This window comes from Mus musculus, chromosome 11 (assembly GCF_000001635.26).
Source record: "Mus musculus strain C57BL/6J chromosome 11, GRCm38.p6 C57BL/6J".
NCBI lineage: Eukaryota > Metazoa > Chordata > Mammalia > Rodentia > Muridae > Mus > Mus musculus.
In genome coordinates this window covers 30,099,165-30,387,522 of record NC_000077.6, presented here as the reverse complement: position 1 = coordinate 30,387,522, position 288,358 = coordinate 30,099,165, and the positions used below count along the sequence as shown (strand labels likewise).

Here is a 288,358-nt window from a genome sequence, read left to right as displayed (position 1 = left end):
TTGGAAAACCTGGATGAAATTGACAATTTTCTTGACAAATACCAGGTACCAAAGTTAAATCAGGATCAGATTAACTATCTAAACAATCCCATATTCCCTAAAGAAATAGAAGCAGTCATTAATAGTCTCCCCACCAAAAAAAGCCCAGGACCAGAGGGGTTTAGTTAAGACCTTCAAAGAAGACCTAATTCCAATACTCCTCAAACTGTTCCACAAAATAGAAACAGAAGGTACTCTACCCAATTCGTTCTATGAAGGCACAATTACTCTGATACCTAAACCACACAAAGACCCAACAAAGAAAGATAACTTCAGACCAATTTCCTTTATGCATATCGATACAAAAATATTCAATAAAATTCTTGTAAACTGAATCCAAGAACAAATCCAAAAGATCATCCATCATGATCAAGTAGGCTTCATCTCAGGGATGCAGGGATGGTTCAATGTACAGAAATCCATCAGCGTAATCCACTATATAAACAAACTCAAAGACAAAAACCACATGATCATCTCATTAGATGCTGAGAAAGCATGTGACAAAGAACAACACTCCTTCATGATAAAAGTCTTGGAAAGATCAGGAATTCAAGATCCATACCTAAACCTAATAAAAGCAATATACAGCAGACCAGAAGCCAACATCAAACTAAACGGTGAGAAACTGGAAGCCATCCCACTAAAATAAGAGAATAGACAGGCTGCCCACTTTCTCCCTACCTAGTCAATATAGTACTTGAAGTCCTAGCCAGAGCATTTAGACAACAAAAGGAGATCAAAGGAGTACAAATTGGAAAGGGAGAAGAAAAAATATCACTATTTACAGATGATATGATAATATATATAAGGGACCCCAAAAATTCCACCAGAGAACTCCTAAACCTGATTAGCAACTTCAGTGCAGTAGCTGGATATAAAATTACCTCAAACAAATCAGAGGCCTTTCTCTACAAAATGGATAAACAGGCTGAGAAAAAATTAGGAAAATAACACCCTTCAAAATAGTAATAAATAATATAAAATACCTTGGTGTGACTCTAACTAAGGAAGTGAAAGATCTGTATGATAAAAACTTTAAGTCTCTGAAGAAAGAAATCAATGAAGATCTCAGAAGATGGAAAGATCCCCCATGTTCATGGATTGGCAGGAATCATAAAGTCAAAATGGCTATCTTGCTGAAAGCAATCTACAGATTCAATGCAATCTCTATCAAAATTCCAACTCAATTCTTCAGAGTTAGAAAAGGCAATTGCAAATTTATCTGAAATAACAATAATCCTAGGATAGCAAAAACTATTCTCAACAATAAAAGAACCTCTGATGGAATCACCATGCCTGACCTCAACTTGTACTACAGAGCAATTGTGATTAAAAACAAACAAACAAACAAACAAAAAACAAAGAAACAAACAAAACTGCACAGTACTGGTATAACAACAGACAGGTAGATCAATGGAACAGAATGAAGACCCAGAAATGAACCCACACACCTATGGTCACTTGATCTTTGACAAAGGAGCTAAAACCATCCAGTGGAAAGAAGACAGCATCGTTAATAAATGGTGCTGGCTCAATTGGTGGTTAGCATGTAGAAGAATGCAAATTGAACCATTCTTATCTCATTGTACAAAGCTCAAGTCTAAGTGGATCAAAGAACTCCACATAAAACCAGAGACACTGAAACTTATAGAGGAGAAAGTGAGAAAAGAGCCTCGAAGATATGGGCACAGGAGAAAGATCCCTCAACAGAACACCAATAGCTTGTACAGTAAGATCAAGGATTGACAAATGGGACCCCATAAAATTGCAAAGCTTCTGTAAGGCAAAGGACACTGTCATTAAGACCAAAAGGCAACCAACAGATTGGGAAAATATCTTTACCAATCCTAAATCTGATAGGGCACTAAAATCCAATACATATATATCAAGAAGTTGGACTCCAGAAAACTAAACATCCCTATTAAAAAATGGGGTACCGAGCTAAACAAAGAATTCTCAACTGAGGAATACTGAATGGCCGAGAAGCACTTAAAACAATGTTCAACAACCTTAATCATCAGGGAAATGCAAATCAAAACAACACTGAGATTCCACCTTACACCAGTCAGAATGGTTAAGATCAAAAACTAGGTGACAGCAGATGCTGGCGAGGATGTGGAGAAAGAACACTCCTCCATTGCTGGTGGAATTGCAAGCTACTACAACCACTCTAGAAATCAGTTTGGCGGTTCCTCAGAAAATTCGATGTAGTTCTACTGGAAAATCCAGCAATACCACTCTCGGGCATATACTCAGAAGATGTTCTAACATATAATAATGGCACATGCTACATTATGTTCATAACAGCCTTATTTATAATAGCCAGAAGCTGGAAAGAACCCAGATGTCTCTCAACAGAGGATTGGTACAGAAAATATGGTACATTTACACAATGGAGTACTATGCTGCTGTTAAAAACAATAAATTTATGAAATTCCTTGATAAATAGATGGATTTGGAGGATATCATCTTGAGTGAGGTAACCCAATCACAAAAGAACACACATGATATGCACTCACTGATAAGTGGATATTAGCCCAGAAGCTCAGAATCCTTTTTAGAAGGGTGAACAAAATACCCATGGAAGGAGTTACAGAGACAAAGTTCGGAGTAGAGACTGAAGGAACGACCATCCAGAGACTGCCCCACTTGGGGATCCATCCCATAAACCCCCAAATCCAGACTCTATGGCAGATGCCAACAAGAGCCTGCTCACGGGAGCCTGATTAGCTCTCTCTTGTGAGTCTCTGCCAGTGCCTGGCAAATACAGAAGTGGATGCTAATAATCATCCATAGGATGGGGCACAAGGTCCCCAATAAAGGAGCTAGAGAAAGGACCCAGAAAGCTGAAGGGGTCTGTAGCCACATAGGAGGAACATCAATATGAACTAACCAGTACCCCCAGAGCTCCTTGGAACTATGCCATCAATCAAAAACAAACAAACAAACAAACAAACAAAAACCCAAAAACACATGTTGCAACTTGTGGCTCTAGCTGTATATGTAGCAGAAGATAACCTAGTCAGTCATCAATGGGAGGAGAGGCTCTTGGTCCTGTGAAGGTTCTATGCCTCAGTATAAGGGAATGCCAGGATCAGGAATGGGAGTGGGTTGGTTGGGGAGCAGAGGGAGAAGGGAGGGGACAGGGGATTTTCAGAGAGGAAACTAGGAAAAGGGATAACATTTGAAATGTAAATAAAGAAAATATCTAATAAAAACTTAAAAAGAAAAGAATTGACTTCATAAATAAGACCTGAGCAATGACAATATCAAGAGGCTTGATAACATGGAAGATGGAAAGCTATAGGCAACTAATGACTGGTGAAAGAGAGCAAATTAAATTCTCCAATGATTGATTATCCAATACAAAGCAGTTAGCTCCAAAATCATATACAAAGATGGACTCCGCAGCTTGTATTTACATATGTAACTGTGTGTGAAAGTGTGTGTGTGTCTTCATGCATTTGTGCATGAGTGTATATGTGTCCCTGTATGTATGCATGTGTGCATACATGTGTGTGTGCTTATGTGTGCATGTGACTGCAGTCATGGATGTGTAGCATGCATGAGTGTGTGTTTGTGTATGTGTATGTGTGTAACGATAATAATCAAGGCAAACTCGCTATCATTTTGACAGTGGAGGAGCTAGAGGAAAGAAAGAGAAGTAGAAAACTTATATATACATATATATATATATGTATATATATCAATTGAAAACAATTGACTAATAAAAATGATAATCAAATAAATTCCAGCTATGTTCCCAACATCAACCTATAGTTTTATATTTAGGAGGCCTGTTACAGTGTGGCTTGTCTGTAACCTCAAGTACTAGACACAGGCTACTCATCAATTTGAGGCTAATCTAGCAACACAGTGAGACCCTGTCTCAAGAGAGAAAAAACCTGCCATTTCACATGTCTCTTTAAACCGCAAGGTTACCTTATGATCTCTTCTCTCATCAGTGCTTTCCCTTCTGACTCTTCTCATTTCTCATTTCCAGATAACTGCTCTCACAGGCAAATTTGGCCTGTGGTGGTGATTGTCCAAAATAAAGCAGTCTGTGCTCACCAGGGAGGTTGGCAGTGCCCAGAATAACACAGTAAAAAAAAAAAAAAAAGTCAGGTGACTTGCTCTCTGTCACTTTACTGTGACTGTTTTCATATCTCCCAGCCAGGCCTGCTACTGCTTGGCCATTTGCAGTGAGGCCCAGGAAACTGGAATATTCTAGAAAAAGCATTACTCATACAGGAAGGCTTGTATCAGATTGGTTTTCTGAGGGCAAGAACACTGGTTTCAGGCCTCTTCAAAGATCACATGAAGGCCTCCACATGGAGATTTGGGGAGTGGCTTCATGACTCAACCTCCATTCAATCTGCTCCAGTTCTCCAACATCAGCTCTCCCAGCTGAGCCTCCAGTGAAAGGATAGACTCATGGGCTTATAGGAAATAATTCATTAGACCCTTTGGAATGTTTATTTCTTTATAAATGAGATTTATAACAACACCCAACTTCAGCTTGTCTGATACATATGTGTTATATATGTATGTGTGTGTGTGTGTGTGTGTGTGTGTGTGTGTGTGTGTGTGTGTGTGTATAGTCTGTGGTATATTGTGGTATATTTTGGGGTTTTTTTGTTTGTTCCTTTTGTCTTCATTTGATTTTTGTTTTGTAGGGTTTTTTGTTTGTTTTTGTTCTTGGTTTTGTTTTTTGGTTTTTTCTTGTTGTTTGGTGTTGTTTTGTTTTGGTTAGTTAGTTTAGTTTTTGTTTGTTTTACTTGTTTGTCCATTAAAACAAAGTTTTTCTATGTAGGCCTGGCTGCCCTGGAACTCACTCTAAAGATCAGGCTGGATTCAATCTCAGACGTCTACCTGCCTTTGCCTCCCAAGTACTGGTATTAAAGGCCTGTAGCACCACCACAAATGTTTTAAAATCCAGTTCCTATAAGAAATATCACCTTGGCCGGGCAGTGGTGGCACACACCTTTAATCCCAGCACTTGGGAGACAGAAGCAGGTGAATTTCTGAGTTCAAGGCCAGCCTGGTCTACAGAGTGAGTTCCAGGACAGCCAGGGCTATACAGAGAAATCTTGTCTTGAAAAAACAAAAAAACAAAAGAAAGAAAGAAAGAAAGAAAGAAAGAAAGAAAGAAAGAAAGAAAGAAAGAAAGAAAGAAGGAAGGAAGGAAGGAAGGAAGGAAGGAAGGAAGGAAGGAAGGAAGGAAGGAAGGAAGAAAGAAAGAAAGAAAGAAAGAAAGAAAGAAAGAAAGAAAGAAAGAGAGAAAGAAAGAAAGAAAGAAAGAGGAGAAAGAAAGAAGGAAAGAAAGAAAGAGGAGAAAGAAAGAAAGAGGAGAAAGAAAGAAAGAAAAAGAAAGGGAAAGAAAAGGAAAGAAAAGGAAAGGAAAAGAAAAGAAAAGAAAAGAAAAGAAAAGAAAAGAAAAGAAGAAAAGAAAAGAAAAGAAAAGAAAATCACCCTATCACCCTGGTATGTAATGCTTGAAATCTGCAATAGAGTTACAATCTCATGGTGGATCTCAATCTACCAAAATATATCACTGAGTATCAATCTGGAAGGGATGAACATGTGTATACATACCATTACAAAGTCTCTGTATTGTGTTTTATAAAAATTAAAGAACCAGGATATGTTTGGTAGAGGTGTGGTATGGTGAGGTGGAAGGGGGTGTCCCTGTGGGATAAACTGAGGCATTCCTTCTCCAGCCATATGAAGGAGATAGTATAGAATAGAATTTATCTAGGGCATGGAGAGGGGAGAGAGTTGAGGAGCATGCAGAGACAGAGAAAGTGGTGGGGGTGGGGAGGTGGCGGGGCTGGACAGGAACATGTGGAGAGATGAGGGAAAAGGAATAGGGAAAAAAGGGACAGAGAGTGTAAGAGTAGGAGAATAGAAAGTTAAGAGAGTGAGGAGGGGGCAAATAGCCCCTTTTATAGTGAGTCAGGCATACCTTGCTGTTGCCAGGTAACTGTGAGGTGAAGCCTAGAAGGAATATTAACATTCCCCCATTTTGGTTTACTTTAAAAACCAAAAAAACTATTAAGATTCTATGATGAATCAGGAATAGAGTCATCATGATCTTTGGGGTGACATGTCTCTGGGAAACCTAAGAAAATGGGGATGGGGAATTGGTCCAGTCTTAGAAGAGTTGGCTGTTTTCCTGCTGTCCAGGATCTGTGGAACCATCTGTGGATAGAAAGGAGCAGGTCCAGTAGAAGTATCTATGAGAATAGATTGGAGCATCTGTGGGTTGCTTCTCTGGAATTGTCTTGGATGTAGATTTTGAGTAAACATCTGGACTTGGCAAGATGCTGAAACACACATATATACATTAAAGGTAGAGAATAAAGTTAAGTATCTTTGGGAGAAATTTTTTTTCCTTAGGTGTACATTTGAAACTCTTAGGCCTTAGTGGTTGGGGTTGAGGGGACCCCCAACCCCAGGGCACAAGAGAAGAATCCCATAATCTTGGATACGTAGCAAGTGGGAATTTAGGCTGTTGATTGGCAGATGTACTTACCTGAGTAGAGTTTGTTCGGTCCATGAGAGGTAGATCTGAATGGGTTTCCTGTAGTTTATAAGTTTACAAAAGGGACATTTGTTAACAACATGATAACTTTTTAAGATGAGTTTAGGAATGCAAAAAAAAACCTTTTGTGGAGCAGAAGGAGTAAGAAGGGCTTTTTCCTTCTATCTAGGAGACTAAATGTATTACATTTTAAAAGACAATGAAAAGAAACTCGAAAATTTGATGACCTTGTGAATATGACAGTTGATCATAGATTTAGCATGAGAAACACCTTAAGTCTCTAGTTAAAACATAACCAAAGAAAATGTATATTTGTAAGTATGATAGCTATATATAGTATTTAGCATAAGAAACACTAAGATTATAGTTAGAAGACAACCAAAGGAAACTGAACTTGTGATTATAAAAGTGAATTGCATAGTGGAGTGTTTTATTACGGATAGGCTACTTTATAAGAAATCTATTGGTTAATGTTAGGACAATGCAATAGCAAGGAGAGGAAATATGAAGCATTTAGTCACTGGAAACTGAGTTTAGAACCCAAATGAGCGACCATGTAAAGAAAAATGCAACACATTATTCATTAGAGGACTGGTTCACAAGAAGTAACAACCTGAGTATGACTCACTCCTTGTCCACAGCGCCTCCCAGGATAGCAGAATTAGCATCAACATTCAAACAACACCAGGCCCATCCACAATACTTACCCCTTTATGTTCTAATAAAATACAAAACCTTTCTCTCAAATATAAATAGAGCACGACTATTACCATTTTGTAATTTATAACTATTACCATTTTGTAATTTATAAAGTATAAGATAGACCTAACACCCAGTCCATCATTTATGCCATTAAGATAAAACATTGTCATCTGTCCTAACTGAAAGACTTATAAAGCCTGACTTATGTCTTGGCTTTAGATTGTGTCCCATCTGAAAACAATACTCTCAAATCTGTTCTCTCAATGTAAATAGCCTGGATTAGCTATGAGACTATAATTCTTCAACCCTGTCAGAAATCTGAGAATGAACAACATTAACAGAAAATATATAGGAAGCTTTACACAGCTTCCAGAACTGAGACAGCTATCTACCTATACAGTCCCAGTAAGTCAGTAAGTTGGAGCATCCATCTGTCTTAAGCCTTTGGCCCAGGGTCATCTGACAGATCTTAGAGAAACAGTAAATTAAGAACTAGCTTATTCTGTCTCCTCAGTGCCATGGACTGGACTCAGTTGTTCCCTCAACCTGCGCAAGAATTCAGGGTCCTGGTACACAGGTGGACAAGGAGTCAGTGAAAAAATGACAGACTCAAACACAAGGGAGTGCTGATCTGAATGTAATTTCTCAAAGCGAGCATCAGACTTATATTACAGAAGAAAAACGAGGAAGCTAGGCGATACATCAGCCAAGGTACATTGAAGTTATTTTAACAGAGAAATACATGCGTAAAGACTAGCAGGAACTAGGCAGTGTTTACAACTGAGATAAGATCAGTCCTATCTACAGTCAGCTATTCACTGGAGCCAGGTGAAAGGGCTAATATGCCCAGGTGCAATTCTGGTCTATTGTTAAACCCACCACCAGGAGTCTCTTAGTAAATACCTAATTATGTTATTCCTCTGGGCCTAGTGAAAAACATGCACCAGGGAAGTTCTATTCTACTAACTGTTCTACTAACCCTTTTATGAATAATAAAATACTCCAGTTCCTCCTTAAACCACAACTCACCTTCTTTCTATTTGTCTGTAATGAGAATTCTAAGTTTACTATTTTGAACTAGCCCTGAGATTTCTAGCCCCTATCCAGTAAAATACTGCAAGAAAGCATGCAAGACCCTCCACACTATCGCAAGGACAAATCTGGTTATGGAGCACCAGAGACTCTCCAGGAGACAAGTTTCCATGAAACTTTTTGCCTCAGGACTGTAGCCAAGCTTTTGGATTTGCCACACAGACTTCACTGGAGTGGGTGTGGCACTCAGAACTAAGCTGTCCTAACCTGTAAATTGTGTGCTTTTTCTGGACAGTATCATGTCGGCAGATGAAATGCAGTTCTTGCCAACTGACTGTCTTGCCACAAGTGGAGCAATTCCATTGATGCTCAATTTCTTCTTTGAACCCAAGAAAGGGAATGCTGTCAGGAGCAGACTTGTCTCAACAAGTGAATAAATAACATTAAATGCCATATTCTGTGGATTTCTGACTTTTTTTGAAAATCAATTATCTATGTAAAGTAATCTGGACTGTTCTCCATTAACTACTCTCAGCTATTTCTAATTAAAGTATCTGAAAACACCCTAATAATAAATTCAGAGCCATGAATTTGCTATTTGGTCCTTAACTCATAGACTTAATCATCTCAGATCACTTTATAATAAAAGTAATAGAAGAACCATATACTTTTAAATATTTAGTATCAATAGAAGAAATTTATACCAATGAAAATCTTGATTTTGCATCAAAATAAATTCTGTACCAAAATAAGAAACTGACTTCAACTTAGTAACAATTAAAGAGTTTTTTACAAAATGAGATTATGGCTATGCAATCAATTCTAGCTATTCTTCCCTGTTCCAATTATGACCATTTCTACATTCCCTAGAAATGCAATTTATAATAACCACCTCCAGCCCCAAAGCCCAGGGAACTGGGGCGATGACTCGTTATAACTTCTTCAAGCTGAATATGGGCATTGAGATATTTTTAAGGGGGTACAGGGTAGGGAAAATGGGGGAGTTGGTTGGCCTTAAGAAGGCCACACCAATGATTGATTTAGTCTCTGATGTCTGTGTCTTGACTGGATCTGGCTGAAAGTCCAAGACATCCGGAGCTCAAGCAGAGACTCACCAAAGCTGTACATTCTATAATATACAAATCTCAAAACAAAATTTTAGTATCATCAAGATAACCTTTTTGTTCGATTCTCTGGAATCTAGTTTTTCAGGGGTCTCCCTATATTAAATCTGATCCATATTACTCTGGAAGGTATATAGACAGTAATCACCTTTTCTAAAAATGCAAAGACAAAACCTTTTACCCAAATTAGCGCACCCTTGAGACAGTAGCCAGAAACACCTTTATTTTGACCTCTCTCCCAGAGGAATAATATATCCATAAAACTCAACATTATGAAATCTAAAACAAATAAAGTAAACTAAAATACTGTGTGTGCCTATTCTTAGGCCTTTTCTATTTCACCATGTAGGATAATAACCCTGAATTCCTGTAGAGCCCATGTTAGGCAGAATTTGAGTATCCTGTGAGGCATATTAGAGCAATACATCTTTATACCATCTTCTTTTTCAGCTCTCTGCCTAGAGCAGCTATCTTGTTATAGCACCTATCTGTTCAGCTATCTGCCTGGAGCCATGGATATTAATACCTGTTCACTGCTCTCTCTACTTAAAGTCAGTGACTAATTTTCCCTATCCTAGTTCCGAACCACAGGCAAAATTCTCATGTGATTCGGACAAAATCTGTATATAAATCTATCCTAAAAGCAAGTTATCACAATTTTATAAATTCACAGTTCAATCAATCTCTGCCAAGAAGTAGGCAACTTCTATTCTACAGCTCTCTGACTCAGAGCAGCCTGTACTCCCTACAGTAGGGGTCCTCAGAGCCTGCCAGCAGTTTCTTTGTTTAAAGGTATCTGTGCTTGAGCCCATGTGACTCATCCCAGTGCTACCCAGCTACTCACTTAAAAAAAAAAAAAAAAAAAAAAAAAAAAAAAAAAAGGAAAGAAGTAAAATAAAACTCTAAATCTCTGGCTAATAATCTTACATTTCTCGTAGATTCTTGCCCAACACGTTGGTTTACCACGTGTAGCGGGAAATATTAAAAACAACAACAAAAAATAGCAAGTTCCAAGATATTCTCTGCCCCGTGGGGCTTGGCCAGCCATACACTGGCAGGCAATGGCTGACCTGTTTCTATCTCATGGACTTTCAGGCCTGGAGCTCCTGAAACGTCTCCACTCAGCTCACTAGGCTCTCACTGGCAGGTTGTTACTACACCAACCTCATGCTTCAAATCCCCCATGGTCTTTGTGGTGCACCTCAAGAGAACCTACGCTTTGCCACCATACCTTTCTCTCTTGAACCCAGACGAGCCACCGTGTGAAGGAAAACGCAACGCACACTTAGTTCAGAAACAACGGAAACTCAATCACTGAGCACAGCAACTAAAATCCTAACTTGTAAGCCTTATTAAATCTAAGTCCTCTGGTGGCGAATCCTGATGGATCTGCCATTGAAACCAGGAGACACTCGCAGCTACAATTTGTCTTCACTACTATCCCCATAAAAAAACACCTCTCCTGTTTCCTCACTTCCCCTCTCCAACCGGAAAGTCCTGCCTATTCACCCGTTGATTGGCTCCTTTATTCATTAGGCGATTGGTTCACAAGAAGTCACCTGAGTATGACTCACTTCTTGTCCACAACACCTCCCAGGAGAGCGGAATTAGCATCAACATACAAACAGCACCAGGTCCATCCTTAACAGCTAGAGGTCTGTTTTCTACCTGCCAAGCTACAGTTACCTTAGCTGTCAATATAGTCAGAAATCTGGAAAGAATAAAGTATAATCTAGGAGTCATGTATTAAAATGACAGAGGTTGGTCTATAGTCCACTACCTAAATAGTTCCCAGGTCCCTGTGGTCTCCATGGCAACTTAGGCAGCGTAAGTCTGGCTATCAGCCTCAGAAGATGAGCTTTTTCCTGTGAAGTATGTACTTGTGAAAGAAAGGATTGACCTTATCTTAGGCAATAAGAGACATTTAACTCTCAGGTTATCCTCTGTAAGTCCACAGTGTAGGCCAAGCCCCGGCAGCGGGTAGAGCAACAGAGCAGTGTTTCTCAGTGATTATCATACCACAATCCAGGTAGAATCTTGCTGCTGTGCCCATATCTTTTCAGAGACCTTGGGAATGGGGGTAAACTGTCAGGATTTGGGAGTCTCTATCACAAGCCCAAACATTACATTTAGCAGACTTCTGACGAGATTGAGCAAGAGCCAGTCTATTAACAGTATCTGAGTTAGACAACCTATGTTTGTTTAATTACTTGTTCTACATGTATCTAGCAAATAAAGAGAGAGCACTGTAATTTAATGGCGATAGCAAAAACAAGGCTAAACATATATTTAAGATGGTGATCTTTAACTTTCTACTATTTAGAAATTAGTATTCACCAAGGCAGGATAAAATGAAAACCTTATTATAATTGCTAAATGACTTTGGACAGGCCATACTCTTTTTTTTTTTAATATTTTCTTTACTTACATTTCAAATGTTATCCCGTTTCCCAGTTCCTACCCCTACCCCTGAGAAACTCTCTATCCCATTCTCCCTCTCCCTGCTTCTGTGGGGGTATTCTTCCACCTACCCACCCACTCCTACCTCCCCACCCTCAGTTCTCCTACACTGGGGCATCTTTTGAGCCTTCGTAGGACCAAGGACCTCTCCTCCAATTGATACATGACAAGGCCATCCTCTGCCTCATATGCAGCTGGAGCCATCTGTACTCCATTGTTGATGGCTTAATCCCTGGGAGCTCTTGGGAGACTGGTTGGTTAATATTGTTGTTCTTCCTGTGGGGATGCAATCCCCTTCAATTCCTTCAGTCCTTCTCCTAGCTCCTCTACTGAGGACCCCATGCTTAGTTCAATGGTTGGCTGCAAGAATCCGTCTCTGTATTTGTAAGGCTCTGGCAGGTCTTTCAGGAGACTGCCATATCAGGCTCCTTTCAGCATGCACATCTAGGCATCCACAATCATGTCTGGGTTTGGTAAATGTATATAGGATGAATCCCCAGGTGGGACAGTCTCTGGATGGGACAGGCTGTACTCTTAAAGGCAGCAAACTCGGCACTGCCCATAACAAGGATGTAGTTGAATGTACATTTGACTGCTCTTATCTAAGATGATGCTGAAGCAATAGCATAACAAAACCTTATCAACCCACAACAAAGATGGCAGACAGTCAGTCACAAGATTGCCCCTAGTTAAGATGGCACTAAGAGTCATGTTTTATCCCTGAGAATGGAGCTGTAGAATGGGACAACATAAGCATGACAAAGACTAACATTCATATTAATCTAAGCAGCACAGTGTGAGGAGTGTGTGGAGAAGCTTGGCAGCAGGTGGTAAACCAGGGAGTGTGCATGTGGCTCTGAAAGAAACCAGTGGGGAAAACCCCACTCAATTCTTGATTTGGTGTGCACCCAAAGAAACACAAGAGAGCGTCTTGATGTAAACACACGAGGTAGTTTAATGGCATATCTGATGCAGGAGACAGTGGATTCGACCCCGAGGCTTGAAAGCTAGGGGTTTTTATGGGGTAAAGGGCTTAGGGGTGGGGAATTCAGCATAGCGACACACTATTGGCTTATTCAAACATCAGCAGAAAGATACATGTCAGCAAAAGAATATGTGCAGGTCAGGGTGTCAGAGTTCTGTGAGTTGTTGACTCAATTCAGATAGCCCTGTTAAGTCCTCACATTCTTCTTTATCTTTATGGTCAAGCTGTTCCTAAGAATGCTTTAATGACCCGGCATGCCTGGGTTTATTTTTCTTTGTTCTCAGCCCCAGGCAGCCTCTAGGATCACAAACAACCAGCAATTTCTGAGTACTTTATATGACTTACAGGTCCTGAAATTTCCTCTTTCTTTCAGCTCAGCAGGGGCAGTGGTAGGGTAGTGGAGGCTGCAGGAACTCAGAAGTGCTGGTAGCAACTTGGCAGAACAGAGTACTGGGCAGGGAGCAAGATAGCAAGGAAAATGTGAAGAGCTGAGAACAGTCAGGCAGCAGCTGCTTGGAGAAAGAAAATGAGTCGTAGGGTAAAAGTGTGTGGTTGGGTGAAGACATCCCCTTCTGGGTGATAGTAGAAGGGGAGCTAGCGATTTGTCTGTTTCTGAGTCCAGAGGACAAATGCACTAGCAAAGGCAGCAGCTAGACCAGATCACCAGGTTGTCACATGGTGAACTGTGGGCTGAGCTATGGGTCAGCTGTGTGTGAGGCTCAGAACTGAGGGAGAACAGTTTACCTGAGCTTAGGATTTTTTTTCAGCACCAAGAAAGAACAACTTCCAGGAGAGTGAGAGGGAGGGGATCACACAGGGGTAAAGAAGGTTCCTTCCTAGAAGGAAGTTTAAGTGAGAAAGCCAGTCAATGACTCTGAATGCCTCCATCTTCAAACATACCCCAGGGTGGCTGGGAGCTCAACAGCCCTCCTTTGGGACCAGGGACATTTACGCTGACCAGTGGTAACAGAGAGCTTACTTATTCACTGGTGTTTGGGTAGTTAGGTCTAGCAATCCGATGGCTGCAAAGTCCATGTGGTAGCAACAGATGTGAACCTGTGAGTTTCTAAATCTGAGTCGTGGCACCAATGTTGTGTTTTATAAAAAAGAAAGAGCCAGAATGTTTGGTGAGGTGGAAGGGAGTGCACAAGTGGGCATGCTAAGGCATCCCTATAGTATAGAATAGAGTTTATTTAGGAAATGGAGAGGGGAGTTGAGGAGAGAGGAAGGAGTAGAGAAAGACAGGGAGAGAGAGGGAGAGGGAGAGGGGGAAGGAGAGGGAGAGGGGGAAGGAGAGGAAGAGAGAGGAGAGGGAGGAGAGGGAGAGAGAGGGGGAGGGGAGGGAGGAGAGGGGGAGGGGAGGGAGAGAGGGAGGAAAACAGGAACACATGGAGAAAGAGGGGGAGAAAATGGGGGAGAGAAGGGACAGAGGGGATAAGAAAGGAGGAGAGTAGGAGAGTAAGAGAGAGGAGGGGGCAAACAGTCCCTTTTATAGTGAGTCAGGCATATCTGGCTGTTGCTGGGTAACTGTGTGGTGAGCCTAGAAGGAATACTAACAATCTCTACCTCAAGAGCAGAAATAATAAAATATATTGAAAAGCAGTAATGGATTATTAATATGCATTTGCTTTTAGCATAATCTAATTATAAATTTGTATAACTTAATTTCTAGTAATAGCTGCCAGGTTTATGACAGACTCAGAATAAAATGTAAAATTTTAACAATTGGCTTTTGCAAGCTGTACAGCGTGGCTCCAGAACACTGCATTGCAAGATGCTATGCATGCCTCTTTTCCAAGAGTCCTCTTTGGTTTTGACACATCTGAAAAGAAGGCCTCTCAGTCGATGAGTTGTCTGGATGGGATTTGGCCTATGGGCATGTCTGTGAGGCATTATTTTGTTTTTTGTTTTGTTGTTCTTGTTGTTTTGTTTTTATTGATAGATTAGAAGGGCTCAGCCCATTGAGGGTCAATGACATCTGTGGGCAGGCACAGGCTGCATGAGAAAAGTAAACTGAACATGAGCCTGGAAGTGGGCCAGTGAACAGTGGTCCTCCTATCTTCCACTAAGGGTTTTCAGTGATGAGCCTCAGACGTTAATATGACAGTGAGACAAGGTGCCAAATTCCCCACAATGAATCACAATTGAGCCTGAATTTTATAGCATCTGATTCCAGGCTCAATTTTTCCCCCTGCATCTCACTCCTACCTAGTATCTGTCTATTGAGTGCATGCATCCAAGGCTCCACATTTCAGCTGGTAATTTCTCCTTTTGACTACCCAAGAGACCTCTAAGATATTTATATCTAAAATCATTTGTCACAAAAGTAAGAACTCAGAAAGCTCCTGGGAATTGTCTTCTCATAGCCCAGAATAGTGCTTTATCCCCTCTCTTCCAGGGCATGAGTTGGAACTATGTATTATACACACAGAAACACACACACAAACACACACTGTTACACCTGTGCCTTATTTGGCACTCTGTTCAGACATGTACTGCCATGGAAACCTGCACACAGAATACATAACTAGCTCTCCTCTTTTCTTGGCAGATATTTTCAAATCAGTGCATCTTCACAACATTGTTTTTAGCCTTCTGTTTCCTTGACTACAGATTGAGAGTGATGAGAAGTCCCTGGGTGCCGTTGAGTAGATCAGTCTTACTGGTCTTGGAGGATGAATGACTATATTTTATCACTAAGTCAGACCATGGTACTCATTCTATCATTTACCTTTTGCATTAGAACCTCAGAATATGTTTGCATAAACCACCACCGGACCCAAGAGTTGAACCTCATGATCCATATTTACTGAATGACCCTAGTTCTCTGCTTTCAAGAACTGTTTCCCCAGCCCTCTCTGCTCGGACCCTCCCTCAGCAACCTGTGTTCAGGTCTGTGATATCTCCAACCTCTACACCTCTGTTCGTGCTGGTTCCAGTGAGGTTCTAATTCTTCGTTAGCTCTGAAAATGACTTTTCCACTTACCATGCAGAGGCTCCTTTCTTAACACCAGCACTATCATTTGCTGAGGTTTAAGTTGACAAACTGCTCCAAATAGTTTACCTGTTTTCTCAAAGCTACCTAACACCTTAGAAAAGGGAAATCATTCTGATGAGAAATAAAGACTGAGAAATACTAAATAAACTGCCGAAAGGTGTGTACATAGCCAGTGAGGCACAGGGTTAAATCCTGTGCTGTCCACTACCTTCAGAGGTATTGCCAACCTTGACCTGATGCCCTTCTGCTTTCTCACCGTACAGAGCTCCGCCTGATTTAACAATTGGTTATACACCTATGGCTCCTCAGTGAATATTGCTATTTTCTGGATAACACCTTGCAGAAAGAAGCCAAGATGACTATTTACTGCCTCATTCTGAGTAGAGAAGCAGCTGCCACTTATTAGGCACTTGCTGTTTACCCCACCTAGATGGTTTTCATGTCATCTTTCTTAGAGCTCATTCACAGTAAATATAGGCTGCTGTTTTTATTAATATGAGGCTGATGCACAGAGAGGGTAAATGATTAAGTTCCTCCATATCAAGTAGTTGAATAGAACTTAGCAAACTTAATTTTATTTCAAAGCACAAATGAAAGACAAACAATATAATTTTCTTTTACTTTTAACCATTCCTCTAAATGTCAGTACCATTTATATATTCAATTCAACAATATATTCTAGATCATCATGTTGTCATCAATGTTTTACTAGATATTGACAACAGCCAAACTGAGCCAGTGTGATGGCTACTAATTAAAATTGTTAATAATGTCATCATTGTAAAATATACCTTAGAGAACAATCTTAATGAAGAAATAATTACAAAACAACTGACCAAACAGCTACTTTTATATTTAATTTCTGGTAGGGTCAGGATGACTTTAAACATTGTATTTCAGCACTATGGTTATTAATCTCAATTGTGAACCTGATCACATCTAGAATTGCCTCAGAAAGAGGCCTCTGGGAATGCTTATGGAGGATTATTTTGATTAGGTTGAGATGGGAAGACCTTCTCACTGTAGGAGGAACCATTCCCTGGATTAAGACCGAGTGAGGCCTCTTAGAGGGTAGTTATGCTAAGCTCCTATCTGCAAGCATAACAGAGTATCATTAATAGTGTCAGGGATTGGTTCTTGCTCATGGGATGGGACAAGGTCATTGGTTGGCCATACCCTCAGTCTCTGCTCTATCTTTGTCCCTGTGCTTGTTGTAGTCATGACATAATTTGAGTCAAGGGTTTTGTGGTGCCCTCATTTCTCCATTTGGGGTCCTGCCTGGCTACAGGAGGTGAACACTTCAGGTTCCATATCCCCAACTGCTTGGAGTTCCTGCCAGAGTCACCAACATAGATTCCCGGGAGCGCCCCCCATTCCAGGTCTCTGGCACACCCTAGAAATATCCGTCCCCTACTAGCCACTGATTTCCATTCATTCTTCTAGACCTCTCTCTTCCTCTCTGCTGATCCTGATCCCCCTTACCTTCCCTATTTCCTCTCCCAGCCAGTGCCCTCCCTCCCTCTGCCTCCAATGAACTGTTTTAACTGTATTCTCAGAGGCTCCACCCAGCAGCTGACTGAAACAGATGCAGAGACTCAAACATTAGACAGAACTCTGGGAGTCTTGTGGAAGAATTGAGGGACCAGAAGGGGATAGGAACTCCACAGGAAGACCAACAGTCAACTGGCCTGGACCCTTGGGAGTTCCCAGAGACTGAACTACCAAACAAAAAGCATTCATGGGCTGGACCTAAGCCACCCACTCATATGTATTATATGTGTGACTTAGTTTTCTTGTAGGTTGGTCAACAACTGGAGTAAGGGTTTATCCTAAAGCTGTTGCCTGACTGAGGATTCCACTCTCTTAACTGGGCTGCCTTGTCTGGTTTCAGTGGGAGAGGATGCAGCTTGTCTTACAGTGACTTGATGTGCCACAGTGCGATGATACCCAGGGGAGCCTCTCCCTTCTCAGAGGAGAAGGGGAAATAGGATGTGGGAGGAGCTGTATGTGTGGGGGGGGGGACCAGAAGGACTGGGACTTCAATCAGGATGTAAAGTGAATAAATAAACAAATTAATGGAAAAAAAAAAAGAACCTAGTGAACTGAGGATGTCGCCATCACACTCTGCTTCTTGACTGTGGATGATATACTTTGAACTGTGAACCAAAAGAAACCCTTTCTCCCCTAGGTTGGTTTTCTCGGAATATTTTTATAATATCAAAAAGAAAAGAAACTTTTCTATTACAAGCATCTTGTGTTTCCCACTTTCCTGTCCTGTTTATCTGTTTTCTCACTTAAAATGCTGTTTCCTCTCCTATACTGATTCAAATTTCACTAACTCTGATATGTCTCCCCTTCCCTTCTTTCTCCCTGTTACTAGGTAGCTACCTCCATACACATTAATAAGTATACAATTTCTGTGCAGAATTTATTTTCTTCTCCTCCCTATGCTCGCAAACAAACAACATGTAACTGGCTTCATTTAATTAGATCATGTGCTAATTTATGCCATTAGAATAGAGACAGAATTGATTTTCCCCATTCCTTGGTTGGAGTGGTTAGAAAGATGCCCACACATTCTATGATACTGTGCCCTGAAAAGAACAGAAAAATTATATTGACCTCCCCTTGTGTGAGAGCTAGATTTTCTTCTGATAATCAAATATGGAAGGAGTGGCCACATATGACTTCTGAGACTGGGTCATAAAGGCTAGAAAAATCAACTTTCCCAAACCCCAAACTGACTAACTAGCGTGTTGTAAGAACACTAGCTTCAATGGAGAGGACCATGTGGCAAAGATCTGAAGTGACAAAGCATAGTCATGTGTGTGATCAAACCTAGCAACCACATCCAGTCCTTCAAAGTGACTGTATCCAGGCAAACCTTGATTTCACTCTCATGGGAAATCCAAAGTCAGAACTAAGCTATCCTGCTTAGTTCCTGACTCAGAAAGCCGTAGTTCACATTACTTCAATATTTACTGTTTCTAGTGCATCGTTCGATTATCTGTGATTAACTAATACACAGGCTAAGATATAAAATAATACATGCAATATGTCATACGAGTTCGTTTTTCCTATTTTTAATCCTTGAAATAGATAGTGATACAACTCAAGGGGAGGACCTAATATCTCCCAGTTGTTTGGCCCTAAGACCCCAGCAAGCCATTCCCTGTCCTCTTGGACTGGCTTGTTGCAGCAGACCATACTTCCTCTCTAAAACTTAGCCTCCTTTTACCTCCTAATGCATTTGGTGTTCTTTACTATACATAATCATTTGAAGAAGAGTCCTTTTTAAAACTCTAGTCTTTGAGTTGCTTTCTTGTCTTATATAGAATTCAGATTAGTGAGCACAGTACCCTGGCAGTACGTAGCAGCATGCCTCAGTCTGTGCTTACATTTACTCTTGAACTAGATACTGTTGTTATTCTGAGTTTTCTGACTCTGAGTTATAAGGATGCTAAGTTGCTTCAGACCCAGAAAAGGCCAAGCAGCTTCATGTTTTGATACTCTTAGCCACTCTGCTATGCTCCCTCAGACATTCCCACACAATGCTCCAAAACTGTTCAGGATGCCACTGTTGGTTAATTAATGTTTCTGCATGAGCAAGTGAATGAACAATCAGGCGGGAAAATGTCATAAAAGTTCACAGTTAATGATAAAAGAAAACTCTGTGTTCCTAAATATCTTTGGCCTCATACAAGTGGCCCTGTATAGTTGTGTGTTTCTGAACTTTACGGTGTCAGTGCCTACAGCACATAAAGGGCCTCTTTCAGTGGATGAAAGTCATGCTAAGAGAATGCTAAAACTTCTTCCTTACATCTGCACTTTTAGATCAGGAGCCTCAAGTGCTTTGGAAGATCAAACACATTCAGGTCTCTTTCGAGTAGGCAGCTCATTAAGGAAATATGGAGCCCAGCAGCACCTTTCAAGCAGTACTGATGGGTGCTGGAGTCACTAGAAACCTGTATCCATTCCCAGAGGCCTGCCTGGAGAACCTCAGCATGGTGACAAAGGCTGAATTGTTCCCCCAGAACAACGAGCCATGCAAGCAGAGAGTGGCTGCCTGTGTACCCAGGGAAAAGGCCTGAAATGAGTCCCTGGCACAGACACAACAGGTCAGCCTTGAAAAAGATGGGGACAGAGCTCACTGCCAAAGAACTAGTCTCAGCTGGCTTGTTCTTAAGTTCAAAGTATCATATTCAAACTAAAACCAGCTAAATTTCCAAGTTATACAGCCAAGTGTACTCTGGGATAAAGCGGAGCTCTTAGGGAAAGCAAAGGGCTTCCCTTTTAATTTTCTTGGAACTGGCTTTAGCCTCAAGCCACCACCATCCTGTTTCCACATAAGGTTCACCCTCATGATTCCAGTTCTCCCAAGGGAAGTTTATGTTTTCCTTACTATAGAGCTTTGGGAAAACTGGTGATTACAACCAGAGCAAGACATGTTGGCCATTCTTGCCTTCCTATATCAATTGTGCATTTACCATGTGCATTTATTAATTTACTTTGCTGGTTTGTTCTCTCTCTCTGTCTCTGTCTCTGTCTCTCTCTCTCTGTCTCTCTCTCTCTGTGTCTCTCTTTCTGTCTCTCTCTGTCTCTGTCTCTCTGTCTCTGTCTCTCTGTCTCTGTCTCTGTCTCTCTGTGCGTGTGTGTGTGTGTGTGTGTGTGTGCAAAAAAAAAAAAAGAGAGATCAAAAGACAACTTTATAGAATCAGGCCTCTCCTTCCATCTGCATGTGGGTTCTGGAGATTGAGCTCAGATCGTCAGGCTTGTGCATCAAGTGCTTTAACCTGCTGAGCCTTCTTGTCAACCCTATTTTATTAATTTTATTTTTTATTCCTTTTGTGGGAGAGGGGTCTTGTGTTTAAGTATGCCATGGTGCACATGCAGAGATCAGAGGACAATTTCAAGAACCTGGTCTCCTTCCAACATGTGGGTCCAAGAGATCAAACTGAAGGCATTGGCGTTAGCAGTGAATGCCTTAACTCATGAGCCACCTCATTAATTTTTAACATTAGAGTCCATTAAGGTGAGGACTGTGGCCATTTAAGTGTTTTGTTTTTCTATTTTCTGTTACACAGAAATCAAATATTATGTTTGGAAACTTTAATAACCTAGAAATCTCTGCTCCAAAATAACAACTATTGTTCCCATAAACAAAAGCCTTACTACTCAGGGGAAAGGCCAGTATGTCCTTGTAGTAGAATATTAATAGAAAACACACACATACACACACACCACGACATGTGGTTTTTATCAATTTTAATATTGCTTAAAATATTGTTTAAATAAAACTATGTTTTATTCATATTTGTTTTTATTTTCTACAACAGAGGGTTGAAGTTGGGGTCTTCCTCATGCTAGGCAAAATTTTATTACTGATTTAAATCCCCCCACCCTGTCATTGTTCATGTAAAATAAAAAAGTGGTTTCTAACTAATAGTCCCTTTCCACCCTAGGGACATATGTCAATATCTAAAAACATCTTTCTTTATCATATCCTACTGTTAGGTGGCTGATAAGGGACAGAATGCTACTAAATTCTTCCTTCAGTGGAAAGGAGAGCCCAGCAAACAAGTAATTCTCTGGTCCAAAACATTGGTAATGCCCTTGATAAGCATAGGCACTACAATACAGATGTACTGTATTACAGTGCATAGAAACTATATTACAGTAACAAACATTCACCTCAAAGTCCTGCTCACAGCTAGGAAAGAGATTAAGGCTTGTATACAACACATCACGCATAGGGCTGAGATTAGCCAGAGCAAGTGTCTACATGCCCATTTTTCCTACATGTGCAATGTATTTAGTAAAAGATATGAGGTGGAACAGAATAAAATCCTGATTCTTTCTTTTTAATTTACTTCATAAATATTTGTTACCAGGCCTTTAAGATAAATGAGCCATGTATGGTGGTGGTATACAACTTTAACCCAGCACTCAGGAGACAGAAGCAGGTGGATTTCTTTGAGTTTGAGACATGTCTACATAGTGAGTTCCACAGAGGTACACAGGGAGACTCTGTCTCAAAAAAAACCAAAAAACCAAAACAAACAAACAAACAAAAACAAAAGAAAATGACAGAAGTAAATGGTTCTTCAAACATGAGTGCTTGTCTTAGTCAGAAAGAAAAGTGACTGGGCTATTTCTAGTCAATAGTTTGGCCAGGAAATGTCTTTGGAGCACTAAAAGGAGACAAGAATAAAACTGAAATGTCTGTACACCTTACAAAGTAAATATGCATATCATTAATTCTCTATGAGAAAGCCTGGACTTCAACACCAGTTCAAAGGTCTATAAAGAGACTTAGTGAGGAAGGATCTAGACAGGTCACACGAGTCTTGGGAGCTTCTTCTACTTCATCTTTAAGCTTTCTGACTGATCCCTACCCTAATGATCTGCCTCAGAACAGGAGGTCCTCCTGGACTTCCTGCTGCAGCAAGAATAGCCAGAAGGAAGGACGTGAGTGCATGATCTCTGGGGACTGAATTTGGCTTTTCAACTTGGAATAGATTCACTGGGAATGGTTCTGATCTGTCCCTCCCTACTCAGTCATGAATCCACCAATGTTTAATTCCTTCATGCGTGGGGGAGGGTATGGGGGACTTTTGGGATACCATTGGAAATGTAATTGAGGAAAATACGTAATAAAAAAATATTGGGAAAAAAAAAAGAAAGACCAGGATGATATTTTCACTAGAAGAAATTTTACCAGGCCTGGTGGATCAGTCCTGAAAATCCAGCTAGTTTGAGAGGTTACTACAGGAAGGACACAAGTTCAAGGCCATTCTGCACAACTAGCTAGATCCTGCCTCAAAATAGAAAGTGAGAAGAAGGTTGATGATACAGCACACTGGTGATGTGCATGCTCAGGCACCAGACAGGATGGGGTGTGGGGCAGACGTCAGGAAGATCAGAGCTGTCAGGAGTTCTGATGCTCACAGCATGATTAAGCCATGAACATGTAGACTAGTGAATTAAAATCTTTGAATAAGTGACTACAATACAAAAGAAGTCCTTGTTGTTCTTCTGCAAACCTCTGGGTAGTTGCCCATTTCAGTGGAATCAGGTTCTTTAACTGAGCAGAAGCACTGAGGTTAGCACTTAATAATGGCTTCTTTAATTTATGATTCAAAACTATCTTTTCTAATAAAAACATATCACTTTTAGGGCTTATGCTACCACGCCCGACACAAAATGGATGATTATTTTTAATGACTTTTTTTTACATACAATACATTCTGATACAGGTTCCCCTCCCCTGACTCCTCCCAGTTCCCCACCTCCCATCCAGAACCACACCATTTCCATCTCTTTTTAGAAAACAAGCAGGCATCTGAGGAAGACGAATAAGATAAAATAAAAACAAACAAATTCAAACAGTACAAAACAACCAAGCTAGAAAAAGAGACATAGAAAAGGCACAAAAAATGCATATAGACACAGAGGCACACATTCACACACATACAGGAATCACATAAAAACATAAAACCAGAAGAGTGTGTGTGTGTGTGTGTGTGTGTGTGTGTGTGTGTGCGTGCACTCAATACTTGTGATGGGAGGTGGGGGTAGGGGAAACCCTGACTCAATATTCTGAGACAAAGAACCTCCAAAGATGCCATTGAGTTCATTTTGTGTTGGCCATCTACCTGCCCTTAATAGTTGTTTATCTAATTCTTTCATTTGTAAGTGGCTATCACTTGGAGAAGCTTCTGGGTTAGGGATGGGGCTGTCTCTCCTTCCCATCTCAATGCTGGCACTCTGTCTGATGCAGACCTGTGCATGGTGTCACAGTTTCTGTTAGTTAATGTGTGCACCAGCCCTCTTGTGTCAGAAAGCCTTGATTTCTTGGTGTCCTCCTCCATCCTCTCTGGCTCCTACATCTTTCTGCCTCCTCTTCTGTGGGGTTCACTGAGCCCTGTGGGAAGAGATTCGATGAATACATCCCCTTTAGGGTTGAATGTTGCAAGGTTTCTCTCCCTCTGCATATTGTCTACCTGTGGGTCTCTATGTTTGTTCCCATCTGCTGTAAGAGGAAGCATCTCTGATGAAGGCTAAGCAAGACACTGATCTATGAGTATAGAAGAATATCATTAGAAATCATTTTACTGTTACATTCCTTTAGCACAGTGGCTCTCAACTTATGGGTCATGATCCTTTGGGAAACTTCTCCAAAACTACTCACATTATGATTCATAAAAGTTCCACTTATGAAATATCAATGAAAATAATTTTGGGTTTGAGGTCACCACAACATGAGGAACTGCCTTAAAGAGTCATAGCATCAAGAAAGTTGAGAGTTTAGCAGAACAGTAGCAGCTGGTTTCCCCTAGGTGTCTGCCCTATCTAGTCTCAGGTTCTTGGCCACTTAAGCAGCATTGGTTATGGGTTGTATCTCATGGAATGAGTCTTAACTCAAATCAGGTGTTGGTTGGTTACTCCTATAAGCTTTGTGCACTATTGCACCAGTGCATCTTGCAGCAAGTCACTCTCACAATGGGGTTGGTTTTACCTTTCTCCTTTGGTAGCAAAAAGAGTACCTTTCAGTCCCATGAACATTAGTCCATATGGGTGAAGGCTCCAGGTAGGTACCAGTTCTACATCTCTATGTTCAATGAGTTATATAGGTATTGTTTTCAGCAATAGGGATTTAACATGAATTTGTGGGGAGCTATTAATAGCCTCAGCAACAGCTTGAGTTGTTTGGTGTTCCCTTTGGATTCCTTTGGCCAAGAATTCAATTAGATATAAACCTGGTGATTGAATTCTGGGATTTGGTACTGGAACCTTCATTTGTCATGAGAGGTGTCCAGTTGGAGCTGTTTCCCCACTATTTGTCAATTTCAGTTAGATGGCCTTCATATATGTATATATTTTAGGAAGCTTATACTGTATTAGGTTTCCTATAACCCTTTTAAATGGCCCTTAATGTTAGCTGTTCCTCCCCATGGTCCCTTCCTTGCCTCCTTCCCTCCCTGTCCCTGTTTGATCTTCCTTTTCCACCATCCTTCATCCATAACTATCTATTCTATTTCCCCTTCCTAGGGAGATCCATCCCTTAGCCCTTAGTCCCTTATTGTATAGCTAACCTTTATGGTTATAGACTGTAGCATGCTTATCATTGTCTCAACAGCTAATATCCAAGTGTAAGTGCACACATGCCATTTTCATCTTTCTGGGTCCGAGTTTACCTCAATTGTGGTGATTTTTTAAATATTTTTTATTACATATTTTCCTCAATTACATTTCCAATGCTATCCCAAAAGTCCCCCATACCCTCCCCCCCCCCACTTCCCTACCCACCCATTCCCATTTTTTTGGCCCTGGCGTTCCCCTCTACTGGGGCATATACAGTTTGCGTGTCCAATGGGCCTCTCTTTCCAGTGATGGCCGACTAGGCCATCTTTTGATACATATGCAGCTAGAGTCAAGAGCTCCGGGGTACTGGTTAGTTCATAATGTTGTTCCACCTATAGGGTTTCAGATCCCTTTAGCTCCTTGGGTACTTTCTCTAGCTCCTCCATTGGGAGCCCTGTGATCCATCCAATTGCTGACAATGAGCATCCACTTCTGTGTTTGCTAGGCCCCGGCATAGTCTCACAAGAGACAGCTACATCTGGGTCCTTTCGATAAAATCTTGCTAGTGTATGCAATGGTGTCAGCGTTTGGAAGCTGATTATGGGGTGGATCCCTGGATATGGCAGTCTCTAGATGGTCCATCCTTTCGTCTCAGCTCCAAACTTTGTCTCTGTAACTCCTTCCATGGGTGTTTTGTTCCCAATTCTAAGGAGGGGCATAGTGTCCACACTTCAGTCTTCATTCTTCTTGAGTTTCATGTGTTTAGCAAATTGTATCTTCTATCTTGGGTATCCTAGGTTTTGGGCTAATATCCACTTATCAGTGAGTACATATTATGTGAGTTCCTTTGTGAATGTGTTACCTCACTCAGGATGATGCCCTCCAGGTCCATCCATTTGGCTAGGAATTTCATAAATTCATTCTTTTTAATAGCTGAGTAGTACTCCATTGTGTAATTGTGGTGATTTTTTTCTGGTTTTATTTACCTGTGACATTCATGATTACATTTTTTAAAACAGCTGAGTAATATCCCACTGTGTAAATAACTACACCACATTTTCTTTGTCGATTCATCTGTTGACAGGCATCCAGGTTGTTTCCAGTTTCTGGACATTATGAATATATCAGCAATGAACATGGTTGAGCAAATGTCTCTGTAGAATGAAATATCCTTTGAGTATATGCCAAGAGTGGATTCTATGGTAGATCGATTCCCATATTTCTGAGGAAACACCACACTGATTTCCACAGTGGCTACACAAGTTTGCACTCCCACCAGCAGCCATGGATGAGTGTTCCTCTTACTTCACAACCTATTCACTATGAGCTGCTACTTGTTTTGTTGATCTTATCCATTTTGACAGGTGTAAGGTGAAATTTCAAAGGATTTGTGATTTGCATTTCTCTGAGGGCTAAGGATGTTGAACACTCCTTTAAGTGTTTCTGGGCTGTTTGAATTTCCTGTATTAAGAATTTGGGTTTAGATCTGCATCCCATTTTTAATTGGGTTATTTGTTTTCTTGGTCTCTAGTCTCTTTGACATCTTTTGGATATTAGCCATCTACTGGATGTATACTTGGTAAGGATGTTTTCCCAGACTGTAGACTGCCAATTAGTCCCAATCATGGAATCCTTTGCCTTGCCAGGCATTTATCACTTTCATGAGGTAGCATTTATTAATTGTTTATCTTAATCCCTGTCCTAATGGTGTTCTGTTCAGAAAGGTCTTTTTCCCTGTGCTAATGAGTTTAAAGCTATTCCTACTTTCTCCTCTATCAGCTTCAGTGTTTCTGGCCTTATATTGATGTCATTATCCACTTGGAGTTGAGTTTTGTACAGGGTGATAAGTATGGATCTATTTGTGTTCTTTTACATACAGAGATCCAGTTTGATCAACACCATTTGTCAAAGATGCTGTCTTTTTTCCAGTGTGTATTTCTGACTTCTTTATTAAAAATTGGGTGTTGATAAATGTAAAAACTTATTTCTAGGTCTTCAATGCTATTCTATTGATCAAATGTCTGTTTTGTGCCAGTATCATGCTTTTATTTTTATTATTCTGTAGTATACTTACCAAGAATACTTTAATACTCTGTAGTATAATTTAAGATCAGGGATGGTGATATCACCAGAAGTTCTTTTATCATTCAGGAGTGATTTAGCTATCCTGTGTGTGTATGTGTGTGTGTGTGTGTGTGTGTGTGTGTGTGTGTGTGTGTGTTCCCACATGAAGCTGAAACTTGTCCTTTCAAGTTATATGAAGAATTGCATTGCAATTTTGATGGTAATTGCATTGAATCTGTGGGTTTCTTTTGGTAAAATGGTCATTTTTACTATATTAGTCCTATTGGTCCATGTCTTAGGGTTTCCATTGTTATGAAGAGACACCATGATCAAGGCAATACCTAATTGGGGCTGGCTTACTGTTCAGGGGTTTAGTCTATTACTATCATGGCAGGAAACATGGCAGCATCCAGGCAGACACAGTCCTGGAAGAGCCAAGAGTTCTGCATCTTAATCTTACTATATCCAGGAGAAAATGGCTCTTCCACATTGGGCAGAGCTTGCGTACTAGAAGCCCTCAAAGCCCATCTACACAGGAACACACTTCCTCCAACAAGGCCACACTTCCTCATAGCACTTACCATGGGCCAAGCATATTCAAACTACCACCGTCCATAAGCAAAGGACTTAAGATGGATGATTCTTAATCCTCTGTTTATAATTATCTTGCTATTAATAAAAAAAATCTATGGTATATATGTCCCAAAAAGGATGGTATAAATCACTAAGATAGAATAGTATATTTATAAATATATATTGCCATGTAACTCTCCAACTTATGGTTGTCTTCAAAGAAAACTTTAATTTGGAAAAGTTTATTGACATTGATCGACCTGTTCAGGGCTCAATGAACTAGAGCTGAGGTGAAGCCAGACCTCCACTGGGTAAGAGTCTGAGTGGGATTCTGACTGCTGTCTGGAATCATCCTGGCTCTTTGAGGCCCCTCCTTTGCCCTGTCTCCCATTCTCCACAGTCTTAGATTAGTTCCTACCTCCAACTTTATAGGTGACCCAAGTCTCAGACACAGTTCAAAGCTTATTCCTGTTCATTTTGAGATTTGAAGTCTGAGGAAATAACCAGATGTGTTGGGGTCATACGAACAGGTATAGAATTCAGAAGCAAGTGAAAAGTTCAGGACCCAAGAGCTACTCATGTCCAAGGCCCTTCACTGGAATCATAAAAATCATAGGAATGCAACATACCATCTGCCTATCAACAGTCAGCCCTGAATCAGTCACAAAAGTGTTCAGAACCCCTGCGCCTATGCAATCAGTCAAAGACAGACAACTTCCACTGAGAGCTGAAACTCCGGACAAGCCTCCAGGCTTTAAATTATGCCTGAGTCGGTTAGGGAATGAGTTAAACTCAGCATGTGCCTTGACTCTAACTTACCACAGTTTCTTGCATGAGAATAAAGAAAACATCAGATGCTAGGCACAAAAATTGTCTTTCAAACATCTTTTTGCACAATTTCCTAATGCTCATATTTCCTTAAAGCACATATACTAGACTTTTTATTTACTAAATGACGATTTACAATGTTCTAGGAAGTATCTTATGTTTTTTACAAATGTTATTTTGTGTATCTATTTACGTGCATATTTATATTTTAAAAAATTACATAGTAAGAGTTTACATAAATCTTTACATTTTTTTAGTTTCTTTGTGACCATATTTATTATTTGATATTTTTTAATCATATGGAGTTAGTTAATATGTTCTTATTTTAAGAATGTAAAGACATCAGAGTTTTATAAAGAAAACATGAATGATCTTGCTCCTTCCAGTCCCTCCTCCTAAGGTAACTCTGATGTTTATCACTGTGAGTGACTTTCAGAGGGATTCTAGGAACACATTGAACAGAAGCCTGTCTAAAAACAAATTGAGCAGAGAAGATAAGACTAACATCCTTTGAGAAAACCAAGAATTAAGAAATGAAAGGAACAGACATAAAAACATTTTTGTCCTTTGATAGAAGGGGAAAGAGCAAGGCCGTTTTGGAAATTTTAAATTACCCCTGCCAACGTAGAAATAGTGAAGAACCAGCCATAAACCTTAGGGAAACTGTAACAGAAACATTGTGAAAAGCCAGGCCTTTCATAATGGATCAGTGAACTTTTAGTGTTATAGCAAAATAGTGAGCACATACGAGTTCATTTCAATACATATTTCAAGAGTTTGGTCACAAGTCCCTGGAAAAGTCCCTGGTTACTTTCTGTTCTTTAGCTACAGGAATTGTCCTGGGCACCTACACAGCAAGAGTGCAAGAAGGTCCCTCCCTGGAGAGAGGAGCAGCTTTGTTCTTTCCTAGAGAGAAGGAATCCAGCTTTCCCCTTCCCTAGAGAAAGGTGTCCAGTGGCTTGTCTAGACTCCACATGTTCAAAGAACCCATGATCATCCAGGGTGCTTGCTTGAGATTGATGGCCCCAACTTCTAAGAAGTCTTCTAAGCTGGAGAATCTGGCAAGTGCACTGAAGAATGGGAGTAAGGAGCTCAGGTACTCTGAAGTATAGGAGCAAGGCTGGCCACTGCCAAAGGAACACTTAGTCACCAAGACTCAGTGACATCAACATGTAGCACACACAGTAAGGAAGAGTGTGGGTCAAAAGATTCAATGGGAACTATGAGAAGAGAGAAATCAAGACGGAAGAACACTACTAAGTAGTGCAGAACCACAGCTGTAACCCCAAATAAAATAAAGCCCCACTGACCACCCTTCCAGCAGCAACAATACAAAAAATATCAAACTATCCATGGGTGGAAGTGTGAAAAGTTCCCCTAGCTTACTGATAGCACTTAGCATAGTGTGTGATTTGAAGTGATCTGGATCCTGGAGTCTTACAACAGTCATGTGAAGGGTTATGTCATACAAGCACAAAGCTTTTTTTTTTTTTAACTTTGTCTCATAGCTCCTTAATAATTCCAAGGAAGGCCAGAAGTCTTCCTCTCAGTACTCTAGGGTACTAGGTACTGAACTCAGAGCCTCTTGAATAGTACACAAGAAACTTATTCACTTATACCTAGCCCTTTTAAGGTTATGAAGCAGAATCTTTCTAAATTGCCGAGACTTCCCTTGTACTCACTTTGTAGCCCAGGTGGACCTTGGTTTTGTAATCTTCTTTCTTCAGCCTCCCCAAACAGAATCACAGGTATGGCCAATATATCTTGATTTGAACTTCAAAGTATAGAAAGTAATTATGGAATGCTACTGAGGTGATGTTTATCTAAGTCAGTCTTACACTTTGGCTGCATGTTAGAGTGATATACAAGTTTTAAAATAGTGATCATTTTCTAGTTCCATCCATTTACCTGCAAAACTCAGGATGTCCTTGTTCTTAATAGCTGAGTAGTATTCCATTGCGTAAATGAGCCACATTTTCTGTATCCATTTCTCTGTTGTGGGACATCTAGGTTGTTTTCAGCTTCTGGCTATCACAAATAAGGCTGCTATGAATATAGTGGAACATGTGCCCCTGTGGCATGGTGGGGCATCTTTTGGGTATATTCCCGAGGTGGTATAGCTGAATCTTCAGGTAGATCTATTTCCAATTTTCTGAGGAACCTCCAGATTGATTTCCAGAGTGGTTGTACCAGTTTACAATCCCACCAGCAATGGAGGAATGTTCCTCTTTCTCCACATCCTCTTCAACATGTGTTGTCATGTGAGGTTTTGATTTTAGCCATTCTGATGGGTATAAGATGGATTCTCGGGGTCATTTTGATTTGCATTTCTCTGATCACTAAGGACTTTGGACATTTCTTTAGGTGCTTCTCAGCCATTTGAGAACCCTCAGTTGTGAATTCTCAGTTTAGTTCTATACCCCAATGGTGGATCTCTGTGTTTGTTGCCATCTACTGCAAGAAAAAGCCACACCTCAGAGAAGGCCATGATATTTTAAATTACATCTTCTGAGTCATCCTATCAATTTTACCACAAGTATAGCACCCTTGGTATACATCCCTAGATTTTGGTATGGCCTTTCACAATCCCAGAGCAGAGATTCCCTATATGACCCTCAATGAAGGTCAGCTCCAGCTGGCTACATTCCTCACAATCCTGAAACACCAGTTGCAACTCTAGGAACTTGGTGTAGCAGGCAGCTCAGTTCTGTGAAGTTAACATCTCTTGGGTTCTATTTCATGTTTCTGTGTAGTCCTTCATCTTCTGGGGGTAACCCCCTTCCTAGAAGCATTCCTTGCTCTGATTCTGCTCCTCCAATGCCAGGTTAGAGTTGCTATAGGCCAGCTACTCTTCCTCCATCTGGATTTTCTCTTCCTGTTAGCCTTTTATTAGCTTATCTTGGTTTCAGTTCTAGTCAGAGACTTGTGGAAATTATAGAATTTTTTTATTTAGGAAGTTCCAATTTGGACACCTTTGGAAATCTGCTAGTAGTCTTCTTGATCCTCTCTGCCCACTGCAATGTCCTCACAAACTCCAGGAAATTGTTGTGATCACCCTTTGAAAATTCCACCATGCTTGACTGTTTATGTAAGTTATGTTGGTGCAGCCTAGTTTCTTGGCCCTGTCATGATGCTTCAAGGCTGTGTAGGCATTATTCTGAAACTCTTTCTTATTCTCTGGAAGATCTTCCATTGGTTCTGCTTGACCTCTTTTCTGGGTGGAGGTGGGAGAAGGCCAGCTGGTAGTCTCATTCTCTTTATCCATATTGCCTAAGGAGGACATTGAGTGTGGCCATGAGATCTTGTGGCATTGTGCCCAGATTGCATAGCATGTCTTGCCACTGTTGGCAGTCCCTGGTAGATAGGCTCACTAAGCAGTGTCTTTGTCCTGGGATTAGTCTCCAACTTCTAATACAGATTAGGCATGTTGAAAGGATTTATGAATTTTTTTCTGGAACCTTGCCTCCATGTTCTGCAAGCCTTCTTTGAGCTGGTAACCACTGGCTTCATGTTTTAACCCTGCCTCATGGTTTCTTTTGGCTTCTCCAAGCCAGTTTAGGAACTCAAGACTGTTTCTTTTCTTAAATAACCCTTGCTGTCATTGGGCTCCAGGCCAATTAGTGTCATAACCAACCTGCTAAGCCTTCTAGTAGTCTCTTCTTGATTAACTTTCAAAAACATTTTATGGCAAGGAGGAGGAGCAGCCAGAGCTGTCTGTCATCATAGGTTCTTTTGTGTACTTCTCTACTGGGGTGTCAAAATAGCTACAGTGGAGAAGCCAGCTGATGGTGACCAAGATCCATTCACTGATGGAGAGAGAGAGCCTTTAGAAATCCCAGGTGACCCATCCAAGGGGTCCAAATACATTACCAGCATCCATTTAGTAAGTTCCCATTGAAATATGAAAGAGATGGAATCTGACAGTCAGAACAATGCCAAAAGATCTGCTCACACAGCTGGGGTTTTATGTGGGGATTACTTAATCGAGGTGTTTTTAACCTACATTTGACATGTACCAAATGCTCTCGCTTCTATGAAAAGTCAGGTCGAATCACATATGGGCAGGCAACGAGAAAATCTAGAATACCCAAAGATCCAGAACCAAAGTGGGCATCTTCTGGGTGAAGAAACTAAGGAGAGGGAGGGAATGGGACTTTCTGTAACTTTGCCATACTAAGCCAATGCTCTGAGACCCTTCTAGGCTGCCAGGAACTCCTTCTTATGGACAGAGAGAGCATCTCAGGAACAGTAGTAGAAAAGACTGACATAATTTACTCCCTTTTATACCGTGTTACATTTCACTTCTGAATTTAAAATCTACAGAAACTAAACTAGTAAACATTTTAGGTAATCGGTTTGTTTGAATAGTCTTCAGTTTGTTGAGGTAATATAAGACAATGCCTTTATGTACATGTTAAGTCACTTCTTTCAACAATGTACTGTCAAATCACCTTTTCTAATGTTTAGTATTAATTCAAGCAGATTTGGTGTCTTTTGCATCACTTGTAGTTATTAAAGTTAGTATAAAATAATCTCATAAGAGATTCAATGTTCTTTTCCCCAAAGAGTGCTTGGAGGGTAGCTGGTACATGCGTTGGATCTAGTTCTCAGGCACAAACCCTTTTACAGGAAATTTCAAGAGTTACAAGAGTCTGAGAAGACTTGAACGTATGACTCACAGCCTTTTGTTTGGTTGGGTATTACCAGAATCACACTGGCTTATGATTCCTTCCAAAACTGGAGGTCTCTCTCAGTACCAGGCCTCCAAGTATATATGTAGTACCTGGGCCAAATAGGAAACCTTTAGAAGGCCTATAAATATTTTATGCCACGTCTTCCTTAAACCTAGGGCATCCACAGGGATAATACAGGTTCTTCTGTCCTTCTTAAGGAAAGGGTATCACAGAGAGCAGACTTTTAGAGGAAACAAAATACATCTGTGACTTTAACAGAGGAAAAGACACTGTAATAGCCTGTTACTGCCTTTGCTTTTACCCTGAGATGAATCTATTGAAGACTGATCAATGAATCCCAATAAATAATTAATTATATCTGTATCAAGACTCTTTAGTGGTGAGGTAGGGGAAGAAGGAAAAAGAGAAATTGGCCTTACTCATCCAGGTGGTAATGTCTAAAGGCAGTAGTAGTCAAACACTCACAGTAATGCTCTTAACTTAAAGGGAGGAAAGGAAGGCATGTCTATTCTAATAAGAAACCCCATTTCTTTTCTCTAAGAAATAGAGTCACAAATCAGTTATCTCTGGAGGCAAGGTGGTCACTCATGTGACCATGGCCAGACCTCCCAACCTACTTCTGTCCAGCCTTAGTTTCATGACAGCCTTGGGTAATGAGTCTGTCCTATGCTGTAGGGCTCCATTTTACCAAGGTCACTGTGAGCATTCCGCCTTGTAAAGGAAGCTCTCCTGAAGGAGACTGTCATTCACCAAAGAACCAGGCTTGTTTGACTCTTTGAGCATGTTCGAAGGCCTTTCACTGCAGATGACACTTGCCACAGTTCCCTTCCATTCTATGTAGAAACTCTAAGTGTCTAAGGCTCCATTCTTTGTGAACTTTTATATTAACTTGGGTTCTCATTGTCAATATCTCTGGTAGAAATTGATTTACGATCTCGAGTTAATCTGTGGGATACTTTAAGCACTGCAGACCATGCATTAAAGCAATTTCAACTCTTTCGTTGCTAGGATTTTCAATTATTAATGTACTTCGCATTCTGAAGATGCTTCTAATTCAGGTCAGACAGGTCGTAGCACTGAAGTACAGGCCATCTAAGTGGCACATATTCCTTACTCAATAGAGGCCAAGCTTCTGCCAAACAAAAAATAACAATCTGAGGGTAATGTATATATCCAGGGAGATATTTTCTTTCTTTACAGGCTAGTCTTTTCATCAATTAAATAATGATGAAAATTAAATTAAATAATTTCATTTTTCCCTCTTAGCTCTTTTCATAACATTAATTCCTCTTTCAACTGCACATCCATGCTTTGCATCTGTATCAATCAGACTAACTTAAGCATTTCTTCCTTTAAAATATTATGAAAACTACAATGCAATGCCTTCTGCATTTCTACTTGTTAAGAGTCTAAGCGGTACTCCTGGCTTTACTTGGATTAAATCTCTCTGCAAATCCACAGATAAAAGGATGAATCATCTTCTCAGACAGGAAGCACTGAAATATTTATAACATGATCAGGTCAAAGATAAACGAACTTGGGGGCAACCATATACATGCAATTAGCAAGAGCCATAGCTTAATGAGGTAGAGGAAAGGTGTCAGTTCTTAGTGATATAAGCTTAACTAAATAGAAATCTTCCCAATGTCATATTTTTCAGAATGTCTGTCATTAGCATTTATCACCATGACAGTTTTAGAAAACTGTCACTGGTTCATTCTGCCCATTGTATATGACTCAAGGTGCTGGCTTCCCTTTAGAGAAAACTTATAGGAGTCAAAAGATGTGAGAGAGTCCTAAGAATTTCAGGAACCCAGTAGTCATGGTGGCACATGCCTGTAATCCTAGTCCATCTGAGGAAGCTGGTTCCATCATGGAACCATGTCTAGAAACAAAAACAGATTCTAGGAACTCTCTGAGAACTCTATCTCTGGCCCCACTCCACCCCCACCCCCAGACTGCTAAGAATAGAACGACATAGCCAGGTCACAGACCCACTTGGAGCAAGACCTCACCTTTCCCACTTGATTGATTTGGCAAAGGTTCCTTCTCCAGGAGCTCTGAGAAATATCAGGAGTGCTGAGTCTGTCCTCTCTAAGGTGCTGGAGACCATTCTATCGCCCTGGTTTTCTCCTGAGTACTTTCCCACATCTCGTTCAGACAGTGCTGGTGAACACTTGCAGCTCGTGGGGTCACTAACATCGCTGCTAGAGACCCCTTCAGAAGCCTCTTTCTGAGGAGGGTTCATGTGTGTTTGACATTTCTAGCTTTGCCAAAAGTGTCTATTAATTTTCTCTGTATCTTCCTTTGGTTTAAATAACATATGCTAGGCTTTTAGCTTTTACAAAAGTTTTTTCTTAATTTTTTTAACTTTTTAATTATGTGTGTTGTATATGTCTGTCTGGGATGAGAATTCTTTTTCTTTTCCAATTGGCTTACTAAAAGAAATAATGCAGTCATATTACTGTTATCCTTTCAAGATTGGTGCAGACATTTATTTTTCTTTGTGTCTATTGCCGTTCACATACAGCATTGATGATCTGAGCTCCACTGGAAAGAATGAGGCAGCACCTCCAATTGCCACTAGGCCTTCTCCATCAGCTCTTGTAATTCTGGAGCAAAGTATACTCCCCTGTGTGGGAGATAAACTGCCAGTGCCTTCTGAAAGACAGCTGCGTCACAGAAGTCAGGTGTGTAGGATGCTGAGAATTTAGGGTACAGTCACACACACCCTCATGCTCCCCCATCCTTATATGTTGCAAATAGCTGTGCTTTCCCCCAGCTTACACCCAGTTTTGCTCCATGACTACCTGACCCACTGACTTCAAGCTCCAGCACCAGAAGCAGAAGCAGCAATAATTGTCAAGTCTATCACAGCCAACAACTATGTGCTGTTGGATGTAGTCACCACTTACACCTTTGTGCTGTTGGATCTAGCAGCAGAGAAGGTCTTCTTCTCTGGTAAAACCAGATGTAATCACAGAACTCACTTAATTGACTATATTTAGTGAAGAGTATTTAAGCCACAACTTATAAGGTCATGATTCCTTAGCCTCACCTGGATGGAAAAATCCCCAAATGCATTTAACATATGGAGTTGAATCAAAAGTTGAGGATGGGGACCAACAGTGCTCTGGTCTAATGCTCAGAGAGGTTTCAGCTTCATTTTAGGTTATCTGAATGAATTAATGGAGCACTGCATAGCCAGAATATCACCCCTCTGCCAGCCCTCCAGAGCTTGACAGTGCCAGGCACTCTGAAGTACTGGGGTCTACCTGGGCAGCCTTTCCCCACATGATAAGGCATATTAGAACAGGCCTCCTTGTGGAGGGAAGTAGTGATTCCACAAGGCAGCCAATTGTGGAAGACTGATTGGATTCTTCTACATGGGTGGGTCTGTTGATCTTTTAAATGGTATGTTTTCAATTATGAGAATTACCCAGAAGCCACAAAAATACACTTTTGTTGTATGTGTGCTTATAAAGAGAGCCAATGAGGTCTGGAACACACTTAAGAAAGTTCTTTGTGTTGTTCCCATGACTAAACTTTCTTATTTGTTTTGTATTGTTTTGAGAGTTTCTTTTAGATAAAAGTTAGGTATACAGGTCATGACTTGTGTGGATCTTAAATAACTGCAAACATGGACAAATAAGATCACCTCCCAGGCACAGCTGCTGACAATAGAGACTACCAAGCTCTTTCTGTGAGGAGAAGGAAAACGTATTTTCAGAAAACTGTTTTCTTTCCTCTTAAGTTTATTTTGCACTTGATCCAAGAATGAAGACTTAGTTGTTTTGTTAAGTCTAAATATCAATCCTTGAAGGAATTTTGAACCATGATTGCTGCCTTAATAGTGCTTACAGACCTGGCTAAATTCTGCCAGGATTGAGAAAGTAATCAGTTGAGCCAGGCCTACAAGTGATCAGTCTCATTAAGAAAGGTCCATGAAGTCAAAGACTATCATTGCTCAACTAAAGGACATTAAATCTTTTGATGTAATCTTAACAGTCAGTTTTACTAATGTGCATCATTGAAGCTTTGAGCATCCCAAAGCCATGCTGGTTAAAGCATAGGGACTCATCTATACATGGACATTAGGGTGTTTACACATATTCACAGACTTACTAACTGAGCCCAACAAAAACTAGAACATTTGTATATGACACTTTAAGGTGGATGTTCCATGTCTTGACGATATTGTGATCTGAGCCAATGTTATAACTAAATCTTTTTCCCAAAAAGTTTCATGAAGATCGTAGAGGCCACCTACCACACTGTTCCTCAGTTCCTAGCCAGTCAAAGCCTGCAAATGAACAAAAGTGGTCATAGAGTTGACACATGGTGGCTACCCTGCCATCATATACATTGTAAATCAAGACTTCTTCATTCGCTCCACTCAGTGTCATGCTTACTACCCAGACTAAACCCGGGGTCACTACCTCAGTGACAGCCATAACAGAGTGAACTCTTCTGGTTTTCATTTGTAACCTGAAGATAAGGTCACACACCATGTCATCAACCATTTGGAACAAATAGGATAAGTGGGATTTAATAGAGTCCATTTATAGGAAGCCATTTGTTACCTACTTCTCCATCAAAGCAATCCATTTTATTCTCAAAATTCAATAATTTGTTATCATCTTCAAAATCAGATTTGTATTGACAGAGATAGAAGCTGAGCTGAAAAACAGTACGTCGTGATAAAGAGATCACATTGTCACCCCTAGGTAGTGTCTCCTCACATCCCAGACTGCTTGACCTGATATAATTGAACAACAAATGGAAGGAAGTTGGAAGAGCAAGGAGACAGAAATGGTGATAGTAAATGAGCTATTCGGCTCCCCAAAGCAGGCACACTTAAAAAGGATTACAAATCAGAGAAGGTAGATTTTTGTTTTATTTTAATTAGAAATATTAAGTAATATTTTTCTTTTTTTTTCTTTTTTACATAAAAGATCATTTTTTCATTTTTCCCCAATTTTATTAGGTATTTTCTTCATTTACATTTCAAATGCTATCCCGAAAGTCCCCTATACCCTCCCTAACCCCTGCTCCCCTACCCACCCACGCCCACTTCTTGGCCCTGGTGTTCCCCTATACTGGGGCATATAAAGTTTGTAAGACCAAGGGGCCTCTCTTCCCAGTGATGGCCGACTAGGCCATCTTCTGATACAGCTAGAGACACGAGCTCTGGGGGTACTGATTAGTTCATATTGTTGTTCTACCTACAGGGTTGCAGACCTCTTCAGCTCCTTGGGTACTTTTTCTAGCTTCTCCATTGGGGGCCCTGTGTTCCATCCAATAGATGACTGTGAGCATCCACTTCTGTGTTTGCCAGTCACTGGCATAGCCTCACAAGGGACAGCTATATCAGGGTCCTTTCAGCAAAATCTTGCTGGCATATGCAGTAGTGTCTGCATTTGGTGGCTGATTATGGGATGGATTCTGGGTGGGGCAGTCTCTGGATGGTCCATCCTCTCATCTCAGCTCCAAACTTTGTCTCTATAACTCCTTCCATGGTTGTTTTGTTCCCAATTCTAAGAAGGAGTGAAGTGTCCACACTTTGGTCTTCATTCTTCTTGAGTTTCATGTGCTTTGCAAATTTTATCTTGGATATTCTAAGTTTCTGGGCTAATATCCACTTATCAGTGAGTACATATCATGTGAGTTCTTTTGTGATTGGGTTACCTTACTCAGGATGATGCTCTTCAGGTCAATCCATTTGCCTAAGAATTTCATAAATTCATTGTTTTTAATGGTGGAGTAGTACTCCATTGTGTAAATGTGTCACATTTTCTGTATCCATTCCTCTGTTGAGGGACATCTGGGTTCTTTCCAGCTTCTGGCTATTATAAATAAGGCTGCTATGAACATAGTGGAGCATGTGTTCTTATTACCAGTTGGAACATCTTCTGGATATATGGCCAGGAGAGGTATTGCTGGATCCTCCAGTAGTACTATGTCCAATTTTCTGAGGAACTGCCAGACTGATTTCCAGAGTGGTTGAACAAGCTTGCAATCCCACCAACAATGGAGGAGTGTTCCTCTTTCTCCACATCGTTGCCAGCATCTGCTGTCAGCTGAATTTTTGATCTTAGCCATTCTGACTGGTGTGAGGTGGAATCTCAGGGTTGTTTTGATTTGCATTTACCTGATGATTAAGGATGTTGAACATTTTTTCAGGTGCTTCTCGGCCATTTGGTATTACTCAGTTGAGAATTCTTTGTTTAGCTCTGTGCCCCATTTTTAATAAGATAATTTGATTTTCTGGAGTCCACCTTCTTGAGTTCTTTATATATATTGTATATTAGTACCCTAAAGTAATATTTTTCTACCAAGACATATCAGCTAATTCAGGGAAACTTACAGTAAATAAGTACTTAATGAGTTAGAGTTTTCACTCTCTTTAAAAGTATAACATTTTATTAAATTATCTATATGTGTTGTGATGTTCACTTTGTGGTTCCTCCATACTTGGATAGCATTGCATGCTAACAAGTCTTGTTTTGTCTGGATGTATCAGTTACTGAGATGTAATATTGGAAAATATAATAAATGTTTAAACCATAAGTACATTAGATTGTGTGGTCATCAAGGAGCCTTAGGGTGTTATGGCCGTGGGCTTCTTCAGCCTTGGGGCCTTATGGCCGTGGGCTTCTTCAATAACTGGGTAATGCCATCAAGGTTCTATCCCAGATTTTCCTTCTCAAAGAATTAATTGTGCTGCAAGTTGGCTGGCACAGCGTCAAGATACTATCCTCAAGGTTAGAAAGCAGAGTACAGTGGACACAAGCAGAACTGATTCTCCTCTGTGACGTTCAGTTGGTAAAATGCTTGAAAGATGTGGCTGATTTTTTCCTCATTTTTCTACTTATTAAATGGACATATATTACTTTGATAGGTAATTATCCAAATTTTTTTCAATAAGCACAACTTGAATAGAAACAAGCAGAACATGTTAGCCAGAGCATGGGTAGCCTCTGTGCTGTGATCCTCACACAGCATGGAGAGCAAGGGATGTGAAGATGAATATAAGCCAAGGCTCGAGGAAACCAGAGCATGGGACAGCACATTAGTACATGGGTTCAGGGGTTTGTGTACTTCTGAAGCAAGATAGCAAACAGGTCAAGTCAGTAAGAACCACTCCAGAGAGTGAAAAAGAATAGGGTTTTTTCTTTGATTGTGGCAAGTATTTCTATTATTAATCTTGAATAAATTACTCTAATACTAGAATATGCCATTGAAATATAATATTAATTTTGTGTATTGCAAGTATTGTGAACCTGAAGTACAGAACAAAACAAAAATAGTCTGTGCTGTCAGCTAATGGATGGATCATAGGGCTCCCAATGGAGGAGCTAGAGAAAGTAGCCAAGGAGCTAAAGGGATCTGCAACCCTATAGGTGGAACAACATTATGAGCTAACCAGTACCCCGGAGCTCTTGACTCTAGCTGCATATGCATCAAAAGATGGCCTAGTCGGCCATCACTGGAAAGAGAGGCCCATTGGACTTGCAAACTTTATATGCCCCAGTACAGGGGAACACCAGGGCCAAAAAGGGGGAGTGGGTGGGCAGGGGAGTGGGGGTGGGTGGATATGGGGGACTTTTGGTATAGCATTGGAAATGTAAATGAGTTAAATACCTAATAAAAAATGGAAAAAAAAATAGTCTGTGCTGATTAGCACAGAGAAAGATTAACTGTCAGAGATAAATAGAATTCTGAGGACATAGTGGCTGAGAGAAGCAGAGGGCTCTCAAGTGACAGGTGGAAGAACATGTCCTTGACATCTTTTCTATGGAGTTGGGAAGATGAGAAGGGAAGCTATAACCTTATAGCTAGAGAGATGAAAACATGGTAATTTTGTTATGAAGGCCCTATGAAAAAAATGGTTTCAACTAACCATATCTAACGCTGCTCAAAAGTCTAGCACAATAGAGACAAAGAATTTTATGTCCAGATGCGTCAAGGACATAAAAAGTCATAAGCACTCCCAATAGCCCTATCTCCCCAGATTATCCCACAGTGACACTTGAGGAATTTTGATCTCCATGTACACAAGAGCCATTGGCAGGTTTGTGGAAATTCCAGTTTGTTGTCATTGCTTGTTTGAAACATGAACTAGCTATCTCACTATTATTCCTGCAATTTTTTTGAGGGTTAAATGCATGATAGATGCAAAGTGTGAGGTTCATGGTGTCATGCAATTTAACCATTCAGTAGTGTTGGCATTGGCTCTCCTCATAGCTCTGGAGTCTCACTTCAGTTTTAGCTCTCATTTCACACTGTTACTTAATTGTGTTCCAACAAGGAGCATTGTTTTTTAGAAGTGATTGAAAGTAATCACAAGCCTAAAAACTGGAAAATATTCCATTCTCTTCGGCTGACATCTAACTTTGCACCTCTGTGACTTCTTAAGGTCTCTCACTCATTAAGTCATGGACTCAGGTAGGATCAAAGTCATCCCACTTCTAAGTCCTTTCCAACTAATTACAGTAAAGCTATGACGAGGCACCTGTCTGCTCCATGTCAGGGGATCTTTTACAAATAACTTAAGCTTCTTCCTTCTAACCACAAAATCTTCAGAACAATCACCATCACCTTTGTTGAAATATCCCACAGCTCTTGGGCCAAACACTTCTGCACAACTCATTCTAGTCTAGAGGGTTTAAATGCTTGAAGTCAGATTTTCCTTGCTTGACTTTTTGTTGTTGCTGTGATTCTTTTAAGCTTTGAGCAGTCCCTTGGGCTTGTAAAGCATATAATAATGTCTTGATAAGATGACAAAAAAATGTTAAATTCATCTTTACATTTTCTGGGAGAACAAAAAACCATGGAGTTAAAAAAAAAAGTATGTGACTCTGCATCTAAAGAGCATCTATGCTTGTAAACACACATTCAATTGTGTTATGTGAATATGCAGAATTGTGATAGTATTAATATAGGGATTTCAATGTGCAGTGCAGATATGTGGATCATGACTTAATATAAATAAACCAATGCCATTTTTCCTTTATATCTTCAGTATCTACATGGAGCTTATATATATTTAGTTATTGGAATAATTTGTCACTCTACTGCATTTTTCTATAGAGAAATTCTGACCATTGCTTTATTAAATTCACAAATGCTCATTTGAGATAATCAATTTTTTTCTATTTTATAAATAAGAAAACCAGCACCCTAGATTAGTAAATATGCCCTGATAACCTATATGAACAGAAAGGAGGACCTTCTCCAACTTACCAGTCAATCTTTGGATCTCATCCAAGATTCTGAAGCTAGTCCTCTGTATTTTCATCTGTTCCAGGAATAAACATTGCCAGAAGATAAAGCCCACTTATTTCTGGCTCTCACACACCTACTATCAACTCTTCCCATCACTACTAACCACAGGCTCAACCTTTGCCTGTCTCTAAGGTCATGTGGTATCTGTTGCTACAACAGTGGATCTACCACATTTCACTCTAGGATAGCTCTTAATAAATTACCAGTCACTTACACTCCATCAAATCTTGTCTGAGCAGCTGAGCTGTGTCTCTCTAGAGGACAAAGCGATAAGAAACAGGAAACAAAGGAATTTGCTATCTCTTAGCCAGATTTTGGTACCGATTTGTGAAGAGAAATGCTGTATGGAATTTCCTGGAGAAATAACTGATGTCTGAGGTTGGAAGGATTGAAGGAGGTGAATGAAGTGCTCAGCAAAGGGTTTTGAGAAAGGAAAAAGTTGTTACTGTCAATGTCTGTAATTAGTTGGAAAAATGTGGGCAGAGACAATGATCATAGATGTAGTTGGCGTTTACTCTGGGAGTCTTACAGCTCATGGTTTAGTTTATGAAATGACTGTCACTTCTCCACTTGGTATGGGACAAATATTTTTCAATCTTATCAAACTCATCCACTTGTTTAAAACGTACTTATGTACTAATGGTGGGGTCCAAGAGTCACCTCACAAACTACATGAACACCAAACTCAGCCCGACAGGGATAATTTATTGCACATACACCCCAGGACTGATGAATCAGGGCCATGATTCAGGTTTGGGAACTGAACTGTGACATTGAGTTAAGATCCTACAGGGTTTTTAAGCCTAAAACCCACGAACATCTGTACCAAGTTATTTTATGAATTAGGATTTAGGGATAGGGGATTTCCTTAGGAGCATGTCTTTATTGTGCACTTATTCTGCTCCTGTTGGTTGGGGTATTCAACTGTGGCAGGGGACTTGCCTTTGTCTAGTATTCATGTCCTAACTTGTCTCCCAGGATGGGACTTGTCTAACACTCATATCTTAACTTGCCAACCAAGATGTCAGTTACCCACATACATGACTCTATCTGCCAAATAGAACGTCAGTTCCCAGGAAGTACTTGGGAACTTAAACTTTACTTGACCCCTAATCAAAATGGAAGTCTTATTCCAAATAGTTTCTTTTATTTGTTCAGGTGTCTCTTATATTGAGGTCCATCTCATGGGAAGTTTATAAAAACTTATAGGGGTACAGGAAGTATGGCTGGGTGGTAGGTTCAAGTCCAAGCTTATTGTGGGTAACTATAAAAAGCAATTCTACTGACTTCTATTGTGATTGGTTTCCAAGGGAAGGAAACATAACAGAATATGTAATCAACTTGGGCATGAGAAAGTTTCCTAGTAACAGCAGAAACATGAGAAAGTTTCTATATAATATTAGTGAGACCACAAAATGGCAGGCTAGCCAGGTAACAGTTACCTAGGCTTAAACATTTAAGCTCAGCCTAAACATTTCATCTAGGCCTTAATGTTTTACCTAGACCTTAACTCTAGAACCTTATGTACTGGAAGCTGAATTAAGCAAAGAGTTAAATATGACAAACACGGTTTCAACCCACGTAGGTTTACATTCTAAAGAGAAATACAGATAGATGAAGACCAAAGGCCATGATATAACAAAGCCAATCTTTGTCCTTGACCCATTACCTTCCCAGACATGGTACTATATACCTATATTCAAGAATTTCTCATTTGAGACCAACCTGTGGTACATAGTCAGACCATGAATCAAAACCCAAGGGCTAAGCATGTACCTCAGTGGTAGTGTTCTTGGCTAACATGCATAAGATCCTATGTTCTATCCTTAGCAGAACTAAATGAAAAAATTCCTATCCTATTCAGACAGTAAGAAAAAGATCATTCACTGAACATGGGAAAAGGGGCAAATGACAAAATTTACAGTTCATAATGGTGGAATTAATTTTCCCCATGGATATCTTTGTTGTCCCTTCCACCTCAATCCTTGACCTCCTCCTCCCACCCTGCTAGGCCTTCTGGTTTTCAGTCTAGGGAAGGCTTCTAGCCAGAGATCTTCCCTTAAGACTTATGGTTCTTCCTGTTATTAAGGCCAAGGAATAAAAAGAAAAAATATCTAACCTGGACTTCTGGCGACAGGCAGGCCTCTAATGTAAGGTGTGTAATCACAGTTGCCTCCTGAACATCCTTTACTCAACTGGTTTTAGCTTTGTTAACTATCCTAATTTGATGGCAGAAGTGGAAAGGGATCTGTATATTCATGTCTTCTACATGAAGGCCATATGTCATAGAAGAAATGATTCTATTGTTCCAGCTCACATGTGAGATAATAGTTATTCCCAGCCAATGTTACTATATTACAGTGAGCAAAGACATAAACTAATCCAATTAGACTAAAAAACATACTGTGTAAATTCAACCTTCCTAATGCTGTGACCCTTTAATATAGTTCCTCATGATGTGGTAACCACCCCCCAACCATAAAGTTATTTTCACTGCTACTTTATAACTGTAATTTTCCTACTGTTTAAATCATAATGTAAATATCTGATTGCAGGATATCTGATATAGAACCCCTTTGAAATGGCCTTTTAATCCCCACAGGAGTTGCCACCCTCAGGTTGAGAACCACTGGGTTAGGGAGAAGATCCACTTTTTTCTGATTGACCATTTGATCACATTGAGGACTGCCTCACCACAGCAGAATTGTCATGATGCCTAAAGGAAACAGGAGTCCTACGACCTGGAAGAACAGCTAAATCAGGTTCAGTACACAGAGCCTTCTTTATGCGAAAACCTGCAGCTTCTGTTGTCTGTTACTTGCAGCCTGACCTGACAGATACAGAAGGTAAGGTACACCAGTGACTTTGCTCTGGGGTAGGCAGGCAAGTGCCAGTTCCACAGCTACAGAGAGCCCCATTTGAAAGGATCAATTTGACTTTCAAGATGATAATAAAACACAAGGTAACTTTTACCTAACCTTAACTATACTTAGATAATACAATGATGAAAGAGATCTGATTGCAGTATCTTCAAAGTTTCTAAACTTAGAATGACTCGGCTTTTTAAAACAAACTTCAAAACTTTGTTAGAACACTTAAGAAATTATTCAAGTAAGTAGAGAAATAGTTCCACAATCAAGAGTGAAAACATTAGAATGTCTGTACTAACCAATAGAATTGAACTTAAGAAATTTTGTGAATTTAAATTATTCTTATCTGAAACCCAGTATTTTTAATTTCACACTTCTAAAACATGTGTGTAAAAATATGAATAGTGAGAATACCACTAATAAGAAATATAGAAAATAATAAGTTCCTATCAATATAAACCATCTAAAAATCTATAAAATAATTAGTATACTAAATATATTACAGATTAATGAATCCAAATGAAGAGAAGATTCAATATGAAAGGCATATTTATAAAATTAAATATAGCCACATAAATAAAATAACATAGTGGCATGTTCTCCCGGACATGATAGCCTCTGTCTCAGCACTAGGGAGGCAGGAGAATTGCTGCAAATATGAGGCAGATTTGTCTGTACTACTCAAGCCTAGGCAAAGGTACATAGTGGACAGTCAATCTTTGTACAAGTAAGAAATAAACTTAAAAAAAGTTTTACAAAGAAAACTTGTGAAATAGAAGCAGACAGGAAAGCATGTAAAACATTTTTCATGAGCTGACTCAATAAATGTCCTTTCCTAAACTCCACTTCTCTTCTGTCTCCTACCAAAAAGAGTTTCTGTCTAAAACCAAAAAGAATTAAATTCTTTTCCAGCCACTCTTGCAGCTGAGTGTGATCATGTGATTCTCTCTGGCTCATGAGAGCTAAGAGAAAGTCTACTCTTAGGTTTCTAAGAAAAATGTATTCTCCTGGTAGAAGGGATTATTCTCCCTTCCTGCTTTGACACGAGGCCCAACAACTGTATCATAATTGTGAGGTCCTAAGCCTCACACATGAGAAAGGCTATATTTGAATTTCCAGTCTCCTCATCATAGAGACAGCAACGGCCCAACAGCCACACAACTATGGAATTCTGTAAATGTGGAAGAAAGGCCTATTACTCTGAGCCACTCTTGCTTACAGTTTTGTTTCTTGAAGTCAAACAATCATAACTGATACAAGAAATATTGATAAAGAGTATTGGAACCACTGATAGAAAATTTAAAATAGTTAAGTACTCAATATATGCCAGATGGATTAATTTTTTATTATTATGAGAGGAAAGCAAAATATTTGACAAAACTTTGAGAAAGAAACTTTTCTTAAAATATTATGAGGAACAGTACCCATTTATAAGTATAAAACTTAAAAAAAAACAGCCAACAAATAAGAAAAATGCACAACAGGAAAATATATACTCTGCACTGTGGGATTCCTCAGGCCAATCCTGCCAGGGAAGCAGGTAGGCTAACTTCAGATTGTCACCTTTCATTCCTCCAAGTCCAATGTCCCTGTCACACCCCCAGCTTTGCAGCAGAACACCATGACAGCCTCCCCATCCCATCTCTAGTGGATCCCACAGCTCTTCCCTTCTAAACTTCCCTCCTCCAACTCTTTGATTTGTTCCTCACCCAGCCCTCCACCTCCAGCAGGCACTCCCTGGGAACTCACAGGTCACTCCTGCCAGAGAAGCAGGAAAACTAACTGTAGATCCTCACCTTACCCTCCATCCCTCCAAGTCCAGTCCTCCTGTCTCATTTCATCTCCATAGCAGAATTTCTGCTGTGCTCTTTCCTCACTCTCTATCCCTTTCCCAGGGAACTAACTTTAAGCAGAGCCTGGTGGAACACCCTGCTTTCTTTCCTCTTGTGAGGTACTTCCACCACCACCACCCCAAGCCCACCCTAAGCCTCAGGACCCCAGTACCCAGAAATTCATTACCTGGCACCTGCAGTGACCACACCTATCAAGACCCAGCAATGTTTCCCTCAGGTAACACATAGACACCACTCTCTCCTAAGAACCAGAGAGGAAACAGAAATCAAAGAACACCTACCCAACAAAGATAAGACCAGATATCAGCACCTAAAATTACAATTTTCCCAATCCCAGAAACCTAGACAGCAAGTGTAAAAACTCGATCAATAACAACCAGGACAATATGTCTCCAGAAGAGCCAAGCAACATCAGGCACTGAATATTCCAACATTTTAGAAGCACAAATAACACAGTCTGTAACAGTGTTAATGTCTGAAGGCCATGCTGCCGCTGGTACCATGTCAATGCTCATGGACTATGCTGCTGGCCTGAGGCCATGTTGATGTCCATGTCCCATGCTGCTGCTTGGCAGCAAGGTACATGATGATGTGTGTGGCCTATACTTCCCCCAGAGGTCATTTGGATGACCATGGTACATGGTACTGTGGAGGTCCATGGTCTGCTCTGCCCCTGACTGAAGGGCAAGGAAGCTTCTTTTGTGGTGGTATCAATGACAATAGACTCACAGTTAAGTGTGTCCTTCCCCCAGCCTTGAGCAGGCTGCTCAGACCTGGCTTGCCACAATTGCTAGCCCACCTACGATGGAGTCTTCCAACCTAGGTAAAGTCTATTGTCCTGCACATCTGCAGCTTTCCTCCAAGACACCACTACCTGATGAGAGGCTAAACCTGTTCTCCTGACACTATCCTGACAAAGCAGCGATCCTGACAAAGCAATGAGATCCTGGCCTGGTGGGGGATGGGTTCCCCCTTTCCCCCCTTATAAGCTCAGACTCATAAGTAAACATTGGCCTTGATCAGAACTTGTCTTGGCTCCTTATTTCTCTTGAAGCCTTCCCCATCCAAAACCCCATCTTTCCTTTCAAGAACCCAGTAACCCGTGGCTGCTAGCAGCTACAGTTAAGAATGACATGGTAAGCACTCACTGATAAGTGGATACTAGCCCAAAATCTCCAAATAACCAGGATACAATTCACAGACCACATGAAGCTCAATAAGAAGGAAGATAGAACTGTGGGTGCTCCCGTCCTTTTTAGAAGGAGAAGAAAATACTGACAGGAGCAAATATGGAGATAAAGTGTAGAGCAGAGACCAAAGGAAAGGCCACCCAGAGACTGTCCTACCTGGGGATTCATCCCATATACTGTTATCAAACCCAGACACAATTGCGGATGCCAAGACATGCATGCTGAAAAGAGCCTGATATGGCTGTCTCCTGAGAGGCCCTGCCAGAGCCTTACAAATACAAAGATGGATTCTCACCATTGGACTGAGTGTGGGGTCCCTAATAGAGGAGTTAGAGAAGGGACTGAAGGAGTTGAAGGGGTTTGCAACCCCATAGGAAGAACAACAATATCAACCAACCAGACCCCCCAGAACTCCCAGGGACTAAGCCATCAACAAAGAAGTACAGATGGCCCCAGCTGCATATGTAGCAGAGGATGATGGCCTTGTCATGCATCAATGGAAAGAGAGGTCCTTGGTCCTATGAAGGCTCGATGGATGCCCTAGTATAGGGGATCAAGGGCAGGGAGATGGGAGTGGGTGGGTGGGTGGAGGAACACCCTCTTAGAAGCAGGGGAGGGGGAATATGATAAGGTGTTTCCTGGAAGGAGGGAAACTAGGAAAGGGAATAACATTTGAAATGTAAATAAGAAAATATCCAATAAAAAATGAAAAGAATGAGACAGCATTTTCCCCCACTCTACCCCCACCCCCATCCCCTACAAAATAAATAGCCTAGACAGAAAGCCATTGAAAAGAACTTCTAAAATTTGTGATAGGAATGCCGAAGTATAGCTCTTCACTCTTGATGGCTTCTGGGTAGAGTGGAGAAGAATTTTGTTTTCTTTAAGCAGCTTGCCACTGGAATTTTGACTATACTCCAGTGAGTTTTTAGGCAACATAAATTGGACTTGGTTGATTGCTTTGTTTTGTTTTTTTGTTTGTTTGTTTGTTTAGGTTTGTTTTTCTTCTTCTCTTTTAGGGGAGGTTACAAGTGTGGAGGATAGACCTGGGAATACTGGTGAGTTTGACCAGAGTCCATTATGTGAAACTCCCACATAAGCAATAAAAACATTATACTGGGGATATGAAGCACAAATAAAAGACCTTAAAACAGCCTTTATGAGTTTGGTACAGGTCCTTAAGGAAGAAACTAATAAATCTCTTAAAGAAATATATAACAACACAAACAGTAGAAGAAAATGAATAATTGTCCAAGGTTGGAAATTGGAAACAGAACTTTAAAGAATGGAGGGAAATTTGGAAGTGAAAAATTTAGGAACTTTAAGAAGAACCTTAGAGGCAAGCTTCACCAACAGAATCCTAGAGATAGAAAAGAGGATCTCAGTCATTGAAGACATGACAAAAGAAATATCTACATAAGTCAGGAAAATGTTAAATCTAAAAAAACTTCTGGCACAAAACATCAAAAAAAAAAAATGGGACAGTACAAAAAGGCCAAATCTAAGAATAATAGGAATAGAGGAAGGAGAAAAAAACTCAGGTGAAAGACACAGAAAATATTTTCAACAAAATTATAGAAGAAAATTCCCCTAACCTAACTAAAGAAGGAGATGCAGTCAAGGTACAAGAACACCAAAAAGTCTGTACCAGGAAAAAAAAAAAAAAAAAAAGTCCCTTTAGCACCTAAAAATCAAAACACTAAACAGATAGAACAAAGAAAGAATATTAAAAGCTGCAAGAGAAAAAGACCAAGTAACATATAAAGGCAGACCTTTTAGAATTACAGAGACTATAAAAAGCCAGAAGAGCCTGTACATATAAGCAGCAAAGTCTAAGAAATCCCAAATGCCAGCCTCAACTACTATACCCAACAAAACTAATAATCACCATCGATGGAAAAAATAAGACATTCCATGATAAAACCAAATATCAATAAATAAACAAATAAATGCAATACCTATCTACAAAATGAGTCCTACAGAAGATTCTAGATGGTAAACAAGTAAACCTAAACAGGTTAACTACATACAAGAAAACACAAAGAATAATCTCAGTCCAGCAAAGTCAAAAGAAGGACGCACACACACTCACCACCACCACCACTACCACCACCACCAAAACAACAATAACAAAATAACAGCAATCAGCCAGGTAGTGGTGGTGTACACATTTAATCCCAGCACTCAGAAGGTAAGAGAAAATCAGATCTTCATGAGTTCAAGGCTAGCCCGCTCTACAAAGTGAGTTCCATGACAGTCAAAGCTACATAGACAGACCCTGCCTCAAAACAGACAGACAGACAGACAGACAGATAGAAAAAGCAATAAACAAACACAACTCATTGATATCTTCCAACATCAACATCAATGGTCTCAATTCCTTAATTGCAAGAAACAGATTAACAGAATGTATGTGAAAACAGTATTCATTCTCTGCTACATCCACGAAACATACCTTAACATCAAAAATAGACATAACCTGAGGTAAAAGGATGAAAAAAGATATTCCAAGCAAATGGATCTAAGAAACAAGCTGGTGTAGCTATTTTAATATCTGTCAAAACAGACTTTAAACCAAAACTAATCAGAAGAAATAGGGAAGAATACTATATATTCATCAAAGGAAAAACTCATCAAGGGGACATTTTAATTCTTAACATTTTTGCCCTTAATACAAGCACACTCACCTTTGTAAAAGAAACATTACTACAGCTTAAATCACATACTGATCCTCACACACTAATACTGGAAGACTTTAGTACCCAACTTTCACTAATGGAGTGGCCATGCAGACAAAAAAATAAACAGAAAAATGCTGGACCTGACACTTTAAATTAAATGGACCTAACAGATATTTACAAAACATTTCACCCAAACATGAAAGAATATATCTTCTTCCTAGAACCTTATGGAACTTTCTCCAAAATTGAATACATACTCAGATACAAAGGAAGTCTCAAAAGATACAAGAAAATTGAAATAACATCCTACATCCTATCAGACCACCATATATTAAAGCTGGATATCAACAGCAACATAGAGCTTATAAATTCATGGATACTGAATAACTCTCTACTGAGTGAAAAAAAATGGGTTAAGACAGAAATTAAGAAACAAATCAAAGACTTTCTAGACTTGAATGAAAATGAATGTACAACATACCCAAAGTTATGCAACACAATAGAAACAATTCTAGGAGGCAAGTTCATAGCACTAAGTGTCTAAATAAATATATTAGTGAAATCTTAGTAACTTAAGAGCACACCTGAAAGCTCTAGAACAAAAAGAGGTAATCACACCCAGGACTAGACAGCAAGAAATAATCAAACTCATGGCTGAAATCAATAGAATAAAAAACAACAAAAATAATACAAAAAAAAATCAATGAAACTCAGAGTTGGTTTTTTGAGAAAATCAGTAAAATTGACAAAATCCTTATCCAAATTAATGAAAAGGCAGAGAGAGAAGATTCAAATTAACAAAATTAGAAGTGAAAAGAGGGACATAACCAAATACACTGAGGAAATCCAGAGAATCATAAGGACATACTTTAAAAACCTATATTTCACTAAATTGGAAAATGTGAAAGAAATGGATAGTTTTCTCAATACATACAACTTATCAATGTTAAATCAAGATCAGATAAGCAATTTAAACAGACCTATAACCCCTAGAGAAATAGAAGCAGTCATCAAAAGTCTCCTCCCCCCCCCAAAAAAATCCCAGGGTCAGATGGTTTTAGTTCAGAATCCTACCACACTTTGAAAGAGGAGTTAATGCTAATACTTCTTAAATTATTCCACACAAAAAAAGAAAAACAGAATTCTGGCCAAATTCGTTTTATGAGGCTAAAATTACCCTGATACCAACCCCCCCCCAAAAAAACCAAGAAACAAAAAAAAAAACCAAAAAACAAAGAAAGAATTATAGACCATTTCCCTTATGAACAGAGATGTAAAATTACTCAATAAAATACTTGCAAACCAAATCCAAGAACACATCAAAAAGATCATCCACCATGATCAAAATAGGCCTCATCCCAGAGATGCAGGGATGGTTAAACATATGTAAATTGATAAATGTAATCTACCATATAAATAAAATGAAAGACAAAAACCACATGATCATCCCAATAGATGCACAACAGGCCTTTACCACAATTCAACCCATTTCATGATAAAAAGTTCTGGAAATAATAGGGGTACAAGGCACATACTTCAACATAATAGCATATGGGCAATTTACAGGAAACCCATAGCCAACATCAACTTAAATAGAGAAAAACCTCAAAAAATTCCACTAAAATCAGGAACAAGAAAAGATTGTTCACTCTCCTCATATCTATTTAATATAATATGTGAAGTCTTAACTAGAGCAGTAAGACAATTTGAGATCAAGTGGATACAAATTGGAAAGCAATAAATCAAAGTATCATTATTTGTAGATGATATAATAATATATATAAGTGACCCAAAAAACTCCATAACTGAACACTATAGCTGATTAAAAAAAAAAAAGACATCTAGCAAAGTAACTGAACACAAAACTAACTCACAAAATTCAGTAGCTAAAACTATCCTGAATAATTAAAGAATTGCTAGAGGTATCATCAGCCCCAATTTCAAGTTGTTCAACAAAGCTATAGTAATAAAGCCAGCATAGTACTGGCACAAAAACAGACATGTTGATCAATAGAATAGATTGAAGACCCAGAAATAAGTTTTCATTTATCAACACCTGATTTTTTGATAAAGAAGTCAGAAATACACACTGGGGAAAAAAAAAAAAAAGACAGCGTCTTCGACAAATGGTGTCGATCAAACTGAATCTCTGTATGTAGAAGAACACAAATAGATCCATACTTATCACCCTGCACAAAACTCAACTCCAAATGGATTAAGGACCTCAACATAAGACCAGATACACTGAAACTGATAAAGGAGAAAGTGGGCATATCCTTGAACTCAATACACCATTAGCAGCACAGAAACTAAGATCAAAAATTAATAAATGGGACCTCATGAAACTGATAAGCACCTTCAAGACAAAGAACTCTATGATTGGGACTAATTGGTAGTCTACAGCCTGGGAAAACATCCTTACCAAGTATGCATCCAGTAGATGGCTAATATCCAAAAGATGTCAAAGAGACTAGAGACCAAGAAAACAAATAACCAAATTAAAAATGGGCTACATATCTCAACAATTTATTTTCATCTTTGTATTGATTATTTTATTTATTTACATTTTAAATGTTATCCCCCTTCCCAGTTTTCCCTCCACAAGCCCCCTATCCCCTTTCCCCTTCCCCCCTGCCTATGACGGTTCTTCCCTATCCACCCACCCACTCCTGCCTCAGCAGCCTAATGTTCCTCTATTCTGGGTCATCAAACCTCCACAGGAACAAGGTGGCTTCCCTCCCAGTAATGCCAGATAAAGCAATTCTCTGCTACATATCTAGCTGGAGCCATGCTGTCTTAGGCAGGGTTTCTATTTCTGCACAAATATCATGACCAAGAAGCAAGTTGGGGAGGAAAGGGTTTATTCGGCATACACCTCCAAACTGCTGTTCATCAATAAAGGAAGTCAGGACTAGAACTCAAGCAGGGCAGGAAGCAGGAGCTGATGCAGAGGCCATGGAGGGATGTTCCTTACTGGCTTGATTCCCCTGGCTTACTCAGTTTCCTTTCTTATAAAACTCAAGACTAACAGCCCAGGGATGGTGCCACCCAGAAGGGGCCCTTCCCTCTTGATCACTAATTGAGAAAATGCCTTACAGCTGGATCTGATGGAGGCATTTTCTCAACTGAAGCTCCTTTCCCTATAATAACTCCAGCTTGTGTCAAGTTGACACATAAAACCAGCCAGTACACATGGGTACACTCTTTGGTTGGGGGTTTAGTCCCTGGGAGCTTTGGTGGGGTCTGGTTGGTTGATATTGTTCTTCTTATAAGGTTGCAAACCCCTTCTGCTCCTACAGTCCTTGCCCTAACTTCCCCATTGGGGTCCCCATGCTCAGTCCAATGTTTGGCTGTGTGCATCCGAATCTGTATTGGTCTGGCTCTGGCAGAGCCTCTCAGGGGACAGCTGTACCAGGCTTCTGTCAGTAAGCGCTTCTTGAAATCAGCAATAACGTCTGGGTTTGGTGTCAGCAGATGGCATGGATCCCTAGGTAGGGCAGTCTCTGGATGGCTTTTCTTTCAATCTCTGCCGCTCTTTATTCCTGCATTTCCTTTGGACAGGAGGAATTCTGGATTAATATTTTTGAGGTGGGTGGGTGACCCCATCCCTCAACTGGGGGCCATGCCTATTCACTGGATATGGTCTCTCCCCTTTGTTGGGAATTTCAGCTAAAGTCCTCCCTGTTGGATCCTGGGAATCTCTTGGGTCCTTGGCATCTGGGACTTTCTAGTGGCTACCCCCAGCTCCCCCTCCCCCACTGCTACACACCTACTTTCAAATTCCTGGCCCTCTGTACTTCTCCCCCATCTCTTCCCATATCTGAACTGGTCCCTTTTTTCCCTCCCCCTCCTCTCTCCCTCCCAGATCCCTCTCTCCCTCTATTTCCCAGAGATTATTCTCTTCCCCCTAGTACTGTAGCCTCCACACCTTGCTGTGAATAGAGGAAACTCAAATGGCCTGGAAACATTTAAAGAATAGTTCAACATTCTTAGCCATCAGGGAAATGCAAATCAAAACTCCATTGAGATTTCATCTTACACTTGTCAGAATGGCTAAGATCAACAAAACAAATGACAGATCATGTTGTTGAGGCTGTGGAGTAAGAGGAACACTCACCCATGGCTGGTGGGAGTGCAAACTTGTATAGCCACTGTGGAAGTCAATGTGGTGTTTCCTCGGATACATGGGAATCGATCTACCTCAAGATCCAGCTATACCACTCTTGGCATATACTCAAAGGTTATTTTACCCTACTACAGAGACACTTGCTCAATCATGCTCATTGCTGCTATATTCATAATAGCCGGAAATTGGAAACAACCTAAATGTCTGTCAACAGATGAATGCATAAATAAAATGTGGTATGTTTATACAGTGGTATATTTATACATACTATTACTCAGTTGTCAAAAATGACATCATAAAATTTATAGGCAAATAGAATAAATTAGAAAAAAAATCATCCCGAGTGAGATATCCCAGACCAAAAATACAAAGATGGTATGTAAAAGAAGTTATATGTAGATGTTAGCTTTTAAGTCAATGATAATCAAGCTATATTCCATAGAACTACAGAAGGTAGGTATAGCGTATGGGAATAGATATATCTCATTTTAAAAGGGAGTTAGAGTAGATATTTATAGATGCATGGAGAACATCTGGAATGGGAGTATCAAGAGAGGAGAAGGATAGAGAGGGTAGTGAAAGGAAATGTGGGGAGAGACAGCTAAAATTAACAGCCATTTGAGAGGTAGTATGGAAACCTATTAAAGTTGAAACAGCCTAAAATGTATACATATATGAAGGTAATCTAAATTAAATTGTCAAATAATTAGGGAGACAGAGTCCCAAGTGGCCATCTCCTGTCAACAAACAAAACTTCCAATACTTGTATTGAGTACTGCTATCTAATTGAGTTGTTGGTCAAAGAGGTGATGTTGTCTGTGCCTTGAACTACTCGCAGCCCGACCCTACCTGCCCTGGGGGGTTGGAGATGAGGTGGCACAGAGTCAATGACACTCTAGGAGCAGGTGAGAAATGCTGCAGCAAGCTCATCTGTACATTGCTGCAAGATCCTTTAATACGCTCCACCTGTGCTCCATTTCTGTGGGTGCCGAGAAAGCCTCTCTTCTGAACAGGAGTTCCAGGTTTCCTGTCATTGTCTGTTATTAGCAATCCTTGGTCTCTCAGGCAGTCCTCAATTAGGTCCTCCTGTAGGATATGCTTTTGAGCCCCTGGTGTTTACATAAAGGCGCCCCCACCCCCTGCTCTGTTCCTACTACAAGGCTGTTACCAAGACTATACATTGTTCTCCACAAACAGACAGCAAGACACCATTGCTGAAAACAACACCTATATTACTAATTGAATATGGAAATGTTGAATTGGTGCCTACAAAGAGCTTTCCTCCCCATGTTATAGTCTTTGTTATAGGAAGATATAATGCACCCTATCAAAAGAGAAACAAACATACATACCAAGTCATCCACAAACCCTTTATCTACAATAGTGTACTACCTACAAGATATATTAGGGCAACAGTGGCACAACCCTTATTTAGGAGTAACCAACCAATAACTTAAGGCCCACTCCAGGAGATGGAACCCATACCTGACACTAAATAGCCCAGGGACTAGGGTAAAATCAAATAACACTAATCTAAAAAAAAGGAAAGAAGTGAAAAAAGGAAGGAAGGAAGGAAAGAGGGAAGGAGGGAAGGAAATGTAATGATAAAATGACTCCTAGTGACAATGTACTCATAGATCAGTGCCTTCTTCAACCATCATCAGAGAAACTTCATCCTGTGTTGTCTCAAACAAACCTGAGACAAATACCTGAGGTGACTTATCAAAGTGAGTAGTGGGGGCATAGACCTTTAATCCTAGCACTTGGGAGGCAGAAGCATGAGGAGCTATATCATTCTAGGATAGCCTGGTCTACAGAGCAGGTTCCAGGACTGCCAAGGTCACACATTGAAATCCTGTCTCAAAAAACAAACAAACAAACAACAAAACAAAACTAAGAAATGAATCAAAGAGGACACTAGCCTGCCAGATCTCAGCAAGTAATACTTACAGAGCCCTGGCTGCTCAGTACTTCTCATCTCTACTCATCACCCTAAACCCTTCCAGCCTCTGAGCTTTTCTTGCCTGCCCCCAGCTTCTCTTCCTATATAGTTCCCAGCTATTTTGCCCATGTGCTCTCTTGGCCTCATGGTTCCCCTGTCTTCCTCTCCCACCCCCTGACTTCTCTCATGGCCTAGTCTATTCCAGCAGGTATGTTCAGTCTATATCGTCCTAGGTGTTCTTTCCCTCAACAAAACCTTCTTTTCAACTTAGGGGTAGTCATGTCTTAATTTTTATTCCTCCTGCAGCAGATAGAAACAAATACAGAGACAGAGACAGACATTATGCAGAGTGAGAAACCTTGGAACACTCAGCCCTAAATGGGATATCGCCATCAAATTCCTCACCTCAGATATCAAGGAACTCGAAGATGAGGAAGCAGAAAGAATGTAAGAGCCAAAGGGGATGGTGGACAGCAAGAAAACAAGGTACTCTAAATCAGCATGAGCAAAGCTCATATGAACTTAGAGACTGGAGCATCAAGTATAGGACCTGCAAGGATCTACAACAGGTTCTCTGTACTTATAGTATTGGTTCCAGCTTAATGTTTTTATGGGATTCCTGAGTGTGCAAACAAGTGGGTCTCTGACTCTTATGCCCTCTCTTGGACTCTTTTCTTTCTATCTTGTCCAACTTTGATGTGATAGTTTTTGTTTTATCATTATGTTTTATTTTGTTTTGTTATATATTTTTTAAAATGAATGAATGTAAACCTATCCATTAAGGTAAAAGTTAACAACAAAAACTATCATTTTTTTTCCTCAGAAAATTGAACATAGTACTACGGGAAGATCCAGCAATACCTCTCCTGGGCATATATCCAGAAGATGTTCCAACTGGTAATAAGAACATATGCTCCACTATGTTCATAGCAGCCTTATTTATAATAGTCAGAAGCTGGAAAGAACCCAGATGTCCCTCAACAGAGGAATGGATACAGAAAATGTGGTACATTTACACAATGGAGTACTACTCAGCAATTAAAAACAATGAATTTATGAAATTCTTAGGCAAATGGATGGATCTGGGGGATATCATTCTGAGTGAGGTAACCCAATCACAAAAAATCTCACTTGATATGCACTCACTGATAAGTGGAGAAACTTAGAATACCCATGATACAATTTGCAAAACACAAGAAAATCAAGAAGAAGGAAGACCAACATGTGGATACTTCATTTCTTCTTAAAATAGGGAACAAAATAGGCATGGAAGGAGTTACAGAGACAAAGTTTGGAGCTAAGACAAAAGGATGGACCATCCAGAGACTGCCCCACCCGGGGATCCATCCCATAATCAGCCACCAAACGCAGACACTATTGTATATGCCAGCAAGATTTTGCTGAAAGGACCCTGATATAATTATCTCTTGTGAGGCTATGCCAGTACCTGGGAAATATAGAAGTGGATGTTCACAGTCATCTATTGGATGGAACACAGGGCCCCCGATGGAGAAGCTAGAGAAAGAACCCAAGGAGCTGAAGGGATCTGCAACCCTATAGGTGGAACAACGATATGAACTAACCAGTACCCCCCCCCCAGAGCTAATGTCTCTAGCTGCCTATGTAGCAGAAGATGGCCTAGTCGGCCATCATTGGGAAGAGAGGCCCCTTGGTCTTGCAAACTTTATATGCCCCAGTTCAGGGGAATGCCAGAGCCAAGAAGTGGGAGTGGGTGGGTAAGGGAGCAGGACGGGGGGGGGGGGGAGTATAGGAGACTTTCGGGATAGCATTTGAAATGTAAGTGAAGAAAATATCTAATAAAAAAATCATAAAAAAACCTATCAATTATACCTGCTGAGGGGGGATTCTGAATATATTTGGAGTAGAGCTAGAATATGGGCAAAATATATTTAAATTTTAAAGATGTTTTAAATAATAAACATGTTTTTGAAAAAATATATATGCCAAAATAACAGGCTATCAGATAGCAAATAAAATATAACGAGAGCAGGTTAAAATGATGGCTCAATGGTTAAAATCATTTACTGCTGTTGCAGAAGGCTGAGGTTTAGTTCCCAGCACCTACATGGTATTCATAATTGCCTCGAACTCCTATTGTAGAGGGTTCAACACCCACTTCTGACTTCTTTGGGCTCCTGCATGAAAGATTAGTCACCCTTGTAGTAGTCAAAGAAGTGCAAATCAAATTACTCTTGAAATACCATTTGACACGTGCTAAATTAGCAGTTTTTAAATCATCATTTAAAAACATGTTTATTATTTAAAACAGGGATATGATACACTCATTTATTTCAGCTGGCTCTACAAATTTGTTAGACCTTTGAGAAAGCAGTATGGCAAGCGCAGAGAAAGATTTGTACCCTCTGGCCCAGTAATTCCACTTCTTACAGTTAGTGCCAAGGGGAGTGACTCCACAGAAGCAGAGACATTGTGCTGTTCTTCAGTCTCCACAATTCAATTCAATCCAATTAACAAGCATTTTATATCTTCCATCTGCAGACACAGGCAACAGGGAAGTGAAAATTAATAAGACACTGCATCTGACCTCGGGGGGCTCTACGTCTGGCAAAGGAGTCAGGTAGGTAAACATATTACAAAATGAGGCAGAAGGTCTAGTAGTAGAAACAGATGAAGTCAGAAGAGTTGTGTTGTTTTAAGGAAATGATTGGGAAAGGTGAGCAAAGAGCAGGACGCGCTCCAAAGACTCAGAGGCTGGTACGCCGGCACATACATGTAATGCCACCACTTGGGAGGCAGAGGCAGGTGGATGTCTATGACTTCAAAGCCAGTGCTGTCTGTATTGCCCTGACCCAAAAGAAAAAATTATCAAAAAGGAAAGAAAGAAAAAAGATAAACAGACCTAGATTACATGGTAAACTATAGGGCTAAAGGCACAGTTCAGGCAGGGTAGCAGTAGTCTAGCCCTGTAGGATACAGATTTCAGAAGGAGGTTTATGGAAAACCAGGATTTTTGGAAAAATAAAAGAACTTTACTGTTTCCGGTGACATCAATAATAAAAATGGAAGCATTCATTTATGGTCAACGTTAGAGATATGAGCTTGTGAACTATGGAACACAATGAACCATTACCCATTATAAAATGCAAACTATGGCACATGTAGGACATGAAATACGGATGATTTCAGGCAGGACACCTGAGGAAAGTGACTGTTCCTGACCATACTGAGTATCTCACCAAGAGTCAACCTTCTTCTTAAGTTCAAACTCTTTTTGTTGAAATGTAATTGATATATTTCAAAATTCACCCCATTAAATGTACAAGTCAGTGGGTTTAGTATAGTCCCAAAATTGTACTATTTCCAGGATGTTCTCATCACACTAGAAAGAAGCATATTAACACTCACTCCCAATTACTCCCAGTCTTCGACAGTCAGGGTCTCCTTCCTATCTCTGCATAATTCAGTTTCTCTGCCCTAACTCCTAACCAGGGGAAATAGAATCTATTTACTGCTCTCCCTCAGGGGGGATCCTGGATTTCTCCAGAGTGAAGTTGGCTGATTGCAAGTTATCACTTGCCATAAAGGTACTAACATTTTCATTCTGTTCCCTAATTCCATATCCATGGTCCCTGAAAGGCCTGCACGAAGGCCTTTGCATGTGCTGTTCTCTGGGCCTGAAATGCTCTTCTCAAAGTCTAAGTCACAATATCACATAGTCACTCAGATTTCAGTTGAAATCTCACTTCTTTTCTGAAGTTATCCCAATCTCCAACTGAAATGGCCTCTCCCTTTCTGGCACCACCCCCAAGTCATGCTGGCCACCAAGAAGACAACCTGGAAACTGTCCCATAATCCCTGTCAACGCCTCTCCCTTAATAAATGCTTATTGAAGGAATATGTGCATGTTCTCATGCATCTGTGGGTCTGTTTCCCTGCAAATCCTTGTAGTAAATATCGCAAGAAAACATTCCTTATAACTGGGTACCACTTCAGGCATGGCCTTGAATTTTAAATTGTTTGGAAAAGAGTAAATCCCATTTGGATCCTGGGGAAGGAAAGAGAAGTCAGTGGGAGGATATTGTAAACAAACAGTTGAATACCAGGAAGTAAGTTGTTTCATTTCTAGACTTTGAGGCTTCAATAATCCCCAAATGTCCAGAAAAAAATGGCATTAGAGGAATCAGCTTATTTTTATTTTGCCAAGAAATAGGTTTAACATCACGGTCACATCATATCACAGATTAAAGTGTATTTAGCCTCTAAAAAATAAAGGAGACAAATTGTTTTCTTAAATTGAATAAATTCTGGTTTTGGAAATTCTTTTTTTTTATCCTTATTCCTCTCATTGTGCTGGGATGTCATCTTGACAGAGTCAGCTGACCTCAGATATTGGCTCGAGGTCAAAGAGAAATCCTGGCAAGTTTCCCAAGATTCAGTTTTTCAATATTTTGTCTATATCCAACTGAAGCTTTCTGATAACTCCTCTATAGGGACCACAGTGTTAGCAATCAGGCATATCCATGGACAGCCAAAAGGGATTCCACAACAGTATTGACAGTCTTTACAGTCAGCTCCCAGGGACCCGGGACACCAAGATATGTCATCATTACCTACTCAGAGGCAACACATTGTTACCTCTGTCACATGTTCTCTTCTGCCTGCACCACCAGTCTGATAAAAAGCCATGTTTTTCCTTCCCCCATCCTTTCTTCCCTTCCTTCTCCCAGAGGCAGCCTCTGTATACCTTTCCCTTAATAAACCTCCCATGAGAGACCTGTTGCATGGTGTAATTTGTGGGAACCACTGCCTAGTTCCTTCACACAGTATCTAAGTGACCTCAGAAATCTAGCATTGAAAAGCTACTTAGGAGTTTTTCTCATAGAGTAACCAAGTATAAGGCCAGCTAGGTAAAAACAGATACTATATCTGAAATAAATTAATGTGTGTGATTTTTTAGAAGACACTAAGTTTTGATGTGTGAAAACCTTTGTAACACCTATTGAAAAAACAAGCCAAGACATCACATGTGACTATGTCACATGCATCATGATGGAGAATCTCATTCTATTGTAAAATATAAACATTTTAAAGAGTAAGATTAAGCAGGACAAATAGCAGGAGACAAATGAAAAATTTTTTGTCTACTGGAGAAACTAAGAATTAAAGGCAGTGAGGCAAATGATGGCAAGCACTATTTATATTATTTACATTCACTGCAATAGGATTTATTTGAGAATAACATCCACATGAGAGTGAGAAGATATTTTCAAAAATAGAAATGTAAATAATTTCCTCAGATGCCTTGCCTCAGAAGCAAAGTGCCTCCCCCAGAGAATATGCAGAAGTCAATTCACACTCATGAGAAACAACATTTTAAAGGGAAGAAAGGAAGTGTCTGGACAAAGGGGCAACGACCAGTCAGTATCTGAAAGAAGCCACATACCTATTAAATACTATTTTAAGAAATGAATAATTTGGGTCCCAGTGAAGAGCATAGCGTGACTGTAATCATACTTATAAGCAAATAACCACAGGGACTAAGTATTCTGGTCATTTAATTGAAGTATGGCAGCATACAGGGCTTGGCTAGATAAACAAGTGACAACATGGGAATCACAATGGTGCATTTGGAAACTAGCTCTGCAGGAACATCCACAACCCTACTCAGAAAGTAAGAAAACTTGGTTGGCAGATGTCTCACTCACCTATCCTGAGTAGGTAATGAGAGGGAGTCAAATTTGTTCTGCACCCCCTAAGTCGTGGGGGTCTCAGGAGCTGCTAAGCCACAGCCATGAGGCTGTTTGGTGAATTGATGCTGTAGGCTTCAGGTGCTCTGAAGAGCAGAATAACACTAGGAAGTGAATTTGGATACCTGTAACACCCAAGATACTCTTTGTAGTTGTTTCTGAGAAGGCTAGGCTGAATCCATGGCAGACAACAAATTGGCAGTTAAGGAGAGGCCTAAGAACTGGACAAATAAACCCAGTAAAGTCAATTACTAATAGAAAAGAAGAAGAAGAAGAAGAAGAAGAAGAAGAAGAAGAAGAAGAAGAAGAAGAAGAAGAAGAAGAAGAAGAAGAAGAAGAAGAAGAAGAAGAAGAAGAAGAAGAAGAAAAGAAGAAGAAGAAGAAGAAGAAGAAGAAAAGAAGAAGAAGAAGAAGAAGAAGAAGAAGAAGAAGAAGAAGAAGAAGAAAAGAAGAAGAAGAAGAAGAAGAAGAAGAAGAAGAAGAAGAAAGAAACAGAAAGAAGAAGAAGAAGAAGAAGAAGAAGAAGAAAAGAAGAAGAAGAAGAAGAAGAAGAAGAAAGAAGAAAGAAGAAAGAAGAAAGAAGAAGAAGAAGAAGAAGAAAAGAAGAAGAAGAAGAAGAAGAAGAAGAAGAAGAAGAAGAAGAAGAAGAAGAAGAAAAGAAAAGAAGAAGAAGAAGAAGAAGAAGAAGAAGAAGAAGAAGAAGAAGAAGAAGAAAAGAAAAGAAGAAGAAGAAGAAGAAGAAGAAGAAGAAGAAGAAGAAGAAGAAGAAGAAGAAAAGAAGAAGAAGAAGAAGAAGAAGAAGAAGAAGAAGAAGAAGAAAAGAAGAAGAAGAAGAAGAAGAAGAAGAAGAAGAAGAAGAAGAAGAAGAAAAGAAGAAGAAGAAGAAGAAGAAGAAAAGAAGAAGAAGAAGAAGAAGAAGAAGAAGAAGAAGAAAAGAAGAAGAAGAAGAAGAAAGAAGAAGAAGAAGAAGAAAGAAGAAGAAGAAGAAGAAGAAGAAGAAGAAGAAGAAGAAGAAGAAGAAGAAGAAAGAAGAAGAAGAAGAAGAAGAAGAAGAAGAAGAAGAAGAAGAAGAAGAAGAAGAAGAAGAAGAAGAAGAAGAAGAAGAAGAAGAAGAAGAAGAAGAAGAAGAAGAAGAAGAAGAAGAAACCGAGGCTCCAATCTTCACTCCCCTATAATGGTCTCAGAATGCCTAGAGATAGAGCAAGATAAGTTCACCTACCCTGGGATTCCTTAACAAGAGTTTTCAGCCTCCATGCCCCTTAATGGTTCTGGAATGCCTAGAGATAGAGTAAGATACAACTCATCTACCCCAGAACTCCAATGTGCTTTAAATTGAACCTGCAAGCTCACTTGATTGTCTCTCTATCTTGGTAATGGGAGACCCCAGCATGCTGGACTTCTGCAAAATAAAGCACTCTTTAAGTTTGCATATAATTTGAGTCCAGGGCATTATTCTTGGGCAAATCATGGACCCTTACATTTGGGGACTCGTCTAAGATCAACCCAAATAGTGGAGTGTTTTTCTAATTGGTAAATCTAGCTGTGCAGTTGCCTTTTGTCTTGTCCATAACTGTGTTTCTGTTTTGAGTTTAATTCTGTTTCAGGTTTAATCTAGAGGCTGAGAAGGACAAAGCAGAGCATATTTTGTCACCTGGCCAGAAGCTGGAGAACTTGCTAGTTCTCATCTAGATTCTAAACTGGATGCGTGTCTATAGGCCTCCCATGTGCAGGGAGGAAGACGTCTTAGACAGGCATTTAGTTTGTTTTTGTTTTCTCAGGAACGTCCTTCTGTGTCTTTCTTTGTGTATTCTGTTTGTACATTTTGTCTTCTAGTACAAATTTTTCTTTGATTCCTCGGATGGAACAGGCACAAAGCATCCCACTGGGCTTGGTCCTGAACCATTTTAAGGACTTTTGCCAAGTTGTAGAAGACTCTGGTCTGGTTGATTATCCCCACAAACTAACAATCTTTTGCAGGAATGAATGGCCCAGAAATTGGTTCCGGGAGCAAATTTGCTGCCCACTCAAGTACAGGCTGATATTGATTACCTAAGGAGGGGACTTTTCATCTTCCCATCATTTACAGGGTGAACCTTTATGAGGCCTGGGGCCACCCAGACCAAGTGCTATAGGCCTTACCACTCCCTACCCTTCTTCCTCTAAAGGAGGGTCAGCTTGGGCCCCCTGCTTTGCTCCCCTTTTTTGCTCCTGAGGAGAATCTCTGTCCCTCTCCTTATGTTTTTATTCCTGCAGCCACTACTGCTGCCCCTGCCCAGCCAGCACAGGCAGATAGAGGGATCAGCCTCTGACTCTCCTGATGCTCCTGACTCCACTTGGAATCCACCTCACAATCTGGTCCTACTGCTCAGAGGGACGACTTTACCACAGTTTAAAAAGTCTAGGCTATGGGACCCCCAGATGCTCTGGGAGATGGTTCATGTCATATGTGCTATTTGCCAGTAATGATCTTTACAACTGGAAGTTGCAGAACACCCCCTGCCCCCCATTTTTAGAAAGACCATCTGCTCTCACAGGTCTTCTAGATTCAGTCATGCTGACTCACCTGGGATGACTTGTCAGCAATTATTACAGGTCCTCTTCATGACAGAAGAGAGAGAGAGGATCATAGGAGCTGCCCAGAAATTGGTTCCAGGAGCAAATGTGCTGCACACTCAAGTTCAGGCTGATATTGATGCAGCCTTTCCTTTGACTTGACCCAACTGGGATTTTAACACTGATGTTAAAAGTAAGGAGTCCAGGTCCACCACCATATTCTGGTGAGTAGGGGCTCTGAGAGGCCTCCAGACAGCCCACAAATTTATATAAGGTGAGCTAGGTGATACAGGGAAAGAATGAGAGCCCCAGGGAATATCTAGAAAGAATTTTTGAAGCTGACAGAGAGCACCAGTCAGCTGTGAACATGGCTTTTGTTCACCAAGCTGCCCTTAACATGATTTGGAAGCTTCAGCAACTGAATGGCTTTGTGGCTTGCCTCTGACACCCAAAAGCCAGCCTCTATTTGTTTTTGAATGGCAAAATTTGGAGAGAGGCTCCAAGGGACAACTGACTTGGACATGCCTCCCTCAAGGATTCAAGAACTCATTCATCATCTTTGATAACCCACTACATAAGGACTTGGGTTAGTACTCATGGGTGTACCCCCAAATAACTGTGCTCCAGTATGTATTGTGGGCTCCTGACTTGGAGACATGCCAGGAAGCCACACGAGACCTGCTACAGGAGCTGAGTGAACTTGAATATCAGGTGTCTGCTAAGAAGGCACAGCTTTGTCAACTTGAGGTCACCCAGCTGGGGTACATATTCAAGGGAGCCATCCAACACATGATGTTAGATGCCCTGGAAGCAAACCATCCTTAGCATCCCAATTTAAACAACCCAAAGGCAAGTATAAGAATTCCTGGAATCTGCCAGGTTTTGTAGACTTTGGGTGCTAGGGTTCACTGAGATAGCCAAACTGTTATATGAGGCCACCAGGGGCCAAGAAGACAAAATAGAATGGACCCTGGAGACGGACATGACTTTTAAGACTCTAAGAAAAGCCTTATTGGAGGTGACGGCCTTGGCTCTCCCAGATATTCACAAACCTTTCCACCTGTATGTGGATAAGAGAAAGGAGATAGGAAAGGGGATGCTCACCCAAACTTGGAGCCACAGAAAAGACCTGTGGCTTATTTATCAAAGAATCTGGACCTGGTGGCCCAAGGATGGCCAGCCTGCTTTGAGATCATAGCTGCCACTGCCCTGCTAGTCAAGGATGCTGACAAAAATAACCATGTGGCAGGAACTTGTTATCACCACGCCACCACCCCCCCCATACTATTGAGGGGATCCTCAAGAGTCCACCCAGCTGGTGGCTATCCAAAGCCAGACTGGTGCACTTTCAGCTATACTTTTGAATTCCCCTTGCATAAGATATAACCATCATCTGCCCTAAACCCAGCCACCCTGCTACCTGACCCGTCCTTAGATGTACAGCATGATTGCTCTGTAGTTCTGGGGCACATCCAGAACATCAGGCAGAACTTGACTGACATACCCTAGCCAGGCACAGAACGTATCTACTTCATGGATGGGAGCAGCTTTGTCCAGAACGGAATCAGGAATGCAGGGGTGGCAGTAATGGACATGGACTCTGTTATTTGGGCAACTGCTTTGCCGCTGAGAACTTCAGCTCAGAAAACTGAACTAAAGGCTCTAACCCAGGCTTTAAAACTATCAAGAGGAACCATAGCTAACATTTACACTGAGAGCAGATGGGATTATTGACTGCTGAAAGAAAAAAAAATTAAAAATAAGGAAAGTATACTTGCTTTATTGGAGGCATAATAGCTTCCTCTCAAAGTGCTCATAACTCATTGTCCTGGGCATCAGAAAGCAACATCAAAAATAGCCCAAGGGAACAGGCTAGCTGATAAAGCCAAAACGGAAGCTGTCCAACCTTCCACTGCCAACATCCTGGTAGCTTTGCTACCCTGCACCACTCACACTCCCACCCCCTAAGTTCCCAGCCATCCCTAAATATACTGGTGAAGACAAATGACACCAGGAGAGTTTACAGAAGAGATGTATGGTTGCTGCTAGTGTAGGGGCTTCAGAAACATCTCAAGGATTCAAGACGGCCCAGTACTAAAAGTGGGGAATGAGAAGGCTAGGTTGATTCCATGACAGACTTCAAATTGGCAGTTAAGGATACTAGGTCTAAGAACTGGGCAAGTCCAGGCAGGCCCAGGCAAGCCCAGACAAGTCAATTCCTAATAGGGAAAAAAAAAAAAAAAAAAACCAGCCTCCAGCCTCCACACCCTAGTAATGGTTCAGGAATGCCTAGATATAGAATAAGATAAAGCTCATCTACCCCAGAACTCCAAAGTGCTTTAAATCAAAGCATGGAGCTCAGTTGATTGTCTCTCTATCTTGGTAATGGGAGACTCCGTCATGCCGAACTTCTGCAGAATAAAACAGTCTTTGTGTTTACATACTATTTAAGTCAGGGTGTCATTCTTCAGCAAAGCATGAACCAACCCTTACATTTCTAATAGCCATCTTTCATTTTAAATTTATATTGTATCTGTGATCTAGAATTAGATTGGGGCATGTTTTAGTTTTGAGACAGTCTCCCTCTGCCTCTGGCTAGCCTGGAGGTTGCTCTGTAGGCTGGCCTTGAACTCAGAGATTCACCTACCTCTACCTCTAGAGTGCTCAGATTAAAGGTATGCACCACCATGCCCTGTTAGAATTAGATTTTAAAACAGTATTTTGATCCACAGGGCAGGAACTAATGGTTAACCTAGGTGCCTACTTAACACATGAAAATGGTTTCTGGCTGCCAGTCAATCTCCCTCTTCACTACTCACAAGTAACTGTTACATAGTCATCCTGAAAGAAAATAAAACTTGAGACCTGTGATTCATGTAATTTATGTCAAATAGCCCAAAGAGTTGTTTGTGAGCTTTGAAACCTGGGGCTGAGAACATTGCAGAACAGGCCAGGACATGCCCGGGCAGGCCCGTCATTAAGACATTCCTGAGGCTGCTTTGCCATAAAGATAAAGAGAATGACATGCTGGACTGGCCCGGCACCTCCCTATCTCCCGCCCTTCTGACCTAAGTTAAATGTTATCTGCATGTACAGTCTGCTGATGTTTAAATGAATCAATCATGTGGAACCTCGCCAATTCCTCCCCCAGCCCCAGCCCCTTTTCTATAAAAACCCCTAGCTTCCAAGCCTCGTGGTCGAAACCACTGTCTCCTGCATGAGATACGTTTTGACCCGGAGCTCCGCCATTAAACTACCTCGTGTTTTTACATCAAGGTGTTCTGTTTTGTTCGTGATTCTTGGGTGCATGCTCTTACTCGCATTCGCAACCGGCCAGGAAAGACGCAACAAACCGGAATCTTCTGCGGCAAAAGCTTTATTGCTTACATCTTCAGGAGCAAGAGAGGAAGAGCACGGCAGAGAGAGGCAGAGAGGCAGAGAGGAAGAGAGAGAGAGAGAGACGCAGAGAGACGCAGAGAGAGCAGAGGAAAAGACGAAGAGAAAGAGACGAAGAGAGGAAGTGCCAGAACCCCGTCCCTTTTAAGGAGAATTATCCTCCGCCTAGGACGTGTCACTCCCTGATTGGCTGCAGCCCATCGGCCCAGTTGTCATCACGAGAAAGGCAGAGCACATGGCGGGGAAAACTGCCCCTGCACATGTGCAGATTATTTACTACTTAGAACACAGCTGTCAGCGCCATCTTATAATGGCAAATGTGAGTGCGGCTCCCCACAGCATGCCAAATCAGGAATTGAGTGGGGGTTCCCCCACTAGGTTCTTTCAATCCCAGGTGGCATACCCTGCTCCCTAATTCTCCAGGACCTGAGTTTCCCTGTAAGACCCAAAGAGCCTTATGTCCAGGATGTCCCACTCACAGAAACACAGAGACAGAGATCGATGCAATAAACAAGAGGTTTATTGATCGAGGGCCATCCTGCAGTTGGGGCAGAGGCAATCCCCAAATCTCCTAAGCACACAGTTTTTATACAGTTTAAGGGTAGGCCTTGATAACAACATGAGTTGGTTTAAGTCCATTGTTGTCTCGAGCTGACCTTTTCATTCCCCTTCCCCTTTAGAAATTGTAATTAGCCCCTCCCTAAGCAGCATTGATGGCCCCAGGTGAAGAGAGGTCTTAGTCAACAGAAGAGGGAACTAAAACATCTCATCATTATCTGCACCTGCCTTGTGGTTGGGGCGTTCTTGTAAAGCTTTGTTTTGCTGGGTCATTCCGGGAAGGGAGTGTTTGTCACGACCTTCTAGTGGAAGGTCCCCAGCATGCTATTCTAGCAAGGTCTTTCAGGTCATCTTATGTTCTCTAAGGTCACACATTCCCATATCTCTTCCCTTCCCCCAGCTTCTCTGCTGCCTATGTATAACCCAGCAACTCTTGGTTCCCAGGTCCTCTCTTTGCTCCCTTTTTTTCTATTCCTCTCTCAGTCCCTCACCAACCCCCATCTTCAAACACCCCTACACAAACCACCCCCACCCAACACACACACACACACACACACCCCAAAACCACTCACCTCATGGTCTAGTTCAGTCTGGATTCTTCCAGGTGCCACTGACTGTGCACTCCTTCATATTTATAATACCCCTTCTCCCCAACCATAACTTGGAAGGGGTCATGTCCTCAGTTTTTCAGTCATCTGGTGCAGAAACCACAGGATTGGCATTCATGAGCTCTCTTTCAATTGAGCTTGCCCCCTCCAAACTAGGCTGCTGATCTGATTCTCCTGAAGTATACATGAATCATTTGTTTCTGCTGGCTTCTGCCACTGAAAGACCCACAACGTGAGGACTCCCCCACGTTCTGACTCAGGAGAGGTGACACCCCAAATCACTCACGAGAAATGGCCTTGATGCAAACTGCAAGAGGACTTTTTATTCCAAGAGCGCTCTGGGACCCACAGTCATACACCATCCAGGAGTAGAGGACTGCAGCACCCTGAGTAGCTGGGTATGGAGGTATTTAAAGGAAGAAACCACAACTCAAGGGCGTGGGGAGGGCGTTGTTGGAAAATACCAAAAATACCAGTTAAGAGTCACAAGGAAGTGGAAAGTCAAGACAGTTTTCTATGAGCCTCTAATAATAGCACATTTGCATAGCAGGCTCCAGCAATGGTCAGGGTGGGTCAGGGTGACTTTCTTTGAATGAACAGTCCCTGAACCCAAAAAGCATGTGGGTGGAGGAATGTCACTATCTGTTTTATGATTAGCATGCCTTGAAGCATTGAGTCACAAAGGTTATATTCTTAAGCCTGAGCCTAAAGGCCTAGAATTTTTTTTGTTTTTTATGTTATACTTTTGCATTTCCCACTTCTACTTATTAGTAGTTCTAATCTTAGAACTAGACACTATCTTCCACCTGATGCACTTGATCCTTTAGGGCATGGTACTGTTGTCTCAAAACTAAAAGCTGCACTGTACTAAGTCTTGCTCTAATAAAGGTGACTTGCCTATTTAACACACATGGACCTATAATTAAAAGCAGAAGCAAAACCAAAAGGGGCCCCATAAGGGTAGAAAGTAGGGTGGTCAAAAATACAAGATAAGGGCCTTTTCACCCAGTCTCAAGGTTTTCTGCATGGTGGTGTCTAATGTAGACCAAATCTCTAACTTGGAAGCAATGTGGTGCTTGCAGGTCTCCTTCTCTTGAGTAGGCCTTCTGGAGCTGCTTCTATGCTCGCTGTGTCACCCACTTGAGTGCCTTGAGCCTAGAGAACAAAGGCTGGGAAAGCAGCATGTCAGCACTATGTACAGAGGCTATTTTTACCAGTGGAGGGCCCCCCCAGAGTAATTCATAGGGGGTCAGTCTAAATTGTCCAGGGGTGTTTCTAACCCTGAAGAGCACAAAGGGTAGGAGAGCTATCTAATCATTAGCACCAGTCTATGCTGCCAATTTGGTAAAGTTCTCTTTATTGGTTCTATTCATCCTCTCTACCTATCCTGAACTTTGGGGCCTGTCTGCACAATGTAACTTCTAATCAATCCCCAATATTTTGGCCAGTCCCTGACTTACCTGGGCAACAAAGGCAGGTCCATTATCAGACCCGATTACCTTGTGTATCCCAAACCTCAGGAAGATTTCTTCTAGGATCTTCTTGGCCATCACATTGGCCATCTCAGACCTGGTAGGAAAAGCTTCTACCTAGCCTGAAAAGGTATATATAAAAACTAATAAGTACTTGTTGCCATTTCTAGCTGGCTTAGATTCTGTAAAATCTACCTCCCAGTAGGGTCCAAGACAGTTGCCCCTGAGCCTCTTCCCAGGAGTATACATGGAGTGTCCTGCATTAGTCATAGCACAAGCCTTGCAGCTTTTGACTATTTCTTCTGCCAAGTCAGAGAATCTTATAACATAGTAGTCAGATGACCTAACCACACCTTTTAATTTCTTGGCCCCCAAGTGGGTCAAGTAATGTAAGTTGGTAACATACTTGTGTCCTTCTTCCCGTGGGAGAACTAGTTTTCTTTCTTCTGTTTCTACTACCCCATATGGGGTTTCCTTTACCAGTCCTAATTTGTCCATAACTTTGTAGTCTTCAGGGGTGTATCTAAAGCTAGTCTCTCTGACATCATAACAATCTTTAGGTTCCTTGACTGCCAGGATCATTGTTCCTTGGGCTGCCTGTTTGGCCGTTAGGGCTGCCATCTGATTCCCTTTAGCCACAGCACCTTAGGTCTTTCTCTGCAGATGTCAACAGCCCTCTTAGTCTGTATATTTCTCTGTGAAGTGGCAAAAGCATACATGCTGTCAGTGTAAATGTTGATAGACTTCCCCTTTACCATTCGTAGAGCTTGTATCAAAGCCACAAGTTCGGCTTTCTGGGCCGACGTCCCTTCAGGGAGGCTGCTGGCCTAGATCACTTACTTTCTGTCCACCACTGCACTGCTGCCCCTGCCTTCCACTTACCTTCAATCATGAAGCTACTGCCATCCGTGTACCAGCTCAGACTCCCAGGCCAAGGATGATCCTTCAGATCATTTTGCTTACCAGTTTCTTCTGCCAGAATGTCAGCGCAGTTATGAGTAGGTGAAGAGTCATCAGTCTCGGGCAGTAGGGTAGTGGGATTGAGGACAACAGGGGGAGAGAAGGTCACTCGTTCAGTTCAAAAGTCTAAGATAATGTGTCATACAAGCGTTGGTCATCCATCAGTCAGGGGGCTGTCGGATAATGCTTTCAAGAGTGTGGGGTGCCACTACAGTTATTTGCTGTCCCAGAGTGAGCTTATCAGCATCCTTGACAAGCAGAGCTATGGAAGCAATAGCTTTCAGGCAAGAAAAACACCCACTGGCAACAGGGTCTAACTTCTTGGATAGGTAAGCCACTGGCCTTTTTCAAGGTCTCAAAGTCTGAGTAAGGACTCCTCTGGTGACGCCTGCTCTCTCATCCACATAGAGTGAAAGTCTTGGTTAGGTTAGGCAAGGCCAAGGCTGGCCATCAGTAGGGCCTTTCTAATTTCCTCAAAGGTTTTCTGGTGATCTGGGGTCCACACAAACACCTCCCCTTCCTTGATTAGGGGGTACAATGGGGCAGCTAATGTCACAAACCCAGGTATCCAGAGTCTGCAGAAGGCAGTGGTGCCCGAGAATTCTCTTATTTGCCTTGGTGTAATGGGGGTGGGGATCTGAGTTACTGTCTTTTTTCTGGCTTCCTTTAGCCACCACTTCCCATCTTGAAGGGTGTACCCCAAATAGGTAACTTCAGTCTGACACAGCTGAGGCTTTTTAGCTGAGGCTCAGTACCCCAAATCACCTAATTCTGTTAAGCACATTGGTCTTCTGTTGTCCAGGTTCCCTATCTGTCTAAGTCCTGTCTTTTCTTTTTTTTCTCTCCTACCACTGCGGCCAAAACTCTAGTAAAATTTCTTTCTTGTCTACTATCCCTCCTGTTTTCTCTTTCTTCTCTTCCTCAGTCTCCCGCTTATGAAACACTTTCTCTGCCTCTTTCACTAGATCATGTAACTCAGCCTCCTGTAACCCTTCCAATCTCTGAAGTTCCTTTCTGATATCTGGGGCCAACTGCCTTATGAAGGCCCACTGTGGCCTTCTGGGCTTCAGAGGTAAGATCAAAGGGAGTGAACCGCCTGAAGGCTTCCATAAGCCTTTCAAGGAACACTGAGGGGAGTTTGGTCCGCCCCTGCAATACCTCTCTTACCTTAGCCAAATTAGTGGGCTGTCTTGAGGCTCTTCAGAGACCAGAGCCTGGAGATAGATTTTCAAACTTTCCCTACCTTTAGCCATGTTGTAGTCCCAACTGGGGCCAGTCAAAGGGAATCCCATGTCGATCCCATTTTGTAGCTGTGTAGACCACCTGTCGGCTTCTGGGATATTTTTTTCTAGCCTCTAACAGAATTCTCTCTTGCTCCCGTTGTGAAGAGCATCTGTAGCAGCTGCTGACAATCATCCCAAGTAGGTTGATGAAAGAACATAAGGGACTCCACCAACCCTGTGAGGCGCTGGGGATCCTCTGAGAAAAGGGGGTGGTTAGTTTTCGAGTTATAAAGATCATCAGAGGGAAATGGCCAGTACTGAAGGGGTTGAAGGTTGGGCAGGTCCACCTGAGTCCATCCGGACTCTGCACTATCCAGCTCTGTTCTACCTTCTGCTGCCCCGAGGGGTTTGGGGTTCTCCGACAGCAGGGGTTGAGGCTGTGGATAAGGGGGAGGTAGTAGACTAGGCCACTCAGGACGCTTCTCAATCTCAGGATAGATTTTGGAGGAGCTGATGGACTAGCTGGTGGCTCCGATCAGGGAGAAGCCTTCACTTTCAATTTCTCTTGTAATACGAGAGTACAACCACAATTTTGGGAAGCAAAACCCAATTTTAACAGTGTAAACAATCTATTCTCTTTAAATATCAACACCAAAAACATTACTTGCTACAAAGTTTGGCTGCCCGTTCCTGCACACAAATGCAAGAAGGTGCAAGCCTCTAATACCTCAAAGAGACACTGTCTTAAATCCTATCTTTTATAAGTCTGGTTTCTAGGATAAGAATTACATAGAATATTACCCAATTCAGGCGTATATTTAGAGACCTATTTCCTTGGGTTGTCTCATGCTGCATGTTGTAGTTCTAAATTACTCCAACCCAGAGTTACCAATTTTAAGCCAACTTTCTGTTACCAATGCTACAAATTTTTAATCATAATCAATAACTTATGAGCCAATGATCTATAACCAAGACATATAAAACATATTTATACCTTTAAAACCATTCAGAAACAAAAATGAAATGGCTGCAGACATTTGCTTATTTAAATCAAACAAAATTCTTAATTTTTCTAGCTGTAATTTCAAGAGAGGAGCTCCTTGTTACCTGATGAATCCAATAATCACAAGCACAGAGATTTTGTAGGAAAAACAGCCATCAGTTCCCTTACCATAGAACTTGAGAAGCTGCTGGTCCCTTTAAGAGCAGCGTTTACAATCATCTCCTAGCAGGGCTTCTCCAGCCACACTAGACTCCTAACTACAGGTGCAGGGCTCCAAAGACCAATTGATACTGTTTTTTTTTTTTTTCTTTTTCTCTTTCATGAGTTTTCAGAAGGCCAGGACTCGGTAGCCTGGCTTCTGCTGGCACACCCAAGGCTTGACCCAAGGTGGAGGATTCTGGACCAGGCCTTGCCATTACTGTAATGTAAGGCTGTTGGTCAGGGTGTGATTCTGGTCCTTCCTGAAAGATAATGGCTTTGATCTCAAAAATTATAGTCAAGTAAAAAAGTTCCCTCCAGTGGCCAGTCAATGCCAAAAGTTAGCCACTCAGAGGCACAAAAAGTCCACCAAGGTCCTTTCTTGATCTCCACAGAGAGGTTATGGACTCTAGTCCTAACTTCAGTCCAATGGTTAAGAGTCAAACTAGGGGAGGGGGGTCATCACAGTCAGTCTCATCATCTTAGTCACAAAGAATACAAACAGTACACAAACTGTCAACAAACACAAAGACACTGTCGTCCACTTCCACTGGGATGACCAAAACCAGAGAAATGACCCAGAGGGTTGCTGAATCAGATGGCCAGTTATCTACAAGAGGGTTATAGTATCGCTACCGACCTACAGATGGGACAGAGGTCCCCACAGATGGGATGGAGGTCCCCACAGATGGGACAGAGGTCCCTAGAGACGAGGCATCCCCCAGGGCAATTTTTAAACCAGACTCAGGCTGATCAGTATAAACTCAGGCTGATCAGAATCCAAACTCAGGCTGATCAATATAAACTCAGGTGGCACCATGCTTGAGAAACAAAGGACGAGACACAGACAAACAAACCAACACAACAAGCACACATTCGTTTCAGAAAACAGAAAACGGACACTTAGAACAGAGACACTGGCTGGCACACACACAGATCCAGAGGGGATCTCCATACCTCCAAGTCGGTTCTCGGGTGTGAGGGTGGACATGTTTCCCAGCCAGCACACCAAATGAAAGACCCACAACCTGAGGACTCCCCCACGTTCTGACTCAGGAGAGGTGACACCCCAAATCACTCACGAAAACCAGCCTTGATGCAAACTGCAAGAGGACTTTTTATTCCAAGAGCGCTCTGGTGCCCACAGTCATACACCACGCAGGGGTAGAGGACTGCGGCACCCCGAGTAGCTGGGTACGGAGGTATTTAAAGGAAGAAACCACAACTCAAGGCGGTGGGGAGGACGTTGTTGGAAAATACCAAAAATACCAGTTAAGAGTCACAGGGAAGTGAAAAGTCAAGACAGTTTTCTATGAGCCTCTAATAATAGCACATTTGCATAGCAGTTTCCAGCAATGGTCAGGGTGGGTCAGGGTGACTTTCTTTGAATGAACAGTCCCTGAACCCAGGAAGCAGGTGGGTGGAGGAACATCACTATCTGTTTTATGATTAGCATGCCTTGAAGCATTGAGTCACAAAGGTCAACATTCTCAAGCCTGGGCCTAATGGCCTAGATTTTTTTTTGTTTGTTTTTTATGTTATACTTTTTCACCACCAACCAAATTTGACTCTAAATTCTAGAATCTGACTCTTAGCTCCTTCTTCTCTCCATGTGCCCTAACCATTAGCCTCTCCTTCCTTGTCTACTCCATAAATACCTCTCTGGCTCCTGGAGCCTACTACACTCTCCAGGGCCCCATGTGGCCACATAAGACATATCTCTATATTAAAGACACTGCTCCTCTTTTTCCCCTCAAATCTGTCCTAGTCCACCTCTTCAGCTGCTTTTTCCTATTCTGCTCTACCTCCACCTGCTTCCCGGAGGAGCTGCAGTGCTCTGACCCTGTCCCTTCTGTCCCCCCTCCTAGACAGAAATCAAACAGCTTTCCTCTGCCCCACCCCCACCCCCCCAAGCCCTTTTCTTTGCCTCCTCCTTTACCTGGCCCCTCCTCTCTCAGGAGAAGTTCCTATCCCTCTCAACTCCCTCCTGGAGTACTGCAGCTTCTCCACTCCCTCCTAGGCTTCTCTGTCTCTCAGCTCCCACTCAGAGCTTATAGAAACTGGTCCAGCAGAGGATGTTTTGCAACCCTTTCTCATTTCTTCCTCAGACTGTGACTTCATTAAAGCCTCACTGTCTTGCTATAAATGGCTTGGCCTCACTACAGCTCAATCAATGGCCAAAGATGGAACACTTAATTCAAATCCCTTCAGATAATAACAGCTTCTACCACTGAACAAACTGTTGGGTTTCTGACCAGGGACAAGGGGCTAAGGTGCATAGTTTACACACCAAAGCGGACCTGACAGAGGAATAACATAAAACAAATGATCACAAAATTTCTTCTATCACAACTTTTTCTGCTCTAAACTTCCAAAAGTCCTTTACCTCTATATTATCACTATTTTTCACTCTGAAAATAAAATAAAAAAATAAATATTAGAAACCTTTTATCTCTGATTTCTCTGATCTCAAACAAAAAAAAAGATACTTAAAACTATGATGTAAATAGCTCATGATTTGTAAGTTCATTGGGTATGGTTAAAAAAATCTATAACAAAATTTAGCTTAAAACTTATTTAAATTAGCTTAAAACTTAATGTATATATACACACACACAGGTAGTCTTAATTTACTACAACATACTATATAAGTGATTCAACTCTTATTTAGAATATACTGTATATATAACTTATATACAATTCTTGTTTAAAAAATAGGTTTACTACGAAAAGGATACTTTTAAATAATAATCAATTGGCTTGCCTCTGTGTTAGCTGATGGCCTCATTATGTTGGAAGCAAATATATGACTGGCAGTCATCTTTACTAAGATTAAAAAGGAGTACATATAACAGAAGCTTTGTCTCAAACAGTAAAGACTTAAGTAGTTAGACAAACATCTCTAAGTCAGTTTCTGTTAACCTGAGCATACATTTATAACCTTAGGAATGTATAAACCTTATTTATCTAATGTGTCTTATATAAATATATTTTGTTTATTATCTGAATATTCCTAGAATTCTGGTGTTTAACAGATAGTAAGATAAAAGTAGTTAGACAAACGTCTCTAAGCCAGTTTTGTTGTTGTTGCTGTTGTTCACCTGAATATACATTTACAATCTTTAGATTTTCTAATCCAAAGTATTTTGAAGACCTGGTGTTGTTTCCTGAGTATAAAAGGAGATATAATGATAAACCAATGGCTCAGTAGGATTAAGATGTTTTATAGATGTTGCTTTTGTTGGTTTATACTACATGATCATCTTAACTAAAGATGGTGATAACATTACCACAACATACTCCGATGACTGATCCAAGGTATTGTCGAGGGGATTGTAGATATGTGGAAGAGCATGACCGGAGGCATCAGAAAAGGTTCAGACGGAACCAGGCCATGAGAAGACAGGGCAGTGAGAGAGGAAGAAAAGAGAGAGGTGACATTTGGGAACCAAGAGCACCAAGAAGCCACATCAACAAAATGGGAAGAGAAGCTGGGGGAAGGGAAGCTCAGGGAGTAGTGAGGTCTAGGGTAGGGGGCAGGGATTGCCAAAAAGATGAGGGATGCTGAGAGAACCTGGCAGCCAGCAGCTGCTTTGATATATAAAATAAGCCTCAGTTAGCCATTTGTCCAGGATTTCTTTGAGATCTAGCAAGCAGTATATACCTTCATTTTAGTTAAGACTAGAAAAGATTGTTCTTGACCAGAGAACTTTGCCTAATATAGTTCTGGAAAGAGATAGGAAATAAAATGGCCCCTGATACTTAGTTTCTCTAGTACTAGTAGTTAGAGCCAAGAATGAGTTAAGGCCCTGTGTGTTCCTGGAGATAATTATCCCTAAAGAGAAGAAAATACACTCAATTCATCTGGCTTGAGTTTGAATAAAAAGGTTACAAAGGCTCTCCTAACATTGGAATAAGACTCATCTCAACTGAACTCAACCTGGCCCTCATAGGAAGAGGCTCTCTCTGAGAAGAGGTAGAAGACAGATCGCTTTTCCAGCAATAACTGCCATTCAGTTGTCCAATAACCAATACAACTAGGTTAAAATCATGGGGAGGTTATTCTAGAACATTGATTGTTTACTGGCTTAACCATGAGTCAGTCCTTTTGATGGCTTTAAGTGAGTTTGGGGCTGGAGAGATGGCTCAGTGATACCTGCTGCTCAGGACTTGAGCTTTAGCACTCACAGAGTTCACCACTACCTGTAACTCCCAGTCTCAGAGGATCCAGGGATCCAGCACTCTCTCTGGCTTCTGTGGATGATATCACACACAGGGTATGTATACACACACACACACACACACACACACACACACACACACACACACACACTTAAAAAATAGTATGGTTAGGACAGCTTTAAAAAAGTAAGAATAACTCTCCTTTGAGCAGTTAGTTTTGTCACATATTCTAGCTGCTCCAAAGGTTAGATTCTCAGTGTTCCCTCTCAGACCTTTTCCTCTCTAATTGTATGTGCTCTCCTAGGAGAATTTCATTCTCATCTGCAATGGTGTACTTGCAAATAATTAACAAACTGTTTGATGGTGGCAAAGAAGGCTGATTTGCAGTGGGTACTGATTTCTGTGGTATGCATACTTTCATGGCAGCCAATATCAGGCTACCAAGCATTGACCATGGAGCATACCACTTTATCTATCACTTCCAATGGCCATCTAGATGCTGATGTCTATCTGTTGATATTACCATGCCAGCAGCAGCAGTAGCAGTAGGTGAGAAGACAGAAGCCAAACACAATGAATTTGTAGTTCAACTGAGAGATGCTATAAGATGCTCTTGAAAAATGACTTATAGGACACTGACAAGAGTAGCTTCTGGTAAGTAGTTATTATCCTACAGTAATTATCCTACACTACAGAAGATTAACCTTATGTTATACACCTAAATTGAAATTCAATATTTTGATTATCTAACCAGAACCTTATAATCCTAAAATGATTCATTCTGTATTCTCAGAAATCAGTGACAAAGCCCTAGCCAATTCTGTCTCCCAACTTTTTCGTGAATTCATCTTTTCATGTTCATAGCTATTCATTCCCTCATTTCAGGCCCTCATCCTGTTTCAGCTGCTTTTCTTAGAGAATCTCCCAATGTCCTTGACCCTGACATATTCCTCATTAGCTTATACCAGCAGAGACACAAACTGAGATACACGAAGAAGCTGACCAACCTCAGAGCTTTGTTATAGAGTGATTATCAAACAGAAAAATCTCTCCAGTTACACTCTTGCAACGTTGTATCTTTCAGAATAAAGTCCAGACTCCTTGGGACAGAACAAAAGATCTTTCATAGTCTGCCTGTTAACTTTTTTCTTCACAGACTCCATTCTCCCCATGTACACCCAATACATGAGATGATCTAGATATGAAAGGATGACAAGGATGGATATTTCTGCCATCTTCTCCACCCTAATGTTCCTTTAATTTTCCATGCCTTTCTTCCATTATGATGCTCACTTCTGTTTTTCTTCTTTGATTTGTGGATTTTTGAAAGAGGGAGGAGTTGGCACTAATTAATGACCAACTAGGCCATCCTCAGCAAGAGCCGTGAGTCCCATCATGTGTTTTCTTTGATTGGTAGTTTAGACCCATGGAGCTCTGGGGGTACTGGTTAGTTCATATTGATGTTATTCCTATGGGGTTGTAAACCCCTTCAGCTCCTTAGGTACTTTCTCTAGCTCCTTCATTGGGGACCCTGTGCTCAGTCCAACGCATAGTTTGTGAGCATCCACTTCTGTATTCGCCAGGCACTGGCAGATCCCCTTAGGAGACAGCTATATCAGGCTCCTGTCAGCAGGCTCTTGTTGGCATCTGCCATAGTGTCTGGGTTTGGTGGTTGTTTATGGGATGGATCCCCAAGTGGGGCAGTCTCTGGATGGTCATTCCTTCAGTCTCTGCTCTGAACTTTGTCTCTGTAACTCCTTCTAAGGGTATTTTGTTTCCCCTTCTGAGAAGGATTCTGAGGTTCTGGGCTAATAGCCACCTATCAGTAAATGCATATCATGTGTGTTCTTTTGTGATTGGGTTGCCTCACTTAGGATGATATCCTCCAGATCCATTCATTTGTCAAAGAATTTCATAAATTCGTTGTTTTTAATAGCTGTGTAGTACTCCATTGTATAAATGTGCCACACAGAACTCTTTTTTATTTTTTGTAGAATATACATATATGTGTGTGTGTGTGTGTGTGTGTGTGTGTGTATTTTGTAACCATGTGTATGGGGGAGTATGGATTTCAGAGACAACTGACCCCCCAGGAACTCAGCTACCTGACATAAGTGCTGGATATTAAACTCAGGTCCTCTGTAAGAACAATACATGTTTTTAACAACTGAGCTATCACTCCAGCCCCAAACTCCCTGTTTTAAGGACACATATTTCTGTTTTTTTCCTACTACCTAGCGCTAAATTATGTTTTAGCTTCCAGATCAGACTAATCTTCACACAACAAATACCTCTTCTCTGTCTTAAGTTCTGAGGTTGGTCAGCTTCTCATCTCTGCATACATCCTGTATCTCAGTTTGTGTTTCTGCTTATCTTGTAGAAGTTACCTAAGTCTACCTGAAGTGATAGCTTAACATAATAGTCATACACTCTTGCTCTCAAATATGTAGGCTGGTGAGAATCTCTATTGACCTAATATAGATTCAGAAGATCTTAGCTGTGCTCACCCAAATAGATATAAGTTAGGACAATTGAGATGTTGGGGAAACTGGCTAGTTTTATGTCAACTTTACACAAACTAGAGTAATCTGAAAAGAGGGAGCCTCAACTGAGAAAATGCCTCAATAAGATCTTGCTATAGATAAGCCTGTAGACATTTTCTCAGTTAGTGATTGATACAAGAAAGCACTAATCAAACCAAGGGCCTCAAGTACCTCTCTGAGTGTGGCCACCCCTGGGATGGTGGCCCTGGATTCTAAAAGAAAAGAAGCTGAGAAAGCCATGAGGAACAAGCCAAGTAGGAGCACTCCTCATGGCCTCTGTATCAGTTCCTGCTTCCAGGTTCCTGTCCTGCTTGATTTCCTACCCTCACTGCTTTTGATGATAAACTGTTATGAAACTGTGAGTGGAATAAACCCTTTCCTCCCCCAAGCTGTTTTCGGTCATTGCGTTTCATCTGCTCAGTAATAACCCTAAGACAATGGGTAGAAATGATCTCTCTCTCTCTCTCTCTCTCTCTCTCTCTCTCTCTCTCTCTCTCTCTCTCTCTCTCTCTCTCTCTCTCTCTCTCTCTCTCTCTCTCTCAAACTAGCCTTGATGTATTCACATGGCAGGTGGGAAGAGATATGAGTGAAAAGGCAGGAATCAATCATTCAAAGCCTCTTAAGTCCTATGATTAAAAATAATACACCTGTGATGGTTTGTATATTCTTGGGCCAGGGAGTGGCACCATTTGGAGTTGTGGCCTTCTTTGAATGGGTGTGACCTGGGTGGAGTAGGTGTGTCACTGTGGGTGTACGCTTAAGATCCTCACCCTAAGTTGCCTGGAAGTCAGTCTTCCACTAGTGGCCTTTGGATGAAGAGGTAGAACTCTCAGCTCTGCCTGTGCCATGCCTGCCTGGATACTGCCATGCTCCCACCTTGATGATAATGGACTGAACCTCTGAACCTGTAAACCAGCCTCAATTAAATGTTGTTTTTATAAGCCTTGCCTTGGTTGTTGTGTCTGTTCACAGCAGTAAAACCCTAACTAAGACAGAAATTGGTACTAGGAGTGTGGTATTGCTGTGAATGGAAGTCCAAGGATCTAGCAGTTACTCAGTTCCACACGGCAAGCAGGCGAAGGAGCGAGAGCGAGACTCCCTTCTTCCAGTGTCCTTATATGGTCTCCAGCAGAAGGTATAGCCCAGATTAAAGGTGTGTTCTACCACACCTTTAATCCCAGATGACCTTAAACTCTGAGATCTCCCTGTCTTAATCTTCTGGAATCCATAGCCACTATGCCTCAAGATCTCCATACCAAGATCCAGATCAGAAACTTCTATCTCCCAGCCTCCAGATAAGGGTCACTGGTGAGCCTTCCAATTCTGAATTGTAGTTCATTCCAAATATAGTCAAGTTGACAACCAGGAATAGCCACTACAACACCATACCACTTTTTCTACATTCTATTGGCCAGAAGTCATGAAGACACTTCTGGATACAAAGGTCTATACCAGTGACAAAGCATTGTAAGAGGTATGAGAGGGCTAGAGGAGCGTAGACTACTGCCATCTACCATGTAAGCCAAGCTAGAAACCTCCATAATCGCAGTAGATGGTGGTGATGATAACATTAGTGATAATGATGGGAGGTTCTGTTTGATGAGTATTTAGCACGTGATCTCCCCTAGCTAATGTCAGAGAAAAGACAGATCTTGCTCTGTATTAAGAGCTTTGTTTTGATCACCTTATTTATTTTGTTTACATCAGTTTCCATTAAGGTTCTCTTCCTGTTTATAGACAGCTCTTTCATCTTCTGAACTGCATAAAGAGAGAACTCTGGTATATCATCTTCTTTTCATAAGAATATCAGCTTTACTATATTACCACTCTGTTCTAATGAAGCCATCTAGCCTTACTGATCTCCTTAAAGGCCCTGTCTTCAAATAGAGTCAACTGGAGGTTGGAGTCCCACATATGACTGTGAATAAGAGATGACTATTATAGTGGTTTAAATGAGAATCCTGCCCTATAGACTCATATATTTGAATGCTTAGTCCCTAGTTGGTGGATACCGAGGTATAGTTTCTTTTGTTTTCAGTTAGATATTTTCTTTATTTATATATTAAATGTGATCCCCATTCCTGGTTTCCCCTACAAAAACCCCCTATCCCCTCTGCCCCTCACCCTGCTCACCAACCCACCCACTCCCACTTCCTGGCCCTAACATTCCTCTATACTGGAGCATAGAGTCTTCACAGGACCAAGGGCCTCTCCTCCCATTGATGACTGACTAGGCTATCCTCTTCTACACATGCAGCTAGAGCCAAGAGTCCTTCCATGTGTCTCTTTGGTTGGTGGTTTAGTCTCTGGGAGCTCTGGAGGTACTGGTTAGTTCATATTGTTGTTCCTCCTATGGAGCTGCAAACCTCCTTCAGTTCCTTGAGTCTTTCTCTAGCTCCTCGATTAGGGACCCTGTGCTCAATCCAATGCTTGGCTGAGAGCATCCACCTCTGTATTTGCCAAGCAATGGCAGAGACTCTCAGGACACAGCTATATCAGGCATACATTTGTTGGCATCTACAATAGTGTCTGGGTTTGGTGACTGTATATGGGATGGATCCCCAGATAGAGTAGTCTCTGGATAGCTTTTCCTTCAGTCTCTGTTCAACACTTTGCCTCTAACTCCTTCCATGGCTATTTTGTTCCCCCTTCTAAAACGGATCGAAGTATCCACACTTTGATCTACCTTCTTCTTGTGTTTCATGTGGTTTGTGAATTGTTCCTTGAGTATTCTGAGATTCTGGGCTAATATCCACTTATCAGTGAGTGCATACCATGTGTGTTCTTTTGTGATACCTCACTCAGGATGATATTTTCTAATTCCATCTGTTTGCCCAAGAATTTCATGAATTCATTGCTTTTAATAGCTGAGTAGTACTCCATTGTGTGAATGTAGCACATTTTTTGTATCCATTCCACGGTTGAGGGACATCTGGGTTCTTTCCACCTTCTTGCTATTATAAATAAGGCTGCTATGAAATTTAGCATGGGTCCTTATTACATGTTGGAGCATTGTCTGGATGTACAGGAGTGGTATTGCTGAGTCCTCAGGTAGTACTATGTCCAATTTTCTAAGGACCCGCCAGACTGATTTCCAGAATGGATGTAGCAGCTTGCAATCTCACCAGCAATGGAGAAGTGTTCCTCTTTTTCCACATCCTTGCCAGCATCTGCTGTCACCTGAATTTTTTATCTTAGCCATTCTGACTGGTGTGAGGTAGAATCTCAGGGTTGTTTCGATTTGCGTTTCCTGGACGACTAAGGATGTTGAACATTTCTTTAGGTACTCCTCAGCCATTCAGTACTCCTCAGTTGAGAATTTTTTTGTTTAGCTCTGTACCCCATTTTTAATAGGGTTATTTGGTTCTCTGGAGTCTAACTTCTTGGGTTCTTTGTATCTATTGGATACTAGCTATCCATCAGACATAGGATTGGTAAAGATCTCTTCCCAATCCATTGGTTGTGGTGTTCTCCTATTGACAATGTCCTTTGCCTTATGGAAGTTTTGCAATTTTATAAGGCCCCATTTGTCAATTCTTGATAGTACAGCATAAGCTATTGGTATTCTGCTCATGAATTTTTCCCCTATGCCCATGTGCTCAAGGCTCTTCCCCACTATCTTTTCTATTAGTTTCAGTGTATCGGGTTTTATATGGAGATCCTTGATCCACTTAGACTTGAACTTTGTACAAGGAGATAGGAATGGGGGGTGGGGGCAGGAGAGCGATGGCTTAGCAGGTAAGAGCATTGACTGCTCTTCCGAAGGTCCTGAGTTTAAATCCCTCTTCTGGATTGTCTGAAGACAGCTACAGTGTACTTACATATAATAAATAAATAAATAAATATTTTTTTAAAAGGAGACAGGAAAGGATCGCTCTGCATGCTAACCACCAGTTAAAACAGCACCATTTGTTGGAAATACTGTCTTTTTTTCCACTAGATGGTTTTAGCTCCATTGTCAAAGATCGAGTGACTATAGGTGGGTTCATTTCTGGATCTTCAATTCTATTCCATTGATCTACCTTCCTGCCACTGTACCAATACCACACAGTTTGTTTGTTTGTTTGTTTGTTTGTTTGTTTTAATCACAATTGCTCTGTAGTACAGCTTGAGGTCATGGAAGGTGATTCCACCAGATGTTCTTTATTGTCGAGAATAGTTTTTACTATCCTAGGTTTTTTGTTATTTCAGATGAATTGGCAAATTGCTCTTTTAACTTTTTATGAAGAATTGCTTTGGAATTTCAATGGGAATTGAATTGAATCTGTAGATTGCTTTTGGCAAGATGGCCATTTTTACTATATTAATCCTGCCAATCCATGACCATGGGAGATTTTTCCATCTTCTGAGCTCTTCTTCGATTTCTTGGGGGGGGGGGGTTGGTTTTTTGAGACAGAGTTTCTTTGTGTAGCCCTGGATGTCCTGGAACTTACTTTGTACACCGGGCTAGCCTCGAAATGAGGAATCTGCATCTGTCTGCCTCTGCCTCCCAAGCACCAGGATTAAAGGCGTGTGCCACCACTGCACAGCTTGATTTCTTTCTTTAGAGACCTAAAGTTCTTCTCATACAGATCTTTCACTTCCTTAGTTAGAGTCACACGAAGGTATTTTATATTATTTATGTCTATTATGAAGAGGGTTGTTTCCCTAATTTCTTTCTCAGCTTCTTTATCCTTTGTGTAAAGAAAGGCCACTGATTTGTTTGAGTTAATTTTATATCCAGCTACTGCACAGAAGCTGTTTATCAGGTTTAGGAGTTCTCTGATGGAATTTTTAGTGTCACATATACTATCATATCATCTGCAAATAGTGATATTTTGACTCCTTCCTTTCTAATTTGTATCCCCTTAAACATCTTTTGTTGTCTAATTGCTCCGGCTAAGTACTTCAAGTACTATATTGAATAGGTAGGAAGAAAGTGGGCAGCCTTGTCTACTCCCTGATTTTAGTGGGATTGTTTCAAGTTTCTCTCCATTTAGTTTGATGTTAGCTACTGGTTTACTGTATATTGCTTTTTATTAGGTTTAGGTATAGGCCTTGAATCCCTGATCTTTCCAACACTGTTATCATAAATGAGTGTTGGATTTTGTCAAATGATTTCTCAGTATGTAATAGGATGATCATGTGGTTTTTGTCTTTGAGTTTGTTTATATAATGAATTACATTAACGGATTTCCATATATTAAACCATCACTGCATCCCTAGAATGAAGCCTACTTGATCATAATGGATGATCGTTTTGATGTGTTCTTGGATTCAGTTTGCAAGAATTTTATTGAGTATTTTTGCATCAATATTCATGAGGGAAATTGGTCTGAAGTTCTCTTTCTTTGTTGGGTCTTTGTGTGGTTTTGGTATCAGAGTAATTGTAGAATGAATTGGGTAGAGTACCTTCTGTTTCTATTTTGTGGAATAATTTGAGGAGAATTGGAATGATGTTTTCTTTGAAGGTCTGATAGAACTCTGCACTAAACCCCTCTGGTCCTAGGCGTTTTTTCATTGGGAGACTATTAATGACTGCTTCTATTTCTTTAGGAGATATGAGATTGTTTAGATCGTCAACCTGCTCCTGATTTATCTTTAGTACCTGGTCCATTTCATCCAGGTTTTAGTTTTGTTGAGTATAGGCTTTTGTAGTAGGATCTGATGATGTTTTGTGTTTCCTTAAGTTCTGTTGTTATGTCTCCTTTTTTATTTCTGATTTTGTTAATTAGGATACTGTCCCTGTGCCCTCTAGTTAGTCTAATTAAGGGTTTACCTATCTTGTTGATTTTCTCAAAGAACCAGCTCCTGGTTTGGTTGATTCTTTGTATAGTTCTTTTTGTGTCTACTTGATTTCAGCCCTAAGTTTGATTATTTCCTGCAGTCTACTCCTTTTGGGTGAATTTGCTTCCCTTTGTTCTAGAGCTTTTAGGTGTGCTGTCAAACTGCTAGTGTATGCACTCTCTAGTTTCTTTTGGGCAGCACTCAGCTATGAGTTTTCCTCTTAGGAATGCTTTTATTGTGTCCCATAAGTTTGGGTATGTTGTGGCTTCATTTTCATTAAACTCTAAAAAGTCTTTAATCTCTTTCTTTATTTCTTCCTTGACCAAGTTATCATTGAGTAGAGTGTTGATCAGTTTCCATGTGTATGTTAGCTTTCTATTATTTATGTTGTTATTGGAAATCAGCCTTAGTCCGTGGTGATCTGATACGATGCATGGGATAATTTTAATATTTTTGTATTTGTTGAGGACTGTTTTGTGACCAATTATATGGCCAATTTTGGAGAAGGTACCATGAAGTTCTGAGAAGAAGGTATATCCTTTTGTTTTAGGATAAAATGTTCTGTAGATATCTGTTAAATCCATTTGTTTCATAACTTCTGTTAGTTTCAATGTGTCTCTGTTGAGTTTCTGTCTTCAATATCTGTTCATTGATGAGAGCTGGTAGTTGATGTCTCCCACTATTATTGTGTGGGTTGCAATGTGTGCTTTGAGCTTTACTAAAGTTTCTCTAATGAATGTGGCTGCTCTTGCATTTGGAGCATAGATATTCAGAATTGGGAGTTCTTCTTGGAAGATTTTACCTTGATAAGTATGAAGTGTCCTTCTTGTCTTTTTTGATAACTTTGGGTTGGAAGTCAATTTTATTCGATATTAGAATGGCTACTCCAGCTTGTTTCTTCGGATTGTTTGCTTGGAAAATTGTTTTTCAACGTTTTACTCTGAGGTAGTTTCTGTCTTTGTCCCTGAGGTGGGTTTCCTGTATGCACCAAAATGTTGGGTCCTGTTTATATAGCCAGTCTCTTAGTGTATGTCTTTTTATTGGGGAATTGAGTCTATTGATGTTAAGAGATATTAGGAAAATTAATTGTTACTTCCTGTTTTATTTGTTGTTAGAGTTGGGATTCTGTTCCTGCGGCTATCTTCTTTTAGGTTTCTTAAAGGATTACTTTCTTGCTTTTTCTAGGGCATAATTTCCCTCCGTGTGTTGGAGTTTTCTCTTTGTTATCCTTTGAAGGGATGGATTCATGGAAAGATACTGTGTGAATTTGGTTTTGTCATGGAATACTTTGGTTTCTCCATCTATGACAACTGAGAGTTTTGCTGGGTATAGTAGCCTGGGCTGGCATTTGTGTTCTCTTAGTGTCTGTATAACATCTGTCCAGGATTTTCTGGCTTTCATAGTCTCTGGTGAGAAGTTTGGTGTAATTCTAATAAGTCTGCCTTTATATGTTACTTGACCTATTTCCCTTACTGCTTTTAATATTTTATGTTTATTTAGTGCATTTGTTCTTCTGATTATTATGTGTTGGGAGGAATTTCTTTTCTGGTCCAGTCTATTTGGAGTTCTGTAGGCTTCTTGTATGTTCATGGGCATCTCTTTCTTTAGGTTAGGGAAGTTTTATTCTATAATTTTGTTGAAGATATTTACTGTCCCTTTAAGTTGAAAATCTTCATTCTCATCTATACCTATTATCCTTATGTTTGGTCTTCTCATTGTGTCCTAGATTTCCTGGATGTTTTGAGTTAGGATCTTTTTCCATTTTGCATTTTCTTTGATTGTTGTGTCCATATTTTCTATGAAAATCTTCTGCACCTAAGATTCTCTTTTCCATCTCTGTATTCTGTTACTGATGCTCACATCTATGGTTCCTGATTTCCTTCCTAGGATTTCTATCTCCAGAGTTGTCTCCCTTTGGGTTTTCTTTATTGTTTTTAGTTCCATTTTTAGATCTTGGATGGTTTTTTTCAATTCCATTACCTGTTTCCTTGTGTTTTCCTGTAATTATTTAAGGGATTTTTGTGTTTCCTCTTTAAGGACTTCTACCTGTTTAGCAGTGTTCTCCTGTATTTCTTTAATTGAGTTATTAATGCCCTTCTTAAAATCCTCTACCAGCATCATGAGACATGATTTTAAATCTCAATCTTGCTTTCCGGGTGTTCTGGGGTATCTAGGACTCGCTGTGGTTGGCAGACTGGTTTCTGACGATGCCGAGTGGTCTTGGTTTCTGTTAGTAAGATTCTTATGTTTGCCTTTTGCCATCTGGTAATCTCTGGTGTTAGATGTTTTAGCTGTCTCTAGCTGAAGTTTGTTCCTCCTGTAATTCTGTTATCCTCTGTCAGCACTCCTGGGAGTTCAACTCTCTCCTGAGTCCCAGTGGTCAGAGCACTCTCTGCAGGCGAGCTCTCCTTTTGTAGGGAAGGTACACAGAGGTCTGGAGCTCTGATCCTCCTCCTGGCTGAAGATGAAGGCCCGAAGGGACCCTGTCCAAGAAGCTCTGTTGCTTTTGCGGCCCATGTGCTCTCCTGTATGGACTGGTCTCTGAGAGACCCAGGATACAAGATGGCACTATCACCTGAGTCCCAGGGTAAGAGCCCTCTCTGGAGGCCAACTCTCCTCAGTGATCCTAAGATTCTGGGTGTGCTAGGGCACCTGTGGTGTGGAGAGTCCTCTGGGGACTGCAACCAACCACTGAGTTCTTGCCCAAGGTGCTGCTGGGCTGGAGCTGACAGGAAGGAACCCCTAACAGCTGGTGTGGCGGGTTTCCTGTGTCCCTGTTCCTGCTGGCACAAGCCCCTCTGGGTTGTTTTGGAACAGAAGTTGCGTTCCCCTCACCAGTGATCCCAAGATCCTTGATATGCTAGGGTACCTGCAGCATGGAGAGTCCTCTGAGGACCTGGGACCCTCCGCTGAGTTCGCACCCATGATGGCGCCTATTTCAATCTTCTTTTATCTGTTGAGGCTGTTTTGAGACCAATTATATCGTCAGTTTTGGAGGAGGTACCATGAAGTGCTGAGAAGAAGGTGTATTCTTTTGTTTTAGTATAAAATGTTCCATAGATATCTGTTAAATCCATTTGGTTCATAACTTCCATTAGTTTCACTGTGTCTCTGTTTAGTTTCTGTTTCCATGATTTGTCTATTGCTGAGAGTGGGATGTTGAAGTCTCCCACTATTATTGTGTGGGGTACAATGTGTTCTTTGAGCTTTAGTAAAGTTTTTTTTTATGAATGTGGATGCCCTTGCATTAGGAGTATAGATGTTTAGAATTGAGAGTTCATCTTGGTAGATTTTCCTTTGATGAGTATGAAGTGTCCTTCTTATCTTTTTTGATAACTTTAGGTTGAAAGTTGATTTCATTCAATATTAGAATAGATACTCCAGATTGTTTCTCGGGTCCATTTGCTTGGAGAATTGTTTTCCAGCTTTTTACTCTGAGGTAGTGTCTGTCTTTGTCACTGAGGAACGTTTTCTGTATGCAGCAAAATATTCGGTCCTGTTTATGTATCCAGGCTGTTAGTCTATGTCTTTTTATTGGGGATTTGGGTCCATTGATATTAAAAGATATTAAAGAAAAATGATTGCTGCTTCCTGTTATTTTTGTTGTCAGAGGTAGAATTACATTTTTGTGGCTCTTTTCTTTTTGGTTTGTTAAAAGATTATTTTCTTGCTTTTTCTAGGGTGTAGTTTCCCTCCTTGCATTGGAGTTTTCCATTTATTATCCTTCAAAGGGCTGGATTTGTGGAGAGACATTGTGTAAATTTGTTTTTGTCATGGAATATCTTGGTTTCTCCATCTATGGTAATTGAGAGTTTCACTGGGTACAGTAGACTGGGCTGGCATTTGTGTTCTCTTATGGGTTATATGACATCTTCCCAGGATCTTCTGGCTTTCATAGTTTCTAGCAAGAATTCTGGTGTAATTCTGAAAAGTTTGCCTTTATATGTCACTTGACCCTTACTGCTTTCAATATTCCTTCTTTGTTTTGTGCATTTGGTGTTTTGATTATTATGAGATGGGAGGAATTTCTTTTCTGGTCCAATCTATTTGGTGTTCTGTAGGCATCTTGTATGTTCATGGGTATATCTTTCTTTAGGTTAGGAAAGTTTTATTCTATAATTTTGTTGGAGATATTTACTGGCCTTTCAAGTTGGACATTTCTAGCTCTCTCCTATACCTAGTGTCCTTAGGTTTGGTCTTTTCATTGTGTCCTGGGTTTCCTGGATGTTTTGGGTTAGGATCTTTTTGAATTTTGCATTTTCTTTGACTGTTGTGTTAATGTTTTCTATGGTATCTTCTGTGCCTGAGAGTCTCTCTTCTATTTCTTTTATTCTGTTCGTGATGCTTGTATCTATGTTTCCTGATCTCTTTCCTAGGTTTTCTATCTCCAGTGTTGTCACCCTTTGTGATTTCTTTATCCCTTTGTGATTTTTTTATCGTTTCTAGTTCCATTTTTAGATCCTGGATGGTTTTGTTCAATTCCTTCACCTGTTTGGTTGTGTTTTCCTTAACTCCTTAATGGATTTTTGTGTTTCCTCTTTAAGGGAGTCTACCTTATGACCATTCCTATGGTCTCCTGTATTTCTTTAAGGGAGTTATTTATTTATGCCCTTCTTAAAAATCCTCTATCAGCATTATGAGATGTGATTTTAAGTCCACATCTTGCTTTTCCAGTGTGTTGGGCTATCCAAGACTTGCTGTGTTGGGAGACCTGGGTTCTGCTGCTAAGTTTCTTGCCTTTGCCTTTCACCATCTGGTTATCTCTTGCTGTCTCTGGCTGGAGCTTGTTGTCCCCCCACCACCACCTCCCTTGGGTCTCTAAGCCCGTGCCAGCACTCCTGGGAGACTAGCTCTCTCCTGGAAGAACTTATGTACAGGGGGCTCTGGAACAGCCCAAGCTCTGGGTGCAGATGGCGGCTGAAAGGATATTATCCCAGCCGCTCCACTGTTCCTGCAGTCCTGCTCCAGACAGTTATTGGAGAGGAAGTGGCTATCTCACCTCCAAGCCTGGGAATGAAAGCACTCCTGGGAGAACAGCTTTCTCCTGGTGGGACCTGTGTACAGCGGGCTGTGGAACAGCCTCAGCTGCTGGGTGTAGATGGAGGACCCAGGTGTAGTTTCAAAAGCCCAGACTATTCATGGTTAGCTTACTAACTCACTCTCTCTGCTCTCAGTAGTTAACTGCTCTAGCACCATGCCCTCCTGCCTGCCAGGTGACATGATCTCTGCCATGATTGACATGGACTTGTCCTCAGATCTGTAAACAAGCACCTAATCAAATGCTTTATTTTATAAGTTTCCTTGGTCATGGTGTCTCTTCTCACCAATAGAAAGATAACTAATGGACACAATTTAATTTCTAACAACTGCACAAACAGACAGACAGACAGACACACACACACACACACACACACACACACACACACTCACACTAGAATACCTTTTTAAAAAGCCAATATTAACCATTGACAACTGGAAGACAAGAATTATACTGAAACTGAGGCTTTAAATTAGTACAATCTCTTTGTAAAACCATCATACAGTAGAGTTTCATAAAGCTGAATACATGCTTATCCTATGACCAGCTGATTCAGCTTCTAGGTATTTTATCTAATAGAAATTTATATACATCTTTTCTAAAAGACATACATAAGCACATTCACAGCACAAGCACTCATAATTGGAAAGAACTCAAATGTTTGTTCATAATAAAATTAAATAGTGTGACATACTTGTGCAATAGGGTGTGTATAACTATGAAGTTGAAGGAAGTCCATCTCCTTCCATGTGACAGCAGGAGTAAAGTTCATAAGCATAATGCTGACTGAATGAAGCCAGACACAATTCCAGTTAAAGTTCAAAGACAGCAAAACAAATCTATAAACTTAGAAGTGCTGCAGTGACCACAAGAGAGGGGAGTAGGGCCTGCAAGAAAATAGGGAGGGAGCCTTAAGGGCACAGGTTATGCATGCTATGTTCTGCATGCTGGCCACACAGCTGTGCTTAGATCATGAAAATTCATTGAGCTGAATACTTATGTGCATCTTTCAATACGTTTTCTCAATAAAAAGTTTTCTTTAAAAATATTCTATAGGTTCCACATTGTTCTAGATCATTCCAGTCCTTCAGCCTGGCCAAAGTACCTTTATGACCTGGTCCCAGTTCTCCCTTTCTAGAACCATTCCTGACTACCTCTGGCTTAAGTCACAACCAAAGCAAGCCATCACTAATACCAACATTGCATCATGTCCTCTTATGGCCCTCTGACTCCATGTTTCACAACCTAAATACTCTCCCCACTTTTTAGCTTACACCCAGACATGGCCAATCTTTTGACATTGCACTGTGATGTTGTCATATACTAAGTTCACTCACAACTGAACTACACAATCAAACTGCAAAAAAACAAGTCATAATGTTTTGATAAATATGTAACTTTGTGGGTGGTTTGCATTTGCAGGTATCCTTGCCTACACAAAGCCCAGGGTGACAAGTGACAAGTTCAACATACTGCAAGGGTGTTTTAGCTTTGTTACAAAATTTGTCTTTAATTAGTCTTATAAGAAGTGTGTGTGTATGTGTGTGTTTGTGTGTTAATGGAAATTAGTTGGGTGCAGTGTTCCACACTTATAATCCCAGCACTTGGGAGGTGAAGGCAGCTAGGAGGACCAAAAGTGTTCAAGGTCATTCTGGGCTACATAGTGAATTGAAGTTTAAAACCAGACCAGGATACAGGAAGCCTTCCCTGCCCTGCCCACAAAGAAGAAAAGAAGTGGAAAGGAAGGAAGTGGAAGAGAAGGGAAGGGAAGGGAAGGGAAGGGAAGGGAAGGGAAGGGAAGGGAAGGGAAGGGAAGGGAAGGGAAGGGAAGGGAAGGGAAGGGAAGGGAAGGGAAGGGAAGGGAAGGGAAGGGAAGGGAAGGGAAGGGAAAGGGAGGGAAAGGGAGGGAAAGAAAGAAAGAAAGAAAGAAAGAAAGAAAGAAAGAAAGAAAGAAAGAAAGAAAGGAAGGAAGGAAGGAAGGAAGGAAGGAAGGAAGGAAGGAAGGAAGGAAAGAAAGAAAGAGTGCGCAAATCTGGCAGTACAGATTACAAATTTAGTTTACAATGAGCATTTTTTTCCCTATAAACCCATATATCAAGGAAATCAAATACACATTTCCACATTTCTTAAGGCATGTAATGGTGATATTGACCATTCCCCAAAGACTCATTTGCAGAATGACTATATTCCTCTGGAATATGGGTGAAGTGTTAATGTTCTTACTTGGCGACAAACTCATGACATTCCTCTAACATCTAGATTGGCTGGGTTTCTTGGTGGATCTGCCAGAAATTCCTCACATAACCCAGTCTAGAATTTATGAACTGAGAGGTTTATGATATTTCAGATGGTAGAACTGGCTATTGTTTTGCATTAGGAACAAATGGAGTAAACACAGTACTAGTTGTGACCCAGCTCAGATAGGGGAAAGTGAGCTGGGTTGACAATAATAGTATTCTATGCCTGTGCCAAACAGCCCAGCCAAGCACAGGGCTAAGCTGTGGTCATGATGGCTTCTATACAATATTTCTTCTTTGTAGGGAATTAGAAGAGACTTTGATAAGGATTTTGTCTTGATTTTCCCTCAGTGTGGCTTCATTGAACAGCAGAAGCGCAGGTGAGAAGCCTGACCCAGGCTGCTTATTATCCAGAGCTAGGGCAGTAGGGAAGTAGTTGTGATAAAAACATTATAGTAAGTGCATGCTACATGATGGGACAGACTACATCCTTCTCCAGAGCAAGCCTACTCCTGCTTATCTGAGGACTTCTCTCTTGCCACAAGATAGGAACAGTGCTTGTCACCATTCCTCAAGTCACAGCTGATTAAACAGAACATGGACATCTGACTCAAACCAAGCTGCTTGGGAAGCCACTGGGAATTTAAAGGAGTAGGGTAGGTGGTGTTGAGACAGTGAGGGAGGGCGAAGAAAGGGAGGGTGGGCAAGAGGGAATGGGTGGAAGGAAGAGAAAAGAGAAGTATAAAGAGAAGAGGGGAAGGGAGGGAAGACCAGATGTGGATAGAGAGATAAGAAGGAAGAAAGATCAATTCTTTACTGCTCTCCCTTTTCTGGTTCCTGTTCTTTGGCTGATCTGATCACTGTCTGCCCCATTCTAGCCCTGCCTTCCTGACAGAGCATTGCGTTTTCTTTTCTGCTGGTGTGGAATGTTTCTAGGGTTCAGAAGCAGGATTCCAAAGTTCTTGTATTCAAACAGACAGGATCTCTCTCTTTATTTCTCCTGTGCTACAGCATTAGCAGCTGAGGAGGAGAGAATAATTCAGGAATTAGTGGAACTCGATACAAGGCCTCAGCACTGCCACAATCTGGATCCACAGCCAGTGCCTCCTGTTCCTCAGCAATGAATGCTGGGGGCTTGAAGGTGTTTGTTAGTGGGTGTGGAGATTTGGTTCTATAAATCGGTAGCTTGTCCCTCATTTGAACACCAACAAACACAAAAGTAAGCCCATGGAACATTTTAATTATAATAGACACCACAGGAAATTGTATTTATGTATGGAACCTAAATTTAGAATCCTTGACAGACTGACAGGATTAAGTCCGTGTAAATAGTCCATGCCAGGTGCTAGGAAGTGGCTTCAGAGACAAGAGGCTGGCCATGCATGCAGGCCCCCTTGTTACCCTAAAATTTTGTGGAAGAAAGAGCTTTGCTCTGGGCCAGTTAATTTTTAAGAAGTCTTCATTCCTGGCTAAGAATAACGGTTTTTGAGAGAATCATTTCAGGGCGTCTCCCATTCCCATTCTCTGCCTCCTGTTCGTCTGTAAACAAGGAAAGGGTGTGGCCTGACTTGGATCTGCTCTAACAGTGTTTGTGTAGCCCTGACCGGAGGCAGGAGCCAGTGGGAAAGAGGAAGTGTGTGGGTGGGAGAAAGGAAATCTCTCAAGCTCGCTTGCTCCCCTCACAACCCTGCCCCACCCCGACTTTCAGACTTTCCATAGTTGCCTCTACTCACTTCGGATCCCCTGAAAACCGTGGGCAATGGCTCAGACAGGAATGATAGTACAGGAGTTGTCTAGAGCAAGGATACTGAACTTGGGACATAAGAAAAGCCTTTACTCTCACCCCATACCCTCTGAAGAAGCTTTTCATTATGAGACCCTGGGGCACCACTCTGACCATCTTGGAAGCTTTAAGTAAAGTCACATCAAGAAACATTCTCCTGGAACCTGTATCTCAAGACTCATGGTCCAGGTCAGAGACCAGAATTCCCTGCTGATGACAACCAGCCCCTTTTCTTCCTAACTTAATAGTCCCAAAGATGTATAGGTTCACTGGATTTGGGGATAACCTGGGGTCAGCTGTTTGCAGAGACCATGTCCAAAGTGGACGGTACTGCTGTAATACCCAAAAGCAAGATACAGGAAAGAAGTCTGTTCCACCAGGGGCTGGGGCCAGACTGCCCATGTCTAGTGCCTCTTTATGGTTTGCATCTGAAAATTCTTTTGGAGTGGACTTCCAGCTGTTATCTGACAATGTAAGAAGTCAGAAGACATTTAAATATTAGCTTCATATGTATATTTATGTTTATGTACTATGACCTTGGCTGAAGTCCCTAAGTGTTAAAGGTAGACCATTCCACCCACCCCTTCACATTGTGCAAACTTGGATAAATACTTGGACAACTAAAACTCCATTTTCTTGTCTGCAAACTGAGAACAATCACAATAACACTTATCACGAGCATTTAAATTATAATTACTGCCTTGGCCGTTGGGCAAGTTGGTTTTTTTGTTTGTTTGTTTGTTTTTTGTGCCTTAGCTTTCTCATCTGTTAGATGGAAGGATTCAAATGGTACCTGTCTCCAAGTGTTGTTATCAATAATGTAATAGCCTTATGGCAACATCTGGCAGACAATAAACTGTGAATGTTAGTTGTTATAACCTTCTTCCTGGAATTCAGGACCCTCTGACTAGCTAAAGCACACACAGTGCTTAAGTCCCAGCATTCTGCTTCCAACTGCAACTGTTCTCTCAGCCAAGTGTAATCTGATGAATATAAACTAGGAGTTCTGTCCTGGGATAACCTCCATTCTTGTCTGTTAAAAGGCTTTTGAGAGCCACTTAGAAAGGTGAAAGAAAAACAAACAAACAAAAACAACCTTACATCTGCATCTCTGGGCAGGGTGTCCGTAGTAGCAGAGAGTAGGGGATCAGAGAGGGCTCCTGGCTGGCTCCTCTCCTGAGGTCCAGGGATTGCTTTCTTCACTGAGGAGTTTCTGCAGCCCTGTACATTGGCAGCCTCTCAGGACTGGGCTGGGTTTCGGAATTAGCTTGGAATGTTAATTCCGTAAATGTCTGGAGAGGTTTGAGCCTCCATAAGAAGTCGCTTGCTCATACAGAAAGACACACTAGCCACGGGGAGCTACTAAGTAGCTCAGTTCTTTCACAATGCTGTCTCTGAGAATTAACAGCTCTGTCCTCAGCTCAACACCCACTGCCACTGGAGCCACTGCCTGCAGCTTAGACCCTAGAGCACTCCTTTAGGGTGAGGCATAAGGAGAACCCTGAGGGTGCCACTGGCCAACTGGCAGGTATCTGATTCCAGATCCTCACCTACAGTAATAGCACTGTCTCCTGAAGAACACACGGTAGGCAAGTTCTTCCTCTATCTCGTTCATGCAGACACATTTCATCTCCAAAACCTTCTGTCCCTTAGTCATATGGACACATAAGAAGAGTGTGCCATGCTACATCATTCTGAGATGTTTTTGTTTTACATTTTGTTAAGGAAGCCCTAAGCTAAGGAAAACGAGAGTCTCCCTGTGTGGTTTCTAACAGCAGTCAGAATTTGGAGAGACTTTTTGCTGGGATGTGGTTCTAAGGAATGAGGGGGTCTTCCAATCCCTCTCTCTTAGAACACATCCATTCAAATGCTGCCCAGCCTGGGTCTCCATGTAGGATATTAGGTATTTCCTCCACAAGTTCACTGCGCCACTATTTTGGGCTGTTTGCATAGCCACTTCCCAGAGCCCATGAGCAGCAGCAATCAAATCCCAGTGGCAACTGTTTCTATTGAAGCCTTTACATTCCAGTCCCCTTTTCTCATGGACAACAGCCTTGTGTTCTGGAGTCAGTCATGAGATGATGCCTAGTCTCTTTTAAATGTGCAGCTTCTGAATGTCTACATACACGACAGGAATGGCACCATTCCAACCCTCGTGCTGCCTTTACTATTGTGAACTGCACCTATCCTTCCTAAGGTCCTCTTTGGTATAGAACATAAGTATGTAGGTTGTTTTTCATGCTGTGCTATACAAGCCCAGCAATAAATCATAAAGATATTTATGATATTTCTTAAAGGAAGTAGTTGCTATGTATGACTGGTAAGTTTTTTTTCAAGAGTTAAACATCTCAGCTTTTAAATTCCTCTGCAAAGTATGAAAAGCAAATCAAGTAATCCTATCAAAAGCACTCAACTCAAAAGAATGTGAAGTGCAGTAGTATTTGTAGGGTGTGGTGTGGTGAGGGGGAGATCAAGTCTGATCGTCAGAATTCAGTCAAAATCACCAGCCAATGCACATATTTATAAAATCCTGAGACACCTTCATATAGCTTTTGAGTTGAATATGCTTGTGGTGCACAAACTGGCATGCTGCTTGCTGGGTAGTACAGGGTGAGTATGTGAGTTGAGGGTGTGGGACAGATGTGGTAAGCATGTATCTGGGCATGCCTGTGTTGAACTATTTTCTAAACTTTCTGTTTATGAAGACAGATTTGTTGGACAGCTATGATCATCACTGTTTTTCATCCTTGAGATTCAATTTAACCAATATATAAGTGGCACAATAAAACACATTCTCTGATGTGTCTTCTCTGCTCGGAAGAAATCAGAAGTATTGTTAGCTGTTAGCTTATGTCCCATGAAGGGAAAGTTTTGATTCCACCCTGAATGTACCTTCCGTTGTTTGCATAACTACTTCCTGTTGTCCCTGATTGAAATATTTCAGCTGTATCTTAACAAATTGAGTGGAGATAGAAGTCTCTGTCCCAACCAAGTTAGCTTGCTCTTTGACAGCCTTGAAGAACATCTACTATGAACAGTTAAAAATTAGAGGGAGTTTGGCCTGGAGGTACCCTATAATTACAGCACTCAGGAGGCTGTAGTGGGGACTCTTCACTCTAAGTTCAGCCTGGGAGTGGCAATGGTGTTGTTATTTGATTGAGTGGGAGATATGTGGGTGGAAAGAACAGCAATGGTGGAACAAGATTAAGTTGTTGTATCATGTCACAGCTGTAACAGTTGTAAGCTGACATTTCTGTTTCCTTTTATAAATACTGTATATGGATCAGTACATGGTGTTTCACACCTATAATTCTAGCACTTGGGAGGTGGAGGCAAAAGGATCAGTAGTTCAAAGGCTTTGTAGTGAGTTTGGGGCCCTGTCTAAAAACAACACAAAACAAACCATAAAAACCAAACATCACATTTTCCCCTTTGAATATACAGTTATGCTTGAATAGTCAAACTTTAAAGACCTGAGATAGCTCATTGGCTTAAAAGGACTTAGCCTATCTCTGCCTAGTACCATTGTGTTTTAGTTTTATACTTTATACTATATCCAGAGAGTCTTACTGTAATTCTTCTTGATAGTGTTTGTTTCTCCACTTTGTATCTTTTGGCTATTTTTGCTATAGGTGCATGGATATCTTATGTGCATTTTTATGGAACACAAAAATAAATGAAATCAGATCTGAGGAAATGTAATTCTCTCAGAGCCACATATAAAAATGTTGTTGCAAACAATGTATTGTAGGTTTCTTACAAATGCCACTCTAGGGCACCAAAATTGTCAAAGGCCTTTTCCTCTTGTTTGTGTCTATAGAGTAGTCAATATACTTAACAAGAAAGAACTACATTGCATTTGGACCTGAGGAGGGAGGGCAGCACCCAGAGGAGGCAAGAAAGCTAAATAATGTGACACCCAGAGGAGTTGAAACAGCTCAATCATGTGACATCTGTTAAGCTGGTGATGATGTGCCATGTGCATCCAGCTAACTAATCTTTTAATTTTTATACTAGGTACAGAGCCAGCCCATCCAGTCACCCTGGATAAATGACTAAAAGCATCTTGAGAAAACTGCTGAACATTATTCACTATAACCAAGTACACAGCTCTCTGGAGCCAACTCTGCTTTTAAAAAAGATTTATTCCATTTCTTTTATGTTTATGAATGTTTTACCTACATGTATGTCTGTGTACAACATGCTTGTCTGGTGTCCATAGAGGCCAGAAGAGGGTATAGAATGCCCTGCAACTGGAGCCACAGAAGGCTATGAGGCATCCTGTGGGAGCTAGGAACTGAACCTGAGTCCTCTCTGCAAGAGCAGCCAGGGCTCTTAACTGCTGAGCTGTATCTTGTTCTGAAGCCAACGGTCTTGGTCAGATGAGCTGAAATGTCAAGATGTAAACTGTAAGAAGGAGCACAACACAAAAACAATAGAATCTTCGGGAATATTTTTTACAGAGTGAAATTGGGCTCCCTGTGACTCTTATAGCACAACCTTCTGGCTGCCATTGAGAAGCCAGCAATGAACAAGGTGTGTCTATGCACGTAACATGCTTTACTGTTACAAGGAGGTTGAAATCCAGCAGGTGCTCTGATCCTCTTTCCTATGTGGGAGATTCAAAGACCAGGTCGGAACATGGTTTTCCCCAAATTCAAGATACTCTTTAAAACCTATTTCACAAGATGTTTGGGCTTCAATGAAATAATAATTGCCCATACAGAAAAGAAATGGATAATTTCTGCAATACAAAAGTAAGTCTTAAGGGAAATAAGGGAAAGATCACACTCCAGAAAAATAGAAAACTTTTGGACACTCTGTATCTAAAATACAGGTAGTTCAGAAAAGGAGACAAAAAAACAAAACAAAACAAAACAAAATAGGAAATAGATGTATGAAAAATAATCCAGCTCATTCAGAGTTCAAAAAAAAGTCAAATTCAAATGATGATACAATAGCAACTTTCAATTCTAATTGGCACAGAGTCTTTGGACTCTTTGGAGTAGAAAGAAGACTGAGAAATGGCCTAGCAGGTAAAGCACTTGCTATCACACCTGATGGCCAGAGTTCAATTCCCAGAACACACATGGTGGAAGGAAAGGACCTCCACATAATCACCATGGACCAAGCACTCATCCACACAACCACACACACACAAACTAAGCAAAAGTAGAAATAAATATTTAAAAGAGTAGAGGAAAAAGAAGTCAGGCATGGCGGCCTCTGCCTGGGATCCCAGCACTTGAGACACTTGGGAGGTAAGGCCGAAGGGTCTGGTGTTCAAAATCATCCTCCGCTACATAGTAGGTGTGTTAAAGAAAACAAAAAATTAAAACAAGAAAGCAAGGAGAAGAGAGCCCAAGGCAAAATGTTAGTTAGGAAACAGTTATTCTCATATAGTAATGAGGGTTCTAACCGATAACGTTTTGTTATCAATATTTATTAAAATTGACTGCTATGTCATAATTACTCTGATGCAAGCGAGGGACGAGTACACAAAGACAAGTGGATACGGATCATGGTTGCCTTGTGAATCCTAAGAGTAAACTGAAAACAAACCATTAAAAGGCTGTGATAGAGTTTGCTTGCTTACAGAAAGTAATCCAAGATACAGCAACAACTAAAAGGAGCAAATAGCCAAGATAATAGAGAAATAACTTAATTTCTGTTACATACATAGGGAAAATATAAGGGTGTACATACTGAAGTGTGAGCACTGGCTATTTTGGAGCACCTTCCATTTATATCCTCTGTGTTTCTTTAATATTGAATCATATATTAAAATTAAAATAAAGACAATGTTAAAAATAACAGCATAAACCGTTTAAGAAAATTGCCATGTGGTTTTCTTGTCAAAGATGATACTCCTTAACACTCAGGTAAAGAATATTAACTTTCAAAATTTATCACTAGGACTAAAGAGATGGCTCAACAGCTAAGAGCAGTTGATGCTCTTCAAGAAGCCTGGAGTTCAGTTTCCAGCACCCACATCAATAGCGTACAGCTGCCTATAATTCCAGTTCTAAGGGATCCTACACTTTTGGTTTCCATAGGTACCTGTGCTCACATGCACATGCCCACGTGCACATATGCACACATCAAATAATAATAAATCTTTTAAAAACGACTTAAATTTGTCTGCCATGGTGGTGCATGTTTTCAATCCCAGCACTTGAGAGGCAGGCAGATTTCTGTGAGTTGGAGGCCAGCTTGGTCTATACAGAGTTCCAGGACAGCCAAGGCTATGTATAGAGACATTCTTTCAAACAAACAAACAAACAAACAACCTCTCGTAGCCAGGCAGGACCCCCAATGGAGTGATAAGGACACTAACCACCCACAAAACTTTCAACCCAATATTTGTCCAGTCTAAAAGAAATGCACGGACAAAGATTGGAGCAGAGACTGAAGGAAGGGCTAACCAAATGACTGGCCTAACTTGAGACATATCCCATGAGCAAGCACAAATCCCTGACACTATTAACGGTACTCTGGTATGCTTGCAGACAGGAGCGTAGCATAACTGTCCTCTGAGATGCTCTACCCAGCAGCCGACTGAAACAGATGTAGATACCCACAGTTAGACATTGTTGGGACTGGGGTAAGTGGGGGAGGCATTTGGGATGGAAATAAAGAACAAACAAATAAATATTTCATAAAGGACTTTAGTGGGACACAGCTGCATTGTGAATGCAGTATGATAGTATCCTAGGATGTAAACTTTGGGAAATACTGATATAGGAAATTTTTCTTTAACTGGGCTGTTTGCACCTCTGCTAGCATATATTAATACCATTTAACCTGGATTATCTACAGGAAAGACTGTTATCTACCAAGTCTAGTACTCTAATTATAACTGTGACTGTTGAATGATACCAATTTTATTTCTAGAATAACTTGTCTGGTTTATAGGGTTCAAACTAGTCTAAAAGCCAACCAGAATTTCTTAAAACTCTGGGAAGGTTACGAACTGGAAGGGGTGTTAAAATCCTATAGGATCAATCCCCATCATTTCACAGATGTGCTCTAAGAGAGACATGGACATGCTACGTGAGTTGTCTACAGTTAACCAGAAGAATTGGTCTGAGGAGTCTTGCCACCATATTTAGAATTCTTACCATTAAGCCATTAATATTTTTTAATCCCAGCATAACATCAAAAATGGACCAAAATTCACACTGACTTACCCAGAGAAAGTCACTTTTTGCATTAAGGAGGAATTACATGATAATCTTCAAGGAACAAATTGCCTCCAACTGCCCAGCACTTGTAATCATGCAGGCAGCCTGCCCAGTGCACACAGAACCAAGCCATGTCCTTTGCTTGACTTTTTTGTTACATAAGAAAGCACTGGGAGTTAAAGCCAACTTTTTTTTTTAAGACAACACAACGAAAAAACGTTAAATTCTTTATTCATTTAATAAACATTTCTATTTTTTCTGATAGAATGATGGGGAATAGATTAAATCAATCAGTTCATTCTGTTCCTGATGCTGAGTGGATGTGCATCCTGGTTAGGTTGCTTGCTTGCTTGCTTGCTTAATTGTTTGTTTTGTCAATTTGAACAAGCTAGAATCATTTGAGAAAAGGGAACTTCAATTGAGAAATGCTCCAACCAGACTAATTTGTGGGTAAGCTGGGGGCATTTTCTTGACTAATGAGGTAAAGGAGTGACCAGTGTACTGTGGGCAGTGCTAACCCTGCACAGGTAGTCTTGGATGTTATAAGAAAACAGGGTGGGCAAACCATGGGGAACAAGCTAGTATGCAGCATTCCCCCATGGCCTCTGTTTAAGTTCCTGTCCTGATTTCCCTCAGTGATAGACTGTTACCTGAGGTGTAAGATGAAATAAACCTTTTCCTGTCCACATTGCTTTTGGTCATGTTTATAACAGCAATAGAAACTCTGTTTCCTTGCAATGAACTTCCTTGTCAGGAAGAATTTGTTAATTGGAAATAGTATCAGAGACTTTTAGGACTTCCATCATCTATGAATCCTTCTATGCTGCAGCAGTAAAGGAAGAGAGATTCCATCAAAACAATGGTTCCAAAATGAAACAAACATAATTCTAATTGGTTGAGGATCCCTGGGTGAAGTCAGGCTGCTTAGATTTGGAGGATGGTTCATAATATTAGCTCAGCTCAGATACATTAATGCTCAAGTCTCAAGGGAATGAAGTGCAGGAACTTAGTGCTAGTTTGACTCTGGAATGTCCTCCAAAGACTATTTCAAAAAGGCTTGGTCACCAACCTGGGGAGCTATAGAGCCTCTAAGGGATGGAACCTAATGGAAAGAAGTTAGGTCATGTGACCTTGAAGGAGATACTGGGATCCCAGACCCTCCTTTGTGTTCCAGCTACTATGAGGTAAGCAGCTTTGTTCCATCATGTGCCCCCACACCATGATCTCTTACCATTGGCCTCAGAATAAGGGAGCTCACTCACCATGGGTTGAAACCCCTGGAACTGTGAGATGAAATTAAAATGCCCACCTTTTTAGAAGTTTATCTCAGTTACTTTTTCTTTTATTTTTTTATTAGGTATTTTCCTCATTTACATTTCCAATGCTATCCCAAAAGTCCCCCATACCCTCCCCCCCCACTCCCCTACCCACCCACTCCTGCTTTTTGGCCCTGGCGTTCCCCTGTACTGGGGCATATAAAGTTTGCAAGTCCAATGGGCCTCTCTTTCCATTGATGGCCAACTAGGCCATCCTTTGATACATATGCAGCTAGAGTCAAGAGCTCCGGGGTACTGGTTAGTTCATAATGTTGTTCAGAAACCTAATAAACTTAGGTATTGTTTAAGTTCCAGGTAAGAAGCCTAACAACATTGGCTGGCAAGAAGGTAGGAGAGAAAGGATGAAGAACTCCAAGAGTGCTTCAGAGCCTCCTCAGAGAGAAGAATAGGGTCCAGCTTACAATGCCACTGTGTCTAACCCAAAACTCAGCCACAATGACTCAAGCTATAGTCTATATTACATACTGGTTCTCTGTGATCTTATTTACCTATAGACCATTTGAAAACTACCTTCCTTTGTCAGCAAATGACCAGTGTTGTTTATGTGCTTCACTTTGCTTATCATGCAGGACACTTCCTCAAGGAGTTTATAGTTTTGGAGACTTCAGAAACTCCAGAGTAAATCCAGCTTTATGAAGAACCAAAAGAGTACAACAGTGTAAGGCAGGGCTCAATCAAGTGTTCAGTGATGTGTTACAGATTGAAAGTGAGTCATTGTTTAGACAGAGGGGTAGAGAAAAGAGAGGGAAAGGGGAGGAGAGAAAGGAGAGGTGAGGGAGAAGAAGAGGGGGAGAGAGGGAAGAGAGTGAAAGACAGAAGGAGAGAAGAGAGAAGAGACAGAGGGGAGAGGGAATACAGGAGAGAAGAGGAAAGAGGAGACAGAGGAGACAGGAGAGAGAAAGAGAGAAGAGAAGACACAGAGGAGAAAGAAGGAGAGAGAGTTGGAGAAGAGAAGAGAAAGACAGAGATAAGAGAAAGGAGAGAGGACACGGGAGAGAAGAGGAAAGAGAGGAGAGAGGAGAGAAGACACACAGGAGAGAGATAGAGGGAGAGGAGTTAAAGGAAGAAGAAGGAGCAGAAAGAGCGAAGAGAGATCCCTGAGTTGGGGGAGGGGAGTGGCTGCCAAAAGGTGCAGAAGTGTTAACTTTCCCTCTCAAAACAGGGACTCCAAGTCATAAAGAGAGGCGGATTTGAAGAAACAGGAAAGGCATCTCAGGAACCATATGGGTAAAGGTGTAGAAACTCAGGGATGCCCCAGGCCAGCTTGGGAAACAGTAGGTAGAGAAAACATGGATGATCGGCAGTGTTTTCCATATTTCAAATTATTTACTCAGACTGCATCCTGAGCAAAGACGGTTTCCTGTGGTTTATAAATAGGCCCCAGTTATTTTGGTAAACTGCAGTGCTGATGACCCTTTGTGCAATGTTCCATGGAGACTTCAGGTTTCCAGGAGGCCGAAGACAATGTTTAAACGCAAGAGAAATGATCCAGAACATGAAACCCCACCAATAAAGGCCAGTGCAAAGCTTGTGCACAAGCCCTGTCCTAACCAGGTACTCACCTCCCCCCATCCCCATGTCCTCCAGGTTTTCTTCTAGATTACTTTGCAGAATACCCAAGGCCTTGGGACAGTCTAGACTAGAAGTTGGTGGATAAAGAAGCACAGGAGCTGAATTCAAATGCCTGCGCTCATAGGGAGGGTGTTGCTAGGGTTACAATTCGGTTTTAAATGTCCTTCAACCCACATTCAAACACAGAATTTCTATCTACTTCTATGACTTAAGAAACCACAGAACTGCACAGAACTGCAATTCTCATATTTTCTGAGATGGGAGCCCTTTTGCTTGAGGAACATTCCCAAGTTTTATATAGATTAGAGAGTGTGTTACAAAAAGGAGATATTTATATCAGTTGTTAAGTGGTTAAATTAATACAGATGTACGTTTTGCAACTAGCACTCTGCGTGGTCTTTCTGAACACTTCTGAGTTTCAGTCAGCTCATCAATATTTGAGTTGCTATATATTGTTCATTATGTCCTGAGAAAGATTTTAAATGAAAAGATACTTTTTATTTGTATGTTTCTTTTGGGTTCCTGTATATATGCGGCATAAGAGAACTGACGATATCATACATTCCACTCTTAAACAGTTGCTAAAGAAAAGATTCATCATTCATTCACAGACTTGTGTGAATTAAAGTTAATTACAATAAAATCAGCAGCAAAGTAGTGCAAAAACTCTGCTAGGAAAACACCCACGAGCCAATGCAATTACCTGAAGAAATCACCATCAAACATCTCCTAAACGTGAAGTAATTCTTCTATTAGTAGTCTTACGTGGTTTTCAAAGTTTGGAGCTGTGTCTAAGATGTCTCTAAATGAAAGGGGGTGTTAGTAGCATTATTCCTTTACAATCAGATCAATCTGTTAAAATTAAACCACCACCAGTAGCATTTCTGGCCATTCCTGAGGTCCTTCCAAATATCCAAAATTTCAGAACATACCCCTGCAGTTGAAATAGAGAATCCACTCAATTTATCAAATGTAACAGCACCTGCTTTAAAACGACCTTTCGTGGGTAGACATTATAGCTAAAGAGTATCATTTTCATGTGTTTAAGGTTTATTTGATAAAACTTTTTGATAAAAGTTTTACTTGGTTCAACTGAAGCACATATGTAAATTTTCATTCACGGGGACTTCCAGCCAGAGACGAAGAAGGCACTGTTTGCAGATACTCTTTCATAGGGGTAAGACTGCAGCTTTGGATTGTATGTTAACTAGCAGCTAATCAGAAGCTAAGTTCGTGTAAAAATAAGTTACTGAACATTGAGGAGGCTGATATGCCCTATATCTGCTTTTTGTGTCTTCAACATGATTAACCTCAGGATATGAAAAAGACAAAAACTAGAGCAGAAATTGGGTGTTTCCTACTCTGGAAACCAATTAAGTCTTTCCATTTTGGAATCAAAACAACAACAAAATCAAAGAAAGAAAAAAAAAATCACATGAACATATAAAAAGACCCAGACCAAAACCAAACCAAGACCACTTTCCTGAGATATGGAAGGTGGAGTGCAGCCGCAGGAAAAAAGAAAGATTCTGGCATCTTCTGTATTAGGCATTTCCTGATTGCAATGAGTGAACCGGCCTGAGGTTGGACAGGACACGCCCTTCCGGCCTTTCTCCAGCTTTGCCTGGTGGGGCGTTCCCAGAGGAGCACTCTTCCTGAATCATCTAGAACAAAGAGGAAGAAGAGATTGGGGTAAGCTAATTTAGAAATAAGAGATGAAACATTTACCTCTTAGTTGATTCTTTTAATGACTTTTTTAAATGTACATACAAAGTTATGAGTTTGATAATGCCATTGTCCTTTGCTGATGTTCAGTCCCTGCCACTTCTTCACCGTCCTTTCTCTGTCTTCCTCTCCCCCATAGTCTACTTATGCTTTCATGCCATATATACATATGAGTGTGCTCACACATGCTTATTTACATATAGATTTGAACCATAACCCAGGGAGAAAAAAAAAACATGCCATATTTTGGGTTTTGTTCATTTGTTTCTTGTCCATTACACTCTCTTGTTACCCCCCTCCCTCTTCCTTTAGACCCCCTTCCCTGTCTCCTTTCCTGTGGTCCCCCTTATACTTTTATATTATACATACTGCTTTGCTCCTCTGCTCATAAGCTTTTTAATATGGATTCACTCAGGCTGGCCTCAGCTCCATTGTGCATTTCAGATTAACCTTGAATTTTCAATTCTGTCTCAGTGGCCTAAGTTCTTAGATTACTGATGTGTGCCACCATACCCTACTGGTTTCCTATTTCTTTTCCTTTCCTTTCTTTTCTTTTCTTTTTTATTTCATTTTTTGAGACTATAATTTAATTGCAACACTTCTCCCATCCCGTTCCTCCCTCTAAAACCTGTCATTTGCTCCTTCCCATTCTCCTTCAAATTCATGGCCTCTGTTTCTTTTTTTTTTTAATTTTTTTATTAGGTATTTTCTTCATTTACATTTCCAGTGCTATCCCAAAAGTCCCCCATGGCCTCTGTTTCAGTGTTACTGCGTGCATATAAGTATATACATATGACTTGTAAATATAACCTGTTCAGTCTGTATAGTGTTACTGGAATGTATGTCTTCAGGGATGACCATTTGGCACTGGTGGTGTGCTCTTCTTTGGGGAAGACCACCTCTCTTATTCCCAACTCTCCTCGGTTGGCCACAATTCTTTGTGTAGGGTTGAGGTCCCATGGGCTTTGCTCTGTAGAATTTGGCATGTTCATTAGTGTAACCCTTATTTAGCAGTCAAATGGGTGAGACTTTATGGGTGTAGCTTCTGATTACTAGGAGACAGTCTTATGGAAAATTTCCTGATCCTCTGTATCTCACAATCTTTCTGCTCTCTCTTCTGCAATGTTTACTGAGCTTTAGCTGCAGGAGTGGTTTACAGTGGGCTCCACATGTTGATTAGTTGTCCTTCTCTGTAGTGAGCGCCATCTGTTACAAAGATACATTCCATGGTGAGGAGTGATGACTACACTTATTGGTGTGTGTAAGGGCAAATGTTTATGGATTGTTGCCAGAGATTATGTTGATTTAATAAGTTAGTAGTTACTGATTCTCCTCCAGTAACCGTGACTTCACTACCAAGCGTGGTCTCTTTTTGAGTGGCTCGTTAACCCAATGAAGAGAGCTGTTGGTTGCCACCAGGACATGTGTGCCTCTACTACACCTTTAAAGTTATCACACCATGCTGGTAATTGGGTTTTCTCTTTCTCAAAGCAGTTACATGGACATCTCTGTAGGCACACCCATCTCTACCATTACGTACGTCTGTTGCAGACTCTTCAGCCATCTGTAGACACTCAAGTGACTAAAAGGAACAGTCTGAACCCAAAAGTCTCTGTTCAGAAACTGTTCATAAAAGCAAAAGACTGAAAACTGCAAAGAAATAAAGTGGCATATCATGGGACACTACACAGCTACAATGATAAAGAAAAGATAAAGGATCTGACAAAAATCTCCCTAGGATGCCATAAGTAAAAACAGCAAGGGTCAACAAACTTCGCAGCCTGCCACCGCTGGAGTAAGAAGTAAAGGGAAGTAGTAAGAACTGCATTTGGTTCTGTTTATATATGCCTAAAGAAACACTGGATTGGTACCCTAAAAGAGTAGTGCTTCAACTATTTACAATGCGGTTTTAAAATTTTTTAATGTGGCTTTAAATATGGTTTCTTATATGGAGTAGGAGGGGTATGAAGTGAATGGAAATGCAGTTAGATGAAGTAAATAAAGGTACATATATTTTTATTTTAATTTTTTATTATGTGTATGCGTATATGATGTGTGGTGGTGGTGGTGGCAGAGTGGGCATGCATCCTATGGTGTGTATGTCGAGGCTAAAGGATAACTTGTGGACCTGGTTCTCTCCTTGCACCTTGAACATATATATGTACATTCTGATGATTGAACGCAACCTGTCAGACTTGCACAGTTGCACAGCACTGAGCCTTCTTACCAGTTCAGAGTACATATCTACATATCTTTATTATCATTTTGACGTGTGTGTTGTACTCATATGTGTGCACAAATGACTGTAGGTATGCTCACTTATGCATGTGCGTGTGGAGTCCACAACAGGACAATGTCTGCCTCTATGGCTCATCACTGTATTTTGGGGTGACAGATTCTCTCCTTGAACCTGGAACTTCTCATTTCAGACATATTAACTAGCTAATGAGCTCCTGGGATCTGTCTATATCCCCTATCCTCCATCCCTACCCTTATCTCACAGTGCTGAGGTTACCAGCACTCACTGCCATGCCTGGCTTGTACATGGGTGTTGGGAATCCAAACTCAGGTCTTTGTACTTGTGTGGCACATTCTTTACCCATGGAGCCATCTCCCTAGTGCCCTGATTTGTGTCTCTCTGTTCTTGTGTGTTCATGCATGTGCACATATGCATTAGCATGTATATGGAGGTTAGAGGAGAACCTTGGGTATTAGTCTTCACCTTCATTCTACCTGGTATGAAATTGTTTGCTTCTGGGTAAGCCAGGCAAGTTGGCCCAGAAGCTTCCAGGACTCTCCCGTCTCCACCTCCCATCTCTCTGTAGAACACTGGAATTACAGATATCTGTTCCCATGCTTGACTTTACAAGAGTTCTGAGGATTCAAACTCAAGTCCTCTTGTTGCACAGGAAGCACTTGAGTACTGCCCATCTCCCTATCCATGCCTGATAAAGTGAAAGGATTGCCTGTCCAAAGAAAAATCTACAATTGAAAGAGAAATTTGTGACTGTGGCAATGAACATGTTCAATAAAATAGATGCTTATTTTTCTGGATTGTAGTTTGGGGTGGGACTGGAGAACTAGGGAGGATGGATTCATTTATCACTGTAGCTTCATACTAGGATACAAATCCCAAAGGCTGAGTTGCCATTAAGAATTTTGGCCTGTAAGGCATTCTTGGAGACTGGATTCTTCAGTTCATACCACCCGATTTGGGAGGTTTGGAGGCCTTGGGCCATTGTCGCCAGGGACAGGAAGCTGGAGCAATGTCAGCAACCATATTCCTTGTGAACATCAGGGAGGATTAAGTTCATGAGGACAGACCAAGTAGCTGAGATAAATCTCAAATCTCACAGAGGGCAAATAAATTGAGTAGAGAAAACTTTGATTCCTCTCCTTGTGATGGGTAAAATTGATATAACCTACATCAATACCTAAGACCAATCAGGAAAAGGCTTATGAACAACTCTCTGCCCACAGAGTCTACACCTCAGACGCAGTCTTCCCACCCAATGAGGGAAATCCCAGACTTCTTTCAAACTTGAAATGTGAGGGTGGGGGTTGGGGGTTGGTGTGCATTTCCTATTTTACATTCCACAGCAATTTGAGATCCCGTGTATGGACTATTTCTCAGCTTCATGTTTTCAGAGAGATTGGGAAAGTGCAAATGTCTCTGCAGCTGAGACATGCTTGTGTTTACCCAGAACTCCTGCTTGGCTACTGCTGGGAAGGCTTTAGAAGAGCTCTTCAAAGCAGTCCTCATAAAAACAAACACTTCCCCCACCCCACCTCCACCTCCTGTCCCCTTCAGAAAACAAACTGGTCTGGTCACCGAACACAGGGGATTTTCTATTTAAAAGTTGTCTTCCTTTTATTTTCTTATTCCACATTGGCAGCACTTACTAACAAGTGGATGACTTTCAAGTTGGGTTGTTTGAAACAAGCATTTAAGAATTCAGGTGCTTAAAACTTTTCCATTCCTACAGCCTTCATCTAAAAAACATCTTTTTACAATTTTATTGTAAGTATGTTAGTTGAGCGTAAAGTGTCTTTGACCACCTCTTAAAATTATATATTTTATATCAATGGCTAATGAGTAAAATGTCTCAGATCTTATTCCCTGTTTCAAACTTCTGAATACCACCTGTGGAGTGTAGTGACATGAATGCTTGCAGTCCCAACAATCAGAAGGCTGCCATAGGAGGATCCCAAACTCAAGTTGGTCTGGGATACGCAAAACCTCACTGTGCCTAAGACAGAGTAAGAGGGGGAATCAAGCTTGTGCTTGCTCTAAGCTATGGGTAAAAGGAGGAACTCAGGAGAAATAGCCCTTAAACCAGAAGAAACAAGTTGGGTGTGGTCGGGGTAGGGGTCCATTTATCTTCCAACAGAAAGACATCATTTATGCTGTGACCATGTATCGAAATTCATATCTGAAGGTGTAGGATGAAAATTAGGTTATTCCAATTCAAGGGTGTTATTTAGGGAGCAAAGCAGACAATATTTAAGATCTCAATCTAAACCAGACGTTCTCAACCTGTGGGTTGTGACCTGTTTGGGGGTCGAATATCAGATAACCTGCATATCAGATATTTACATTGTGATTCATATCCATAGCAGAATTAAAGTTATGAAGTAGCAATGAAAATAATTTTATGATTGGAGTCACCACAACATGAGGAACTGTATTAGAGGGTGGCAGCATTGGGAAGGCTGAGAACCACTGTCAGAGCAAGCTGCCATGGCCATTGTCTGCTGTCTGTGGAGAAATGTCCATGCCACCCCCACCCCCCATTCTCTTTGAATCTCTGCAATTTCCTTAATGAATTTGAGGCATGAATCCTTTACATAGGCCAACAAATTGTATGGAATTTGGGGAAGGCTGAACAGAGGTTTATCATGAAGCAATGGGGCTCTGTCATTGCCAAAGTTTTATGTAGACTTCCAGAGAGTGACACTGTGCCTCTGCTCTAAGAAAAGCATCATGAGTTGCCCTAGGCTGGTGGATATATAGAAGAACTGGATTTAGACATCTGGTCTCTATTTGGAGTTATTACTTTATATCATATTCCAAATTTTAGTTGCTTTTGTTCAGTTTTTCTGAGCCTGAAGCTTTAATTACTGAAGATCTCATCTGACAATGTCTACAACAGTACTGTCCAAGAGAAAGGAAAATGCAAGCCGCATATGTGACTTAAAATATACAATGGCTTGCATTTTCAAACTTAAAAAGGTAATGTTAATTTAAAAAAAAATAGATCTTATTATACTTATCAGTAGTGTCATATCAACATTATATACATTTTATGACCTGAGGACTAGAGAGATGGCTTAGCTGGTAAGTTTGTTCTCTGCCAAGAATTATGACCCAAGTTTGGTCTCCAGAATTCACAGAATAGACCCTTACACATACACAAAATATAATAAAAAAAATTGGGGAACATGGTGTGGTGGCACATGCCTTTGATCCTAGCACTCAGGAGGCAGAGGCAAATGGCTCTCTGTAAGTTCTAAGCCAGTTTCGTCTACAAAGTGAAGTTCCAAAACAGTCAACAGTCAGAGCTCTTACTGAGAGAAACCCTGTCTCAATAAACAAACAAACAAAAGATGAGAGAGATTTTAGTTCCTTTTTTTTTTAACTAAGAAGACTTTGGACTCTAATATAGAATTAATAAAGTTTACTGAATAGATTGTTTTTGAAAAGTTTACTAATAACAAACCAAAATTCAAATTTTAAATATAAAAGAGTTACTTTTTTCTTTCTAAGCTTTGTTATTCTGAGATCAAATCCAGGACTTGTAAGTGTTAGGGAAGTACTTTGTAAGTTCTAAATTTAAAATTTAGTTCATTAAAACTAAGTGAGATTAAAGTCAGGTTCCTGTTGCTCTAGCCACATTTGAAGTGCTCCACAGCCACGTGTCACCAGGGCTGTGTCCTGGAGCCTGAAGCTTTCCTTCTTTTCATCCTTACCTGCTTCTCCAGTTGAGGATTCCAGGAAACCATCCTTGTTAGCTTCATCCCAACAACTAGAAACTCAGAATCACTATTATTATATTTCTTTATTTCAATTATGTGCATGCGAAATTGGTCAGCATGTATCTGGGAGATAAACTGATAAATCCTTTCTCAAGAGGAGTATGCAGGCAGATCTGAAAAGGCTAAAAAAGCCTTTCTAGCAGCTAGGGAATTAGTGGATAATGATACAAAATAAGGAATTTTAAATGACTTTGCTTTTAAATGGCTTTTAATTTTTATTTTTAATTTTAACTGATTTAATTTTAAGTGGTTTACTTTTGAAATAAATTTAAAACTTTAAATAGCATGCATAAAACAAAAATCACCATCTTCCTTCATTTTTAATGTCTATTTACTTAAAGGCTTGGGATATCATTGTGTAGATCATGCAGTCCTTGAACACACTCTTGACACCCTGCTCTGCCTCTCAGTACTAGGTTTATAAGTGTATACCACCACTCCTGGTGAAAGAGAGCATTCAGCAGTGTTTCATAAGTAGGGTATGAAGCCACCATCTTTATTTAGCTCAAAAATATTTTCATAACTCCAAAGTGACATTAAGCCCATATCCATTCTGCAGTTTTTCCCATATTTTCCCTACCTCTTCTACTTCCTACACCCACCACCCACCAATATGCTTTCCATCTTCAGAGATTTACCTATTTGGGATATTTCATGTAAATCAAATAACATAATGTGAACATGTTATTTAGGTTCTCTCCCTTAACCTTCCCAAGGATCATCTGCTTCATAGCATCCGTCCTCCATTTATCACAGCGTTTATCACTGTACATACAGCACATTTTCTTGACTCATTCCCTGGTGGGCTTTTGGGATGTCTCTAACTTTTGCCTATCATGAATAATACCACTTGCTCATAGGATCATAAGATCAGGTACAGTGTTTCCTTAAATACCTGCAGTAAGTGACTTTTTGGGAGCCTGCTAGATTTTTTTTTCCCCACAGGGGCTGCATTATTGTTTTTGTTTCTATCATCGATTTCTCAGTTTCTCACCAATGTTTGTTATTTTCTTCTTGTTTGTTTTAATTATAGGTACCTTAATGCATATGAGGTAGTTTCTCTTGTTTTTAATTGTCATTTAAGTTGAGCATATTCTCAGGAGCTTGTTGGACACTTAGGTATCATTGGTGAATGATATATTCAGGTCCTTTGCCCATTTTGAGTTTGGATTTTGTTACTTTAAAGAGTTCTAAGGTTTTTGCCCGGTGGTAGTGGCACATGCCTATAATCCCAGCACTCTGAAGGCAGAGGCAGGATGATCTCTATGGGATCAAGGAAATTCTGGTCTATAGCACAAATTCCAGGACATCCAAGGCTACACAGAGAAACCTGTCTCTAAAAACAAAAGACAAACAAAAAAGGGAGTAGGGGAGGCGGAGAAAGAAAGAAAAGAAAAAAGAATAAGAAAAAGGAGTTCTAAATATTATTTATGTTTATATTACCATATCACATAATAATATTTTTACCCTCTAGAATAGAAAATGAAGGAAAGGATGACTTAAACAAACAAACAAACAAACTGCCCACTGCTCTCTTTTAGAACATATATTCTTCTAGGAATATATTTACCGAATTAATCAAAGAATAAATTACTTTATGTCAGAAATTGTGCATTTAGTGCCAAAAAGTATTCATTCATGATAGTTGGTTGGATATATGTCTTTACAGTTTTTTTCTGTTCAATATAAAACTAAAAATTTTTTGAGACATGGTTTCATGTAGCTCAGGCTGGCCTCAAACTTGGTAAGTAGCAGAGAAGACCCTGCCTCCGAGTCCCATGTGCTGGAATACATGCTTACACTACCACACTTGACTGAAACATTCTGATAAGAAAACTTCCCACTCTTGATAGGGGTCAAAAAGAGAGCATGATTAAGAATAAAAATTATGAAAAAAAAGGATAAAAATTACAGAAATTCATTCAGGTTTAAAAACATGTTTTGATTTTAAAGTTTAAGGCTATGGTCAGTATAATAAACAATAGGATCTACTTGGGCTAATATATAACAAAGAGAAGACTAGGGTATCATTCGTTCTTTTCCAAACCAAACAGGTGGTAGTAGACAGACTTCTTGTTCACACAGATCTGGCTTCAGGTGTAGTCCTATGACTTACTTTGGCATAAAATGGGGAGAAAGAGACCAAGTGTCATTTGCTAGTTGCTGATACCTAACCCTCTATCACAGGCTTCCCTCACCAGGGAGTGGAACCACTCATTGACATGGAGGTACCCTAACATTAACATACCCTGGAATGCTGAGCTGGTACGGTGAAGATAGCTTCCCCAGAAAGCCTCTTCAATCCAGAGCTGACTTTACAAAGCAAAACATTAACCTTTGTTGAATTAGGGACCTGTTATGTTATGCTAAGATTTGGGAATTTTGTATTATAGCATCATAACACAGATGACAGTTACTGATACATGTTAGGAACATTTCCCTCCATATTTTAAATGGAAAGTTAAAATGACAAATTATATCTGCGAAACTTTTGTGATTTTGAGTGTCTCCCATCCTTGCTAAATATCGAACTTCGATACTGACCTAAATACTGACCTCACAACATTTTCATAACAAAGTATTTCTAATGGGCATCATGGTGCATGCCTTGGAAGCCCATCACTCAAGAGGCTGATATGGGTACATTGGCGTGAGTTTAAGATGAGCCTTGTAATAAAGTGAAATCTTGTCTCAAAAAAGCAAAAAGAACCCCTACATTGTTTCTCTGGAAGACAAAGTCTAATATAATTATAGGTTTCTGGTTTTTCTTAATGGAAAATAGTATGTTACTGACATGATAATGATAAATTCTGGGTTCCTTTAAATCAACCTTGATTCTAAAGTAAAGATCAACTTCTACAGAACTGCTTCTGAGATATTTGAAGATAATTCTGAGTTGTCACCGTCACTAAGTTTAAATTTTTGTTCTAAATATTTGCCTTTTAAAGAGATATCTTTCAGGGCTGGAGAGATGGCTCAGTGGTTAAGACCACTGACTGTTCTTCCAGAGGTCCTGAGTTCAATTCCCAGCAACAACATAGTGGCTCACAACCATCTGTAAAGGGATCTGATACCCTCTTCTGATGTGTCTAAAGACAGCTACGGTGTACTCGTCATATATATCTATCTATCTATCTATCTATCTATCTATCTATCTCTCTCTCTCTCTCTCTCTCTCTCTCTCTATATATATATATATATATATATATATATATAAAGTAAAATTTTAAAAAAACATCTGCAATAATTATATTTTAAAAAGAGATATCTTTCAAATAATATCTCTAGGTTTAGAACTGGTCTTTTCTGGGTGATTTTTATTTTCTATCAAAAGATAGAAGTGGTGAGGTATTTATGGTAAACCTCTGAATCTTTGACTTTCACATCTTTTTTGGACTAATTACCAGTTGGGGGAGTTCCTTTTTGAAGAAAAAAAAATAAGACTTAAGTGGGAGTGGAATGGGGGAGATGAGTCAGCCATCAAAGGAAGATTTAAGTACCTGCTATCTGTGATGAAGGAAGCATTGAGGTGTTACCATTTCACAATAGCTTTGGAAGAATTTAAAGTGAGGCATTCCCCAGCATTGATGTGGTTTAGATTGGTGATCTATTAACAGTGTGGCTAGGTTGATACCAGAGACATACTCCACTGACCCTCGAAAGGGAAGCAACTTTCATTTCTAGTGGGTTTTCTTCATTACTGGGTAGCAGTTCCCATGTAGATTTTGTTTGATTTAGGTCAACAAATACTTTTAGTACCTCTTAACTGAACAACACATTCAAAAGAACAAAGAATCCTACCCTTGAAAGAATTGACCTTCTGGCTCTGTTATGAACCTTCTGAGGAAAATGTTAAATTACTTGCCTTCCTCAACTTTTTCCATATAATCAAAAGCAAACTGATAGTAAAGCTCTAAAACAAATAATCGTCTTCAACGTACTATGACAATTTTTTGTTTTATTTTAGTACTAAAATATGCTTCCATCAGCCCAGGTTGCTTTTTAAGCAGGTGGGCAGATCTCCAGGGAACACTGCCTTTTAAGTCAAGGACCATATTCCCTTGAAAAGCCCACAGTTGGGGATCTTACAGAAATGGGAGGAAATCAGTTTCTCCAGACCGTGTTCTCCAAAGAGCATTTCTATTCCTAGAATGATGATTCACCATCCTTTCCCTCCCATTAGTGCAGTTTCAGGACTTCTACACAGCCTGGGAGCTGACAAGATAGCCAGTGGGCTGCTTTGTGGGGGGCAATTAACATAAATTCAAGAAAATGTCCATTGTCAGAAAATGGAGGTGGTAGAACTCCAGCGTTCACGTCATCTCAAGGATCCTCTATAATAACCGGGAGTCCAGGGCAAAGCACCTGGCCTCTGGTTAAAGTTGAGTCTGTGCTTAGCCATGAGGCAAGAATTGGATAAACCACTTGTAGGCTGTTCCCAGCTACCCTCGAGGGGAAAGGTAAAATAGCATTCACATGGAGGAATCCATTAACCGTTTGAAGAAACACATATGACTGGCTCCAACGCCCAAAGCTTCTCTCATAGAGGTCAGCGTCATCGGTCTTCAAGCTGGACATCATCACTGAGCTCCAACCAAGCAAACAAACGACTCACCCTAACCTCCCGGTGCAACTCCTTTTCTAAAGGCGAACGTCGCAGGGAAGAAGAGGCTGCACAAGTAACCGAGAAAATTAGCCTGTCTTTTTCAATGGCGATAATCGAATTAGCCTCAAATTAAACGAGTAATTGGTCCTTACTGGATGCAAGGATAAAAGCCCCCATTGTCCTTTTGCTCTCGCAGCAGCGGTTCCAGCGGTACCCACCCCGCCCAGGCCAGACCCTGGCGCAGGGTGCGTGGCCCGGGGCTTAGGAAGCGCCAGAGCTCCGGAGAGCGTGCACGCGCTCGCTGTTCCCCGCCGCATCCGAACCATCTCTGGGTGGGCGGCTGCCGGGCTGTAGGGCTGCGCGCAGGACGGAGGGCGCGCGACAGGGAGAAGCCGCGGAGGCTTGAGTGCTGCGGGAGGCGTGTGCGCGCTCCCGCGACCGAGCCTCCCCGCGCCCGCGCCCCTCTCCCCGCCCCGCCCCTCCCCGCGCCCCCGCCCCCGCCCGCGCGTTTTCTCCTCCCTCCTCCCCGCCCCGCGCCCGCCCAGCCCCCGGAATCTGTGCAGCTGTCGCCGTCCAGGCTGCAGATTCCTCCAGTCCCTCCCCCGGCCGCCTCTCTGCCCGGAGCGAGCGCGCAGCCCAGCGCAGCAGCGCCTACTGGTCCCGTCCTGTGAGCCCCGGCCCCAGCCGCCGACAGCCCTGCGAAGTCGCCTCCCAGGCCTACCGGCCCGGCCGCCGAGGAGCGGGAGGAGGACGGGACCCCGGCCCCCACCCCCCACCCCACCTCCGGAGGTAGGTCAAGGGCCGAGGCAGGAGGATGCCAACTCACCCGGGGCTGCCTGCGGGAGAGCGGAGGAGGGGCGCGGGCCGGGGCGCATGACGCTGCTGCTGCCCTGCACCCCGGAGGCCGTGGGGGCGGGGAGCCGGCCCTCCGGACGCGGCGGGTTTCGCAGTGAGGTCGCTTGCCCCCCCGGACGCACTCGGTCCTGTCAAGGGGGTGCGTGCCGAATCGGGGGTCTCCCGGGGCCTCTTCCAGGCTCTGCGAGTAACGGTGTGGGGCTGCGGGCAGGCGTGGTCCGTGCTGCTCTGCAGCAGCCCCGCCGCCCCCGCCTCGCCCAGTTCCGCGCCCGCGCAGGGCTGGGGGAGCCGCCCTGGGGTGCGGCGCCCGCCCTAACGTCCTGCCACTGGGTCTTCAACAGGTTCGTGCGGGCTCAAGGACCCTCGGGCCCTGCCTAGGGAAGGTGGGCTAGGTGCCCTCTGGTCACCGGCTCACCGTAGCCTCTCCGAGGGAGCCTTCCCTTTGTTTTGGTGACAGGAGAGGTGCCAGGTGGTACCATCTAATGAGGGGAGGCTGTACGGAAAGCATTGCCCTTTATTTTTGCAGTCAAGCCGGGGCACTTAGTGAGGAAAGGGATGTGTGGGAGTGCTTCAGCAGAAGAGAAGATGGATTCGATGCGGGCTTTTGGGGCGGGGATGTGTGTTGTTGGCAAGATGGATGGCTTACGGTGCCCTCGCCGTGATGCAGCACAATGCAGCAGTATCGCAGTCTCCGGGCTTCTCGCCGACGGGGCTTGGCACAGCTACTCGGCGCCTGCGGCCCCCGCCCGGCCCCACCCAGGCCCAGGACAGCGCTTTGTTGGCGCCCAGAGCTGCTAATACCTTGCGGTGCTGCTGTGGAGAGACGTAGTGTCAGAGTGTTGTAGAGTCGGGAGGAGCAGGTCACCTAGGTATGCGAGGGGCAGCCTTTGGGGCAGCCTTCGCTTTGGGGGTGACCTCTCCGGCCCCTCCTGGTGGGTGTGGGCACCCAGGCGCACCCTGCAGCAGTGATGCAGGCAAAATCTGCTGGCCTGCTGCTGCAGAAGGAGCCTGATGCTAAGGAGGGACAGCACAGGAGGGAGGGGCTGCAGAAGAACACCCCAGGCTGTGTGGTGCATTTGGTGTGGAGTTGCCGATTTTCTGTGCATCGCCCATAAACCATAGCCACAAACCAGATGGACATTGATTCCATTATTTGTGGAAAGTTAGTGCTTATTAATTAGATGGTCATAGTCATGATGTTGTAGTTATTTCTCTTCCTTTCATTATTTCTGAGAAAATGGATTTTTCCTTTAGGAAACCATCTTTGAAATGAAATGATTTTTCATTTTAGATCATATGCTCCTGAAAACGTTTACTAAATTTTGGATTCAGCTGGTTGTTTTAAAAGAAATTTGTATGAGACTCTTTTAACCTGGTTTTTAATATGATTTTTCTGCAAGCAAGCACAGTTATTTATTTGGATTCTCTATTAAGCATTTTTTGATAAGTGTCATGATTGATAGTGAATTGGTTTTCTCCAGAATCAGACTTATAGGTTCAGGTACTCAGGTGAAGCCTCCAGACATGACTAATGGGGTTACTGGCTTCGTTTATGGCTGCTTATATGTATTTTTGTGTATATATATTGTATAGATAGATGTGGCTGGGGAGGAGGGTTGAGGCCTCTACTGTTGAGATGGTTCTGAAGACCATTTAAGTGTCTTCACAGGAAAATGCCCCGTTAAGCTGCCAGTTCTGTACTTTATTTATGAGGTATGAGGTGGCATATGGGATAGATTTCAAATGTCAATTCAAGCTTTCTTAAAATGTACATGTGAGAGACAGACTTCAGTATACTAACTGGAAGGAAAGGTCAGCTCTCCAAAGCCAGGGGTGAGCCTGCTTTTGTTTTTTGTTTGTAATATCCGGTGAATCTGTTAGTACAGAATAGAACAGCCTGTAACTGTGGGGTGTGTAGTGTCTGTATATGTGTGGAATGTCTGTGATGTGTGTGGAGTGTTATGTAGTGACTATGTGTGGTCTATGTACAGTGTATCTGTGGTGTATGGAGTGTGTGGGGAATGGCTATTGAGTGGAATATGTCTGGTATGTGTATGTGGTATATGTGGGGAGGGGAGTGTTTGTGTGTGCCTGTGGTATGTCTATAGTGTTTGGTATCTGGTATGTGTATGTGGTATGTGTGGTATAGTATATATGTGTAGTATGTTTGTATGTGTGATGCGTGTCTGTGGTGTGTCTGTAGTATGTGGTGTCTGGTATGTGTGTGTGGTATGTATGTGGTGTATAGTGTGTGTGGTATGTATGTGTGTGGTATGTGATGTGTATGTGGTGTATGTATGTGGTTTATGTCTGTAGTGTGTGGTATCTGCTATGTGTATGTGGTGTGTGTGGTGTGTAGTGTATGTGTATAGTATGTATGTGTGTGTGGTATATGTGTGTATGATGTATCTATAATGGATGTGCCTGTGGTGTGTCTGTAGTGTGGTGTGTGTGTGTGTGATATGTCTGTAGTATGTGTTATGTGTGTGTGCCTGTAGTGTATCTGTAGTGTGTGGTATGTGTGTATGTTGTGTGTGGTTTTGTGTGTTGTATATATGTGTGGTGTGTGTGGTATGTGGTGTGTGTGTGTATGTGTACATTATTTGGGCTGTTCAAAGATGGGACTTTGTGGATTTGAACTTCACAGCTGTGTTGGCAATCTGCGTAAAGATTTTTTATTTTATTTTTTTTTAGTGTTTCATGCATGGATTATGCAGACATTTTAGATTTACTATGCTGTAAAAAAAAAACCTGCTGATGTCACAGGAGGTTTAGCTGTTCTAACTTACATACCAGCTGAAGAACTCTGTTGGGTTAAGCACCTGGTATCACCACAGTGACCAAAACTTTAATCTGCCATAATGGAAAGTTCTGGGCAGCAAAAGCAGTGTCCTGGGTCATCTTACATTGGTGAAGAGCCCGGGGAGAGGTCTATCAGTGATGTAGGAATGGGAGCATCCTTAGCAGAGACCTGCAATTTATTTAGACAATTTGATTTTTTTTTTGTCTTCATGTATGAAAGTGTAATGGTCCATGTGGAGGTACTATTTTGAGACAGAAGGATTTTACTACAAAAAAAAATTTTTTTTGTTTTTGTTTTTTTTTTTTTTGTTTGTTTGTTAAACATGAGGGGCAATTGCTGTTGAGTGTTCTGTTGTTAAAGTAATTGAAAGCTTTTCATCTTAAGATCCTCATTTTCACTTAGTTGTTTTTGAGACAGGAACCACTGATCTCAGACTCGGGCTTAAGTGACCTTCCTGTCACCCTAACTAAAGAGCATATTTTTAGTGACAGTCTTATAGTCCACGTTCTTGTATTTCTTTTAACTTATTAACCTTAGTGCTCAGTAGTAATACTGCTTTAATTATGGCCGGACAACGGATTCCTTTTAATGAGCCTTTTCTAATGTTCTGTGGATTTCCTTATGTAGCCCTGGGTTCTCCTGCAGGTTATTGGGAATGCAAACCAACTTTCTGTGAGGAAAGAGCCAGTGTCTCCGTTAAAAATGCTACCACTGTAGCGCTGAGGATTCTCCTCGGAAGCTTCAGTCTGTATGTTTTATCTAAGCACCTTTTCTTCAGAAAGACCAAGTTTAATACTCTGATTGTCTTGGTAGTAGTTATGCCATCCATGTTCAAGCTTATATAGTGTAGCAATAACATTTTTTGGAAATTAATGACTAAAACTTATTCCAAATGGACAGACACATATTTTCTATTTTAACATATCATTTCAGGGGCTGGAGTCATGGCTCAGTGGTTAAGAGTGTACACAGCTCTAACAAAAGACAGCTTCAGTTTGTTTCCAGCACCCATTCTAGGAAGCTCACAACTGCCTGTAACTCCAGTTTCAGGGAATATGACTTTATGAGCACACACACAATACATAGAATTAAAATAAATATTTTAAAAGTCAGTATGGTCTTTGGAAATTAGCAGAGTCCCTCAGTAGATTGTTATGAGTGCATCCTCTTGAGCCCACTCCAGAACTTCCTGCTCACTCTCTGTTTTTTAATAAAATACATGATGTGTTTGAGCATCCGGTTAAGGAACTCTGCCCTGCTTTTCCAAACTATCAAAAGCTTCCGGACATCCTGAATTCTATTTCCCAAGCTGTGTAATGGTGGAAGGAAATGAGAAGAGACCAGCAAAATTGTCCTCTGGCCTCCACATGTGCACTTGGCCTGCCCCTCCTATCTTGCACACATACAGACTTGAGGGGTAATGAATTTAAAATTTCATGGTTTCCTTTATTCTTCCTTCACCATAAAGCTGAAGTATCTCTGGCTATGTGTATGACATGTGTGTGTTTCCTGCCACTAGATGAAGAAACCTGGAGAGTCCTATTTGTTTTTGGTTATCTAGATCAATAGTGTTTTACATTCCTTCCTAGAAGACTTCTGAAGTTTAAAAATTATCACCAGAGGGCTTCAAGAGTGAAGCTGGAGCCTGAAGCACACAGACCCTTTACAGCCTCTGCATCTAGTCCTACCCTGGCTCCATTTTCCCTTAGAGCTGTTTCTCCCAAATTAGTATTGATTATTGAGTTGTGACTGTAAGCAGTATTTCTCAAGTACATGTTAAAAGAATCAGAAGCCAATGAACCTAGTTCAAAATGAACCTTATGCTACCTTGTGCCCCGCCTCTGGTCCCGTCCTCAATTGTATACTTATCATTGCCTTGTTTGTCGGTTAGCTTTCTTAAATCTTGATTTTTGTATATTTTTATCTTTATATAAGCAAAATTATATTTTATATATTATCTGACTTATATTTTAAAGTAACATCTAAATTAAATAAATTTTCTCATTTCTAGTGCTGGGTAGTATTCTGTACAATCCCAGCTCATTCATTCAGTCTTCTGTAGTCGGATATGTAGATCGGTTCTAGCTTTCTTACTGCTAATCAAAGAGCAGCTGTGAATGGTATAGTTACTTGTTTCTTCGTATACATGTGGCAACATACACACATTGTTCAAAAAATAAGTCCTGTTGGATCACAGAATATATTGTCATTATCAGCCTTGGCAGAGGGTGCCAAGTTGTTTCCAGAGTGATTTGATGGGTGGAAGGGAAACGTGTTTGTTCTTGAACCTAAGATCACTTCCTAACTTTAAAAAATCTTAATCCTAGGGGGCTGGAGAGGTGGCTCAGTGGTAAGAGCACTGACTGCTCTTCCAGAGGTCCTGAGTTCAATTCCCAGCAACCACATGGTAGCTCATAACCATGATCTGATGCCCTCTTCTGGTGTGTCTAAAGACAGCCACAGTACACACATATATAAATTTTTTAAAAATTTAAAATATGAATCCATTTAGTATTTGTTTAAAATTTTTCATTTGTAATTTTCTGATTACTAAGATGGAGTGTTTCTGTTATTGACCATTTGAACTCTGTCTTCTGAAATGCTTCTTCAGACTTTGACTCACTTTTCTTTAAAATGTTTTTTGTGGATTTGTAGGACTCCTGTAGGTAGCTTGCCCACTATTACCTTGTAGATGATGTGTTACAAATATTGCCTGCTTATTCCTGTTTTTGAAGGGAAATCAAATATTTATTTATTTATTTATTTATTGGTTTTTCGAGACAGGGTTTCTCTATATAGCCCTGGCTGTCCTGGAACTCACTCTGTAGACCAGAATTTTTTTTTTTAATGAATTAGTAATATTAATGAAGTCAGAATCCAGTTTTTTTTAGGATGATTTTGTTGCTGCAGAAACAAAATCCTTACCCTGGAAGGAACAAACAGATCTGATCCTAGATCCCGATGTTCTTATTTGTTAGCTATGTTGTACCTAGCCATACTTACTTTCTTCATCAGAGAACCCAAATAATACTTCCTCATCCATCAGGGAACACCAACTCAGGGTGCTGAGCACAGAGTAGATGTTCAGCTCATGTGCTTTTCCTTTTAGCAATGCTTAACCTATATGAGTTACAAATTTCTTTGATATTTCATGGCAAAAAAATAAATGTTTTTACATCGAGAGCTATTAAATTGCATATCCTAACATCTGTTTTTATAGAAGACTCTGTGAGTGATGGGATTTATGTGTTAACGCAGGCTGTAATGAGCACTTGCTAGAAACAAACCTTTAATCAGTTTAGGTTATGGAATGTGAAAAACGTATCTATTTACATCACTTCGTGAACTGTCCTTTGCACCCAGGAAGCATTTATGGGACTGATGTTCTCCATTCACGGCTACTCTGAGATTGCTTGGCGTTATTACTTGGATTTGGTAAATTGTTCTTGAATATATTCTGCTGGGATTTGAAGATATGCTGGTAGCATTGGATGACTTAAATTTAAAATTAAAAAAAAATTGTGTGTGTGTGTCCATGTCTGAGAGCACTTGTATGTGCACATGGAAATCAGGGAACACTTTGTAAGAGCCCATTCTCTCCTCAGTCATGTGGGCTCTGGAACTGAAGTCAGATTATCATGCTGTGAGTGTGTGTGAGTGTGTCTGTGTGTGTGAGTGTGTCTGTGTGTGTGTGAGTGTGTGTATGTAAGTGAGTGAGTGTGTGAGTGTGTGAGAGTGTGTGTGTGTGTGCGTCTGTGTGTGTGAGTGTGTCTGTGTGTGTGTGTGTGTCTGTGTGTGTGTGAGTGTGTGTATGTAAGTGAGTGAGTGTGTGAGTGTGTGAGAGTGTGTGTGAGTGTGTGTGTGAGTGTGTGTGAGAGTGAGTGTGAGTGTGTGTGTGTGTGTGTGTGTGTGTGTGTGTGTGTTTTGAAGACCAGGTCTGAAGATTAAGATGCTGTATGTTTTTCTGAAATGTTCTTTGCCAGGTAGACAGTCCTGAGGTAAGACATGTTTCTTCTTATTTCTGTTTGATTAAAGGGAAAGGAAAACCTACATTCTTTATGAAAGCAAGCTTATTTTGGCCTGGGATTGTATTTTTAATCTGGAGTATATGAAAGCTTTTCTGTAGATTATTGATAGTATTAAAATATTCTTTTTTTCCTCACCACTTTTTAAGTACTCTCAATTTTTTATAATGTCTGCTAATGTAGATGGTATATTAGATGTCTCTCCAATTGTGTGTAAAGAACATATGCTTTCAGAAAAGCATGAATTAGCATAAATCATTGTAACAGAAATACATAATATACAGCTGATAGATACCTTAGTTAGAAAAGTGCTTGCTACCAGCCTGAAGTCCTAAGTTTAGCCGTCCCTCCAAACTCATATAAAAAAAGCTTGTAAACAACAATACAAACTAACCAGTATCCCCAGAGCTCGTGTCTCTAGCTGCATATGTATCAGAAGATGGCCTAGTCAGACATCATTGGAAAGAGAGGCCACTTGGTCTTGCAAACTTTATATGCCCCAGTACAGGGGAATGCCAGGGCCAAGAAGTGGGAGTGGGTGGGTAGGGGAGCAAGGCGGGGGGAGGGAACGGGGAACTTTCAGGATAGCATTTGAAATGTAAATAAAGAAAATATCTAATTTTTTTTTTCCATTTTTTATTAGGTATTTCGCTCATTTACATTTGCAATGCTATACCAAAAGTCCCCCATAGCCACCCACCCCCTCTCCCCTACCCACCCACTCCCCTTTTATGGCCCTGGCGTTCCCCTGTACTGGGGCATATAAAGTTTGCGTGTCCAATGGGCCTCTCTTTCCAGTGATGGCCGACTAGGCCATCTTTTGATGCATATGCAGCTAGAGTCAAGAGCTCCGGGGTACTGGTTAGTTCATAATGTTGTTCCACCTATAGGGTTGCAGATCCCTTTAGCTTCTTTGGTACTTTCTCTAGCTCCTTCATTGGGGGCCATGTGATCCATCCAATAGCCGACTGTGAGCATCCACTTCTATGTTTGCTAGGCTTGTAATTTCAGTGTAAAAGCTTGTAATTTCAGTGTTGAGATATGCAGAGACAGGTGGATTCTTGGTGCATCCTGGCTATGTAGCCTGTCCTAATTGGTGAGCTCCAGGCCAATTAAACCTTGTTTAAAAAAGTACAGTGTGGGCTAGAGAGATATCTCAGCCGTGAAAAGCAGAGAACCCAGGTTCAGTTCCCAGCACCCAAATGGCAGCTCACAACTTTCTATAACTCTAATTCTAGGGGACCCAGCTCCCTCTTCTGGCCTCTGAAGGTACCAGGCTGACACATGGTGTACATACATACATGCAGGAAAAGCTATTTTAAAGTACAATTTTAGAAAAGATGGATGGCTCCTAAGGAAGACACCTAGGTTGACCCCTAGGGTGTGTGTGTGTGTGTGTGTGTGTGTGTGTGTGTGTGTGTGTGTGTGTGTGTGTATTTATATTTATATATATATGTATGGGTTTTATTTGTTTCTGTTTTTGTTTTTGTTTGTTTTGGAGACAGAGCCTTGTTGGGTAGCTTGCTGTCCTAGGACTTACTGTATAGCTCAGGTTGGCCTAGAACATGAACTAATCCAATTGTCACAGTCTTCCAAGGGCTGGGATTTGAGGCCTGAATCACTATGCCTGGCTCAAAGGTATTTTAAAAATAATTTTATTATCAAAATAGTAGATGAATGTTCTACGTAGTTTGGAAAATGAAGATGAACACAAGAGGATGCAGATGATCAGGTATCTCACAACCCAGAAGCAGGCACTGAGCATTAACATTTTGGTGTTTAATACCCTCCCCCCCCCCCCAGCATCTCACCAATCACCGTAAGGACCAGTCATCAGATCTTAAACTAGGTCACAGGGGCTTGACAGTCTGTGTAATCACATGATGCTGTCGTCCATCTCTACAAAAGCCTGGCAGCACAGCCGTGCTGGTTACATCCCATACATGAACACTGTCTGGTGCTCTATTCTTTTAAAGTTAAAGAAAGGTGGTAACGAAACAGAATCCAAACTGTATTCATGATAGATATTTCTCTCCAGTGGAAAATTACCAGACATGAAGTTCCCATTAAGTAATGTGTGCTTTCTGTTTTGTTTTGAAAGGAATTCCCACCAGAGTTGATTGGTTCCCTTGAGAGGCATCTCCAGATGGGTTGGACAACATCTGATTTTACTTTCTGTCCTCAGATTTGAGAGTCATTGAAGCGACTATCCCATAATGTGTTGCTAACAGAATGGATGTGGCTATACAGTCTGGATTTTATTGTAATACATTTTACTGCATTGAACTTAGTTGTAACTGTTGAAAGTGTCGATTAGATCTTGGTTTTCTTAGGGTCTTTGAATTACTTGACTTGGGAAGATAATTGTAGATCTCATTTTAGTAAGAAAAGAACAATAGATATACTTGATAGCTAGGCCAGCTTGGTGATCCCTAGGACATCAGATAGAAGAAGGCAGGGGACTTTGTTGCCTTGGTCTTGTGGCTGGCCCCTTTCTGACAAACTGGAATTAATTTCCAGGGAAAGAAAGCAGAAACCCTTTTAGCAGAAAACCAAAGAGTGTCGTTTCTAGCCATTTCTGTTGGCACTTTGGGTTTGTTGTTAGTCATGTTTGGGGTGGTGGGCCTCCAGAAAAATGGCAAATGTTGTTATTCTTCTTGACTTAAACAGGAAGTGTTTTAAATGGCGGTGACAATTCCTCTCCCAGTTTTATGGGGACTGGGCTGGTGGTGGCATTGGACAGCACTGGGTAGATTTCTTTCACACAGATGCAGGATTCAGAAGCTTCCAACCTGACTGGAACCTTCTTAGCAAATGGCAGAAACCCATTAAGAGAAACCCTTGATGGCTTTTGTATCTGTCCTTCTGGACTGGGTAGAGACCTCAGCCTGACCTTTAGGCAGCTACAAATGTTAAGTCTTGACATTGAGGTGGCAGCCAGCCCAAGCATTGCCAAAGGGTCCCAGTGGCCCAGGCTGGATGAGAGCAGGGAGCTGGAATGTGGCCTTGGCTGGAGTTCTGAGTGCATGAGAGCACCTGCCACTATTTTGAGAAGCATGTGGTGTCCAGAGAGAGGTATCAGTCAGGTGGCATCTCAGAAAGGGGTCTGGTCCGTCTCACAGCACTTGACAGCTCTATGCTGTCAGCTGTCCACAGATTCCCAGTTTATCTTTGGGGTGGAGCTGAAAAAAAGACCTTAATCCAGAGCAAAGACATTTATGTGTCATTTGGGAAGGAAAGATCCCAGAACATGAAATCTACCAGTATGAGGTTAACCATTCTGGTTTGTTTCTGAAGAGAAGTTTTTAAAGGTTTTGTGGTCAGTTTGTTTGCTTGTTTTAAGATCAAAATCCATTGCTAAAGGAATTCTTGACTTTCCTGGACAATCAGCTAATTTCTCACTTATATTTTGTTCCTGACAGTTTGAACATTAGCATTCAGAGGAGTTCTAAAAAACTTGCTTGGACCTTGAAAGGGAGAAGCATAACAAGAGATCGGGCCGATTTACATCTTATCTTGAAGAAAGTTCTTTATGTATATTAGTCATTATTTTGTATGTATTTTTCTGATGAATTACTAGTGTTTGTGTGTGTGCTCATATTAATGGTAGCATATATTATTGCTGGGCTGCCTCTTGCAGAAGCAAATGTGATTACATGAAATTGTGACTTGAATGGATCATGCTTCAGAATTGTTCCTCAATATTTTCTACTTCCACTAGACATTTAATGTAACACATGAATAGTTGGCCTCATGCTGGAATGTTTGGCAGCTGAGCAAAAGTCTCAAATGTGCTCAGAAGATATATTTTTTTTTTCCACAGAATGGAATGTTGCAACATGTAGTTAGCCATTTGGCTTTGTTTTTGAAGAGGACTTTATTTTTTCCCCAAATATTAACAATTAGGGATCAATGCTCAACTTTTACAAGATGTATTATTATGTTCAACTTTTCTTTCTTGGTAGTAGTAATGGAGCACGTTAAAAACTAGAATTATCTTCTAGACTACACCCAGTTAATAGTGTTTGTTACAAGGACAGGCAGGGTCCACCTGCCTAGGGCTAAGCAGCAGAGGTCCAATGTCTTTCTTTTGATATGGTCTTTCTTTTCCGTGTTTGCTCCTTCCTTATAGTTGGAGAGTCTTCAGTTTCTGTGAGCAAATGCAGAGTATTTCTTCTAACATCAAGCAACATTCTAGTATTTGTTGGGCGGGCAGTATGAGTTGTATATTTGGACTAAGCTGCATCCACACAGAGGGTGGCCTGAGTTTTTTTTCCTAGCAAGGCTTTGTTCAGAGTGAGTTGATAGGGATAAATGGCAGTGTGTGGTGAAATGTAGCAGTGCGTTACCCAGTGTGTCTTTAGCGATGAATGGGATGTGACTCCAGCAGGGCCGGAGAGAAGACATTGGAATGTGTTGGAGCACTGACAAAAAGATTGGGCACAAGCTGTGTGGCAGGCACTAATGCAACTTAGGCCTGCCTTAAAATAGCTGTAGGTTAACACATGGTCTTGAAAGTTATCGTTTGACTTGAGCAAAATTGTTTGTGTAAATGAACTACCAGGAAGTAGAGGTGATTGCCTTTCTCTATATTTTAGTGGTTTGCTTTATGTTGAGGTGGTCTTTAAGAGTATAAGTAGGCAAGTGAGGATTCTAATTTTTTCTCTTTTAAACATTGGTGAGCACTAAGACTTTTTTAAGCAGTAAGGCATCACATTCCCCACTCAGAACATCATTCTGATATTCATTTGGGGTTCAGTGTAAGTTCAGTCTCTTGGACTAAGCTGCCTCCATGCAAATGGTGGGATGCATGGTTTTCCTGGGCTCATTGGTAGTACCTTCCCATACATTTCACTTGTGGTTCTGCTCCCACACTTACCCACTTACTACAAATGCTGATTTATTTATGATTTAAATAAAAATCGGGGTTCTAGCACTTTAGATATTTAATAAAGGGCATTGGGTACCATGCTGTAGAGTCTTGCTTTTTTTTTTTTTTTTTTAGTTTTAATGACATATTCATTGATAATTTGTTTGCAGTACGTAGTACTGGCTAGTATTGTATTATCCTGGTTAGTTTCTTGTTAACTTGACCCAAGATAGTATAATTTGAGTAGTGAGAACTTCAATTAATGTAGGCCAGCCCATGAAGTATTTTTTGGGGGGTTAGTGATTGATGTGAAAGGGTCCAGCCCACTGTGTCTAGTGGTCCTGGGATATAAGAAAGCAAACACGTTCTATGTTATATTAATTTTGCAACTGTGTTCTTTCAGTTCTTTCCAGTAGAAAGTCATATTTTTAAAGCCAAACTAGTAAAAACAAGGTACCTTAGGGAGTTTTCTTTACGATGGGTCCTGTACAGGTGTGGGCCTTTTGATGCCATAGTGAGAGCGGGAAGGATCTATAAAGAGAGATGGGAACTGCCCTCGGGAAAAATCCAAATAGCAGGTTGTTTGGGGAGTCTGCAGATAAAATGCTTTTTAAAATGCAGTATTTACAACATCTGTCCCAACACTGGAAGTAACTGGGACCAGCAGGACCCAGGCACCCAGGAATTCTGCCCTAACAAGTGGCTCGTGTTCTTTCCGGTGTGGGTTGGTGTCCTGAGCAGACCTTGGGCTCAAACTCCGAAGCCAGTCCCACAAAACCCAGAGGAAGTTCCACTCCCAGGCACTCTGACATGCCCAAGATCATAGGATCCCAGGATCCCAGGAGCTTGGTCACACCAGGATCTCAGGGTCCCAGAGGCAGCTTGACTTCCAGGAGCTCTGACACACCCAGGATCTCAGGATCACAGAATTATAGAATCACAGAGACAGCTGAACTCTGAGGAGTTCTGAGACAACCAGAATCACAGGAAGGACAGGCTCCAGTCAGATATATCGAGGGCAGGTAGCACTAGAGATAATCAGATAGCAGGAAGCAAGCATAAGAATGTAAGCAACAGAAACCAAGGTTACTTGGCATCATCAGAACCCAAATTTCCCACCATAGCAAGTCCTGGATACACCATCACACTGGAAAAGCAAGATTCAGATCTAAAATCACTTCTCATGATGATGATAGAGGATGTTAAAAAGAACATAAATAATTCCCTTAAAGAAATATACAAGAATACAGGTAAGTAGCTAGAAGCCCTTAAAGAGGAAACACAAAAATCCCTTAATGAATTACAGGAAAACATAATCAAACAGGCAAAGGAAATGAACAAAACCATCCAAGATCTAAAAAATGGAAATAGAAACAATAAAAAAATCAGAAAGGGAGAGAACTCTGGAGTTAGAAAACCTAGGAAAGAGATCAGGAATCACAGATGCAAGCATCACCAACAGAATACAAGAGATAGAAGAGATAATCTCAGGTGCAGAAAATACCATAGAAAACACTGACACAACAGTCAAAGAAAATGCAAAAAGCTCCTAACCCAAAACATCCAGGAAATCTAGGACACAATGAGAAGACCAAACCTCAGGATAATAGGTAATAGAAGAGAGCAAAGATTCCCAATTTAAAGGACCAGTAAATATCTTCAACAAAATTGTAGAAGTAAACTTCCCTAACCTGAAGAAAGAGATGCCCACGAACATACAAGAAACCTACAGAACTCCAAATAGACTGGACCAGAAAAGAAATTTTTCCCATCGCATAATAATCAAAACACCAAATGCACAAAACAAAGAAAGAATATTAAAAGCAGTAAGGGAAAAAGGTCAGGGAACATATAAAGGCAGACCTATCAGAATTACACCAGACTTCTCACCAGAGACTATGAAAGCTAGAAGATCCTGGGAAGATGTCATATAGACCCTAAGAGAACACAAATGCCAGCCCAGGCTATTATACCCTGCAAAACTCTCAATTGCCATAGACAAAGAAAACAAGATATTCCATGACAGAACCAAATTTACACAATATCTTTCCACAAATCCAGCCCTACAAGGGATAATAGATGGAAAACTCCAACTCAAGGATGGAAACTACACCCTAGAAAAAGCAAGAAAGTAATCTTTGAACAAACCTAAAAGAAGATAGTCACACAAATATAATTCCACCTCTAGCAACAAAAATAATGGGAAGTAACAATCACTTTCCCTTAATATCTCTTAACATCAATGGACTCTATTCCTCAATAAAAAGACATAGACGACTAACAGACTGGATATGTAAACAGGACCCAACATCTTGCTGCATACAGAAAACCCACCTCAGTGACAAAGACAGACACTACCTCAGAGTAAAAGGTTGGAAAACAATTTTCCAAGCAAATGGTCCCAAGAAACAAGCTGGAGTAGCCACTCTAATAACGAATAAAATCAACTTTTAACCAAAAGTTATCAAAAAAAGATAAGGAAGGACACTTTATACTCAGCAAGAAAAAAATCTACCAAGAAGAACTCCCAGTTCTGAACATCTATGCTCCAAATGCAAGGGCACCCACATCATAGAAGAAACTTTACTAAAACTCAAAGCACAAATTGCACCCCACACAATAATAGTGGGAGACTTCAAAACCCCACTCTCAGCATAGACAGATCATGGAAACAGAAACTAAACAGAGACACAATGAAACGAGCAGGAGTTATGAACCAAATGGATCTAACATATTTATAGAACATTTCATCCTAAAGCAAAGGGAGTATGCCTACTTCTCAGCACCTCACAGTACCTTCTCCAAAATTGACTGTATAATTGCTTACAAAACAGGCCTCAACAAATACAAGAAGATTGAAATAATCCCATGCACCCTATCAGATCACCACAGAATAAGGCTGGTCTTAAATACCAACAAAAACAAGGGAAAGAACACATACACATGGAAGCTGAGCAACTCTCTACTCAAGGATAACTTGGTCAATGAAAAATTAAAGAAATTAAAGACTTTAGAATTTAATGAAAATGAAGACACATCATACCAAAATTTATGGGACACAATGAAAGCAGTAAGAGGAAAACTCATAGCTCTGAGTGCTTCCAAAAAGAAACTGGAGAGAGCTCACACTAGAAGATTGACAGCACACCTGAAAGCTCTAGAACAAAAAGAAGCAAATACACTATAGAAGAGTAGACAGCAGGAAATAATCAAACTCAGGGCTGCAATCAACCGAGTAGAAACAACAACAACAAAAAACTATCCAAAGAATCAACCAAACCGGGAGCTAGTTCTTTGAGAAAATCAACAAGATAGATAAACCCTTAGCCAGACTAACCAGAGGACACAGAGACATTATCCAAATTAATAAAATCAGAAATGAAAGGGGAAACACAACAAAGAAATACATCTTAATTATTCTGTTTGTTGAATATTAACAGTTGAAAATATTAAAATCATATTCTACAAACAACAAAAAAAGAAATGTGACATATAATACCTATTAACTTCTGGTTATTTTAGGATGTATGTTATAATCGCTATTCAACTTCAATATGAAGTTGAGCCTTGGACTTCACTGAAGAAATCATTTGTTAATAAATTCAAGATGGAAATGATTTCAGAAGAAAAAAATGATCACAGTCCATTATGTACATGTATGAAATGTCATGATGAAACCTATTGACACATGCTTATAAAAATGAAACCTATTAATAAATGCTAATAAAGATGGAAAATATTTTTTAAAAATGCAAAATTTAGTGAATGTAGGGAGAATCAGAACAGGGACTTCTTGTGAAAGCAATAAATGAGCTCTGTGGGATTTCAGATAAAGCAAACTCCTAAATTTCCTTGAAATATATAAGATGGTATGTGTGTGTGTGTGTGTAGAGTTAAACATGTAATAGAAATTTGATTCTAGGTAAATTACAATTTTTAATTATAATTTTATAGGGAGTTGGAATCTCTTACATATAGCTGCTTTCTCTGTGCCTTTAAAGTACTCTAAATCTTGTTGCTTTTGTTATTTTCAGTATCTTATGTATATTCCAAATATTCCTTATTAAAAAGCATTCCCACCCTATGTAACTGACTTGTACAGAAATTTATTGTTCCTAATTATTACTCCTTTTGGTCAATAAGTTGAATTTAGATATACTTTTAGAATAGATAAGCATATTTTTTTACAACATGGGAATATGGAAGCAGCTTCTATATTTGGGGCTGAGTGTGTGTGGTGGTGCTGGTCTTTGTGTGTTTGAGACAAGTAGCTCAAATAGCTTCATATGCTTTGCATATGTTTTTGCTCCTTTGTTTTTAGTTGGAAAATGCATTTTCTCTGGTACTGTTGCAGTTAGAAAGTGAATGGAGCTTACTGATGACCTCGCTTCTGTTGCTGTGTTTTGTCTTATTCTTGCCTTCCGGTTTGGATGATGTCCAAAGTGTCCTTGGATGATGGCGAATGATTTGTGATGGGAACTGTAATCTCTTACTTCCATTCACTGAATATACTGTTATCGGATCACCTCAGGCCCGCGGCTCCCTGCATTCCCTTCAACCCTACAAGATACCCCTCGTCTACTTGCTCTGTAATAGCATAAGATATTCTAGAGGTAAAAACTGTGGAATTTGCTTGTCTGTGTTGGGGGTCACAGGGAACAGGCTTGGAATGTTCCTTGCCCTTTGTGCAGTGTGAAAGCAAATGGAGCTACTGAAATCTGCAGTTGGCAGTGGCGTGGACAGGTGAGGGCCACATGGAAGTCATGCCATGGGGAGGCAGAGCAATAAGTTGGTTTATGAAATGCAAGCCAGTCAGATGTTCTTATGTTTCTTCAGCTGTTATCAGCCAGCTAGAAATAAGTGGAACTCGTTGGGACGGTAATCGACTTAGAGTAGTGCCTCAGATATCTATGAGAGGTGTATATTACAACATTTTTTAATGCTAGCTAATAGCTAATAGCTGTTGGTAAATTAGGGGACAAACTATCACAGACGCTATATAGTGTAGTACTGTAGAGTGCTAACCCTGGGCCATGCTGCCTGATGTTGGATTCCCAGCTGTACTCAACTGAACTTTGTAATCTTCATTAAGCCTTTCTGCCTCGGTTACTATCCTGCCTAGGTTTTATGTTAACTTGACACAATCTAGATTTCCTCTGAGAGGAGGGAACCTCAATTAGGAAATTGGCTCCATAAGATCACGTTATAGGCAAGCCTGTAAGGCATTTTTTAAATTAATGATTCATGGTGAGGGCCCAGCCCATTATGGATTGTGCTGTCCCTGGGCAGGTGATCCTGTGTTTTATAAGAAAGCAGGTGAGCAAACCGTGAGAAGCAAGCCAGTAAGCAGCACCCGTCCATGACCTCTCTGCATCAGCTTCTTTCTTTTGGTTCCTTTCTGGATTTGCTTAAATAATAAACAAGGATATGGAAGAGTAGGCAAAATATGCCATAGCATCCCAAGTCACTTTTGGTCATGGTGTTTCATTGCAGCAATAGTTAACTAAATTAATTACCTTTCTTATACGATGGTGTAAGACTTATACAGACCAGATAGGATTGTTGTTGGGACAAATAAGTTAATAGAAGTATTTAGACTAAGACCTTGTTTAGAAATGAGAACCTTTTTAAAACAAAGGGGAAAGCAGAACATACAATGGTTTAAGTACTATGTTCTCAACTATGTAGAAAATACAAAGGAAAATAAATAAGAACATATCCGATGCTTGGGACCAAGGGATGAGAGAAATACTTGGGATTTTTGTTTATCTCTATTTTTCTCTGCGTTCTAGTATTTTATAACAAATATGTAATTTTACAGATTGAAAAGTAAGCTTTTAAAGTGCCCATATCTCTTGCAAACAGAATGTTGACTGTAAGAGGCTCATACTCCTTCAAAGCTCAAGGCTTTCCACTTGGTGACAGCTAATTTCCTTTTCATTCGGCGGGCTTTTACAGTCCTACAGACACTTTCAGAGTAATGAAACTCAAAAAGGTTTTAAAACTTTATGTTTTTCTGCTAATTTAGACTGTTAGTGTAGCAGAAACAATTCGGACACAGTCATACGACTTCCATTTGTTTTGGTATTAGGCAAATTATGAAATTCAGTATGATCTTGAACCTGTAGAAGAGCTTTGAAAGGGAGAGATGCCAGATCTTCATCTACTGGCCATCACAGTATCAAGACAGCCTGAATGCATCATTTCCCAGGGTCTGGCACATTATGAGTACTTATTAATGATATCACTACCCTCACCGCCCTAATGTTTTTCTCTGCCACTAAAGCTATGCAAAGAAACTTGAACACTCTAAAATTCGCTGTTAAGCATGCCAATGTCTTCTCTAAACCACAGTGGGTTCTCTTCTGCTATCTTCTTGTCCTCCATATATCTCTCTATACATGTGGTTTTGTTGTCACATCCTGCTAGTATGCCTTTTTATGGATGCCCAGTCCATTGAGACTCATGTCTGTGAAGGTGGTGACATGGAACAGCAAACAGTACCAGAGTCGGAAACAGACAGGCCGCATTAGTGCAGTTCTTACTCATGCCACATGGCTGTCAGAGGATGGCAGGGTTTCTGTTATCTGTATTCTCAGTCAGCAACTCTTGCTGACAGATGTACAAAGTTAGACTACTTGGTCAAAACAAGGCATGAACCCAGCCCTTCAAGGAGAGCAGGCAGCAATAAACCTAAAGAAACTGGATATATGTGTGCTTTAGAAACTGCTAACAAGATGTGTCAATAATACGATGTAACTGAGCATTTCCCATTACGTTCCTTGAAACACTAGCTTTTCAGTATGTTAACATTCTCATATATAAAAAGGCTATTTCATTAGAAAATAATTGTGAGTGTGGGCTGAATAAAATGTAATGTTTCTTGAATGAAGGACTTTACAGAGACTGTTGCATTTTAACAGGAAGAGTCACATACAATGTTTCCTAAACTTACCTGACATTGGAATTATTGGTTATTTTACCATAGCCTATCCTAGGCATTAAGTTTATAAAATATATACAATAGTCTCTTCTCATATAAAGCACAAGTATTAGAAATATATTTTAATATTACTTGCCTTGGGAAGAAACTTTGGTTTTGCTGTTAGAACAGTTGACTGTTTGAAGAGACTAATTTGTTCTATTACAAAATAGACTCTAGACAGGGTTATTAAATTGTGGGAAGGCAAATATGGGTCAGTACATATTCATGTGTGTGCAGATACAGATGCACATGTGTGTATGTGCTTGTAGAGGCCAGAGGCTGATGTTAGGTTTCTTCCTAAACTGTTCCTTATTCTTTTCGGAGCTCACTGATATAGCTAGGCCAGCTGGTCAGCAGGCCCAAGGATCCCTAGCCCTGAAATTATAAATGCAAACGTCCATGCCTGCCTCTTAGGTGGGTGTCAGGGATCTGAATTCAAGGTCCTCATGCAGGCATGGCAAGTACTTTACCAACTGAGCCATTCCCCAGTCCCCATGTTAATGAAAACTTAGTCATAATTGGTTATGTCTGTATAGCCCCCCATTTGATGGTATTTCTGTTCTAAACTTACCATTGTCAGGAAAAAGGTAAACAAAATCATGACGACCATGATTATACTAGGAGAATTGGATTTAACACTTAGCCCAACACATAATTTAAATGCTTCTTCTTTTTTTTTTTTTTTTTTTTGTTCTCTCTGACTTTGTAACAACTTTTCTAGAAATTTTAAAATGAGGGTGCTGATTAGCTGGGAATACAACTTAAAATTGTCAAGAAGTTATTTCTCCACCAAGAAGTTTTGGATTTTATGTTTGTATAAATAAGAAATCTCAGTGGGAGTTTTCACTATGTGGCTATAAACCTCACGTAATAAAATTATATTTATAAGTAGTTCTGCCTGATTTGTAAATTTGCCTGAGCAAAACCAAGTAATCACCAACTCTGTAGACCTTTGACCTTGTGCCACCCCTCCCCCCTTTCCTTCTAACCATAAATTCAATATCTGCTAGAAATTATATACAATCTAGACTGAGAATTCAGGTGTTTTGCTTTGTTTTTTTCCCTTGAGAGTAGAGACGGAGGGTGGGCAATTGCTGTTTCTTGACCACAAGAACATCTTTAGCTCTCCCAGTTAACTCACCTTTCTTCCAAATTTTTTTCTTCCGTTTTCCATGGAAGTGTGAATATCTCATCTTCAAAGGCAGCAGAGGAAACCTTGAGAGCCACAGTTCCTAGTCTTGTCCTTTTTGTTGATTTTAGTATTGCAGGAAAAATGTGACACTCCACAAAATCCAGCATTAAAGAACATGTTTTACCTGACCTAGGCTAAAGTTTACAAGTGAAGGAAACACGTGAGAACACTCTTTTTTTTGCTACAGAACTGGTCAGAATCATGTTTTCCAGGGGAGGGGGGGGGTAGAATTTTGTTCAGTGAAAAAATTGTGTCTGCTGCTGTGTGTGTGTGTGCATGTGTCTGTCTGTCTGTCTGTCTATCTGTCTCTGTGTGTCTGTGTATGTATGCATTTGGAGACCAGAAGTCGACCTTAGGTGTCTTTCTTAATAGACTGTCCACTTTAATTTTTTAGGTAGGGTCTCATATTGAACCTGGAGCTCACTGACTGGCTAGGCTAACTGGCAAGGAACAGCTTCTGGGATCCTCATGCTGTTCTCCTCGCACAGTAATAATGGCACACAGGCTGCTGCACTGCACTCTTTATAGAGGTGCTGGGGATTGAATTCAGGCCTTCATGCCTGTACTTCAAGCACTTTGCTGATGGAGCCACTTTTCCAGCCCAGCTTGTTTGACTTTTGTTTCAGGGACTTATGTGTAACACAAGCTATCCTCAGACTCATAGGTCTCCTGCTTTGGCACCTTCACCCTGTGGTGTTGGCATCATCAGCATGACTAATGTAGGCATGTTGATGGAGAGTTATTTCCTCACTTTTAAGACCTTGGGATGAGGTTTCTTCATGACTGTCCTATGGATCAGCTGGAATATTAACTGTTAGGACGTTCTGTGGAAGACTAGCATTTTTCTCAGTGCAAGCTGCAGATCAAGGTCAAAAAAGAATTGTAGGGAAGACATAGAAGTGGAAATTCAAGGGGTAGGCATCATCCTGTAGATGTTAATCTGCCCATGCCATTGTATCAAGGAGAAAAGCTCAAGGCAGCTGAAGTCTCATAGCCTAACACAGTGTAAGGGCTACAAGTCAATGTCCTTCATCAATGGGAGGAGAGGCCCTTGGTCCTGTGAAGGCTCTATGCCCCAGTGTAGCAGAATGCCAGGGCCAGGAAGCAGGAGTGGGTGGGTTGGTGAGCAGGGGATGTGGGGAGGGGATAGGGGATGAGATTTTTGGAGGGGAAACTAGGAATAGGGTTAACATTTGAAATGTAAATAAAGAAAATATCCAATAAAAAAAAGTTAGTGTCCTATGACTGCTACAGTGCTGGCTCTGATAGGCATGTCCCTCGACTTGTTAGGGCCACTTGTGTTACGTTTTAAAATTAAATAGATGGGGTGAGCCTCCTAAGTGTGCTCATGTCTTCTGCTTCCATGCCATTAAGTCAGTGTTAATGGTTAAGCATTACTAACTGTGCCAAAACAATACCAAAGGCAAGAGAAGCCCAAGAGAATGGCATGGACAAATGGCTGAGCAATTGAAAGCACTGATTGCTCTTCCAGAGGAAGCCGAGTTCATTCCCAGCACTTCCCTGGCAGCCCACGTGTATGTGTATAATATACACACACATGTAACGCACATGCCCGCGTGCGTGTGTACACACACACACACACACACACACGCACGCACATCGGGGCGGGGGAGGAGAGCCCGTTATATCTGAAAGTTAAAGCACAAGCAGCATATGATGCTTTTATCTTACAGACAGTAACAGATAACTCTGGACTGGCTTTCCAGGCCAGGCTGAAGGGAGATGAAGGTCATTCCATATTAGGAAAGTGGCTAGTTAAGTTTTATGTTGATATAATGGGGGTGTTTATTACTTTTCAGCTCTGTGTTTGAGTGGAGACTGATGGGGGAATTGCCTCTGTCCAAAGGAGATAAGAAGGCAGCCCTGAGAAGTAGGACTCTTGAGAGCTGCCACTAATTGGGATCAGTTTAACATATAGGATGTGCTAGTGAAGACAGAGTGGACCCTGTACCCCTTGTAACCCACCTTGCTCAGTGGACAGCAAATATTAGAGAATTACAGTATTAGAGGAGTGTATCACAGCAGCTGTATTCTTACTGAAGCCACACTGGCCACTCTGCTTTGTGGTAAGGCCTTTAGTAGTAACTGTGTAACCAGCTGAATAACTAACATGGGGAACACTGGACCAGAACAGGTAAACTAAGACTGTCTTAGACAAACTATGTTGTGTGGACATCCTAGTTTCAACAAGTTGTCTGATCTTGGTGTCTTGGTGTTTCCACATCTTAAAACAAGCCTAATAACAGATAAAGTACAAAAAATACATGTAAAGTCCTCAGGATGTTCTTTGGCCTATTATAATACTTATTATTATTATAGTTGTATAATTTAGCCCCCCTCACCCTACACCACCTGCAGCAGTCAGAAGAGCTGGCCCTGGCCCAGCCATGGGGTGGCATGGGTATGGGGGTGATACCCTATTGCTTACCCCTTGTCACCTTCTGTAGTTGGGAGAGTTGGCCCTGAGGGCATGAGAGTAGAAAAGCAATCTCTGCTCCTCTATTGACTATACAATTCAGGAGAGCTTCCCTATACACTTGCCCAGGCAATACAGCAAAGGCAAGATGAGCCAACCCCAGGATGTGAGAGCAGGAGAGCTGGTCCAGCCCCTCACAGGCTACAGCAATGGACAGAGCAGCACAGTGGAGCTGACACTGGAGGCATGGGTGTGGGTGAGCCATCCTCGAGGACGTGATAGCAGGAAGGTTGCCCCTGCATCCTGCTGATGGCAACGTTGAGTGCCCTAGTCAGAGCAGTGCTGGAGAGTTTACTCTGGAGGTGTGGACGAGGGAGAGCCATGCACTAACCATCTCTGCTACTATGCAGGCCCAGATCCAGGGCTCTGAGATGACCCACTTCAAAATCTGTATCATCTACAGATGGTTTGGACATGTAAAAGGGCCAGTCCTGCTGATCCAAAGCTTCAGGATCTCCATGACAGGGAAACAACAGGATAACCAGCAGGAGTCCACATGAAGATCTAGGATTGATGGTGTCACAGAAGCCAGAGATCTTGAACCCGACCAATAACTCACTGTGATAGTGATGAACATTTGCAAGTGAAGATGTGTGGACAGAAGGATATACTGTGGGACACACTGCCGCTTCCATGATGCGATGTCTTCTATGCTTTAGCTTTGTTGTGCTTATTTGTTAGTGTGTTATTTTATTTGGGGAGAAGGTTGCAAGGGTGAGGAACAGATAAGAGGGGCATGGAGATGAGTGGGACTGGGGTGCATGATGTGAGACTCACAAAGAATCAATAAGAGATTAAAGATTAAGTCTGAAAAGCAGATTTTAGCTACTGTAGAACTTACTACTTAAGACGTGTCACATAACAGAATTCTGTATTGTTTGTTCCTGTTGTCTTTGTTATTTTTCCAAAACAAATTTTTGTTTCTAATTTTGTTGAATAATAACATCTACCAATCAGTTACTTCTTTCATTCATGACACTTACTCCAACTTAACGTTTTTGATGAGTCCTTATTCAGGAAAGTAAAAAATGTAGTTTGTCAGTTGCTTGTGTATTTGGCACTTAGGTATATAATTAGCACATGTGGTATACAGAAGCCTAGGCACTCATTTATCAGGTAGCAGTAGTTAATTAGTTTCTGCAGACCCTAAGATAATGGAATGGTTGGGTGGGGGAGTAGGTGGGGACAGAAGAGTGAGTCCTCCTCCTCTCAGTCTTTCACCTCCCAGCATAGGGATGTGTGGAGTTGCAAACAGGGAAATCAAAACTGAAACAGAACAGAAAACCCATAATGCTTGGTTACATTTGAATGTCAGATAAATAACATCTTTTAAAGTATTTCTCATACAGATTTTAGAGCTTATATTGAAGTTTATTTCTAAAATCTAAGACCAGTTTTAATTGATGTCCAGTCTTTATCTGAGAATCTGGGTTATGTAGGCCAAAGCTTTTGCCCTATCCCTCATAATGCAAATTGAGTGTAGGCTGGATCCCATTGTGAGTGTCATTTTAACCTGTTAAACGTCTGGATTCTGCCGCCTTTAGAGGTGAGCAGTTGAGAGGTTAATGGTGCTGCTGAGTGCCCACTCAGGCCAAGATGGACAGGAACTCAGTCTGATTGCCATGGCAACAGGAATTCTATTTGTTCTGTAAGGAATTCTTTCTTGGCAGTGAGTGTAAATGGCCACAGCCAGCTTTCTCTTAGAGGGGGGAGTTGGCTGGTTGGTTGGTTGGTGTGCCTCACTGAAGCTCCTGCCAACTCCAGAGTTGGGTTCTGTGATTGGATGACTGTGCACAGTAACTGGGGGAAGAGAGTATAACTTTGGGTCACATTTACTTCACTTGTCTCCAGAGAGTCTTCCTGCTCAGCAGTGCTACGTTGAAAAGCTTTTTGTATCAGCCTTGGAATGCTGTCAACAGCCGCCCTGAAGAGCATTACATGCCGTTGGGAAATGCTTATTGGAAGAGGAGAGGCTGTAGAAACCTGAGTGTCTTTGGGTGCTCCTTACATCATGTATGACACCTCTATAAGTCAGGGTTTCTAGCAGAAGCTTCACGCGGTTAAGGAGCCATTTGGTGACGTCAGTAATGGCGAGTGGAGCTTGAAGCAGTGCCTGCTGGAGAAGAGCGCACCAGAGCAGGACTTTACACCAGTACCTGCTTTTTAATTGCTGCCATTCAAGAAATTGAATGTGTCCATTGAAAAGGCACAGACTTATCCTTTGAAGAAAAATACAGAATGATAGTAGTTTACAATTAGGCACAGCGATTGTGGAAGATAAAGAGAGAAATCCAATTAGAGATGTTTGTTCAAAATATTAGATTTTCGGTGTACCTGGTTGTTGAAAGGTGATGCTCCTGATAGGTAGGCTTTGGCTGGTGGTAATTATATGAAAAAAAAAATCCTCTCTTTTTGTCTTTTCTGAGAGGTGTTTTTTTTTTTTTTTTTTTTTTTTGTCCTCATTAATTTCCTTAGAGGCCAAGCACTTACTTTACTTTTGACAGGTGAGCATCTGCCATGCATCAAAAGTTGATTTACATCTTAGGTGCAGTTGTTTGGCTTAATTGTTCATATGTTAGTTACCCTGTTTGCATTTGTATGGCTGCTACTCAAGATATGTTTGAGGTTTAGAGTAGTAATTCTCAACTTAGTCTCCTACTGGTGTCACTGAAGAACCTTAAAAACTCTCTGGGGGCTGGAGAAATGGCTCAGTGGTTAAGAGCACTGACTGCTCTTCCTAGAGGCCCTGAGTTCAATTCCCAGCAACCACATGGTGGCTCACAACCATCTGTAATTGGATCTGACGCCCTCTTCTGGTGTGTCTGAAGAAACTGACAGTGTACTGACATATATAAAAAGGAATAAAATATGTTAACAAATATTAAAAAAAAAACCTGTCTGGGTCACATTTCCCAGAGTACTGATTTCATTGTCCTACAACATAGGCACAGGGACTTAGAAGAGCTCTCTGGGTGTTTCCTTCCATGCAGTGCCAGCCTATAGTCTATCCTCTGGTCTGTTCTCAGAATTAAGGCCTAACCAGTATTGTCCAGTAGGCTGGCCACAAGCCTGAGGTTTCTAATTATATTTAAATTAAATCAAACATAATAAAATTAGATACTCTCTTCTTGGCATACTGGCTGCCTTTGAAATGCTCAGTAGCCCGTTTGAGTTTGAGGCTCCATATTAGACAGCACAGATAGACAGTTTTACATCATAGCAAAAGTTTGTGTTAGACAGCCTAGATCCAGGATGACCATAGAATGTTGGCAGAACATGGGAGGAGCTGTGAACATTTGAGAAGTCTGACACAGGAAGGGCAAACTTAAAATAAAGCTAATCGAGTAGGTTTTGCTCCACATCTGAAACCACCATATATTTTCTAAGCAGTCTTTTGCTCAGTGATCTTTTGGGCAGCAGAAGCCCTAGAGCAGTGGGTACTATAGATTGTGTATCTATCTCACGGAAATTTCCCATTGAAAGCCAGCTGGCCTGAGAAGTGTGGCCAGAACCTAATGGCAGGCAAATGTAAACTTACGTGGGCCATGGCAATAAGTGACAGAGTGCATCTCACCTGATTCTGCTGTAGAAAGACCCCCTTTGCCTCCTTTTACTCCTAAACCCACTTCTCATTAGTTAGTGGGAGTTAGATAGAGCTAACACATGTTTCCAGAAAAGTGAACTTCCACTGTAGACCCCATCTTTTGAGGGTCCAGGGAGGTGAAAGAAAATGAGTCACATTTGTTTTTAGACATATGACATAAGATTCAAGCACACTTAAGGCTATGAAAAGGTGGAGGGTCAGAGGAAAGGGGATGTAGTAAAGCAGGATTATCGAGGCTGTGCCTTCCTCAGGCAGGTCCTCTGGTAAGAATGAGAGGCCTACCATGGAGAGGCTGTCCTGAGGTCATTGGTTTGGCCTCAAGGCTCTTTGCTGGGCCTGGCTCACACTTGTATTTTGGACATTAGCACCTCCTTAGAAACTGTTTCTGTGGTTTTTCCTGAGCCTACCAAAAAAAGAAGCCAACAAGTGTTGATGGAACAGGGAGTAAGTAGGCAGAGCTCTGAGAGTAGACAGGTCACAAGCATGCATCCAATGGTGCCTACAAGATTGGTGGTGTCAGGTTTTGTAAGTAACGTGTGCTTTTTTTTTTCTTTCTGGTTTGATTTTGTCTGCTGTCATACTTTTCGATTGCTGTGATAAGACACAGTGACTAAGACAACTTTAAAAAGAAATTGTTTAATTTGGCCTTATGGTTTCAAAGGGTTAATTGTCCACAGTGGCAGAACAAAGGCTTAGCAGCAGGAACAGCTGAGGTCTCACTTGTAATCTGCAAGTAGGAGGCAGAGAGAAAACAAACACTAGGAGTAGAGAGAGCCTTCAGAAACTTTGGAGCCTGCCTCCATCCAGGCTCCACTTCCTAATCCTAGCCCTGGCTTGAATTCACTATACCACTCGGGATGACGTTTGTCTCTTGATCTGCTTGACTCCAGCTCCCCAAGTGCCATTAGACGTGGTTCTATGTGCTGCTGGAGATCAGATCCAGGGTATCATGTGTGCTGAGGAACAACTTGTCCAACTATGCTGCAGTGCTACTTTGTCAGTCCCAACTGTTCCTCCCCTTCCCATTGCCAGGGATTTCTGCTAACAAGAACATGTACTTGGGTCCTTTACTATTTTGAATTTTGCCCATCTCTCTTGCTTTTATTCTGCCAGGCTTTAAACTCTTCCATCAAGCTCCGAAAGCTAGGTAAGAACAGGAACTTCTGCAAGCAGGAACATGGAAGGTGGTTAGGACAGAAGTTCAAGTTCAGGTGATTCTGGTAAGCAGCCGAGTTGAGAACCACTGGCCTTATTACCACACCGCATCTTTCACATGAAGAAACCAAAAACCAGGGAGGTGAGCTGATTTCTTTATGGCTAGAGGAGGCCAGAGGTAAGAGTAGACCAGCGACTTTCCAAAGTCCCTTGTACCTCTGAGCAACAGCCATTCTCTGGTTTCACCTAAACTGCTGTGGCATCTGACTCGTATTGCAGTCTCCTTCCTAAAATCCCTTTCTTTTATGTTTATTTTTTATTTTGGGCAGCAAGTTGTGGTCTTCTGTTTCACCCCAGAAACTATTTCTTGGCTCATTTGAAAAGGCGACATGTCACAGGTCCTGTGTGGCCACACAGCCTGGATATGGGAGTTGAGGGTGATTTGGACCCTTTTTCTCAGGTTGGAGTTGCTGCCTTTTTCTCCTCCTGCTGGTTTCTTTGTGATTTAGTTTATCCTCCCTCTAATTAAAATAATAATAATAACAATAATCAACAACTATCTCTTGACATATTTTGGCTGCGGGATAAATCCAGATGGTACATTTCTATAGAAAAAAGTTGGGCAGTGGTGTCACACTCCAAGTACTCGGGAGGCAGAGGTAAGCAGATCTCTGAGTTCAAGACCAGTCTGGTCTACAGACCAAAGGTTTCAAGACAGAGGGAGTTTCAAAACAGCAAGGGCTACCGGAAGAGAAACTTACTGGAAAGAAAAAGAAAAACCAATCACACTTTTCCTACTTTTCTTCTTTAAAAAAAAAAAAAAAAGATTATTTATGTATATAAGTATACTGTAGCTTCAGACACACCAGAAGAGGGCATTAGATCCCATTACAGATGGTTGTGAAACACCATATGGTTGGTTGCTGGGAATTGAACTCAGAAGAGCAGTCAGCCCGCTTAACAGCTGAACCATCTAGCTCCCTTTTTTCTTTTCTATTTTTGATTTTCAAAGACAAGGCTTCTCTATATAGCTCTGACTTTTCTGTAACTCGCTCTGTAGACCAGGCTGACCTCAAACTCAGAGATTTACCTACCCCTGCCTCCTGAGAGCTGGGATTAAAGGTATAAGCCACCATGCCAGGCTCTTTTATCTATTTTCAAATCTTAAATTTTTTTGAGATTTAAAATTTATTTTTATTTTATGTATATGAGTGTTTGCTGCAAGAAGAACTCAACTTTCAGTTTTAATGAGGCTATTAATCTTACAGAGAGAGGATTTAACTCTGTACATGGAGTAATAACAAGCACATTGCTAGGCAACTTCTCAATTCAGTGTGACAAAAATTAAGAGTATTGTTACCATGAGAAGCTAGCACAACAATTTAAATTTTCTATAAAAAGCTAAGAAAGAAATTTTAATGCTTGCTTTTGGCAAGAGACTAAAATGATTGTACTATGAAAAATATGGCAATATGGAGATACAAGCTGTTGATTATTAGAATCTTAATTTTGATTTGTGAGCTGTTTTAGTTTTTTAGTACCTTTATGAAGATTGAACATCCAAAAGTCTCTGGTTGATATTCTTCTGTGAAATCCAGCTGAGTGTGAAGTTATGTTTTGGTTTTGCAGGGCTGAGGATTAAACTGAGGGCCTCACGCATGTGCGACAAGTACCTTACCACCGAGCCTCCCTTCACTCTGTAGCCCCTCAGCAGGGTTTTTATTAGTTGCACCTTTCAGGATAAAGGAGAGGATCTATGAAAACGAATACAGACCCAAAATATATTCAAATTCTAGCTGTATTCCTAGAGCATACAAGAATCCTTGAAGATTTATAGAACCACTCTTAAGAGTCTGATCAGTTTTCTTGGGTTAATAATTGGAGGAAGGAAAACAAATGTTATAGAGGTTTTATAAAAAGTTTTTCATTGGGGGATTAACAAGGGAGACTAAATTTAGGGTCTCATGCATGCTATGTGTGAGTGTCCTACCACTGAGATACATCTAAGCCCTCTTTTCGCTTTTTATTTTGAAGTAGGATCTCTTAAAATTGCCCAAGCAGGGCTTGAATTCCCGTGAATGTGTTTTGTTGCACTAAGTTGACCACCTTGGCTGTTTTGTAAAAGATAGGTGAGAGACCTCAGTTAGAATGTTAAGCACATCCTGGGAATTTGTTAGTTCTGGGGCACAATCCTTGGCGTGTTGACACAGTGAGCTTATCTAGGTAGAAAATGGAAAGATGGGTAGCTAATGAAGGGAGAGGAGGCTTGCCCTTACTCTCCAGAATGACTGTTAGCTGGGTAGATGGAAAAAAAATGGTCATGAAGTGAGGCAATGAGAACACTGTTTCTCTGAGGACTGTTCTGTTACGGAAGAGCAGAGAAAGCTGAAGAACGAGTAAGCTGAGGTAAGGCAAAAAGCCTCCTACTCAAAAGATGGAGGAGGTCATTGGAAGCTTTTAGTTTAGTTCTCTATGTCTTTCGAGACCTGTTCAAGGGCTGGAAAGGGGGCTCAGTGGTTAAGTAACTGGGCCTCTTCCAGAGGGTTTGTCTCTGAACCAAGTTTAGCAGCTCATAACCGTCTGTAACTCCAGTACCAGGGGATCTGATGCCCTCTTCTGGCCTCTATGGGTACCAGGCATCAAGCAGTGCATAGCAGTACATGCACAAAATAGCCACACACATAAAAACAATAATAAAAATAAAATACACATATTTAAAAGCTCCACTTAAGCTACATGACGAAGAGGATGAGTGTTTCAATAGCTTAAAATTCTAAGTAGAGAAACTAGTAGGTATATGTGGCAACAATTCAGTCAAGAAATGGCACGGAGGGAGGTGGATCACACCTTTAATCCCAACAAGGCCAGCCTGGTTGACATAGTCATATTCTGTCTAAAAAAAAAAAAAACCAGGCATGGTGGCAAACACATTTAAACCCAGAAGTTGGGAAGTGGAAGCAGGAAGATCTCTGTGAATTCCAGGAAAGCCAGGGCTATATACAAAGACATTGTCTCTCTATAAAACAAAACAAAAGTATACAAAACAAAACCCTTTAAGAGGCTATTTCTGATTCATTTAAGTACTTTTCTTCTTCTTATAGATATATATGAAATGTGAGTGTGTATGTATATATATATATATATGTGTGTGTGTGTGTGTGTGTGTATTCATTCCATGTGTATAGAGAATGAAGATCACAGCAACAGAAAGCAGATCTTAGTTATGTGTAGACAGAAGGAATATACTGATTACTTGTTTTTCATTTGTTAGGTTTTTTTTTTTTGGCTTTGTAATTGTGGTGGCTATTTCTGAGGTATGTGTGTATGTGAAAGCTTAAGCTGTATAATGTACAATATAGTCTATGTTAGTTATACCATAATAAAGCTTTGTTTCCTAGAGAATGCTCAGACAAGCCCCCTCTCCACTTGCCTACCTCTCCTGACTCTATTGTATCCCACACAACCTGCTTAAAGTCAAGAACAAGGGCAGGAGTATGTCAGCAGCTGCCATCCTATGAGGCCTGCCAGGGTAAGTGCAGGGACTGAAGTGTGCAGTCAGAAATGCTCAAAGAAGTTAGCTTGTATGGGCATAAGAGGGACGCTTGCGTGAGCATTTATGTGAGCATGCAGGGAGGCTTGTGTGAGTATGAGGGGAGACTTGTGTGAGCCTGAGGGGAGGGTTGTGTGAACCTGAGGGGAGGCTTGTGGGAGCATGAGGGGAGGCTTGTGTGAGCATGAGGCGGAGGACACAGCTGTTGACATGCTGAGCCTAGAGACATTGGGGATTTGTCGCAGGAGATGGGACTCATGTGATCAGCCTACACTTCAGGGTTCTGTTTTGAAAGCTTCAGGTCAGCATGGATGGGTGATAAGCACTCAAGGCTCTTATCTCTAGGAGAATGAGCAATCAGTCAGGAATTTGGGGTTCAGAGCTCAAGGACTCCTCAGGGATGCTAGTCCTCCATCTGTCTAGAATATTCCTGTTTTGGAAAACCTTGTTATCTAAGACAGGTCTGTTGTGCCAGAGTATTGGTGTGTCCAAGAAACTGGATACCCTGTTGGAATCTTAACTGCATAAATGCTTAAAATTTTTCATTTCATATAAAACTTCTTTATAGAAGAAACTAAAAATATATATATAGTTTAAAAATAAGGAATTTTAAATGGTCTTCAATTCCACCACCGAGTATTAGCTACTTTTAATGTTCTTACATGTAATATTTCATATTAAGTGCATATTTTAAAAGAAAAGTAAAATCATAAGGTTCATACTTTACTTCTTATTTCTTAACTTTTTATTGATTCTTTGTGAATTTCATATCATGCACCCCAATCTCACTCATCTCCTGTCCCCCCGTATTGGACTTGTGCTGTTGCAATCTTCCTCAAAAAATAAAATAACAATAAACACACACACATACAAACCATCTCACAGAAGAAGCTGTGGTGTGTCAATGTCACACAGGATACCTATTGCCTAAACAGTTACTTGCAGATGTTCATTTCATTGAGTCATTGGTGTGGTACAAGGCCTCTGGGTTCTGCTACCATATCAATACTGGATCCTCACGGGGATTCCTTTCTGATGTCCTGTTGTTGCCCTGTGACATGAAGGTCTTGTAGTTTTGGATCTGTAGCCCCAGCAGTTCACAGATGGCATAGATGTTGGGGTGGGCCAACTCAAAGCCCTGGATGATGGTGAGTTGTTCAGCTCACCAGCTCTCTCCTACACCTGCTCCATCAGGGTGAGCTCCCCTGCTTTGCCCAGGCAGGAGTGAGGTCAGCTATCCTGCTTAGGGCAGCTGGCAAGGGGTGGGTCTGGCTCTCCCACCAGGATACCAGGCCCAACTCTACTATGCTAACCAGGTAAGGTGCAGGGCCTGCTCTCCCAAGTGTTGTAGCCAGTGAGGGGTGGGGCCATCTCTCATACCCTCACACCCTCAAGGCCAGCTCTCCCAAGCTGCCCAAGTAAGCAGTGAGGCTAGCTCTCCTGAGTGCCACAGCCAGTGGAGCCAACTCTGCAGGGCCAACTCAGCCCTCAGACATTAAGATGGCACCAGGAGACAGCCCAGACCTGGAACATCTGCATGACCTTTGGTGGTAACATGGGCTATGGACATTAAAAAGACCTCTGCTACTTCAGAGCCCTCAGCAGCAGCACAGACTACTCACATCAGGCTGTTCATCTCCACCCTTAAGTTCCTCATTCCTCCTCTCGTCATAGTGTACCATTGTGCCTCTTGTTCTCTTCTCAACTCTCCACCTCATACTTGCTCATCATAGCAGCAACCACCTACACACTGCCACACAGCAGTGGACATGCCTTTGGGTTCCAAGCATGTGTGCCTGCTGTCTTGTGGTGGATAGTATGTCTCTGGTGTCTTTAGCATGTCCCCTGCCACCTGGCAGCAAGCTGTCTCTCTTGTAACTTCCTTTCTTTTTCTTTTTCATTTTTTGGCTATTTTTTCTATTGATTTATTTATACATTTTACACCCCGATTACTGCCCACCCCTATCCCCCTCACAAAGCCCCATCACTCTTCCCTTACTCTTCCTACTTTATCTGAGCCTTTTGTGCCATGTCTTATGGGGACATAGAGTATATTGCTTTTAGTTTACATATTGGATATCTTGTGATTCCTTTAATTAAAATCCCTTTTGGGATTTGGTGGGTGAGTTGGTTGGTTTTTGTTTTGTTTGTTTGGTTTTTGGTTTGGTTTGTTGTAATTGTTGTTGTTTTCTAAAGTGTCTGGGAAAATAAATTACTTTTTATTAATAATCAAAATAATTTGTAGCTAATTAAGAATGGTATTGAGGTATATAATTTCTCAATTTATATTACATAAAAATGGCCTTGATCTAGTAGACCTTTCAACCAAAGGAAAAGGAAATAGTTCCTTTGAAAAGTCAACATACAGTGGTGTTATTGAGTGATCATTACATGACTTCATTTGTGGTAGGCACAAAAATACACTATCATTGTGAATTGGATTGTATAAATCACAGTAATAGCAAACATTTTTAAAGCTTTTGTGTTCCATATATTGTTAGATGTATGTCCATGTGTACAGATTGCTAGTAGGACATTCTGTTTCTGTAGTGTAATAAATTTCTGACAGAGTGGTGCTGATGCAGGCCTTTAAACACACTGGTTAGAAGGCAGAGGCAGAAGCAGGCGGATCTCTATGAGTTCAAGGTCAGCCTGGTCTACAAAGTGAGTTCCAGGACAGCCAGGACTACACAATTAAACCCTGTCTTGAACCACCCCTCCTCCAAAAGAAGATAACTGGAGAATGTTTTAGTAATACCATATTCACAAAAATACTGTTGTACATAGTAAGCAGATATGTGTCCTGTAGCAGAGATTTGGTTAAATAAATTATAACATATTTGTAGATATCCTCAGAATGTTACACAACTATAAATGATGGTTTGGCCTGTGTTTCTGAAAATAATTGTTCAGAAGATAAGATGGGGACAAACATACAGTGTGGAATAAAGGTCTGACACCTGTGTGTGCTCCGTGCTCCTTGCTGAGCACATCCTCTTGAACACGCTCGTTTGGTGCTCCTTGCTGCTAGTCTTGAGCCCTTCAGGACGAACCCAGCATGTTTGCTTCCCTCCACTGTCCTGTGGCCAAAGTGAAAACTCATCCACTGCTGGCAAATCAGGTAGATAGCCCATCCATTGTGGGTCTGTGAAGTACAGTGAGGTACCTTGGCAGTCATTGTCACAGAATGCCTCAACAGGAGGGGAGGGAATTTTTTCATTTTGTTACAGATATGTGCTGATTTCATTTAACAGGTGCAACAAGAAAATACAGCCCTAGCCTGAAAATGAAGCGTCCAGGAAGCTTCTTCGCTCAGTTTATCAGAGGGGTTCTTCTTCCTACTCATTAGCCTGCTTCTTCATGCTAAGGGGTGGCTTCTTCCTGGGTCTCCTTTCTCTCTGGTAATAGAGGCTGGTCATTTAGATTTGGATTTTATAGTGAGCCTAGTGTGTTGCTCTTGGAGTAACTGAACTTTGACAGCTGCCTTTTCCTCAAGGGAACAACTTACTTGTTTGTGGATCATAGGAGTCACACCCTTTACTACTAGCCTGCAACGGCACCTTACTCTGAGTCCCTTCTTCATGCCATACAATGAAAGACCACCTAATACCACCTAAAAAACGTTCCTTGTGTTATAGGAAGAACTTTGTGTGGAACATTTCTTACATTTTGAAATACTGCTATCAACATCTTGAGGGTGGGGGCTTTTCGTTAGAGTCCCATCTGAAATGCCTACTTAAGCTTAAGCTTAAGTACACCAAGAAGATGGGGATTTCAGTGTATGGGACCAAATCCAAATGAAGATGCAGCAAGAAGGTGGGCAAAGTTTGGCCTCAAGGGTGGCTTTCTGCACCTCTGGGCTCTTGAGCCATCTTGTCCTGTAGAGTGCCCGTGGATTAGAAGTGGCGTCTGAGTACATATGGCTGGTGGGGTTGAAAAGCTGAATTTTAAAATTTATTTTAATTTTACTTAATTAGCTGCCCAGGACATGTCATGACCATTTTGTACAGTATAAGATAGACTTAGAAGCTAGACCAACTGGGCTTAAATCTGGAGTCCATGGTCTTTTGTCTGTTGTCCCCTTGGGCCAGTTCTTCCTTCAGGTTGGCTTGCTCCTTCCCCTTGGTGCTTTGCAGTTGGGTTCCTCAGGAGATCGCTGCTCTGTGCACTGTCATCTTCAGTTTGATCTACTGTTGGAAATATTCATTTCATGGTGTTTCACTTAATTTTTATTCTTTAAATAAAAGCTGAGAAGCCAAGTTGGTCCCTCCATTTATGTTTAATTTTTACTGATTCATGAGATTGAAAAGTCTGTGCTTAGATCATCTATCGCCATCTGGCTTATATAAACCTTGAAAGGACTGATAATCATGGGATTCTATGAGAACAAGAAGCTTCGGATCCATAAATGGCTTGACGGGAAGTAAACACAGAAGAGAGGTAGCTGCTTATTTGTGTCTCGATTTACTTCAGCAATTGCTAAATGCAAGGAGAGAGAGAGAGAGAGAGAGAGAGAGAGAGAGAGAGAGAGAGAGAGAGAGAGAGAAAGAGAGAGAGAGAGAGAGAGAGAGAGAGAGAGAGAGAGAGAGAGAGAGAGAGAGAGAGAGAGAAGCTCAATCTGCTTCTACACCTGAAAAATGTTAAAACATTATTTTGGTCCAGCATCTGATATAAGAAAAATTGTTCCACAGATAAGTCTCAAAATGGTGTTCTAAAAGCACAACATTTGCAATTATCTAATTAAATTAATAAAGGCTGATGGTAATAGACTAGATATGGAAGGTATTTTTCTGGCAGATGGAGAAACCTTCCCATCTGAACCTGATTATGAGCCCCCTCTTGCTGCTTGGCTCTCCCTCTTCCTTGAGCCCACATTTCTCACTAGGAGCTAAGAGTGTATAATAATAATAAAGCCTTGGCTGGCAGCCAGTGGAGAGATTTGGCTAACCTTTCCAGTGTTTGTGAAAGTAGAAAAAGCAATGCAGCTGTTAGACTGGGTCCTTTCCAGTGGAGGACATGTTTCCTAGATGAAGGCACAAATGGTAATTGAAATGTAATCGGTATTTCTGCCATCTTGCTATTATAATGCTTTCTACTTTCGTTATGATAATTGTTCATTTCTTAGGATTTGTTTTTGTTTTTCTCTAGTCTATAATCTACTAAAGTGAGGGAATGAAATGAAAGTTTTAGGCTTTTTTCATTTTTTTTAATGACTAAGTAGTTACATTTGTTGGCTGAAGGCTTATCTTAAATAGCTACACAATTATGATTAAGATACCTTACTGTAAGACTCGGGTTTCAGGCAGCAGAAAAAGAGATCTAAGTCAGAGTGCCTGAATTCTAAAACTGGTTGGAGGATTCTAGAATAGGCTCCATATTCGTTGTACTCCCACTGTTCAGGTTGAGGCTGCTAGAGATAAACTTGTTTTGCTCAGTGCAGAGGTGGATGTGTGCAGGTAATTTCTAAACCACTGACCCCACTGGTGCTTGAGATGTGCTGTCAGAATGCAGTGACCATCCTAGGCCTTTATACAGAGCAAGAGTGAGGTGATGGGCAGCTAAGTGTCTTGGTCTATATCCCCTGCTAGAGCTGACTTGAAAATGGTCTGTTTCCAGAAGGGTTCGTTGGTGACTTCTCAGGAGGCCTGTAGAGTACGCACTGCAAAGATTCATGTTGAGCAGCCACAGAGAGTGGGACTTTGCTTCCCTGGTAAGGAGGCAGACTCACACCCTGTCCTCATCCTGTCAGGAAGTTCTGTTTCCCCACATGAGCTTACTACAAGAGGTGGAGAAACTCCCTTGGTGTTCTTCCCCACTCCTCCCTTCTAGAAACTAGTATGTCGAAGTAGTTAAGATAGTACCTTTGGTCCTGGGTACTATTTATTCTGAGATAAGCATCTCAAAATAGCTGGACTCCTCTACCCATTGTAGAACCCTTTTTGCTCCCCCTTTAGGCAACAGTACAGATAATTTTGGCAGTGTTTGGCTTAACTGACCATTCCCAGCACTGTATGAATTGAGGTGTTATCCAGAGCAGACTTACCTGTTCAACTTTCTCCTTCATGTTCCTTGGTTTATTGATGCTCCTTGATAGTTTGATCACATTGATGGCAATTGGTAGCTGAGTGTCCCTTGCTGGCATAGAGTACCAGGGTTACGGCCCCAACTTGACTCTGGGGACTCTGGGCAAAGAAAAGCATTGAGGAAGGCTCTGAGGAATGGTGGGAAGTGAGAACTCTTTAACGCCCTCTTTAGTGAAACCCTGTTCCTACTACCCCACTTCTGTCTTCTGACCCCAGGTCTCATCTCCTCCAACTTCTGGAAGCTGATGGTGAAGGTTTGTTAGGGTTGTCAGGGAACAGTACAGAACCTAAGGAGTGTGTCCCACAATGCTCAGGTGCATCCCTTTGTGCTCTGGAGATGGTCAGAAGGGTCTAGATTTGCCTGCAAACCCCTCCTCTGGAGGATTGCCATATACAGAGAAGGCTGCTCCTGACACGGCGCCTGTTTCTGGCAACAGAAGCAGAGAGGAGATGAAACAGACTTCCTACTATTTAGAGGAAGAGAAGTATTCACCTTGGAGAATGTACTGTGGGACTGTGTATACATGGGTGACAGATCTGCAGGGTTTTCACCTAGAAAATGATTAACACAGTTACCCCATCAGACTGAATGTTAATGAGAAAACTGAATTGCCAGACCAAGGGCAAACTGCCTCTCAAGGTTGTTGTTTCCCCATTGCGCAGTGTGCACTGAGACCATGGGGAAGGGCTTGGCTACATCGCTGTTATGCTGTCCTAGAATTACTCAGAACTCAGGCTTGTTGGCTCTGCCATTATAGCAAGAGAAGCCTCTGTGACATTGCTGCCATGTTCTCTGTGTTTCAAGGGCATAGGGGAGCTAATGTGCCCTGCCTCTGTAGCCGTCCCCCTTCCTATCACAGGAATTACCTTGGTTTGCTTCGTGAATGCTAAGATCCCACCACACCCAGACTGATCTGTTTTAAGTTTTTTATAACTTACATTTGGACAAATTTACAATTTCATAAAATGAAGATGCTTTTCTCTGTGATAGTAGAAGATTTCGTGCAGAAAGCACTCTAACACTTAGTGAAGCTGAGAAACTCAAGCATTCAATTTACTCTTTAAATGTTTACTAAGGGGGCTGGAGAGATGGCTCAGCAGTTTAGAGTACTGGCTGCAACTGGATTCTATTTCCAGCACCTGCAAGTTGGCTGGCAACCATCTGTAACTCCAGTTCTAGGGGCTCTGATGCCCTTCTCTGGCCTCTGCAGGCAACAGGCATTCTTTTTATTATTATTATTAGATATTTTGTTCATTTACATTTCAAATTCTATCCTGAAAGTCCCCTATACCCTCCCCCCACCCCGCTCCCCAACCCACACACTCCTGCCTCCTGGCCCTGGCATTCTCCTGTACTGGGGCATATAATCTTTGCAAGACCAAGGGCTTCTCCTCCCAGTGATAGCCGACTAGGCCATCTCCTGCTACATATGCAACTAGAGATACAAGCTCTGGGAGGTGCTGGTTAGTTCATATTGTTGTTCCTCCTATAGGGTTGCAGACCCCTTCAGCTCCTTGGGTACTTTCTCCAGCTCCTCCATTGGGGTCCCTGTGCTCCATCCAGTAGATGACTGTGAACATCCATTTCTGTATTTGCCAAGCACTGGCATAGCCTCACAAGAGACAGCTGTATCAGGGCCCTGTCAGCAAAATCTTGCTCACATATGCAATAGTGTCTGGGTTTAGTGGCTGTTTATGGGATGGATCCCCGGGTAGGGCAGTCTCTGGATAGTCCTTCCTTCTGTCTCAGCTCCAAACTTGGTCTCTATAACTCCTTCCATGGGTATATTGTTCCCCATTCTAAGGAGGAACGAAGTACCCACACTTTGGTCTTCTTTCTTCTTGCGTTTCATGTGTTTTGCAGATTGTATCTTCAGTATTCTAAGTTTCTGGGCTAATATCAACTTATAAGTAAGTACATATCGTGTGAGTTCTTTTGTGATTGAGTTACCTCACTCAGGAAGATATCCTTCAGATCCATCCATTTGCCTAAGAATTTCCTAAATTAATTGTTTCTGTAAGGCAAAAGACACTGTCAATAAGACAAAAAGGCCACCAACACATTGGAAAAGGATCTTTACCAATCCTAAATCTGATAGGGGACTAATATCCAATATATACAAAGAACTCAAGAAGCTGGACTCCAGAAAATCAAATAACCTCATTAAAAAACGGGGTACAGAGCTAAATAAAAAAAATGGGAATGGGTGGGTAGGGAAGTAGGGGGGGAGGGTATGGCGGACTTTTAGGATAGCATTGGAAATGTAATTGAGGAAAATATGTAATAAAAATATTTTTAAAAAATCTAATAAAAACTCATAAAAAAGAAAAAAACACAGAAATACCTTATCTTATGCTTCTACAATAAGCCATATTTTCTGAAAGACACCCTTGCTTATGTCTAAAAAAAAATAATAAAAAAATAAACTATTCTCACGAGTCAAAAAAAAAAAAAAAGAAAAAAGAAAAGAATTCTCAACTGAGGAATACGAAATGACTGAGAAGCACCTGAAAAAATGTTCAACATCCTTAATCATCAGTGAAATGCAAATCAAAACAACCCTGAGATTCCACCTCACACCAGTCAGAATGGCTAAGATCAAAAATTCAGGTGACAGCAGATGCTGGTGAGGATGTGGAGAAAGAGGAACACTCCTCCATTGCTGGTGGGATTGCAAGCTGGTATATCCATTCTGGAAATCAGTCTGGTGGTTCCTCAGAAAATTGGATGTAGTACTGCTGGAAGATCCAGCAATACCTCTCCTGGGCATTTACCCAGAAGATGTTTCAACTTGTAATAAGGACCCATGCTCCACTATGTTCATAGCAGCCTTATTTATAATAGCCAGAAGCTGGAAAGAACCCAGATGTCCCTCAACAGAGGAATGGATACAGAAAATGTGGTGCATTTACACAGTGTGTATACAATGTACATTTACACATTTACTCATCTATTAAAAGCAAGGAGCATTCTTGCATTGCACATATATATGTATATATATATAAACACTCGTACATATAAAATAAACCTAAAAAAATGTTTACCTCTGTCCTTGGTGTGTTAAGTGATCTATGTATAGTGATTCACTGATGGATAAAAGAATTACCCAGGATTCATAAAGTGTGGTATACAAGGCAAGATAATTACTGAATAGTTTCACTATGGGTGAGAGAGGATGGACAAGCATATGTAGCAGGCTGGGGCTTCAGAAGAGTTCTCCAGAGAAAGTTCAGGCTGACTTGGTTCTCATTGTGTGCTTTCTTTATCTGTAATAGTCTAAGATACTAAGAGTTAATGGTGCTGTTGCTACTGAGATTCCTTAAGTTGTAGGATAGTTAGAAGGACTTGGATTGGGTTCAGTTTACAGAAGGCTCCTTTAGGGCTCACTCTGCATTGGTTTACTGAAGTCACTATACAGAATACCACTCGGTATATCACTCAACGGACAGAGATGTACTTTTGCTTAGTTCTACAAGCCTACAAGTGCAAAACTCACAATACTGTCAGAGTGAGTTCTGATGACTTACTGTCTTGAAGATAGTCACTTTCTTATTGTGTCTCCACCTGTCCTTTGTGTATGTCTTTGTGTATGGGATAAGATGCAGATAGAGGAGACCACAGTGTCCTGCTAAGGCCCTCTAGTATAATAAGCCCCATTTAACTTGAATGCTTGCCCTCCATGTTCCTGACATGCAGTTTAACCATGACTGTGAGATACCATAGCAACCCATCTAGTATTAGCTGGCCAGCCCTTAGATTTTTCTCTGCATAAATCACAGCATCTTCTCTGCAGACGTCCAGGACCCTCCTGTCATCCTGTTCACACTTTTCTCTGCTGCTGGAAAACCAGCTGCTTTGAAGGCATCGGAGGGGAAGGAAAAACAAAGAGGGAGTGATGTAGATATTCAGAAACAATCTTTTCTATTAATAATACTTCAAAGACATGAAGTTATGGGCTCAGTTTTGGTCAGGCAGATAGCGGTGACATGCAGCTGCCAAAATCCCATTACTGAAGAGGTTTTGAAGACATTCAGAATGATGTCGATGTCAGGTCACTCTCTCCAGAGCCTTTGACCTTGTTGCTGAGGCAGGGCAAGTTTTCCATTTCTTTTATTCCTAAACCTGATTGAGGTCTTCACTTGATAAGAACTTCCTTTCCCTATTAAGGTCATTTGAGCAATAGAGTGGGAGATAGGCAAGTTTAAATCACATGTCCCTGCCTGTGTGGCCATGGACAGGCCTGTGTACCCTGTGACATTCTGAGAAATTAGATGACACATCTTCTGGTTGGATTATGGTCTGGTCTTGGGGAAAACAAACTTAAACCATGTCTAGTCACCTACCAAAGAATCCAGTTAGAAGCCTTCCATAGTCCTAAAAGTATGACAGTATTTTGGGACCTTTGTAAGCAGACTTTTAAACAGTTATGTACAGAATTTGATTGTATCCCATACTGCATATATTGGTTTTTGTTGAACAATTCTTTTAGATTGTGATCATGTTTAAGCAATTGTAGAAACAGAAGTTTGTTTGTGCTTAAATGTTTTTTCTGGGATTGTCATGTTCTCTCTTTTGAGTGTCATAGGCCAGCTTCCATGTAATTTTTTTTGTTAATTTACAAGACTACAGATTTCTACCTCAACTTGGAAAACACTCAGCTAGCACACAGAGGGGGAGGCTGAGAAAGTGCTCCGCTCAGCAGTAGGTTGTATGAGTGGCCCTTGAACAAAGTGAATACAGTTTAAACCTGAACATTTGGGCAGCCAATTGTACCTAGAACTTAAGTCATTTTGTAAAGGGGAAATAATCTTATTTACAATAAAGTATATATTTGTAATAAATATTATAGGCAAATCAAGTAAAATTAGTATTTCTTTAGTTCTACCTAAGAATAGCCCACCCTACTTTGAGCCGGGTGAAAATAAATTTCTCATAAAAATTCATTCTTTGCTAAATGAATCTGCATAAAGGACAGGCTGTCCCCTTACACAATAGCAGTTCATACTGGGGTCCAGGATTCATATGCCTTGGGCAGAAATAGTATTTTTGTGTTTTATACTTAGAAGCTGGGTGGCGACAGTCTTCCACCTGTCATTTCATCTGAGATTGTTTGTGAGCACTTGCTATGGTGGGGGTAGTGGTTCTATGACAATGTCTAGAACAGGTAGGATCCCGGACCTCTGTGTGTGTCAGGGACATTTGATACACGGTTGTTGTTTGTGGCAGTTTCGCATGCTTTCATTTGATATTTATTCCAGAAAATTGAGGTGTGCATTTTACTTGATGAATTTGCTCCAGAAGAACAAGCTCCCAAACAGAGTCCACGCTGTTGAATAGTGTTACTCTGCTGTTCAGGAAAGCACAGCTCTGGCTCACCAAGCTTCAGAACAAATAAAGCACTTAAATGCCTAACTTGCTGAAGTGCAGGGCTGGCATTTTGGCATTGGCACTATATTCTGATGTTATTTAAAACTGTTTGAAAGTATATGTAAGGCAGAAAATACTATAATGGTCAGAAACACTACATTGTCTGTGAACCATGATGCTAGGCCTGTTCTGAGTTAATGATTTCAGTTTTAATTACTCATTGTAAGTGGAGCAGAAACAAAGATAGCCTTTTAACTGTTGTGTATATTATCATAGCTATGCACTTTAAAAAAGTTAGTCTGGTTCGAATTCAGTGACTTTCAAGGCTGATGAATGACAGATCAGAGAAGCTAACTCTTCCTTGTCTTATTGTTTTCTTTTCTTTTTTCTTTTTTTGTTTTGTTTTGTTTTTAGTTTTTTGTTTTTTTCGAGACAGGGTTTCTCTGTGTAGCTCTGGCTGTCCTGGAACTCACTCTGTAGACCAGGCTGGCCTCGAACTCAGAAATCCACCTGCATCTGCCTCCCAAGTGCTGGGATTAAAGGCGTGTGCCACCATGCCCAGCTTGTTTACTTTCAAAACAGCTGATTTAAAAAAAAAAAAAGATTAGGACTTAGCAAGATTATATTTAAAATGTATATACTTATCACATATATAGGCAGAGAAAATGAATAACAGAAATAGCAAATGAACTTAACTCATACTTAATATCAAGATTTTTATTGAAGAAACTCAAATACTAAATGTGCGTATCATTTCATTGTTCCTTCTTTTGTTCTCTGTGACATAGAGGAAGGACAGAGGGGAGGGATCCCATTCTCTCCTCCTGTATTTTTATAGAGCTTTGCTTGTGGCTATGCTTGTGGTTTTTAAGTGCTTTTAAATTTTTAATTTTAGTTCTGTGGGTGTGCCTATGTGTGTAGTGTTTGTGGAAATCAGAAGAGGAAGTTGAATTCCCTAGAACTGTGTTTCAGACAGTTGTGGACTGCTGATGTTAGTGCTAGGAACTGAACCTAAGGTTCAGGACCAGAAACTTCCTGTAATTGCTGGACCATTTTCCCAACCTCAATAAGTCCTTAAGCTATGATGACAAGACTGGCTGAATGTTTTAATATAGAAGTGACTAAGCCACTGGGTTTCTTGCTGGCATCTTTTTAAGGGTAATTTCACTCCTTATAGAACCTGGCTGAATTTGCTTACCTTAAAAAAAAAAAAAAAAACAAGATTTGTTTCAAGTAATATGCATATGCCAATTCCCAGTGGCCCTTTGTATCTGGTAGGAAAGTGATCTCTGAACATTGGGAATGAAGGTTTTTGCAGTTGCTTTCATTAGGATATTGTAGGCAGAGGATGGTCAACCCTTCAGTTGTCCTCCGTAGCAGACAGTGTAGGGAGGAGCAGCCCTCTGTTGGTTTCTACATCACAGACTGTTGTATGAAATTCTAATTTTTTGACAGGAAGCAGTATGTTCCTCACCTTCCTGTCTTCTCAGGCTTTCTTTCAAGAGCACATGGAAGTTTTCTCCTTAGCTATTTGTCATTCCTATCCCCCATTCTGTAGTCTTATAGACATGGCTTCCATTATTGCATTACCTGCCATATTTCAATATCATACATGTACTGTCTGTGTTTTTGTGCTTACACTAGATGCTTACATAGATTACATTAGCATACATCCACGATGAATGTTCAGTCCTTCAGGACAGATAAGACCTCCCATTTCAAATATATGTGCTGGGAGAAATGGCCAGACAAGATGCTGAGCTAGGCTGTAATTATACCTTAATAAGGGCCAGTCCACATCCTCATTTATTTAAGATCCTCGAGTTTTAGGTATACCTCTGATGTGGATAGCTAATGAGGGTTGTACCTCAGAAGAAAAGTGAAGGTCATTTATTAAAATTTGTGGTTTTGCATTGAACTGATCACGGGATCACCAATGGAGGAGTTAGAGAAAGGACTGAAGGAGCTGAAGGGGTTTGCAACTCCAAAGGAAGAACAACAATATCAACCAACCAGAGCTCCTAGGGTGTAAACCATCAACCAAGGAGTACACTTGGAGGGACCCATGGCTCCAGCCATATATGTAGCAGAGAATGGCCCTGTTGGGCATCAATGGGAGAAGAGGCCCTTGGTTCCCTGAAGGCTCCTTGCCCCAGAGTAGGGGAATGCTAGGGTGGAGAGGTGGGAGTGGGTAGGTGGGTAGGGGTACACCTTCATAGATGCAGGAGGAGGGGGGATGAGATAACATGTTTCTGGGGGAGGGAAATCTGGAAAGGGGATAACACTTGAAATGTAAATAAATAAAATATTCAATTTTTTAAAATTGGGAATTTGAATTCACCGACTGACATCTGATTCTCATCTCCATGGCGTCCTATTGTCTCTTCAGTGTAATCAATAGCAAAGTCCTATTCAGTAATTTCTCCTTTATTTTTTGTCTTGCTTTGTTTTCTGAGACAGGATTTCTCTATGTAGCCCTGGCTATCCCGAAGTTCACTTTGTAGACTAGGCTGGCCTCGAACTCAGAAATGGTTTTTTGAGACAGGGTTTCTCTGTGTAGCCCTGGCTGTCCTGGAACTCACTTTGTAGACCAGGCTGGCCTTGGACTCAGAAATCCGCCTGCCTCTGCCTCCCGAGTTGCTGGGATTAAAGGTGTGCGCCACCATGCCCGGCCTGAAATTCACTTCTTTCTTAATGGTTATGACATGTAGCAGCCCATGCTGAAACTCTAGAGCTTATTTGATTCATGGATCTAGGAATAACTCATTGGGAAACTGGAGGGCAGCTGGTACCTGGTGATGGGTCAGGTTTGTGAAGAGGTTCAGTCACTTGTGAGAGCAGGGAAGGGGTTCAGTAGGAGACTCCGGAGCCAGAACAAAGGAGTAGGCACCTAGGCAGGTGCTACGGGCTCTGGGGCCACAGTGTAGCTTATCCAGCTTGGTCAGTAGATGGCACCAAATAGCTAGAACTTCCTTGGTGAAGGGTTTGCCCTGTTTGGGTTTCTCCTTGAGTTGGATTAAATCAACTTTTCTATACTTTGAATGATTATACTCCAAGGAGTTAATAGTATTGTAAAGGTTTTCTTTACTAGAGATAAAATATTCCAAGACAGATTTTATAAAAGGCTGCGATGTTGCAGTAGTCGTGAAAATTGACCATCTCCAAGGTTACTAGTGTGACTATATGGCTGGTCCTTCCCACGTCTTGCGCCCATCCCTGTGTTAGAGTTGCTTAACTATAAGGTCATTCAGTCAATAGGTTTTAGCTGTTCATTTGTGGTTTTGTAAAAACCTGTAAATATGTTGTTAGCATAACTGTTAAATGAGTATACCAACACACTTGTATTGTTAGGCTTGATTGCATCTGTCTGGGGGGAATTTCACTTCCAGGAAGGAATGTGATGTTTATGCTGTAGTGAATGAATGCAAGAGCAGATGCTGTGGATCATTTGTCAGTGGATGTGGTGCTATTTCCTCAAGAGCACATAGGATATGTTGATGGCTTGTGAGAGAACTATAATGGTAAAAGAGGAGGCAGGGGACGTTTTGGGCCACTGATGGTGCCAGTCAAGACACAGGTGGTTCATTTCAGCATGGAGACCCTATTGTAGTCCTGTATTGCTGGGTGGTGATCTTATTCTATTAGCATACAGATGCTAGTAATGAGCTATGCAGACTGACCCCTGTGCACATTCTTGGTGCACATTGAGTGACAGTTGGGCCAAGTGAGCATCCATGTACAAAGCTCTTACTATTAGTTTTTTAATCTTAATGTGAGAAGAGAGAAGGAGAGGAAATAACCAGCACCATTTGCCTTGTGATCTTTCTACCAATGAGACAGAAGCTATCTCCATCATATTCCCTTCTTAGATTTGCAGTTAACTTACTTGGATAGCTTTGTGTAACTGATTGAGCCTGAGTCCCTGTAGTGAAATTGAACACATACAGGAACTTAACCATAGCAATAGAATTAACCACAGAACCTTAGAAATGCCATAGGACTAGCCATATTGTACCAAGATGCATTCAAGAGCCCAAAAAGACCAACCAGGAGCAGACTGCCTGGGCTTACTCACCACTGACCCACAGGACGGTTTGCTGAAGCTGCCCTGAACTTTCATCTGGGCAAGGTTTTATAGGAAATGGCTAGCAAGGGGTGGAGGTTTCTATTCTGGCAAGCATCTGATTGGGGGGCTGTTGCTGTCCGTTAACATAATTGGCTAGTGCTAGGTGTCAAACCATAAACAACATTCTTTTCTCCTGATTTATGGTTGTTAGAAGTGACGTATCAAGGGCAGGCTTGTAACCTGGAGTGCGGATTTGTTGGAGAATAACCAACTGGTGCTACACATAAGTTTTGTTGGGGAGTAACTTGGAAACTGGTGCTAGACACCAGCCTGTTAGTTAACCAGAGTTCAGCCTTAGGTCTGGTTCTCCAAGATTGAGTCTGAATCCAAGCCTTTCATCCAGGCCTTTCTCCAAGTCCTGTCAGCATGCCTGACACATACCCACGCACACTACTACCACATTCACGTCTACTACTGCCAGTGCCAAACCACTTCCATCGTTGGAGTAGCCTCCTAGAATCTGTTTCCACATGGCACCAAGAACTATCCTTTAGAATCACATCCACCAGTGGCCGATGCTGACTCAAAGGTCATCATCAGCCAAGTCTGATGAGCTATGCAGGGGAGCCCTGTCTAGCTCCCCTAGCCTTGTCTCTCCTTACCTTTCCCTCTGCACACCTGACTCCAACTATACTGAGCATACCTTGGTGTACCTTTGTCTGGTGTGCCATTCTTCTTGATCTGGCCATGATCTGTACCTTTTAGACACCGAGACCTACACTAAGCAGAGTATTTATTTCTGACCAGTCTAAAATAGCCAGTTTCAAATTCATCTGTTTGTATTTTATTTTCCTTAAACTCTCTGGCTTTTGTGTGTGTGTGTTTTTGGTCTCCCTTCTATGAGGATGTAACACTTGTGTCATTTATTGTTCTCCCCAGGAATCTAGAGCACTGCTGATCATGTAGTAATTCCTCAATATGGTTGGGTTCTGCATGTGAGTAATAGCTGTATTGAATGGAGAAACTGTATTTAAAACTAAACATATTTCTCTTGATCCTCCAAGAATACATTGATAAAGTGAAGACTTTAGTGAGCCAGAGCTTATTTCATAGTTATTCCTTAAAAAAAAAAAAACCCACCATTATCCTCAAGGGCTTTAAAGGAGTGGGCATTACTATTGGTATTGGTCCTAGAATTTATAGTAACAATGGTATAAATAATTATAATACCTATTGAGTATTTACTATGCATGGATACTATCTTTGTTGCCATATGCTTCCATCTTAACCTTAGGCATCAATTCTAATATGTAAATGAGACATAGAGACAGAATGATTTGTTAGTTTTTCTTATATAGTAGCTTATGAAGGAAAAACTAAACGGTAATAGACAATAAAACTAAGGGAATTCACTTAAAAAGATCCATGTAGATGCTGATACAGCCCTGATAAAACATTAAACCTTCACCTTAAACTTTTTTGGTTCATTTTGCTCTGTTTTGGTTTTTTTCAAGACATGGTTTCTCTGTGTAGCCATAGCTGTCTTGTACTCCAGGCTGGCCTCAGACACATAGAGATCAGCCTGCCTCTGCCTCCTGAGTACTGGGATTAAAGGTGTGCACCATCACTGCCCAGACACTTTAAACTCCTTTAGGAAAGAACATTAATTTGGCACCCAGTGTTTCCTTCAGTCTTCTCCCTCCTCCGGGTTTGGGGAAAGCATTAAAGTAGCATGACCGAGGTCACACATGTGCTATGAAGCAGAGCCAAAGTTCAGAACTGGCCTTGGCTCTAGAAGGCACATCTGGACAAGCAGTGACTGTCCTAGTTTTTCCTTATTATCACCCCAGCAGGTGTATAGAGGATGTACACTTTGTATACACACCTGTGCTTTTCCTTTTTTACTCACAGAACTCTGAAAAGTAACTGATGTGGACAAGCAGCTGAGACAGTCAAGATGACGACCACGGTAGCCACAGACTATGACAACATTGAGATCCAGCAGCAGTACAGTGATGTGAACAACCGCTGGGATGTGGATGACTGGGACAATGAGAACAGCTCTGCAAGGCTCTTTGAGCGCTCCCGCATCAAGGCCCTGGCAGGTAAGTGTCCTGATGTTGTATGTCCCACCTGTCACCAGATGTTCTGTAGTCCCTTGAACATCAACCATTTCTCTTTTAAGCTGTCTTGCTTGAAGTTGACCTCTCCCTGCTTTAACATATCCTATGAGAGCTTGCTTACCCTTTTATAAGACATTTACTTTTGGAGAGCTGCCGAACTTAATGACCAACATAGTTTAGAACACAGTAAATAATGTTTACAGCAATTTAGAAAGAGCTGCTAAGAGTTTGTAAGGATTTTTTAATTCTAACACATCTTTAATTTCAAGTGTTTTAACATACTATATTTATATAAAATATCCAACTTGGCTGTATACGTAATGCCAGTGGCAGATTAGCTGATCTTTTCGGTGAGAGGTTGGTAAGTACCTTGTTACAAGGGCTTTAGATCTGAAAAGTAGCAGTGTCCTGTGGGAAGGCCATATTTAATGCTGTTAATGAGTAGGTTTGCCACTGATCATTCCCATTCAGTTTCATTTTCTAGAGAAAAACCATGCCAGGTAGATGTTAAGTAGTTATTCCAATTATATTCTAGTTTACGATACAAAGTCTATTATAATAGGTGCCTTGATTATTAAATTGTAAGTTTGTCAGTACTTTTGACATGATTCACATGAACTAGAAACCCACAAGAAAGTATTCAGGAAACAAGGGAGCTAAACATTTATTCTGTGTCTGCTGATTGGATTCTTTGAAAAGAATCCTGAATTCATGATTATTTTTAGTCAAGTCATTTCTGTTTGCCAAGAATAGAGATGCATGTACTCTGAATTAAAGAGATGTGTTTGCTAGTAGAAAACACAGTTGTTCAACATGGACAGAGCCCTCATTTCATCCTTGCCATACAAAAACAAGTAACAGCAGCAGCATGTGATAGAATTAAAGGAGAATAAAGGGATTATCGTAAAATATCAGACAGGGGCCAGGTGTGGTGGCCATGCTTTTAATCCTAGCACTCAGGAAACAGAGGCAGGCAGATGTTTGTGAGTTTGAGGCCAGCCTGGTTTACCTAGCAAGTTTTAGGCCAGCTAAGATTGATGTGGTAAGACACTGTCTCAAATAAGAGAAAGAGAGATGGATGGAGGGAGACAGGGAAAGTGGAGGTTGGTCTCATGCAAAGCAGGCTCAACAAAGCCATGTGCTAACTGCTATAGGACAGTATCTCAGTTATTCTTCATTTGTTGGAGCCCTCCACTTAGTAACTGCGCCTTCATAATTTGTCTTACACCAGACTTGGGTGCAATGTAGATTCAATGAAACCTCAGTGCAAAATTATATTTATAATTTAATTGACTTAATAACCCAGTTTCCTTTTAGTACAAATTTCTGTAAGATTGGGTGTGGTATTGAAATTCTGTTTGGCCCAGATATTTATATAGCAGGCCATGGCTAGCTGGAGACTTACAAATGATTGCCTTTAAAAGAGGCAGCTTAAGACTGGTGCAATATTGCCCACCAGCCCTCCCAACCCAAGTTTGATCCCTGGGACCCACATAGTGTCAAGAGAGAATTGAGTCACAACAGTTTTTCTTTGACCTCCACACCATGCCGTGTCATGTGTGCAAATCTTTCCTTCAAATTAAAAATAAATAAAGACAGACAGACAGGAAGGAAGGAAGCCAGCCAGCCAGGTAGTGATGTGCATTTCTTTAATCTCAGCACTCAGGTGACAGAGGCAGGTCTGAGTTTCAGACCAGCCAGGTCTACAGAGTGAGTTCTAGAATGGCCAGAGCTACACAGAAAAATCCTGACTGACAAAAAAAAAAAAAAAAGATCAATCAGAAAAAATATATTTGAAGAAAATGTAGCAGTGCTACCCAGCGGTCTGTCTGTCTAGAGGTGTGGTTGGTGTGTTCAGAGCAGATAATTTGTAGATTAGAGAAAGAAGGCTTTTATGTTAACTTTTTAAGGGAGATTAGCATATTCTGCATGAAGATAAACCATCTGTGAAAGGAAACAAGGTGCAAATTGGCCCCAGAACAAGAGAGACTTAGGTAAATAAACAAGTCTCTTTTTAGCCTCCTTCTGTGAGTGCCTTACCCCCTGTAGTGGTCTTCCAGATTGCAGGAAGCCTGACTGCTGTATGCTGAGCGTCATTGCTCATCCCTTCCCTTTTGCCTCTTGTCAAATTCTAGTTGGAAGCACTGGTGTGTTGGGATTGGAGGGAGGCTTTGGGCACTGAGCTGTGACTGGGCTATAGCTATGTTAGAACACAGAGCCCTTTGGAGATGTTCTCTGCAAAAGCTGGTGGCTCTCAGGGAGATGGCACTAAATGGCACTAGGCAGCAGAACAGTCAAGTAGATGCTTGTTTTCAACTCAGAGATAACATTTTACAAAATGGTAAGATTACAATAACCATTAACTGTTTTCCTTTAAGAGAAAAGAAGCAGAAGTGGATACCTCTCTTTAAAATCCTGGAAATTCTTGAAGAGAAATGAACCTTATACTGTTAGGCCTTTAAAATAAGCCTCTACTGAAGTGCCCAATACTAGAACTGCTCCAGGTCTGGTTTGGTTTGTTCTTTACAGTGCTGACATAAAAATCCGTGTGTTATTTAATAAGGCAACAAAAACACTTACCACATATCAAATGAACAGTGGGACTACGTGTGGTGGTACAGTGGGGCCATACTTGGTGACACGCATCTTTAATCCCAATGCTTAGAGTCCGAGGCAGGCAGAAGTCTGTGAGTTTGAGGTCAGCTTGGTCTACATGGTAAGTTCTAGGATAGCCTATCTCGAGAAAACTAAAATAAGAAATGAACAGCAGGCACCACGTATGATGGTGCGTGCTTGTAATCCCAGCACTTGTAGGGCTGAGGTCTGAGGATTACTATTGAAGGCCTACATGGGCTTCAGAGTAAATGCCAGGTTACCAAGGCTGCAAAAACAAAAACAAAAACAAAAACAAAAACAAAACAAAAAAAAAAAACAAAACCCTGTCTAAAAAAGAAAGCAGGGAGAAAAAGGGGGCTGAACCACAAACCATAGAGCAGAACACTGAGTATGGCAACGTTGTATAAAGGCGCTGTACCTTCTGAGATCCTGAGCTACATACCCTCTGGTCAGGAAAGGCGTCCATTTCTTTCTCATTAGTACTGTCCAAGGGGACCGTCTATGTCCTTAAATCTGACTTGTTTGCTGAAAGCCTGTAAATTCTCAGAAATCTAAAACCATGACAAATCAAGTGCTGATACATGCTATTGGGTGAATCTGGTAAGAACTTTGCCACCCAGGTTTAACTTCTCATAGACTCCTTAGATTTTTCGAGTATGCATGTGAAACTGCTCTGTCACCACAGCCATCTTAAGAAAATGGATGGACTGGAGTCTGGGAGATGTTGGAAACTTTGTCAGGTCTTAGCCCCTCCCTGGACTGCATGTTGCATGTTGGATCAGCCTGTAAATCTTTAGGAAATCCCACTGCTCTCTCCTGTCTCCAGTCTTAACCTATTACCATGAAGCAGAGCCATTTTTCTGTGTAGTTCACGCTGAACTTTTCTTTGATTCAATCTCCTTGGTCTCTGTTAATCTGTATTATGTATCCTGTGGATTTCTAGACTCAAGTATTTGTTCAAAGTAGTTCTATCCATGTTTTTTTCTCTAGCTGATGAATCAGTTCTTAGAGACAATGGCAATAGATAGTATTGCTTTTACCGTTCCTTTAGCACCTCATGTAAGTCTGAATGCAGGTAGTTGTTGAGCATTTGGCAAACTAAATAATCCGTTCCTAGTCAGAGCTGCTAACTATTGCTTCATTCGGGAAAACTGCTCTCTAACTTTTGTGATACCTATCAAACAGTTAATTTGATGTGTTTGAGACTTTGACTTTAAAATGCACTATGCAATAATTGCAGTGTACATTATGATTGCACGTACACACTGAAACAAACCCGAGGATTCTGAAGTGGACAATGAGTGTTTTCTTCCTCAGACCCTTTCCCACTCCACTCAATGAAGAGAATTCTTTTAAAAGTTCTGTGAAAACCAGACATAGTTGTATATGCCTATAATCCCCTGATAGAACAGGTCAAGGCAGGAGGACTCAGCAAGTTTGAGCCAGTTTGGTCTTTATAGTCACTCCCAAGCTAGTTAGAACTACATAATGGGACTGTTTTTAAGAAAGACCCTCTCCCCAAAACAAACAAACAAAAGCCAAATTGGATGCAAATCTTTTGAGAATTGTCCATGTACATGATTAAAAAGGATATATACTGAATATCTGTATCTTGCTTCCTATTCTTAGGTGAAACCCTAGTTCCCAATATGATAGTGTTGATAGGTGGAATTGAGGGGTAATTAAACTGAGGGAGGAGCCTTGGGGCTGGGACTTTTTATCTGTTCTTTGAAAATACAAGAAGATATTTGTTAAGAAGGAGAAGGCCTTCACCAAGAACACAGCTGTGCTGGGACCCTCACTGAGAACTGAGCAACAAATGTGTATTGTCTGAGGGATCTGGTCAGTGGTTCACTGCCTCAGCAACCTGAACCAACACAAATGGCTCCCTTGACTGTAGGGAAAAGAGCAGCCTCTGGAGTTTAATGTTTCTCCCATCATTTACTTGGATCAGTTAAACTGTGAGGTCAGCAGAGGCTATTGGAAGCATTTGTCTATAAGCATGTATAGTCCATTACATTGAAGATCAGATAGGTTGCCATGTTGGCCTCTGCCTCTTTTTATGTTAAAAGTGTCTGGCTTTTGCACTTGAGGTTACCACTGGAGACCTTCGACTGTTCCTCCATAAGGCTCCCATCTTTTTACAGCCTTCCCATCTTTGCCTCTTTACCTTTCAAATTTCCTGAAAGAAAATGCTTCATGGGGGGTGGGGGGGGGCTCACTAAGGAACACTCCCCCAGAGGCTACCTGCTCTTTACCTATCTTTTCTGCATGCCTTATTAGCATCTTAGAGGTTTGAGATTTAATTGATTGATTTTTCTTGAGATGGGGTTTCATAACCCTGAAATGAACAGAGATAGGCCTGCCTACTGCTGCTTCCCAAGTGCTAGGATTAAAGGTGTGCACCTCTACTGTCTGTCATGAGTTTAAGAATTTAATGGTTCATTCTTACAAGTGTAGTTACTGTCTTCCTCTTGGAATTCTCCACTGTGACAAAGACATTTGGTGACTATAGGAACCAAGCATGACAGCAATGCAGTGTTGTAGCTGGATCCCTAGAATACCTCTTTTTGCTACAGTTGAAAAAGGCCATTGGCTACAAGCAGCTCCAGACTACAATCAGAACAGAGTTCTGTTGTCACTGATGTTTCAGGTACAGTATGAATTAAGCCTTTCCCTTGGGGCTGACAACCATCACCACCACCACCACCACCACCACCACCATCACCACCACCACCTAGTAACTTCCTAAGTTCATAGTATATCAGCTAGCCACCTTTGCCCACTGGTCAGGTTTTACTTTTGTTCTCTAGGCAGGAATGTGTGAGTAACAGTTTCATGGGTCCTGAAAATGTTTGTGGTACTGAATTTGGGGAAACAATTTTGCACACAAAATCACTTAGCTCTCTAATTATCTACTGTCAACACACACAAGTTTATGCCCAGAACTGGTTGCTCGACTGGGGATGGCTTATGATTCCATGTTCTGCTAGTTCCTAAGCACACCTCTCTTTGGAACTATACTCTGGATCCAGACATCTAAAGTACGGCCAGTGTTGGCATGGATACTTGTAAATAATGCAGAAGTATTCAAGACTGCCTTGAGAAATACAGGATGGGAGGGGTGGTGGAGCTTAAGGATGACCTGATACTAATGTGAAACCTAAAACCCAACTCCAGTGCTAGCAGGTGTGCAGTTCTCTTTGTGCATTTAATCAGCTGTAATCTTCAGGCATTCCCAAGTGGAGGTGTTTTTTAACTTTTCCCACTCAGGAAGCCATCTTAATTGGCACACTCAAACTAAATTTTACAATGGAGGATGATGGTTTTTTTTTTTCTAAGCTAAATGAAGGATTTCAGAGTAATCAACAATGATTTGGTTAGTAACTTTCACTATTTTGAAAGAAACAATTTTTGACTATATTACCAGGAAGAAGTATGTTTACATTGGTAATCTCATTGCTAGATAAGTGTATTTTTTTGGATATATATGTGTGTGTGTGTGTGTACCTAGTTCAAATTTATGAAGTAGTATTTACTAGTACATCATGAACTGCTGTGATATTCTTCTGTTCTGCTTTTTAAAATGCTAGTATTGCTTGGATAATTAGATTTTATTAATGCCATTAAACTATCCTGTTCTAACAGGTACATTTTAAAGGACAGCAAAGTGGTCTTTTTATTTGTAAGCTTTGTGAATCAGAATGTTAGTGGTTTAGTCATTTATTAGAGAATGGAATGAATGGCCTAATACTCAGTGTCTGCTTTCTGACAGGCACTATGGTTAGCATTAGAGAGGCTGGCCATGAGGGCGAGGGAGTCTGTGGAGAGAGGAGCTCTGTGCTCACTCAGGAGATACAATGTCAATACATGGGAGAAAATTCCAGGCAGAGACATGAACAGGTTTCACAAGCAGAAGGAGTGGGCAGAAAAGCCAAAGAGCTTAGTGCTTATCCTAGAAGGCTGCCTCAGCTCAGCAGAGTTTTTTGTTTTTTTTTTTTTTTTCAAATAGAAAGGATGCCCTAGTTGTAACAAAGGGCCTCCCTGAGATTCCCACCTTCAGAGAGCCAGAGACCCTGAGAGTTAACTGGAGAGCTGCTGCTGAGGTCCTGGGGACACTGGGATGGCTCCCAGTAGTGACAGAGAGAAGAGAGAGGCTGAGGGAGAGAAGGCATTTAGGAAACTGTTGTGCTTCTCTAGAGGGGGACAGTTCCTTTTAGATTTTACTATCACAGTGCTTGATGCAACTCCTGGAGTGCAGCAGTGTCTGGTAATGAGCCCTCTCACCCTGGCATGGAACGATCTTAGGAAAGCCCACCTTCAAATCTAAAATAGTATTTGGAGGCACTTCACTTCTCAGTCAGTAACAGGTCTTAAACTGTTGAGTTTGGACCCTCAGACTGGCTCTTCAAGGGCTGTGGAGGGCACGAGGGAGAGAAGGACCAGGGCCTTGGCTCTGCTTACAGGCACCTAAGCACACAAGGTGTTAGTTAGCACAAGAGCGTTTTTGTGGAGTATTCAGGCAAATAAATCAGCAAGGACCACTGTAGGGCTTTGCTCACAATTATTCCAGTTTTAGGATTATATCTCATCTTTAAATTTGTCTGTACACTGTATATAGCCTTCAGAAACTGTACAGACTTGGAGATTCTTCATCTAACTGTGCCTTTGGGAAATTCTCTTATGGCCAAAGCTTCCAGGCCTTTCTGGGTGTGGCAGGCATCCAGAATTGTTCATTTCTAGGCGGATGCTAAGAGAGAATGGCCTCAGAGTTCTGCTTCTGCCTTACATCTCCTCCCTGCCAATTACTGTAAGGTAGTGGATAAACTTCTACAGGACAGGAACACTGTCTTGTGGGATCATTTTGAGAACTCAAGTGCCGCCTGCCTCTGCCTCTGAGTGCTGGGATTAAAGGTGTGCACTAGCATGCCACACTGAAAGTAAATCTTGTAAAGAGAGAGCTCTGTTTCCCTCCTCAGGGAGGAGTGTTCCATACTGAGAATATTGCCTTAATGCAGGTGGCAGAATAAGAAGTCCCTGTGGGAAACCAGAAGCTTTCAAAGGGCGCGTGTTCTGCTAGCCTCTGGTGACCTTTGCCCTTGTTTGCAGTGGTGCTCAGAGGGCATTTGTGACTCAGTCCTCATTCCAGGAACTGCGATGAAGCACAGGAAAAGAATTTTAGGTTGGAATTTTTAAACATTTTGTTTTCTAGCAGTTCTGGGCAGTTGAGCCCAGGACTTGTATAGCCTCCTTACCAATGAGGCACATACATCAAGCTGTATACCATGACTTTGTTTTTTTAATGAAAACGAATCTGTGTGATCGCCATATTTGGTCTTCTCTGATTGGACTTCTGTTTTAGGTCTATATGCTATACTTAGAGTGATCCTGCATGTTCCTAAATTTGAGAGAAAACGATTTGAGGAAGTATAACAAAAATACTTTAAAGTTTTGGTACATTGATTTTTCTCATTCTAACCCCCAACCAAATAAGTGAGGTTGAGGGAGAGGGACATATCCATGTATAAAAACCCTAGTCAAGCAGGCTAGTTCTTGCTGGAACATGCTGGCCTCTGGTGGGGTAATTTAGCTCTCATGTGCATTCCTCTTTATGACCACAGCTGTCGCTTGGTATCAGAGGATGATAAAAAAGGAATATGAGCAGGCTTCCAGGATTATTTATCATACTTAAAACTCGTGGGTCACTATCACCTTGGAGAATATTTTAGAATAATGCAGAAGTGTTAATAGCAGTCTTTGATAGGGCTATTAATCCTTATTTTACATACTCCAATCAAGATTTTCTGTGGCTGCTTTTGTGCGCTCTAACATGGGTTACCAGTCGTAAGACTCAGAGGCAACCAAAACCCTGGGACCTTTACTTGCCTTTTCCAGCCCTCTTGTAAGTTGCCTTTCTTGGTATTAATATTTTATACGTCTCCAGATAGCCTTAATTTCTGAGGTAGTTAAACCTTGTACCTCTCCCCACAATTGTTAATTTAAAAAAATTATGAGGAAGGTTCTGAGATAGCTTTTGTAGCTCATTTGGGCATCTGTAATGGTTGAGCGTATAAAACCTTTCTCAAGAGAGCTAAGCCCTGCCACTGCTTTAGGAAAGGTTGTACATTGAGAGTTGGCGCTTTCCGTGTATCTTCTTTTTGTGTCTGACTGTCAAACACAGAAGCAAAGCCAGTTTATGGGGGGTAAAGGGGCCCTAGCTGACCTGTTATTTAAAAAAAACAAACAAAAACATTTATTATACCATACATCTGATAGATATGACAGAATGAATTGTAAGCTGTGGAGGGCTGATGTGTTTACCTGGTATGCTCAAGGCCCTGGGGTCTACGTGCTAGCACTGGGGAGAAAAACAAAAACAAACAAACAGAAATACCAATGATTTTTGGCATGAGATAACCTCAGGAGTTAGCAAGCTAACTCTGTTCTGTTACCAAGGTGACTCCCAGCGTCTTCTACTGTTCTGTGTAACAGTGAGGAGTGGATTGTGAGTACATGTTGGTAGGTGACAGTAGCAACCTTTGCTCTTCATGAGAATAATGAAATAAGAAATGATTTATGATGCTTACTCAAGCTCATGGAAATTTTTCTTTTTACTGTTTTATGTATGGTGAGTCAGAAATGCAGGCTCTTTTAGAGTGTTATTAACAAGAACGAGTGTAACTGATTATAAGCACGTGAAATTACAGACTTCTTTCCTGTGCATTGATTTTTGCCATTCACTCTTCCATAATCTTATGATTTTTTTTGATCAGTAAGAATATTGGACCATTGCTTTCTGAGCCTTTAATACCCCAAAATTATCCCTAACAGTATCTGGGTGGGCAAGTCGTAGTATTTCAGAGAAGTTGATGATAGGGTGTCACAAAATGCTCAAAGTGGAGAAAACTAGTCTAACACATGCGAAGGTGTTTCCATATTCCTGTACACACACACACACACACACACACACACACACACACACACACCCATACATACACGTACATTAAAGGAATATACAGTTGCCTCAGTATAATAGGTTACAGTGTCTGAAGTCACAGTTGGTCAGCTTTGGAATATCAGTCTTAGAGATACTGACTGGAAAGTACAGATCTGGAGCAGTTGGGTGAAGGTTGGCTTTGTAGAGTTCACCAGGCCCTGCAGTAACTGGGACTGCTGAGAGGTCGTCACCCCGCAGTGCTGCATGCAAGTATGAGTCAGTAACTCATTTATGAGACCTTTGTTATAAAAATGAGATTTGGCAGGATTCCCAGTCCAGTTCTTATTTCTTAAGGTTGGAAAAACAGGACTTGGAGGGATCGGCTGACGGCTTTGAGAGCACATGTGAGGAGCATGTGATTCTAGGTCTACTGTCAGTGTGTTCCCTCTGTTTTTATTGAAAGTTTATTTTTAATTATTTTTAAAAACTAATAACCAAATGTGTGCACCTTTCATTGATATTAACTGCGAGCACACTGCTGGGTAACAGATGTGTAGAATGTTTTAATCTTGCAAAACTGAGGAACAACTAACTAGACAGTTATTTCATTGCCCCTCCTCCATCCTCCTGACTGTTCCCAGGACTTAGAACATGTTTGTTTTTTATTTAACGTTAAAATTCCAGGATGTTTTATTACAAAGGTGAATGGACCTTGATCCTTGAGATGGGCTTATTGGTAGGATTTCTGGTATCAAACAGGGGCAGGGTATCTTTGATCTCTTTCTTAGAGGCTCATCTACATATTTTTGATAAGCCACCAGGGCTTTAGAAATGGGCTATGGGATGGCATAAATTTGGGTCCCAAGACCACTACTCTTCACATAGACCCGAATATCCACACCAGCAAACTGCTCCTTGCCCAGAAACAGAAGGGCTCCAGGAACATATACCACGCTGAGTGGCTTGATCATCTCCAGGGGACATCAGTTTGCCTTAATAGGCCATTTCCCTTTCGAAGTGCACCACCACTATGGCTGTCTTCTTGGCTCAGACCTGCTCAGACTGCAGTGGACACTTGAATGGCATAGGTGCCACTATGAGCCTATTTTTCTCGTTTTGACTGGCTTTTTGCACTTAACATAATACCTTTAAGGTTCATCCATGTGCTGGTGTGACAGGCTTGTGACATGATTCCATTTTTTAAAGCGGAATAATATTCTAGTGCATGTGTGTATCTCATTCTTCTATTTGTTGTGTATGAATGTTAATGTTTGTGGGTACACATATGGGCATGGGTGTGCATGCACATGGCTGTGCACATGTGTGCACATGTGTGTGGAGGACAGAGATCAACCCTAGATGTTTGTCTTAGTTGGGGAGACATATCCATAACCAAAAGCAGGTTGGGGAGGAAAGGGCTTATTCTGCTTATACTTCTAGATCACAGTCCATCATTGGAGAAGAAAGCACAGTATCTCCAGCAGGGCTGGGACCTGTAGGCAGGAGTTGATGCAGAGGCCATGGAGGGGTGCTGCTTACTGGCTTGCTTACTCTGGCTTGCTCAGTGTGCTTTCTTACAGAACTGAGGACCACAGCCCAGGGATGAAACACCCATAGTGGGCTAGGCCCTCTCGCATTGATCACTAATTGAGAAAATGCCTTACAGCTGGATCTCATGGAAGCATTTCCTCAACTGAAGCTCCTTTATCTCTGATGACTCCAGCTGCGTCAAATTGACAAAACTAGACAGTCCAGTGTAAATCTTCAGGTGCACATACCTTATTTTTTGAGACAAAGTCTTTCACTGGTCTAGAACTTGACAACTAATCTGGTAGAGCTCTGTTGGCCTAAACTCTCCAGTGCTAGGATGACATATCCACACCACTGCTTTGCTTGCTTTTTAATGTAGGCTTTGAGGATTGAACTGAGGTCTCCTGCTTGCAGATTTCGTTTATCTGTTCTTTCATTGATTTATTGGGTTTGTTCCCATTTCTTGACTGCTTTGTTGAATGTTGCAATAAGCAGGATGTGTAAACGTCACATTTGAGCCTCTGTGTTATTTCCCAGACATGGAATTTCTATGCCATGTGGTGGTTCTGGGTTAGAGTTTTGAAGAACTTCATATTGATTTTATGTGCTGAGATTATTTACCTGTCTCCACTAGTTTAAACAAGTTCCAGGTCCCTGAATATCCTTTACGGAAACTTTTATAAGATGGTTAAAAAAGGGTATAAAGGGAGGCTACGGTGTAGACCAGTGCTTTCCTGGCATGCCCAAAGCCATAAGCTGGACCCTGAGTGTCACAAACTGGAAGTGACTGCTTATGCCAGTAATCTTAGCACTTGAAGTTGAGAACAGAAGAATCAGAACTTCCGGGTCATCCTGAGCTACACAGTGAGCTTTAGGCTAGCCTTTGCTACTTGAAAGCCTGTCAGTAATAGAAAGGCATTGTTATGGTTTCAAATCATGTTTTTCTGAGTAGATGGTAATTTAAAAGACAAGTTCCCTCGGGACTTCCTAAGAACAATGCAGGCAAGGTCAGGTCAGTATAGAAAATTGATCAAAGGGATCTTTGAAGAGTAGGGTCTCTTAGGGGCTGTGTTCATAGCTCTGCTCAGCATGCTGAGATGGAAACTGACATCGTGGTAGTCTAGGCCTTAGTTCTTTCAGCTGGTTAAAGTTCAGCAGAAAGGGACACAAAGATTATCTCTGTTACTTTAGTTGGTTGGTTCTCTGCTGGTGGTGGATGCTGGAAGGTAGATGGGAGAGAGGATTATGAAGAGTTTTCTAGAATTTCAGTTCCTGGGCCTACCTTGCTGATGGATTTCTGTGAGAAGTGTCTACCCCTTCCTTTGTCCTCAGCTTCCTGTAACTTTCCAGACTGTGCTGGCAATGTGCAAGTGACAACAGGAACCGGAAGGCCTGCTTCCCAACCTTCAGTATGCCAGTAACTTAGTTTGTATCTTTGTGTAAAAGCTTATATCTCACCTCATTTTTATAATCTGTAGATAACATGATTAGCTTAGGTTGTGGGCTTTGAAAAGGAACGTCTGACACCTTAAGAGTTCTGTCATCTAAATGTGAAGGGCTGAGGCTGTACCAGTGTGTTACCTAAGGTAGAGCAGACTGCATTTACCTTGTGGGGCTAGCTCTACCAGAGAACCATTGATTGCATTATCCCCATTGAGACTTCTCAAGCAGCTAGATGGTTCTGGATAATTGCTTAGCTACTGGAGTAGGAAATAACATGGACACTGTTATTTAATGTGTCTTAATAATAATAATGTGACTTGGGGCTGGAGAGATGGCTCAGCGGTTAAGAGCACTGACTGCTCTTCCAGAGGTCCTGAGTTCAATTCCCAGCAACCACACGGTGGCCCACAGCCATCTTCAATGAGATCTGACATCTTCTTCTGGTGTGTGTGAAGACAGCAACAGTATATTCATATACATAAAATAAATAAATCCTAAAAAATTAATAATGTGACTTAAGTGTACTAAAACAGCTAAGAACATTGTATCCCAGAGACCAGAGATTTTTCTTTTTCAGATCTTTTGGTTTTAGGGGAAGTATTGGGCAGGCTAAGAGTTCAGCTCAGGATTACACAGCCAGTGTCTAAAGCTGAGAATAGAGTTCACATTTTACTTTTCTTGGATCTTATAACTGGTGCAATTCTATTATTTCAACTGAGTAGACAAGACTTGTACACAAGACGAGATAAGTAATAATCTAAGACTGTGATAAGTGCCAGAGGGAGGCTGGTGCTTCTAGTGTAGGCTTTCTGAGAAGGAAGAAACCATTTTCATAGCTGCTGTAATCTGGGAAGCCTTCCTGAAGGAGGGGGAAGCTGTAAGATTATACATCTACAGATTATAGTTTTGAGCTGTTCTTGAAGGAAGGATCATTCCATTATAGACTGAGAGGAGAAGGAATACCAGGAGCAGACTTGGAAAGCTCGAGGCAGGTAGTAGTTGCTGAGTAGGCTGGAGGAGGGTAGGCTGTGAGAAGGGCAGGCTGTGAGGAGGGCAGGCTGTGAGGAGGGCAGGCTGTGAGGAGGGCAGGCTGTGCCTGCTGCTCTGCTGTGTCATCCCAGAAGCCTGAGGAGGGAAGGACACCCGACCATGTACTTGTTTAAGGAAGCCACTTTCTTGCTACTTATTTACTTGACAACCTATCCTCTTTCAAACTGGAAATTACGTTGCTTAAAGTAGGAGAAAATAAAGAGGATTGTAGTATTTTCTAGAAGTGGTCTCAGAGGTACCTGATAGTATTTAAACCTAGAGCCTGGCTCCCACCGCAAAGGCAGCTGGTGGGCTCTGATGCTCCTGAGTGACAGGGCCATCCGTGAATTATTTAGAGCCTGGACTCAGTGAGTGTCTGCATATCAAGGTCCTGTGGGAGGAGGCTATGCTATCTCACTGAGAAATCATCAGAAGCTCAGGTGCAGGAAGGAATGACTGCATCCTAAAGACATTGCACATGCTAGCATGCCAGGGCTACACATGTTCCCTGTCGCTGCAATTGGATCTGTTTTTAAAGAGCAAGAGCTAGTACCTCCTACTTCTAGTTAATAAACAAAAACCCACATTCTCATGTTAGTATGTCACATTGACAGAGATTTGGTTAGAAACGACATTAAAAGCACATAGGAACACAGAGTAGTTGTGTAAGGAAAGCACACACACACACACACACACACACACACACACACACACACACACACACACACACACACGCTCTGCTTAGCTCTTTCCCAGAAGAAAGCACCAATCTGGGTATAGATCCATTTGAAGTGGTGCTTCCTGTAGCTATCACTGTCTCTGCTGCTGACCCATCACTGCTTGCTGGTATTTGCATCTTCCACACTTCTACCCTTGGAAGAGTGTGCCTGCTAGCAGAGGAGAAAGTGCTGGTGTTAATGGTGTGGTGGGCAGGGCTGGTGGAATGGATGGGTTAGCTCTGGCTGTTAGGAGACAAGGCAGTATGAGACCTGGCTTGATGATAAGGCCCCTGTCACACTCCCTTCCATTCTAGGTGCCTGCTTAAAGTGGTTTCTTCATCTCTTCTCTTCATGGTCCCTGGAAAAGATAAAAGTGGGTATGAATACCTGAGGGCAAGATCAGAACACTAACTTTTACGAAGAACAGATTTATATCCTGCCTTTCCTCTTTGCTTTCCTTGGGCTATGCTACCCAGGAACGGTGTGTTCTCCTGTCCCATGAATCCCTCCTAAAACTGGAGCCCCATAGCTCTGCACACCAGTGTGCATCAGCCTTTCCCCCTCTGTGTGGGAGGTCAAATGCACAACCAAAAATCAGGGCAACAGCAGGCCTGGCCCCTCTTACATTCCTTAGATACTCTCCCATTACAGAGTACCTGGAGGGGAGGAGCCCAGGTCCCAAGCCAACTGGTAATATATTCACTAGCTTAGCAACACCTGTTTGCCAAAGTCAGGGCCTCTGGACTGGGCTGTTCTTTTGCCTATATAAGGAAGGCTTGCCTGTGCAGATGACAGATGACATTGATCAGTTTGGCTATGGTAGAAGGCTCAATAACCAGCAGTCCTTACTCAGGACCTTGGCTGCTTCTTACTAGTGTAACTTAAGTGGTTTGCTTATTGGCATTAATGTCAGATGCGATGTATTCAGTTCTGCAAGGACCATATGAACCAGACAGACAGACAGAGAAAACGGGATGAATTAGGTTTGTTCTGCTCTGGTATTTTAGGGTCTGCTGTATGAGTAGATGATTTTGCTTCTGTATGTGTTTGAAGCAGGTGGGAGGAATATGAGAGAATGAGAATGCTTATTCTTCTAAGCAGTAGAGCTAGCAATCACTACCGGCCATGAAGTGTAGATATGGCATCCTGGCCCCCAAGAAACAATGGGCCTTTTGTAACTTGCTTCATAGTCTGTATGATGGTGTTCATGCTTTGAGAGTTACTGTTTTGTAACTCAAAGATTTTAATTAGTGTGTGTTTGAGCACACATACTGAGGTCAGAGGACAACTTCAAGAACTTGGTTGTCTCTTTCCCAAATGTAGGTCCCTAATACTGCATGCAACTCTTCAGGCTTAGAGGCAGACTCTCACTGTTACCTGCTGAGCCATCTTGCCTGTCCCTGAAGGAAGATTTTGAGTGTGGGCTTCCTAATGGTGGATTTAAGCAGAAGTGGGTACTGAACTGTGTGACTGCTTAATGGAGTAAGTCGGCCAGGAGGGGTAACGCATTAAGAACCTGGACAAGGCAGAAAGCTAATGTACAGCAGTCCTAGTGTATAGATGCAGTGGGGGAATTTCAATACTAATGTTCCTGTTTATTGAAAATAAGTGCTCCAGGTAATTGTCTGTGATTATCTGTCACAGGAGTTTGATAGTGATGAGGAATGAAAAGCAGCCAGGAGTAGTGACTCCCACTGGGAATCCTAGCATTCAGGAGGCTGAAGCATGAGGAGCACTCAATTCCAGCTCAGCCTGGGCTACTGAGTACAGCCCTGCCTTTAGAAAGAAGAAAGAAAGGGGAGAGTTGCAAGGCAAATCTGGAAAGAGCAGTGCAAAGAATCTGCTCAGCAATTGTTTGTGTGAAACCTCCTCCCATTCCTTCCCAGCTCCGGGCTTGCTTTTCCAAATCCTGGTGTTAGATGTGTACAAATGCCTATCCCATCTTAGCATTTTCAACATCCTCTCCTGGACATCTTCAGTCTTGTTAATGTTTGGGTTTTCAGGAAATGAACCGTCAAAGCTTAGCCTTTTCATGCTTGCTCTAATGCAGGGAAAGCATTCATCTCCTCAACCCCAGGCAGCATAGTGGCCCTGAGAACACAGGCTTCAGCTCACTCGCTTGTCTTCTCCTTCACCGTCCACATGCTAAATCCTACAGAATCCTAGAGAGTGCAGAGCCATCGAGTGTGAAAAGAGGAACAAATCCAAATAAAACTAAACAAACCCATTCACACCAGAGCTCTCAAAGTAGCAAGTTTTGTGTGCACTAAAGGATGATACGGAGGGTGGTTGTGGAACTGCATGAATTTTAGGCTTACCTTGATGGAGTTAAAAAAAAAAAAGCTTTTTCTAAAAAGCTTTAAAAATCACTGCTTAGTAGACGACTAAATAGACTCTAAGAATACTGGAGAAGTTGGAGGCTATACTGGACTCGGTCAGTTTGGGGATGAACTAGTTGGTTCTGCTACTCTCTGCTAGCAATAGAGTCACGGGTAAGGAAAGCACATGCCTTGTGAGCACACTTGAGACAACATCATGGGGTTGGTCACCTGAGAAAATTTATGTGAAACTTTTTTTTCAGTTCTTGAGACAGGGTCTCACTATGTCACCTTGGCTGATCTCGAAACTCTGTGTAGACCAGGACAGCCTCAGTCCCTCAGAAATCTACTTGCCTCTGCTTCCTTAGTGCAGTACTAAAGGTGAGCATCACACACTAGCTAATGAGAACTTACTGTAATCTACATGTATGATGGTGACTTTATGACCTTCTTAGCTACTTTTTTATTGTTATGAAGAGACACCATGACCAAGGAAACATAGAGAAGAAAGAGTGTGTTGGAGCAGACAGTTCTAGAGGGTGAATGCATAACCATCATGGGAGGGAGGGAACATGGCAGCAGGCGGGCAGGGCACTAGAACAGTAGCTGGGAGCTCACATCTGATACACAAGCACAAAGCATAGAGATAGATGTAACTAGAATGGCTTGGGTTTTGAAAGCCCACCTCCAGTGTCACACCACTTCCAACAAGTCACACCTCATAATCCTTCCCAAACAGTTCCACCAACTGGGGACCAAGCATTCAAATCTATGAGCCTATATAGAGGCTGTTCTCATTTAAACCACCACAATGACCATTCACATACAATGGTATGTGAAGACTGATAATTGAGAGTAAAGTTATAAAAAATGAAACCCCAGCTTGGGACACTCATGTCACAGATGAATACTTTTAGGATATATGGAAAATTACATGACTATAGATTCCAACCTGCTTGGTTTATGGACAAGGACTATAAGGCCCTGAGAAAGTTAGAAGCCAATACATAAAATTATGAAGTTTCTTGATGGTACTTGGATGTTAGGATGAGCCTATGCACCAAATATTCTGTTCTTCTACCATCCTCTGTTGCTTCTAATTGCTTCTGTCTACAGATCACTACAGGAACCTGGTTGTTTCTTGTATCACAGATGCAGCCTGTATGGGCTTCAGTTGTTTTGTTCCTGTAGCTTCCTTGCCAACCATGTCTGTTTGTATTTCACCTTGGAATCTGGCTGCAGTTAGAAAACAGGCACAACCGTTTATCAGTTGGCCCCCTACTTGGGTGAGCAATGGCAGTTTTTAGATGAGAAAAAAAAAACGGGGAAAATTAAAATTGCACAGTCTGTTACTACAGAAAGCTGGTTAAACACGCTGAAAACTTTCCTTTAACACTCCCATGGACATTCACATTTTCCTGCAATTGGTTAGGGTCTTGGAGATTCTAATTCTGAGGTAACTATAAATAAGACTGAGGGCAAGACTCTGGAACCTTTTGTTTTATTCAGGTACAACTAAGCTCCCTTAAATGTGGTGGTTCTTCAGAACTCCTTCATCATTACCTGACCAAGGGTGTGCCTCCTCTTGGCTAAGGCTGATGGCTCAACCTTGAGCTATTCACTCACCTTTCCCTTCCTACCTATGCCAACTTAGGACTAGCTGAAATGTGAGCACAGACATCAGGCTTGACTGGGCCCTACTCAGAATCTCTTCTCCTGGCTCCATTCACATGTCTCCATCACCCCTTTCTCTGTTCATTCCGGTAACCTGGCTTTTGCTGGTTTGGATCCATTGCTTTAATCCACCCCTGGCATACTGTCTCCCTTAAGTCCCTTTTGCAGCATTTGATGCTGTCTGTCTCTATTCCTCCTTGGGTGTCCTCCCTTCTTCATTGTATTTTCATTCCTTGGTGTTTTTCTCTTCAGTTTTGGCTGTCTTGGGGGTAAGTTCTAGTACCATTGAGCTATACCTACAGCCCTCCACTGTTTTCTTTCCTAAGGCCATATTTCCCCCAGATCCCTGCTTAGCTGCTTGCCTTATTCCCCCCTTCCTAGATGTAACTCCACTAAATCTACTCTTGCCCTTGTGCTCCAGAGTCAGTCTTCAGCTTTGACTTCTCTTCTCCATTCCTGACCACTATGGATGTATCACCTGGTGACAAAGAGTCAGACAAAGGTCAGAAGAGAATGCTCATCATTCCTTCTTTATACCCCCTAGCCAGCTCTAATGCCAGTCTTTCTTGACTGTCCTCTGATGGTCTTGTATCTGATTAGTAACCAAAGTTCTGCAGGTGAACTCTTACATCAGTCCATTCCTTTCTAATCCTATTGCCACACCCTAATGGGCCCTTTGACCTGGACAGTTGCAATGATCTCTCAGGTGACTAGCTGCCTTCAGTCTCTCCTATCTGCCAGGTTAATCACTGCTAGACTCTGTTCTCCTCTGGCTCAAAATTTTCCAAGCCCATGCTTGATTCTAGCTTGCTTTCATGCTTCTCTCCCAAAATGTCAGTTTCTTTGTGGTGCAGCTAGCCTGTCACATTGTCTGTTCTGCTCCTTTGGTGGTGACATGAAGAAGCTTCATCTTCTCTCCAACGTACTGGTTGTCTGTGTTTCCGGAACCAGTCTGGGTGTCAGCGTTTCCCTAGGGTTCTGACCCTTCTTAGCTAGGTGTGGCCTCCTTGTTCTCTGAAATCTTTGTGTTTTCTGAGTATTTGACTGTTTGTCTATAATTTGTCCCATACCCTTTGTCTAGGAACTCTCTAGTTTTCCTCAAATCCTCTAAAACAGCAGTGTGTGCAGTATAGTCCAAACTGGCTATATTCTACCTTTTCCCAGCTACTGAGTTAGGTCAGGAGGGCTTTCAGAGTTGCCTCCCATTTTTACTTGGCCCCATGCCACCAAATGGATGTTTCTGTGAGTTGCTAAACCCTTCTTCAGCCTCAATGCATTCATTGCTCTATGGTTTTTCAGTCTATGCTTTTAAGGTTTGAGTGTGGCTATACTAGTTCTCATCTTTCCATTACACTGTATAGAACCTGGCTAATTGGAAAGCTTGTTTAATATATATTCCCAATGAGAGCTGAAAAGGATGATAACTGAGTGGCGTAAAAAAATTTAAAAAAATAGTTGGATGGTAGATAACTTTGCAATCTTGTTTTCTGTGCTATAACTGGATATTCAGAGAGGGACTCACCACATCATTGGCATATTTAACAGTGAAGTAGGGTCTGTTAAAAAGATCCCCCTTTGAAATAATTACCCATGATGCTTTGTAGTCTTGTTGTGATGGGCGACAGAATGTAAGGAGAGATGAGCTTGGAACAGTATGAGCACTTTCACATCCAACTTTAGTGGTTTTGTAGAGATAGGTATTATTTCTCAGTATTAACAGCCAAGGTTGAGAGTCCAGGGTTTTTCTTAAGGCCATGGAATGAGGAAGCTTGCTTGGCTATCTCCAAAATTAGGTTTTGAGAATCCTAGACCAAGTGTGTCTTCTAAGACCTAGCATTTCATGGTCTTGCTAGCTTGGCAGACACAGGAGGGCTTTAGAATATGTTCTCCATCATGGATGTAAAAATGTCTTTTGGTTGGGCCTGACTTGGGAGCCAAAAATTGACAATGTAGACATTAGGACAGGAGCTGAGGTTCTTGAGGGATGAACGGCTAACAGTCCTTGCGTTATCTCTGGCCCTGGCCTGCCCCCACCTCCCCTTCAGTGCACACTGGAATCCTTTAGGGAGGATTTTGAATTAGAACCTTGCAGAATAGAGCTGGTGATCTGGAACTTGTTACGCACAGACCAGGTTAGCCTCACTGATTAGTCTTCCTGTCTCCACAGACCTAAGCATTACCACACTGAAATTACCTTCTGTAGTGATGGCTGCAGGGTTCCAAGCTGGAAGTGCCAAGTTTATTACAGACCTGCCAGTTGTAGTGAGGGGGAAAAGTAGGAAGAGGATAGGACCAGGGTCAATTATTCCCCACGGATATATTTTGGTCACATCATTTTCTACATAGGATTTCTTTTTGGTAGAAGGAGGTGAGAGTAGCAACTAGAGAGAACCAAAACTTGAGAGGCATCAGTAAACAAATCAAAGATAAGTTTTGAAGGTGATTGCTGTTCTTTTCCACAGGAATGTAAAGTTCTTAAGACCAGTAATCCTTCCTCCCACAATGCCTTGCACCACAGTACTCTGATAAATCTTCCTTTCATGGAGTTAACTAACGGGGTTCATCACCTCAGAAATGCAGTTATGGCAGACTGTCTGCTGAGAAGGTTCTTCAGAGGGCCTCGTTCTCATTTCTGTGGGCTGTACCCTACAGGGTGCCTAGACTGACTTTGACTTAAGGTGGCGCCGGGTTGGGCTGTGCTTGCAGTTGGCGCCCGCGCAGTGGCTGCCTGCGCCCAGGTACAAGGCGGCTTGATCAGCGGGCTCTGACCCGCCTCTGGGCCCTGCACCCCTTTTCGAGTGATAGTAATCGTAATCGGATACTTTTCTGTTAGGCGGGGCCGCCCAACTGAACATTGTAATTCCAGCAGCTTTGTGGGACCTGACCGTGCGCGGGTTAGGGTCTGCAAGGTTGGCCTGCGAACGCCCTTCCGCGTGGTTCGGCCGGCGTTTCCGTCACAATGCTGTTATGCTAATCAGGTGACATCACAGCGCAGCTCACCGCAGCTCCCGATTAAATTACAAACCGGCAAGGGGGGTGGGGGCTTGCAGGCAGTAGGTGTGCGCTGCTCTGTGAGCTGGAGCACAGCGTGCTTAGAGTTGGCCATATTTAAAATATTTTCCAATAGGATCCTGCGTCCTTCCTCCTTTTCCTCCTTCCCTCCTCCCTCCCGGGTAATTTATTTCTAGCTTCCAGGCAAGGGCCACACAAGGAAGGAAATCCACAGGGGATTAGATGCCGGGGTGGTAACTCCACCAGGCTAGGTTGGACTCTGCAGCCAACTTCCTATCAGATCACCCTGCACCTATTTCCGACCCGACCGGAATGCGACTGGCTTGAGGTCCAGCCCTTTCGCCTGGGCGGGAGCAGAGCCGCGGAAGCTGCTTGGAGTTGGATGGGGGTAGGAAGGGGCTGGAGCGGGAATCCTACGGTGCAACTGGCCTGGGCCTAAGGTTGGGCATAATGGAGTTGCAGAGGACATCCAGCATTTCAGGGCCGCTGTCGCCGGCCTACACCGGGCAGGTGCCTTACAACTACAACCAACTGGAAGGAAGATTCAAACAGCTCCAAGGTAAGTCCGCTGCCAAGGGCCAGGCCTGCTTGCGGGTGTTCCGACAGGATCCTGGAGCTTTTTGAAGCTTTATTTCTGCCATACGGTACACGACCCTAGTGAAGATAGCAGCCACACCGCCCCAGGTTGACTGTGAGCACCTAATTAAGGCATTAAAGGAGGCAGTTGCTCACACTACTCCAGGCTCTAGATTAGCCACCATTTGTAGTCTCGCCAGTACCTACCTTTTGGTTCTAGGCTCTAGTTGTCAGGTATCCTACTTTCTGTTGTATGTTGTACACACACACACACACACACACACACACACACACACACACACACACACACACACACAGAGAGAGAGAGAGAGAGAGAGAGAGAGAGAGAGAGAGAGAGAGAAACACACACACACCATTCGGGATGCTAGGAGATTAATGTTAATAGATCCATTAGTATGCTTTTATTTCAGCCCGCCTCTTTAACTCCCAGCCCCTTACCTCTGGGAGCACGTAGAGGTGTAAAATACACTGCTCCAGACCCAGTCCAATAGAACAATAGCAAAGGGGAGGAGGAAGTGGTCTTTTTCTTCCTAAGTCCTTGATAAATTAGTTTTAGTTCCTAAGCCTAATTTTAACTCTTGATGTATTGTGTTGGAGGACAGCTTTCCCATTAATTTGGTGGGCTATGTAATTTATAATAAAAGCCACTTATTGTCATTCCAGGGCTATGGGTAGGATTAGTTGGATCACTTACAGACATTTTCTAGAGTCTATGCCAGGCTCAAAGATTTAAGGTATCCAGTATTTTGCTGCACATGTTTTTCTGGAGAGCAGGTTCCTGGAACAGTTGTGTGCTGTTTCTGCTTGTATCCCTGGGCTGTTTCTGACCAGTCAGCATGCCTTGGTCAGCCACTCAGCCTATACGTGACTAAAAAATAAAGGTCTCTAGCTGAAAATAGAGCTTGCACTTAGAAGCCTGTAGAATCTGGTAATAGGTAGGAGTAGCTCTAGTACTGTAAAGAATATCCAAAGACTGTGTGTCTCTTATTTTAACTCCGTCCTAAATGAGGAGGTATGGAAGGAAACATCTTGGTCCTCGTATGTTTTCATTGGAAAGTGGTGATCTCTTTCATTCATTGATTTACTTTTCTTGTAAAGTATTTTGACAACATTGACTTGTTTTGGAAAATGAGGCAGAACAGGATGTGATTTTTAAACATTTGCTAGATGTTGCTGCATTCTTTCAGCGTCTGGCTAAGAGGTGGGTCATTAGCACTGGGAGATCAACTAAGTCTTTAGTTGCATCTCTGAGTCATTGAAAGTGGAATTTGCTTTCTTGAAAATTTAGGTGAGTGAGCTTGCAAGTAGTGAAATAGAAAACATATATTCTAGGTCTTTGAGGAGCCCTACACTTGTAGAATCAAAAGAACTCAGAATGCCCCCTTTCTCCTTGGCCTGGGCTCTCTAAGGAGAAGAAGCACTTACAGGATTCAGTCAGAAAACTGTTTCAAGCCTGTCCATGCTGTGTAGTGTCAGTAAAAACAATCAAACAGTAGAAAGTATAAAAAGAGCCTGGCAGTGATGGGACACGCCTTTAATCCCAGCCCTTGGGAAGCAGAGGCAGGCGGACTTCTGAGTTTGAGGCCAGCCTGGTCTCCAGAGTGAGTTCCAGGATAGCCAGGGCTACACAGAGAAACCCTGTGTAAGAGAAAGTATAAAGAGGATGTGTGTGGAACGCACTGTTTGACCCACCCATAACAAAAGGGTTATTCTAAAAGGTTTAAGTGTAGTTGTAAGTTGCTCACTGCTTGGGGTGGAGCTTATACACAGGAAATGTCTTAACTGTCCTCTTTGGACAAGGAAATGGTTTTTAAAAATCACACGAATGCCCTCTATTTTAGTTCATGTTCTTTTTCCTCAAGGAACTATCTTTTAAAAATGGTGGGGATTAAGTTGTGTAGTAAATATACCAAATTTTTAGAAGTAAGCTCGGTCACTTGCTCTAGCTCCAGATGACTTTTTAAATACTGTGGTTTTGAGTTGCATAAGTTTACTGTTGGTGTTTCTATAACAGAAAACCACCTGTGTTGAAGAACTGAGAAAGGGTGAATTAACTTTCAAATAGGATGGGTCACATTAGGGTCACTAACTTCCAACAGTGTCCTAGTGAGAAGAAAAACAGATTGGGGTTTAAACAGGATGAGAGTTTGGGGGTTTTGTTTGTTTGTTTGTTTGTTTTTTCGAGACAGGGTTTCCCTGGGTAGTCCTGGCTGTCCTGGAACTCACTCTGTAGACCAGGCTGGCCTTAAACTCAGAAATCCACCTGCCTCTGCCTCCCAAGTGCTGGGATTAAAAGCCTGTGCCACAACGCCCAGCTGAGAGTTTATATAAAAACCTTTCTCAGCTCCTGATCCTTGGTGTGCTGTTCTGATCCTTGTAGTTCTTGTAAATGTTATTTTTGATAACATAAATTCTATGTACTGGTATAATTTTATACATGCTCGAAGGCCTGGGGAATAATCTTTCTTAGCTCTTGTCACCTAGTGTATGGGATGTTTTGTTGATTTTTTTTTAATGCCCCCCTTATGAATTTATATACTTGGTATATATGTCTGGGAAGGGCTTTCATTTCATGGAAGTATGTTACTATATTTGTTGCTGGATGCAGTTGGTTGGAGTTTGCTTTTCTAGCAGCTGAGCAAAACCTGATATTAAGAGAAACCTGGTCTGTTTAGATAACATAGTGTGTAGAGATTTATGGGCCAGTGAGTAAGTGGCGGGGTGGGGGTGGGGGAATCTCATTGGCTTAAGGAACTGAGAGATACTGGTTTTGGTTAGCTTGTTTTAATCACTCCTAAGTTCATAATAAGAGAGGTCAGGGTCTTCAATCTCTGAACTCTGACTTTAGCCACCAGTACATAGCTTTCTTTCATTTTTCCACCTGTCAAATTAAATTATTCAGGTCAACCCCTGTCTTATAAAGTTGGATTCATTTTCTGTTGTTGCTTTTTTTACTTTAAGATAAGCGAAGAAAGTTGAAACAACTGGTTTCAGCTTCCTGCTTAGAAAACTGTGATTACAGAAGTTCACAATACCTTCCCTGTAGTTGTACATCTGCCTGCTTAGTCCTTGTGGGAGAATCCTCTGCCTTGTTAGTCTCCCACTGTGTTCTCTTATGCATGCTTATTGTATATGAAAAAGTATACGCTCTTGAGCTTGGCATTCAGGACTTGTGCAAATGGCCCTATACTGTGTGGTCTTCCTCTTCCAACTCCTTCACTGCAGTCAAACCTGTAGACAGGTAGTCAGTCCCTCATCTCTAGCCTGCCTTCTTCCGCTTCCCTTCCTCTCAGCCCAGAGCACTGATTGGCTGTAGCAGTGAGATAGCAGAGGCAGAATCCAGAGGGAAAGCATCAAAACAGGTTTTGTTTGTTTGTTTTGTTTTTTTAAATCTTCTTTGCACCTTACTCTATGGTTAGCACCATTCTGGAGAAGCGCTTTCTGCAGCTTCTGGCTGGATGAGTTTGCCCTAGAATACTGAATTTCGGGCCACAGGAGTTCATTTCCCTGCTCATTACATGCTGAGGTGCTTTCTAATTACGTGTGTGTGTGTGTGTGTGTGTGTGTGTGTGTGTGTGTGTGTGTGTGTGTGTTTTGTGTTTTCCCTTGGAAGTGGGAAGAAAGCATCATATGTCCTAGAGGTTACAGATTTTTGTCACCCACCCAGTGTGATAGCTGGGAGCGGTCTCCAGTCCTCTGAAAGAGTAGCAAGCACTGTAACCATTAGGCTGTCTTTCCAGCCTCTTAACTATAAAAATTAATAATTTACTTACTTATACTGTATATGTATGTGACGTGTATGGAGGTTAGAGGACAGCTCTGTGGAGTTGGATACCACCTTCAAACTTTCTATGGGTCCTGAGCATTGAACTAAAAGTTCACTAGTCTTGCTCAGTAAGTTCCTTTATACATTGAGCTATCTTACCAGCTCTTAATTCCCTGTCACCCTTTTCTACTACTGAACCACCATTTTTGAGACAGGGACTCATATAATCCAAACACACTATGTAATTGAGTCTGGCCTTAAATTCCTTGTTCTTTTCAAAATGTTGGGATTATAGGTGCCCACCACCATCCTTGGCTATTTTAATTTCTTAGGTCTTGGAGAAAGATGAGTGCTGATTTTATACCCATGATTCATAAAGAACCCTTATATCTTTATCTTTTCAAGACAAGGTTTCTCTGCATATCCCTGGCTATTCTGGAACTTTCTCTAGCCTAACCTGGCCTAGAACTCAAAGAGTTCTGCCTGCCTCTATCTTCTGAGTGCTGGGATTAAAGGCGAGGGCCACTATCACTCTGTCACAGAAAAACATTTATTAAGTTTTTAGTAAACTTTTGGTTTGTGGTGTGACTTAAAATATATGCTTTACCTCATTTCAATAGCCTTAGAGAAAGAAAATGTCTAAGTCTATACTTAAGGTCTTAAAGACAAATGTTCAGTATTTCCCATTACAATGTGAACAGACTTGATGACATAATTTTTAAATTTATTTTGTGTATGGATGTTTTACCTGCATGTATGTATGCATAGCATGTTGTGCCTTGTGTCCTCAGACTTCAGAAGAGGGTGTCAGATCCCCTGGGACTGTGTACATGGAGATGGTTGTGAGCCATGTGGGCTCAGGTAGGAGCTAAACCTGGGTCCTCTACAAGAGCAGCAAGTGCTCTTGACCTCTGACCCAACTTTCTAGACCAACATTATTTTTATCTTCAGTATATGAGTGTTTTTCCTGCATGTGTATGGAATGCCTATGGAAGCTAGAGAGATGATGTTAGAGTCCCGGAAATAAAACTTAGTTATTAAGAGCCATGGGAGTGCTGGGACCCAAACTCTAATCCTCTACTAAAGCTGCACGCTATCTCCAGCAGCAAATGGCCTCTTCCTCCTCCTCTTCTTCCTCCATTTTTCGTAGGAAGGTTAGGGGTAGGATTATATATGAGGACATTTGAGGGATTTTATGAAATGCGCTGTATTGTTTTGTTTTTGTTATGTTCCTCAGACAACTTTATGGGGCAAATCATCAAAGCAAATCAAACCTTTCCCCAGTTTCATCTCAGGATTAAGTCCTGATAACTTTGTGACTCAACCCTGTTTTTTTAATGATGTGCTAATTATAATTATTTTCATAGCACTTAACCTTAATGTATGTCATCTGGCTTAATAGATTTTTCTTAAAGTACTCAGCATGAAAGATAGTATTTAGTAAATTCCAAATAAATGTGCATTTCCTCAGTACCAGTAATTCTGTGGGGCAGATAGTCACTTGCTTTTTATAAAGACATATGTGTCTTTATAAAGTCAATATGACTGATCTAAATCCAGGCTTTTCTAAGTCCAAATTTGACAACCCTCCTGTAGTAACTACTTCAATGTATGGGCAGAGTGTGGGCAATTAGTATGTGCTGAGAGCTGCTCAGATTTCAGTTTAGGCAGCCAAAGGAATACCAGACCTCTTCAGTCCTTAAACAAAATGTTTAAGAAGACTACTAAGAGGCCTCCTACATGTCAGTTATGTAGCAAAGAGAGGAGGCTTCTGCTTTCTGACACATCTTATGCCTCGGAAGGTCCGAGTGTTGCAGTGGCTTTCTAAAAAGCCCTGCCTCCTTCTGGCAGTCAGACCCGAGGAAGGAAACTGTTCTGCAGAATCTTAGGAGTTTTTCATCATTCTCAGCCTCTACTTGGTTTTCTGGATTGGGAATTGCTTCATGAGCCAGGAATTATTCAGAAGTTCAGCTCAGATGTGTCTTTTCCTAGGGAGATGAAAGTCAAAACCCCCATTTGGTTTCCCTCCCTAAAATGTAAACTGATAGCAAGCGCCTGACCATTCTGCTGTGGTTTTCACACATTGCTCTTTGTTGTAGCTTTAATATTTACTCATTTGTTTTTCTTCTATTTCCTCCATCTAGGAGCCCAAAGATCAGACTGGGTTCTATCTATCAGACCTGCCCATCTCACGCTGAGAAGCCGCTGAATATTTGTTAAGAGTATGGGTTATGTTTCATTAAGAGATTTTCAAATTGAAACTATTAAGATGGGGACTCTAAATCAGTAGTACCAACCCATCTTGAGAACATGCTAGAAACAGAAACTACCTTCTTAAGTTATGTGAATCTGGGACTCTGGTATAGCCCAACAATAAGTATTTTTAACTAGCTTTCCAGGTAGTCTCTGTACATTCCTCAAGTTGCTTCCATACAGGGACAGGCATAAAAATCTGATTTCTTATGGAGAAGCGAAAACTTGGAGGAATATGTATTTAGAATAAAGTTGTATACTAAAGAAAAAGGCATTTGGCCAGCCAGGAGTGGGCTCTATCCTGCTATAACTAAGGAAGCCACGTAACAATTGTGAGCCTGTGCCTCATGCGGTCAGTTACCCCGTTCTTCCATTGAGTTAAAGAGGGAAATAGTGTATATATAAGCCCTGAGAATGGTTCAGCTCAACACTTCACCTCTATATGCCTAATAAATAACCTATTAGGTTTAACCTAAAGAACAAAAATTTCTGCTGCTTGGAAATGTGGTGGGTGGAGCCTGACTACACCCTGCACTGATCTACCTGAAAATCTGGCCTTTGCTCCCTCTCAAAGGAACGTCCAGGGTTGACTTTACCAGGGTGGTGTTGGAAACTCTTTCAAGTCTCCTATGTATGTATTTATTTATTGTTTTTGATTTTTCTTTTTTGAGACAGGGTTTCTCTGTGTAGTTCTGGCTGTCCTGGTCAAGTTTCCTTTAAAGAAAGCTTAAATGTGCACACAGACTGTAAGAATCCCGTGTTGTTCTGACTTCAGGGGTTTAGATGTTTAACTGTCTGTGGTGGAAACTGGTATGGTTAACAACAGCTCTACAGACAGGTAAGGGTATCTTCCCAGCCTTAAGTCTGCTGTGCTAGAATTCTACTTGCATAGATTAGCAGCCCAGACAGTGAAAAAGCCAGGAGTTTTCAGATTCTGATACTCCCCTCTCATCTCCCCAACAACTTTATAACTAAGATCCAGCTATGAAAAAGTAAAAATTAAAAAACGGTGAAAAACCTCAGATAAGGGCATGTTTCTAATGCTGAATGATTAGTTTAATTAAAGATTTGACAGTATTAAGCCATTTAATGAGTACTCAGAACTTGCTACTTGAAAGCTTTGTAGTTTGGTCAGTATGGCATACTTTAAATAAAAGCAAGAAGGATCCTAATTTTTAAATAAAAGTCAAGTAAAGTTGACTTTAAAATGAAACACTCATTTCTTGTTATTAGCACAAATTCATTGCCCTTTTCTCTGAGCTTTGGTCTTGTGGTTGGAAAATGGGTTGGTCATCATAGCCTGAGCCGAACAACAAATGAAAGCAAATGAGAAATAAACTCACTGCCAGGAGGCAACTTCCTGCAAGGCTAAATTCTAGAGTGCAGAGTGAGAAAGGGGACAGACAGAGACAGGTGGGGGAAGGGGTGCTGAGCCAGGTTTAAATTTAAAGGTAGTTATTGGCTCCTGAACAAGATCCCTGTTCTGAAAGGTGTGGCCCATAAGAGGATGCAGGAAGCCAGTCCTCAGCGCATTCGCTGGGGTGGCAGCCTTACTACAGTGCACCAGGAACTTTGGAGACCTTTTTGTTGGACGTGGTCTGTAGGTGATTTAAGACTTGCTAGAAATGCCGCCATTCAGGTCTGCTCCATACTTGCTGGGTTAGAACCCCATTTTAACAAGATCTTCTGGAGGGTTTTAAGCAATTTCAAGTTTAAGAAACAGTCTTGGAAATGGTCCTTCCCCTTGTTCCTCCAAAGAACACAGGAAGAGACAGTCCTGAAAAGGTTATGACCTCTGAGGTTTGAAGTTTGTGCTTTTACATATTATTCATGTTATGCATACATTTTTTGATTTGTTTAGCAATATTGTTTAATTATAAAAGTAACCTGACCAAATGTATAATAGTTACAGTTTAATATTTTTTTTTGATTAAAGAACTTTTAAAACTTGTGCATGTATGTATTGATTGATTGAATGGATCTCACTATGTAGTTGGTGGCTGGCTTGGTAGAACGCACTCTGTAGGCCAGGCTGGCCTCAAACTCACAGAAATCTGCTCACCTCTGCCTGCTAAGTGTTGGGATTAAAGACAAGCTTGAACACATCTGGCCAAATTAAAGGATTAAAAAAAATGGCTAGTTCTTAGCTTTGTAAGTCTTAGCATCATTTTGGCTGGGATTTTTTTTTTTTTAACTTTTAAATTCTGCAGTTAAAGAAATTGGTGAGATTTTTTAAAATTCCACTTTACTTACCCACTTGGTATTAGAGGAGAATTACAGAATTATTCTTGGGGCTGGAGACATGGTTCAGCAGTCAAGAGCACTAGTCACTCTCTCTCTCTCTCTTTTTTTTTTTGGTTTTTGGTTTTTGTTTTTTGTTTTTTTCGAGACAGGGTTTCTTTGTATAGCCCTGGCTGTCCAGGAACTCACTTTGTAGACCAGGCTGGCCTCGAACTCAGAAATCTGCCTGCCTCTGCTTCCCAAGTGCTGGGATTAAAGGCATGCGCCACCACCACCTAGCTTGTATTTGTCACTCTTGTGATGACCTAAGTTCAGTTCCCAGCATCCACATGGTGGCCCAGGGTATGTAATATCATCTTCTGAATTCCTCAGGCACCAGGCATGCATCTGATGTTTGTGTGTGTGTGTGTGTGTGTGTGTGTGTGTGTGTGTGTGTGTGTATGTGTTGTGTGTATGTGTACATATATATGTATGTGTGTAAAACATTCATATACATAAAAGATAAATCTTTTAAAAAATTCTAAATTCTTCCAATGTTCAATGAAAAGAATTTATGCCTTTTAAATACTATTAAACTACTTTTAAAAATGATTTATTTATTGTATATAAGTACCACTGTAGCTGTCTTCAGACACACCAGAAAAGGGCACCAGATCTCATTACGAATGATTGTGAGCCACTATGTGGATGCTGAGAATCAAACTCAGGACCTGGAAGAGCAGTCAGTGCTCTTAACTGCTGAGCCATCTCTATCTTTATGTGTTTGAATGTTTTGCCAGCATACATCTGTGTGCACCCATGTGTGTGCCTGTTGGATCCTCTGGAACTGGGGTTACAGATGTGAGCCACCATGTGGGTACTGGGAACTGGACCTGGGTCCTCTGCAAGACCAGCAAGTGCTCTAACCACTGAGCTGTCTCTTCAGATCTAAACTATTTTTTGATTAAATTAGAAGAATCTCTTGCATTGAATGGTGATCCTTGTTTACATTCTATTTTTATTGAATGCTGTTCCTACATTCAGTTAAACTGTTTTCGTGCACACCAGACTAGTGGTACCTTCAGGTTTTGTTGTTAAGTGCATTTGAAATATGCTAAGTATATATTTTATTTGATAGGTACTTATTTTTTCTGGGTTTGTAATTGAAGTTCTAAAGTGGATGCTAATAAGGTAGGAGAGAGAGCATTTTTTTTTACTTTTTTATTTTAATTTTTTTATTTTTTTGACCAGAGATTTTGTCTTCTAGGAGAAAGAAGGCTGGAGGAGATAAGTGATCCTTAGTTTTGACTGAGGGCTCTGCAGACTCTCCCTAATGGGAGGGAAGCCACAGCCCTTAAGTCACTGAGTGACTCTGGTGAAAGGTTTTCTTGCCTTTTTTTTTTTTTAATGTGTGTGTGTTTGCATGTATGTGTATATAATAGCATGTACTTGTAGGTCATAGGACAACTTGTAGGAATAGGCTCTTTACCTCTACTGTATAAGGGATACTGAGCTCCAGTGCCTAGGCTTTTGGCAGGTGCCTTTACCTGCAGAGCGATCTGGCCAGCCCTGTTGATGGCTTTTCAAAAGCAGGATTGAGGGTGAATAAAAGACAGAATTAAATTTCTAGCTGCTCCTTTGTGTTACCCTAGCATGTTTAATATGTAACACTATCAGTATTACTATATTCTCAAAAGAAATGAAAATGAAAGCAGTTACATGAAATTTGACAGTGCAGCAAACTTAAGTTTCCAGTACTATTCATACCACATACACATTATAATCAAATAAATTCAGTGTGTCTTTTTATGTTTTACTTCACATTATATCTTAAGCTTTTCCCACGGTTATTTCTGTGAATCCTGGCATACGTTTCCAGCTTGTCTTTGTAAACATGAGAACTGCGCTTACCGGTCTCCAAGTGTTTCCTTAAGTAGGCTAGAGATAATACACATACTGTATTCATGTAAGAATCAAATGAGCTTCAGTGTAGAAACCCATGGTTATATGGTCCTTGAGGTTTGAGGTAAGTGCTCACTAACCCACAGCAGTTGGGATGATTTCAGCTGTTAGTTAAGTAGACAATGCCTCAACTTCTAGCCCTACCCAGCTCCTCCCCCAACTGTCACCCCCACAGCACCCCCCACTTCTGGGTGTGGTTTCCTTCAGTGTGTTGGGAGAGTCTTCAGCTTGCCTGGAAATACGCTCAATTGAAACTTGCACTTTTTTGTTTAGAAAGAACAGAAAGCTAATGAGCCTCATGGGCCAGGTGAGGTTTGATGTGTATTACGGTTACCATGGTGATTACTCCCAAATTCATGCAAAGCACCTAGAGCAGCTATTGCTAGAGCTAGAGAGCATCAACCCCTTTTGTTAGAGATGTCCAGAGGAATGCTGCCTGCCTTCCACAGACCTGTTAGCCTGTGTCCCCTAACCAGTTGGCCGGAGGTACAAGATTTTTATGCAGCAATACAGTAATCACAGTATCGTGGAGACAGGGACTGGTCTTTATCTGGCCTGTATTCACAAAGTCCCTGTGAAGTGTCTGGCTTTATTGTCCCTTTCTAATGTGAAATGATGCAAGTGGAGAGTTAATTTGAAGAGCACTAAGGCACACTATTCATGAAGAATGTGAGGAAACCTTAAATAGTCTCAAGGCTCTGTTCTTGTCTGATGGAATGTGCACAGACTCTGCCTCTATTTGAGGTCATTTATGGTGGAGTTTTGTAGCCAGATACCATTCGAACAAAAACCAGTTTCAAGGGTGTTATGTGTATTTAACCTGAAGTCCTGTACAAACTGTAGACATTATTTTGGAAGCATTGATATGATATACCTAAGATCATAGAAGATCAAACAATCTCTTAAGAGATATGTGGCATTGTTATTTTTAAAATTAATTTTCTTTTTTAAGGAAAAGACACATTAAGGCAGTGGTTCTCAACTTTCCTAATGCTGTGGCCATTTAATATAGTGACTCCTCCAACCATAAAGTTATTTTGTTGCTACATCATAACTAATTTTGCTATTATAATGAACCATAATGTAAATATCTGATATGCAAGATATCTGATAGGACCTCCACCCCACCCCTTGTAAGAGGTTACATCCCACAAGTTGAGAACCACTGCTTTAAGGAGTTACATCATTTTTATTTGCATCTATTTTAATTCTTAGTTTATTGAACTGATGAGTTCCACTGAGTCACTGTAAGTCATCAGCTTCTGTGTGTGATACTTGAGATGTGAATTTACTATGTTTCTAGTGCTTGAACACAGTACTTTCATTTGTATTGAGGGAGACATTTATCATGATAGTAGAGAAGATTATTATGTGTATTATCTGCACAGAATTGCTGTGCAAGTGAATTCCCACTTGTGTGCTCTGTGCTAGTAGCCAGGGGAGCCTTGGAAGGAGTGTTAAACCTGGTCTTAGTGGTGGGCACAACTGCCCAGGACTTTGTCTCTTCAGAAGCAGAAGGAGGCTAGAACGCACATGCATTATGGATTCACCAAAGCTTACATTCAATCCTGGCTCCGTTGGTAACTTCTTTTATCCTGATTTCCTCATCTGGAAAGAATAGCCCTTGGGATGCTTATGGGGATTAACTTGAATATATTGTAACCTCACCTTGGTCTACCAGAGCACTGAACATTCCATATACAGGGACTCTGCCTTAGTTATGGGGATATTGGATATTGTTTAGGTAAAGATTTGTGAACTCCCTGGAGAAACAGTGGGAGTGGGGGCGGCTTTTCCTGTTAAAAGGCACTAGAAACCTATTTATTTTCTTATCCTTGGCACCTGTTTCATGAATAATGGGGCTGTCTTAGAGTTTCTGTTGCTGTGATACAACACCATGACTGAAAGCATCTTGATGGAGGGACAGTGTTTATTTCAGCTTCTGGTACATCCAGGAACTAAGGCCAGGAACTCAGAAGCAGGAACTGAAATAGAAGCCATGGAGGGAGTGCAGCTTAAGTGGCTTGCCTCCCCATGGCTTGCCCATTCTCCTTTCTTACAGTACCCAGGACCATCAGTCAGAAAAAGCATCATGGGCTTGCCCACAAGGCCAGTCTGATGCAGACATTTTCTCAGTTGAGGTTCTCTCTTCCTGAATTTCTCTAACTTGCATCAAGTCGACATAAAGCTAGCCAGCACAGCGGGATGGTGGAGTAAGGAAAACAGTAACACACAGAGTTCTTTTCGTCCTGGTTGTCTTCCTTCTTCCCCTGAGAAGACAGGTGGTACCAACAAACTCAGAACTGTTGAAAGAAAGAATGAATCTGCAGTCAAAGTACAGCTTTAGGAAGGTCTGGGCTAAACTTATTTGCTTTTTTAATTTGATATGATCCCAGTGATCCCTGCCTGCCCTTAACTCTCTGTTTTAGGTACTGCTTGTGAACTGCAAGGTGCTGTGGAATTTTAACTTTAAGAGGAGAGAAGAAACTAAACATAACTATAAAAGTTTGGATAGGTAGAAGTGGTTTGCTGGAGTTAGGTATTAGATGTCTCCCACTGACTCTTTTCTTTTGAGTGGAATGCTTGAAAAGTTTATAATCTGGCTTCATGGCAACAAGTGTTCAATAGTGTAGCCTGTGAAACTGGATCCACTTCCCTGGGTATGGCTGCCATTCACATTTGTGTGTTGTGTTACTGTAAAGCAAACCCAGCGTTTTACACTGCACATGGTGCCTTTGCCCCAGGGCCTGCAGCATGAGTAATACAAACAAAGGCAAGGCCTCAGAAATGTAAATAACACATTAATGTGCACACTTACCTGGCTTCTAATAATTTTGACCCCGAACTACTTTCAAGTCCTTGGTGTTTCTCAGTCCCTACTCCATTTTCTAAGTATTCTTATTTTTCCTATGTAAATACATGATTTCAAAGTTAAATTGTTTTTCACTTGAAGTACAGGAAACTGCTTTTTAAAGTCATTTATCAATGGACCAGACTGTGGTCTACTTGACTGGGGCTTTTTAGTTACAACTGTGCATAATTGTAGTCTTTATTGAGGTTGGGGAGAAGGGATAGTATTGAGGGAGGGAGTCTAGAGTGGTGGGAGCAGTTTGGTGGGGGTAGTGTGTGGTGATGGTCTTCTGTGCTTACCTCTCAGGTGGAATAGAGTATACGGGAACGGATGTGAATCCGTGGTCAGCCCTTAACACACACGCGTGCGCGCGCGCACACACACACACACACACACACACACACACACACACACACACACACACACCAACCCCCTGGGGACCCTTTCACCTTCTGCTGTTACCAGACTTTTCTTACCTCCTTTTCCTGTGAACTCCTGAATTAAGTCATTGATCCAGCCCTGTTGTGTGCTCAGGGTTTAAGGAAAAGGGAAGTGAGACACAGATCTCTTGGTAATTCAGAAGTTGATGTATGATCTTACGTTGTCTTCCCTTCTAGTAGGAATTTACAGTGTAACTTGACTAGATTTCTTGCATTAAAAAGAAAACAAAACTACTCTTGCATGAGGAGCCCTGGTAATTAGAATAATGACCAGGCATGATTCATTCTCTGATTAATATTCTGCTTATGGAAGCGTTTCTATCTCCAGCTCCACTAAGCAGCTGGACTCACAGGGATACAGTTTCTCTCTCCACCTTCAGGAAGCTCACCGACCAATCAAGAGACAAGAAGGAAGTTTTGTTGAGGATTTGAGTAGATACTCTGAAAGAGGAAAGGTAGACTACACACACTTGCAGAGCAGAGGCCATCTCTCCTAGGTTGCTGTGAGAATCAGCTCCATTCTTGTATGTCGACCCTCTGTGAAAAGGGGAAGACAAAAGCCAACTCAGTTGCTCAGGTTCCTGCTGGTGTAAAAGGCTTCGTTCTATTGGCAGTGGTAACTTTTACTGAGTACACTGTTGACTTAGTCAGTTCTGTTATTTGTGTTGGTCTCTTGAGACAGGTGTTACTATAGAACTGGAAATCATGGTCCTGCTGCCTCAGTCCCCCAGTGCCATCACACCTGTTATGCATTCCGAAGAATTCTCCAGATAAGAACAGAAATGATCCATATTTACATATGAGGAAAGAAGTAACTTGCCCACTGTTGAGTAACTGCTAGTGGTAGAGCTGGCATCTGCACCGGGTTGAGCACAAAGCCATTGTAGCTTTAAACCATTGTTTCACACAAACTCCATCCCAGAGAACGGAGGTGTGCTTGGGTGTGGCCAGCATGCGGAAGTTGTCTAGCAACAGTCCCTGCAGTTTATTCTCCCTCCCCACCTGCCTCTTTGTCTCTCCCTCTCTCTCTGACAGAGTATAACTACATTGCTCTGTCCTAGGACAGTGTTTCCTTCCTTCTTCTGGAGGGGTGCTCTTCTAGCCCAGGTCAGAAAGCCACCAGTTACTAGCATGCTGCTGCTTGAGCTATCCACCCTTTGTATTAGGATGGGTCATGCTCGTGGAGGCCGCGGTAAACCAGTGCTACTATGAAAAGTATGACTGGTGTCATCCGGTTTGGAATTGGAAGCCACACCCTTGCCACCACATTGTACTTCTTATACTGATAACCTGTGGCTTCAAAGTCAAACCACAAACTTCTGCATTGAATGTGAGTTTAAGAAAGAAATATGAGGTACCTTCACACACACATTATTTACCCTTTCAGACGCCCAGTGAGGTAGGTGTTTTTTCTGTCCTGTGGGTTAAGAAATCTGAGGCTTGTGAGGTGAAATATGTCTAGAGAAAAGAGAGAGCCAGCAACTGACAAATCGAGCAGGTAGCTACCAGTGGCGGAAATTGTATCAAGACAAAGCTCTTTTCAACATTTCTTGAAAATGGCTATGTTTCCTTTCCTTTGTGTCTGTGTGTGTATGTGTATACATGTTAATTATGTGCAGGCACACACTTACGTACACATAGATGCGTGCTTGTAGAGGCCAGAAGTCATTTCCCAGGAGTCTGTCAAGTGATATTTTTTTAAAATTTTGTTGTTAGCTTTTTTTTTTTTTAAATCTTGACACAGGATCTTGTTGTATAGACTGGTCATCCTCCTGCCTCAGTGTCTCAAGTTCTAGGGTAGCAGGCATGAGTCGCAGTGACCATCTCAAGTCAGATTTGTTTGTTTTGTTTTGTTTCTTATTGTTTATTTTTTGAGACAGGGTCTTTCTATGCAATCCTGGCTGTTGTGAAACTCTATTATGTAGACTAGGCTGGCTTACAGAGACTCCTCTGCCTTTCCCTCTGCCTGTGCCTCAAAAATGCTGGGAGTTAAACTGTGTATCACCATGTCTAGCCCAATTTGTTTGTTTTTTAAGATGGGTCTTACTGGCCTGGTGCTTATTAATTAGGCTGGACTGGCTGGTCAGAAACTACTAAAGATCTGTCTGTCTCAACCTCCCCAGTGGTGAGCACCGTAAGTACATACTGCCTGAGTGGTTTGCATATGTACTTTGTTGTTGTTTTGACATGGTTTCTAGGGATAGAACTCCAGTCCATGCTTCAGAGCAAGTAATTTATTACCTGAGCTATCTTCCCAGGCCCTAAAACCCTATTTTCTAATAGGTGGCAACACAAAACAAGTCATAGTACACACAGCTGTCAGCCTGTGTGGATAGGATTTTAGTTTTTGCTGTAAGCCATTGTATACTTGATCATTCTTTGTAGGTATTAGACAGATTTGTGGGGAATTCTAAAGGGCACACTTAACCTATCAACAGACTGAATAATACCCAGCTGGAAAAAAGTAGTTTTTTTTTCAGATATCAAAACATAAAGCTGTTGTTGCTGATGACTAAATTCTTCCATATAAGTTATGCAGCCATTTAATCTGCTTATCATTGACATTGTAAGAATACAGCATAGGATGGAGACCTAAATTCTTCCATATAAGTTATGCAGCCATTTAATCTGCTTATCATTGACATTGTAAGAATACAGCATAGGATGGAGACCCATGCTTCGACCTGCACAGGCATTGCTGACATCTACTCATATGCAAATAGTCTCCATGGAGCCAAGGAAGGTATGTGGAGGATGGAGTTTGAGCTAGCCTTACCTTAGGTGATTCGGAGATTTGGTGAGTCAAGAGCCTTCTGAACACTCACTGGGTAGGATGGATGGCGAGGGCTCTGGATTTGAACTGTCAGGTGAAATACCTGTAGTGACTCAGTGGCCTCCAGACTGCTCTACCTCAGGGTATATCTTGTTAAGAGCTCATTTGAATCAGTCTGTAATCCTTTGAACCAAAGGAGAGGGAAAATGTGTTTATATACATTAAGGAGGCTTTGCTCCAACAGAGAACCTTGGTTTTCTTGCTTTTTCCTAAGATAGGAATTAGTATGTAGTATAAGACAAACATGAGGTGTATGCTGGGGGATAGGACCCTCATTTAGTATGGTTTAGTTATGACAGCAGAATTAGGGAGAAGGCCTCTGTTTTAATTGCTGTGTCGCCCAGATCTTCCGTTTTCTGATACTGCCTTGGCTTGGCACGTAGCTAGAATGCTGATGTTGGAGTGTATTTAGGCCCAAGAAAAGAGGCTCTTGGCCTATCAAGTGCTTCAGAGTTTCTGCTGTTTTGATGAATTAGTTGTGATTTCTAAAACATTGTTTGAAACCCCACAGACGAAGCTTCAAAGCCAGTTGCTTATAATGTGCTCTAGTTGTTGCACTGTTGCAGGCTGGCTGCTGGAACAACGTACAAGAAGGAAGTAGATGTCATGATGAACAAGCATGTACAGTATAAGGACTTTGGAAACATGGGCATATAAAGGCCAGCTACTATCTGAAATTACATTTTAAAAGAGAAGACTAGGTAGAAATGGCAAATGTTTCAAGAAGTGTAAGGTATATTGCCGTCTGGATCATGGAATGTAAAAAAAATAATTTTGGGAGAATTGTCAAAACCATGATGAAGCTCATATGATGATGGTCACATGGAGGTAGTTATGAACAGAGAGAGTCACAAAACTGGAGCCTGGTGGAAGTATTTACCTAGGTTATGGTATTTCCCCCCCCCATTTCAATTATTTACAGTTATTTAGGATTTTTGCCTCCATTTTGTTAGCCAACTGTAAGTTAATGTTAGCACAAATCCACAGAATCTGCTGGTTAGAAGCCAGAGTTGGCAAAGTAACGTTAGGCAAATAGCTGGTGTTTCAGTTTTCTTACAGGTTAGCAAGGATTGTTGGTCATCTAATACAAGTTTTAAAGACTTCTGTAATACTGTTTTACCTTGTGCACATTGATTTTGTTTGATGCTATCTATGTCTAATAGATGTTCACTGTTTTAAAGGGAAGAAAAAAACTAAAAAAAGAAAAAGCACTCTTACCCCTGAGAACAAACAAAGAACAAATCCCAAATTTAAACAGTGTAGATGTCCTGTTCTCTGAGATCAAAGAATCAAGTCCTGTGGAGGGAATGATGGGCCATAAAGGAGTGGGACGTTCCAGTGTTGGACAGCAGCACAGTGAGAGACCCTTGCCTAAAGTCCGATAGGTGCCAGAAAGTTGTAGTATGCTCAAGAGCAGCCACACAAGACTTGTGCAGGTAGAGTTCTGTGTATTTGAGCCTTGATTTCTATGTTCCTTACTGAATCCCATTGAAGTATTATCTCCATCATGAAGATAGGCAGAGTGAGGCACAAAGGGCGTATTGGCCAGAAATGCTCAGCTAGTGAAGTGTAGTCAGAATTACAACCCAGACAGTTTGCTTTGAAACTGTATGTTGTTGTTGTTGTTGTTTTTAATGCTGTGCTGGCTTTCTAGTGTGTTTTCAGTAATAATTTTTGAGAAGACCCAGTTCCTTAGTCTATGATTTTCTAGATCTCAGACTAGAATTCTGCAAGGACTTGAGAGACGCAGATTTGGGAAGGGCGAATCCTGAGAGATTAAAATTCTTGATTTTTGTCCAGACTGGTTCATAATTGGTGGTGGCAGGGAGGGAAGTATGGTAAGTCAGTGTCGTACACAAGACATGTCTTACCTCGGAAGACTCATTCTGTTTGGTGATTCTGATATAAAAGAGGCTCAATAAACAATACAGAATTTTCTGATCTGTTTTGCCATTACTAAAAATGATTTGTAAGGTCCTAGAGTGATGGGTGCTGATATTTAGGTAAAGGTTTTGGAGTTAAGAGTATGGTCTTCCCTTCTCGGGAAATGGTGGTGCTGGAGCAGTTTTCAAAAGTTGACAGCATTATCCAGGCAGTGGTGGCGCACACCTTTAGTCCCAGCACTTGGGAAGCAGAGGCAGGCAGATTTCTGAGTTCGAGGCCAGCATGGTCTACAGAGTGAGTTCCAGGACAGCCAGGGAGGGTTATACAGAAAAATCCTGTCTAGGAAAAAACAAAAAAAGTTGACCGTATTACCCAGGAATGTGGAGTTTTGTCCAAGTTTCCCTAGCATGGGACAAATGATAACTCTCCAACTTTAGGTCCTCAGCTTGATGAATTTTTTTTTAAAGAGTTATTTATTTATTTAGTTTCTATGAATACACTGTAGTCCTCTTCAGACACACCAGAAGAGGGCATCATATCCCATAACAGATGGTTGTAAGCCACCATGTGGTTGCTGGGATTTGAATTCAGGACCTGTGGAAGAGCAGTCTGTGCTCTTAACCACTGAGCTATCTCTCCAGCCCCCAGCTTGATGATTCTTGTTTGTTTGTTTGTTTGTTTTGTTTTGTTTTTTTCCAGACAGGGTTTCACTGTGTAGCCTTGCTGTCCTGGAACTCCACAGAGCAGGCAGGCAGGCCCAGAGATTTACCTGCCTCTGCCTCCCAAGTGGAGTGCTAGGATCAAAGATGTGTCTCCCACCCCCATCCCAGCTACTAAATTTTCTTGATTTTAAAAACTTCAGCTTCTCTCCTATTTATTGTTAAGTTTAAGCCCAACTGGCCCTTTGATATCTGATGTCCACATTGGAATAAAGTAGATACTCCATATTTGGGGTGTGGCTGTCTCCTGGCATAAATGAATACTTCTAGTTTCCCCAGTCACTTCTCAGGCCACTTTTTGAATTTCCCCATATCATGTAAAAATAATTTTTAGAGCAGTTTATCCACGCGTGTTAGTATCTTAAAACCACAAAACTTGGTTTTCTTTGCTAGCTGATAATGCTTTAATTCTGGCACCAGGAAGTAAGGTTTTTTTTATTTTTATTTTTATTTTTATTTTTATTTTTATTTATGGTTTAATTTGATCTGAGCCAGTGTCTTTTGGTAGTGACTTTTTCTGAGTGTATGTGATAATTGTACTCAGTCCAGAATCACAAGATTCATTATAGGATTGATGGGCTCTTTTCTTTGGCTTCTCTGTCTAGAGAAGTCTAGAGAACTTCTTAGGAAGTTCTGAAAGATGTCATGTCCCTGATAAAGGGTCTTTCCCCCAAGATGTGTCTTCTGAGCAACTTGCTTGTGTGAATGTGTGCATTCTGTCGTCTTCTCTCGTAAACATAAAGCTGACTGCTGATTTATATAGGTCACGGGATATTCCCCTTTACTTTAAGCTGTAGTGCATCTGAAATGTAGAAGGAGCTATAACAGGTACTTGGTCAAAGACAGCCGAAACAATTTACTTTTGTCTTGTGGCCTCTGTAGGTGTGGGAGGGAAGACATGCAGTATTAGGCTACATCTTGGCATTTTCTTCCAGATTGAGCCTGTGGGTGTGACACCTAGTCTCAGCCCTCACATAAGTAAACTCAAACTTTGTGACACCAGCTGTAGCACTCAAGGAGCCAGGCTTCCCTCTATAGTAGGGTTAGCATGATTAGCCCCTTAACATGCTCACTTGGCTCCTACAGTCGCAGAGCAGCATTGGACAAAGCTGCTCCTCTACAGTACTTCCTGGAGGCTCTGAAACGCCTCACCTTAGGTTCACATAAGGTGAGTCTGAGAGAGTATGAGGACTTAGGAACTTACTGGTTTTAGCTAGTGCATCTAGACCATAATGTCTGCTGTTTTGGGGTTTTTTCCCCACTGAATCCAGTCTGTGCAAGTAAATAGCCCAGAGCAGTTAACTGTATTGTCCTTGGAAAAGGGTTCTAAAACTAACCCTTTTTTCCGTGTGATTACTTTCTCCTTTAGTAGCACCTGAGAACCACTCTTTCCGTTTCTAGGACCAAACAGAATTCCTTTGTTGTGTAAATAAGTAACCTTGGGTTCATTTGCATTACAGCCTTAGGTGAAAGGTGAATGGGCTGGTTCTGTCAGCCATGGGGCCCCTGGGGAAGGAAGCCAATGCCAAGAAAATTGAAGCATCCAACGAGGGTTACAGAGTACCCTGGATTGTCAGAGCAGTGATGGCTGGGAAGAAGTTCTTTGAAGAAATTCTCTTGAAGATTACTTGGGGTGCCATTGTTTTATAAGATTTCTTCTTTTTTTGGCATGTCAAGTGGTAGGGACTAAAGGTAGAACTAACTACATGTAGAACTAAACAGTATTTGAAACTTGAAACAAACTAGCATCAGGAGCCTACTTTGTCAGTCACCTCTTGTTTGTATGCTCTAGCCAGCTCTTTATACCACTGATCCTTATGAAACCCATGTTAAGCTCAGGCCTTAGGATCTGAGAAGATCACAGTGTCGCATTGCTGCTTATTTGTGTATGTGGGGGAGTGTATGCGTATGTGTATAATGACATTATAATCCTAGGATTCTCTGTGTGTGTGTGTGTGTGTGTGACTGACTGATGATTGAACATGCCAAGCCAAGAGTTGTAGCCAGGATTACAGACATATACCTCCATTCCTGGTTTATCTGCTGTCATTTTTCATCTGAACAAGAAATTTACTAGCAAAAGCTGCTGCTCTCCATCTGCAGCCCTTCAGTATTGTTAGTGCTGTGGAAGGAGACTGGCTTCATAGAAACTTTGGTTGACCGACACTGTTGGCTGTCCTGCTTGTCAGCCGTGGGTATCCTTTGTTGCTGCTTTTGAGGATGTCTTGGCTGGACGACCTTGGTGCTCATTGGCTCCTTCTAGACTGGCAAGGCAACCTTGTAGCCAGCTTTCATGTTTCCTCACTCTGGGGAGTTATGGTTGATCACTTGAATTTCGTGTGTATTTGTTTGGTTTCTAGCCTTTAATTTGCCCTGCGACCACTTGTGGCTCAGGGTTAGCCAGGCCCATAGTTAAAGAACAACATAGTTGCTAGCCCTGAGCTAAAGTCCTTTTTCCCCTTTTATTTCTGCTTCCTCTTCACAGACTAATTACCAGCTGCTGCTGTTCTTGTTAAACTTCATTAATCCTGAGCCTCTGTCCATAGAAATGGCCTTAAGATAAAAAGACCCTCAACTAAACATTTTGTTGCTGCTGCTAATTGCCCCAAATTACATGTTTTTATTAATTAAGCACGGCTTGCCTCCAAATCCTATTGAAGAATGTTTCCATGACTCCCCTGAATACACACATGCTGCTTTGTGGTTTCATATTTTGGTGGGGGTGGAGGTCCCTGAAATGATCATGCCCCAAAACAGGGTAGTTTTAGAAACATGGTAAAGGGGAAACCCTATGTAATCTTATTCAGAGCCTTAATTCTACACTGATAATGCCTTTAAGCAGATACAGTGCTGAAGTATTCCATGTTTGTTTAAAGTACATGATGGCAGACGGTTGCAAAACTAGCTTTCTTAAGTCATTATGGGGCTATGGGGCCCAGCACATGTTTGTGCAATTACATATTTCTTTCTTCTTCTTTTTTTTTAATAAGTGTTGCTGTGTGTAGGTTAGGCTGGACTGGGCACTAGTGTTGTCCTTTCCCTTCAGTCTCATGAGTGCTGGGATCACAGGCATAAGACACATTAGACTATTTTGGATGGGAGAGAGAGTGAAATATTTTGCAATGTGACACTTGAAGATGGATTTGGATTTGGATTAGTAATGACTGAACAAAGGCCTCCCGATAGTGCAAGGTTGATATATATGAGCCTCACAGATGTCAGGGGAGAGGGACACCTCTCTTAATGAATAACTAGAAAATGGAGGGTTTTCTGGGCTAATACCACTTATCAGTGACTGCATATCATATGAGTTCTTTTGTGATTGGGTTACCTCACTCAGGATATCTTCCAGATCCATCTATTTGCCTAAGAATTTCACGAATTCATTGTTTTTAATACAATAGTACTCCATTGTATAATTGTGCCACATTTTCTGTACCCATTCCTCTGTTGAGGGGCACCTGGGTTCTTTCCAGCTCCTGGCTATTATAAATAAGGCTGCTATGAACATAGTGGAGCATGTGTCCTTATTACCAGTTGGAACATCTTCTGGATATTTGCCCAGGAGAGGTATTGCTGGATCCTCCAGTAGTACTATGTCCAATTTTCTGAGGAACCACCAGACTGATTTCCAGAGTGGTTGTACAAGCTTGCCATCCCACCAACAATGGAGGAGTGTTCCTCTTTCTCCACAACCTCGCCAGCATCTGCTGTCACCTGAATTTTTGACCTTAGCCATTCTGACTGGTGTGAGGTGGAATCTCAGGGTTGTTTTGATTTGCATTTCCCTGATGATTAAGGATGCTGAACATTTTTTCAGGAGCTTCTCTGCCATTCGGTATTTCTCAGAATTCTTTGTGTAGCTCTGTACCTATGTTTTAATGGGGTTATTTGATTTTCTGGAGTCCAGCTTCTTGAGTTCTTTGTATATATTGGATATTAGTGCCCTATCAGATTTAGGATTGGTAAAGATCCTTTTCCAATGTGTTGGTGGTCTTTTTGTCTTATTGACAGTGTCTTTTGCCTTACAGAAACAATTAATTTATAAAATTCTTAGGCAAATGGATGGATCTGGAGGATATCTTCCTGAGTGAGGTAACCCAATCACAAAAGAACTCACATGATATGCGCTCACTTATAAGTGGATATTAGCCCAGAAACTTAGAATACCCAAGATACAATCTGCAAAACAAATGAAACTCAAGAAGAAGGAAGGCCAAAGTGTGGATACTTCATCTAGGGAACAAAATACCCATGGAAGGAGTTACAGAGACAAAGTTAGGAGCTGAGACAAAAGGAAGGACCACCCAGAGACTGCCACATCCTGGGATCCATTCCATAAACAGCCACTAAACCCAGACACTATTGCATATGCCAGCAAGATTTTGCTGGCAGGACCCTGGTATAGCTGTCTCTTGTGAGGCTAATACAGTGCCTGGCAAATACAGAAGTGGATGCTCACAGTCATCTATTGGATGAAACACAGGGCCCCCAAGAAAGTACCCAAGGAGCTATAGGGATCTGCAACCCCATAGGAGAAACAACAGTGTGAACTAACCAGTACCCCCCAGAGCTCGTGTCTCTAGCTGCATATGTAGTAGAAGATGGCCTAGTTGGCCATCACTGGGGGGCCCTTGGTCTCACAAAGATTATATGGCCCAGTACAGGGAAATGCTAGGGCCAGGAAGTGGGAGTGGGTAGATTGGGGAGCAAGGGGAGGGAAAGGTATATGAGACGTTTGGGATAGCATTTGAAATGTAAATGAAGAAAATATCTAATAAAAATAAGAAAATGGAGAATTTTGGATGAGGGCGTATAAAAACTTTCAGTTTAGGGATTTTCATGGCATTAAGTTGCAGGGTATCTTAAACATACATGCAATCCTGAATTCCATTTCCAGCATCGCATAAAACTAGTGTAACAGTAACCCCAACCCTCAGAAGTCAGAAGCAGGAAAATGATCAAAGTCACCCTCAAACTGCCTACATAAGACCCAATTTCAAAAACAAACAAAAAGCAAAAATAAAGAGACTGAATTCAGTTTGTTGCTATCAGGGGAGGGGCAACCTTGTTTGGCATCCAAGGTGTAACACTATTTATTCTAGTTGCAGCCCATGGACATTGCTCGTGCAGAATATGTAGGAGCTTTGGAATCAGACGCCTAGGATTGTGTTTCCCTCGAGACTACACAAATCACTGAATGTCTCTAACCCTTTCAGTTCTTCACATAGTGTTTATGAGAATTAATTCCATTTTAGCAAAGTGTTTTCAAGAGTGCTGGTTCCCAGTGGTCACTCAATAAACCGTAACTTTAGAGTGAATGTAGGAGATGGTTTAACTCCTCCATTCCTTGGAATCATGTCCAGAGCACCTCCCATGTTCTTATTATCGGCCCCTATTGGGCTCGATCCCACAGACACCGATAATGGTGTTGCCTCATGACCAAAGGACAGCTAATGCTGTAGTGATTTGCTTAGCCTTCGCTTTGCCACACATCCCAGCACAGTGTGATCTTGAGGCTGGCATTTCTCCTTCAGCTCTGAAATCCTTAGATAGTTCTTAGCTCCCACTGCATACAAGAACTATTAAAAACACTAAGAATAGGACTTGTTTTCCTATATATGAAATATGAAATTGAACTCCTGTAAATAAGAGACAAAATGGGAACATCCTGCCATAAGGACAGGTGAGTGGATACTTGGCCCAAGCCTTCCTGCTCCTCACCTTTTGAATTGTTTACTGGCTGTTGTTGGAAACTCTTGCCCTGCATCCTGTAGAACTCAGAATTTCTTCAGAGAAAGTGACTGAATGTAAAATTAATGCCCCCCCCCATTGTTAAAAGGAAACACTAAGATTTGCCTTGTTATTTATGCTTATAAATGATGTGACAGGGTAAATATTGACTTGACATTTCTCAGAAGGATTACAAGAATTCAGGGTGGTATATTTGTTTTAGACTACTTATCCAGTTGGCATGTCCTTACATGGGCATGTACATTTTCTGGAGTTTTCCTGTAGCCTATGTATACTTGTCCACGGGTCTCAGTCCTTTGCTGTTGTCAAGTAATAATATGGAATTTCCCTTTCAAACAGAAATGGACTTTAAATTTTTAAAGTTGGTATATACTCAGGGTTAGGCTTATGGTTTTTAAATAAAATGTTAGCAGTCAGTTCAGAAATCCACAGATGGAAACATCGCCATCTTTGCTTCTGTTCCCTTGAGATAATTATGACTTAGAGTTTCAAAAACTTCTGTAGGTATGTGCATAACATACAGTATACGCTATATGTTTTCATATATGTTGTATAGATTCCTTATATTCGTAATCTGAGGCTGCCTCTGGAATTCCCTTATTACTTCTTGTGGATTAGCCATATTTTAATTTTCCTTACTTACCCTTTGTTGTTTCTAGTTCTTCCTTTTGCTTTTACTGTTCCTAGGTTTAAGTCTGTTTCTTAGGTTTAAGAATACTGTTTTTAATAGCAGTATTTAATAAATACTGTTCTTATATATAAATATTTTTAAACCTGTAGTATCATCCTACACATCTTTGTTTATACATAATTTTTTACAGAGTGAATTTCTATAGGTGAGGAAGTGTATATTGAGCCTCCCAGACACATACAAATGTGGCAGTTGTTCCATGTGTTTGCTAAAGTGGCAGGATTCACTTTTCAAGCATAAGCAGTAGAGTTATGGTTTGATTCCAGCTGCTTCTGACAGTGGACTCTCTACTGTCTGTAAAGCCTACAGAACATGTATGAGCCTCCAGCCCTTCCCACACTAATCGTAGATTGCTATCTTTATAGTTGGCTATTGAGAAACGGCTTAGGTATTCATTAAGCAATGAACCACCACTAAAGGACAATTTGGTAAAGCAAAAGGTAACTAGCAACAGCACTTTTCCTGTCTGTGAGGAGGCTGGTTAACCCTGTCCCACCCACCTCCATACTGGTACCCACAGCCGGGTCCCCACACCCCACACCTGTTGAAAGTACCTTACACTGTGTTAAGGCTTAGGTGAGGTGAAATGAATGCAGTGGGTGGACCTATGTGTTTTATGATGGGCATATATTTCCAGAACAAAGAAAAGAGAAAAACTAATTTCCGTCTTTGTATCTATTTCCATTCAAAGCTTTGCTTTTATCATTAAAAAAAATTAAATTTAGGTAAATGAACAGCATGGGCCTGCTTGTGCTTTCTGCATCGTCTGACATGGAAGTAGCATGAAAGCTTTGGTTACTTTTTTAATAATGAAAATTTGGTTTGAATTAAAATGTAAAGCCCATACAGAAGCTATTAATTGTGCTGTCATTCCATAGACATAACAGGTGGTTGGGTCAGGCCACTCCCACATCCAGCCTCTACCCCTTTACAACCATGCATCACACACTTGCAGGTCCGCTGGTCAAAGTGTAGTGTTGGACGTGGAAAGACCTCTTGTGCCCCCTTTACTGTAGAGGTACGGTTGGGGAAAGCCAGCAAGGAAGTTAGGATTCAGGGTTTCCTGCTTGATGTTGATGGTTGTCATGATAACTTTTACCCTGGCTTCGTTCCCTGAAAGTAACTAAATAATAGTTGAAGGTGTGAACTATCTAGCACTGTGGATTCTTAAGAAATTCGAGATTGCTCTGTAGTTTTTAAGGGAAAGAACTCTAAATATTTTAAAATTATATTTTATTCATTTATGTATGTGTGTGGGCATGGACATGCCATGGCAAACTTGTGGAGGTCTCCTCCCACAGTGTGGGTTCTAGGCATCAAACTTAGGCTATTGGCCTTGGCAGCAGTGACCTTACCTGCTGAGCCACCTCACCAGCCTGGGAAAGAACTCTAAATACTCTGAAGCTCAGGACTCGGTTACTCATTGTGGTGTTTTGGCAGGAGAAATGTCCCCCATAGGCTCACATAGTTGAACACATGATCCCCGGGTGGCGTTGATATTGGAACCTTTGGGAGGTCGAAGCTTGTTGGAGGAAGTCTTCAGTGAGGATGGCTTGGGACAGGATCTCTCAGCTTCTTGCCCTGGCTCTCTGCTGCTGTTCCTTCCATCCCACTATAGGCTCCCTCTTAGAACCATAATTCACTTTTGGTCAGGCAACAGAAAAATAATCAATACACTCATTGTCTTGATGTATAATGCTTGCTCTTCTATATGGACTACGTTTTAGGCATTGGAATAGTTGCCTGGCTAACTATGGAGCTACGAGTTGCGCTAGAGCTTATGATTTAATAATTTACTTCCTAAATGAAAAATAATCCAAGAAGTAAAATTTTGACTTGATACATTGGTATATTCTTTTAAATTAGGTCAAGCCAATTACTTGTCTCATCACTACAGTGTTTTACATTTTGTTTCTTAATCTTCTCACAGTCATTAGTTAGTGGTAAAATCCCAGTGTAGCAGACAATCTTTGTCCTCCTCGGCCCAAACACACATGAAGTCTGTAGATATTGCATTTTAGAGTTTGACACTAAAGTTGAGATAGTCTTATTTATTAATGTCATTTTAACCCTGATAGTTTCTTTTTTTTTTTTTTTGAAGTTCATTTTTTTTTCCATTTTTTATTAGGTATTTCGCTCATTTACATTTGCAATGCTATACCAAAAGTCCCCCATAGCCACCCACCCCCTCTCCCCTACCCACCCACTCCCCTTTTATGGCCCTGGCGTTCCCCTGTACTGGGGCATATAAAGTTTGCGTGTCCAATGGGCCTCTCTTTCCAGTGATGGCCGACTAGGCCATCTTTTGATGCATATGCAGCTAGAGTCAAGAGCTCCGGGGTACTGGTTAGTTCATAATGTTGTTCCACCTATAGGGTTGCAGATCCCTTTAGCTTCTTTGGTACTTTCTCTAGCTCCTTCATTGAGGGCCATGTGATCCATCCAATAGCCGACTGTGAGCATCCACTTCTATGTTTGCTAGGCCCAGGCATACTCTGACAAGAGACAGCTATATCAGGGTCCTTTCAGCATAATCTTGCTAGTGTATGCAATGGTGTCAGCATTTGGAAGCTGATTATGGGATGGATCCCCGGATATGGTAGTGTCTACATGGTCCATCCTTTTATCTCAGCTCCAAACTTTGTCTCTGTAACTCCTTCCAAGGGTGTTTTGTTCCCACTTCTAAGGAGGGGCATAGTGTTCACACTTCAGTCTTCATTTTTCTTGAGTTTCATGTGTTTAGGAAATTGTATCTTATATCTTGGGTATCTTAGGTTTTGGGCTAATATCCACTTATCAGTGAGTACATATTGTGTGAGTTCCTTTGTGAATGTGTTACCTCACTCAGGATGATGCCCTCCAGGTCCATCCATTTGGCTAGGAATTTCATAAATTCATTCTTTTTAATAGCTGAGTAGTACTCCATTGTGTAGATGTACCACATTTTCTGTATCCATTCCTCTATTGAGGGGCATCTGGGTTCACCCTGATAGTTTCTACAGTGGGCAATGGCCACTGGCCAAGTGGAATTTAGGTGACTAATTTGTAATGTTGATTGAGACAGAGGCCACCTTTTAAATTGGTTATGTTTGTTTGTTGTTTCTTTAGACATTCTCTGATAACCCAGGCTTCGTACTCACCGAGTAGCCAAGGTTAACCTTGAACTTAGGTGTGCACCCTCACTCTTGTTATGTGGTACTAGGACCTATGGCTTCAAGCATGCTAGAGGAGTACTGTACCCACTGAGTTGCACCACCAGCCCTAGCTGTAGGGAATTCTAATCTTGTCTGTATATGTGTGCGCCACATGATAGGTTGGTTTAGAGTTTAGTTCTTTGCATTTTATGTGTGTGAATGTATGCCAGAGGTCAAAACACAACCCGGAGGAGTTGGTTCCAGGCATCAAACTCAGAGCATCAGGTTTGGCAGCAAGTGTCCTTACCTGCTGAGCCATCTCACGGACCCCTTAATTGCTTCTTAGAAAACATCATTACTTAGGAAAATTACAACACATAGCCCTCTCACTCCCACCCAGCCTACATGTGCTGACATTAGGCTACCTTTGGGTTTCATCTTTGCTGTTTCAGTAATAGCATTCTGTCATCTAACTTAATAACTAAGGATCTGCTGTTTGTGTATGTTGAAAGTTTGCCCTAATATTTATGGCTGTTACAAATTACTTTCTATTCACCTTGAAATCCATTTCACCCTTCTTCCTGGGAGGGTTTGGTGATGGAACATAATACCCTTCAGAGAAAGAATGCAGTCAGTTACTAAAGCCAGCCTTGAGTATCATAGCTCTTGTTAATCCTCTTTAGGGTGCAGGTGCTGCGCTGGGCTCTGACAGGTCAGGTAGCCAGATGGGTGAGGAAGAGACCCCAAGTCCGTCTTTTGCCTGTGGGTACTGTTACAGTAACAAAACTAAAAATGCACGTCACTATGGAGCATCAACTGGCTTAACAGAGAAGGTTGAAGTGGCATCTGATACGATGCCTTGTTTCTGACTAGCCCAGAGTGCATATTTGCTAAGTTGAGGTTGACTTGAAAGGGAAAGCTGATGATTGTGGTACTAACAATATTCTCAAAGTGTTTAAACCTAAAATGCAGACTTCTATAAAGGACAGGATGATTACCAATCTAGGCTTTTGTGGGCCTCAAGGATTTTTGAAGTGCATCACCTTCTTCTTTAAACAGTCCCTTCAAAACGTGAAGCTAAATATGTCTGGTGGTGCATAACAACTACTTAGGAGGCTGAAGCGGGAGGACTGATAAATTCAAGGCTTGCCTGGGCTACATACTGACTCTAAGGCAATAAGTGATGCCCTTTCTCAGAAAGCAGAGGGGAAAGCTTAGTGGTAGAGTGTTTGCCTAGCATATATTGAGGCTCTGCATTCAATCTCTTCTACTGGGGCTATGGAGTTAGGGGTGCAGGATATTCTAGCTTCTCCTAGGTTATACAAAAATAGGCTATAGGCTGAAGTTTACTGACACCTATGTTAACTTGATACTTTAAGGTTTTCGTGTGTAATTTGTTCTTTTGTGTATGTAGATAGATACAACATGTGTGAACATTGATTGTGGGCTCCAGAGGACAACCTCAGCTGTCATTTTTTGTGTGCCATCCACCTCATTTTTGAGACCTTTTATTTGACCCCAGCACTTACTACTTAAGGCTAGACTGGCTGGCCAGCAAGACCCACAGCTGACCTCTTTGTGTCTCCCCAGTGCTACAAGGACATGCCACCACACGCAGTCTTTCACATGGGTGCTGGAGATGGAAGTCAGGACAGACTATCATCTTCTTAGTCCTGTATGTTTTCTTTGTCCCTCCCCTCCATGGATTTGATCCTTAAAATCATAAACTGGCTGGAGACGGATAGCTGTGTTCCTGTTTTCCTCTTGCTTTGGCAAGCTAATTAGTAGTATCTGTTTTCCCTGGGCATTGTGGTGTGTGAGCAGGCTTTTGAGGTTCTTTGGGGTTCTGGTGAATTACCCAAAACACTGGTGTCTCAGTTTCCTCCTGAAATTAACCCTGAGACAGAGTTAGTGGAGGTAGCGCCTAACACAGCTTCCACTGGTGCACAGGAACAGTGGCTGCTCCTCTGTCCTCCTGCCTTTTTTCTCTGGCTACTTCAGCCTGCTATGCTTTGTGTAGACAGAAAGCAGTGGATTGCCAGCTTTACAATATAGTTTTCTTCAAGTGAAGCAGTTTTGAAGGGAACCATCTTCGTGAATGCTTCTAAACATTTCACATGGAGTCTTGTCTGTAACTACACACCTTTTACGTAGTTCTGACTTGGGCACTATACACTGTTGTTAATTCACATTGTCTCCTGGGTCTTATTTTCAGTGGTAGTTCCATTTCTCTACCACTTATTTTCAGAGGAAGCTGTGGCCATAATTCCAACTTGCTCCACAGTCTTGGCTTCTTATAAATTATGATTTTAAGGGGTTCACTTTGAAGTAGAACTGGCAGGGACATAGAGGGGTTCAGTGTGCTTTCAGGGTTTATAGCTGCAAAGTATCTGTCCTTGCTGCGCTCCTCAGAAGACAGACTCTGCCCTCTGTCCATGGGCTTGTACCTCTGATGCAGGGTGCAGGTGTTATATAGAGCTCATAGCTCGTTTTATAGTCTGCAGATCGGCTGCATGTGCCATTTTGGATTTGTGGTGATACTGTGTTAATTGTAGGGCCCTAGGAATGCTTAAACAAGTGTTCTACATTCCTAGTCCTGCTTGGACTTTCAGAATAGATGTTTACGTGTGTGTTTTGTTCGTCCTGGGGGACTGTTAGGAAAAAAATTTAACTCAGGTTCTATTTATATGCCAACCAGCAAACGTGAATTGCAGGCTCCAGACCAGCCCCAGGGAGTACTCTAGTCAGAAGATGAGTTTCCTTCCTCCTGTTGCCTTAGAGCAGCTGCTGCTCTTATCAGTAGGACCAGTTGCTTGTTTGTGGTTTCCTGCTATGTCGTTGTGCATGCTGCTCCAGGAACAGCAAGATCTCCATCCCTTCTTGTCTTTCATTGGGATCTCTCAACCTCCTTAAAAAAGGGAGGAGGTGGGGAAGGTTTTGCTTTTATGGATAAGTCCTTGAAATTTTTAGTCTTATGACAGTTGGCCTTGTTTGGATCTTGTTAATGTTTTCTGTTTTGCTTTATTTTATATTTTTATTTGTATGAGTGTTTTCCCAGTGTTTTATCTATGCGTATCACATGCATGCCTGTTGTCCAAGGAGGTCAAAAGAAGGTGTTGAATCCCCTAGGACTGGAGTTACGGATTGTTGTGAGCCCCCATGTGGGTACTGGAGACAAAACCCTGGTTCTTAACTGCTCTTAACTGCTGGGTCATCTCTCCAGCACCAGTTGTTTTATTGATTACATTTAAAATTTTTATTTGATGTGTGTGTGTGTATATGTGTGTGTACTTAGAGGTGACTTTGTAGATGCCATAGTTTATATGTGGAGGTCATAAGAACTTGAGGAAACCAATCCTCTCCTATCATATGGGGAGGGGGCTGTTAGATTTAGATATCAGGCCAAGTAGCAGTGCTTTTATTTGCTGAACCATTTGACTAGCACTATATTAATTTTTAAGTTTTATTATCTTATATAAGTGGGTGTTTTGCCTGAATGTATGTCTGTGCATCATGTAATGCTAGTAGAGGGTGTCAGGGAATATCCTGAAATAGAGTTACAGTTGTGAGTTTCCATGTGGGTGCTCAGACTTGAATCTGGGTCTGTTGAAAGAACAGCTAATGTTCTTAATCATGCAGCCATCTCTTCAGCTCCTATGTAAATATTCTCCTGTGTTAAAATAGCACAGTTTATATATATATGTATATATATGTGTACATATATATACATATATATGTATATTTGTATATTTTGTGGCTTTACAGGTATAAGTAACAGTTCAAAACAAGAATTGTCAAACTCTGTAGGTTTGTTTTTTAGACATCTTTATCTAATTGTATTTACATTTTAGACATTAAAGAACAATTAGAAAACATTTCAATTGTGAGAGGTTTATTGCACCACAATAATATTTAATTACTTAGACTATGTTTCTGTGCTTAGAGATTTCTTCCCTCTGTGATTTCCAGGGAACCACTAACTAGCTGCAGAAGATGTATTAAGAATATTCCTTTTTCCTGGGCCGGATGGCTCATGGTTTTAATAGCAGCACGGGAGAGGCAGAGGCAGTGAGTTTGAGGCCAGCCTGGTGTACAAAGTTCAGGGCAGCCAGGGCTCTGTTACTCAGGGAAACAATGTCTCAACACCCTCCTCCCTAAAAGAACATCCTTCTTGGACACTAAAAGTGCTTGTGAAGTTTGTTGTGTGGCTGCCCTGCCCAGTGGGTGGGTAAGGCTCTAAACAGGTGACAAATGGAGCTTTTACCCTGAAGAGGTTATAGGCTGGTAGAGAGAAGAGGACACTGGATACAGACTGAAAAAGTAACAGATAATGGAATTGTGATTACTGAAACCCAGTAGGACTTCCCTCAGCAGGTCATCTTGGCTTACTTCTTAAAGAAAAAAATTAGAGCAAGGAAGATGCCTTTGTAGTGAGAGCAGCAGTTCAAAGGTCGGGGAAGGAAGGTGCTTGCGTGTGAGCTCACGTGATGAACTAGATTTGCACAGGGCTGAAGCACTAGAGAAGTCTCTCAACAACATGATACCTTCAGGAAGGCCCCTTGGTCCCCCAGGAAGCAAAAATCTGTCAGTGCAGTAGGTAATCTCTGAAAAAGCACTGTGGGCCAGTGCTCAATAGTGATGCAAAAACTGGATCAGAGGGAAGAGAAGGGATCAGAGTAAAGACGTGGTGGCTAGACTTGAAATTATTCTGAATTCTTCAATACAAAGCACACTGTAGTCTGCTCTTTCCTTCTTTATAATCTTTTTTTTTTTTTGGTCACTTTTTAACTTTTTGTTTTCCTAGATAAACTTAGTTTACTAAGTATATGGGAACTTACATGAGACACAGAACTTGACTGACTGAATTTCAGATTCGCTAGCCATGGGACAGGTCTTCATGGTGATTACCTCGTCATCCCCCTTCCAGTCTTATAACTCCTTTTACTGCTTTGAACCCAAGTCTGCATTTAACTTGGTTGGAAATTGTACCATTACCATCTCTGGTGGCAAGCTATTGTGTTAGCACAATTGACTAAGAATCTGGTAAGAATGGGGATGTAATCTTAGCTGGGAATGGTAGTAGAACCTTTCTATAGTCCCAGTAATCTGAAGACAGACCACAAGATTGCTATCAGTTCAGGGCCAGCCTCAGCCAGAAAGAAAAGAAAAATTCTTGATACTTAATCCACAAACTCTTATTATTTCTCTTGTTACTTTCTCCTAGAGTGTGTGATGCCTTTACCTTCTTTCCTGACTCCTATATCTTTCCATACCCAGAACTGGCACCTGGTGAATATGGTTGCAGTATCTTATGCAGAGAAGTATTGCAGAGAGATGCTATAGCAAGACCCTTATGTTCACCAAAGCTGTGTTGTTTCCTATAACTTGTCCAGTTATGAAAATGTGCTGTTGTAGACTGAGTAGGTACTTATAAGTACACTAGGTACTTCTAATAGGGTGTGGTGATTGAGGGAAAGTTCCTCACTGCTCTTTGGTTTGGCCACCAGGTAAAATCGTTGTTCTGTTCTAAATACCAAATCACCCTCTTAAACATTTGCTACGAAATGAAATTTCAAGTTCTCAGATAATGTAAAGCAGAGACTCAGGGAGAGGCACTTAGAATTTACTGTTCCCTCCTGTGTGGATGTAAAATAGGAGAAGTGTGTGAACCACTCTCCCCTCCTGACACCAGACCTACCATTCAGCCTGCTGCCATTGAGCCACTGGGCTCTGCTACAGAAGTCTTTTGGATTCTGTCTCCTTAGTCGTTGCTGTAAGGCTTTAGGAAACCTTGATGGAGTGGCTTACAGTGCAGATGCATTGTGATGTGGTGTTGCTGCTACGGTGCAATGAGAGTCCTCCTGAGTCCAGTCACAGAATTGCAACTCACTCCTTCAGTCGTCAGAACCCACGATTGTGTTACCATCTCTTGACAGGAGTTCCCTGTCTGCTTGGTACTTCTGACTGACCAGCAGTTGGCTAGTTCATCTTTTGAGTTTGTAGAGCTAACAGCTTGCATGACTGGATCTTCACACTCAGCTACAGAGACAGTTTTCTTGGAGTGTATGTGCTTCTGAGAGGCTTATGAACTTGGTGTGTGTCTCCCCCACCCCCCTGCTTACTATCTAACCATGCGTGTTCTTTTTGCATTTTCTTTACTTTTAATTTCCAACCACTGTCTCTCTGGATGTGCTGGCTTTTGAAAAAATAGTCGGTGTGGAGGATGAATCGAGGAAAGCTGGGGGTCTTGACATGAACGAGGAAGAAACCCGCTCTCTTAGGCCATGGGCTACAGAGGCTGATCTAGTCTTCAGTGTCAAAGATGAAGCATACTCAGAAGAATTGGGCTAGGACAGTGACGGTGACTCTGCCTCATAATGGGAATACGTCGTCTTCCCTCCTCACCCAGTTTATACACAGGATAATGTTGCTCAGTCACTGAGAGGCCTGACTCTGGAGCCAGCCTGCTTGAGTCAGTTCCTACTTCACGGGAGGGTTGTGAGAATTATAGATGCTTAGATCTGGGCCTGGGCTATATTCACTGCTAAATAAGTGCCATTGGTTGTATTAAAAGCTAGAAACAAGACATTACCTTGGACAATCTGTTGTATAACCTCCTGGCACATATGTTTACATGTGATTTTACAAACCTCATCTGGGACGTTACTCATCTTTTTCATTTAGAGGATATTTTTGATTGGACCATGGACCTTGCACATGCTAGGCAAGCACTGTACCACTGAGCTACCCCAGTGCCCTCTTCCTACATGTTATTTTCAGTCAGGCCTTTACTACAGTGGTCCAGGATGACTTAGAACCAACCCACTGTGTGGTCCTGTGCTTGTACCAAGAGGCTCAGCTTAAAATTTTTAAGTGACTACTCAAGTGTTGAAGAGATTATTTCACTCAAGAAAGTGCATTTAGATGGCTTCTAAAGGATTGTTCAGCCTTAGATTGTATGATCCTACCATCCCTGATAAATTTCTTAAGTGATTTGAGTTGAGAGTGCTTCTTTGGTGGGGAGTGCAGCAGGAACAAATTTAATGAACAGTTAAAATAGTCTGGTTACCTCATTGACTACTTTACAATCCTGTTTGATACTAGGTAGCCTTTAGACAAGCTCTTTTGGTGTATCTGTATGATTAGAATTGGTAACAGCCATACAAGGCCCTTCAAGGGTACAGGGAGAGTGGACGTGGCAGGGGAAGCCAAATGCCCACCAACATTCTGAGTCACATAGGGTTGCACCTGCTTTTCCACTCTATCTCCAGCTTCTTGTGGAATGAGCATGCCTGCAGGCAACCCTTTCTACTGTCAAACTGTCAGGCTCTGATGTAACCCAAAGAGAAAGATGCATGAACAACACCCTAAATTCAAGTGTTCTTCTCCAGCTCATTCAGTCTGATACACTCAAGTTCCTGCTGTAATTAATAAAAGCTCAGAACCTTTAAACTGAATTTCTCAGTCCTGGCCTGGATGATTCTTTGTTATAGAGGTTACCCTGTGCAGAGTATTTAGCCGTGTCCCTGGCCTCTGCACCCTAGCTGCTAGTAGCACCTGTCCTTCAGTCACCACTATCAAAAACGTTTATAAGCACTGCTTCATGTTCTCCAGGGACCATAGTCAACCACTGGTCAGTGTGGCGTGTGAAGGGCCTCCATATTCATCTTACTCATTTGCTGTGATGACCTCATGTTCCTAGGACTGGATAACGCTGCTGCTCCCTGTCCTCCCACCGCCTTCCCCTGAGCTTGGCCAGCTGCAACAGCTTGAGCTTGGAAACCCTCTGGATTGTCTTCCATTGTCGCTGCCAACAGCCTTCTGTTCCTCTGCAGGCGTCTGGCTTATCTCCTCTAGCCTCTCTGGGAAGGGGGTAGGAAGAGTACAGGCATGATGTCATTTGCCTTCCCAGGAAGGGTGGAACAAAGGACTGGGTCTCTAGAGACAGTTCCCTCCCTCTACTGGGCCAAGAGGTAGAATCCCACCCCACCCCCTTTCCTGCTTCAGAAGTGTGTTGTTGTGCACATACTTTGTTGTAGGATGACACATCAGCTGGCCTGGCTTTGTCCCTGCCCTTCCTCTGTATAGGATGTTGTTCATGTCCAGTCCTTGGATAGAAGTTTTCTGCCTTTCTCAGTGTGGTGGGAGCCTTTTTTTTTTTTTTTTTTTTTTTTTGTACCCTTCTTCAACTTGAAACTGGAGAAAGGCACAGATAGGAAGAATTAAACCTCTCCTTCTTTTTACTTTTTAATTCCTTTCCCTCCCCCTTTCTAGAGCTTCTGAGGTACACTGCAGTTCTGGGGAGCCTCTTATGCAGATTTGGGTGTGGCTATTCGAGCTCAGTTTTCTCTGCCTCCACCCCTGGCCTCTGTCTCTTCTTGGAGCATAGGGCGTGGGATTGAGCTGTCACTGCGGGGCAGGGCTTCTGCTGATTCTGAACCTGAAAGAAGTCACCAGGGTTTCTTTAATGTGTGAGTTACCCCAAGGGATGCTGGTAACTGTGCAATAACATACTTTACACGCTAGCTTATTGAGAAATATTTTAACCTAAGCAGATTTCTATTTTGATCATCTTCTCTTCATAGATTGGGTGCGGTAGTGACTTTGAACCCCAAACCTTCATTAATAGCCTAGGATAGCCATCAGGATAAAGACATTTTCAGCTCCTTGCAGCATATTCAAGAAACCATAATTTTAAAGAAATTAGACCTAAAGATATTTGAATGAGGAATTATTAGTCTTCTAGGTACAGTCTAGGAAGTATCCCTCTTGACATGGTCCAGTCTACTCTTTCAGAACAGCCAAACTTTAAGCAAACAACAACAAGAACTACACTTGCCATTGTAGTGGTAAAGTTACCATTCATAATGACGATTGTAAGAATAATACATGTGATCTCAACCTCTCATAGTATTACTGGCATAACTCCTTTTGCTATGCCCTTAACTGCCTTTTCTTCCTTCCCACAGCCCCAGCCATTCTGTTTCTTTGTTTCTGATTAGTCCTTATCCATGAAGAAAGGCCCTCTTTTGGATGGATAGGCTTTAGGGAAAGACTGGACCTCAAAGAACTGCTGACTGCAGCAGGAGGCGCAGGTGTCTTGGCAGGTGCTTGGCTTGGAGTACATCAGTAAAAGCTTGCCCAGTATGGTCTCTGCCTCACTGCCTTACTATGCTAGGTTGAATGGAGGCCTCAGCACAGCCTTCCAGATACTAGACTGTTTACTGCTCCCCTGACCAATCTAGGAGCCCAGTACACACTGACTATACAGCCATCAGTAGGATTGAGTTTCACACACTATGTGCTGGGTTTTTTTCAGTACAGCAGTTGTTGGGGTTTCTGCTTATTCCATCAAGTTGTATGTTGTAAACGTCCATAAGGCAAGTTTGTACTAGGAGTAGGGCTTCTGCTCAAAGGGGCCCAGCTAGCACGGTCAGTGAAGCATGACGCTCTTAAGCTCCAGGGTCATGGTTTCAAGCTGCACAGTGGGATCCATCTGTAGCAGTGACTTAGTTTAACTGCTACATTCTGCTGGCTGCAAACCTGGGAGTTGACTGGTGCAAGGGTTGTCCAAATCCCAGTATTCCCAGACAGTAGAGAGCTAAGTGGGGGTTTGGTTGGAGTTTAGTTTTGCTGATGCACTCTTGCTGTGTGGGCCGTGGGGCTTTGCTGGCTTGCACCTGCTGTTGCCAGTGCTTGGTTGTTGGTAAAGTGAGTTCTCCTCTGCTTACAGATGAGCGTGAAGCTGTACAGAAGAAGACCTTCACCAAGTGGGTCAATTCCCACCTTGCGAGAGTGTCCTGCCGAATCACAGACCTGTACACGGACCTTCGAGATGGACGGATGCTCATCAAGCTACTGGAGGTCCTCTCTGGAGAGAGGCTGGTAAGCACAATCAAGTGGGGAAACATTTTTTGAACAAACAAGTATGGGCTTGTCTCTTGGTGAATTCTGCAATGAAGAATGTTTTCTGGAGGAGGGCAGAGTGAAGTAGATATGCTGATTCTGGGCGGTGTAATTGAAACACCGAGCTCTGAGGGTGCAATAATGTTCTATAATAATGTAGCCTCCTTTCTGGGATGCCTGTGTATTTTGTAAGGAAGACCCTAGTTGATGGTTCTATTACGCACAGTGCTAGCAATGGAAGGGCCAGGCCTGGATGCTGGCTCTGAGATGATTCTGCCGCTTACATGAGACCATGGAAGGGGCTCTAAATTTATGTCTTATTGATGATTCTTTGGAAAATGTGAGCTGCCATCTCAAGGTGGCACGACTCAAATCCAGTGGCCTCTGCCAGTTTTATTTTTTTATTTCCCTCTTTCCTTTTGTTTGGGGGTGGGGAAGGGTGATGGTACATGCTGATGTTTTTGTTATCTCCTTGGGAATGGAGCATCTGATAAACTTACCCTGCTCTTCTGGGCAGAGAAATTGTTAGCTCGCAGTGAAAACTGTATGTCTGATTTTTTTGTTTGTATACCTTATGCCAGAGAAGCTTGCTACTCACTGTGACTGACCCAGCAGGTTTTGGCTCGCCTTGGCTTGAAAGCATATGCCCTATTTTCCACCCAGAGCGCATGTAGTTCCATAGGTGGTAGTGCATCTGAGCCAACCTGATGCCTAGGGATAGAGCCCCAAAGCTGTACTGACATCGACAGGAAAATATGCCAGTGGTTGCTGGGGCTGCCAGAAGAGCCGCTTATTTAACTTGACAGCCACAGCAGATCTTTTTGCAGATCAGTGCACACACCTCTGACTGCTGGTAAGAGACTAGGGCTTTGTTTCCCTCTCTTGAGGGTCTGTGAACAAAGCTGCTTCTTTAAACATCAGTAAAAATGAAGACAGTATTTTCTTTCCCCGTCCCTCTGGTCAGGAACAGGGTGTTGCCTTCAAAAGATAGTCAAGCCTCCTCTTATCTTTACGGAGTTCTGTCATGCCCTGCATTCCCAGAGTGCAGACGTCACCACCTCAGTCTCACCGCCTCAGTAAGCCCCTGTGCAGATGGCTTCAGGATGGTGGTGTTTTTGTGGAGCCATGGTCCCATGCTGGGATGAAGCAAAACAGTTGTTTATTGACTTCTTCAGGGAGACTTGTTTTAGAACCTAGGCTAGAGTTATTGTGATATGCATCTTACAGAAAGTAGGCTTTATAACCAGACTTTTCTTTTTCCCATCTGTCAAACCTTTTCCTCCCTCTTTATTTAACCCTGTAGATATATTTACTTCTTTAACCTTGTAGATTTGTTTACTTTTTTATGCTTTGAAATGATAGCTTTGACAAAATGATAAAAGATCACACAGATAGGGATTGTTTTGAACACTTAATTTTTTCTAGTACTGTCCAGTCTTTTAGGCAGTGTGAAGTAAAATGTTTACCTTTGCATACCCAGAGCTCACGAAGACTGATGGTGATGACAATATCATCATATAATACATGACTGGGGCCTCACCTGCCTTTATCTAAGTAGAGAAAACAAAGAGAGGGGGTTGTTAGCTTGGTTGATTGGTTGGTACTGGTTGGTTGGTTTCAGGACACAGTTTCTCTGTATAGCCTTGACTGTCCGGGAACTCACTCTGTAGACCAGATTGTACTCAAACTCAGAGCTCCACCTGCTTCTGCCTCCAGAGTGCTGGCACTAAACCACCACCACCCGTTTTTGTGTTGTGAGATAGGGTCTTTTATTATAGCCCAGGCTGGCTTAGACATAATAACAATCTTCCTACCTCAAGTTTCCAAGAGCAGAGATTACAGTGTGTACCTAAATCTCTGTTTGTACCACACACACATTCATTCTCAATCTCTCTCTCTCTCTCTCTCTCTCTCTCTCTCTCTCTCTCTCTCTCTCTCTCTCTCGTTTTCTAGTGACTTAGAAATCTAGGAGACTAGGGATAGAGAATAGAAGACACCTGTCACCTCCACCCTCTCAGGCAGTCATTGTCAGAATTTTGTTTTCTTCTTTGATTTATTCCTAACAGCCATCTTTGGCTATAGAATGGACAGTCTAATTGTTCATGTTCTAGTGAGGTAATGCTGACTTGGGCATTCTCTCTCTTTGGTGTATGGGATTCTGGAAGAGACACAAACCACACTCTTATCCTTGGCTCCTGAGGCTGTTAGGATTCAGTGAGCCCCGAAAGGATTCCTGCATATTCAGATTCCAAAGCTTCCTGTGTTAGTTAATGGCCAGTTTACTCTGCACCTTCACTCTAAACCCTGGAGAAACAGACATCTGCAGTCTGTCTGCAGCCCTGTCTCAGTTACTAGCATGTTAGTCCTTAATCGTCCTCACTAGCTCAGCAGGGAATAGTAGACAAATGTTTGAAAGACTAGAATTTACAAGTTTACTTTCTTAATGAAGTTTCAGGTTCTTTTACAGAGGGGAAGTTCTATATGTATGTGTTTTTACTGAGTGAACCTGAAAAAGGGGGAGTTAGTTAATGATCCTGAACACAGTCTGGATTTAGCCTAACAAAGTGAATTAGATACATTTCAGGGGCTTCAGGTAGCCATCTGCCTTGCCATGGAACTTGATTCTGTTCTTGAGAAGAGAAATCCCCCCTCCCCACCGTAGGATTGGCCCAATATCCAAAATGTTCTTCCCACACCCTCATGTCAGGTATGTGGTCATAGAGCAATCAGACTATTGTTGATTGGGAATCAGTGAATGAGAAATAAAACCATTCCATTCCAGTGCCTTGTTCTGCAATCACTGTAGACTATAACTCTTCATGATGGTTGTATTTCAAAGTTCTATTAAAAATATAGACTACCCTTTACTCTAGCATCATATTGCCAGGAAAAAATGTGACCACAGAACCTGTGCCTGACACTCTGTTAACTGACTTGATCTCAAGGCCACGTGAGATTGGGACCAAAGTATGGAGTTTGACCTACCATAAAATCTGCATTTGGAGCTTAATGTCATTGGGGTTGCAATTAAATGGTGAAGTTATGCTAAAGGTCATAACCGAGGTCAGAACTTGCCTATGGTTGCAACCCTTCCATGCTTCTGTGACAAAGAAAAATTTTAGGGACGATAGCCAGTTTTCTGCCTTGCTGTTGCCAGGAGTGATCTTCTCTGAGTGAGGTAAATCTTTCCAGAGACTTGGGTCTTCTCCAGTGCCTGCTGTTTTCAATCACAGATATCATTAGGCTTGATTGCCTGCTGGTTACTGATTTTGCCTTTATTTTTGTTGTCTTACTCCATTAATCAGTCTCTTAGAAGAAAAGTACACACACACACACACACACACACACACACACACACACACACACACACACACACTGTAAGTATTTTGTTTTGTTTTGTTCTGTTGGTTTTGCAAATATTAATTCCAGAACAGCTTGAGCTAAGTGGAGAAGGTAAGATTTCATGTGAGATTTAAGCCTATATCCCACATTGAATTGTTTAGAATGAACTTTGTTTTTGTTTTTCTTTTCTTTCTTTTCTTTTCCTTTCCTTTTCTTTTCTTCCATGGCCTTTGTTAAGTGATAATAACAAAAAAAAAATTTTTTTCTGTTTCTATTAGAGACAGTGTTTTTCTATGTAGTCTTTCTCTGTAGACCAGGCTAGCCTCAAACTCAGAGATCTGCTTGCCTCTGCCTCCTGAGTGCTGGAATTAAAGACTTTGCACCTCCACGCCTGTCTTATGTTTTTTTTTTTTTTTTGAGACAAGAGTTTTGTAGACTGATCACAAAGCCAGCTTGTTTTCTAAGTATTATTTGTAAATGGGAAACTTTATTTTGTTTCAAACAAGCCGCCATGGAAAAACTTATACCCCTACTAATTTGGGGCGAACTTAAATAAATGTAGAAAATAAAATAATGAGGAACCATATACTAAGGTGCCAGACAATTAGAGGCAAAGCCCTGGGGTTAGACAGAAAAGGAAAGGGCTCTTTAGATGAGGGCTCAAGAAACCTTAGGTAGTTGAGGCTCAGTGAGACCCGGGAGGAGCAGTGGCTCAGATAAGTAGCCAGAAGATAGGAAGTCAGGTTTATCTAGGAAGAAAGCATTCTCTGAAGCTCAAGCTGTGATAGACACATCAGTATCACGTGATGAAGGTTTTTACTATAAAAAGGGGTTTTATTAGAGGACTGACTGTACAGCTCAAGTGTCCTGTTTAGTTGGAGTTTCTTTAAAAAAAAGTTGTGTATGTGTTGGTGTGTGGCAGTGGTGGTGGGGGGTATGGGTGTTTTTGCCTGAATATATGTGAACCATGTCTGTGTTACCTATGGAGGCTAGAAGAGGACATCATAACTGAAGATAAAGATGGTTGTGAGCTGGCATGTCGGTGTTGGGACTCTGACAGGCAGTGCTCATAACCTCTAAACTATCCTTCTAGCCCTGGAGAGTGTATAGCTTTGAGGTTGACAAACTGTTGGTATGGGTATGAGACCTTGTGTGTTAATCAAGTGCTGCACTGCTCAGCAGTGTACTGAGCCTGCTTTATTATGGTTACTTTGAAACAGAGTCTCAATTAGTTGTTTATTCTAGCCTCGAACTTAGGATCCTTTTGCCTCAATTTTTAAGTAGCTGGGATTTCAGTCTTGTGCCACCAGGCCTTATAAACTTTAGTACTGACTCTCAATCTTAGGTCGTGCGAACAGTGTTATTTACCTTTGCAGTGGCAGCAGTAGCACTGAGATTCATTTGGTCAAATGAATGCACACAAATTTTAGTTTGGGTTTGGGCACAAACCATGACAGGCGTGTATGATTCAGGATAGTTCCTCTGCCCTTCTGAGTAAAGTGTCTCCACTCTGTTCTCTGGCTTTCAGCCTAAACCCACTAAGGGACGGATGCGGATCCACTGTCTGGAGAATGTCGACAAGGCTCTTCAATTCCTGAAAGAGCAGAGAGTCCATCTTGAGAACATGGGCTCCCATGACATTGTGGATGGAAACCACCGGCTGACCCTCGGCCTCATCTGGACAATTATTCTGCGCTTCCAGGTAAGGAGCTTGGCCTAAAGAATATAGACCAGCTTTCCACATACGAGCTTTCTGTTCCACAGGAACCAGGCTGATGCCACCCTGGAGGAATGCCAGAGCTACCATGTTCTTGTACATTTCACTGCCCCTGGCATACGTGCCTTTCCTGTCTTAATGGGACTTGGTAATATGGGTTCCTAAGGTGTACCTCTGAACATCTGATCTCTGCTGTTTGGCTTTCAGTAGCCAAGGTCAAGCAGTATGGCTAGTGCTGGGTACTTCTAGGCTGGCTAGACTTTGCTAAATTGTGGCCCGTATAGAATAGGGGCTCCGTTCTCACCTTCTCATCCCCCTTGGGGTGGAAAGGAGCAGTTTTCAGGAGGAAAGGGCCAAAAGGCCTTTGATGAATTTGAATTGGTGACTATGTGATGGAGTTATCTCTGTATAGAAGCGAGTATGAGATGGCTCCTTAATCCGTGCAACTCCCTCAAGTCTTGGGTACAGTTTAGGCTGCCTCGGGGCCAGGGGGCCCAGGAAAAGCACTTCTGTTTAGTCCTGGCTCACGATCCAGGCGTATGCTTTGTGCTCTTGTTCTTCAGTTACAGTTTGAAGTGCTGGACGCTTGCTGCCCTGGTGTCAAATTACTCTCCACACATCTCCCAGAAGTCCTGTCTTTTGCACAAGTCCTTGTGTCCAAAATAATCTCACACAAGGGGGGGATAAATAAAAATCAAAAACTAAATTTTAACTGTGTTAGTTTTCCTGTTCAGACTCTGAAACCAGCCTGTAAATAATGCTTTTCCATCCCTGCTGCCTTCCTAAGATTGATAGCTTCCAATGAACAGTGTTCTAGACGTCTCTGTGTAAAGAGGGAGAGTTACAAAGGGAGACAACACAGACTTGTCATCTGTCTTCACTGCTGCGGTTGAGAAAGCATCTTAATAATTCAGATTCCAAGGCCCAGTTCCAAAGAGTATCAGTAGGCTAAGTGGGGAATTACTGTTGAAGATGACATCCATTGCCTTGGCCTACATTAACGGGAACATGGATGGCCATTCTGATCGTGGCCCCTTGACAGAGGATGAATGCCCGTGTCAGGGAGCTGGAGTACACGGTCTTTTTCAGACTTCTTACAGTGAACTAAGTTGAAAAAACATGACTGTCCATTTGCCTTTTCTTCATTCACCTCAACCTGCTAATACATACTTTCTCCTCTTAAATCAAGAAGCAAAGGCTGCTGGTATTATAGCTGGCGTTGTGCAGTTTCTTTTACTACATTTATTTTACTGAGTCATTGGTTGTATTCTCACCTCTTGTCCCAAATTTAGTTAAAAGGGGCAAGAACACAGACTACAGTTAGGAACATTTATCTAAAATCATATAACTGATGGTGTCTCCTAACCCCAAGAACTAACATTTTTAGTGGGCATGGTAGAACATTCCTGTAATCCTGGCATTTGGGCGATAGAGGCAGGAGGATTGGAGTTACTCATTCAAGGTAGTTTTCCAGTGCATAATTTGAAGCCAGCTTGAGATCCCATCTAAAAACAGCAGCAGCAAGGAAAGAACAGTCAACCAACTAACCACAGTAGTGCTGTGAGGTAGCCACTGTTGCCTTCCCTGAGATGGAAAAGCTGAGGTGCTCAGGTAGGAAAGAGGACCCCTTCAGGGCCCAGTGGTCCTTCCCATGTGGTGAAAGGAAGAAACTAACTTCCACATGTTGTCCTTTGACTTCTTTCATATGTGTTCTGTGATATGCACATGCTGTTATGCACAGATACACAATGGGGGGGGGGGGGGGAAGCAGAGAGAACACATTTAGTCTGACCAAAAGAAGGGAGGGAGAAAAAAAAGAAGTCATTTAGCTTAACTCTGGTACCATTAGATCAGACTTTTTGTTTAGGATTTTACTGCTATGAACAGACACCATGACCGGGGCTGCTCTTATATAAGGCCAACATTTAATTGGGGCTTGCTTACAGGTTCAAAGGTTCAGTCTGTTATCATCAAGGCAGGAACATGGCAGCATCTAAGCAGGCATGGTGCAGGAGGAGCTAAGAGTTCTACACCTTCATCTGAAGGCTGCTAGCAGAAGACTGGCTTCCAGGCAGCTAGGATGAGGGTCTTAGAGCCCACACCCACAGTGACACACCAAGCATATACAACCATCACAATGTCTAATGTTGAACTTGTGAACTTACAAAATAGAGAGCGTGGAAGCATAGCATTTAACAGGTTCTGTCTATCTTATAGGAAATGATACATACCGTGCCTTCAGCAAAATACTTTTCTGGTTTCTATGAGAAACCACCCACTAGCTTGTAGTTTCAAAGATATGGGCCCCAGGGGCCATACATGGCCTCTTCATAGGTGCTACGGAGGCACTCGTGGAACAGGTCATCCCCCTGGCTTTGTGTGTAGAATAAGAAACCTAGTTCTGGAAGGTCCGAGGTGAGCCTGACAGTTCTTACTGACATGGAGAGCAGATAACGTGCAGGGCAAGACTTCGATCTATTTCATATAAATGCAGACCTGTTTTGCAGTGGCTCTCAGGCTTATACAGCAGTTGGGTGATTGCCTAATATTTCTTCTTAAACTTTAGATCCAGGATATTAGTGTGGAGACTGAAGATAACAAAGAGAAAAAGTCTGCTAAGGATGCATTGCTGCTGTGGTGCCAGATGAAGACAGCTGGGTGAGTGTGCACTGGAAGGACACAAGGCATCTCCAGGATTAAACACAGGATTCCAGCACTAGGAATCCTCCAGGATTAAGTTCCCTGTCGCATCACTGCGAAGGTGCTGACAAGTGTCTTTTCATAGCTTCCACTGAGATGTCTTGTTACCACATAAACAGTTGGTATGTGACATTTCAGAACTGGCTGTCAGAGTGGAAAGAGGTGTGATTTATACTTGGAACAGATCTTATTTCCTTAACGGCTGCATTCTCTTTATCGGAAAGCTCCACGGACAATTAGATCTTAAATTATAAAATTCTTGAAGCATTTCTTTTTTTTTAATTTTTTAATTTTATTATTAATACCTTATAAGCCTTTTTGTTTTCTTTTTTTAAAGATTTATTTATTTATTTTATGTATGTGCATACACTGTAGCTGTACAGATGGTTGTGAGCCTTCATGTGGTATTGAATTTTTAGGACCTCTGCTCCCTCTGGTCAACCCCACTTGCTCGGTCGGCCCTGTTCACTCAGTTCCTGCTAGCTCCGGCCCAATTTATTATTATATATAAATACACTGTCGCTAACTTCAAACGCACCAGAAGAGGACATCGGATCTCATTACGGGTGGTTGTGAGCCACCATGTGGTTGCTGGGATTTGAACACAGGACCTTGGGAAGAGCAGTCAGTCCTCTTACCTGCTGAGCCATCTCGCCAGCCCTTTTAGAGCATTTCTAAGAAGCAAACCCACATATTTTTTAAATGCATTTGGGAGTTTTCTCCTTTTAATTTCTGCCATTTGGTAAACTTTACACAGCAAACTTAGAAGCAGTTATTACGTAAGCCTGTCCTGGTTTTCCTTGTATGCTTTCACTAAAACCCAATTTGGAGATACTTTTACACAACTGCAACTTATTGCTGCTTACTGACATTGTGTGAATTCAGCTATACTAAACGTGTAACATGGCTCAGTTTTCAGCTCTCACTGCTTTCCTGGAGAACCCAGGTTCTGTTGTCCAACACCCACCCCGGTGGCTCACAACTGCTGGAACTCCTGTTCCCTCAGGAGTCTGTGGGCCCCTTCATGCACATGGTGCTCATAAACTTACACAAAACACACACATACATAAATAAAATTGAATAAAATACATATTTTTAAATCCTGTAAAGTGCTGATGAAATTATTTCAGAGTCCTTGGCTCTTAATGAGAATCAGTTCCTTGTCAGGTTAATTAGTGTGTTACTCTTAAAACTACCTTACCTTGGGGCTGGTGAGATGTCACAGCAGGTTAAGGGGATTCAGTTCACATCTCATGGAATTGAATTACCAAGCACTTGTGAAGAAATACAGCTATCTATTTTATTTTTATTTCAAGCAACCTGATCTTAACGGGACACATGCTCAGACAAAATTGTCATTATTGAGACATGACCTTGAGTTTACAGTGAACATGAACACAGGCTTTTTTTCTTTTTTTTTTTTTTTTTTTTTTTTAGCATTTACCAAGGCATAAACCTTTATTTGGTAATTGTTGTTTTGCTTTTGTGGTCTGTCTTTGACAGGTACCCCAATGTCAACATTCACAATTTCACCACTAGCTGGAGGGATGGCATGGCCTTCAATGCACTGATACATAAACATCGGTAAGTCTGAAGAAATCATGGTAAAGGTAGAAAGATACAGTACCATTTTCTGTGGCAGATCTGGATTAGTTGTGGTATCTCCTGTCTGTGGGTTGGATATTGTACCATAGTGGAAATTCCTGCATTCATATTAGGGAGAATGTGTGAGTTCATTATTCAAAAACCATGTATCATTGTTTGATGATTATATAATACTGTAATTTTACTCCACTATGCTATTATTTTAACATTCTCTGGAGCAGTTATCATGCCTCATTAGACACTTGATTTGTTTCCAAGGCATAATGTTTATGTTCCACTGTCATTCTGTATAGGCCTGACCTGATAGATTTTGATAAACTGAAGAAATCTAATGCACACTACAATCTGCAGAATGCATTTAACCTGGCAGAGCAGCACCTTGGCCTCACTAAACTGTTAGACCCTGAAGGTAAGGATCCGAGATATGAAAGGTGGGACTTGGAACATCTCTAGCATGTAAAGTCTTCTTTGTGTTGTACAAAGGTGCTCTGTGTGTACAGCATGCCTTGAGAATTATCAAAAGAAAGGGTAGAAGGATCATTTAAAATTCCAGTTATGGCAACAGTTGAGGATTTATAGAATGAGTTACGTTTGGCCAGACTTTGAGGATGGGTGTGTGAGAGAGGACGCAAAGGTAAAAAGCCAGAAAAGCATTGAGGGACTCTGTGGGAGTGGTGTAAAGAATAACCCTAGGGGGAGGGTGGCCGTCCCTCTGCAGGCTGGAAGCGAACGCTTTGAGGCTGTTTAGCAGGCAGTGGGTGTCACTGAGGTTCTCAGCACCTGTGCTTACTGGGAAGCCTAGCCTAGCACCCAGTGAACGCCTGTGACTGATGTTCATGAGGGTGGGTCTGCTGAGGGTGAGTTGAGGTCAAGGGCATTCTTAGGATGCTGGAGCTTAAAGAAGAGAATGTGAATGGATGAAACAGAGGCACAGTTTTCTTATGATAGACTGTATCTCATCTATGTGGAGCTGATTGCTAGGATCTCTGGGTCTCTGCAGAAGCCAAAGCTTGTCTGCAGATGACTAAGCTGTCCTCTCTGGAACAGCCTATATATATATATATATCCTCATCTAGGTCCCGTTACAATGTGGGATTTCAGAAGAACTTTTTCTAATTTTGAGAAATATTTAAATCATAAAGGGATTATTTAGTTTATAATGCTAGAGGCTTAGAGATCCTCCCAGCTGTAAGCAAATATTAGAGATAGAAATGTATGTGTGTGAAAGTTTAAAGTTCTTATAAATCTAGAAGAGGAAGTTGATCTCCCCAAGGGCATCTTGAGGTCATGTGACTGCCAAGCTAGTTTTTGCTGTTCTCCAGTGCATATGATTACAGGAAGCCAAGATACAATTATCTTAGGCTAACCCATTAAGTGGTTTTTTGATATAAAAAAAAAGCTAAAATTCCTTGAGCTGTGATCAGTCTTCATGTTTAATTAACTCCTTCCTCACCATCAGTGGTGTTCCTTAGGTCTAGCCCTTTGCTAGACAAAAATTCTTTCTCCTTTTCCTAATACACAGACTTTTTATTAATACCATTCATTAATTTTTCTGATCTTTAGTGAGCATAAAAGGGAGACTGATATTTCTCAGATCACAAGACTGGAGCTAAAAATAGCATTTAATGTCTTGTTTCCTATGGTTTTAACCTTAATCACTAGTTGTCCAGTATTCCAAAGGATACCAGTTGAAATGTATTCATTGATTAACTTGGAAATTTTTGCCTTCTATTACTCCAGAAATATCAATATTTTGTGCTTGCTAAATTAGATGCAGCACTCTCTGTCTGTCTGTCTGTCTCTCTCTCTTCAAACCCCCTCTTGTGGACATTGATGAGGATGAGGACGGAGGACTGTGCACTAGCAAAAGCAACTGCAGTTGGACTCTTGGTCCCATTGCTACCTTGACAACAAGTGGGGCTGGGAGTATTCTATCCTGTGCCCTAGAGTTTTCATGTTTAAAATTAAAGAAACTGTTTTCCTCCACACTGTACTATTTACAGAATAGAAATAAGGTTGTGTATGAAATGTATTGAAAAACGAACCTGACAGATAGGAAACTTGTGTGTGTGTTAATTTTAATCTGTTCCTGGCTGAGTGTTTCTCTGAACATTTCCACTCCCAAGACGTGTCATTTTCATTTACTTGATTCACTGAATACACACTGTCCCTCTACCTTCAGGAATTTGGAAGGTGGAGTGGTATAGGAATCCTACAATAGAGTCTTGACCCTTTAGGATTAAGGCTTAAAAGCAAAAACATATGAGTAAATTATATCTTGCAGAAAGTAGACTATGTATCCATTTATACAGAGTCCCAAGGCAGGAAGAAGAAAGTAATTTAACTACAGGAATAAGAAGTGCATGTATTGGGGTTGTAGCTCTTGAGCTGCTCCTTTTGAGCCAGTAGTAAATGTGAGTGGGAGAAGGCCCTTTCAGGCAAAGGCTGGTTGTAAGGAATATGGAAGTATTGGACATACAGGGCATATATGAGTGAAGAAGCATATCCTCCTATGGAATTAGAAACATCTGGAATAACGCATGGCACTTAGAAAAAGCCTGATAAAAGAACTGAAGGAACTGTGCTCACGCTAAAGGGCATTTTGTGTTCATGCTTCTGAGGGCCAGCCTGGGTTGAGTGGGGCAACAGAGAATCCCATTGAGGAAGCCATTGTTTTAAGTTTGTTTATGTGAACAGGAGAGTGTGACATTAAAATCTGTCACTACCTGGATTCAGGTAAAAGGAGACAAAAGTTGTCCCAAGATGTGTGTGCCATGGGCTGAGCTGTGGTGTCTGACCACAGCCCAGTTTGGTTTTAGGGGTTGAGAATAAGGTGAGGAAACAAGCTGGCCTTCTGCAGAGGCATTTGTGGATATCCATGTGCTAAATGAATCTGGTGTGCTGTCTTCCCTGTTGGGGAATTAACTGTGTGATGGCAGAATTTTCAAACACTAAGGAGTTGCTGGATGGTTAAGGGATGCTGGATGTCGTAGCTGCTTTTGCTGCCCTGGCGGCGGCATGACGTGTAGCACTCTGACTGAACCCCTCTGGTTACAGATATCAGTGTGGACCACCCTGATGAGAAGTCTATCATCACATACGTGGTGACTTACTACCACTACTTCTCCAAGATGAAGGCCTTGGCTGTCGAAGGAAAGCGCATTGGAAAGGTGAGCTCCTTACACACATCAGAGCACACCTCCTGCACTGCTTCTGAGCCCTTGTTCTTCTATGGGCTCCACTTTGGCCAGTAGCAAGCAGTACTTAATAGTAGTAGAACCATTGTCTTCCCAAAGGTAGTGAGAAGCAGAATGATGGTGGGGATCTCTGGAAAGGAACTGAGAAGAGATCTCAGACACAAGCCTCCTGTCATCCTTCACTGGAAATCCACTGTTTAAAATCTAACTAAATTGGCTTCACCCTGGTCAGGAAATCCTACAGACCATGATTTTTAAAAGCCTTAGACTTAGGACTTCTTCATCTCATGTAGGCAGAGTTCACTGGCTTGTTTTTGCTTGTTTTGTTTTGTTCCCTGTCCCCCAATCCAGAAATCTTTTTGCTTTTGTAGCAATTACAGAAACCATCATAGTCTTATCCTGGGGGGGTTGGGTGGCTTCAGAACCAGTTCCAGTTGAGTTAGGCTGCCACTGCTCACAGGTAATAGGCCTAGATTGCATGCCTTTTTGCACTTAAGTTAAAATGCTCTGTCAAGAAACAGAACCACAGAAAAGCTGGCCATTGCTCGTGTGTGTGTGTGTGTGTGTGTGTGTGTGAGAGAGAGAGAGAGATAGAGAGAGAGAGAGAGAGAGAGAGAGAGAGAATGAATATGTTAGTAGCATGTGTTCCTTGACTGGTGACACCTGGGTATTGGTTTTCTAACCCTTCCTTTCAGGTGCTTGATAATGCTATAGAAACAGAGAAAATGATTGAGAAGTACGAGTCACTTGCTTCTGACCTTCTGGAGTGGATTGAACAAACCATCATCATCCTAAACAACCGCAAATTTGCTAATTCACTGGTTGGGGTCCAGCAGCAGCTCCAGGCATTCAACACGTACCGCACAGTGGAGAAACCACCTAAGTAAGAGGCAGCGTGTAATGTATGGTCGTTAGTATGGGAGCAGACGTGCAGCAGCCCAAAGACACCTGTTTGTAACGTTGGCGATTTCCACTGTTAACTCAGTGTCCCTCCTAGTAGCCTGTTTTCCTTCTTGCCTGATTTGTAGTTGCTGAGACTTGTTACACACCATGATTCCCCTGAGCCCTATCTAGTAGACTGGACCGTTGACATTCAGGATATGTGTGAGCCGAAGAAGAACACAGGTCCTCAGTCCCTTCTCAAAGCCCTGGCATGCAGTGCTCTGTAGATTCTAGAAAAGCAACACAGTGAAGCCAGCCAGGTGTGGTAGCACACACCTGAAATTGCAATACTTGGGGCACTTCAGGACGATCCTGAGTTCAGGATTAATTCAGACTACATTGCAGGAGCATTCCTCAAAAGAAAAATAGAAGAAAAGTTAGGGTATATATTGATACATAGTATATGTTATAAGACCCTGGACAGATCCGATAAAATATCCTGTAATCAAGCATATGCTGACATTAATACTGTGTTAGGTAAAGACAGTTAATCATTGCCTATCAGTTGAGATAGAGTTTTGCTACCTAAGAAAGGTAATTTTTTTTTCTTTTCTTCAAATGTATGTGATGTATGCACCTGTATATGTTTGGAAATGCACAACTGTGTTCAAGCTCAGAGACCAGAGAAGTGTGTCTGGTGTCCTTACTAACTTGAGACAGGCTCTCTCGACACACCTGAAAGTGCTAGCAGTCATCCTCCCACTATCACCAGCATAGTTGCGGCAGCTTTTAATGCTGGTGCTAGAGATCTATCTGTACTCCTTACACTTGTACAGCCCGGACATGTTAAACCGTCTCTCCAACCCCCTAATTTAATTTTTGAGTTTAGTATTTTAAAATAATTATTAAGTAAGAATTATGGACTTTTTTCCTTGTTTACTATACTTCCAAAGTAAGTCCTTTCATTTCTTGTGAAAATTCAGTTGTAAATTCTTTGGTGAGGGAGGTCTTTGAAACCAACTGAAAATTTAGATTAGACATTTGCTGGCTTGTTCATCCACCTTTCTGAATTAAGTCCATTGCCCAGGACAGTAGTTCTCATCCTTCCTAATGCTGAGACCCTTGAGTACAAGTCCTCCTGTTGTGGGGGACCCCCAGCCATAAAGCTGTCTTCATTGCTACTTCATAACTGTAATTTTGCTACCCTTGTGAATCATAATACAGAGTCGAATGTGCAGGAGATCTGATATGTGACCCCTATGAAAAGGTCTTTCAGTCCCCCAAAGGGTCATGACCCACAGGTTGAGAACCACTGGTCTAGAGCACAAGGTTTAAACCATGGTTGAGGTTACTAGTAAGAATACTCTGTTCCTTGATGTTCTCAAACATCAGTCCTAGCAACAACAAGCAGCCGCAAAGCAATGCTGCAGTTCCCAGGTCCATAAACACCCATTGACTAGCCTGCTGCTGCCCCAGTGTACAGATTTTGCAGAACAGGGTTTTAGAATTCCGTGACTGTATGAAGTACGTTTTTCTCTAATAAGTGAGCCTTTGGTCTTGAAGGAAGAAGGCACGGGAGTGCTTACGGCTGGTTGTCTCTCCTCAGGTTTACTGAGAAGGGGAATTTGGAGGTGCTCCTTTTCACAATTCAGAGCAAGATGCGAGCGAATAATCAGAAGGTCTACATGCCCCGCGAGGGGAAGCTCATCTCTGACATCAACAAGGTGAAGCGGACCTGCACGCTCATGCGTTGCCCCCCCCCTATCCTTGGGGTTTTCTCTGCTTGATTACTTTAGGGGGGCAAGAAAATGCCAGGGTCACTCCCAGCATCCCCCTGTAGATGGCAGGGAATAGCAGAAGGTCCAGCAAAGAGTTGTAATAGGTCAGTTCACTGGAGCTCTGCAGGCAGTGTCAGACTTTGTCAACAGCCTTGGCCCACAGTTTACCTTGTTACGCAGATGCTCGGTTTAGTCCTCATCTTTGTGAAGCACTCAACTCAGATGTCCTCCTGTTGTATAGAGAGGAACTGGAAGTCTGATTCCACGTGTTTGGAATGTCTGTGGGTTATAAACATAGATGTTGTTTCTCTCTGTCAGAGGAGTTGTTATACATACCGGCTGTTTTCATTGTTGTGTCTCGCAAGCCTGCAAGTAGAGATTTGTACTGTGGGTATTATTTTCAAATGAAAACTAGAAAAACTACAGAACTGTTCATTTGCACCCAGAATCCTTTGAGCATTCATTGATTGGATTTTAAAAAAAAATTAAGTAAGACATTTTCGGGAATGAATTTAATGTCAGGATTTTGAAAGAGAAATTCAGGCATGTTCACTTTTTAAAATGTGGCTGTGGGTGGCGTGAAAGTCAGTTCATTTCTTGTCTGTGATGAGAGCTGCTGAGAAGATGTCGTCGTGTTGCTCATATCCTGCAAGTGTTTGCTTCCAAGCTTATGGCAGGACCTTTGAACACAAGAGTGTGTTCCCATGAGACTGTGCTGAGGGAGGGAGAAAAATATCTTTTTCTCAAGGGTGGAAATGTTGTTTCCCTTTCAAGTCCTGTGATCTTTTGGACAAATACTAGCTGTTGTTGTAGTCAAGGACAGCTCCTTGAATGCTTCAGGAAACCATGTTTTTTTGTTTTTATACTACTGCAGGCCTGGGAAAGACTGGAAAAAGCAGAACATGAGAGAGAACTGGCTCTGCGGAATGAGCTCATACGGCAGGAAAAACTGGAACAACTCGCCCGAAGATTTGATCGCAAGGCAGCTATGAGGGAGACATGGCTGAGTGAAAACCAGCGTCTTGTGTCTCAGGTTCTGTCTGAATTACTAATGCAAGTGTTTCTGAGGTAGCCAAGCAACACTAGCTCTTTCCAAGAGGCCTTGGAGCTCAGGACAACACTTAACAACATCCAGTATTGTGACGTTGCTGACCAGCCATCACTTCCATTTGCACAAAGGATGTTTAAAATTTCTGATATACTTTCTTGTCTGTTTGTCTAACTTGTCATAGACTTAGGAGCTCGAGCAATTTGTTCAGAGCCTGTGACTGAATTGTTCACATTCATGTAAGCTGTAAAAGTTCCCCTGGTTTTTTTCCCCTCAGTATTTGACCAACCATCCTCTCAAGGCGTGACACTGGTCATGAAATACAAGAGCAGTTTTCTTTCCCTTGGCTTGACAAAGTCCAACATACTTCAGTATCTTAAGTCAGATGGTAGGCCCTCTGTAAAGTGAGAAGTTTCTTAAGTACTGTTAGGAACACATCTGAACTCAACCAGAAGTTTGCAAGGGTCCAAGGGCAGTGAGAAACCAGTGGCAAAGTCAGCTTACGCACTGTATTGTGCTCCCCCCACCCGGCTCAGTGACTTACGTTTCTTTATATTTCTTTTTGTTCTGTCTCTCTGTAGGACAACTTTGGATTTGACCTTCCCGCTGTTGAGGCTGCTACCAAAAAACACGAGGCCATTGAGACAGACATCGCTGCATATGAAGAACGAGTTCAGGCCGTGGTGGCTGTGGCCAGGGAACTTGAAGCCGAGAACTACCATGACATCAAGCGCATCACAGCGAGGAAGGACAATGTCATCCGGCTCTGGGAATACTTGCTGGAACTGCTCAGGGCCAGGAGGCAGCGTCTTGAGATGAACCTGGGATTGCAAAAGATATTCCAGGAAATGCTTTATATTATGGACTGGATGGATGAAATGAAGGTAACTTTTGACCAAAAGAAGGCAGGGGAGGCCAGAGCTGACGCAGTCAGACCTTCTCTTTGTGGGAGTTGTGCGCTAGTGCTCTTTGTCCAGTGAACTCTTCTGCAAAGCCAGACTGAAGCCGCAGTGCTCATAAGCTGGCTAGCTCACTACTAAATGAGATGAGCACCATGGAAAAGTTGTAAACGAAACCATTTTATATCCCAGATCTGACGCAGTGATTTAGATTTTTACCAATGTAGAGAATCATGATTTTCTTTTTCATTGTTAATATGTTCAGTGGTCTGTGTATTAGTGATAGTGTTCTAGGATCATATATGCAAATGGCGGGTGGTGGTAAGCATAGGCCAGGGACTAGGAAGCCAGAATTCAGATCTTAGTGCTGTATCATTTCCTCTCCTTCAAACCAGCCAATGCTTAAGTCTGCCTTGTGGCCTCTCAGAAGCTGGGGTGTGGTAAGATGTGTCCAGGTTACTGTGGGACTGGATGATAATGGCTGCAGTGCTCTTTTGTGCTTTCTCCTCTGTCCCTGGCACTTCTGAGCCTAGATTCATGCCGTTGTGCCACAGCCCTGTGCCTGTTGGTTTCTTCTGATGCAGCATCTTTATTGAACAGTTTTTGAGCTGGAAGGCTTTTATCCCTAATGGCAATGGGATGGGATTTGTAACGGATGAGAGTAGTGTTTAGACCATCCTCTTTTCTCTCCAAACACGGTGTTTCTTACGTAAGAGAACTCTGCCCCTAGATGTCAGTCTTTACCTGCTCCCTGCCTCTTAAGTTGTGGTGACAGAGGGACAAGGGCAGCTGATAACTCCAGTTTCCCTCTGCTTTTGCCTCACACTTAGAATGTTGTTACTAGGTTTGATCCTTTGAACTCTTAAAATAGAAATGTTCCTAAAGTATAGCAAAGATGTGATTTTCACTTTATAAATCACGATATGTATACTGTAATTCAGGTTAACATAGTTTCCTGAGAACTGTTAAGAGTGAAATAGAAATTTTATCTGAGGTGATGTTGGATGGTAGCCGGGAGAAAAATTTGCAAATTGAATGAAGAACAAGAAAATTCCAGTGAGTTCATAATAGTGATGTGGTACCTGACTGTGGTCTCCTTACTAGTTAAAGACGTGGCACTTGACCATGGTCTTCTTGTTGGGTTAAAGATGTGGCATACAAGCTGTTAAGTAGATTCTCCTATTGGTTGTATAGCCAGCAGAAAGGCTCTTGGGGAAGGGTCCCTTAAGGGGACTTTCCCTTTTATTCTGTGTGTTTAATGTGAATTTTATTTGCTTTTGCCAAGGCGCATGGTCCTTAGTTCATTGTGTCTCTCCCGATCTAGGTCTCATGTTTGTTTTGTTGTGACTTATTTGGCATTGTCTTGTCCAGAGGTGGCCAGTGACAAACCAGAGGGGTGGTACGGCAAGGCTGCTAAGTGTGCTGATACACTGAACTCAGTTGTATTCACAGTGCCATTTCTGTTGCGCTTTGTCCACAGGTGCTATTGCTGTCTCAAGACTATGGCAAACACTTACTTGGTGTTGAAGACCTGTTACAGAAGCATGCCCTGGTTGAAGCAGACATTGCAATCCAAGCAGAGCGTGTAAGAGGTGTGAATGCCTCTGCCCAGAAGTTTGCAACAGATGGGGAAGGTAAGAATGGACTGCTCTAGGCATTATCACCTCAACAACGGAAATATATCTCCATGAACTACAAACATTGTGTGTGGCGACGGGACTTGTAAGTTACTGCACCATTTTAGGGTTCTGGGAGGACTGTTTACTTCCAGGTCATAATGTGTCACTGCAGTGTTTTGGTTTGGTTTTGATATTTCAGCACTGTCTTTTTCTGAAATAGACCCATATTTTTCTTAAATACTCAAATGCTATCTGGTTTTGAGAGCTTTAGCATCTGGTAGTGTTAATGTTTTCAGTCCATACTCGTTAACGATGTGGACCGACAGCCTACTGTGGTTGCTCTAGCAGCTCTCAGCTTTGACACCTAGTCACGTGCTATTGAGGGAGAAGGACTGGGCCTTGCTTCTTTAAATAAGATGGGCAGAGGTGGTGCACACCTTCTTTTTTCCCCAAAGGTTTATTTATTTATTATATGTAAGTATACTGTAGTTGTCTTCAGACATGCCAGAAGAGGGCATCAGATCTCATTACGGATGGTTGTGAGCCACCATGTATGTGTATGTGGTTGCTGGGATTTGAACTCAGAACCTTGGGAAAAACAGCCACTGCTCTTAACCGCTGAGCCATCTCTCCAGCCCAGAGCCTTGCTTTTTTGTTTGTTTGTTTGTTTCGAGACAGGATTTCTCTGTTGTCCTGGCTGTCCTGCCTCTGCCTCCCAAGTGCTGGGATTAAAGGCCTGCGCCACCACTGCTTCTTAAGAACTAAGTAAACACAGCTGCTTCCATATGATACGTGTGCTTTCTTGATTTGTAAGTGATCTCTTTGTCTACAGTTGGGCCAAAAGTGCAGTGTTCGTCATAGCCCTTTCTTCCTGTCCTAGTCAGTATGGCAGGAAGTGACTGTTGCTCTTTATATGACACTGCTTAGACGGGAGCCAAGCTAGAACATGGAACATAGTTTACTGTCTGCAAATGAACAGGGAGCTATTGGAGACTTAGCATTCTTTCCTTGGTGTTAAAACAGGCTACAAGCCATGTGACCCCCAGGTAATTCGAGACCGTGTTGCCCACATGGAGTTCTGCTATCAAGAGCTTTGTCAGCTGGCTGCCGAGCGTAGGGCTCGCCTGGAAGAGTCCCGTCGCCTCTGGAAGTTCTTCTGGGAGATGGCAGAAGAGGAAGGCTGGATACGAGAGAAGGAGAAGATCCTGTCCTCTGATGATTACGGGAAAGACTTGACCAGTGTCATGCGCCTGCTGAGCAAGCACCGGGCATTTGAGGATGAGATGAGTGGCCGTAGTGGCCATTTTGAGCAGGCCATTAAAGAAGGTGAAGACATGATTGCAGAGGAACACTTTGGATCGGAAAAGATCCGTGAGAGAATCATTTATATCCGGGAGCAGTGGGCCAACCTGGAACAGCTCTCAGCCATTAGGAAGAAGCGCCTAGAGGAAGCCTCATTACTGCACCAGTTCCAGGCTGATGCTGATGATATTGATGCTTGGATGTTAGATATACTCAAGATTGTCTCCAGCAATGATGTGGGCCATGATGAGTACTCCACGCAGTCTCTGGTCAAGAAGCATAAAGATGTAGCAGAAGAGATCACCAACTACAGGCCCACTATTGACACACTGCATGAGCAAGCCAGTGCCCTTCCACAAGCACATGCAGAGTCTCCAGATGTGAAGGGCCGGCTGGCAGGAATTGAGGAGCGCTGCAAGGAGATGGCAGAGTTAACACGGCTAAGGAAGCAGGCTCTGCAGGACACCCTGGCCCTGTACAAGATGTTCAGTGAGGCTGATGCCTGTGAGCTCTGGATTGACGAGAAGGAGCAGTGGCTCAACAACATGCAGATCCCAGAGAAGCTGGAGGACCTGGAAGTCATCCAGCACAGGTAAGTGAAGTTACTACTACCTGGGTGCTAAGGCGATGGACTGAAACATAAGCCATTAAAGTCACTACTCTTTTGAATTGCTTTCCTCAGATTTGAGAGCCTAGAACCAGAAATGAACAACCAGGCTTCCCGGGTTGCTGTGGTGAACCAGATTGCACGGCAGCTGATGCACAATGGCCACCCCAGTGAAAAGGAAATCAGAGCTCAGCAAGACAAACTCAACACGAGGTATGCATGGCATCAGCAGAGCGCCTGCTGTCCCTGTGTGGCTCTGGTGAGGGTGACAGTGCTTGCCCAGCTTTGCTGTCAGAAAAGAGTTTCCTGCACAGGTTCACATCCTTGTAGCATGGATGTCATGACAGCAGCATCTGCTTTACCAAGTATTCTCATCCATGTTTTGCAAGAAACAGCTTTTAAAGTGAGGTTACATTATTCAGGACATGAGTCAGAGTCACCCAGTACCTAACTTCTCCTCAGATTAAAATTAGAGCCTTGGTAGAAGACAGACAGCAAGATAGAACCTGTCTGTGTTGTCCCTTTAAGTTGAAGTTAGGGTTAGAACCCTAGAGCAGGGTTCTATAATGAAGCTTGATTTGCCAAAGATAGCATCAGTTGTCAGGGCAGACCCCTGTCCTGTTCCTGTCTGTCTGTGGAGCAGACATCTTTGAGTAGATTGTTCAAAAGTTTACCATCAGTCTGGCTTGGGGAAATATTCCTCCAGAGCAGTTTTGAAATGTATGATGCATACAGCAGGCACGAATTACTAGACCCTGTGGGACTCCATTGCACTAAGCCATCTGATTGACATTTACTGGGTGACATGATTTAAAAGCACACAAGTAAAAACAGAGAAAGTCAGAGAAAGATGGGAAGGAGGAAAGTGAGGCAGCTTCAACTCTGGCTACCCGTCTCAGGATCTACCAGACATTCTGATCCCTTCTTGTGCTGTCTACATTCACAGGTGGAGTCAGTTCAGAGAACTGGTGGACAGGAAAAAGGATGCTCTTCTGTCTGCCCTGAGCATCCAGAACTACCACCTCGAGTGCAATGAAACCAAATCCTGGATCCGGGAGAAGACCAAGGTCATCGAGTCTACCCAAGACCTTGGCAATGACCTGGCAGGTGTCATGGCCCTGCAGCGCAAGCTGACTGGCATGGAACGAGACTTGGTAGCCATTGAGGCGAAGCTGAGTGACCTGCAGAAAGAAGCTGAGAAGCTGGAGTCCGAGCACCCTGACCAGGCTCAAGCTATCCTGTCTCGGCTGGCCGAGATCAGTGATGTGTGGGAGGAAATGAAGACAACCCTGAAGAACCGAGAGGCCTCCCTGGGAGAGGCCAGCAAGCTGCAGCAGTTTCTGCGGGACTTGGACGACTTCCAGTCTTGGCTCTCCAGGACCCAGACTGCTATCGCCTCAGAGGACATGCCCAATACCCTCACTGAGGCAGAGAAGCTTCTCACACAGCACGAGAATATCAAAAATGAGATCGACAATTATGAGGAAGACTACCAGAAGATGCGGGACATGGGCGAGATGGTCACCCAGGGGCAGACTGATGCCCAGTATATGTTTCTGCGGCAGCGGCTGCAGGCCTTAGACACTGGCTGGAATGAGCTCCACAAAATGTGGGAGAACAGGCAAAACCTCCTCTCCCAGTCCCATGCCTACCAGCAGTTCCTTAGGGACACCAAACAAGCTGAAGCTTTTCTTAATAACCAGGTAACGTTCCACATGGCCTGGCTTCCATCCTGTTGAAACAGGCCCTGGCTGATGTTGGAAACTTTTGGTTAAGTAGCAGGCTTAAGCCATGCCTATATGAAATTAGATGTGTTATTTTGAAACGGATGCCCCTCCACCCCCAACTCTTCAATGGCATTGAAACCCATCACGCTGTAAAGACCTAGAATTGAAAATTTCTAAGGAAGCTCTTTTGTCTTCCAAAGTATGATTCTGTGGTAATTACTGTTGAGGTCTATATAACTCCTTATTTAGTTAGGCAGTGTTCTGTGGCGTGCGGGCTCAATTTAAAGAATACAGTGAGCAAGTTTTGGGGGATTATTTTTTGTTCTAGAAAGATCAAGAATTTCACCCAAGGATACAAAGCAACTGCAGATGGCTGCCAGTGTCAGGGTTATAATCTCTCTTAAGAGAGTACAGAGGGTCTGCTGCTGCTTCTGTGGACCTGAGAGGACTCTTCTAGCCAGCAGACCAAGCTTTGCTTATTGTAGGAAAACCTATTTATATAACATTTACCACTTAGAGAAATGGAGCGACTAATGGATTATCCTTGGGCTAGGCTGTGTGTGTGTGTTATGTTTGTCTGTCAAACTTTTAATTTTACCCGCTTCATAAATTATTTTGTGGAATGGAAATACAGTGAAACAGTCCTTGTAATTTCTTTGTTAATATGTAATGTCATTTTGGATTTTTTTTTCCTCTTTTAAAACAAGGAGTATGTTTTGGCTCATACTGAAATGCCCACCACCCTGGAAGGAGCTGAAGCAGCCATTAAAAAGCAGGAGGACTTCATGACCACCATGGATGCCAACGAGGAGAAGATCAATGCTGTTGTGGAGACTGGCCGAAGACTGGTGAGCGATGGGAACATCAACTCCGACCGCATCCAGGAGAAGGTGGACTCTATTGACGACAGGTACAGCATTTTTGAATGTTGGAATTGAACTATACTCTGGACTGTTAAACTTCCAGCCACTAACGCAGAGTCCTTGGGACTGTGGGTTTGAGCTTCCCAGAGAGCAATCTATAGGTATTTATCAGAATTGCATCAACTCATCCAACAAGTGAGTGCCTGGTACGTGGCTCCCTTAGTTTGATTCTTGTGAAGTGTTTATAGATGTCCTCAAAAGAAGGCCTCGAAGCCCGTCCTCCATAAGCTGTACTCTTGCAGAATTCTCATGGTGGCTCACTTGAGGGGACCTTGAAAGCCAGAGTTTTCCTGGCCCAGGCCATATTCTCCTTCATCCATGTGACATTCTTCAGGCACCTGTAAGGAGAAAGGAAAGAAGGAAGGTGAGACTTGCTTGTCCTGAGCACTGAAGAAAGCTATGGAGAGACAGCATCTGCCCTTTATTAAAAAATGGACATAGCTGGTGCTGTCATATGCTCTACCTGCACACCCTAAGATGATAGAAAAAGATATTTTCTCCTAGTCTAGGGCATTCTCCAGGATTAGACAGTTGGGCATCATCTCTTCTTCTTCCTCTTCTCTCCTAAAAGCTTGTCTCCCTAGTTTTTAAAGGTCTGTGTTTTCTGTATCTGAGTCCTGCCCTGTACTGGTTAAAGTACAGAGGAGGCCTGAGCAGTCCAGTGTTGAGCTGCACTGATGAGAGTCATTGTGGGCTGCTCATGTAGACAGTCATTAGCCTCTGTTGTAACAGTTACCTTTTGCCTGCAGTTTAGACTGAATTTAAGGTCTTCATGAGAGTGATATCAGGGCTTTTCATCTGTCTTTATGCAGTTCAAAGAGCTGCTTACTGCCACAGTGTCTTGCTTTCAGCATCCCAAAGGGTCTCCTGGGAATTCTACTCAAAAATAAGACAAGGTACAGAGGGGAGTTGCCTTCATTCCCAGTTCCAATTTTCTTGCACTTTAGTTGGAGCTTGTATATGTTCTAAGGGTACACCTATAAGATACAATATAACTTTTACTATAGTTGTGTGTGTGTGATGCTTTGAAGAATAAACAAAAGTTCTATCAAAATCTTAAGTGAATGTGAGAACCAAAGATCCTCCAGTTCCTAATATTTAAGAAAAAGAAAAGAAAAGAATTCCTTCTTTTCTAATGTCAGGTCTCCTTTTGTGAGTGTAATATGCCGTGTTCCTCTGCATGAGGTGCAGATGCTGGGTCCCTAAGGCAGAAGTAGCTCTTAGACATGTGCATTTGGACAAACATGCTGCTAGCTTTCTACCTCCATAGCTTATTTATATGTTGCACTGTGCTGCAGCTGTACAGGGCTGTTGGAAGCCGGTGACTCTGGAGACAGCTAGCTGCTGCACTTCAGGGCTTCCTTAGGATAGCTCAGGGTTGTTCTTGTTTTTCAGGAAAGCATTTCTGTTTGTCCTTGGTTATCCTGGAACTCGCTCTGTAGATTGGCCTCAAACTCAGAGATCTCTTCTGCCTCTGCCTCTCTGCTTCTCTCTCTGCCTCTCTGCTTCTCTCTCTGCCTCTCTGCTTCTCTCTCTGCCTCTCTCCCTCTGCCTCTGTACTGAGATTATCTCTGAGTCTACAGAACAAGCTCCAGGATAGCCAGGGCTCCACAGAGAAACCCTGTGGGGGGAAGGAGGTATGTACCACCACACCCAGCAAGGATTTCTCAATTTAAAAATGAAGTAGAAAAAAAAATGAAGTAGAAAGAACATTCTTTACTATTGCTAAACAAAAAATGGGAGGAGAGGGCTCCCTTGTTGACTCCACATCCATCTGTTTTTTTAACAGCTGACATAAACACGAGTCTAGTATCACTTCATTATCCCTAAAGGCCCCTGGATTTAAAACCAAAGAAAAAGGATTTTTGTAGACAGACCTGGGAGTTCCAGAGGCTGTAGAGATGCAAGATAATTAAATATCTAAACCTTCAGGTCTATTTTCTTGCTCAAAGGCACTTCCACAAAGCCTTCTTATGGAATGTAAAGTATGCTGAGAAAATATGGGTGCAGGTGACATCAGAGCCCCAAACCTTCCCTGAGGGTCTGAAAATGGGAGGGAGGCTTCTGCGCAAAGGGAAGGTTGCAGCATTGTCCAGACACAGGGTAGTGCAGCATGAACCTCTATCCAGCTTGATACAAAAATCCCTCTGTTGTAGTCAGGGTCTCAATCACTGTGATAAAATTCCATAACCAAAAGCAACTTGGAGAGGAAATGGTTTATTCTCAGCTTACAGCTTGTTGCCCATCTCCAGAGAAGTGGGGGGGCAAGGAGTCAAAACAGGACCTGGAGCCAAGCCATAGTGGAGTGCTGCTCACTAATTTGCTTCTCATGACTTGTCAGTCTGCTTTCCTATAGCACCCAGGAGCACCCACCCAGGGGTGTCACTGCCTGGACTGAGCTGGGCCCTCCCACATCAATCATCAATCAAGAATTTATACCACAAGCTTGTCCACAAGTAAATCTGATGGGGCATTTTTCTCAATTGATGTTATCTCTTTCCAAATGACTTAGCTAGCCTGTGTCAAGTTAACATAAAAACTAGCCAGCACACTTGACACCCTTTGGACTTGACACACAAACACACCATTTATTAAGCAATAGTCTCTCTTTCTTGTGGTCTTCAAAATGCCATGCTAATATTAATATGACAATATAAAGCAATCAAAAAATCCCACAGTCTTTAAGTCGAGCCTCTCTTATCTATATTCTCTTTGAAATACCCATTTTTATTTAATTTCAAAGTCTCTGTGAAAGTCCACGGACGTTCAACTATGACTTCTTTCATATAAAAAAATTCTTAGATGCTTTCTTAATTAAAGAAGGAAGAACCAGAGGTAGTTCCAGTGACCTCAAAGTCGTAGGAAGCTGAGTGTCAGACTTCTGAGACCCACTCAGGATTTGCTGGGTTTCAACAGGTCTTGCAGCCATCCACTGCACAACAGCTTGTCTCCTATGCTCAAGTCAGTGCCACGCCACACTGTTGCTGACCATGCTGGTGGTTCCCTGGTTATTGACACCTCCAGAATGATTGGGTCTCCACTGAAACTGGGCTGAACCTTCACCAATAGCCTCTCCTGGGCTCTCTTCAGATACTCTCACATGTGGTGCCAGACCTCAGTCCTCTCCGTGACCCCTTCAGTCATGGGGTTTCCTATGCTATTGCACCGTCACCAGTAGCTTCTCGTGGTGCCAGCAGCTGAGGCGGCTGTCCATGACTGCTTCATGCCTTCAAAACCAGTACCGCCTGGGATGACCCTTACAGAACCAAGTCCTCCAACAGCTTAAGTGGCAGCCACAGCCAGCTCTTCTATGTGCTGACCCTAAGAAAACACTTCCCAGATTTTGTTTGTCCCAGCAAAACAGAGGGTTTATTTCCAGAGACTTTTTTAATGAAATATTTTTAAAATATTTTTTTCCATTTTGAGGGTGCACACTATGAATGTAGACAGAACTTGCAGGAGGCGGTTGTTCTCGCCTACCATGTAGGTCCCATGGATTGAATTTAAGTGATCACACTTAGCAACTAATGTTTTACCCACTGAGTCATCCCACTGATTTCTACAGGTTATTAATCTAAAATATCACATAAGTGGACCAAATAGAATCTTTGTTTCCTTCTGAAATTTCACTAGGCAGGCCTCCATTGTCTGCACTGCTCTCAGCTTTACCCTCTTCCCAGATCACTGTTGCCCATGTCAAGTTGACACAGAAACTAGCCATTTTACCATCTCACACAAGTTAGTGTCAGCGGGTTAGCCAGGAGACAGATGGTGAGAGATGAAAATGAAGCAGAGGACACCACTGCACAGAGCACCTTGATGAGTACAGAAACCGCCAGACTTGAGTAGCTTCTTCCGGGTCCCTTCCCTCTTAACTTCACCTAGGACCCCAGTTTGAAAGCATTTCTAAGTTTTCCTTTTTGTGAGTGCCACATGTTATCACCAGGAAACCTTTCCGACATGGGAACTGACTATGTTTTGCTTTGTTTTGTGATACAATCTTACTCTTAAGCCCCAGTTGACCTCGGACTCACAGCAATTCCTTCCTAGTCGTGGGAACACAGGCAGGAACCTCTATACAAGATTTCATGCTCAGTGTTATCTATGGCTGTTTAATCTGAAAGCATACTAAGTAAAGCCAGACTTATTCCCTCTCCCCACCCCCACACTCAGCGGTGTCTTTGGACTTGATATCACTGCCAATGGGAGTCTCTTTGCCTCTGTGGCATTTGCATGGGATGCTGTGAGGAAGGGAATCAAATCTTTTTCTTTTTACAAAGCCCCTGATTAAAGACAAGGCGACTGCATTTTGCCACTCGGTGCAACTCAAATGATCTTCCACTTGAAAATTTGTTCATGAACTTCCATTGTAAATAGCTGGGATTTGAGGGTAACGGCTGTTTAGAAGTGACCTTGTCCTTCCTTCCTGACAAACATTTTCAGATGCTTACTCCTTCAGCCCAAGTTCATTGAAGTCTTGCTTTAATTTGTGGTTTCTAATAGAGAATAGCAATGGCAAAGTAGCATGCTCACATTTTAAGTGTTTAAGATCCCTTCATCCATGGAACCTTCAGGAACCCTTTCACCTGAGAAAGAAAAAAGTCCCTTTATCCAACATTTTAATGGCCATATTGTTTCCATTTGTGATATTCTCTCTCTCTCTCTCTCCTTCTCTCTCTCTCTCTCTCTTTCTTTTTTTGTTTTTGTTGGCAGGATTTCTCAGGCCCTGACTGTCTTGTAACTCGCTCTGCCTCCCAAGTGCTGGGATTAAAGGTGCCCACCACTGCCCAACTGTTCGTGATATTCTTATAGCCCTGGAATTGGGAGCGTTTTCTTCAGGCCCCTCGGTAGATGAGAGCTGCAATGCCAGGGACTACTGTGAATTGCGTTGTCAGCATGCAATGAGGGTGTCTTTCTTCTGATAAAAGTTTCTCCAAGCGTCACCCAGCACTTTTGTGTCTCCTGAGATTTTTCTTGCTTACTTGTACTGCTTGCAGGAATGGAGAACATTCCTGTCCCCCAGGCTCATACAACAAAGAATTTCTTTGAGAATCGCAGTGAAGACCCAGCTCTTCCTGTGAGCCTCAAACTCAGTTAGCTGAGGGTAGCCTTGAATTTCTGACTTCCTGCCTCCAGCTCAGTAGTAGTGATGCACCACCTTGCCATTGTGTGTGTTGCTAAGGAGTAAATGGAGTGTCTTGTGGTGCTAGGTAGGCAAGTAGTCCACCAGCTGAGCTATACCTCCTGCCTCTATGCTTTAACCCTATTGGCTACTTTAGCCCTCCACTTCACACCCTCAGTGAGCCAGACTTTTCTTGCAAGGGCTACCAGCAGCGTTAGGACTTGTATTTGTGCATACTTGTTGATCTTTACCACTGAGCAACAGCTCTCATTGCATCAGTGGCCCTTTGCTGGCATTTACTCTGCTGGTCCAGTTTCTGGAGACTTGAAGGCACAAGAAAGATATTTGCCAGCAAGTTAGGGTTCAAACTAAGCACCTGCCTTCTCATGCTGTTCACCAGGGCTAGTTCCAAATCTCACAGGTTTTGGAGTTATGGTTTTGGTTTGGGTTTTGTTTGTTTGTTCTTTGTTTTAAGGTTTGGGGATTTTACTTAAAACCTTAGCTGCCCTATCAAGAGTAGAACTGAATAAGCATGTGACCCCATAGGTCTGAACTTTTGCACTTGTGGTATTTGGTGTGATGACTTCCCAAGATAAGAACTTTTCAGAAAATATTTTTTAAGGATAGTCAAGCTGGGTGAGGTAATGCATACTTTTAATTCTAGCACTCAGAAGACAGAGACAGGCCTTTGTGAGTTCAAGGCCAGCCTGGTCTTTAAAAAAAAAAAAGATAACTGCATGATTTATTTTTATTCTCTATTTATTTTAGTACTATTAACCAATAGGCCACTTCTCTGGCCCAAGAGTTATGTATTATGTGTATTTTTTAACCTTGTATGAGTTTCTAGAGAAGTAAGTTTTGAATTCTTTCACATTGTCAGTAGCAGGGCCTTGTGCACACTCAGATCTTCTCTTCTAGAATGAGATGCATTTAAATGTATGCAGTGACTGTCATTACCTGGGTCTCCTGTGCACCTCCTGTGGCTTTACCCATTTGCAGGATGCTAAAAGTTCTCCATCTTGCCTATATCAAATACTTATGAGCTGTAAGCGAACACTTCCCAGCACACACAGAAACCCAGGGAAGAAATCAGCCTGTAAATTCTACACCTAATTATTTTTAAATTATTTAATTCTTTTGACAGACACAGGAAGAATCGAGAAGCAGCCAGTGAACTTCTGATGAGGTTAAAGGACAACCGTGATCTACAGAAGTTCCTGCAAGATTGTCAAGAGGTAAGTTCCCCTTCAGCTTCCTCTGCGGCGTCCCACAGCAGCCAGCACTGGAGAAAGGCAATTGAACCGTGAAACCAGGGAAGCCAGAAATCCATTAGGGGTCTGTGGTTATGGGTTAGGGCGCCGTGTTCCTGTCAGTCTCCTGGAGGAGCCATACATATCACCAGCAGTTTAGATTATCCATTCATCTACATTTTAGGATACATTGTAGAGTAGGGCTATATTTAAATTAGCTGCATGTGGCCATTTCTTTTTAAGTTAAAATTCAGAGCATACTTCTCGAAAACAGCTGCCATGTTTTAACTCTTTGGAAAAACGGTACATTTAAACACCATGGACGGAAACAACTTACTAAATACTGAAACTCTCTCTATATGTTAAAAACCAGAGATATAGGGGCTAGAGAGATGCTTGGTGGTTAAGAACACTGGCTTGCTCTTCCAAAGGATTCGGGTTCAGTTAGACTGACAATTTCCTGAAATTCCAGTTCCAGGGAATCTGACCCCTTCGTTGACTTCTGCATGCACTGCGAACACATGTTACACGGCTGTATATGTAGAGAAAACACCTATAAACATATAATAAAAGTAGATAAATGTTAGGCTAGTGAGACGGCTCAGCAGTTAAGAGCACTGACTGCTCTTCCAGAGGTCCTGAGTTCAACCACATGGTGGCTCACAACCATGTAGAATGAGGCCAGAGCAAGTGAGAGCCAGAGCAAGTGGGGCTGAAGTGAGAAGCCAGAGCAAGTGAGAGCCAGAGCAAGTGGGGCTGAAGTGAGAAGGAAAAAGAGAAAAAAAGTAGATAAATCTTTTTAGAAAAACAGAAAATTTTAAGCTATATTCCAGATTTCTTTTTCATTAAGACCTTAAAAAGAAAGTTTATGCCAAGCAGTACTCTGCATCTCAAAGACCATCTTTTAACATGCACTATTAATCTCATGATTCCCTCAACCCCCAATAAATCCAGAAAGAAACTTTGAAAACTAAAGTTAACCAAGAAAATGTAGTCTCTTCTGAAAGCCAGCTAGGAAGAAACATGTAGCAAACTCCATATATGTAAATTCATAAACACATCATATTTCTCCATCTGCCAGAGAACTACAGTGGAATTCGTTCCTCTCTAGTTTATAGAATAAATTCCCTTAGACCCCAAAATGGGATAAGGAACATCCACAAGAAAGTGTAGGGACCCGAGGGCCAGGGACCAGGACAGAATATAGTCTTAACCCATTACAAACACCTTGTATATGGACATCCAGCTATATGTTCAAAGAAGTACAACAGACATGTTAGATCTTTTGCAACAAAAGGCATTCGTGCCTAGTAAAGAGACCGTGAACCTTATAATATGCTCTGGCAGCCCTACGCACCATGTTAGACAAAAAGCTTCTTCTGAGTGTCAGGGGGACACAGATAGCCAATTAGAGAGGATACTCACTCAAGACACACACAGCAAGTGTGCTTTGCAGGGAGCCAGTGTGTGCAGGAGAGAAGCACCCGCCACACACTGGCTTTCCTTGTATCACCCTGATGTTTGCCATGAAACAGACATCACCTGAGACTGTGTTCCTTCAGCCAGAGAATTAATGGATTATGTTATACCTGCTTTTTTGGGGTATGTATGTATGTATGTGTGTATGTATGTGAGACAGTGTCATACTGTAGTTTAAACCAGCCTGGAACCTACTTCTGTTATGAAAATTAAGTTACAGATATTAGCCACTGCCCTAGTCTTGCTTCCACTTTTAAAGGACAAGTTAATATAATGAAATTGATTGACAGAACCATGTTAAAGCCCAGGCTAAGTCTGAGGAAAGATATGTAGCTTTCTACATGAATACTGTGCCAAGTCCCCCTCATCCTACGTCTCTTGTTTTGCTGTTGCTCTGTGGGATTCCTTAAAGTTTGCACAGCCACAGTGACTGCTGAGAATGTTTGATGTCCCACACAGCTTATAGTCAGCATGTGACAAAACTTAGGTTTGCTGGTTTCCAGACACTTTATAGACATACAAGTATATTGACCAAAAGAAGTGTCCCATTCCTGCACTGCAAACACCCATCATTCTGCCTCGTTTAAATATAGTAGGCCAGAGTATTTTGGGAGTGGAGGTCATATAGACCAGCCTTACATTTGACTATGTTTTATGATGGTAGTTATTTACCTAGTAGGCAGAAGTTACTGTTACTAGCTGTTTGTGTTCAAGGTCTAGAGAATCCACAGGTTTGTTGCCTCCTCAATACCCCCCCCCCCCCCACATACACACACACACACACATACATACTCCTTTTCTCCTGGGTGCCTTGGCTAATGGAAGCAAGAATTTTAAGATCTGCCTTTATTGCCCCCATAAGGACTGAGGGCAGCCATTGTACTTGATACAGTTAAAACAGGGACCCACTTGCTCACCTCAAATACCTATGTAGGGAACATCTTAATTTTCACAGCGTGGTTTTGGTGGAGTATAGATGATCTGAAAGTTGTGGCTGGCTGGTTTATTCTCTTAGAGTGTACTTCTGACTTTTGAAGGTGAATTGGTTTGGTTGGTTGGTGGTTTTTGTTCTCTTTCCCCAGGAAGTCAGTACAGACTTGTTTGGCACAGGACTGAGTTTTGTACTGAGCCTTGCTCAGTGATTAAAGCTTTTTTTTTTTTCTTTTTCTTTTTCTCTTTCTCTTTCTTTTTCTTTTTCTTTTTTCCATCTGCACAGTGATTTTTGGTTTTTTTGGGTTTTTTTGCAGAGAATGAGTATATTCTGACATGACCTTTGTGAATGCCTGAAATAATCACTTAGCTCTAGTTCCAGAATGGTGACAGAGGACCAGAATACTAGCTAGTTCCATAGCTCTACAGCATTGTGCTGGTCTGCATGATATCTGTAGGATGATATGTTCAACAAAGAGCACATTGGTTTATAAGTGTAATTTTTATGTAGTGCTTTCTCCTTTTAAAAACAAAATCCTACTTGTGTGTTATGAATAGTGAAAATATGTGTATGTCCCTGGCACTTTCGGTCAACAAATATCCTCTATTGTAGGAGACCTCTCTCTGTGCTACACAGAGGGATTTTTATCATTTGGTTTTCTTCATCTCTCTCTTTTTTTTTTTTAGATTGGACAAACGTCCTTCGTATGTCACATTGTAGCCATTTAGATTGCTGGGAAATAGTTAAATTCTTTTTTAGTTGAAAACGTGCTATCTTTACTGTTGTTTGACCAATCAGTGGTCTTCCATTACAAAAGATTTGCTTTGACCTTTGCTCCCGACAGTTCTCCTTCATGAAAGATGGAGCTAGTACTTAGAGTTTTTGTCCATTCTCAAAGTCAGCAGTTCTCTTGTGACCCGCTTTGCCCTCCTTGACATTTTATAAAGAACAGACCCACTGCTGTTGAAGCAAATATATGGAGAAGCCTTTCCCAGCAGTACCAGGGTATTAATGAAAGGCTTCAGAAACACGGATACCGTAAAGGCGTCTTTGGTCTCCTGTGCCATTGTAGACTTTGAGACATGAAACCATGGAGATATTCAGGTGCAGACTCACAGGGAGTAGTGACTGCTTTAAAAGTAATCTCACTTTCACCCACCCAAGTGGCGGTAGATGGTCCCTGAAGGACTCCATTGTATATCTCTGGCCTGGGCACTTATAGGCAAGCAGGACCAAGCAGGGTCTGACTTGGGATAAAAGCCTGAAAGAGGTCAGAGCTTGGTTTGGCCAACTCCCATTCCAAGCCTCTTATAATTTATTTTAGTCTGTCAGCAGCTGGCAAGCTTTGTGTGGCTTTCTAGTATATATGGTTGGTCTCGGAGTCCAGTTCTGTGAAGTGTTCTTAGTTTGAGTGGAAGGTTCCTTCGAGAGTTAGAGGCTACAGAAAAACAGGTAAAGGTGATTTAGAGTTGACAGAAAAAAAAGAATGGCTGTTGTCATTGCATTAGTTCCACGGTGAGCAAGTTGTTTATGTTCTTTGACATTCCCACACATCACCCAGTAGATAAATGAGCAGGTTTGTGTGTTGTTTGGTTCTTGGTTTTTTGAGATAGGATTTCTCTGTATAGCCCTGGCTGTTCTGGAACTCACTCTGTAGCCCACAGTGGCCTCAAACTCACAGAGATCCACTTGCCTTTGCATTCCAAGCACTGATACTAGAAGCATGCGTCACCACTGCTGTGCAGATTGTTTTAAAATACATACTTGCCAGATGAATTAAATGATAGTCAATGGTTAGCTTGCTATAGCTGTCACAGGTATCTGGGGGAGGAAACAGCTTGTGTTTTGAACTAGTAAGAGCAAAACTACAAACACAAGCTTTTTAGGGAAAGCTGGCCAAGAGTGCAGTTGAGTTTAAAAGCTGCTTTGGAGTTTTTATACTTCTGGGTTCAATGTTAGGTCCACCATTTATATCACACTTAGCTACAAAATGGGTCAGAGGTGCAAAGTAAAATATTTGCCGGTCTGTTGACATGGAAAATGTCGACACGGGTGTAATCCTTTCTGGGTCGGAGTAAAAGGTTTAAATCTATGATGACAGCTTCTAAACACTTCTTGCTGTTCTACCCTAGCTGTCCCTCTGGATCAATGAAAAGATGCTTACAGCTCAAGACATGTCTTATGATGAAGCCAGAAATCTGCACAGTAAATGGTTAAAGCATCAAGCATTTATGGCGGAACTTGCATCCAACAAAGAATGGCTTGACAAAATTGAGAAGGTGGGTTAAACTATTTGGTGAGACCTTTCCCTCACCCTCCTTTCCAAATTGTGGCCTTGGTAAGGAGGAAGACATAAAAACTTAGGGAAGAGGGAGGAGAGAAAATGAATTCCTTTTATTTGAGGGTAGAGCCCTATGTCATCACAGTCAGTAACAATCCCCTGCTTCCACTTAGTTTCTAACCTGATGTCTGTCCCACAGCGGGCAGAGAAGCAGAGACCCAAACAAGTGGCTTAGTTTATCTTTCAGTGGCTACCAGATGATCAGATCAGTTGCTACTGGTGGACCATGTCCCTTCCTTCCTCATTGCCACTGGCCATAAACCTGTGTTGCTTTATGGGCGGCTTTATCAGATACAATTACATAAATTTTAAAATGCAATATGCTTTAAGTCTATTAGGGGTGGTGTGACTACTATACACCAGGCACTAACTATGTTAATCCTTGCAGTGTGTATTCACATAGGGAAATTCTGTGCAGTGTGTGTTTCTCACGTTCCTGTCCCTTCACTATCATTCTCCTAAGAATTAAAATTATGTGTTATATATAGTCTTTAGAGCGTGAAGTTGTAGGTTATTAACAATAAATTGCCCAATTGAAACTGTTAGAGCATGCAACACTTAATTGCTAACAAAGACCACTGTTTATTTTACTGAGCACTAACTTCCTGGATGAATGTAGGGAGTGTGGATGCAAGTGGGGCAATCACAGATTAAATGTCTCAGAGTTTGAGTTTTGTTTTTTCACAGTGACATTTATTCTCTTGCAAACTATTTTTAACCTCATTGGTTTATGTTCTCCAGGAAGGAATGCAGCTTATTTCAGAAAAGCCAGAAACAGAAGCTGTGGTAAAGGAAAAACTCACTGGTTTACATAAAATGTGGGAAGTCCTTGAATCCACAACCCAGACCAAGGCCCAGCGGCTCTTTGATGCAAATAAGGCTGAGCTTTTCACACAAAGCTGCGCAGATCTTGACAAATGGCTACATGGCCTGGAGAGCCAGATTCAATCTGACGACTATGGCAAAGACCTTACCAGTGTCAATATTCTTCTGAAAAAGCAACAGGCAAGTGGGCAAGGCAGTATTCTGTTTGGGCTATGCTCGCTTCATGGCTTTCCCCTTCCTCTCTACAGATCAAGAGTCTTTTCCTTTGCTCTTCCATGGGAAGGGATTTTACCACCAGATAAGTGCTTACCCTGCCAGCGGTAGACTTTTTCAGAGTCATCTAGAAAGACTATAATTAGTAAAACTGTTGAATGTCTGTGCATAGGAATATTTTCATTTAACATCTAGTTGATGCGTATTATTACCATTCAGTGGTTGAGTGAAATCTTCACCTGTATGAGTGAATAATCATATTTATCTTCTTTCCATGTAATATCTTAAATATCTTCACCTGTATGAGTGATAATCATATGTATCTTCTTTCCATGTAATATCTTAAATAGGTGATGGTTGGGCTGAATTGTCTGCTCTCTACTCTGAATTACTCTCTGCTTGGTAGATAATAGAGGAAATAACCATTTTTTTTTTACATATTGTGATAGGTGATTCTAAGGGCAGGTGAATTTACTCTGAATTAATGAGCAAACAGTTTAATACATCATCAGATATGGGCTAGAGAGATGACTCAGTGGTTAAGAACATTCACTTCCAGCAGTCCTGAGTTCAATTCCCAGTATCCATATAACGGCTCACAACCATCTACAATGGGACCTTATGCCCTCTCCTGGGGTGTTTAAAGACAGCTACAATGTACTCACTCATATAAGTAAAATTAAATAAATCTCTTTTTTAAAAGTATGTCACGGGGAAGTGAGAGATGGCTCAGCTGTGAAGAGCACCAGCTACTTTTCTAGAATACCTACGTTCAAATCCCACTGCCCTCCCATAGCTGTTGGTAACTCCAGTTTCAGGGGACCCAGTACCTTCTTCTGGCTTCCACATGCACTTGGCACACAAACATACATGTATCAGTGGTATGGTTTGAGAAGATGACTCAGTCAATAAAGTTGTTTTCCTTGTAAACTAAGGATGTGCTTGTAATCTCAGTGCTAGGGTGGCAGAAACAGACCATGTGCTCCAGGCCAATGAGACCTTGTTCAAGAGAAGGTGGGTGGCATTCCTAAGAATATCACCTGTGCTTACCTACTGCTCGCCATATGCAATATACACAGACAGCCACACTGTCACAAACACTCTTTTAGATTTTGGTTTTTTGGTTTGGTTTGATTTTTGAAACAGGATCTATAGTCCTAGCTTTTCCTGAAACAGTGGTGTGGTGGGTGTAGGCCAAGCTGGCCTCAAACTCAGAGATTTACCTGCCTCTGGCCACCAAATGCTAGCATTAAAGATGGCACCACACCCAGCTACACTATTTCTCTTTAAAGGTAGTAGTGGTCCACTTTTCCAGTGGCTCCTCTCCTAACTTGGCAGTATTTTATGATTCCTAAGCCTGGCAGTTTTACTAGTCACTGCCGAATGTTGAGCCTGGTTTTTTCATCCAAAAGGACATTCATGCTTTTGCTACAAGGTTGGCTACTTTGCTCTTGAAGTTTCTGTGCATTAATAAATTTAGACAGGTGGTGTTTAGTTGTAGCTGCTGCCTCTTCCTAGGGAGGTTACAGTTAGCCTCAGGTGCTGGTTGGTTCCAGGATTTGTGACTGGCTGTGCTATGTGGGTGGGTAGCGGTGGGTGTGATAGCTCCTCAGTGAACACTTTTGTTTCCACCTTAGCTTGTTTCCTTCAGTGAGCGGCTGTTGTGTTCCCTCATTATCTCCCATGATTCTAGTCAGATCTCTGGTTGAAGAAATAAAGATACTGTTTCTCACCAGAAAGAACTGGACCCTCAAAAGTGTTCTCCCTTCTGATAGAGAAACTGACTTCTATGTAGGCATAAGTAACGTTGTCTCCCTGTCTTTCTTTTCCCTGAGTTCCTGATTAAAGTTTAATGTTACTTCAAGCTTTAAAGTCCCCAGAGACTGAATGTTTTTAAACATCAGCTGGTAAGCTAGAATACTCACTGGTACTCCATTCCTTGGCCTCTCGGCTGTATAAGTTTGTATTTCTCAGTGTAGCCTTCCACCTTAGCCAGTGCCAAAAACAAAGTTCCAAGCAGAGTCTCTGTGTTTCCTCTGGCTCTGATGCGCTCTCGCTCCCTTAGATGCTGGAGAATCAGATGGAAGTTCGGAAGAAAGAGATCGAGGAACTGCAGAGCCAAGCCCAGGCGCTGAGTCAGGAGGGGAAGAGCACAGATGAGGTGGACAGCAAACGCCTTACTGTGCAGACCAAGTTCATGGAGCTTCTGGAGCCCTTGAGTGAGAGGAAGCATAACCTGTTAGCTTCCAAGGAGATCCATCAGTTCAACAGGGATGTGGAGGACGAAATCGTGAGTAGCCCGAGAGCGTCCCGGCGCGATGGTTGCATTTCTGTTGTGTCACCTCGGACTGTGTCATTGACATCAGCCCTTATAGCCTACCTTCCATGTTGTGGTGCTCTGTCCCCTCACATGCACACATGCAAATGCACTCTCTTCTTTCTGGAATTCTAAAGACACACCAGGATTTTAATGCCACTAGAACCGGACTTAAACTAACCACAGGGCTCACAGTGTGTCCAACACCAAGATGAAGTAAGTCTGGAAGCCCTGCCTCATGTCCAAGAGTATATCCCGGCCCCTTCTAAGGGAAGGCTAGACCTTCCTCCCCAGTGCTCCCCTCACCCCTTACACTCTTACTTGGGCCATTTCTTTGTCCTTCACATGGTTCTAACCTCTTCTTATTCTCAATTTTTTTCTAGCTATGGGTTGGCGAGAGGATGCCTTTGGCAACTTCCACAGATCATGGCCATAACCTTCAAACTGTGCAGCTGTTAATAAAGAAAAACCAGGTAAGCTTTTCTACCAAGGCTAGCAGTGCCTGATAAATGACTGAATCACAATGCAGATGAAGTGAGAGACTTTTGAAGGTTTGTGAGTTCTGCTTAGCACCAACATTTAAAAATAAGGACCCGGCATGGCCGTTTAGCAAATTGTTTTTGCCTCTTCTGCACAGACCCTCCAGAAAGAAATCCAGGGACACCAGCCTCGTATTGATGACATCTTTGAGAGGAGTCAAAACATCATCACAGATAGCAGCAGCCTCAATGCCGAGGCTATCAGGCAGAGGCTCGCTGACCTGAAGCAGCTGTGGGGGCTCCTCATTGAGGAAACTGAGAAACGCCATAGACGGCTGGAGGAGGCACACAAGGCGCAGCAGTACTACTTTGATGCAGCTGAAGCCGAGGCATGGATGAGTGAACAGGAGTTGTACATGATGTCTGAGGAAAAGGCCAAGGTGAGAGATGCTTCCCAACTTCCCTGAGAGGAAGCCAGAGGTATGCCTCAGAAGAGTGCCCTACTCTGATCCTTTGATGCTAGTAGCTACAGAGTGTCTTTGTTCTACCTGCTGCCTGTAGATACTGAAAAGTAAGGAAAGACATCAAAAATCTGGCTGCTGTCTCCCTTGAAATAAAGGCTAAGTATGTAACACACATGCAGGCCTAGAACTTAATATATAGCCCAGACTGGCTTCCAACTCATGATTTTCTTGCCTTAGGCTACCTACTAGGATTACAAGTAGATAGTACTATGTCTAGCTAACTTAGATAGATAGATAGATAGATAGATAGATAGATAGATAGATAGATAGATAGATAGATAGATAGATAGATGTTATATGTTTGTATATAAGTCTTATATGAATATTTATCTTCAAATATATATACATATGTGTGTATGTGTATGTGTCTCTCTCTCTCTCTCTCTATATATATATATATACATACACATACATACATACAGACAGACACACACACACATACACACACACTTTTTGCTTGTTTGAGATAAGGGCTTCGCTAATGTAGCCCTGGCAGGGCTGGCCTTGAACTCACAGAGATCTACCTTCCTTGCACTCCCAATTACTGAGATTACAGGCATGTTCTACCATCATTCATAAAATTGCCCAGGCTCTCCAACATACAAAATGGTTTTAAGACCATTAAAAGTACTTTAAGGCTATAGAATGCTGCTATGCAGATGCATAACTGACTGAGGTTTTTAACCAGCTGAAATATATTAAACTTACCAAGCTCCCCTCTACCTCACAGCGGCCTTGGTCACACTACATATTCCCCTTTGCAGAGGCCTCTGTTAGTCCCTGCTAATGCACTCAGCTGTGTCTTGTGTTCATGGCTATAGCATACATTTTTTTTTTCTTTCTGATGATCCTTCCTCTTGTCCCACCCCACAGTGCAGTTAATTTATCACCCCAAGCATAGAGTTTGGCCACGGTTTCATTGGTCTTTTTCTTTGCAGGATGAGCAGAGTGCTGTCTCTATGTTGAAAAAGCACCAGATTTTAGAGCAAGCTGTTGAGGACTATGCAGAGACAGTACACCAGCTCTCCAAGACTAGCCGGGCGCTGGTGGCTGACAGCCATCCCGAAAGGTGAGTGGCACTTTGAGGATGAGGCCACCCAGGCTGTTTGATTCCTCAGTGAAGGTGTCTTACTGACCTGCCCCAAAAGAAAATGGCACTGTTCATCATACAGCAATGGTTAAGCATGCCATTGACCTAAGAGCTTGTGGTGTTCTGGGAAGGTGTTACTCAGAAGTGGTTCCTGCGCAGTGATTGTCCAGAAAACAGGGAAGACATGTGAGAGTGTGAGCTCTCTGGTCACCAGGCTGCTGTGGTAACTGAGAGAGAAGAGCTCCTATCAGACTCAGGAAGGAAAGGAATTGGTTTGAGTGTTTGTTTATCCAGTGCAAGACAGGCTGGAAAGCTAAGGTCAGTGGGCCTGTTCTACATGAGGAGGCCCTTAAGGAGTTCATAACTAGATTCCCAAGAAAGAATAAGCTGCAACAAAGCCTTTCCCCTCTCCTATCAGGAGATATAATTCTGGTGACGAATTCAAAGAAGTGGGATTCGATCTCTTAGCTACACTGAGGAAACAAATGCAGACAGAGCAAGGAAGGGCCACAGCCCATCAGGAAAGAGCAGAATAGGCCAGAGAAGAGCCCTAGTGGACAGCCTGTGCCTTCTGGCAATAGAAGATGGTTCCAATATTTTGCATTAACTTTTAGCAGTGTGTGGGGATAGGAGGGTCAGGGTGGCCTTTGCCTTAATTATTTTGTTTGGTTTCTCCATTCACTCTTCATCATTTGAAATGGAGGCTATTCAGGGTTCTGGGGTTTTTTTTTTAGACAAAATAGGTTAAATGGGAGTTTCTTTGGGGAAATTTTGGTGTAACACTTATGTTATCCTCACTCCGTTGTGTGTCTTCAGAAGAAGACATTGAGGCCCCTTCCTCACTGCTGGTTCTTTTCCAGTGAGCGTATTAGCATGCGGCAGTCAAAGGTCGACAAGCTGTATGCTGGCCTGAAGGACCTTGCTGAGGAGAGGAGAGGAAAACTTGATGAGAGGCACAGGCTGTTCCAGCTCAACAGAGAGGTGGATGACCTGGAACAGTGGATCGCTGAGAGGGAAGTGGTCGCAGGCTCCCATGAGTTGGGACAGGACTATGAGCATGTCACGGCAAGTACTGGGGGAAAGTGGGTGGTGGTGTGGAAAGCATTCCTAGGTTGTGAGGTCATGGGTGTGGTTTCAGCTTGGTGCTTTCCTTGGGTATCTTTGTCATGGGTCGGCATTCCTCATCACAGACAGACAACTCAGGTACTGCAGATCTGTGGTTCTCAGGGCTTGAGTATCAACTTGTGCCTCCCACTTAGCAGTTTCCTTCCAGCACCATTCATGTGATGGAGTGTAAAAGCTCCACAGTGGTCTCAGTGGTTTCTTTGTGTGCATCCCATTTCAGATGTTACAAGAACGGTTCCGAGAATTTGCTCGAGACACAGGAAACATTGGGCAGGAGCGTGTGGATACAGTTAATAACATGGCAGATGAACTCATCAACTCTGGACATTCAGATGCTGCCACCATTGCTGAGTGGAAAGATGGTCTCAATGAAGCCTGGGCTGACCTCCTGGAGCTCATTGACACAAGAACACAGATTCTTGCTGCCTCATATGAACTTCATAAGTTTTACCATGATGCCAAGGAGATCTTTGGCCGAATCCAGGACAAACACAAGAAACTCCCTGAGGAGCTTGGAAGAGATCAAAACACTGTGGAAACTTTACAGAGAATGCACACCACCTTTGAGCACGACATCCAAGCTCTGGGCACTCAGGTAGGTAGAGCTGCCCAGGGCAAGAGAGTCTCTTTATAAGGTATCTTTGTACATCTTGAACCTCTCTGTCTCTCTTGGCTCCTCAGAATATACCTGAAATGATACTCAGACTAAACACAGGTGTGTGCACACACGCACATGCACACCCCACCCAGGAAAGCTTTGTAGTCTCTACAGTTCTGAATTTGTCACACTTGCAAATAATGTTAGATGAACACACTCGTGTTTAAATTAGGCAGATGTACGTATAAGGCCTCAGTACAAGTTAATGTTATGTTAATGTGACCATCCGGATCACTTTGAAAACAGTACCTCACTGTCTTCCACCAGCCATCTCAAAAGAGAAATCTATACTTTTTCATTTGAGCATGGTAGGTTTATTTTTCTGCATTGATTCCTCTTATTAATTCTTTGTGTTAGCATACCAAGTGAGAAATCACATGTCATTTTGATAAATGTATTTCTATTTTTTTCCGTCATTCCCCTGTCTACCACTGCTTACCCCATGTTCCCTGACTCCACTTTCCTTCCTTTTCTCAGGTGGTCCTACTTCTGCCTAGTAGAGACTAAGTCCTTCCATTTTGACATGGCAGATCTTCTAGCTCCAGCACGCTGTGAAGTGGCTTAGCACTAAAACAGCTTCGAGGCTGTTGAGAACCAGGGAAACAGCGAGACTTAGTAGTGTGCTCCATCTCTCCTTTGCCTTCTGATTCCTAGTTTCCTGATTAGTCTTAGTTCTTGCCGTTGAAAAACGGTCATCTCTTCCCTCCAAATGGATGTTCCCGGAGAAGAAGCTGGTTTTGCCTAATTTTCTTAATCCTGAGAAGGTCAGGAGTTCTATTCTTGCTTATTGAGAGCAAATGATCAGTACAGAGTCAGCAGAAGGCCAGATGGAGTATATTCTTGACTTTGTGGCTGTGTAGTTTCGACTGAATCCAATGGGAAAGTGAATGGGCAGAGGCTGTATTCTAGTAACTACCTAACCCCCTCCCCACGACAAAAGGTCTAGACGTGGCCCAGGTTCAGGTTCAGGTGAGTATCAACCTCACCATGCTCCAGTACTTAGGACTTACTCATCCTCTTGACCACCATTGTCTTTTGACTGCCATCTGGAGTCTCACTCAGTTCTTGCCTCTTCTCTGGCTGTGAGTTAATTCACCTCTCTGTGCCTGGGTCTCCAGCTGCTTTGGGGATTGAGATGATCCTTGTAAAACAGTTACATCTGTGAATGTGTCCCCGTTACTGATTTTAACAAATGCTAAGGGAGGTTTTGAGAAGCCTAGAGACAGGTAAGAACTAGGTCCTTCCCCATTTACTTTTAAAACTGTAGGATGCTTAAGACAGAGTCATTCCCTGTTTTTTTCATTAAATACTTTTGCCTCATGAGACTGTTGAGGCTTAATACCCACAGCCAAGAACCCAACCCAAGTCTGTTGGATTCCACCTACCTCACCATGTCACTGTAAAGTAATTAAGAGCCATAAAAAGAAGTGTGGCCCTCCTGCAGGCACTGACCCACCAATATCTTACAGAGGCAGTAATAATCTTGCGTGGCCAAGGTGGTCCTGAACTCTTGTGTGAGCTTCATTGTGCTAGCTTCTCCCATCTTCTCACTGAGAGACCCTATTAAAAAATAATAATAACCAGAGGCCCAAGAAATGACGACTTAAGAAAACAAGGAGATTGATTTTCAAGTAATTTCCTACAGCTTGCTCGTGATAATCTGATTTACATACCTTAGCTGTAATTCAGAATTAGAGACAATGAAAATGGACATCCAAGGATAAGGTAGTCAGGTGCAATGGTGGACACATTTAGTCCTTATACTTGGGAGGCAGAGGCAGATAAATCTCTGAGTTTGAGGCCAGCCTGGTTACAGAGTGACTTCCAAGACAGCCAGGGTTAGATAGTGAGACCCTGTCTCAAAAGAGAGAGAGAGAGAGAGAGAGAGAGAAAGAGAGAGAGAGAGAGAGAGAGAGAGAAAGAGAAGGAGGAGAGTATAAAATAGTCACTATTTTTTTTCTATGATGACAAACCTCCATCATTACCTAAAGTGATAGCCTGTTTTTGTTTTTCACCCTTTGACACAGAAAGTAGTGTTCAGCATACTGTCTGTACTTTTAAAACAATATTTGGTGTATTGTAGGGCATGCATGCCTCAGCAGTACATTTGTAGGTCCAATGACAGCTCTGTAGTAGTAATCCCCTCCTATCATTGTGTGTTCCAGTGTTCACCTGAGGTCATCAGGCTTATATGTTAAGTGCCTTTACCTATTTGTCAGCCCACCCACTCCCACTTATTTTTAAAAGTTAGGCTGGCCTGGAATACACTGTATAGCTGAGGATGTTGATGATGGGGATTATAGGTGTGTGCCAGCACACCCAGCCAATCAAAGTATTTCTCACCTTGGAATATATCTAGATGTGTCCCTACTCAGCTCTGTCTTCACATCCCAGGCTACAGGACTTCCCTATGTTCCTGTAGCATTTTATTTCTTTCATTGTTCGAACAGTACTTAATAACGGCATTTAGTAGGTTTGGGGTTTTGTGACTTGGCTCTACCAGGTGAAAAAAGAACGTATTAAGAGGCACAGACCCGGCAACCGATGGCTCCTTCCCATTGCCGTTTATGGTGACACCGTAAGGAAGGGAAGGGGTGATGGTGGCAAGGCCACAGTAGTGAAACCTGGCTTTTCTCCCCTGTGGCTTCACAGGTGAGGCAGCTGCAGGAGGATGCAGCTCGCCTCCAGGCAGCCTATGCAGGGGACAAGGCTGATGACATCCAGAAGCGTGAGAATGAGGTCCTGGAAGCCTGGAAGTCCCTGCTGGATGCTTGTGAGGGTCGCAGGGTGCGGCTGGTAGACACAGGAGACAAGTTCCGCTTCTTCAGCATGGTGCGTGACCTCATGCTCTGGATGGAAGATGTCATCCGGCAGATCGAGGCCCAGGAGAAACCACGGTAAGGCTCCCTCCCGGCCACAGAGGTGTGGGTGTTCAGGGAAGAGCTCTACTGCTTTTGTTCTCTACCACACACCGCTGCCATGGAAAGAAGAGCCATGGTGGTGCTCATTTCCTCTAGATTCTCACTCCCACACCCCCACCTTCCCACTCAGGCATTTTGGAGTTCTTTCTCTGTATCTTTGTTATATTAAAAGTCTCTGTGTCCATGCATATCACAAAGGTGATGTTCACCCTTGGCATTTGTTTCAAGTGTCCGGAACCGAAATGATTAGTGTCTTCCCTTTAGTTTGGTTTCTTTCAAAGCAGTGACGATTTTAATAGATAAGTAGAGGCATCAGCTTCCTGAGTGTTTTCCTCCACATCTGGCTTTGTGTTTCTTTATGTCTCAACTGTTCCATCAGGTTGTGCTTTGTTGGAACTGCCTTTGTGCCTTCTCGAAACAGTGTCTGCCTGCATTGCATCTTGTATGCACTTAAAGATGCCTTTCTTTGAAAGTTACCGAGTTAGCCAGTCCTAAGTTAAGTGTTACTGAGATTTAGTGATTTGGCCTGAGTTTGGGCTGCAAATAAGCCCTAAAAAAGACAATTAAGCTGTCAGTTTCCTTCAAATTACGAGTTTTAAAACCTACATGTTTATTTGAAAAGCTCCATCTCTTAAAGGTGATGTTACTTTCTTATAGGGATGTGTCATCTGTTGAACTGTTAATGAATAATCATCAAGGTATCAAAGCTGAAATTGATGCTCGTAATGACAGCTTTACAGCCTGCATTGAGCTTGGGAAATCCCTGCTGGCACGGAAACACTATGCTTCTGAGGAGGTAGGATGCTGCTTTGGGACCTGGTGTGAACTCAGCCAGTGTTGGCATGTAAAAGGATTTTATTTTGCAACTGTGTCTTTGAAGCCTCCCACAATCTACAAGGATTGATTCCAGGACTTCTGTGAACACTAGAATCCATAGATGGCTAGATACCATATGTGAAATGACATAGGGCTTATTCATAACTTTAGAACATCTCTGGACCCTGTGTAATACCTAACACAGGGTAAATCACTGCTGTACTATAGTAAGGAATGACAAAAGCCAAGTCTACGTGTTCAGTGTAGTTTCAGTTTTTCTAATATTTTCATTCTGTGTATTTGTGTGCTTGAGCACAAGGCCTACTTTAACAGGGCCTACAATACACGTGCAAGTGAGTACGCTTCTTTACATCATTTTGAAGCATATTCTGTCTGCCTAGAAAAACTGTTACATACAACTGTAGACCCAAAACTGGTAATTGTTTGTCCAGAGATAATTTTTGAGGGGTCCAGGTATAAAAACAGCCTGTGAACTCATCAGTGGGATGGCTCTGGCTATCACTCAACTCTGCGTTGCATTTGGCTGATGGCTGCAGCTCTGGTCAGAACGATGGCACTGATGTCTTTTTTGTAGCATCCTTCACAGGAATGGATGTCTCTCAGAAAAGCCAAGGCTTTGTCGGTATTACTGTCCTTCTCTTCATAAACGTTAACTGTTTCAGGAAGCCCCAGAGTCTATCGAAATAGCACACAGTTTGCTACATCAGCACAGGCAGCTTTGAATAGAACTCCCACCCCTTCTGGAAAACTAGCCATGTTTTTCTCTCCAGGCTCAAGACATGAAATAATACATTTAAGCTGATACTTAGCAGCTTAGGGGAAAATAGATTTTCTTGTACCAAGTGCTCATCCGGGACAGACACAAGGTTGCAGTGTTTTATTAAGGCCCTTGTTTTTGTGCAGATCAAGGAAAAGTTACTGCAGCTGACAGAGAAAAGAAAAGAAATGATTGACAAGTGGGAAGACCGGTGGGAGTGGTTAAGACTGAGTAAGGACATGCGTTCTTCATTTGCTTTTCTGTTCTTTCTGTGTATCCAAGGAAATACATGCGTATACAAGTCTGCTTTAACTAATGTTATGTTATTACTTAATGATTCTGAAGTTTTAAATGTTTCTTTCTCAGTGTATTCATGCTGAATATTGTTTTTTAAGAAGGTGGAAAGTGAGTTCCAGGATAGCCAGGGCTGTAGAGAGAAACCCTGTCTCAAAAAACCAAAAAAAAAGAAGAAGAAGAAGAAAAAGTTCTTGGGGCTGGCTGAAGAGATGGCTCAGCAGTTAGGAGCACTTACTGCTCTTCCAAAGGCCCTGAGTTTGGGTCCCAGCACCCAAGTCAGAGGCTCACCTCCTGCCCAGCTCCAGCTCCAGAGCATCTCAAAATCTCTAGCTTCTGTGTGCACCTGTACTCAGATGAGTGTATGTGCACACACACGCACACAAAATAAAAGTATGCAGGGTGTAAGGGTGTACACCTTTAATCACTCGAGTCAGAGGAATACGGTTCTCTGTGACATCAAGGCTAGCCTAGTTTACATAGCAAGATATGAGAACAGACAGGAATATGAAGAGAGTGTCTCTAAAAAACAAAAATAAAATAATAAAAATAATCACTTTTCCCCTTCCTCTCCCTCTCCCCCTCCCTCTCTCCCCTCTCTCCCCCCTCTCCCCATCTTCTCTTTCCCTTTCCTCTCTCCCTTCCCTCTCTGTGTAATCCCAGTTTACCTGGAACTATGAGCCCTCACTGGATTTAAAATGTATTTAAGAATAGTACCTCATGGTTGATTTGAACATTAAAAGTAGTTCAATTCAAGCTTTTTTTATTTTAATCTATATTATAACAAGCTGTGTTGATACTTTAGACTCTGTCTTGTATTCTAGCCTCATTCCTATATATTGTAGACTCTTAGTAAAAACTAAAGTTGTGTAAAAAACCCAATTGGGCCCAGAGCCCTCTAATGTTCAATTTGGGGCCATTCTGTTATTGAGGATTTCATTTGCAGATTTTGAAAACTCTGGGGCAGTTTCATTCTGTGAGGCAAAACCTGTGTCGTACCTGCTGTGAACTGGATACCAGGCTACAATCTGGGTTACAGTGATGATTTGCCTGCTACCTACCTTAAAGAATTGACAGTTGCCTAGTTTCTTGTCAATTGATAAGTTGTGGGGTCCATCGTAATCTCAAAGTGAGATGGCTGGCCTGTTCTTGGCTCAGTGATAGTCCACACAGTAGGTTCTTATCCAACTGGCCCCAGACTCTGCTGAGTGAGATGCTGAATGTGCGCTGGCAGTCTAGCTAAGCCAGGTTCTAATCCACTTCCTCATAACTGCATCAGGTGGAGAGCTTTTCCTCACATGGAGGACAAGGACCCTGTCTTCCCCCTTTGTTAGTATTCCTACCCTCTCAATCCCCCAAGAGAAAACTGGATTTCAACCTAATACAAGCTTCTATGTGGGTTCCTGCCTCACCTGCATAGTCTGGCATGAATAGGTTGTGTGTCCTGTGAGGGCTCAGAGATCTGATCTCTTAGAATTAGGGCCATATGACCAGAGTAAATTCTAGACCTGTATAGTCCACCTGAGAGCCACTGTCCACATATGAGTCTTGGAAAATAGAAATCATCTTAATTTTTGTAGTATGTACTTATAAATTTTAACCTGTATTCTTATTTGGTAAACAAAAAAAGTGTTGTGTTAAAATAGTATTCTTTTAATATATTAAGTTAAATCAAAATCCAGTTAAAGTAATTACCCCTATTCTTGCGATGTTCTTGCCTGTGTGGCTCACAGTGTTTACATTTGATGGCATTTGGTATTATAAATGATAAGATGGCTATGCTTAGAGCAGTGCCATTGTGTGGCCCTGTGACAGACACTCACTCTTGATACCCTCTGCAGTTTTGGAGGTCCATCAGTTCTCAAGGGATGCCAGTGTGGCAGAGGCTTGGCTGCTTGGACAGGAACCATACCTATCCAGCCGTGAAATTGGCCAGAGTGTAGACGAAGTGGAGAAGCTTATTAAGCGCCATGAGGCGTTTGAAAAGTCTGCAGCGACCTGGGATGAGAGATTCTCTGCTCTGGAAAGGCTGACAACGGTAAGTGTCTAAGCATGTCCGGCATAGTACTTCACCTATTTTTGTGAATTTTAGGAATCACATGGACACCAGATCATATCTTGACCTTGGATTACTATTAAATCATCGCCATTCCAGATAATGCCTCTCTCTGCCAGCCAAAGCTTTACTGCAGAGCTTGGGCACTGGTCTTTCTTCTTCTTCCGAAACTTTTATTCTCATAGAAAATGGACTCTTGCTGTCAGTACTTCCGGGGTGGGGGAAGGGAGTATGACTATGTATTAAAACAATTCTTTTACAATATATGAACTGCTCATGGACTGGATTTGTTTCAGGAAGACTACTCTGTGGCTTTAATTATTTTTCCCTGTTTCTCTACTACAATACAGATGGCTTCCTTGAACATTTTTGTGAGCCCATGGTAGGTTTTTATTGAGACTTCATGGAAAGTCTGACTTAAACCCCCCAGCAACTTTTCCCTCTCAACAAAGTTAAGAAGATGCAGAGTTAATTTTGAAATCTCTATTCCCAGAGGAAAATGAACCAGCCAAAGGATTTCCCAGCAAGGGGTAGACAGCTGTCCATTCCCTACAGTTTTAGCTTGTAGCTATGGTGCTCATGGACATAATGCCATTGTATTTGGAGTGTTGACCTTTGAGGTTGTCCAGTATGAACCATTGTAGAAAAAGTCTCCTGGGTTTCTAGAACGTTTTTCTAAAGCAGCAAAAGTCTTAGCCTTGATAAACAGCAAGCTGTTCTCCTGTAGTTGGAGCTACTGGAAGTGCGCAGACAGCAAGAGGAAGAAGAAAGAAAGAGGCGGCCACCTTCTCCGGACCCAAACACGAAGGTTTCAGAGGAGGCTGAGTCCCAGCAATGGTGAGGCACTGGAAGCATAAGAGGCTAAAACTTAGCTGGTGTGGTGGTGCAGCCCTTTAATCCCAGCACTCAGGGGGCAGAGGCAGGCGGATTTCTGAGTTCGAGGCCAGCCTGGTCTACAAAGTGAGTTCCAGGACAGCCAGGTCTATACAGAGAAACCCTGTCTCGAAACCCCCCCCCCAAAAAAAAAAACAAACAGGCTAAAACTTTGGTTATGGTGGCGAGTGAGATTATGGGGCATCTGTCTTAAGTCTTGTAGAGCCAGGAAATACCCTTCCTGTCCAATGTCTCATCTATACTATTGAGAATCCTGTAGCCATTGCCAAGTGGCAGTGGAGAACAGTCACATGACAGAGTGAAATGCAGAGGAGGACCACCAGAACACACAGACACAGTCTCTGGGTGACTCATTGGATAGAAGCACCACTGGGATTTCAGGCCAGCGATTCTGTGTTAGGGAAGAACTGATTTCCTATTTGCAGAAGGCTATTGGTGGGTTGTGAGCTCCATGAAAATGTCTAAAGTGGATTTATAAGATAGGGGTGGTGACAGAGTGTTTCTGAAGGCTTAGGGACTGTCTAAAACACTTAGAAGTGCCAGATGTAACAGCATGACATTGTGTGGAAGAAGGTGTTCACGCTTGGTTTTTCCTTTTCTCTTCCCTTCTTTCTCTTCCCCTTCTATCTTTCCCTTCGCTTTTCCAATCTCACCCTTACAGGGATACTTCAAAAGGAGACCAAGTTTCCCAGAATGGTTTGCCGGCTGAGCAGGGATCTCCACGGGTTAGTTACCGCTCTCAAACGTACCAAAACTACAAAAACTTTAATAGCAGACGGACAGCCAGTGACCATTCATGGTCTGGAATGTGAAGTTCACTACCATTTGTCAAGAACCACTCTGTCCACATCCTTTGACCTTTTGGCTTCCACGTCACCCAGAGTGTTAAAATTTTTACTTAATTCATAGCTGTCCTTGATTTCATATTTGTTTGCATTTAATTTATGTTTCTTTGGATCCTCATTGCCTCAAAGCAGCATACTTAATTTTTGTTTATTTATTGTGAGCTTTTTACTTTAAGATTTTACATGAGTAATCAAAATTAAATTATAGCATAATGAAATTAGACTCTTAACAGGTACGGCACACACAAGTTAATAGTACTCTGCTATAGGTGCTATGTTACTTACAAGTATTATTAACCTATTGGCTTCCATTGTATAGTAGTTTAGTAACTATGAAGACTGGTTTGTAAGGAAGGAAACGTTTACTACTAAGGTTAGGCCTGCAGTTGCTCTGGAACATTCCATGGAGAATGCATTCATCAAACGGCCCGAAAGAAGCTACATTTTGTTGGGAAGCTGGATAAGTTTTAGGTGCAGGACCCCAAATGTTCTGAGACCTTTGGGGCCATTTATTACTTTGTACAAGCCCAATAATCCTCTCTTTTCTGCCAAGTCCTCAACCCAGAAATGTAGGCTTCTGTGCACCACACGGCACAGCCCACTGATTGCTGCCACCGGCTCTGTCTTGGTCAGTGTTACCACTGCCAGCACTCAGGCTGTGGCAGATGCCAGCAGCTCTTACCATCAGTCAGAGTCTTCAGGGTGTCAAGCTGTTTTCATTTTTTAGGCAAATAGAACAAAAGCCATTTTGGTTCATCCTGATCACTTGAATGATAGACTCAATGCCCTGTGCCTGGCAGGGAGCGCTTGCAGAGGTGTCCTAGCCTTAGAGGGCTACTTCAGTGTCTCTACTGACAGAAACTCCTGTATCTCAAATGGATCTCGAAGTTCTCTAGTAAGGAGTCCTAAGGATGACATGTATTGGGCCACTAGCAGGGATTGAAAACATTTTAAAAGAAATCCTTTTTCTTAGGAGTAAAAGCTGGTAAAAGGGGTGACTTCCTGGTTCTGATCAAAACCAGACCAAACCCTCATTTCAGCAAAGCCTTGCAAGACACTCCCTTGCTCATTTGCCATATTTAGATGTCTTAGTGGAGTCAGAGCCCTGTTTGGTATGTGTTTTTCATGCTAAGTCTAAATTGTCTTTTCATTTCATGATGCATTTTTTCTCTTTTGTCAGGATAACATCATATAGCATCTTGTTTGTTTTTCCTAATCTCTATGTACATATCTATCTACCTGTAACCGTAGATAGGTATCTAGATAGATACCAAGCTTTTAAGCTCTGGGCTACTATGCATCATTATTGGGTCTCTGCCTTAAAACACATCCAAATTTATATTAGAAAAAAAAAAAAACTGTATCTTTTTCTTTGGTCACTAAGATCCCCTGACCATGTCTTTATGGCCACAAATTATACTGTGTCACTGATCATATATATGTGTGTGTGTATGTATATGTATGTGTGTGTGTGTATATATATATATATATATATATATAGCCACACATGATCATACTTATATATGATGTTTCCATATATGTGCTGTGTGTTTAAGTTTTGTATCATCCAGACTGATACCAAATTTTAAGGTTTTTTTTTTTTTAACAAAGACAATACACACATAAGCACATTAAAACAGGAATGCTATGATACTGTTTAGCATTTGCTCTGCTGCCTATCTTTCTCTGTTTTTAATTAACAATTGGATTTTATTGGAAGAAGAAAAAGCAGTTTCATTATTTTGGATGATGATGCAGAGACTCATGTTAATGAACTCGAAAATGGTGTTGCTTCATGTACTTTGAAAACCAATCAGGTGTTTCCTGCGCTACTACTTGTCATGTTGCATTCATGTTCACATCCTGATTTCACTGCCTCAGATGTGCCTGGCCACAAAGCACTCTGAACTAATTCCTAAAGAGAAGCAACAATATGTGTATGTGGGGGGGTTGATCACATACATGTACCATCGTGTGATCATAGTACTATGATTTGCTTTTGACGTCTGTCCTAGTGATGTGTGTTGTCTGCTGGCATGCTTGCAGCACATGTCCATTAAAGGTCATTTTGTTTATTTGTTGGCATGCTTACAACACATGTCCATTAAAGTTCATTTGGTCCTTTTATTTTCATTGTTTTCTTGGTTAGTGATTTCATTTGCATAAACATTAATTATCTCTGCATACTGGTGTGGGGTTTTCTCTTTCCTTCTAACTCCAGAGAAAAAAATTTTTGCTGCAGAATTCCCATCAGAAGAGACTTCTTGTCTTCAACTTCCTTGAAGTGTGACCAGCTCTGATAAATTATAGCCATTTCTAGATAAACTTCTGCCCACCCAGCCACTAGTGGTTTCCGCGTCAAAGCTGCAGCACTAAATTTTTTTTTACCTGGTGTCTGTATGTACTAACCCATGTTTCTCTCCACTCACACCGGCTCAGCCTTCCACACCAACTCACATGTGCTCCTTACATGAGTTTCCTGAGATTCCACTAGAAGAGATTTGTCAACTGTAAGACCCCTCAACATTCTTTTGACTTGGGCTTTGATTACTTTCCCTCCCCCAAAATAGTGAAAAGGGAATCCAGGTGTAGTGGGGATACTTGGCAATCCTCGCCACTGGCAGAAGCATTGGGAGTTTAAGCCCATCCTGGGCAACAAAGCAAGACAAAACTAAGAGAGGAGGGGAAAGAGTGGTAGCCTGTTGCTCAGACCATGCCCGCAGGCTGCTGCTTTCACAGCCAGGCCAACTAAGCACTCTGTCCCCCACCCCGTGTCTTTCTGCCCTGATAATCCATTTACCATATTGGCATGAGAATAGAGAATTTTAATCAAAAACAACCTTAGGATTGCATAGTCTCCAGTCAAACCCTAAACCTTGGTGCTAATTATGCTAGTTTACCTAAGTTTATAATTCCAAACGCTTCTACAACGTTCTCATTACTATTTTTCCAGAAAATTAGCTTTATTTACAATAAGCAGGCTCCATTAATCGAGATAAGACCTAAGCAAGAGAGTTGACAGATCTGAGTTTTGCAGTGGGAGTGGCCAGTCTACCGCTTATACTGCGAAGGTTGCTGCTAACTGGGTGTCACTCTGACTCTGGACAGCAGTGGTGGGGGACTATAGCTAATGACTGTGCCATTGATACTTCCATGTCTGTCTGTGTATGAGGGGTGCAGGTTGTCTGTAATCTACTAAAGCATCAGCCACACCCAGCTTTAGTAACTTGCTAATCCATGCCCTGGGTATATCAGCCAGGGGCTGCTACAGTTAATGGTACACAGTTGATGGTACACAGGCCGAAAACGATAATGAATCAAGACCCTACTACATTTCCAAAGCCGAAAAACCGTGTGGGTTACAATTTAAGTGAGCTTGGGAAGGAACGCTCCTGAAGACGTCTCCAGACTGAAGGGTCAAAGCCGCTGGAAGCCTGGCTGTCTCTGGGCTCCCGTCTCAGTGCAGCAAGGCACCGTGATCAACCACCCGTGATGGGGAAGGCCCTGGTTCAGTCTTTGTTTGGGGGTAAATAGCTGTGTGGTGTTGAGTGACTGTGATTGGCTTTTTCTTCAGCTCCTTTAACACAAACTACAACCCACTCACAATCAACCTGGGCAGATGTGGTTCAGTTGATGTTTGTGGACTTGCCTCATTTCCTTCCAGCTCTTAAGTTCCAAAGTCTAACGGGGATGGTAGATGTGAAATGCATGACTGTTGTTCTAATTTCTGCATGTGTTTATGGTGATCTGGAGAGGAGGGGTGTGGGAGAAGAACTAGGGAGCCTCTTTCAGAAACCAAAGGTGTTTACTTGTTGCATCTGGGGGAATGCTGTATAGTTCTGATAGGATTGTCTCTCCATCTGTTTGTGAATGCCCTTTTGCTTCAACTTTAGCCCTTCTGATGATGCCCTTGGATGTAAGGTGGCTGCTGTATAACGTCCACTCTCATACTTAATATGTCTGATTGTTTCCATTGTCTTTGTGTTTTAAAGTAACCGTAAGAGGAGATGATCTGAGTATGTTAGTGAGAATGGAGTAATCAGAGGAGTAGAGTGCAGTAAAACTCATACTGGCATTTCGCTTTTCTCATTTCCCCGCAAGTGGGTGGGCATTAATCCATTCCCACCTTCTAATGTCCTTGGTGTCCAAAGCTGGCTTTGCAGGGTGTGCACTGGTTTTACTGCACTGCCTCCATCTGTGCCAGGCATTTATACACAGCCACGTGTGCGAGTCAGAGCGTATGTGGTCCTCTCTTACTCTCGGGTTCTCTGAATGGCCCCTCTGCTGTCCCTAGATGGCAGGAACCATGGAAACGAGTGAAATGGTCAACGGTGCTGCTGAGCAGAGGACAAGCTCCAAAGAGTCCAGTCCTGTTCCCTCTCCCACCTTGGACCGAAAGGCCAAATCTGCACTTCCAGCCCAGAGTGCTGCCACCCTGCCAGCCAGGACCCTGGAGACACCCGCTGCCCAGATGGAAGGCTTCCTCAATCGGAAGCATGAGTGGGAGGCCCACAATAAGAAAGCCTCGAGCAGGTAAAGGCAGCACGTGAGGAAAGTGGGGAGGGAAATCACCCGTGGGAAGGTGGCCCAGGGTCTCGCAGGATTGGCATTCAGAAGGTCAGAGCTTGTCATTCTTGTGTGTACAGTGTGTTGAGAATCGGAGTGAGAGTGACACTCAGCTCAGGAGATGTAGCTGGCAGGAATCGCAGGAGTGGCCTGAGGCTTGTCCTGAGGAGGCGCTCACTAGAGCAAAGTTGAACAGTCTCCTGAAGTGAAGTGACCTCATTGTAGGGTTCCTAGTAGGATCCGGCTTTCACAGGTACTCACTCCTCCATATGAGTCTTGAGATGACCATCTCCCACCAGTCTCTAAGTTTATTATTTAGCTGATGAGATAGTAGTGACTCTGAGAGGTTGTAAAAAAGCATACTTTTTTAGACATCTAGTAAATAGTAAAACTGAGATGAAAACCACATCTAATTCCAAAGCTGGTACAACTTAGCTGGTCTGCCATATGTCTAGATTACTGTACATGTGGAGTGTCTACTGTACAAAGGACTTGTGTCTGTGTTGGATAAGGTAACGGTCTGATGTTCTCATTAAGTTATCGTATACTGACAGTTTGCCCCTTGGGTATTGTTGGCACACACCTGAGTGTAGCTCCCCAAAGGGATACCATAAATACCAATGGCCCTGGATCTACCCTCTTGTCAGTAGCTGAACCCCAGAAAGAATGTCACTAAGTCTGGGGGAGATTGTGCTTGAGAATAAGGAGCCTTGTCTGTGTTCCTGAACATGAGTGAAAAGCTTCAAAGGCCGCATGTGATAGAAGGGACAGCAGCTCACGTGTTCTCTGATGCAGAGCCGTATCCCTCCCCAGCTGCGCCTCAGGCATATGCGCTGTTCCAAAGAGGCTGAGTTCAGGGCTAATATTTGGTATAGGTTCAGTTTAGAGAGGCTTTGAATAAGGGGTAGCCTGTTTGTGAAGATCTTTCAGCAAAGGTGAGCGCAGAGCCTTAATACTTCTTTCTCTGCTGTACCCACTCAGGTCCTGGCACAATGTATATTGTGTCATAAATAACCAAGAAATGGGCTTCTATAAAGATGCCAAGAGTGCTGCTTCTGGCATCCCCTACCACAGTGAGGTCCCTGTGAGTTTGAAAGAGGCCATCTGCGAAGTGGCCCTTGATTACAAAAAGAAGAAGCACGTGTTCAAGCTAAGGTAAGAGTTTTCAAGCTCATGGCTGTCTGGGTGTGTTCATCTCACAGAGGTTGGCTTTCCCGCTAAGGTACTGTGATGGCCGTGCCTCCTCCTACCATTCTCAGTCCCTAAGAAAGTGAATATCCAGTCTGCACACAGCCTACTGAGACTTGCTGGATTAATTCTGAGGAACCAAGGTCACTCTTCCCTGGGCCTGGTTGTGCACCTGGACCCAGAGGAAAAGGAGCCTTCATTTCATGACCTGGAACACACTGTTCCCCGACACTGCTGTGGGCCATAATTGTCACAGTATATAATGGGAGCTTTAAAGTCCCATTTTGAGTCCTTCTGGCTTATGCAGACTAAGGAATTACCATGTTTGCTTCAGATAGGTACTGTGAGTCATCCTAGAGCCTGAGGAGACAAACAGGAAGTACTTGGGTGGGACAGGCCATCCTCCCCAGCTCTTCCCACACTTCTGCATCCAAATGACTCCTCCTTGTGGAAGACACCCCCTCACACCACATCCACACGCATGCTCCTTGTGTTTGGATATTGGCAAACCATCTCATTTCTCAAAGTGTAAAAAGATAAGGCAAGGGGGTGAGAATGTGCTCAGTGGCAACAGTTCCTGCTGCCAAGCCTGATTATACAGCTTTCCTTCTCAGAACCCACGTGGTGGAAAGGAGGAAAGGAAAGGCTCTCTTGCAGGTTGTCTTTTTGACATTCACGAGTGTGCATACATACATATATTTTCAAAATACATTTTGTCATGAGAGTCCCAGATAACTTGACCTCTTAACTGTTCCATCTTAGCACCCCCTCCATGGACCTCAGAGTCAGTTCCTACTGCTGCACCCATAGTACCAGACATCACAGTGCCACACTGATGGCCTCCTGGGTGTGACTGCTTTCATTTCCATAAGAAAAATCTAGAGGTCTTTTTTTTTATTGTCAGTTGGGTAACTCTAGAAATTGCAGATGTGGAAGACACAAACTCAGAAGCTAGAATTTCAAGAGTACTCACCTTTTTTGAAGTTTTCTCTTGAATTCATTTCTGGTCAGAAATTAAGAATCCAAGTGGTATTGGCCATAACAAAGCCAGACCTTTCAGAGGTTGAATTTTTTTTTGATCCTTCTGTTGGATTAAAGCACCAGATTGCCTGTGTATATTGGATTTATCTGGTGAATGTGTGACTTCATAATGACCAGGGGCCATTGTCGGGCCAGTGCACATCTCCAGGCCTGGTCATCAACCCATGGAGAGCTCTATTGACATCTCTGAGGTAAACCCATGGCCTGCTTGTGACCCACCCTAGATAAGGGGATCATGGGGTTTTGTTTGGTTGGTTTGGTTTGGGTTTGTTTTGTTTTGTTTGTTCTGTTTTGCTTTTTGAGACAAAGTTCCTCTGTGCCTGGCTATTTTGAAAATCAAGCTATAGACCAGGCTTGCCTCAAACTCACAGAGATCCACCTACCTCTGCCTCCGGAGTACTGGAATTAAAGATGTACACCACCATACCTGGCCTGTATTTTTAATTTATATTTTTTAACTTTCTAATATGAAATTGTTACCTACATAATTATAAAATGTAATTTTCTTGAAATTACAGACTAAGTGATGGAAACGAGTACCTCTTCCAAGCCAAAGATGATGTAAGTTACTACTGGGTTTTGTTTTCTCAGATACCAAAGCTCATGGAAGTATTTGTGAGGTGTTCAACTGTCTGGTCTTCATAGCCACCAACACTAGACTAAAAGAAGAAAATATCATCATGTTCCTCATTAAAGGAGGGAAACTAGAGCAACATCCACTAGATTCACTGGAAACTAGGAGCAAGGAAGGCCCTTGCCTGCTGCTCCTTAGAGCAAGGCACAGAGAGGTGGCCCAAGTCTGAGTATATGTCCTGATGCCCAGTCCAAAGCCTCTACACTGTACTCCATTACCATTAGCCTCACCTCCTTGGAGAAGAGAGGGTCACCTCAGTGATCATAACATGTGCAGCAATTTACATTTTAAAAGGCCCCTTCCACCAGGAGAGGTAACTCTGGAAAAGGGCGTGGGGACGTGTAAGATGGCTTAGTTGGTAAAGGGCCTGCCATCCAGTCTGATGACTTGAGTTTGATCCCCAGGACATACTTTATATAAAGAGAAAATCAACTCTGAAAAATTGTCTTCTGATGAGCATGAACTTACGTGTCTACACACACACATACACACATGAAAACATTTTTTTAATTTAGGGAGGAAAAACACTTTCTAGAATGAGAGTGATATCTCACAGCCTTAGTCTAGTCCTGTAGCTCTTGTAGGTATGTAGGACTACATCCCAGAGTAATGGTCTGCGGGTGCAGAGCAGTGGGCCCATCTGAGGGGCTAAGCCATATCCTCTGTGGTATTGAGAATGTAGATAAGCATTTAAGGACAGTGACCCTAGAGGCACTGCTGCTGAGCCTTCTAGCTGTCAGGCTTGGATCGTCATGGAGGTAAGACCAACTCCTCATGCCCGCCCCTCTTGACCAAGTCTTAACCTGTGTCCCTTCCTCTATCTAGGAGGAAATGAACACATGGATCCAGGCTATCTCCTCTGCCATCTCCTCTGACAAACACGACACATCTGCCAGCACCCAGAGTACGCCAGCATCCAGTCGGGCGCAGACCTTACCCACCAGCGTCGTCACCATCACCAGCGAGTCCAGTCCTGGCAAGAGGGAGAAGGATAAAGAGAAAGACAAAGAGAAGAGGTTCAGCCTTTTCGGCAAGAAGAAGTGAACTTCCCTGTTGTCCCGCCCTTCTCTTACCTTTAGTAAGAGTCCAGCATGCAAGTTCCGACCAACACATTACTCTGTGCCTAATGTTCCTCCATGTAGTTGATTTTTTTTCTTTTCTTTTTTTTTTATTTTTGAAATAAATTTTTTAATTTATAGAGTATTTCTGAGGGGTGGGGGAACCATACCTAAACACTTTATCTCCAAGTTTAAAAAGTTTGAGGTACAGAGGGAAGGCCAGATTTTTTTAATGAAATTATATAGATTAGATCTCAGTATTTAAACTGTTCCTCAATTTTGTGAGGCTGTGTTGGAAATAACCCGCCTCTGATGCTGTTGGTATGCAAGGCAGTGGTGCTTACACAATATTTCCTGTGCTCTCCAGAGACGATGGACCGATTTCCTGACACTACTCTCCCTTCACTTCCGTGGTTACCCTGAGTCTTGACTTACAAATGCCCACGATGGGTGTAGCCTTTATTAAACAGATCATGTATTCTGATCTCTTGCTGCAGCCACAGTGCAGCTCCATGTAAACCTACAGGCCAAACCATTTGTATCCGGCATCACTTACTAACACACAACATGTGGCTTTTCTGCATCAATTGCTGTGACAGTTCAGAATGTTGGTATACAAGAAAGAATAGAAAATTGATAAGGTTTTAAATAATCTGTAATTTCAGTCTCTTTTTTTCTGAAATACATTATATTGTATGTTTGAGATAATTCTAGTACAAAGTATAATAAACTAGATGTATAATAAACCCTTTAAATCATTGCTAAGTGTATAAGTGGAACTGAAGCATTTACTGGACAAAGTAATGTTACTCTAATGGTTACTTGCTTGTGCGTGGCCACACTGTTATAATTTGCTTCATTACCCTGCTATTTGATACATAGTGTGCATTTCTCTGTCACTGTAACTATTGTAATAACAAATTTTCATCTTACTGCACAATCAAAATGGCATCTATAGTAATGACCTCCAGAGTCTGAGCTTGGACAGAGAGTGGGCGCTCAGGCCTGGTGCTCCATCATACGACCTGTACCTCTCAACTTTTGCCCTGTTAAATATATGCTATGTCATTAAATGCTTTTAAATCTAGCCTATGACTAGCCGGTGTTTTTCCTTCCCTGTCCAAGCATGCCTAATAGGGAATTTGCAAAGTGTGTGAGTGTGAGTGTGTGTGTGTGTGTGTGTGTGTGTGTGTGTGTGTGTGTGTGTGTGTGTGTGTGTGTGTGTGTGTTGGCCTTGGAAGCTGTAACAAATGAAGAATGAATAGGCGTGGTGAATGGTGATACTTTTCATGTCTTATAGCCTTAAGACCTGCACAA

General features: G+C 41.8%; 1 protein-coding gene, 3 long non-coding RNA genes and 1 pseudogene across 14 annotated transcripts; 1 reads left to right on the top strand and 4 right to left on the bottom strand.

The window, feature by feature from the left end:
* Gm8102 (predicted gene 8102) lies at positions 30,981–32,096 on the bottom strand (annotated as a pseudogene).
* Positions 54,365–72,585, bottom strand: Gm40820. Its single transcript, XR_872333.1, has 3 exons — positions 70,927–72,585; positions 69,886–70,008; positions 54,365–54,560 (listed from the first exon to the last, which is right to left on the bottom strand). It is a non-coding gene; the product is annotated as a predicted gene, 40820 (long non-coding RNA).
* A 27,868-nt stretch (positions 72,586–100,453) lies between these two features.
* On the bottom strand, positions 100,454–120,065 carry Gm8098 (predicted gene 8098). Of its 3 annotated transcripts, none has more exons than NR_168037.1 (3): positions 119,613–120,065; positions 107,123–108,083; positions 100,454–100,713 (listed from the first exon to the last, which is right to left on the bottom strand). It is a non-coding gene; the product is annotated as a predicted gene 8098 (long non-coding RNA). The 3 variants fall into 3 exon arrangements; NR_168039.1 differs by lacking the exon at positions 119,613–120,065 and adding an exon at positions 118,939–119,217; NR_168038.1 differs by lacking the exon at positions 100,454–100,713 and having other exon boundaries at positions 106,896–108,083.
* Sptbn1 (spectrin beta, non-erythrocytic 1) lies at positions 119,139–288,128 on the top strand. 8 transcript variants are annotated; one of them, XM_006514599.4, is made up of 36 exons: positions 119,139–119,575; positions 167,751–167,944; positions 228,078–228,229; positions 233,121–233,294; positions 235,876–235,967; positions 237,513–237,593; positions 237,908–238,023; positions 240,672–240,784; positions 241,507–241,694; positions 243,300–243,417; positions 244,346–244,504; positions 245,101–245,403; positions 246,899–247,052; positions 248,061–248,931; positions 249,022–249,159; positions 249,893–250,649; positions 251,381–251,583; positions 257,863–257,953; positions 262,511–262,657; positions 263,461–263,724; positions 265,823–266,047; positions 266,458–266,547; positions 266,712–266,993; positions 268,016–268,146; positions 269,028–269,232; positions 269,513–269,887; positions 272,603–272,847; positions 273,529–273,667; positions 274,612–274,696; positions 276,601–276,797; positions 277,543–277,652; positions 278,371–278,434; positions 282,849–283,087; positions 284,102–284,275; positions 285,868–285,910; positions 286,809–288,128. In XM_006514599.4, the coding sequence occupies exons 2-36, from the start codon at positions 167,797–167,799 to the stop codon at positions 287,025–287,027; spliced, it is 7,092 nt and encodes a 2,363-aa protein (XP_006514662.1). In that variant the 5' UTR covers positions 119,139–119,575; positions 167,751–167,796; the 3' UTR covers positions 287,028–288,128. The 8 variants fall into 8 exon arrangements, with proteins under 8 accessions (XP_006514662.1, XP_006514663.1, XP_030101596.1 ...); XM_006514600.4 differs by lacking the exon at positions 119,139–119,575 and adding an exon at positions 119,910–119,982; XM_030245736.1 differs by lacking the exon at positions 119,139–119,575 and adding an exon at positions 144,184–146,837.
* On the bottom strand, positions 150,283–165,906 carry Gm51887. Of its 2 annotated transcripts, none has more exons than XR_003949652.1 (3): positions 165,849–165,906; positions 156,366–156,957; positions 150,283–154,512 (listed from the first exon to the last, which is right to left on the bottom strand). It is a non-coding gene; the product is annotated as a predicted gene, 51887 (long non-coding RNA). The 2 variants fall into 2 exon arrangements; XR_003949653.1 differs by having other exon boundaries at positions 156,366–156,504; positions 165,849–165,871.
* Positions 288,129–288,358: the final 230 nt, after the last annotated feature.

Coding starts and splice junctions, on each gene's coding strand:
- Sptbn1 (XM_006514599.4), top strand. CDS start 167,797: ATGACGACCACGGTAGCCACAGACTATGACAACATTGAGATCCAGCAG. Junction 235,968..237,512: donor TGCCAGATGAAGACAGCTGG/GTGAGTGTGCAC, acceptor TGTCTTTGACAG/GTACCCCAATGTCAACATTC. Junction 266,994..268,015: donor TGTCTGAGGAAAAGGCCAAG/GTGAGAGATGCT, acceptor TTTTCTTTGCAG/GATGAGCAGAGTGCTGTCTC.